General features: G+C 42.7%; 1 protein-coding gene across 1 annotated transcript; it reads left to right on the plus strand.

Moving 5' to 3' along the window:
- Window positions 1-76,886: 76,886 nt before the first annotated feature.
- LOC148538694 (uncharacterized) lies at window positions 76,887-197,573 on the plus strand. Its single transcript, XM_088452348.1, is given in 4 exon segments — window positions 76,887-77,193; window positions 77,367-77,674; window positions 196,860-197,165; window positions 197,376-197,573. Coding segments are annotated over 4 exon segments (1,119 nt in total).
- Window positions 197,574-288,358: the final 90,785 nt, after the last annotated feature.

The raw sequence follows: 288,358 nt of genomic DNA on the forward strand, positions 1-288,358 counted from the left end.
CTGAGCCATGACTCAGATCTCCCCACCATTTTCGTAATCCAAAATGAAGCAAAATGTCATCTTCCAGCATCGGATCTCACGTGTTTTGGATTTGGTATAAATCCAACCTGCTGTGATTTGGATGCCATTTCACATAGGACCACCAGAGACAGAGCTGTGTTAAAAAAACTATAGGCAGCCCATGATACTGTGTTTAAGTTAAGAACACTTATAGTCAGTAGGTCGAGGACCACCGTGTTAACAATATCAACACTGTCAGTCAGTATGGTTCATGATGAACAATCGATAGAATAGCAGGAGCAGCAACCAAGTACTAGCGCTGCTGCTGCCACCACAGGTCATTATGATACTAGTCCTTTAACATTTACTAAAGCCAATTCTCAATGGCATAGAGGGTTTAAGTTAGGGCATCTAAAATCAAAACAATATTTTACATTGCTGAAAAAAACATTGCCTCTAATAAAGTGAAAGTTCCTGCAAAAAAACATAAAATTGCCAATTGCAGTGGCAAGGAAAGGCCTTGTCCTTTATTTCTGAGTGGTGGTTCTGCAACTGCTGTCAGTCAAGCTCACTCACCATTAGCCAAACTAGGAAGTACTTTACATGAAAAAGTTGCAACTCGCAAATTTACTAAGAATCGAGTTTACAATCTGGGGTGAGTTTGTATCAAACTCACTGATTTCAAATAGACCACACCCTGAGCTGCAACTTTGGAAGAAACATACACAGATCAGTATAATTTGTGTATGTTTCTGCCTGAATACCTAATATAAAGTATTTACTTTATTTTAAAATATTACGCTGGGTCCCCTCCCAAAAGCCTAACCAGCCCCGGACTTGCCAGCCAGTCCTGTTTCCTAAAATTACTGGGAACAAAATGAGTAGGGTTCCACCGTAATTTAGGAACCAGCACCTGGCTGCAGGGCCAGTTCTGTTTTTTAATTATAGGGGGAAAAAATTGTGTAGGGGTCCACCTATAATTAAAACCAGCACTGGACCCAAAACTGGGCTGTATTGCCACAGTCCGAAGATCCTATTACCGGGGCTCCATGGCCAAAGCATCATCAGCCCAAGCCAGTCTGGCCAAGCCGGGGATTTCAGGGGAAGTGGGGATGCCCCCAAGAAGGGGTGTCCCCCCCTTCTCCCCACACCCCTGGGCTGTGGGTACGGTGGTAATAAAGTTTAATATCAAAGAAAACTATTGTATTTTACAGTGGAACTACAGATGCCAGCATGCCTGCCCTTTGGCACTTGTGGAACTACAAGTGCCAGCAGGTGGCCGGCACCCGTACCCCCACTGTAAAATAAATACTTAAATAAATACAAAACACACACACACCATGCCTAGTAAAAGTTAATTTCATATACCTACCCATTTACACATACTTACCTACTTCCAGATGTGTCTGTCCCCTTCTCAAGTAGATTCCATGTGCCTGGCCCTGCAAAATGAATCTATACTCACCTAGATCCTGGCTCTGCTCTCCGTAGCATCCAGGGTCTTGGTAAAACAAATAAACGAGTTACCCGAACCAGACCAGACAGATGTAAGTATATGCTGTTGCATATACTTACACCTCGCAAAATGACAGCTTACCAAAGTCAGCTGTAATTTCTCATGGGGCGCGAGCCAATCAGCGGCCACTTTACATGTAAAGTGGCTGCTTATTGGCTGCTCCCACGTGGGTCCAGGGTCTTTTACCAAGACCCTGGATGCTAAGGAGAGCAGCGCCAGGATCTAGGTGAGTACAGATTCTTTTTTGCAGGAGCAGGCACACGGATTCTACTTGAGAAGGGGACAGACATATCTGCAGCAGGTAAGTCTGTGTGAATAGGTAGGTGTATGAAATAAAGTTTTACTAGGCAAGATGTGTGTGTTTTATCTTTATTTGACTATTTATTTTACAGTGGGGGCACGAGGGCCGGCCGTCTGCTGGCACTTGTAGTTCCCACCTCCCCTGAGATCCTTGGCTTGGCCTGAGCGACTTAGGATGATAATGCTTTTGACCTGGAGATAACAGGGACAGGCCACTGGAAACAGGGGAGTGGAGGTGTGAACGCAGGCGTGCCTGAGCATCTTAATGCCATTTCAGAGGCGTGAATAATTAACAAACAGCGTCATAGTACACGTCAACTGGTTGAATTATACACTCAAGTGCTCGCAGTGCTTGCGGTAGGGTACTGTCAACCAGAGCCGTAACTAGACTTTTTGGTGCCCTGTGCCAGAAAGAGCATTGGCACCCCCCTCATTTTCAAAGGGACATAATGCATCCAAAAAAGGGCCATGGCTTCATGGGGAAGGGACAGGCAAGAGATAGGAGAAGCCAGGAGATGCTGGGGATGAAATAAGAGGAAGCTACAAGCAAGAATGATAATAATCAGAAATTTGACAGGCCCAAACAGCGCCTCCTGACCTGTGGTGCCCTGTGTGATGGCACCGGCTGCACTACCCTTGCTGTCAACCGCAAGCGCTGCGGTCAGTTCCTATGGAACCCGATGTACCGATGGTTGTATATACTTCCTAGAGATGACGTTTCCTAGTGGGTGGCTAAAGACAGGCTGGTGGGCTTCTGCATACACAAAGTGATCGCATGCCAAGACATAGTGGGCATGCTTATGCCTTGCCGTGCGATCGCCTGCCTTGAGTCACTTGACGTCACTTAGCTGAATTTGCATATGCTGGGAGCGAGCGTCCGCCTCTAGCAACTGGGTGTGAATCAGGCCCACAGTGCGGGTGACAGTGCAGGTTGGATACAGTGCAGGTTGGATACACCAATATTGCACTTAGGGCTTTATTCAATTAGATTTGCACCCTCAATACTTTTTCGCATGCCGGACTTTTCGCCTACATCGCATATTTTAGCTGCAGAAACTTATCGCGCACGTCCCCACAATTCGCAGAATTCAATTCCAAAAGATGCAAAAACACATCCTGGCGAATGCAAAATAGGCGAAAAGAACTGTCAGAATTGGGGAAATCAGTCTTACACCCCCTAATAGATGCACTAACATTGAGGATCAATGTACATGTGCCCGATTAGCCCTAATAATGCTATTTTTGGTACTTAAGGCGTGTCAATATCTTTTAATTAGCGCCTTTGCACAAGTGGTGAAGAATAGCATTAAGCAGTTTTTTTTTTGTAATAAGTACTTTTGTCAAATTTTGGGGTACTTGAAAATGGGTGCAAGCGTATTACAAGTTGCTAAAGTGAAATTCTAAGAAACGTGAAACACGCACCTGAAGCAAGCACCTGCAATCAAAAAAACACCTCACCCATACTTGCAGACCCCCCAAAAATATATATATCACTACTTTTTAAGTTTGTACCCCCACTTTGCACTTTTTAACACCCATTTTCAAAGTGCTTTTTTGGGGTGTTCCTCATTTTTTTTTGTTTTATTATGCAGTTATCCTTTGGGGGGCTGTCCCAAGGGTGCTGAGTTGTTTCTCCACCTTTGCACCCCAAAATAACGATTTTGCATTTCTTTTCACAGCCTATTCAGAGGTGAATCTTTTTCACCTATTACATCGCATTGCGTTTCCGCGTACACGAAAAGTGTTTGCAATTATATACGGGGATAAGTTTCCGCCTGGCAAAAAGTCACAATCAGGCGATACTTTTTTATGGATTCTGACTTTTTGCGGCTAATTGATTATGGGCCATAATGTACTGGCGGTGTTGGCATTGACGGCGGTCTCCTCAGTGTTGGGGTGCCGGCGGTGTCGGCAGTGCAGGGTTACAGACAGTGTCCTCAGTGTGGGGCTGCTGGTGGTGTCCTCAGTGCTGGATTTCCTGTTGTGTCTGCAGGGCGGGGGTACCTTCAGTGTCTTCAGTGTGGTGGGGCTGCCATCTTGCATGCGTCTACCCCATTGAAGTCTATATACACTAGTGTCCATATAGCTACCTGTAAAATAGAAGGATATTAAACAGTGCTGCATTAAAAATAATCCTTATTCTAGTAATATTGGGCCGTTATTGGGCGATTATCGGTGGCCTGTGCATGTGTGTGAGTTGCATTACGCATTCATCAATTTTCATTACTGATGCCGATCACAGTCAGGATTTATTCGTAAAGTGGATGACAGGGAGGGACTGTTTGTGGGTGTCAACAGGAGGGGGATGGCGACATAAAAATAGTCATGTCGCTACTAATTTTGAGGCATGTTTGATCCCGTACGCAGTAAAAGTGACTAAGACGTCTCAGTTCCCGTGGCCATTTTACGTCACCATAAGGTTACTCAGAGGTCTGATAATTGATTGATCTGCGACCGATGCTGCGTCTTGTACTGTACACAGTTGCTTGGATTTGTGAAGCGGCTAGTGGGTGCCTCAATACAAATACTGGCGGCTGCGAAATTTGCATATTTTGCACAGCTGAAACATTCATGTGGTGGCATTAGCGTACATTTCTGACTCAGGCCCATTATCAGAGGATGATGGCATTTAGAAAAAAGTAGACCAACTCGATATAAGCTAAATAGGCTTATAGGCTTCCCCAAGGAGGATTGCTTCTGCCACCTCCTTTTATATAAGTCCTTGTGAATACAAACCCATTTCCAGCAGTAGGGAGTTCTATCCCTAATGCTACCTGTTAAGGATGGATTGCTGCTCATTAGCTAGTTCTGGGTGCTTCGGATGTGTCTGAAATTGGGAATCTTGAATATATACTAATAAATGCTATTTAACGTAATAATTATACAGGTATATAATATTTTATTAAGTTCTATTTTGCTGTGTTTAGGGAGAGGTGATGTGCTGTTCTGTCTGCTGTGTCCTGTTCTGTCTGCTGTGTTCTGGGCTCATGCTGATCCATTCTGGACTGGTGTTGTTGTGCTGTCTGCTGTGTCCATCTGGGCTGTTGCTGATCCATCAGGGCTGGTGCTGTCTGCTGTGCTGTCTGCTGCATCCATTTGGGCCCAAGTTCTTGACCCCCCCAAAAAAATAAAACAATTTTTTTGTGTAATATATATTTGTCTGTGTGCGTGTTATGCTTAACCGCACAAGATCTAGCAAGTTGGCAATGCAACCTAGTGCTGCCCGACTCCAGTCGTCATCATTCTGTGCTCTGGGCCCAAGTTCTGGAGCAGGAAAAAAAATAAAAACATATTGTCTTTTTTTTCAAATAAGTTCTGTGTGTCTGTGCATGTTAGGCTTAGCCGCACAAGATCTAGCAAGTCGGCAACGCAACCTAGTGCTGCCCGACTCCAGTCATCATCAATCTGTGCTCTGGATCCAAGTTGTGGAACGGCAACAAAAAAAAAACCCATAGTGTATTTTTTTGTCAATTTTTTTTTTGTGAGCGCACAACTGCACGTGGTGAATTTTGTAACTGCAACTTGGCTACACTATTGGTGCTTGTGATACTGCTTCAAGACTGCAGAAAATATGGAGGGCTGTCACATGACAGGAGAGCAATGTCAAGAACCACATGTTGTAGAGGCCATCAACTTTTTCGTCCTCTATAAAGGCCCATGCCCCAGGGCTTAAGTCATGCCATCGATAAAGCTACTTTTACTGAGGTTAAGAAAAAAAAATTGAAAGGAAATTGCCTTTAGATAAACAAAAAATTGGCAATATGCCATTCACTGCACGAAGTGGCAAGGAAAGGATAAGGCCTTGGCCTTTCTTTATGAAGACTGCTGGTTCTGATTCTGATAGACCTTCGGAAAAAATAACTGTGTGCCCTGAGAAATCGAAATCACAAATCCCAGAGGAGAGTGCAAGTGTTTCTACGGTTGCCATGTGTGAGCCAGACCTAAATACTAGTGTACTGGAGGATCCTCCAAGTTCCAACATTGGTGTGCCCTCTGTATATGTGGGGAAGGGCAGTCAACATCTTGCAGACGTAGTCAGTGAGAATGCTTCTGTGGAATTGCACATGGAGGAGGAGGATATTTTGGTAGTTGAAGGTGCTAAGGATAATGAGAATGCTGATGCTTAAGATGTTGGTGATGAGGATGTTGATGCCAAGGATGTCCTTTGTGTAAGTAAGGCAACAGCTGTTGCCCATGGATTGAAAAAGCCAAAGCCCACTGTTGTCATACCGGGGCAAAAGACAAAAACATCCTCTTCTCACGTGTGGAATTATTTCCACCCCAATCCGGACAACAGTTGTCAAGTCATATGTAACCATTGCAAAGCAAGAGTGAGTAGAGGGAGGGACCTGAACTACCTACCGTGTTTCCCCGATAATAAGACACTGTCTTATTTTTTTTTTTTGGTCAAAAAAACACCATAGGGCTTATTTTCGGGGTAGGGCTTATTTTAATTAACATTGACAGCAATTTCAATAAACAGGTAAGTGTGAACAAAAAAATCTACCTTTATTCAAAAATGGTTATGTCATCTTCTTCAACAATATCGTCATAAGTGTCCATAACCCGAACTCTGGCATGGATTTCTTGCACCTCCATTTCCTGCAGAAGAAGTGGACCCAATCTGTCATGTCCAGCAATATAGCTCTCCTTAAATGAGCATGTCTTGTCCAGGTAGCCGGCTCGTAGTGCATTGGCGACACAGCTGTCAGTAATTTTATCCCATGACTTCTTCACCCAAGTCACGACCTCTTGCAGACGGGGCTTCACAAAGTTTCCACGCTGATTTCTTTCCATTCTGTTTTCAATGTAGTCATTGAGTTCCATGCGCAAATGGTCCTTGAATGGCTTGTTTATTGCAATATCAAGTGTCTGGAGATAGGCAGTAATTCCTGCGGGAATCATTACTTGATCTATTCTTCTCTCTGCAAGGAAGTTCTTCATGTCTTTAGCGCGGTGAGTGCTGGCTGAATCCCAGACTAGCAGACCTCTTTGGTTACCTCGCAAAACAAGTGGCAGCATTAAATCCAGCCACTTCCTTATAACTGCTTGTGTGCACCAGGCTTTTTCAGTTTCAAGAACGTAAATGCCTGAAACACGTTCAATCTTATCTTTCTTGCCCTTACTGATGATTAGAGGTGTGGCTTTCTTTCCATCCAGACGAATTGCCAAAACACAAGTAACTCGTGCACTTTCGTAGCCAGTGGTGGGAATGTAGATTGACGTGGCACCCCTGTGATGAACTGTCGTTTGAGATCCTTGACCCATAAACACTGCAGTTTCATCCATAGCAATCATATTGCAGGTTTGGTATTTAGAAAAGTCGATCCCATCAATAAAGGACTTGAATGCAAGTGCACGTTTAATAACTCCAGCATCTTCCAGCTTAAACAGTGTTGTTGATCTTCTTAGAGACAGTTCATATCGCTGAAGGAAACCGTCCAACCAGTGTTGTGATGCTTTGAATCCTTCTGGGACCACTTCGAACTGTGGTGCCATTGCTAGAGCAAATGCTTGAATATCAGCCCTGCGCACAACCAACGCCTTTGCTCTCCTATCAGCAATCCATTCACCAATGATGTCTTCCAGCTCAGGATATAAGGGTTGCCGACCTGATCCAGACCTGCGCTTCTTAGCTTTTCCCTCATCCACCTGTTGACTGAGGTTATTGTACTCCGCTCGCCATTTTCGGACCATTCGGAGATCCAACATCTTTTCTTTACAGAAAGCTGAAAGATTCTTTCCCTGTGAGTCCTCCACAATTGCTTTCTTGTACTCAACGGTATAGCTCTTCCTTTTTGCACTCATGTCTGGGGGTCAAAACAGACAGGATAATAAATAAAATGATGACCGTTATGCTCCCCCCCGTTGTTGAATGCAGCCTCTGCCTCTCCCTCCCCTACCCCTGTTGTTGATTGCAGCCTCTGCCTCTCCCTCCCCCCCAGGTTGTTGATTGCAGCCTCTGCCTCTCCCTCCCCCCCTGTTGTTGATTGCAGCCTCTGCCTCTCCCTCCCCCCTGTTGTTAATTGCAGCCTCTGCCTCTCCCTCCCCCCGTTGTTGAATGCAGTCTGTGCTCTCCCTCCCCCCCCCTGTTGTTGAATGCAGCCTGTGCTCTCCCTCCCCCCCCTGTTGAATGCAGCCTGTGCTCTCCCTCCCCCCCTGTTGTTTATTGCAGCCTCTGCCTCTCTCTCTCCCCCCCTACAGTTGAATAGTGCCTCTCCAGCCCAAACCCCCCCCACCCCCCAACCACAGTGTTGATTGCAGCCATTTCCATTTGACCACTTACCTTTTTACAGAAGAATCGGGAGGCGGCTTCTTCATCCACAATCCGCGGCTCCTCCGTAGTCCACCTTCAGAGGCGCGCCGTGACGTCATGACGTCACGCGCGCTGACTCCATCATTCTGACTACAATACCCATAAGCTGGTGGAGGAGTGGCCGGGTAGCCTCCTCCAGCTCTTTCATTTACCATACCGTAGTACCATACTACATGCGGGGGGCAGAGCTGGCTAGTGTACGGTAGTGCAGGGACCCGGAAAATTTTTATTTTAATAGGTCTTACTTTCGGGGTAGGGCTTATTTTGGGCCATCCATCAAAACTAAGGATAGGTCTTATTTTCGGGGTAGGTCTAATTATCGGGGAAACACGGTAGGAACCTCCTCCTTGTTACGTCACTTAGAGCGCATTCATCAAATATCAAAGTGTATGTCGCCAAGTTCCTGCTCCCTCTCTGTGGGATCCAAGAGCCTACGATTTCCAACACCAACACCTGCATCATTATCAACATCCTCATTCGTGATCAGAAGTAATTTAAAAAAACAATTGACTACTAAACAGTCCTTTGATAGAGGAAGTAAGTATAACAGCTGTCACCCAGTTTTACAGCGGATCACTGACGCCATGACGGCTGTGCTAGGAGGATGATAGTGTGGAGGAAGTGCAAAAGGAGGATGAGGGGGAAATTTGTGTCCTATCTGACGCTAATGTGGATGTTGATGATAAGGATATGGTTTGCGTAAATCAGCCACCAGTGGCAGCAGTTCTTGCTAATGATAAAAAGAAAGCCAGAAATGCAACGTCTTGGGTGTGGAATAATTTTAATCTAAATTCTGTCAACAGTTGTGAAGGCATCTGTTCCATTGTAAAGCCAAAGTTAGCAGATGAAGGGACATTAACCATCTAGGCACCTCCTCCCTGTTACGTCATTTGCAGCGAGTTCATGCAATTTGTTTAACAAAATTATAATTTGTAAATTAATAACAAGCAGTCCAGTATCAGCTACGAGCAGTTTGGGTCAGCACATGCAATCTCCACAAACAACACCCTCATCATCAACCTCCTCCTTAATAATTGAAGGTAGTACTTCCAAAAAATGTTTTGTGGGGGCCCAAACAAACCAAGGAGTTCAGCCACAAAAGTGTCAGTCCTAGTGGCTAAAGTGCTTGGTTTGTTAAACTGTGCATGTCCTTTTTAATATCCCACATAAGAGTGGGTGGGAGGGACAATTCCATCTTGCACCTCTTTCCTTTACATTTGGCACAATTTGGGGCATTGCCGATAGAAATTATTATAGTTTATTAAATTGCCATCCTGTCTGCCACTGCTGTGTGGCAATGTTTCATAGATTTCCTATATTTTTTTAAACTGCCTTGCGTTTGTGCTGCTGCTCTGTTGCTTATACCCCTTTCAGACATACAACCCGGGAAATTTCCTGCTCAGACCCGGGAATTTCTCCTTTGCAAATTCCCGGGTATTTGGTCGAGACCCCCCTTTCACACTGCAGTGTCTACCCGGGAAATTCCCAGGTAGACCCCTTTCAAACATAGACCCCTTTCAGACATGTGAGGACCCGGCCATGGTCGCTGACTCGTTTGTCAGCGCCACAGCCACCGGTGCGGGGGGTGATGAGCAGCAGCGCAGAGCGTCCTACAGGACGCTCTGCACTGCCAACTCATTGTAATGAGCAGCAGCGTAGAGCGTCCTATAGGATGCTCTGCGCTGTCCAGTGTCGGACAGGGGCATGAAAGGCCCACCTGGGGAATGCAACCACAGAGGCCCACTAAAGGGCACAGCCAGTAGCTGGAAGGCTGTTGCCAGCTGACCAGTGAGAGTGACCAGCCATTATAGGAGTGCCATAGTAGTGCGCTAGATCAATGTATGAACTATAGTGATGCCTTAGTTAATGTTATGCCCATAGTAGTACCCTAATTCACATTATACCACACAGTGCCCCGAGTTCATATTATGTCACATAGCAGTGCCCCAAGTTAACTTAAGACCACACTGTACTGCCGTCAGTACACATGCCACACAATGCTCTTATTTCACATTATGCCACACAGTGCTTAGCGGGCATTTCTGGGAACCTAGTAGACACCCTCACACTCTGGTCCATCCACTCGTCCATCACCCTGCTCATTAGAAAAAATACAATACTTATATTAATAAATAAGAAAGAATACAACAAGCAGGAGGCACACATGGATAATGGAATATAGAGCACATCTCTTGGACTCAGGGTCTCATTCAGACCCGCTCGTGAGCGCTGTACGCTCGCAAGCGGGTCGATGTTACCCAAATGTGCACGACGGAGGCGCCTCCGTCGTGCGCATGCGCGAGACCCGAATAACGACGGGGCTGCCGTCGTTATGGGTCTCGCACCAAAGGGGCGTGCTGTCGATGGTGAGTGACAGCACGCCCCCTTTGGTGGGCGTGCCGGGGGCATGGCTGCCCTGACGGAGGCATTCCCATGGGAACGCCTACCGTCTGGGTCCAGCCCCACTGACATCACTAGTGATGTCAGTGGGAGTGTTTTTGGCTCTGATAGAGCCCAAAACTCTCCGGGCTTGCGGCAGAAGAGACCCTACCGCAAGGGTCTCGTCGCAAGCCCGATGGTCGCAATGGTCTTGACCATCGCGACCATCTTTTTGGCCGCTCGCATAAGCTGTGGGTGGTCACCCACAGCTATGCGAGCGGCAAGGAGGCCGCTCCAATTTTAGCTAGGCCGGCCCTGATTCAGAGCGAGCGCTCTGGTCAGAGCGTCTGGCTCTGAATCAGGCCCTCAGTCTTTTACATTGACACAATACACAGAGCTGTACATATATAATACTAATAATATGATAGAATGCAGAGTGAATTATATCAGGGATTAGCCAGTTCTCTGCGACACTGAGAGAATAGCATCCAATACAGCAGTGAAAAAGTGCACAGCGGACAGTTACATTGGATTTATTCTCTCCAGATGTGCAGAAGGAAGTAAGGACAGTATGTGCTCACAATGCATACAGCTTACCCCACATCCTACACCTCTATATGGGTTGGGTACGGGATGCCAGTGCTCGGGATCCCGGCGGTCAGAAGCCCGATGCCAGCATCCCACTAAGGTTAGGATATCAATACCTGTCGATACCTAACCATACCCCTAACTCTCCCCTACAACTAACCCCCCTCCCACAGCCTAAAACCTTAGCTCACCCCCAGTTTCTAACCTTCCCCCTAGGGCCTAACCCTCCCCCTAACCCCACTACTTAAAAGTAAGATGCCATCGGGCAGGATGCCGGTGCTGGGATTATCCCAAAAGCCGGGATAATAAATACATCCCCTTTATAACATAGTACTGCAGAGTTCCTATACAGTCAGGTTGCTACATAATATACAGAGGGAGTATTCTGCAACAGGCTGGCATGCAATCCAGATGCCAGCCCCTCCTATCATGTGACCTCACACCCACGTGACCCGGCATGAAAGGGGGAGGGGGGGGATGCTAACGGGGACCAAAAGTGTCCTCGCGGGTTCGCTACGCTCGCCTCGCTTCGGGCACGGTGGCTCGCTGCACTCGCCACAAATATTTATTCCCCCTCTATGCCCTCGTGGATGGTGAAGCAGGAGCGGTCCAGCCTTCCGTGCAGCGGTCACGTGGTTGATACGTCACAGAGGTCCTTTAGCCACATAGGATCTAGCATCAACTGTCAAACTCAGGCCCTCCAGCTGCAGTGGAACTACACATCCCTGCATGCAGTGCCACAATTTTGCTATTAGGGCATGCTAAAACTATGGCAGGGCATGCTGGGATATGTAGTCCCACAAAAGCTGGAGGGCCCGAATTAGACACCACTGCTGATATAGGGAGAAGAAATATACACATGTACCTTACTTTCAGATAACTAGACACAGATACAGTGTTATACATTACTGACTATATATTTATATTTCTCTCTGCATGCACAAATAAATGTTATACATGCACACGTGTATTCACACACACACACACACAAAATGGGATTTGAGTTATGTCACAGACACAGACTTTTACTTACTTTTTGATGGAGTTGCGCAGGGCTGTGTCCATGGTGCTGCTGGTTATTCATTCTGCAACCTGCAGCCAATCTCAGACCAAGAAGAAAGAAGCAGCCGCGGGGGATGCTGGAATTTGCAGTTCTGGCAGATGTCAGCTAGTGGCAGGAGAGTAGTAAAGAACTACATCCCCTAGAGTGCACTGCAAGAGACAGTGCCTGAGAGGATTGGTGTAGACTAGACTAGAGGATTAGAGCACTCGGTACTGTAATTAGGAGGTGGGTGGCAAACAAAGACATGGGGAACAGAATACAGGAAAGAGGGGTGAGTGGGATGTACAGGGGTGTTTAGCTTTGGGAAGAAGGGATTGATTTAAGAACACACAGAAGTCTATGGGGGAGGACAGACTGAGGGAGGGGCCCTGCGAGAGGGGGGGCAGAGCACCTATGAGACAGTCCAATGTGAACTGCGTGTCACATGTTCAGCTCAGCTCCCTTCTCCGCCCCCGTGACATCACAGGCACCACTGATTCCAGCAAATGTAACTAATCAGTGGTGCAGATGGAGCCTGCTTGCCGCTGCCTGCCTCCCGATGCACGCAGCCGCTGCCATCAATTATACCAGGCAAGCTGCTGCTGCACTGAAAATAGCCGCTGGCGACCTGCGCTAGGCCACGCCCCCTCACTGTAGGGGGCGTGGTTATAAACCAGCAAGGCCCACCGGGGATTTCCCCGAATCCCTGGTGGCCCAGTCCGAGAATGGCGCTGTCAATGTAAAAGCTGCTTGGTGCTGCCCGGGAGTAGTAATTCCCGGGTAGCACCATTCAGACAGAAGCAGGGTAATTTCCCGGGACTTAAGTCCCAGGAAAAACCCTGGTAGAGTGTAGGGGCGGCTACACGGGAACATGTTCCCGGGTAGGCACCTTTCAGACAGACTCGGGTACCCGGGAATTTGGCCTGCCTCGGCAGGCCAAATTCCCGAGATTCTCGAGATGTCTGAAAGGGGTATAACTTTTGCCAGCCAGCTCGCTGCAGCCTTTGGCCTGTATCGATGAAAAATTGTGAAATCAATATTGTGAGCTGTGAGGTGGTTAAAAATGCCTAGAAATGCCTGAAAATTATTGTTATTAAGGTTAATAATAATAATACTGTAGGAACAAAAACAGGACCAAATTATGTGGTTTTAGCTGTTTATATAATTTTTTGGAAAAAATACAGATCCAAAACCTAAAAACAAAACACCAAGGAAAAAAATCCAACACCAGATTCAGATCCAAAGCCAGGGGAGATCCAGATTCCAAAACCAAAACTCGGGGGTCGGCGCACATCTCTAATTCTGGTATATATTTAAATTATCATTGCTTGTCTTTTTGTTCCTATTTTATAACTAATTTTATAACTAATGACAAATTCTATGTTAAAATAACTACTTATTGTACATTTTCATGCATGCCCAGAAGCTTGATTTTACTACCCTACGGCACAGAATTTTATTAGTAACCTTATTACCTGCATTTTTCATTTTAGTGTAGAATAAGCATTTTTGATTATTTGGTTTAAAGACAAAGTTGAATTAAAGAAAGAGATGTCTCAATATCCAGGAGATATCATGATCGTTCGATCGTTCGATGATCGTTTGAAATTCGTTTGAAAATCATTTGCAGATTGTTTAAAACGTCCAGGGATGCGCGCTCCCGCTGGTCATTTAGACATCTATCATAGTACAAATATGTTGTACAACCTGATGATATCGTCAGGTTAAACATGTTTCCAGATGATTGATGAGCCTGCACTGAACGACTACTCGTTCAGTCAAAGGCACATCACAGACTGGCAAACGACTGCACGATTACAATGTCGTAATCATGCAGTGTTTTGCCTGTCATCTAGTGGATGTGTGCCTTAAGTTTATAGAAAAATATATAGATATTACCTAACATATATGAATTTGCTTATGCCTAAGATTATTTCATTATATGTGTAAATATTTAAGAACACTTATAGTATGTCAGTAACTAATTACTTTGACTGCCTGGAGAACCTCTAAAAGTACAATAGTATGTCCATATACATTTTCAAAGATTGGACATGATGCAGGGCAAATATACCTAGTTTTATATTTAGACAAATCATAAACTTAAATGATGTAATTATATAGTTATCGGTACACTAAGACTTATGGTCATACATTTTCTGGACATCTATAGAAAGCAAAGTGACAATTACTAGTATTTACAAATATGACGTAAAGTAGCTACAGTATGTTTGCTGGAAAGCGTGAAAGCCAGATTTACTTGCATTACAGTACTAATGCAAGTATCTGCAAGGCTCATGCCATACTTACCTACCCTGCTGAATCGTTCGAGAGCCTCCCGAAAATCGTGTGCCGCTCCCGCCCCACTGGAATGGCAGGCAATCCTCCCGGCGTCTTCCGAACCCTACCCCCCATGATTAGAAGAGATTTTTAGCTAGGCCGGCCCTGATTCAGAGCGAGCGCTCTGGTCAGAGCGTCTGGCTCTGAATCAGGCCCTCAGTCTTTTACATTGACACAATACACAGAGCTGTACATATATAATACTAATAATATGATAGAATGCAGAGTGAATTATATCAGGGATTAGCCAGTTCTCTGCGACACTGAGAGAATAGCATCCAATACAGCAGTGAAAAAGTGCACAGCGGACAGTTACATTGGATTTATTCTCTCCAGATGTGCAGAAGGAAGTAAGGACAGTATGTGCTCACAATGCATACAGCTTACCCCACATCCTACACCTCTATATGGGTTGGGTACGGGATGCCAGTGCTCGGGATCCCGGCGGTCAGAAGCCCGATGCCAGCATCCCACTAAGGTTAGGATATCAATACCTGTCGATACCTAACCATACCCCTAACTCTCCCCTACACCTAACCCCCCTCCCACAGCCTAAAACCTTAGCTCACCCCCAGTTTCTAACCTTCCCCCTAGGGCCTAACCCTCCCCCTAACCCCACTACTTAAAAGTAAGATGCCATCGGGCAGGATGCCGGTGCTGGGATTATCCCAAAAGCCGGGATAATAAATACATCCCCTTTATAACATAGTACTGCAGAGTTCCTATACAGTCAGGTTGCTACATAATATACAGAGGGAGTATTCTGCAACAGGCTGGCATGCAATCCAGATGCCAGCCCCTCCTATCATGTGACCTCACACCCACGTGACCCGGCATGAAAGGGGGAGGGGGGGGGATGCTAACGGGGACCAAAAGTGTCCTCGCGGGTTCGCTACGCTCGCCTCGCTTCGGGCACGGTGGCTCGCTGCACTCGCCACAAATATTTATTCCCCCTCTATGCCCTCGTGGATGGTGAAGCAGGAGCGGTCCAGCCTTCCGTGCAGCGGTCACGTGGTTGATACGTCACAGAGGTCCTTTAGCCACATAGGATCTAGCATCAACTGTCAAACTCAGGCCCTCCAGCTGCAGTGGAACTACACATCCCTGCATGCAGTGCCACAATTTTGCTATTAGGGCATGCTAAAACTATGGCAGGGCATGCTGGGATATGTAGTCCCACAAAAGCTGGAGGGCCCGAATTAGACACCACTGCTGATATAGGGAGAAGAAATATACACATGTACCTTACTTTCAGATAACTAGACACAGATACAGTGTTATACATTACTGACTATATATTTATATTTCTCTCTGCATGCACAAATAAATGTTATACATGCACACGTGTATTCACACACACACACACACAAAATGGGATTTGAGTTATGTCACAGACACAGACTTTTACTTACTTTTTGATGGAGTTGCGCAGGGCTGTGTCCATGGTGCTGCTGGTTATTCATTCTGCAACCTGCAGCCAATCTCAGACCAAGAAGAAAGAAGCAGCCGCGGGGGATGCTGGAATTTGCAGTTCTGGCAGATGTCAGCTAGTGGCAGGAGAGTAGTAAAGAACTACATCCCCTAGAGTGCACTGCAAGAGACAGTGCCTGAGAGGATTGGTGTAGACTAGACTAGAGGATTAGAGCACTCGGTACTGTAATTAGGAGGTGGGTGGCAAACAAAGACATGGGGAACAGAATACAGGAAAGAGGGGTGAGTGGGATGTACAGGGGTGTTTAGCTTTGGGAAGAAGGGATTGATTTAAGAACACACAGAAGTCTATGGGGGAGGACAGACTGAGGGAGGGGCCCTGCGAGAGGGGGGGCAGAGCACCTATGAGACAGTCCAATGTGAACTGCGTGTCACATGTTCAGCTCAGCTCCCTTCTCCGCCCCCGTGACATCACAGGCACCACTGATTCCAGCAAATGTAACTAATCAGTGGTGCAGATGGAGCCTGCTTGCCGCTGCCTGCCTCCCGATGCACGCAGCCGCTGCCATCAATTATACCAGGCAAGCTGCTGCTGCACTGAAAATAGCCGCTGGCGACCTGCGCTAGGCCACGCCCCCTCACTGTAGGGGGCGTGGTTATAAACCAGCAAGGCCCACCGGGGATTTCCCCGAATCCCTGGTGGCCCAGTCCGAGAATGGCGCTGTCAATGTAAAAGCTGCTTGGTGCTGCCCGGGAGTAGTAATTCCCGGGTAGCACCATTCAGACAGAAGCAGGGTAATTTCCCGGGACTTAAGTCCCAGGAAAAACCCTGGTAGAGTGTAGGGGCGGCTACACGGGAACATGTTCCCGGGTAGGCACCTTTCAGACAGACTCGGGTACCCGGGAATTTGGCCGAGGCAGGCCAAATTCCCGAGATTCTCGAGATGTCTGAAAGGGGTATAACTTTTGCCAGCCAGCTCGCTGCAGCCTTTGGCCTGTATCGATGAAAAATTGTGAAATCAATATTGTGAGCTGTGAGGTGGTTAAAAATGCCTAGAAATGCCTGAAAATTATTGTTATTAAGGTTAATAATAATAATACTGTAGGAACAAAAACAGGACCAAATTATGTGGTTTTAGCTGTTTATATAATTTTTTGGAAAAAATACAGATCCAAAACCTAAAAACAAAACACCAAGGAAAAAAATCCAACACCAGATTCAGATCCAAAGCCAGGGGAGATCCAGATTCCAAAACCAAAACTCGGGGGTCGGCGCACATCTCTAATTCTGGTATATATTTAAATTATCATTGCTTGTCTTTTTGTTCCTATTTTATAACTAATTTTATAACTAATGACAAATTCTATGTTAAAATAACTACTTATTGTACATTTTCATGCATGCCCAGAAGCTTGATTTTACTACCCTACGGCACAGAATTTTATTAGTAACCTTATTACCTGCATTTTTCATTTTAGTGTAGAATAAGCATTTTTGATTATTTGGTTTAAAGACAAAGTTGAATTAAAGAAAGAGATGTCTCAATATCCAGGAGATATCATGATCGTTCGATCGTTCGATGATCGTTTGAAATTCGTTTGAAAATCATTTGCAGATTGTTTAAAACGTCCAGGGATGCGCGCTCCCGCTGGTCATTTAGACATCTATCATAGTACAAATATGTTGTACAACCTGATGATATCGTCAGGTTAAACATGTTTCCAGATGATTGATGAGCCTGCACTGAACGACTACTCGTTCAGTCAAAGGCACATCACAGACTGACAAACGACTGCACGATTACAATGTTGTAATCATGCAGTGTTTTGCCTGTCATCTAGTGGATGTGTGCCTTAAGTTTATAGAAAAATATATAGATATTACCTAACATATATGAATTTGCTTATGCCTAAGATTATTTCATTATATGTGTAAATATTTAAGAACACTTATAGTATGTCAGTAACTAATTACTTTGACTGCCTGGAGAACCTCTAAAAGTACAATAGTATGTCCATATACATTTTCAAAGATTGGACATGATGCAGGGCAAATATACCTAGTTTTATATTTAGACAAATCATAAACTTAAATGATGTAATTATATAGTTATCGGTACACTAAGACTTATGGTCATACATTTTCTGGACATCTATAGAAAGCAAAGTGACAATTACTAGTATTTACAAATATGACGTAAAGTAGCTACAGTATGTTTGCTGGAAAGCGTGAAAGCCAGATTTACTAACTTACAGTACTAATGCAAGTATCTGCAAGGCTCATGCCATACTTACCTACCCTGCTGAATCGTTCGAGAGCCTCCCGAAAATCGTGTGCCGCTCCCGCCCCACTGGAATGGCAGGCAATCCTCCCGGCGTCTTCCGAACCCTACCCCCCATGATTAGAAGAGATTTCCCCACAGCGGGGGAAGGGAGGTGCAGTGATGCGATTCTTGGTGAATCACATCCTTTTGGCCACCGCCCCCTGCCTCACAATGCCAGTGATCTCGGCATTGTGTAGCGGGTGCGGGGCAAAAAATTATGCAATTGTGTGGCCACACCCCCACACCGCCCCCAATGTCTGCCATGCCCCCCTGCTATGCCGATCTGTCTCCTGGAAGGAGCAGCCAGTATGTCGGCAAACCTGGCTCATGCAAGCATCCTTAGGGCTCATGCCAGTATCTGCAGGGCTCATGCAAGTCTATGCAGGGTTCATGCAAGTATCCGTAGGGCTCATGCAAGTCTATGCAGGATTCATGCAAGTATCTGTAGGGTTCATGCAAGTAACTGTAGGGCTCATGTAAGTACCTGTTGGGCTCATGCAAGTATCTGTACAGCTAATGAAAGTCTCTGTAGGGCTTTAAGCAGGATGCCGTACCTGTTTCTCTGTTTACAGCTGCAACCATCTTCACTAGTATCAGCAGGGGTGTATCTATAATTTGCAAACAGGCCCCAGCTCCAGGGGGTGCCCACACCACACACCCTGCACCCATATTGTTTAAAACTTACCTCTCCAAGGTCCTGCGCCGGGCTGTCAGCACTGTAGACAAATCTGTAAAAATGGCCGCCTTGCCATTTTTCCGGTGTTTTGTGCATGCTCAGTAGACTCCAGGCACACTCTAGTGCTCAGAGTCTACAAATGCTCCGGTGGCTGGCCAGCCACGTCAGTCGGCCACCGGGAAGAGAGGAGGGGACCCCGGACGAGGAATGGACCCGGGCCCCCTCCTCTCTAGAGATGCCCCTGAGTATCAGTGCTTGCACCCAGGGGCAAACACAGGATTTTTATGTTTTTATATATATATATATATATATATATATATATACTGTATATATATTTTTATATATACATCTATATTTCTGTACACATACATACATATACGATATACACACATATATAGATACACACACATATATACATAGTCACACATATATACATACACACATACATATGTCACACATACCTTACACAAACATATATCACATACATTACAAAAAACTTACCTTGCAGCAGATCTGATAGGGACAGTATCTAGCAGGCTGGCACAATGTTCTTAAGCCCTGCCCCCTCGCGGAAAATTGCCAAGATTCGTGGGTCAATCCGGAGGAGAGCGGGGCCAAATGACTCTTATTTAATTAAATTGCATCATATTGGCTCCACCTCCTCCATATTGACCCGCGAATCGTTTGCAAAATTGTCGTGAGGGGGCGGGGCTTAATAACACATTGCCTGCACTCCAGTCTGTCAGGGGGGTTTCTGTGCATGCGCTACTGGCACCTGCCCTATTCTGGGTGCAGGAGATCTGTCAGAAACAGGATTCCCTTCACTGCACTCACGACTCAGAATATGCAGAATTATAGCTACACTCCCATGACACTTCTACGACACGGATCTCTTGCATGTGACCACACATTTTCTGCCCACAAACTCCCTATTTTGCATAAAGAGAGATCCAGTCTAGATGCGACCGACATAGAATCGGCCAGAGATACACGACAAGGAGTCCGTTTGCTTCTGCGCATGCTAAGTTTCCTAAACTTGCTATTTGCAGCTGTCTTTAGACCCTTAGAGTACATACTACATTCATACAGTCATGTAACATATAAGGTACAGACCAATATTTACATTGCAGAATAGAAAAGCTTCCACAATAACGTAATGAATTTAAAGAAGGAGATAATTGATAAATAATAATAAATACATAAAAAAATATAAATATCATACAGCACAAGGGGCCTGATTTAGATTTGTATGCTATTGCATTGTCTTTGGACGCAGCTACTGTGCAATAATATGATAAAGCCACAGGAGGCGTCTTGTCAGGGGCTGGCTGGCAACTTTTAGCTTGGGTGGCAAATGCATGCAGGCGGCCCTGGCAGAGGAGTAGCGTGTAGCCAGGGTGCCCGAAGAACATGCATGCTACGGCACCCCCCTACCCCCCAACCCCCCCCCTCAAGTGTTCCAGGGAGGAGGCGGGTCCATATGGAATTAATGTAAAGCAAAAATAAAGATTAGGGGCAGCCCCATCGTGGTGCCCATATGCAGTGTCCCAGGAGAAGACCCCCTTATGCAGGCCTCCAGTAGTGCCCCCAGTACTGATCCCCCCCTATGCAGTGCCCCCAGTAGTGGTCCCCCATGTGCAGTGCCCCTTGTGCCCCCAGTAGTAAGCCCCTTATATAGTGCCCTCAGTAGTGGTACCCCCTATGCAGTTCCCCTTATATAGTGCCCCCAGTAGCAGTCCACCCCCCAATCAGTGCCCCCAATAGTGGTAACCCATATGCAGTGCCCCTTAAATAGTGGCACCAGTTGTAGTCTCCCCCCTATGTAGTATTGGCCTTTTTATAGAGCCCCCAGCAGTGGTCCCTCGATGCAGTGTCCCCAGCGGTAGTCCCCTCCCCCCTATGTAGTGCCCCTAGTAGTAGTCCCCTCCCACCTATGCAGTGCCCCTAGTAGTTGTCCCCTTCCCTTGTAGTGCCCCTAGTAGTAATAGTCTCCCCTTGTAGTGCCCCTAGCTGTAGTCCCCCCTTGTAGTAGTAGTCCCCCACTTGTAGTGCCCCCAGTAGTAGTCCCCCCCTTGAAGTGCCCCCAGTAGTAGTCACCCCCTTGTAGTGCCCCCAGTAGTATTCCCCCCCTTGAAGTGCCCCCAGTAATAATCCCCAGTAGTGGTCTCCACCTTGCAGTGCCACCAGTAGTGGTCCCCCCTTGTAGTGCCCCCACTGTAGTTGCCCCCCCCCTTGTAGTGCCCCCAGTAGTGATCTCCCCCTTGTAGTGCCCCCAGTAGTGGTCTCTCTCTTGTAGTGCCCACAGTAGTAGTCCTTCCCTCTTGTAGTGCCCCCAGTAGTGGTTCTCCATTTGTAGTGCCCCCAGTAGTAGGAGTGCCCCCCTTGTATTGCCCCCAGTAGTAGTAGTCCCCCCTTGTATTGCCCCCAGTAGTAGTAGTCCCCCCCTTGTAGTGCCTCCAGTAGTGGTTCCCCCCTTTGTAGTGCCCCCAATAGTAGTAGTCCCCCCCTTGTAGTGCCCCCAGTAGTGGTCTCCCCATTGTAGTGCCCCCAGTAGTAGTAGTCCCCCCCTTGTAGTGCCCCCAGTAGTAGTAGTCCCCCCCTTGTAGTGCCCCCAGTAGTGGTCTCCCCATTGTAGTGCCCGCCTCGCCCCCAGTAGACACATGTAATAAAAATAAAAAAAACACTTACCTGAATCCCCGCTCCCACCGTCGTCATCGGCTCCTCCGTCTGTCCTTCCCGGGGCATGCTGCTATGCATTATGGGAGAGACGTCATGACATCATGACTCCTCTCCCATTGCCCACTGTAGGAGCCGGAAGATGGAGCGGCTCCTGCAGTGGGCGCAGCAGCAGCTAATGAGAGTCTGTCAGACTCTAATAGGCTGCTGATCAAAACAAACACACAGCTGCCAGTGCCAGGAGCTGTGTGTTTGTCACTTGTGTAGCGCTGACCGAACTCCGTCTGGTCAGCGCTACACACACGATGCAGTCTGTGTCACAGTGACACAGACTGCCCGCGGCCCGCATGATGCTGGTGCTCGGGGGTCACATGGCACCCTGCCCCCCGGCCCAGTCCGCCACTGCGTCTTGTGTAAATAAACGCCTCAAGCCGTCTTCTGTGATCACAGCTAAGGATGCAGCATCAGATCACCCTGCGGGACCATTGGTCATCTGAGTAACATTCAGGTGGTCTCATGCAGCTGAAGCCAGTGAAGCTGCATCCAAGGACACAGCCACTGGCTTCAGCACGCTGTGAAAATAAGGCCGACAGGTCTCCATTTCCTAGGATGGTGCCTGACGCCGCCCCTGCTCTGCCCCCAAACTCACAGTAGGAGATCTGCACATGAGCAGCACAGATCCTGTGCGTGCAATCCATCGTGTTTGTGTACAACTCTGAGTTAAGCTCAATATGCATTCATACAATATGCAAACAAACTCACATCCTATTTCACTCCTCATTGCCATCCCTATGATCTGAGTCTGTGATAATTCCATAGTGCCAATTTGTGGCCATGTACAGGCCAATGTTTATTGATTTTACATTGGTGCAGCATCAATTTAAGGACATCATCCAAAGTGATAATCAGATGTCATAACTGCTTTAAGACAAATGGATGCACCTGACACCTGGTCTTTCAATCAATCACTAATGTCACTTGTCAGCAATAAGCCAAATTTTAATTACAAATGAGACTGGACACTGACACCTGAATTTGTGAAGTATTGTTGTCACTTCTTTGCTTCACACATTTTGACCTGTGAAGGACTCTGTAAATTGAGGTTATTTATTACAGTTTTTTTCTTTTAATGACATCTGAGACTGATAAATGGAGCTTAGACCTGACGGTCAGTCATCGTTGTCAGCATCGCCCCATTTTTCTTTTTTTTTTAAACTACACTTTACACTAATAGACTCAGCCAATGCTCAGATATTATATTCTGAATCAATAGAAGAACTAATTTACAATAATAAAACAAAAAAGATAAATTTCAATAAATTGTTCTTTATATTGGGAAAACTACAATAATTTATATATAGCCTCAAATTTACAACAACATTTATGTTAAAAGAAATATAGTGTCTTTAAACCATACAGCACGAGATGTTGAGCATGATTGAGATGCGGGTAGTGGACCAGACTTTTTCACAAAACATTGCATCTTATACCTCTTTTCCACCAAAAACCCGGGTCCGACCTAGGTTTTTAAACATGGTTCAATCCCAGGTTAGACACAGGTCAGACACCGTTTACACAGCACCAGCGATCTGAGTTATTCTCAGGTCAGCCACGTTCACATTGAACCTAGGTCTGCCCTGCTAAACTTGTGAGGTCATAAAAAGTGGGAGGTGACTGCTCCACAACCACCAATCAGCTAATTTTAGGCATGACCCAGGTCGGATAACCCAGGTTGTGCCGTTTACACTGCAGCATTACCCAGGTCCATCCAGGGTCAGATCCTAGTAGCTACCTGGGTTGGATTGCCAGGTCACTTGACCCGGGTTATTTTTCAGGACCCTTTTATACTGAGCCGTGACCCAGGCATACCCAGCAATAACTTGGTTTATCGCAGCAATGTAAAAGGGCTATTAGTCACATCACTGCACTATGCAAACCAGTGATGTGAGCAATAGCATAACTATGGTGGGTGCAATTACAATTGCTATGGAGGTCTGAGTACCAGCAAGCAATCTGTACTTTTTTTTTTTTTAAAGATAATTTCAATATAATTTTTATTACCTTATGTGACAAGGTCACTGGCATCATAGTGGAAGGCAGGTATATTTGCCCTAGGTTCCTGACCTATGTGTTTTGAAACCTCAGGAAGATGTTTGTTAGGAGCTTTTTGGCCTGTTAGCTTCACAGGAGGCTAACTAGGGCTTTCAGCTGTGTGGCTGTGTCTTAAGGCTGTCAGGCTGATCAGTATAGTGAGACACTGCCTGGGGAAAGGAGAGTCTTTTCGTGTCTCTCTGAGAGAAACAGGTAGTTGATACCAGGTGAACTATGGGCCTGATTTAGACCTGCTCGCAAGCAGGTCGATGGCCAGGCAGTGCGCACGTGCGTGAGCCCTGGAGCGAGCGAGAAATCACTCGCTACGGCACTCGCATCCAAAAGGGGCGGCTGTCGATGTTGATCGACAGCTCGCCCCGTTTGGTAGGCAGGTCAGGGGAGGGGTGGCTGGCCAAACGGAGGGGTTCCCAAAGGAATGCCTGCCATTTGAGGGCGGCCCCACTGACATCACAAGTGATGTCAGTGGTGAGCTTCCGGCTCTATTAGAGCAGGAAGCTCACTGGGGCTTGCAGCAGATGAGACCCTTCCACAAGGGTCTTGGTGCAAGCCTCGATGGTCGCAACCATCGCGACCATCACCTGGCCGCTTGCTAAAGCTGTGGGTGGTCACCCACAGCTTAGTGAGCAGCCAGAAGGCCGGTCCAAAAAAAAAAACCACCCTTCAGACCTGCGAGCTGCCTCTGGGGCCGGAGCGAGTGATTTCTCGCTTGCTCCGGGGATCATGCACGCCGCGCGTGCGCACTGCCCGGCCATTGATCTGCTTGCGAGCGCTGTTGACAGATGGACGGACACACTCCTGCTGTTCCGAACAGTATACAATAATGAGGGGAGTCACTGTCAGTGAGGTGCTACATGATGAGGGGAGTGAGGTGCCTGGTGCTACATTATGAGGGGAGTGACTCAGTGAGAAGTGCTATGAGGTGTGGAGTCAGTGAGGTGCTACAGGGTGAGGAGAGTGAGAGGTGCTATGAGGTGTGGGGGAGTGAGGTGCTACAGGGTGAGGGGAGAGAGAGGTGATATGAGGTGTGGGGGGAGTGAGGTTCTACAGGCTGAGGGGAGTCAGTGAGGTGCTACAGGATGATGGGAGTGAGGTGCTATGAGGTGAGGGGAGTGAGGTGCTACAAGGTGAAGGGAGTCAGTGAGATGCTATATGGTGAGAGGAGTAAGGTGCTACATGGTGAGGGGAGTGAGGTGCTACAGGGTGAGGGGAGTCAGTGAGGTGCTACAGGGTGAGGGGTACTGTGGTGGATACCTGACTTGTGGGGAGGACCTTAGATGGGGCCCACAAAGTTCTAGGTTTTGGATTGCATGCTTACAGGTCAAAATTATGTCACTTTAGCTGTTTTTTTTTAAAATACAAATACAAAACCAAACCAAGTGTGGGTTGTTCTGCAAAACCAAAACCAAAATACAAAGATGAATCTGGATCCAAAACCAAAATATGGGAGTCGGCACTCATCTCTAATGCAAACCCATTCACAGTATACCAGAGATCTCAGGCTACTTTTGTCACAAAGCTATTTGAATAACATACATGCAAAGTCACAGATTCAGCTTATGGGAACCTTTTTCACACAGATTTATGATTTAGTCACACACAGATGTACAACACAGCTTTTTGAAAAAAGGATGCTTGCTGTGGCACAAGAACCCTGGTCTGCCAAGTGGGGCTACAGATGTATACTCATACATCTAGGGGTAAATTTACTAAGATTCGATTTGGTCCCGATTTGTCCCGTTTTTCAACTCGATCAAAAACGGACGTTTTTTTTAACGCAGAAAATCATGAATTTACCAACCTCCTGGTTTGGACAGGATCATTTTGATTGATAGTGTATTTAGTCGATCCTGTCCGTTTTGAAGTCCCGATTTAACCAGACGAATTTCTCTCCCGAACATGCAGGGTGCACATATCAGTGAAATATGTGCAGACTGTTTTTTTGGGAAAAATTGACGTTAGGTCCACCCCCAAAGGGCTAACCAGCCCCAGACTTGCCAGCCAGTCCTGGTTCTTTAAATGATGGGGAACAAAATGAGTAGTGTTCCACCGTAATTTAAAAACAAGCACCTGGCTGCAGGGCCAGTCCTGGTTTTAATTATAGGGGAGAAAAATTGCATAGGGGTTCCCCCATAATTAAAACCAGCACTGGACCCTTTCTAGCGGAGGGCTGATGCCACAGCCAGGGAAGTTCTTTCACTGGGGCCCACAGCTGCAGCATTAGTCCTGACCGCTAGTCAGCCCAGGCCTGGGATGCCTGGGGAGTTGGGGACCCTCTCAATAAAGAGGTCCCCCTCTCCAGGGCACCCCTGTCCAAGGCTGAAAGACTGGGACTATCCCCACCACCCCTGGGTGGTGGATTGATAGTATAGGTGTCGTGTAAAAAAAATAGAAGTATCAATATTGTCTTTACAGTTGAACTGCAGGTCCCAACAAGCCTCCCCCACATGCTGGTACTTGGAGAACCACAAGTACCAGCATGTGGGACATTAAGGGCCCACTGGTTAATGTAGTTCACCTGTAAGGAAATGTCTAAAAATACACAAGACACACACTGTGAAAGTACAGTTTTATTACATACATACACACATACTCACCTACATTACCAGGAGTGGTCCCTTGTCCAAAGTAGACATCCAAGGTCTTCTTAAAGCAAAAAATTTAAAATCCCAATCCACGCAACAGATAATAACCAAGATGGTTGTTATCTTTCAAATTAAATGCTCAGATGTGGCTTCTGCCTTTGTAGAGCCGTATCTGAGCGTTCATTGGCTGAGAGAGGTCAGCCCCCACCTCTCTCAGCCAATTAATGGCTCCTCCATTGAAGTCAATGGTGGGAACCGCAGAATAAACTTTAGTAATCCTGCGGCTCTTCATTGACTTCAATGGAGGAGACGTTCATTGGCTGAGAGAGGCGGAGGCTGACCTCTCTCAGCCAATGAACGCCCAGATATGGCTCTACAAAGGCAGAAGCTGCGTCTGGGCATTTAATTCGGGAGATAACAACCATCCTGGTTATCTGTTGTGTGGATCGGGAATTTTGATTTTTTTTGTTTTAAGAAGACCTTGGATGCCTACTTTGGACAAGGGGACCACTTCTGGTAATGTAGTTGTGGATGTGTGTGTGGGTGTGTGTGTGTGTGTGTGTGTGTGTGTATGTGTGCAATAAAACTGTACTTTCATGGCGTGTGTGTTTTGAGTCTCTTTAGATATTTATTTACAGGTGAACTACAGGTCCCATGGGCCCTTAATGTCCTGCCTGCTGGTACTTGTGGTTCTCAAAGTGCCAGCATGTGGGAGAGGCTTGCTGGTCCCTGCAGTTAGACTGTAAAGACAATGGTGATACTTCTATTTTTTTACACAACACCTACACTATCAACCCACCACCCAGGGGTGGCAGGGATAGCCCCGGGCTATAAGCTTAGGCCAGGGGTGCCCTGGAGAGGGGAACCCCTTTATTGGGGGTTCCCCAACTCCCCAGGGATCCCTGGCCTGGGCTGACTAGTGGTGAGGACTGATGCTGCAGCTGGGGGGCCTGGTGAAAGGGCTCCCCTGGCTGTGGCATCAGCCCCCCGCTAGAAATGGCCCAGTGCTGGTTCTGGGAATTACAGGGGGACCCTACATATTTTTTTCCCCTGTAATTCCAGAACCAGGACTAGTTCCCAGAGCTGGTTGTATTAAGTACAGTGGAACCCTAAGCATTTTTTCCCTGTACTTAGACAACCAGGACTGGCTATGAAAAGTCCGGGGCTGGTTCTGTTTTAGGGGTGGTCCTCCCGTCAATTTTTTCTTTTAAATTAACCCTTACAACACACTAGCCATTCATACACTCAGTAGGTGGTGCATTTAAAACTTTTATTGAGTCCCCGATTTAAGTGTAAAATGGCGGAATTTAGCAAAACAAATAATGGTAAATTCACGATTTAGGCATAAATGAGTGAAAAGTTCTTCCAAATAGAGCCGATGGTGATATAATTTCTATTGCAAAAAACTGCAGAATTAGCAGCATTAAACCACCTGATTTCAACCCCAAAACTACCACAAATTATCCGACTTTATTAATAGTAAATTCCCGACTTGCAAAAAAGTGATATTATCACCCGAGAATCCAAATCGAATATTAGTAAATTCACCCCATAGCCTCAATACACTATATGGCGTGAGTGTACCACTGTACCAAGTCATGTGCAACTCTGTTAGCGTTGGGTATCTTCTTTGTGTCTTTTTCACCTAATGTGACTAGGATGCACCAGCAGAATGTGATTAATTTGATATACAATACTTGTATATCTGTGTGCAACAGAGTCTGCATACAAAGCAAAATGGAACTTGCAGTGGAAAAAAGCCACAGCTGCTGCATAGTAGCATTTCATATACAGATTTAGATTCAGTCGTACACAGATATACAAGTGTCACATATCAATTTAATTAGCACAGTCTCCTGGTGCATCCTAGTTGCATTACTTTGCGATTTAGATGCATTTTCAGGAAAAAAAAAGCAAAAAAATTACCATTAAATCTTAAAACTATGGGAAGGTGTGAAAAGAACCATATGCGGGCTGTCAGTAACATCCCAACATTCTAATGATGTGGCCAGTCAATTGATTGTCCAGTTGATACAAGTTTGCAGCATGTACTGTAAAGTCAGCTTTATCTTCAGGATCTTTGGGCCTGATTCAGAGCCGCTCGTAAGCGGCCGCTCGTTCGCTCCGAGCGATGTTCGCACATCTGCGCATGCGTATGGGTAGTAATGCGCATGCGCCAACCAGTCAGTGCGGTCGGAAATTGTGTGCTCGCAAAATAGCGAATGCCTGCTAATTTGAGTGACAGAATGAGGCGTTTGTGGGTGGTAACAGGGGAAGGTGCTTGAAAACGGGGAGTGGAGATCCGAACGCAGGCGTGCCAAACGGTCAAAACGTGCGTTTTAAGGGTGTGCATAATTAACAAAGCAGCGTCATCGACAACGTCACTTGGTTGTCTTTTAGCCTGAACTGCTCGCATGATTGCGGTAGGAAAATGCTACCACAAGAATAGCGAGCAGTTCATACGCCGTTCGATGTACTCGATTAATCAAATAAATAATGATGTATGATGCGAGCGGCCAGGGGGCATTTTTTCAAAATAGCGAGCACATGTTCCGTTCGCTCGTTCAGACATAGAGGCGTCAACAGACCGCAAAGAGCGAGCGCTTAATTTAAATATCCGGCCCCTTTTTCAGAACGACCGTCCGCAAATAGCGTCCGGCTCTGAATCAGGCCCTTTGATAGTTAAACAAAACACAAGCTGCAGAGACTTCATACTCATTCCAATCTATGATGCCCTTATTTCACTAACCAAATAACCAACCTCACCTATTGCCACAATTGTCCTTTTTAATATTTAGAAATACTTAATTTCTTTAATATTTATCATATCAGTTTAGAGTCTTGAAAAGGGAATAAAAATGTTATGCCATCTAGTTGGATTAGGAATAATGATTTTTATCCTTTAAACAATCAGTAACTCGCGATGGTTCTTTGAAAAGTTTGCCTTGTAAAGTCAAACTATAAAACCATCATCCCTTTATTGTGACTTTAAAGGCTTTATGGTAGCATTTTATTGTGACAGCATTAAATGTTTTATTTGAAGCCCTTTGCCCAATAAATTAATACCCTTAATTGTTTTAACAGATAGAAGGAAAAGTTAAGGCAATTGTTGATGAAGGTGAAACAGAGATTAGATCAATTTTTATGCTTATACTTGAAATGCATAGAGCTTGTGGCAGTAGACTGGGCATTGATGATATAACAGAAGCATGGTGGCTAGCAGCCATAACCTATTCCTTCCTCACTGGAATGAGCTTTATGTGATATTTTTTAACACTTTCTCAAAACTTTTATATGATTCCATGTTCAGCAGGAAAATGCTGTAAGTTTTGCTGGCAAAGTTGTAACCTTAAACCTTCCCAATTCCACACCAATCAAATTAAACAGAATAATGAACTGACCATTGTTGCCCAAACTCTAATTATGAAATATAAGTACAGAATTATATGAATTTAGTGCCAATTAGTGAAGTAAAAACTGAACTTGGAGACTGAATTGTAAGAACCTCACACTTCTGCCACCATTGCCATTGGATGTAATGCAGTCTAGTTTATTTGAATTGGTAGTGCATATTAACCCATATTAATTATATGTTAATGATGACAGATGCATTGTCTAAACAGATGGTAATTAGCAGCATTTACATTAGAATCATGTCAATGTTTTCTTCTAATTTCATATGAACAACTAGTGCCAAATTGTGATTTAAATCCACAAAGGAGGACACCTACTGTATAGGCAGTTACAGACAACTATTAACACGGAGCATAAAATAATTAATTTTGGGCACTTATACTTAAAGAATTCAGGATCAAAATAATATATACGTTTATAACTTAAAATTAAGCTATTACATGGATTAAAAACATAATACAGACTGAAGAGTGAATCCCTAGAAAAAGATATATTTTAGAATATTAATGTATGTCACAGAAAAATATATAAATACTAGTAATACAGACTTGGCATATGCCAGGTAACCTCTGCCAGCCCTGCACCGCTAAACTTGCCCTGTGCTGGGCCTCTCTCCTTTCCCAGTCTGTCTCTCTCTGCCGTGGCAGTGATAGACAATCATAGCAGGAGAATGTATCATCGCTCCCACTGGAAATGTTTTTAAAGGATGTTTTTTTACTTTCCACCTCTCTACAAAGCTTCAAACAGGCTTCCAAAACCCTGTTCTTTACTAAAGGCTTCCAGTTTCCATCCTAAACCACTGCCTTATGCTCCTCACTCACTGTCTCTCCCTATGACTGCCCCTCCCCTATAGATTGTAAGATTTCATTAGCAAGGTCCTCTTTTCTCATAGGCTCTATTGATTCCTACCTATCTATACACCCTAAATGTTTCTATTTAGCATTATAAGTCGCACAATAAATAATTGCTTTCCAGACTTTGATTGTGTTTCCAAAGCACAAAAAGAAATTATTCACCAAAAAGCAGATAGTTACACGCTGTGATCTAAATACAATTAGCGCAAAAGATTATACATAAGGTACAGTCAATACATTACGCAGGCGCACTGGATCCAGATTTCCGGCATCAAAGGTGAAGCCTCCGTCAACAGAAAGAATATGATGACTAACAGGTCCAGGGTGTTTGCATATAAACCCTTGCAGAGATTAGGCAATACAATAGAAATGAGTTGGCATAATCCTATTGGTTCTTCTGTCATAGGTGTTTTGGTACAATGGTAGTTCAGCCCTCCAATGGCTCTTTGTGTGTGTTTTAACTAATCAATAGACACTACATACAAAGTACGTTCTGACACATAATTCTCTATAATCCATAACTTGCAGACGCATGTTGCAATCTCCTTGCTGATGGAACCAGACATCTACAAATAAAATGTGGTTTAGAATAGCACCAAACATGATGTGGCTACTACATACTAAACCTTAGATATCAAATACATGTGTTTTATAACATTATACAATAATGAATAAACCTTCTAATATTAGCCTTTATACTAAGGAACCTTTTAGGAAATTTGTGCATGTGTAAGTGTAAGAGAATCTTGTGTAAAGTTGCTAATATGTGTGGTGCGTTTATGTGTAGAGTGCTTATGATAAACAGTACAACTGTGCATAATGTGCGGTGTTTATGCATGTAAGTCTATGTGTATGTTTTATGCATGTATGTCTATGTGTGTGTGTTATGCAATTCTGTGTATTTATGATGGATTTAATATATATATTATCCCTTTCTAACATGTTTTAAGACTACAGTGCAAGGTGTTACAAGCAGTGAGGTTCACTTTCAAGCAGGGTGGAGACCCCAGCTGACTGACGTTGCCACTTCATCTGATAGCTAATTCAAAGGTTTTCCTCTGCCTATTTAGAATACACTTGTCAGTACTTCTTAAGCAAACCTCCGACCATTGTTTCTAACTTCTCATTCAGACAAATTCAATTGTGCATATCAGTGTCTGGGTTATATTTCAATTGCCACAGCCATACTTGTCTGAATGCGGGGTTTCTCAATTTAAATGTAAACCACTCACAGTATCCTGGTGTATATATTTTTTAATTACTTTTCTCAGACATGAATACAGAAGCTGTTTCTCATTACTAACTAAACCATGCATGAATATTGTGTTTGTCAGTGTGAGAGTGTTGTATATTATTTGCTATTTAGTGTTGTGTGAATGTGTGGATACGTGTGCACGCAATGGTGCATCATGGATTATACCAACATAAATCAGACAGTGAACGACCAAATCATCCGATAACAGTTGAATTGCGGTCGCATGCAATTATTCGACTTCTACAGCTTTTTCTTTCTTCACTTACATTATTCCAGCCTTAAGGGTGGATAAGTCAGAGGATTGGTTAGATCATATACAGACACAAATTGCTAAATACAAAATGGATGTTAATTTAAAGGGAAAAAACATGAAATTGTTAAGTCAGACTATCAGAAACATACTGGATATAAGTTGTTGTCAGGTGAAAAAGGTGGCCCGCAACAAACACAAGGCCGTAAATCTAGACATTTCTTTAGATGTAATAAACTTGATATTAATACTACTAATTCTTCCTCAGAATCTGCCTATAGATAGCCTCCCGTCTTCTGGTTCCTCTTTTTTAGGTGCATATACAAAAGCCAACCAAGGTGGTTTAAGAGCAAAATACAGGAGACCACATCTGAGGAGAGGAGGTGTTAAGAGGAAGAGGCAGACCAAGAGGAAACCATGGGGTGAGGAGCTGATCTTTAATTTTTCCAAACATCATTTAACTTATGCTGAGTACTCCCTGTTGGTGAGTCCCCGTTGTCTAGACATTTATTCCAACTTGTAAATATAATTGTTTTCAAGGGTCTATGGATCATTTTAAAATGGGCTGCAAATTAAGGCTCAGGGAGTGTTTTAATAATAAACCTCACTCTAATGTCATAACATCTACTCAGACATTCAGAAAACTAGCTCATTTGATCCATCTTCCCCTAATAAGAGTATAAAAACATTTTTGAGACTGGTTGACTTAGAATATAAGCAGGGGGCATTGAACAACAAGTATTTTGACAATTTAAGTACTGAAGAGCAGAAATCTCTGAAATCTCTAAAGAATGATACATCTATTGTTATCTGTTATGCTGACAAAGGTTGGGGTTGTCCTACAGGATTCGTCATTACAATATGGAGATCAGAAGCAAGTTATTTGATCCCCATACATATCAGAAGGTGGATTTTAATCCTATGCCAAGGATTAAAAAGGAAATGGATTATTGATTGCATTTGTTGTTGCTCTGTGGTGGATAGAAGAAAGTACTAGTCTTTTTCTCACTGTAGACCATCTGCTCTGCCCAGTGATATACATGTTGCCTAAAGTGCATAAGTCTATCACGTGTCCACAGGGCAGACTAATAATATCAGCTAGGGGATCTGTTCTAGAGCTAATTGCACAAAATAGTATATTGATTTTTTTCTCCAGCTGTATGTAAAAGCCAGGTCAACTTTTTTGAAGGATAGTGGCCAATTTTTGGTGGACCTTAAAGAGATTGGTGTCCTACCAGCTGATTGCTTATTGGCGACATTAGATGTGTGTTCTTTATACACAGTGATCTTGCAAGAGGTGGAAATGGAGGCAGTACCTGAGGCTTTATTGGAAGGCCCGTATGATGGCCCACTGGTTGAATTTATTATTTCACTTTTGACAAAGGTTTTAGAGTCAAACCACTTCATGTATCAGGGTGATTATCTCATTTAGTGGGCAGGAACCACCATGGGTTCTAATTTAACACCAGCTTTTGCAAATATATTCAAGAACCGCTATGAACACAAGTATATATTTGGCATATTTGATAATAGTGTTTTATATTTAAAAAGATACATAGATAACATTTTTGTTATCTGGAAGGCTGATGCTGAGTCTTTCTACAATATGGTAGAGTATTTGAATGGTTTGGATAGCCTGATTCATTTCAAAGCCACAATTGATAGCCACATAAGTAACTTTTTGGAAGTCACAGTACTAAAGATGCCAACTGGGCTAAACTATACATTATATAGGAAACAAACAGATGGGCAATGAGTCACCACCGGCAATGAGTAACCACCCAACTCCTTGAAATCTAATTTTCTGGTCTCACAATTTATTCGAGTTTTAAGAAACATCTCTGACCCAGTGGGGGCAGAAGTCCAGTTGCTTGAGTGCCATGAACATTTTGTAGAACATGGGTATAGAACAGATACAGTTAATGGATGCCTCACCAGGGCAAGGCATGTTTTCCATCAAGAATATGATCGAAGTCACAAAATTATAGAACCCAATACAGTCATTCTGAATATGCAGTGTGACATCAATTTTTTCAAAACACTTAGATGGCCATAAAGAAGAATTCACCCATATGGCTTTTAAAAAATGGGGAAGAGTCCATCCTTTCTATGAGTTATAAGGGGGCCAAATCTGAAGGACTTCCTATTGAGAACAGACATACAACCACCAGTCAGCCCAGAATTGGCTTTCCCAATGCAACAGGTGCAATAAATGTCTGGGTTACACCACATGCAGGTCCCTGATTACATGCAAATACTTTTGTCATCCACATACTGGCAAAAAAAATTCTGCGACACTGTTTGACATGTCAATTGGATTATGTAATCTACTACCTAATGTGCCCCTGTGGATTTATGTATGTGGGCAAGACAGTGAGGACATTTAGGGAGCAGATGTCTCAACACCGCTCCTCGATACATCTTGCATATACTAATGGTTCTTCGGATAAACCTGTGGTGAAATTATTTAGTATCAAATATGCTAAAAAAAATGTGACCATATATTAATTAATTCACAAGTTATATACTGCAACTATAAACCATAAACAATACATTCCTATTTGAATGGTCACAAGGTTCGCATAAAGCTTTCAGAATGAATCCAAATGGTAATCCAGGAAATCCCTGATTTGTGATACAGATATTCTCAGAAATGACTAAACTATTGAAATTATATTATTATAGATTATTCAGACAATAATCTTTGCTAATATAATCACTTTTTGATTTTAACTGCATTTTATTTATTTTTTTAACTGTAGGATGTTCTGAAAGAGTGAATACTATGCTTGTAAAAAATGATGGTTAATTTTTAAAAGTTTTAACTTGTTTAACCCAGGTTTTGTTTGTTGCTGTCAAGTTCCAATCTACAGTGGTTCTCTCTTAATAGGCATAAATATATTATATTTGTAACTGGTTCTTTAAACATTGTAGGTGACAATGCAGTCCTCTGTGAGAAGTGCTACAATGATTATAATTTATGACTTGATATGTATGTGTGATTTTACTCTAGTTTGAGGTAGTTCTGGCAGCACAAGGTTACCAACAGGACACTTTCTACTGAACAATAAATGCTTATAGAAATCCAAATCCTTTGAAGAAGATAACGATCAGGGGAAGAATGTTTAAGAAGCACAAAAAAGGTGAATATATCCTTTTGCAAGAATGACATCACTTCAGCTTTTATTCTCCTCAGTACAATAAGAGTCATTTATCATCCTTATCGCTGAGCCAAGTAAGCAAAGGTGCATGTTTGGAATCCAATTTTTAAATCACGGATGGGATTTCTGTCCATGAGGTGAACAACTCTGCACTATTTAATTAACTTCTGTGTATTCTTGTCACTTGTACGTTTTTTTCAGCTATATTTTCAATGCTTAAATCTGAAATCTTTATCAAGCATGTTGTTGTAGCAAATTTCAATGTTAACTTAAAAAGTTGGACAAGCATAGACATAGTTAAATCATTATTTCTGCAACTTGTTTGTTTCTCATTATCAACAAACACATTAAAAACTAAGCAAACATATTATTGTACAGTATGGCAGCAACAGGAAAAGAGGCAAAAGGGCTTACTATGCACCCAAGCCGCCTTCCTTCTGCACCTTTTGTCTCAGAACATCAGGGAGATCCTTAGCTTTAAGCCAATGTCTGTACCAATTAACCTTCACCTCATTGGAAATAGGAATAACAAAACTCTCCACAAATCTGCTGCACAAAGAATTTTTCTCATCCACTTCAGGGTACAAGGACAACCATTTGTCCATGTCTCCCACATGAATCAGTGAAAAAGCCCTACTTAGGACCGCTGGTCTCTTTGGGGCAATTGCCATTGCCAGTGGCCATACCTACATAATCCTGAAGGGGGTGGGAACATTTACGTTGGATACTGAGGTTGTTGAAAATGACACCTTGCACCCAAGGTGCATTGTCCAAGACATAAAATTTGTCTGAGATCGACTGGGCATGACAGGAGGCTTCAGAGTAGATGACTCTCAAGTGAGACGTTGAGGTTGTTTGATATGCAATCACACCTCAACGATCTTGCACCCTAAAGCCAAGATCACTCAGCCATGTTGTTTCTGCCTAAACTCATCATTGGCTGGCCATACTGGTCCCTTGGCCGAGGAGTAAAGAGAATGAAAGAGGTGAAGATGCCTGATAACAATAATGTACTTATCTGGATGAGTGTCAGATAATGCGCAGCATATATACTGTATTAATGCCTGACAGCCAGATTTTATAAGATTTGTAAGCTTACTCACCCGACCTGCCATTCTTAACTGCCACAGATAACGCCTTGCAGGCATGGCTAGTAATATATTCACACACTTACCCTTCCTAATACATTTGCGAATGTTAGGCCAGATTCCACAGAGCACTGCCACATTAGCACAATGCACCACATCACCTGTGTTGACACTGGACAACATGATACTACTGCACAACCGATGATACGAGTGACCCCACCAGGCATGCTTGCCAACCTGACTACCCTTTTATGAGGAAGCGGTGGTCAATGAGACTGACCTCTCAGTGGACTTTCTACAGCTATATCTGGACTTCCTATCCTTGCACAGCAGTGTATGCAAAGTATATCTTACAGCAGTGTATGCAAAGTATAGTAAGATGGTTGTCGCACTCACATCCCATAGAAACAAGCACAGTAGAATCAGTCGCATGAAGTGGATCTGCAATAGAAATAGAAGAGGCAGAATCATTCTGTCCAGCAACAGACTGAGCATTCACAATACGCATGGGCATGGAAGACATCGAAGCAGCAACTGCAGCGTTAGTACCAACCTTCACAGTTAGTACCGACCTTTACAGAATTCAAGGACTGATCCAACAATTGCACAAATTGGGTCACCAAAGGTGCCAAATAATGCTGAATGCTGCCACATTAGCCATGGGGGAGCTTGCAGCTGAAGGCACCACTAAACTTGCAACCCCCCACTCGGTAATAATGGGAATGATGGAGGCAACCAGCATAATAATCAGCCCAAACACAAGGGCCGATGTGGTAGTTTGTGTTGTGACAAAAGCACCTTCACCTACTCCACCACCATGGGACACTGAAACAGGCTGGTTAGCAGTTGAGTAACCTCACCTGCAGCACTTTGCTCCCTGTTGATCATTATAGCTTGAGAAGAAGTCAGTACACCATAATACAGCTCTGCCCACCCCCAATATGGCCACTGTCCATGGGTGCCATGATATCTGTCACCTTAAGGCTGGTAGGTTGACAGCTGTTGAATCTCTAATGTCTGGTACCCCTGCTGTGCTCTGTATGATGGGAAAGGATAATAATGCAAGTCTGTTGTCAGCGCAAGACCTCACATTGGAGCTGCCAAAACACTAGGCTGTCATACGCAGATGTGCCCATCACTGCAGGGAGTCCCATGATTGGCCAAGAGACAGCCATGGCGGGGAACCAGAGTAACCACATATGTACGCCCCTGGTAATAGGGTGACCTTGACCATGCTGCTTCACAGTCGTACCCAGTGCACTACCCTGAACATCCTCATAGAAGCAGACAGGCAGATGCAAAGAGTGGCAGGGGTGATCCATTTGTAATACAACAGATAAACAAGTAGAGACAGTAGGAAAGAAAAAGTGGAAAACAGAATGGGGTCAAAAGAAAATAAATAAGGAAGCAAGTAAAAAAAGGTAACCAAGGAGGGAAGGAGAATGAATGTGAAGAAAATAGAACAAGGAAAAGGAGAAAGAAAGCAGCAAAAACAAAATAAAATAAAATACATAATTAAACACAATATTAGAGTAAACACAGTACTTCATAGTAAAACACAGCTCAAAAGATGGCAGGAAAATTCTAGAATCCCAGATCATAACAAGTTACCACCCCAAACGCCAACCACACAACACACCATACACTGCAGGTGTATCAGCAACTGTGACAATGTAACATAGCATTTCGCTTGCAGATACACCCACAGTCACACACAGAATATAGGCAAGCTGCATATCATTTTAATCAGCAGAAGCTTTTGGTGTCTCTCTCTCTGTGAATTAGATGCATTTGAAGGTAAAAAGTCACACAAAAAGATGCTTGGTGATACGGAGTCACACTATAAGGGTTGTTTAATGTGCAAGGAAGCAAGATGTATGCAGACATATCTATATATACAGTTTATATATATATATATATATATATATATAAATTACAGTTTTCCTCTGTTGGCACTCCACTCAAAAGCAACTTGCTCCGGTGCACATAGCAGCATAAGTATATCTTCGGAGGAGGAGAGAGGGAACTGATGGTAGGTAACGGGGTATTTATATGGGGTTTATTCTAGAGATAAGCGAGTTCGGATAACAAAGATCCGAACCCACCCGAACTAGCTATCTGAGCAGAGATCCAAGTCAGCTCGGGTTTTCCCGCCTGACTCGGATCTCAAAATGAGACAAAACGTCCTCATCCTGCTGTCAGATTCTCGCGGGTTTTGGATTGTATAAAAGTTCCCCACGATCACTGCCATTTTCATTCCTGCTGTGGAGAGTGAAGAGGAAGGAGAGGGCTGTGATCGCTGTGCTGTGCTGTTGCTGTGTATTAGGGGCTGGTTATTGTCACTTGTCAGGGGCTGGCTGCTTAGGGGGTGGCTGTTATCCATAGGGGCTGGATATTGTCCAGTCTTTAGGGGCTGGCTGGCTTTTGTCCATAGGGGCTGGCTGGCTGTGCTGCTGTGTTGTCCAGGGGGTGCTCTGTCCATCAGGGGTGCTTTTCACCCCCTGTGTGAAAACTTTTTTTTTTTCTGTGAGTGTGTGCGCATTAGCCACACTTATCAGACACATAGCTACGCAGGGGTTCTGCCTGTGTCATTTATCAAGGGGCTGCTGCCTTGTTCAGGGGTGCTTTCCCCCAAGTGCCCAAACAAAATAAAATAAATCAAAATGTTTAGTGTTTTCTTTGTGTGTGTGTGTGCATCATCTACACATTATCAGCAATGTAGCTGCGGAGGGGTGCTGCCTGTGTCATTTATCAAGGGGCTGCTGCTTCGTTCTGGAGTGCTCTCTCCCAAAGTGCCCCCCCCAAAAATAAAATAAATCAAAGTGTTTAGTTTTTTTTTTTGTGTGTGTGCGTGCATTAGCCACACTTATTATCAGCAATGGAGCTGCGCAGGGGTGCTGCCCGTGTCATTTATCAAGGGGCTGCTGCCTCGTTCAAGGGTGCACTTCCCCTGTTTTAAAATGTATTTTTTATTTTTTTGCGCGGTTGTGTGCGTTAGCTGCAACTTAGCTGCGCTATAATTGCTTTGTGACACTGCTGTAAGACCGCAGTGAGTATGGAGGACAGTCACATGACAGGAGTGCAGGATCTACATACCAGTCTTGTAGCTGCCGGCAGCAGTCATGATGCTGATGCAAGGCTGTCAACGTCATCTATGAAGGCTGATGCACCAGGGCTTAAGTCACACCATGTAAAATCAACTTTTACCCTGTTAAAGAAAAAAAAAATCTAAAACTAAGTCTACTTTAGACAAACAAAAAATTGGCAATATGCCAATCACTACACGGAGTGGCAAGGAAGGCCTTGGCCTTTATTTATGACTGGTGGTTCTAGTTGTTATGATTTAAGTCCTTCTGCTTGTAGGAGAGGTACAAAAAAAATAAAACTTGTTAAAACCTGTAAGACACCGGAACCAACTGTGTGCTCTGAAAAGTCATAGATCCCCGAGGAGAGTTCAAGTGTGTCTGTGGTTGCCATGTGTGAGCCTGACCTTTCTAATACTGTACTTGAAGAGGATCCTCCTTCCACCATTTGTATGCCCTCTGCAAATGTGGGGATGAGCAGAACAAGTCAACATGCTGACGTAGAAATCGAGGATGCTTCTGTGGAATTGCACCAGGAGCATGAGGAGGATATTTATGTAGTTGGTGATAACAACAAGGATGATAAGGATGTTGATGATGATGAGGATGTTGATGCTGAGGATGTTTGTGTAAAAACTATAAAAAAAAAAACAACAGTTGTTGCTCATGGTGGGAAAAATCCTATTGTTGTCATGCCTCGACAAAGGACCAAAAAATCCACTTCTCATGTGTGGAATTATTTCCATCCAAATCCGGACAACCTTTGCCAAGCCATCTGTAACCATTGCCAAGTCACAGTGAGTAGAGGTAAGGACCTTAACCATCTAGAAACCTCCTCCCTTTTACATCACTTGCATCGCATTCATCCAACTGGAAAGTGTTTTTCAAATTTACAAACTTTGGCTAAAAAAACAAAACAATCAGTCCAGTGTCACCTAGTTGCTTCCTTCTCTCTGGATCCAAGTGCCTGCAATCTCCACCACAAACACCTGCATAATCATGAACATCCTGAATCGTGATTGGAAGTAGTCCTGCATCTAATTTCATAAGCATGACTGACTCCTCTGCTATCCATGAGTGCTACGCCTGCTGCTGCTGCTGGGGGAGGAACTTCATTCCAGGAAGGGACCAAGAAGACTACTACTAGTAGTAATTTAAAGAAACAATTGACTAACAAACAGTCCTTTGATAGAGGAAGTATAATAGCTGTCACCCAGCGTCATGGCAGATCACTGATGCTGTGATGGCTGTGCTAGTATTAGATGGTGAAATAATAGAAAATGAGGATGATAGTGTGGAGGAAGTGCAAAAGGAGGATGAGGGGGAAATTTGAAGCTAATGAGGATGTTGATGATGAGGATGTGGTTTGCGCAAATCAGCCACCAGTGGCAGCAGTTCTTGATAAAAAGAAAGACAGAAAAGCAAGTCTTGGGTTTGGAATTATTTTAATCTAAATTCTGACAACAGTTGTGAGAGCATCTGTTCCATTTGTAAAGCCAAAGTTAGCAGAGGAAGTGAAGTTAACCATCTAGACACCTCCTCCCTGTTACATCATTTGCAGCGAGTTCATGCAATTTGTTTAACAAAATTATAATAATTTATAAATTAATAACAAGCAGTCCAGTATCAGCTACCAGCAGTTTGGACCAGCACATGCTATCTCTACCAACAAAACCCTCATCATCAACCTCCTCCTTATTAATTGAAGGTAGTCCTTCAAAAAATGTTTTGTGGGGGCCCATACAAACCAATGAGTTCAGCCCCTAAAGTGTCAGGGCTTTATTCAGAGGTGGCCGTATGGTCTACGACCGCATGGCTGCCTCGATGTTTGTCTAGTGCGCATGCACACGAGGGAGCCGGCTCCTTCATGCGCATGCGTGAGACCCGCTATGACTGACAGCGCCGGTCGTAGCGGGTCTCTTTGCAAAGGGGGCGAGCTGTCGATGTTGATTGACAGCTCGCCCCATTTGGAAGGCGGGCCGGGGGGGTGGCAGCCCAAATGGAGGTGTTCCCATGGGATCGCCTGCCATTTGGGGGAGGCCCCACTGACATCACTAGTGATGTCAGTGGAGAGCTTCCGGCTCTGACAGAGCCAGAAGCTCTCCGGGGCTTACGACAAGTGAGACCCTACCCTAGGGTCACGTCGTAAGCCCCGATGGTCGCGAAGGTCAATGACCATCATGACTATCACCCTAGCGGTCATTAAACCCACAGCCTAATGACCGAAACAGAGGCGGGCGGTCAGGATGCAAGTGGCCGCCCAGTTTCTGAGCGACCGCTTGCATCCTCCGACCGCCTCTGAATGAGGGCCTCAGTCCTAGTTGCTAAAGTGATTGGTTTGTTAAACTGTGCCTGTCTATTTTAATATCCAACATAAGAGTGGGTGGGAGGGACAATTCCATCTTGCACCTCTTTTCTTTACATTAAGCACTCACTGTTTAGATAAACAAGAAAAGTTTTTTATTGAAGAGGCACATGAGGAAAACCACAGATCAATGATTGAAACAGTTGTCGGCTGCACTTTGACATTCTCCTGCAGCACCCGACTCCTTCCATAGAAGAGGAGCCGACAGTGCTGACAGCCCAGTCTCCGGGGGCAGCTCAGTATCTTCCTTCGATGATGAGATGCCCCCAGAGTTGTCATTGGGATCCCCTGTGAGACCACTCTGCTTTTTTTATTCCACATCTCCTTTTCAGGTGCGGGCGCACCTCTGACACTCAGGGATAATCGGAGTGTGCACTGTGTCATCAGACCAGGTGACGCTCTGCTCTGTGGCAGCCCTGGTCCCTAAACCCATGATGTTATGATGTCACACCTAGGGGCAGAGCCACTGGCTTTGGTAAGCAGAGCTACATATATTATTATTTCACTCTGGGCAGCTTCACAGGCTACAGAGTCATATAGATGCTCTTGGCAGCACTGCAATAAGCACTAGTGGCTGCAGGGTCACCATTCCAGGCACTCTTCAAGCCACATGCACACCCCTAGGCCCTGTTAATTATCTATGGATCATGCACCACCACAACTCTCCCATTGAAAACAATGGGGAGAGCGTTCACTGGCTGAGAGGGCTCTCCCCATTGTTTTCAATAGGTGTTTCTCCTGGCTAGCAGTCATTCTGGTAGTAGTGACTACACGTGAGCTCTGCAATTTGTGCTTTTTTCTGTTAAGAAGACCCTGGATGCCTACATGGACCCAAGAGGACATGACAGGGGTAGGTGAGTATAGATTTTTTTTATTATAGTGATCGTGGATGCTACTGGACAAGAGGTCAGAATGGCTACAGTGAGTGAAGGTAAGTATTGTTGTGAGTGTGACTGTGTGTGTGTAAATGTGTAATAAAATAATACAATATTCGGTGTCTGTGTCCTGTCTTTTTTGACTATTTTTTTACAGGACAGCTACAGGCAACAGCAGGCCCTTTATGCCCTACATGCTGGTACTTGTGGTTCTCCAAGTACCGGCAAGCAGGGCAGGCTTGCTGGGACCTATAGTCCCCCTGTAAGCGACAATAGTTTTTCTTATATCTTTTATACCATGACCTTGGTACCCACCACCATCAGGAGAGTTGAGCATAGCCCTATCAGTCTGGGCCTGGGTTGTCCCTGGGAGGAGAGACCCCACCTCCCAAGGAATCTCCATCCTGGGCTGACTAGCAAGGGTTGCCGAATGCTTCAGCCAATATAAATGTGTCCCTTGGCTGTGGCATTACATCCCCGCTAGAAAGAGCCCAGTACTGGTTATGTAAACTACGGGGGACCTCTATGTCATTTCCCCCCCATATTTTCACAAAGAGGACTGGCTCAGGACCCCGGTGTTTGTTGTATAAAATATGGGGGACCCATATTTTAACAACCAGGACTGGCTCAAAAAAGCCCAGTGCTGGTTGGGCTTTGGGGGGCACGCTGCTTTTTTATGTGGTTTTTTATCTTTGTTTTACACTTGGCTGGTAATGGCTGTTACTCGGCTAGTGCTTCCCCATAGACTTCAATAGTAGGCCAATTAAAGTCTATGGGGACATGTTAATTGGCTGAAAGACAGCTATTCTCAGCCAACCAGCGGCCTGTTACCATGGTAGCAGCCATTGGTTGGATCCGACAGTCTGCACTCCAGATCCAAAATACAGGAGATCCGACACCATTAATATGGTGTTTTGTCCTGTTTTTGGATCTGGAGCGGGTAGGAAGATCCGAGCTGGACCCCAGATCTACTTGTAACAGGTAAGTTCAGGTGCGTTCAGTTTCCAAGAAACCAGACCTGCTCATCTCTACAATTTAGTATTTAAGTTAGAAGGTGCCAGTAAGAGCCATGTCCACATATTATACCTAGATGTATATATGTTTTGTGTCAACATTTTGACCATGTCAAAATGTTAACATGATCAAAATGTCGACATTCGAATTATTGGAAACTGCTTATACAGTAGTTTAACCTGCAGTAAAAATATAAGCATGTCGAAATTTTGACAGTCAACATTTTGACTGTGTCAAATAAAGACATGGTAAAAATGTGACCATTCATAATATTGGTATGACTATAGTTTGAATGTCGACATTTTGACCCTGTCAATCACAATGTGGACATTCATAATATCAGCATGTCTACATATGACATATTAAATCTGTAATCTTTCTTTCTCTACTGCAGTGATTCCCAAGGCACACTAACAGTCCTGGTTTTAGTGTTAAATCCATGCTTAAGCACAGATGGTTAAATCAAAATAACTGAGGTACTAATTAATTCACCTGTGCTCAACTATGGCTATCCTTAAAACCTGGACTGTTAGTGTGCCTTGAGGACCCAGGTTGGGAACCCCTGCTCTACTGGTATCTTTCCATCACTGTTCAAGCATGCAGTTATTACTCCTATTCTAAAAAAAATAAAACATTCTGACCTAAAATTTCACTCAAAAACCCGTTCCATCTCCCAGCTCCCTTTCCCCTCCAAACTACTTGAGAGACTTGCCTACACTTTCTTCACTCACACAACTTGTTGGATCCACTTCAGTCAGTCTTTCATTCCCAACACTCCACTGAGGCAGCTCTGACTAAGGTAGGAAATTATATGAGCACTGCTAAATATTTTGGCCATTACTTAATTCTTATTCTTCTATATCTGCTGCATTTGACACTGTTGACCACTCTCTTGTCATACAAACACTACAATCCCTAGGTCTTCAGGACACAGTCCTATCCTGTTACTAATTCTACTTATCTATTCGCTCTTAATCCACCCCCTACTCGCTACCTCTATCAATTGGAGTGCCATAAGATCAGTCTTAGGTCCTCTTCTTTTCCCAATGTATACCACTTCTCTTGGCAAACTAATCAGCTCCTTTCAGTATCATTTGTGTGTGGATTATACTCAAATCTACATAACCTCCCCAGATTTGTCACCATCTGTATTGGTCCACAGTACTGAATGTATCTCTGCCATTTCAACTTAGATGTCATCTCACCATCTGAAACTTAACATTTGCAAAATAGAATCAATATTTCCACTGGCCAATAGTAGTTATATCTAATACTGTTGATAACTTGACAATCAAACCACCCAACAAGCTCTCTGCTTAGGTGTCATTCTTGACTCTGAATGGTCCTTTGTTCTCCACATTCAATATATCTCCAAATCACGTTACACACATCTAAAAAAACATATCCAGAGAATGACCATATCTTACACACGACACTACAAAAACTCTCATTCATGCACTCATTATCTCCCTCATTGATTATTGCAATAGCTTCCTTACTGGTCTTCCTCAAAACAGACTCTCACCCCTACAATCCATTTTGAATGCAGCTGCAAGGCTGATTCTCCTCGCTAAACATTCATCGTCTGCTGTTCCGCTCCGTCAGTCCTTCCATTGGTTGCCTGTTTTTTACTGAATTCAATAAAAAATGTTTTTACTTACTTATGAGGCTATTAACCAAACTAAATCAACATACATCTCTTCACTTATCTCAAAATATCTCCCAACCCGACCTCTCCATTTTGTTCAAGATCTGCGTCTCTTATCCACACGCATTACTTACTCACATTTAGGGTTACAGTACTTTTTTCAGACTGTACCCCCTCTCTGGAATGCCCTCTCATGCACAATAATACTTTCCTCTAGTCTCCAAGCCTTTAAGCATTCCTTGAAAACTTATCTTTTCAGACAAGCTTATCAAATTCCAGTACCACCCATATAATCTTCATAATCTATCCTACCCAATTACATACCCACTTTACAGTCCAAACATAATTTTACATATTTTCATTTTCTTTACTTTTACATCTTTTGTGTGACTGAAAGAACTTCTGCAATCTGGATGGACCATTACACAATAGGTAGCAACTATCATTGTGTATCAATGCCTATTTCTCTATAGATTCTAAGCTTGCAAGCAGGGCCCTCTTACCCAGGGGCATAACCAGAACTTTGTGGGCCCTAGAGCAATATTTTGAAGGGCCCCTCCCCAATGCTTCGAGAAGGACACCTTTCTCCACACTAGATTTTTATTTTATATTATTAGTAATATTGCTCTAATTCATTTTATGCACCGTACAGTAAAAGACCCTAATTTTTTATGCCTCATAGTAGTGTCCTGGTTCACATTATACCACACAAGTCCACCAGTTCATATTATTCCCCCAGTTCACAATATTCCATATTGTACTTCTGTCAGCACATATTATTATAACACACATTGCATCCAGTTCACATTATGCCACACAAGTGGCAGGGACCAACTAAATACTACCTGAGGGATTACCTCCTAATGCAGGCAATTTCACTCTGAATGGAGATCTTCTTAATTTAGGCACACAGTCACACTCTTCTTTTCTGGGACCATCCTAATCTCGGAGCTCAACTCCCACCCCCTAGCTTCATATAGGTTGTAAATAAGGGAAAGCCTTCTCTGCAACAGTGCCAGGTTTACTGATTAGCCCAGCTGTGTCTGTGAGCATGAAACAGGAATATGGGAGATGGATTTTTATCAGTGTGGAGCTTTACTGAAAGGTAGAGACAGAGATCACCACTCACTTTTCCCACTTTTCAGGACGGTAATTTCAGAAACTTGGCAGACAACTATATGAGCTGGGTCCAGGCCTCCCTAAGCCTCTAGGGCCCCATAGCAATGGCACCCCTTGCAACCACTATAGTTATGACCATGTTCTTACTATGTCTTTCTGTTATTACCCAGTCTTGTTTTATCACGGTTTGTTCTCAATTGATAAGTGTAACGCAATATGCTAGCACTATATAAGTAACTAACTATTAACAACAACTTAAAAAATTTGGCCATATGAAAATAAAGATATGGGCAAAATGTAAACATTCATAATATAGGCATGCCTATATTTTGAATGTTGACATTATGACCATGTTTATATTTTAAATGTCTACATAATGACCATGTCTATATTTTTTTTTATGCCGACATTTTGTCCACATTTTAACTAGAGATATGCTGTTCCGTTTTCCCGAACACTCCTGAACTTAGGGGTTCCGAGTCGAATCGAGCCCCAGTACAGAGTCACTTTGGGGTTCCGAATACAACAAAGTCCTGAATCGGATCTGCTGTTAGTTCAGAACTCGGTAGCTGTATAGTCCATGTCGACATTTTGGTTGTCTACATAATGTATCAGTCGACATGGTGACTATTATTATTATCTATATTTTGAATGTCTATAATATACCACACCCAATGTAAGCTGTACATGATGAGCATGTTATGCAGTCTTCCATTGTATTAGTCTGATGAAACAGGTATTTTGCAAATTACATTTTAAAACGTTTATCAATTACATAATGTAGTGAAACCAAATAAACTCACAAATGTTAAGTCACATGATTAATGAATGTTATTTGATCTCACATTAAATTAAATTATTTGTATTGTTCCAACAAAATATTCAATTGCTCTGAATAAAGAGAAATCATTAAATACACTCCCATGTAAAATGTTTCCACTTTCGCTGGTTTGAGGTTAATAACAATCTCAGCAGTTTTACTACAATGAACTTTATAGGACATATACTGTACCATAGTTTGTTAATGGCCATTAAAAGAAGAGGCACCTTTTAAAGATATTGATCACTGGTGCATTCATTCAAATTCTTTTAAAATAAAAAACGATTTTATCCCATTATCCTAATTATATTTGCTATTAACTTGATGTTCCACTTTTACAAAAAATGAGAACAGGATTTTCATACTACTGATAAATTACACGCAAAGACTATATTATGTGTAGAAGCGCTCATTCAAATTTTGTCTGTTTTCCTATTGCAGTCCTAATATTAAAGTATAAGGTTACATCATTCACGTCTACAGGTTTTCATTCTGTTATATAAATTATACTAATAGATAGTGGCCTTGTATTCAGTGAATACATTTAGATGATCTCCAGTAGGCCATTCAGAGGTTGAAAAAAAGCGACGAAAATCTAGGGGCTGATTCTGCAGAGGACGCAGATTAGTGTCCTCACTCAGATTCCCGACTATCGGGAATCTATGCATGAGCAGGATCCATTCTGTGCATGTGCACAATGGCTCCTGAAAGATCGCATGCATGTTTCTGCCTGATTGACAGGCAGAGGCATTTGCAGAATGGCGTGGGGGCGAGAGTGGCCTGCGCTCCCAGAAATGGGGGGGCGTCGCTCCCCTTTTCTGGGAGGTACGAGGCTAGTATCCATGTCCATGGTTGCAGACTTCCTGCCCTGGAAAGCCAGCCAGCCTGCGCAAGCTGAGGCTCAGCTGGCTTGTGCTGCACAACATCGTGACCAATGATTGCAATGGTGATTTCAGGCCGCGATCTTGGTTGCAGCACTGGGATCGCAGATGCTTACAGGAGGCATCTCTTCACTTTAGATGTCTCCTGCAGTATTGAATTTTAGCAGGACAAAATTGCAAAGGTGCTTGTGCGCAGCTTTGTAATTCTCTCCACTGCTGAATCAGCCACCTAGTCCCATGTCAGGACACTACCTCACTTCTTGGACCTTCTCAACTAAGTGTGCAGCTAGGCCACTTACCTCTTTCATCATAATGAATAAACACAAAAATACACAGTCCTAGTATTACTGATGTTTCCTCCCCATTTAGTCCCTGTTACTGGTGTCATCCCAGCTCTTTCTGTTCTATCACCACATGGTTGCAGTAGTGGATTATGGTATTTCTTTGCAAGTTTGGCAGAAGAAAGAGAGCGGGGGTGTGGACTGAACACCATAATTTTAAATATAATAAGAGGTGCTACCATCAGAGGCGGATTTAGGCCTCATGGGGCCCTAAGCAAGACACCGATGTGGGGCCCCCTTCCTCAAACAATCCATAACACTATATTTTTGTCTCACACAACACTACCCCTAACCCTGCTCCCGCTCTCTGCACACACTGTACTACCCCTAACTCTGCTCCTGCTTCCCGCTCACATGACACTACCCCTAACCCTGCTCCCTGCTCACACAACACTACCCCTGACCCTGCTCCTGCTACATGCTCACACGACACTACCCCTGACCCTGCTCCCGCTCTCTGCACACACTATACTACCTCTAACTCTGATCCTGCTTCCCGCTCACATGACACTACCCCTGACCCTGCTCCCGCTCTCTGCACACACTATACTACCTCTAACTCTACTCCTGCTTCCCGCTCACGCGACACAACTCCTAACCCTGCTCCTGCTTCCCACTCACACGACACTACCCCTGACCCTGCTCCCGCTCTCTGCACACACTATACTACCCCTAACCCTGCTCCTGCTTCCTGCTCACACGACACAACCCCTAACCCTGATCCTGCTTCCCGCTCACATGACATTACCCATGACCCTGCTCCCGCTCTCTGCACTCACTATACTACCTCTAACTCTGCTCCTGCTTCCCACTCACACGACATAACCCCTAACCCTTCTACTGCTTCTCGCTCACACACACTACCCCTGACCCTGCTCCCGCTCTCTGCACACACTATACTACCTCTAACTCTGCTCCTGCTTCCTGCTCACATGATACTACCGCTAACCCTGCTCCCGCTCTCTGCACACATTATACTACCCCTAACCCTGCTCCTGCTTCCCGCTCACATGACACTACCCCTAACCCTGCTCCTGCTTCCCGCATACATGACACTTCCCCTGACCCTGCTCCCGCTCTCTGCACACACTATACTATCCCTAACCCTCCTCCTGCTTCCCGCTCACACGACACTACCCCTAACCCTGCTCCCACTCTCTGCACACACTATACTATCCCTAACCCTGCTCCTGCTTCCCGCTCACATGACACTACCCCTAACCCTGTTCCCACTCTCTGCACACACTATACTACCCCTAACCCTGCTCCTGCTTCCTGCTCACATGACACTACCCCTAACCCTGCATATCAAAGAGGGATATATGTGCCAGAGGATAGCTTCAGCTAGTGTAGGCTAGGCTTTGAGGGACAGATCATTGGAGGTTGCAGGTAGGGAAAGTAATTAAGAAAGGCAAGTGCTGCCCCCCCCCTCGCGGCTGACCCCCCTCTCGCGGCCGACCCCCCCTCACAGGGTGTGGGGGGCGCAGCACTTGCCCTCCTTTAATTACACTCCCTGCCTGTAACCACAAGCAGGGGAGCGGGGGGGGGGGGAGGGGAGGCAGCGATGGGGGGGCAGACAGCACTTGCCCTCCTTTAATTACTTCCCCTGTCTGTAACCACGAGCAGGGGAGTGGGGGGGAAGGGGCGGCCGCAAGGGGGGGGTAGACACGAGGGGGGGCAGGCAGCACTTGCCTTCTTTTAATTACTTTCCCTGCCTGTAACCACGAGGAGGGGAGCGGGGGTGGATGGACCCACGGGGGGGAAGGGCAGCCACAAGGGGGGTGGCGATGACATGGGACTTACCTTATATTTCTGCAAGGTACCCTCCCTGGACACACGCACCTTGCCAACTAGGTAACATCTCGGCTCTTCTCCTGTGTGCGTAAGATGTCACGTGCAGCACACAGAGCAGAGGACACAGTGAGCCACCAGACAGAGCGGCATCCGGCTGCTGTCCAATGTGCTGACAGTCAGCCGGTGATGGTAATTTATAATGCAAGCCTCCTTTAGGTAGCCCTGTCAGCGGGCCCCTTGGAACTCGCCGGGCCCTAAGCGACCGCCTATGATGCCTAGCTGGCTACCATGCTGAGACTTGTAGTGCTATGCAGAAATAATAAAATACAGGTGCATACTCGAAGCACTAAGAATACTAATAATCAAAACAATAATAATAAACTCTACAATTTTTATGGAGTATGAATAAGGTTCTTAGCACATGTTTGGCTCCCCATTTAGTTCTTTAGCTCCTACAGAGGCACCCACTGATTGGCTGCTGGCTCCTGTAATGAAAGGAGTTATGCGGGTCCTGTTTATTTGCACGGAGGAAGTGTATGTGTTAACACATACCTTCCCTCCTGTCCGCCTTGGATCGGGTATACTTTTTTTGTTTTTTACCCCTTGGATGCCTACTTGAAATGAAGAGGACGTGATCTACACTAGGAATAGGTGAGTATGTTTTTTTTTACAGGTGTCATGGATGCGACTGGACTAGTGGATGTGAAGGGTAGCAGGTAAGTATGCATGAGTGTGAATGTGAGTGTGCATGTATGTTTTAATAAAATTATACCTTCATGGTGTTTGAGTCTTTATTTTTATATTTCTTTTGCAGGTGAACTAGAGATACAAGCAGGGCCTTAATGTCCCACATGCTTGTATGCAGGGGAGGCTTGCTGTGACCACTAGTTCTCCAGTAAAAGACAATATGTATCACTCTATTTATTTTACACAATATACCCTGCACCCACTGCCCAGTGGTGCCGGGGATAGCCACACAATATCAGCCCAGGCCTGGGGTGTCCTGGAGCAGGGCTGGCGCTAGGCTGTGCTGTGCCCAGCGCCGTCCTGTGTTGCCACCCCTTCCCTCCTCCGCTCCCTCCCCCCTGAGCTTAAATATATCCCATAACAATGGGAGGGAGGTGGGCGTTTCCTGCACCTTCCGGAAATAGTAGCGCTCCGGGCGACGGACCGGCTTGCCTGTGCCTGGAGCCTGGGTTGACTAGCTGTCAAGTGTCAATCAATGCTTTGGCCATGGGAACCGGTGAGAGGATACCCTGACTGTGGCATTACACCCCTGCTAGAAAGAGTCTAGTGCTAGTCATGGATAATACAGGTGACCCCTACTTATTTTGTCCCTTTTCTTTCCAGAACCAGGACTGGGTCACTGAGCCCGGTGCTGGTTGATGAATATACAGGGGAACCCTAAGTTTTTTCCCCCTGTATTTTAACATCCAGGGCTGGCTCAGAAAAGAACTGTGCTGGTAAATGAAAATACAGGGGAACACTACATTTCTTTCCCTTGTATTGTCACAACCAGGACCAGCTCAGAAAAGCCCAGTGCTGGTTATGCTTTTAGGGGGGAACCACATGTCTTTTTTTTTTTAACATTTTTAGATTTCACTATTATTTAAACACAGAAGCATGCACAGATCTCATGGATCTGTTCAGATTTCTGTGTAACTCTGACGTGCTATACTTGCTAGCCTGAGGCAGGTCTGATTTTTGAGTTTTCAGTCAGTAATAGTGTGCGAGTTAAACACTCGTACTCTATTACATTGCCTGATATGTATCCTCACAATGGTAAAACATAAGGATGTGTGTTTTGCTTTTGCAAGTTGCTGTAGTGTGAGAAATATGCGAGTTTCCATGTTTTCTAAAAATGTGTGAGTATAGCTCTGTACTCGCACATTTTCAACACTCTGAATCAGGGCCGTCCCTCCTAGTTTTTGGAGCGGTCTCCTGGCCGCTCGCATAGCTGTGGTCAAGACCATCGCGACCATTGGGCTTGCGACGAGACCCTTGCGGTAGGGTCTCGCTGCCACTAGCCCTGGAGTGCTTTTGGCTCTATCAGAGCCAAAAGCACTCCCACTGACATCACTAGTGATGTCAGTGGGGCCGGCCCCAGATGGTAGGTGTTCCCATGGAAACACCTCCGTCTGGGCAGCCACGCCTCAGGCACGCCCACCAAAGGGGGCATGCTGTCAATCACAATCGACAGCACGCCCCCTTTGGTGCAAGACCCATAACGACGGCTTGGCCATCGTTATTTGGGTCTCGCGCATGCGCACAATGGAGCCGTCTCCGTCGTGCGCATGCGCACTTGGGCAACATCGACCCGCTTGCGAGCACACAGCGCTCGTGAGCGGGTCTGAATTAGGCCCTCAGACCCTATTAAATTTGCCCTTGTGATTGGATGCTGGGGACTCTAAAGTTTTTCCATTCAGGCTACAATGGATTATGAAAGAAGAGATCAGGAAAGAAGAAAAGCAGGTTTTATATGTAATAAAGAGTTGAATAACTGTTTTGGATAGCTTATTCAATCAAATTGTATTTGGAAATGTTCAAAGTTAATTTTTTATTAACTATTTTGGTTAGAGATGTGCGCCGACATCCGTGTTTTTGGTTTTGGTTTTGGATCTGGATCTCCCCTGGTTTTGGATCTGGATTGGTTTTGCAAAAACCTTACCTCCGTGTTTTGTTTTCGTGTTTTGGTTTTGGATCTGGATTTTTTCTTAAAAAATCATAAAACCATCTAAAATCACATAAAATGGGCCTTTTTTTGTTCCTACAGTATAATTAACCTCAATAACAAAAGGTTGCATCCAGCTTGCTGGCTGACTAAACTAAGTGACACAGTGGGCAGCACTAACATGTGGCAGTTCAGTTTCTAATTTCCAACACGGATACAGTGTGTTATACAGTGTGGGTTGGATACACCAATAGTGCCCTCAGTGAAGGGTACCGGTGATGTCAGCAGTGCAGGGTTGCAGCGGTGTGTTATTACAGGTTTGCTGGCTGTGTCGTCAGTGCGGGTGTGCCAGCGGTGTCTTTAGTGCAGGTTTGCTGGCTGTGCCGGCAGTGCGGGGCTGCCAGCGGTGTCTTTAGTGCAGGTTTGCTGGCTGTGACGGCAGTGCGGGGGTTGCTGGCTGTGTCCTCAGTATTCAGTACCCCACTCTGCCGACACCGCCACTACCCTTTGCTGAGAACACTGCCAGCACTGCCATTCCAGTATTCAGTAATACAGCAACAGTCTTGGGAGGTGGGAGAATAAACTAATAGCAACAGAGACACTGAGAGGTATGACAATTTATTTAAGAAATAAGCATGTTATGTAAATTTCTCTTGGTGTATTACATTTTTGTCAAATTTTGGAATGGTTATTTCTATGGGTGAGGTACTGTATGGTGTCTGGGAGTAATGGTGAGTAAGAAGAATTACAGTGGGAAAGGACAGATGGTATGTAAGTGGTATTTTTAATGGGTGAGACATGGTGTCAGGGAGTGGTGGTAATTGAGCGATATCTCTGCGCATGAGGTATGGGGCCTACAGAGCTTATTTTACCATCTTTGCCCCAGGCCGCTTCACATTGATGGCACTTCTATTGACACTTTCACCCATCCCCCAACTACTAGTCCACCTGAACAGCACTGGGTCTATTCCTTCCATCTGGATTTACATTATAATTGTAACTGACATAGGACCTGATTCAGACCCGCTCGCTAAGATGACGTCCCCTCATAGCTATCGATGGTTTGCATTGTGCGCATAGACTGCCCAGCAGAGTGAGTGACAGGAGGAGCCGTTAGTGGATGGTGATTGTGGCTGGCCATTAAAAATGGGGGAGTGGAAGTGTGAACGCAGTCATACTGACTGCGTTCACACTTCCTGACATAGGACCATGACATAGGACCATGGAATGGCAGTGCTGGCAGTGTTCTCAGTGAAGGGTAGCGGCGGTGTACTGACTGCATTCACACTTCCTGACATAGGACCATGACATAGGACCATGGAATGGCAGTGCTGGCAGTGTTCTCAGTGAAGGGTAGCGGCAGTGTTCTCAGTGAAGGGTAGCGGCGGTGTCGGCAGAGCGGGGGTGCCAGCGGTTTCCTCATTGCAGGTTTGCTGACTGTATCGGCAGTGCAGGGGTGTTCTCAATGCAGGGTGCCGACGGTGTCGGCAGAGCGGGGGTGCCAGCAGTGTCTTCACTGTGGGAGTATCGGCAGTGTCAGCAGTGTGGGGGTCGCTGACTGTGTCCTCAGTACGTTGGGCAGCAGTTCAAGAGTGTTGGCAGTGGGAGATGCTGCCAGTGGGGGAGCCGGCGGTGACGGCAGCGGCGGCTGCCGGCGGTGTCAGGTGGCGGGGGATGGTGGGCGCCATCTCCTTTGTAGTGTTTTCAGTGGGCTTAACGCTGATTGGCTGAGAGCCATGACAGACGGCTTTCTCAGCCAATCAGCATTAAGCCCACTGAAAACAAAACCTCGCGACTCAACAGAAGGGTTGCAAGGTTTTGCCTCTGGTCAGGGATCCGGGGCAGGAAGGGAGATCCGAACTGCGCTCGGATTGCCCCGGATCCCCGAAATTCGGGTGGGTCCGATTCTCGGGGAACCGGACCTGCTCATCTCTAATTTTGGCACATTGTTCACGGGCCTTATGGATCCATGTTTATTTTACTCCAGGTATTGGTATTATGGACCTGATTCAGACCCGCTCACTAGATGCATTCACTCGAACCCTGCGTATGCAAATTTGGGAAGGCAGGCGATCACACGGCAAGGCATTAGCACACCCACTATGTCTTGGCGTGCGATCGCTCTGGGTATATAGACACCCACCAGCCTGTCTTAAGACGCACACTTGCGGACGCCATCTCCAGGAAGTGTATTCAACCATCGGTACATCAGGTAACATCAGATGCGATTGCAGCGCTTGTGGTTGACCATACCCTGCTGCAAGCACTGCGAGCACTTCAGTGTAAAATCCAGCTAGGTGACGTGTACTATGACGCTGTCTCTTAATTATGTACGCATCTGAAATGGCATTGAGATAATCATGCATGACTGCGTTCACACTTCCACTCCCCCATTTTTAATGGCCAGCCACAATCACCACCCACTAGAGAAATTTACATAACATGCTTATTTCTTAAATAAATTGTCATACCTCTCAGTGTCTCTGTTGCTATTAGTTTATTCTCCCACCTCCCAAGACTGTTGCTGTATTACAACGCTGGCCTGAGACACTGGGGTAGGCACCTCTAGAGGAGTGTTTCCCAAAGTCAAAAATACAAATGCCACAAATCATTATATATATATATATATATATATATATATATATATATATATATTAGGGGTGTGCACCGGCCACTTTTCGTGTTTTGTGTTTTGGTTTTGGATCTGGATCTTTCTTCGTGTTTTGGATCTGGATTGGTTTTGCCAAAACCACCCTTCCGTGTTTTGGGTTCTGGGTTTTGTGTTTTGGATCTGTATTTTTTTTTTAAAAAGCATAAAAACAGCTAAAATCACAGAATGTGTTGGTTTTTCTGCTCCTATGCTATTATTAACCTCAATAACCTTAATTTCCAGTCTATTCTGAACACCTCACAATAGTGTTTTTATGTCCAAAAGGGTTGCACCGAGGTAGCTGGATGACTATGCACAAACACCTGACCAATCTAGGAGTGATACTGCAGTGGCAGACAGGATGGCAGTTTGAAAAACTAGGCCCCAAACAGTACATAATGCAAAGAAAAAAAAGAGGTGCAAGATGGAATTGTCCGTGGGCCCTCCCACCCACCCTTATGTTGTATAAACAGGACATGCACACTTTAACAAACCAATCATGTGGCTGAAATGATTGGTTTGTTTGGGCCCCCACAAAACAAGCTGGCAATTAATCTGTCCCTGCACAAACTGGCTCTACGGAGGCAAGATGTCGTCCTCATCCTCCTCATCCACCGATTCCTCACCCTCTTCAGTGTTGTGTACATCCTCATCCTCACAGAGTATTAACTCGTCCCCACTGGAATCCACCACCACAGGTCCCTCTGTACGTTTTGGAGGCTGGTCTCCCTGGAAGAGTAGATAATTCATTTTTATGAACATCATCTTCTCCACATTTTGTGGAAGCAACCTCCTACGCCTTTCGCTGCACTAAACACTCTTTCGGAGTACACACTGGAGGGGGGGCAACTCAGGTAAAAAAGAGCCAGTTTGTACAGGGGCCTCCAAATTGCCTTTTTTTCCTGCCAGTACAGGTATGGACTGTCTGACATGCCTACTTGGATGCTGTCACCGATGTAATCCTCCACCATTCTGTCAATGGTGACAGTATCATATGTAGTGACAGTAGACATGTCAGAAATTGTTGCCAGGTCCTTCAGTCTGGAACAGATGTCCAAACTTGGTCCTGCCTGCCCTGCATCACCGCCAGCGGGTTGCTTAGGATACCTAAGTTTTTTCCTGGCAGCCCCAGTTGCGGGAGAAAATGAAGAAGGAGCTGTTGATGTGTCACGTTCCGCTTCAGCTGACAGTGTGTTCACCAGCAGGTCTTTGCACCTCTGCAGGCTTGTGTCGGCCGGAAAGAGAGACACCACATAGGCTTTAAACCTAGGAGCACGGTGGCAAAAATGTAGTGGTCTAATTTCAACAGATTGACCACCCTGGAATCCTGGCAAAGCGAATGCAGGGCATCATCCACAAGTCCCACATGCCGAGCGGAATCGCTCCGTCTTAGCTCCTCCTTCACTTTCTCCAGCTGCTTCTGCAAAAGCCTGATGAGGGGAATGACCTGACTCAAGCTGGCAGTGTCTGAACTGACTTCACGTGTGGCAAGTTCGAAGGGCTGGAGAACCTTGCACAACACGGAAATCATTCTCCACTGCGCTTGAGTCAGGTGCATACCCCCTCCTTTGCCTATGTCATAGGTGGATGTATAGGCTTGAATGGCCTTTTGCTGCTCCTCCATCCTCTGAAGCATATAGAGGGTTGAGTTCCACCACGTCACAACCTCTTGCTTCAGGTGATGGCGGGGCAGGTTCAAGAGTGTTTTCTGGCACTACAGTCTTCGGCACGCAGTTGCTGAATGGTGAAAGTGGCCAGAAATTGTTCGGGCCACCCAAAGCATCTCCTGCACGCCCCTGTCGCTTTTCAGAAAATTCTGCACCACCAAGTTTATTTTGTGAGCAAAACATGGGATGTGCTGGAATTTGCCCAGATGTAATGCCCGCACAATAATGGTGGCGTTGTCAGATATCACAAATCCCCAGGAGAGTCTAAGTGGGGTAAGCCACTGGGCGATGATTTCCCTCAGTTTCTCTAAGAGGTTGTCGGCGGTGTGCCTTTTACTGAAACCGGTGATACACAGAGTAGCCTGCCTTGGAACGAGCTGGCCTTTCTGAGATGCTGCTACTGGTGACGCTGCTGCTGTTGCTGCGTAAGGTGATACATCTACCCAGTGGGCTGTCACAGTCATATAGTCCTTAGTCTGCCCTGTTCCACTTGTCCACATGTCCGTGGTTAAGTGGACATTGTGTACAACGGCATTTTTCAGGACACTGAGGACACTTTTTCTGACGTTTCTGTACAGTCTCGGTATCGCCTGCCTAGTGAAGTGGAATCTAGACGGGATTTGGAACCGGGGACACACTACCTCCATCAATTGTCTAAATCCCACTGCACTAATGGCGGATACCGGACGCATGTCTAACACCAACATAGCAGTCAGTTATACGTTTTGCTTCAGGATGACTGCTGTCGTACTTCATCCTCCTGGCTAAGGACTGTTGGAGGGTAAATTGTTTAGTAAAATTAGTGGTGTTCCTACTTCCTCATCAGGATGATGAACGACTTCCAGCAGCAGCAACAGCATCAGCGGCAGCAGGAGGAGTAGCATTGCAGGATCCTCCGGAGGAATCCCGGATAGGAGAGTCAGTCATGCCAGTGACATGGCCTGCAGGACTACTTCCGATCCTGACTAAGGAGGAAATTGACGAGGAGGCAGTTGACGGTGTGGTTTGCAGGCGCTTGGATACAACAGGACAACGGGATTTAGGTGTCCCTGGACTGCTTACGGTCTTAGCCAAAGTTTCAGAACTTGACAGTAACTTTTTATGAACGCGCTGCAGGTGCCGTATAAGGGAGGATGTTCCTAGGTGGTTAACGTCCCTACCCCTACTTATTCCACCTTTACATATGGTACATATGGCAAGACAGTTGTTGTCCAGATTTGGATAGAAATATTGCCAGACCAAAGAGGTGGAATGTTTGGTCTTCTGCCCAGGCATGACCGTGATGGGCTTTTTCATCCCACGGACAACAACTGTCTTCCCCGGAGCCTGATTTAAACAAACCACATCACCATCAGAATCCTCCTCTCCAACTTCCTCCTCAGCGCCAGCTACACCAGTATCCTCATCCTGTTGTACTTCAACAGTGACATCTTCAATTTGCATATCAGCAAGTGGACTGTGGGTGCTCCTTTCAGCACTTGCAGAAGGCGTGCAAATGGTGGAAAGAGCCACCTCTTCCCGTCCAGTGCTGGGAAGGTCAGGCATCACAACCACCACCACACTTGGACTCTCCTTGGGGATTTGTGATATCTTCTTAGAACGCACATTTCTTCGGTGTGCTTTTGCCAGCTTAACTCGTTTGATTTTTTTAGTGGGAGGAGGGCTTCCACTGAACCACTAGTCATGAACATAGGGAAAGACCTTAGCCATTCCTTGCCACTCCGTGTCGTAAATGGCATATTGGCAAGTTTACGTTTCTCTTCAGATGATTTAAATGTTTTTTTCAAGGTCATTTTCCTGAACTTTGTCATTTGGGATTGTATGTGCCCTCTACTTTGACATTGGGCATCGGCCTTGGCAGACGACGTTGATGGCATGTTATCGTCTATGTCATGACTAGTGGCAGCAGCTTCAGCACTAGGAGGAAGTGGTTCTTGATCTTTCCCTATTTTATTTTTATCTGAGAAAGTTTGGTCCTCCATTTATGTTATATTGATATATACGTGCGGCTAAGGCGCACACAAACACAGAAAATAATTTTTTATTTTTGTTGGAGACTAGTGCACTTTGTGGGTTACACCACCCTTTAAGAAATGAGCCAGCCGGCCCTTTGCTTATGGGACACAGGCGCACGCTTGGCGCTGCTCCTTTGTTGATGCACGTGCAGCCACAGTGCACACAATTCACAAACACAGAAAAAAAATTGTTATTTTGTTTGGAGTGCCCTTTGGGGGTTACAGCACCCATTAGCGGTCAATCCAGCCGGCCTTTTACTTATGGGACACAGGCGCACGCTTGGCACTACTTTGTTGATGCACGTGCGGCTACTGCGCACACAATTCACAAACACAAAAGAATATATTTTTTTATTTTGTTTGGAGTGCCCTTTGGGGGTTACAGCACCCTTTAACGGACAAGCCAGCCAGCCTTTTACTTATGGGACACAGGCGCACACTTGGCGCTGCTCCTTCGTTGATGCATGTGCAGCCACAGTGCACACAATTCACAAACACAGAAAAATATATTTTTTTATTTTGTTTGGAGTGCCCTTTGGGGGTTACAGCACCCTTTAACGGACAAGCCAGCCGGCCTTTTACTTATGGGACACAGGCACACGCTTGGTGCTACTCCTTCGTTGATGCACGTGCAGCCACAGTGCACACAATTCACAAACACAGAAAAATATATATTTTTGTTTTGTTTGGAGTGCCATTTGGGGGTTACAGCACCCTTTAACGGACAAGCCAGCCAGCCTTTTACTTATGGGACACAGGCGCACGCTTGGCACTGCTCCTTCGTTGATGCACGTGCAGCCACAGTGCACACAATTCACAAACACAGAAAAATATATTTTTTTATTTTGTTTGGAGTGTACTTTGGGGGTTACAGCACCCTTAACGGACAAGCCAGCCGGCCCTTTACTTATGAAACAGGCGCACGCTTGGCACTACTTAGTTGATGCACGTGCGGCTACTGCGCACACAATTCACAAACACAGAAAATATTTTTTTATTTTGTTTGGAGTGTACTTTGGGGTTACAGCACCCTTTAATGGACAAGCCAGCCGGCCCTTTACTTATGACACAGGCGCACGCTTGGCACTTATTTGTTGATGCACGTGCGGCTACTGCGCACACAATTCACAAACACAGAAAATATTTTTGTATTTTGTTTGGAGTGCCCTTTGGGGGTTAGAGCACCCTTTAACGGACAAGCCAACCGGCCTTTTACTTATGGGACACAGGCGCGCGCTTGGCACTACTTTGTTGATGCACGTGCAGCCACATTGCACACAATTCACAAACACAGAAAAAATATTTATTTTTTTAGCATTTGGGGGGAGCACCCCTGACGGATAGAGCACCCACGGGACAACACTACAACACCCCTTTAGGACTGGGACACTGCACAGGACTTTGGAGTGGACACAGCCCCTATGGACAACTGACTGCACAACACAGTCCAGCCAGCCCCTATGGACTTTGAAGTAGTGGACACAGCCCCTATGGACAACAGCAGCACAGTGCAGCACAGCACAACACTACACTGCACTACACTACACTACAACAATACACTACACTACACAGCCCAGCCAGCCCTAACTCCCACCCTCCCTCTTCACTGTCCACAGCCGAGTGAGAAAATGGCGCCGACGCAGGTACCTTATATAGGATCCAAAACCCGCGAGACCCGGAAGGCAGGATGATGACGTTTTGCCTCGATTTCAGATCCGAGTCAGGCGGGAAAAGTCGAGCCTGACTCGGATCGGCCTCGGATCGGGGGGGCTCGCGGGGGTTCGGATTTCAGAAATCCGAACCCGCTCACCCCTAATATATATACACACACACACATATATATATATATATACACACACACAGAGAGCGAGAGAGAGTGAGAGAGCGAGAGAGAGAGAGACTTAATGAAGAGAAGACATGCACCTCATAGTGTAATATATTAAAAAAAATGAAAAATATGCACAAATTGTAATAGTTGTTCAATACGATCCTTTAATGTATAGTCCAAAACAATCCACGCCACTGTTTAAAGCTACTACCAGGTTAACATCCAAGTATAATAACCAGGATGCAATTTACTTTCAAAAGATGATTAATGCCATTAGAGGTATTGGCCCTTATAAGGCACTGTCCCAACACGTTTTGTCCTCTTAAGACTTCATAAGGGTAATAACTCTGAGGAATTCCCCAGATGAAGATTAATAGAAAAAATAAAGGGGAAGTCACCAGGAATTTATCAAAGATAGCAGAAATGTGTCTATATATACAGAAGTTTGTTTGTTTGTTGGCGAATATTTTCCACAGCTCTCAAGGTAAAGCTGACTGATCTTACATAGTTATTTAGTATTGAAAAAATAAGCTATTAGACCACATGTTGAAAACGTGACAATGCGAAAAAATGACAGCGACAACTCATATATAAAAATTCATTGGTCGGTTTATTTGTTGGTTTGTCTGTCCGGTTATGCATTTGGACACCCCTGCACTGATTGGGATGAAACCAATGAGAGGTGGTCAAGATGGGTCCTGTCCAGTTTTTAGGGGGTAGGGTCCCGGTCGGACCTCCTGTTGGTGTGCGCTGGGCAGAACTTTGACTCAGGGAGTCTGTTCTGAGATTTCCACTGGATGGATTTTGACAAAAACTTGACAGAATGGTAAATTTGGATCCCAGAAGACAGACTAGGGGATTGAGGTCCTGGTTGGACTTCCTGTTGGTGTATGCTGGGCAGAACTTTGACCCGGGGAGCCTTTTATGGGCCTTCCACTGGATGGATTTGGATGAAAACTTCACAGAGTGGTGGCAATTGGTCTGCAATGCCTAATGAAGTGGTTGGGGTCCCAGTTGGGCCTCATGGCGGAGTGTGCTGGGCAGAACTTTGACTCAGGGAGCATGGTCTGGGCCTTCCACTGGATAGATTTGGACAACATCACATAATAAAACTTAATAACTTGAAGATAAACACCTGCCCTGATTGGGTTGAAATCAATGCAAGGTGATCCAGTTGGATCCTTGCCAAAATTTAGGGGTGGTTGAGATCCCGGTCGAACCCGAGGAGCCTGTTCTGAGCCTTCCACTGGATGGATTTAAATGAAAACTTCACAGAGTGGTAAATTTGGATCCCAGAAGACATACTAGGGGTTTGAGGTCCCAGTCAGAACTCCCATTGGTGTACTCTGGGCAGAACTTTAACCAGGGGAGCCTGTTCTGTGCTTTCCACTGGATGGATTTGGATTAAAACAGAGTGCTGGCAATTGGTCTGGGATGCCTAATGGAGTGGTTGGGGTTCTGGTTGGACCTCAGAGCGAGGTGCGTCAGGCAGAACTTTGACCCAGGGAGCCTGTTCTGGGCCTTCCACTGGATGGATTTGGATGACATCACATAACAAAACTTAAAAACTTGAATATTTAAAACCTGGGCCATCCTGGGTTCTACAGGCCATCCCAGATACTACAGACAGTTCCTTATATATTCAAAAAGATAGGTATTGCTGCATAGGCACCATTTTCGTTAGTTGTTCAGCAGTGGGAGTGTTCACTTCTTCTGCACCAGAATGCCACTTCATTATCAATTTTTTTATGCAATAACCACACAAATTATACATTTTTTTCATAAGACTTTGTACTTTCAAAAAACATAATTAGTTTTTGTTGCTCATTCTAACATGTATAATAAAATTTAAATAAAATAGCTAAAAAAAGTCTGCTTTTTTTATTGAAATTTCAGAAAAGTGAACCAAAAGCAAACATGATTTTTTTTATAAACACCACATATAAATACTTTGTGGTTTTTGCTTGGATTAATTCTGCATTTTAAAATTTCAAACGCAAGTGTTATACTGTATGTGAATGTATTCACAAACCTTCAGTTGCAAGCTCAAGGTACATTTGGAGGTTGAGCTCCACTCATCTTCCACAGAGAGTAAATGTCTCGTGTTTGGGATCATTATTCTGTGTCTATTGAAGGTCGCCCATCTGTAACTTTATGCAAATGCCGTTATGAAGTCCTTGCCTGGTGTACTGTACATCTGGGCATCCCTATGTGCAAGGACTGAGATGCCCACTGTAAGGGATATATTTACTAAAGTATGGGATTTTTGAAGTGGGGATGTTGCCCATAGCAACCAATCAGTTTCTACTTATCATTTATCTAGCACCTTCTAGAAAATATTAGCTAGAATCTGATTGATTGCTATGGGCAACATCTCTACTAGTAAAAACCCGCACTTTAGTAAATATATACCCATAAGTGTCCATAGACATTGTAATACTGATTGGTACATCTTTTGGTACATCTTTAGATGTGCCAATCGGTCGCACCATATAAACTTGCACTAGCCCTATGTCCGCTGCAATTTCTCCATCCATGTATGTCCTCATACGTGAGTGATTGAATATCTCATGGCACTCCTATAACATGCCCAAAAAATGGACCATCTTTGTGCACGCGCTAAGCCACCTCGCAGTACTGCCCGGGAATACCCATCATTTTCTGAAGACATTTCTGATACTGTGCATCCCAATTGCCACAGTGCCTTTGTGCATACACTCTGTTTAATGCATGCGACATAAGAGTTTTTAGGGATTTCCGTGCATGTCCAGCTCAACTACATAGGCATCAGCATTGCATGCGATTCTGAATCAAGAGCTCAATATTGTAGTTTGCGTGATGCCTTTAATTGTATATATAATAAATACATACTGTATCTACAGGTATCTATCTGTCTATCTATCTATCTATCTATCTATCTATCTATCTATCTATCTATCTATCTATCTATCTATAAAAACATCTGACTTCTTTCAAGTTCAGAAATAATAAAAAAGAGGTTTTAGTAAAGTTGTAAAAAATTGACAAATTTACAATGCAAGGTAATAGCTTTAGTGATTGAACTGAAGATTTAAGGGCATTTCAAGACAAAGAGATAACTACAATCCTTTTGAAAAGTTTTATTGCTAAAGGGCAAGATAAGGAGCCTGTCAAACCCATTCTGAAGTTGGCAGTCAAATTTATCAAATTGTCAAAAGCACAATACTAAAACTATCCATCCAATTCTTTCAGCCTTCTTCTTATCCATTTTCAGTGTGTTTCTTATTACTTGAATTGTCGGTTTATGACCTCTGTTTGATTTCTTTTAACATTTAACTGCCAAAAAAAGGATTCAATTGGTAAAAATAACGTATGCTTTTTTTGAAACAGAAACATTTTTCCAATAAGAAAAAAAAGTTAATATTAGTATATACAATGAAGATATTTGCAATGGTTACAAATTGCTTTAACCATACATACAGTATAAGGGAAATGTAATAGTATACGATTTTGCAAACCTGGTGCTATTCTGGGAAATTTCTAGTGAGTTTCAAGTTGCCGCATGTAAGAGAATGAGACTAGAGGCACATTTATCAGGAACCCACTTCATTTAATGTTGCCACGATGCAAATTGATGTCCCAATGTAGAAGATAGAATATGCAATGGTCTACTTGATGAAAAATCACCCAAAAAATGCACCAGAATAACTTGACTAAGACTATTACAGCACATATAAAGTGTATATAAACCAGCCGACAGGCCATTTTGCTTGTGCGTGGTTATAGTCATGGCTGTTTCAGACAAATCATTTGAAGTTTATTTCAGAATGTTCATCATGCTCTGTAAGGAGCAGTTGTCACAATCCGATGCTAGGAATTCCTCTGTGGAGGACAGGGAGCCGGGAGGTTAGGATGACTAAGAGACAGCTAAGGGACAGTGAGGGAAGTGACAGTGCTAGTATCCTCAATAAAGGTCAAACACAGGGTGTTGGCTAGACCTAACCTGGGGTGCGGAGTCTAACCCACTCGGTGGTCTTCACCAGTGACCCCTCCTATTGGGATTTGGGTTTTCACTGCACCGTGTGCGCAGGTCACGGCCCTCTGGTTAGGTACCTGGGAGTGACGAGGAGACTAGGGACTGACACTGAAATAATGAAGGGAATGGTGCACTGGTATGCTTTATGAAACGTGGCAGGATTCGGAGGCAGGATACACCAGGAAGTGACACAGGAGATTCAAGTACAAACTGGTTGAGAGTGATGAGGGATAATGGAAGGTCAGGTACTGGATGTTTTAGGTAATTCGGAAGATCTGGACGCAGCGTAGTGTAAAGGAAGCTCAGGAATCCAGACACAAAGAGACACTGGGTGTACAGTGAACCCAGATGCAGGGTAGTGTGAAGACATTCTGTAGACCCAGTCACGTTATACAAGTAACTGTGTAGGTTACTCAGTCACAGGTTACTGCTTAGACACTATGTAGATGCAGTCACGGAATACAAGTAAGTGAGCAGGGAACTCAGATGCTGGTGAATGAACTAGTTACACTGTAGATAGTCATGGAATACAAGTAATTGTGCAGGGAACTCAGACTCTGATGAATGAACTTGATACACTGTAGATACAATCGTGGGGATAAGGGAAAGTGCTTTGTGAATCCAGACACAGAGAAGCTACAGAAACTAGTGCTTGGGAATGGTATAGGAGTAGACACAGGAAACTGGTAAAATGAGCCAGAGCTGAATAAACACAGGAGGATAGGCTGAAGCAAAAAGAGGTTAAACAAAATTAAGGCACTAGGAATCTAGACACGGATATGCTCAGGAATACGCAAGTGACTGATAATTGAGCTGGCTCCAATAATACTAAGGAGTCAGATGCAGACTAGCTGTGGGATAACCTAGAGCCGGGAATAAATACTGGCATCGTAGTCACTGGAAAAGAAAAGTTGAATAGCAACTTCATGTTCCTGGAGTTAGGAACTACCATTGGGAGAGACTGGTCAGATGATATGGACCAACATGGCTGCACCCATGCCCGCCACCATGGGAACCAGGAACCATGCACGGAAGCCCTAGCAGACCCCCAGGAATATACTCAGCCACCACTCACCTCCACCCCCGGCAACTGAACACCTAAGCTCAAGGACGCCGGCGTAGTAGTGAGTATCGGCTGATCCCAGGCCACATCCTGACAGCAGTGTAGAATGCTGGTGAAATAACAACTCCAGAACAGCGGCTTATGTAAGCTATAACCAAACACATATATTTATCTATAATAATATAAACCCTAGACTGCCTCTAAGATCAGGAGGTGATTCAAATGTTTTGTCTCAATCACAAAAACCTGAATTTCTATGAGCTGATGATCTAGAACCAGGGCCGCTATCAGTGGGACTGCCGGGACTGCAGTCCCGGGTCCGGATGGCAGTAGTGCGGTTTTGCGCAGGGTTGCCAGCTGGTTACAGCAGGCACACCAGCATGATGGCATTGAGAAAGAGCGCTGGTGGCATTTCGAGTATGGCGCTGTCCGCAAACCAATCAGAGCTCGTGAAATGGCAGCCAATCAGGAACAGCCGCAGTGGCTGCTATTGATTGACTGCAGGTCCGCAAGCTGTGATTGGCTCATGGCCAGCGGCATATTCAAAATTACGCTGCTGTCTCTTCCTAGGCATATGTGTGTGTATATACTGTATATGTATGGATTTGTGTAATCGATAAGTCTTTCCCTATATATTTAGTAAATATTAGTATAGAGATTCTGGTTTTCTGTGAGTGTGAATTTACAGCAGTTTTCTATCCTTTATTTCTATAAAGTTTCACAGCCCAAACTTTGAGAATTTTTTATGCACCAATTGATGTCCCACCCCTGCTGTAGCTCCACCCACATTATTCACAGCTCTGTGAACCTCTGCCCCTCCCTCCATAACCCCTGCTTATTTGGTCAGTACCAGGTCCCACAATGTCTGATGGCAGTCCTGTCTAGAAACATTGAATGCCTTTTACTTTATGGTCACTGGCTCCTACCAGTATGTAAGCTCAAGAGTGGTAGGGATAACAGAGGCCACATTTTCAATGCACTTATGACAAGTGTTAGATGCACACATATATCTCCCTCCCCAGTCATGAGTCATAGTGGCAGGACCTAATGGTTGCCTTCTATAGGCTTTCAGGACTACCTAATGTCCAGGGAGACAGTGATTGTACTCATATTGCAATTACAGCACCTCATCTGAGGCTAGAGGTGTTTATGAACAGGCAACACTTCCACTCCCTCAAAGTGCAGGTGATCTGTGAAGCTAACCTACTAATTAGGAGTGTGGTATCTGGCTTCCCTAGGACTTGCACAAAACTCAAAAGAAGAGACTCTTTGCTGGGGCACTCTTACAAGACCTTATGTTGCTTACTTTAAAACTTAACCTTTATTACGTTCAATAAAAATGTTATCATTTAACGATTTAGTATTGACTTTATAACACAAAATAAAATGAATGCCCTGTTGGGACATACCATTATTATTCACACATTAGTCATATGTCTCTAGACGATGAGCGGAAAACTACTCTCTCGCCTGTGATTCAGAGACCAAATCCCATAATATAAAGTAACAAACTGGTATTTGTAAGTAATAAATACAACAATTCACTTATCATGTGCTGCTAAAAAGTGCAAATAAGGTGAAAATATTAAGAAAAATGTATAATCTAATTACCACACAGATGTGTATAATAGTAAAGGAAATTAATGTATAACATTTTCCCGGTATCAGTCATGTATCATATATGATTATTTCTCACATGTTGTATACACAATTCATTAGGATAGTCCATTATTCATGGTCATTCTCTGTTGTCCAAACAACAGTTGTTTATCCTGCAGTTTCGTTATTGTGGGTAATGAATAAAGGTTATAGAGAAAATTCTATCAATTTAATAATTTCTTAAGTATGTAAAAGAAATCACCCTCTTAATTATTGCATACTTTATATGATAATGCAGGGCTGTTGCACATGAGATAGTATAACCCTTTTAATATGCTTTACATTATAGTCTTATAATGATCAATGTATATTGTTATCTGAATCATCATATTTGTCACATATTTCCCACACTGAAATGAAGGGCTCGGGATCAAAACAAATTTGACACAATTGGATTTACACATCCAGTTGCCTCAGCTGGCTCTCAAGATACATTTCATCTGTTTCTGTTTTGGTGAAATTGCAATATAATAACCAACAGCTTAGAATACCCCTATAGTGTATCAAAAAACTATTGCCTTAAAAATTACCATAGTGCTTCTACAACTATATCGTGCTGACATATCAAGTAGCCTAAGCCAGCTCTCACACCAAATCAAGATACTTAAAGTGATAATGTATTAAAAGCTGTTACTTTAGTAACACATTGAGACCAATACTTCTATGAACAGAAAATTACAGTTTTCATTAAGCTCAATAGTGTGTATTTGGAGTGTTAGCTCCAATATTACACCTTTAAATTAGACATTATGAGTCACTCTTGTGAACATACATTATATATAAAACGTCATAGTAGAAGAAACTATCGGCAACCCATCTTAATTAACAGTAGGGATGAGCGGGTTTGGATTTACTCAGTTCTCAAAACGGCATTTTATCACGTGTTTTGGATAGCCAATAAAATAAATGCGAACTAATCAGAACTTGCAGTAAAGTGGCGATAAGAACCGGGTAAATCTGAACCAGCTCGTCCCTAATTAAAACATTTTGAATATGATACCAGGAGATAATGGCAGTACTGGGCCGTGCACAGCCCCATCTGCTAGGTTACAGATGTGCGTTTCACCCATTGTGGCTTGATCACTGCCCGGTGTTTGAATAACAGCATCCACAATATATTCTAAATTAAGTCCCAGAGCTGACAGGTGGTGAGTTTGAAGTGTGTCAGCCTGAAAGCTGATCCGGCTGTCACATGGGTATTATATTAATTCTCACCTATAGGCAGGTGGTATGGATTGGTTCATCTCTCTAATAGATGATCTGGCTATCACATAATGTGATTCTATTGGTTAGTATATTACCATACCGGGAGTGCCTCTGATCCAAAAGATAAGTTAACCCCATGGTCACAGAGCAACATTATGGACTCAACTATCAGTCCCTATAAATTGCAATAATGACACATGGATTAAGCACAATGATGGTGTACTGCTCAGAAGGTGAGGTATTTCACTAGCAATATAACAAATAATCACAGTGGTGGTATATAAGTATATAAGCAAAAGGAGAAACCAAAAGGTGGAATAAAAAGACTAAAGACAGAAAGAGGGAGTCTTGTTAAGGGAGACAATGTAATAGCTGATCATCTTAATAATTATTTTTGTTCAGTATTCACTACTGAAAGAGAGGGCAAAGGGCTACAGTTAAGTTGCAGGTATAATCAGAAAAATGAGGTAGGAACAAACACATTTACAGAGGAGAAGATCATAACAGAACTCTCAAAATTGAAAGTGGATAAATCAATGGGGTCAGATGGGATACATCCAAGGATACTAAAAGAGCTTAAAGGGGTGCTGGAAACACATTTAACAGAATTATTCAACCAGTCACTAGCTACTGGAGTAATTCCATAGCACTGGAAAAGAGCAAACATTGTCCCACTGCACAAAGATGGAAGCAAGGAAGAGGCAAGCAACTACCGACCAGTGAGCCTTACATTAGTAGTAGGGAAACACTCTTAAAGAAAGAGTTGTAGATTACCTTAAATCCAGCAATTTGCAGGAACCTAAACAGCATGGATTTACTGAGGAGAGATCATGTCAAACAAATCTTATTGACTTCTTTGACTGGGTGACTAAGGAAATAGATAAAGGAAGGGGGGGTGGCATAGATATAGCTTATCTAGACTTTAGTAAGTCTTTTGACACTGTTCCACATCGAAGACTGCTAAATAAACTAGAAAGCATGGGATTGGATACAAAGATAGTTGAGTGATCTGTACTTGGACCAGTGCTTTTTAATATCTTTATTTGTGACATTGCAAATTGTATTGAAGGGAAACTATCCCTTTTTGCAGATGACACAAAGGTATGCAACAGGGTAGACACACCAGGAGGGGTAAAACAAATGATTGATGATCTAGGTAGACTAGAAGAATGGTCAAGAATGTGGCAACTACAGTTTAATGCCAAAAAATGCAAGATCATGCACTTGGGTCTCAAAAATCCAAAGGCTAAATATAGTATTAATGGCACTATACTGGAAACTACTGAAGAGGAAAGGGATCTAGGAGTCACAATTTCAGGTGACTTAAAGGCATGCAAACATTGTAACATAGCAATGAGGAAGGCAAGTCAGATGCTTAGTTGTATAGAGAGAGGAATCCATAGCAGAAAGAAACAAGTGATAATACCACTGTATAGGTCATTGGTACAGTACGTCCTCATCTCGAAAACTGTGTTCAGTTCTGGAGGCCATATATCCAGAAGGATATTAATACATTAGAGTCTGTACAAGGAAGGGTAACTAAAATGGTGCAAGGTCTACACTACATAACATACCAGGAAAGACTAAAAGATCTTCCTATGTATAGTTTGGAGCAGAGAAGGGAAATGGGGGACATGATAGAAACGTTCAAATATGCAAAGGGTTTTAACAAGGTAAAGGAAGGAGACATTCTTCAAAGAAAGAGTATTAGAACAAGAGGACATGTTCTGAAACTGGAGGGTGGTAGGTTTAGGGGAAATTTGAGGAAAAATTACTTCACAGAAAGGGTAGTGGACAAGTGGAATAGCCTCCCATCAGAGGTGGTAGAGGCTAATACAGTAGAGCAATTTAAACATGCATGGGATAGACATAAGGATATCCCTCAGAAAAAGTAAAGGATCAATAAGGGTTGAGGTAACAATATGTTTAAAAATGGGGCAGACTAGATGGGTGAAGTGGTTCTTATCTGCCGTCAAATTCTATGTTTCTATGTTTTTTATATCTGTCAAGGAGCACGGTAACGCATCAATTATGAGTTGTGATGGTATCCCAATCAAAGTACGGGGTTGTGTGTTTTTGCATGCTCGTGCATGATTTAAGGTGGTGTTATGTACAGGATTTAGTAAGGTCAATTATATAGAGCAAATCCCCCTTGTCCATGTGATTTATTGTCAACAAGCCACCCATTCAAGTGAAAGATGGATTAACGTGAATAATTTTAGCATGTTTACGTTCTTGCTTGTTGCCAAGCAACCACCAAACAGCCGCCCGGTTAAGTAAATTATGTTAATCCATTAATTTTAGATGCATTCATATTATCCTGAGCACATATTCGCAAAATTGAGTAAGTACAGTACCAGCAGATAATTCAACCTACAATATTTTAAAGCTAATAGATCTTGCACTACAAATAGGATGCAAGCAATAAAAGCTAGTATAGTCCACACTGCTTGTGGGTTTATTAAAATGTCAGCATCCAGTATGTAATTGGACGTATATCATTAGGAAGAAAAGGCTGCCATAGTTAGAGGTCTTGCAGAATACTGTAGCTTAAATCAAGTGCCTCCTCTTTTCTTTTATGATAACCGTACATGTATAATTGTCATATGTATGTAATAATACCCAAAAACAGATGAGCAACACACACGCATGGTCCATGACTAATGGTAACAGAAATAAGGGAGAGATCTGATGCATCCCATCTTCTAAACAAATATACTGCTTTCTTAATAGGGAAGAGATCAATAATGTCTAATGTACTAAAGAGGTAGGATACTACCTCATATAATGTTCAGTAGTTTACATTCAAATAGGGAAAAGATCTAGTAAGTCCCTGGGACTTGCCATGATGCCTATATCCTGCACTAGTTGGCATTGTGGGAGGAATTTAAGAGTGCGCAGAAGCCTGAGGACTGGCTAGTAGGTCTACAATTACTTGTTTTACCTTTAAGAATGGCTTAATGTATACTACAGATGTTTCCTCATACACTATTGCCACACTAGCATCAAACAGCCTTTCTCGGCGCACCAGGTCCTGTGCAACTTGACTTGCGCAGAGAGCTTTATTCACGACGTTTACTCGAAAGTGCATCTTAATCGCAAAGTGATGTGACAAAACTGTTACACAAAACTGCACTGATAATTTGATATTTGACACATATATCTGTGAGTCTGAAATGATATATGAAGCGCTACGATGCAGCAGCCATGAATTTTTTTCACACCAAGTTCCATTGTACAGATTCAGACTCAATTGCACACAGATATACAAGTGTCACATATAAATTAATCAATGCTGTCTTGTGAAACTTATTTGAGCAAAAAAGCCATAAAAAAGACACTACACTGTGTGGCGCAGGAGACTCGCAATGCATGGCATATTGAGGATAGATGAATGTGGAAACATCTATAATTACAAGTAGCTGCAACTAAGATTATCTGTCTTTGTTCACTCATTTCACGCGATTCAGGATATGGGTGTAAAACCTGACTTATGACACCCACAGACTCCAGCTCAGCATAAATACAATGAGGCACACATTTCCGCAAGAAATATGATAGAACAAACTTTTGGGCTACTGAAGAGCGGGTTCAGGTGCCATGATAAATCTGGTGGTGTACTCCCTTATGCTTCCAATGAGGATGGAGATATTGTAAATACAAGTTATAGGCTTCAAAATATTGCCCTACAGCAAGTCAGGGCTGACATGGGTAACATTGAGACATACAGTGATTAGCCATGGATCCCTCTAAAGTTTGAAGATGCACTTATCCTTTATACAGTGCATCCAGAAAGTATTCACAATGCTTCACTTTTCCACATTTTTTGTTATGTTACAACCTTATTCCAAAATGGAATAAATTAATTTTTTGTCCTCAAAATTCTACACACAATACCCCATAATGACAATGTGTAAAAAGTTTTTTTGAGAGTTTTGCAAATTTAATTAAAAAAAAAATGAAGAAATCACACGTACATAAGTATTTACAACCTTTGCTCAATACTTTGTTGATGCACCTTTGGCAGCAATTACAGCCTCAAGTCTTTTTGAATATGATGCCACAAGCTTGGCACACCTATCTTTGGGCAGTTTCGCCCATTCCTCTTTATAGCACCCCTCAAGTTTCATCAGGTTGGATGGGAAGCATCGGTGCACAGCCATTTTCAGATCTCTCCAGAGATGTTCAATTGGATTCAAGTCTGGTTTCTGGCTGGGCCACTCAAGGACATTCACAGAGTTGTCCTGAAGCCACTCCTTTAATATCTTGGCTGTGTACTTAGGGTTGTTGTCCTGCTGAAAGATGAACCGTCACCCCAGTCTGAGGTCAAAAGTACTCTGGAGCAGGTTTTCATCTAGGATGTCTCTGTACATTGCTACATTAATCTTTCCCTCTGTCCTGACTAGTCTCCCAGTTCCTGCTGCTGAATAACATCCCCACAGCATGATGCTGCTACCACCATGCTTCACTGTAGGGATGGTATTGGCCTGGTGATGAGCGGTTCCTGGTTTCCTCCAAACATAACGCCTGGCATTCACACCAAAGAGTTCAATCTTTGTCTCTAATGGGCTTAGGAGTCCTTCAGGTGCATTTTGGAAAACTCCATGCGTGCTGCCATGTGCTTTTTTACTAAGGAATGGCTTCCATATGGCCACTCTACCATAAAGGCCTGATTGGTGGATTGCTGCAGAGATGGTTGTTCTTCTCGAAGGTTCTCCTCTTGCTACAGAGGAATGCTGTAGCTCTGACAGAGTGACCATTGGGTCTTGGTCACCTCCCTGACTAGGGCCCTTCTCCCCCGATTGCTCAGTTTAGATAGCCGGCCAACTCTAGGAAGAGTCCTGGTGGTTCCGAACTTCTTACATTTTCAGATGATGGAGGCCACTGTGCTCATTGGGACCTTCAAAGCAGCAGATATTTTTCTGTACCCTTTCCCAGATTTGTGCCTTGAGACAATCCTGTCTCAGAGGTCTACAGACAATTCCTTGGACTTCATGCTTGGTTTGTGCTCTGACATGCACTGTCAAGTGTGTGACCTTACTGTATATAGACAGGTCTATGCCTTTCAAAATCATGTCCAATCAACTGAATTAACCACAGGTGGACTCCAATTAAGCTGTAGGTACAGCTGAAGGATGATCAGTGGAAACAGGATGCACCTGAGCTCAATTTTGAGCTTCATGGCAAAGGCCGTGAATACTTATGTACATGTGATTTCTTAGTGTTTTTTTTTTTTGTTAAATTTTCAAAAATCTCAGAGAAACTTAACACGTTGTCATTATGGGGTATTGTGTGTAGAATTTTGAGGAAAAAATTAATTTATTCAATTTTGGAATAAGGCTGTAACATAACAAAATGTGGAAAAAGTGAAGCGTTGTGAATACTGTCTGGATGAATTGTACTTAGGGGGAAATACACTATGCAGTGGTTTAGAACTGCTTCTCTTTGGATGGGGTTATAGCATTGGACTAGTACACCCTAGGTGTGAGGGAGGGTGATTATTTTGCACCCTGCCACAATGCTCATGGCCCGAAACTGAGTAAACTGCTTGATAGATACAGTGCCCAAATTGTATGAATTCCATGTGTAAAAGTTGGCATCACATGTTTAGTTTTAGTAGTTTACGTTCATACTGTATGCTTTGATGTGCGGTTTTAGTATATGAAAAGTAAACATTAAGCGTATGAAAACCTGCAGCTTGGTCAAACAACTGTTTAATAAATTCTCCCAACTACAGTAGTATTTTCCTTTGCTATATTCACTTTCATCTCATGACTCAAATCCCAATAACATCATCTGGCCGTCAGACCACATTAAAAATATATGTCTTTAAATATTTAGAGGAAATGTAGTAAATATGTTTTCATTTCTCTTTCCAAATAACTGTTTCAAGTTTTCCTTTTTAATACAATCAAATATAGGTGAAAATGTATCCTCTATTCTTTATTTATAAGCTTTCAGAAAGGAAAGGGAGAATATGCATTGATAAGATACAGTAAATAATAAAACAAAATACCTCTCTGGGTTTGCAAAATGTTTAGGTTGCATCATAAAATGCTAATGTAAACCAACAAATCCACTTTAATAATATCAGTCAGTAGGTGACTACAATTCTAGAATTAATAAAAACTGCTTATGGATGTACAAATAATAAAACAAATAAAAAGCTAAAAAGCAGTGAACCTCTCTGTGTTCCCGTAAAGCATCTTCTGCAATTTCTATCCCCATAAAATTGATGGGACAGCTAATAAAACCCAATAGCATTGTATCCAAATTAAAATTGCACAAAGAAGCCAGACTAAAGATTCATACTCTGCTCTACTTTATCATACTAAAATGCAGAGTTGAATTTGTAGTTGAGTGATCGTAAATTGTAAAGTTTAAAAACAGGTTAATTTTATCCAGTGTAAATAAATCCTAAGAGTACATCAAGTGAAGCTGTAATAATGTTCTAGTGTTCAATGAATAACAATTGACTGACTTCATTAGTGTAATTATAATATTCTCTTCCTTTGAAGTGCTGCATTATTACAGAAGAAATGCCTTCCTCTCTTACTCAAAGTCTTATGCAAAAAATCATTATATCATTCTTAATTTTGTTTTAGCAAAATGGAAACTAAACATCACTAAATTTGTTTGGATGGCTTGCAGTAAGCATAGATCTAAATGTTACCGGATTTCAGCAAATCCAAGTTAAAACATTATTTTGATGGAATTAAACCAACAGTAATTATTATTATGTTGTCAATTATGTTTTGTTTTATGCTACATCAAATAATATAGATTAGCACTTGTAATGCAGAACAATAGGGGCCCTGTGCTAAACATTTGTGCATTATCGTGTCCAAGCTTGTGGGCATTGTACTATAGTATTAAAAAATTAGTCTGTTGTGTACGTATCTCAAAAGAAAAAGGAGAGCCTTATGCTGTAGTATAATACTTTCATTCCATATGAATGTATTGCTGAAGCATGGACACAAGCATCTAGGACAGAAGTTCCCAAACGCAGTCCTCAAGGCACCCTAACAGTCCAGGTTTTAAGGATATCCATGCTTGACCACTGGTGACTTGATTAGTACTTTAGTCAATTTAATTTAACCACTTGTGCTCAACCATGATTATCTCTAAAACCTGAACTGTTGGGGAGCCTTGAGGACCGCGTTTGGGAACTTCTGTCCTAGATGCTTGGAGTAGAAGAAGAGGTTTCTTTGAGCCAAATTGTGATACTCTATGAGATCTCAGCTGCCTAGTACTTATTAAGGGGCATATTTATTAATTATACCCCTTTCAGACAGAGAAAAGAACCCGGTAATTTTCCGGCTCTTGCCGGGTCGACCCGGGTTTTTTTCTGTCTGAAAGGGTCAACACGGGACCTAATTCCCGGTACTTCGACCCAGGTATTTACCAGGGTTTTTCCCGGGTCTTACACGGGTTGGCGGCTGTCTGAAAGGCGCCAACCTGGTTTTTTCAACTCCGGGCATAGTAAACAGCGCTTACTGGCTGAGATGGTGGTGCACAGGCTGATTGGCTGAGCGGCTGGGTCTCCCTGATTGGCTGAGCGGGTGGGGCAGTGGCGCTGGCGTCTGATGTCACAATTGTGCTGCAGAAAAGGAGAAAGAGAGAGAAGCATGGCGCACTGGAAGGATGAGGCGATCCGTGAGCTGCTGGCAGTCAGAGGGGAGGAGGAGATCCGCAAACAGATCAGTGGCACAGTGAAGGACGCGATAATCTACACAAACATAGCTAAGGTCCTCACCTCAAGGGGCATTGTGCGGACCCAGCAGCAGGTAGTGAACAAACTGAAAGCTCTACGCAAATACTATAACAAAGTTCACGACCATAACAGGCGGAAAAGTGGTGCTGCCAGAATGGAATGGGTTTACTACGATCAGTGTAATGAAGTCTTTGGCAATTCTGCACTGGTTAATCCCATTGCCATGTCATAATCTAGTTGTGCATCTTCATGAAGTGTTACTCCGGAGAACAGCCAATCCTGCCCAATGACGCCACCAATACTCTTTGATGACATCACAGAGATAAGTGACACAGATCCGATGGCTGCCACGGGGGTCCCAGACACCAATACACTAGAGAGTGTGGTTGAGGCGAGTGGAAGCAGTACGAGTGGGACACCAACTCCTGCACAGACTGAGACTCCGACATTGCGCAGGAACAGTAAGTTACTATACACCCACTATTTTTGGGATGTTAACATTGTCCTGTATAGACTTGTCATTATAGTATGACTATGCTGATTTTACTGTGCAGTAGGCCACAAGCACATATATGTTTACATTACGGCTTTGAATTCATTTGTAAATGTATTTTTTCTTTTCTTCTATTCCTAGTCTTTGAAGTACCAGAGCGGAAGAAAAAACCTTCCAAGATAGCGCTAGCGACGCGCACAATGACCAGAATCCTGGTAAATCAGCTGCGAGATTCTGATGCTGAATTCCAGGCACAGGAGGATGCCCGACTCCAGCGCTTCTTTGACAGAAAGTTACAAAATTCATTTGTCAGTCAGCTTGTTGGTCTACACGAACAAATTTCACGTGAAAACAGAGAGGCACAGATGTCCTTCCTTAACGGTCTAGTGTCTAGGTTACACACTCCACAGCCTTATGTAATGTATCCACCTCAGTACTCTGAGGGTCCTGTTAGAAATTACCAACAGCATAGCAGAGGGCTACCATTTCTGCAAAGTAACCCCTCCAATCCACCTCATGCTACTCCACATGGCACAGTGCATAGTTATCCAGATGGCACAGGGAATAGTAATCCACATGTCACTGTACAGAGCAGTCCACATGCCAATACCAGTCCAGAGGGCACAGTGCCTAGCACTCCACATGTCACTGTGCATAATAGTCCTGACGGCACAGGAAATACTAATCAATATGGCACTGTGCATACTTATGCAGATGGCACGGGGATTAATACACAGGATGGCCGAGTGCATAGTTATTCAGATGGCACTCATCATAACACTCCACTTAGCACTATTGTCAGCACTGCCTACAGACAGTTGTAGACTTGTATGATGTTTTACATGTTTGCTGTCTACTTTATATTTCTTTTTTTGTTGAAGCTTGTTGTTTTTGACAATATTGTTTATCCTGCCGTTAACATGCCTGGCAAGAGCTTAGGGCAATGTGTGGGTGCCCTTTAAGTCAGCTATGTGTATATATGGGGGTGTACATAATTTAGAATGTACACACATTACCTCCATTTCTTTTGTATTTAAAAATTTGTATACTGCACTTAACAGGCCAGTCGTGAGCTTTCTCCCATGTGTGGCCGCTGTATTACAAAATGTATACTGTATATGTGTCGTTTCTAAGGCTGGCCCTGACACACAGTTCTAATAGTTGGGGTGCCTCCCCTATTATATTTTTCAGTTAAATGACAGCACAACCTATTTTTCTATTGTCTATATACATATATATATATATATATATATATATATATATTTAAGTTGTTGAATGCATTAGGGCCATGTTGTTAATGGCTAATGCATATTTGTTGAAAAATAAAAGAAGCACTTTAAAAAATTTAATACAGCAGGTGTTACATGTGACATAACATGTACATAACATGAGGCTTTCAAATAAAAAAAATTTGATTGCAAAACAAGACTTGTGTCGTCTACACTATGTCATTGTATGTATACAGTGAGCAGACACCACCCACTTTTCATGACCTCATCTCTGTGTGCCATAAAAGCAGTCCATTTATTATGACACACTGTATATTGCAGGGATAATCTGGGTCCTGTGTGAAAGGGGTCTACCCAGGAATTTCCCGGGAATTATGTGCTGTGTGAAAGGGGGTTAGGAGCAAATTCCCGAGTCCTTCCTGGGTTGAACGATACGGGAAAAACCCGGGTTTTTGGGATTTTTCTGTGTGAAAGTGGTATTATTGGGTTTTAGACCCAATAATTATAAATTCATATTGTTGCTTTTTAAGACAGTAAGAAAAGATGTGTTGCTGGAGTGTGTTTAGAAAGAAAAAAAAAACACATCCAGGGAGAGGGGTTGCAATGTGTAAAAGTATTGTGAATGTTAATGCGATCACTTTACTTCTTCTTTTCTGAGCTTGCAGTACTACTGACTATGCATGTCCGCGTGTAGGAATCCCTCTTCTAGTATATTTGTTCCTTTGTAGACTGTGCTTATTCCAGGAAAATGTCAGCTACTTATTATTCTTTTTCAGCCTCCATACAAGAAATAATTATCATAATTCTTATTTAAATGGAAAGTGTGTGTTTTAACTCCCAAATATTATTTGTTAGGGGTAAAGGCAAGATGGCTGAATCTGCCAATTATTTAACTTTTCCCAGTAATTATCACAATCAAACTGTGAATACATCAGCTTGCAAAAAACAGCAACATACTGTACATGAAGACACCCTGTTGTTGTCCAGTTACACCAATTTAGCCGCAAGTGGAGTTGTGTAAGTCTCTGAAGCACCTGTAGTTGCTTATATTTGCATAGGCTAAGTCACAGAAAAAGAGATGATCGGGTTCGGATCTCAGAGATCTGAACCCACCCGCATTTCGGGTATCCGGGGTGATCCTGTACTGAGGACACCGCTGGCACCCCCGCTCTGCCGTCATCCTGCATTGAGAACACCCCTGCACTGCTGACACAGATAGCAAACCTGCTCTGAGGACACCGCCGGTACTCTTCACTGAGAACACTGCCAGCACTGCAGCACTGCCATTCCATGTACTGAGGACACCGCCAGCAATCCCCGCACTGCCGATACAGCCAGCAAACCTGCACTAAAGACACCGCTGGCACCCCCACACTGCTGACATCACTGGTACCCATCACTGACGATACTGCTAGCACCGCAGCACTACCATTCCATGTACTGAGGACACCGTCAGCAATCCCGCTCTGCTGACACTGCTGTCACAGTAAGTGCACTATTGGTGTATCCAACCCACACTGTATAACACACTGTATCCGTGTTGGAAATTAGAAGCTGAACTGCCACATGTTAGTGCCGCCCACTGTGTCACTTAGCTTAGTCAGCCAGCTAGCTGGATGCAACCTTTTGGCCTAAACTAGATGAAGCAAATAATATTGTGAGGTGGTCCAAATTGATTGGAAATTACTGGAAATAAATGTTATTGAGGTTAATTATACTGTAGGAACAAAAACAGGCCCATTTTATGTAATTTTAGCTGTTTTTATTACTTTTTTAAGAAACAATTCAAATTCAAAACACGAAAACAAAACAAGGAGGTGAGGTTTTGGCAAAACCAATCCAGATCCCAAACCAGGGGGGATCCAGATCCAAAACCAAAACATGAGGGTTGGTGCACATCTCTACACAGAACATAAGGCATGATTCAGCAAGCTATGCAAAGGAGAGAACGCATGCACCTATCCGCTGCGAGAATATGCTAATCAATGCATACACATGGACACAGCGCCCAAAATGCAGATGCCTAGCCATATATTAGGCCGCCCATCTCCCTTTACTCAAAGTCTGATGGGTACGCAAGATAGTGTAAACATCGGTAACATTAAGAACCATTGACCATATTTGCATAATAGCGGTTGACCAGACCTCGCGCAGGATCTTGGCAACTTCCTGTGTGCACGGAGTCTCATTACTGCATCTGTCGCCGCACTGGCTTAATTATGGATGCCCCGAAACAGCATCCCAATGCTCAGCTACGCCTGTGTTCCCCGACCGCCCTCCGTCACCACCCACAAACTGCTCTTCCTGTCAAATCAATATCGGAAGGGGTTTGCGTGCACGCTGCGTGTAGTCAGCGTAGGCTTGCCTGACCACACTGGCTAGTTCACGGATGCACAGTGCAATGCATATGCATGCGCAGTACAAAAAAATCATCCAAGTGCATGTATTCTCTCCTTTGCATTGCTTGCTGAAACAGGCTCATAATACGCAGTGCTAAAAATTTCAGTACAAGCAATGAACAGCCAATACATATCTTTGTGAATGCTAACCAGGCTCTTGCAATGTTGCGTCCAGGGGAGCCTACATTACAAAATAACTTTCACAGCCATCCACATGCTAGGATAGATAATATCACCGACTGCAGTAATTTTCAATGGCATGTTTTTAGTAGAGATGTGCGCCGACCCCCGTGTTTTAGTTTTGGTTTTGGATCTGGATCTACCCTGGTTTGGGATTTTGTCAAAATCTCACCTCCTTGTTTTGTTTTCGTGTTTTGTGTTTGGATCTGGATTTTTTCTTAAAAAATCATAAAACAGCTAAAATTACATAAAATGGGCCTGTTTTTGTTCCTACAGTATAATTAACCTCAATAACATTTATTTCCAGCAATTTCCAATCAATTTGGACCACCTCACAATATTATTTGCTTCATCTAGTTTAGGCGAAAAGGTTGCATCCAGCTAGCTGGCTGACTAAGCTAAGTGACACAGTGGGCGGCACTAACATGTGGCAGTTCAGTTTCTAATTTCCAAAACGGATACAGTGTGTTATACAGTGTGGGTTGGATACACCAATAGTGCACTTACTGTGACAGCAGTGTTGGCAGAGCGGGGTTGCTGACGGTGTCCTCAGTACATGGAATGGCAGTGCTGCGGTGCTGGCAGTGTCCTCAGTGAAGGGTACCAGTGATGTCAGCAGTGCGGGGGTGCCAGCGCTGTCTTTAGTGCAGGTTTGCTGGCAGTGCGGGGGTGCCAGCGGTGTCTTAGTGCAGGTTTGCTGGCTGTGTCGGCAGTGCGGGGGTACCAGCGGTGTCTTTAGTACAGGTTTGCTGGCTGTGTCTGCAGTGTGGGGGTGCCAGCAGTGTCCTCACTTGAGATTTGCTGTCTGTGTCGGCAGTGCAGGGGTGTTCTCAATGCAGGGTGCCGGCAGTGTCGGCAGAGCGGGGGTGCCAGCATTGTCCTCAGTGCAGGTTTCCTTACTGTGTCGGCAGTGCAGGGGTGCTGGTGTTGTCCTCTCAGTGTGGGAGTGTCTGCAGTGTTGGCAGAGTGGGGGTCGCTGACGGTGTCCTCAGTACTTTGGGCAGCAGTGCTAGAGTGTCGGCAGTGGTGGTATCAGCAGCAGGGGATGCTGGCAGTGGGGGTGCCGGTGGTGTCAGCAGAGTGGGTGTGCCAGCATTGTCCTCAGTGCAGGTTTGCTGGCTGTGTCGGCAGTGCGTGGGTGCCAGCAGTGTCCTCATTGCAGGTTTGCTGACTGTGTCGGCAGTGCAGGGGTGTTCTCAATGCAGGGTGCCGGCGGTATCAGCAGAATGGGGTTGCCAACGTTGTCCTCAGTGCAGGTTTGCTGACTGTGTCAGCAGTGCAGGGGTGCTTGTGTTGTCCTCAGCGTGGGAGTGTCGGCAGTGTGGGGGGGTCACTGACGGTGTCCTCAGTACATTGGGCAGCAGTGCTGGAGTGTCGGCAGTGGGGGATGCTGCCAGTGAGGGTGCCGGTGGTGTCGGCAGAGAGTGCTGGTGGTGTTAGGCGGCGGGGGATGATGGGTTCCATCTTCTTTTCTTTTTTTGTGCTGTTTTCAATGGGCTTAATGCTGATTGGCTGAGAGCCATGGCAGATGGCTCTCTCAGCCAATCAGTATTAAGCCCGCTGAAAACAAAATCTTGCGACTCAACAGAGGGGTCACAAGGTTTTGCCTCGGGTCAGGGATCGCCCCAGATCCCCGAAATTCGGGTGGGTTCGTCTCTCTTAGATCCAAACCCACTCATCTCTAGTTTTTAGACAAGTTCCTCCTAACACACAGCATAGTTAGTAGATTGCCAAATGACCATAGACACTTACTGTAGTCACAAAGTTGCTAGCCCTTTGCACTTATACAACCAACCAAACACTATGGCACTGTTGCAGGGTACATCTGAAAAGAAAGTGTGGGGAGGAATTAGTATAGAACACAGGTTCTCAAACTCGGTCCTAAGGACTCCAAATAGTGCATGTTTTCCAGGTCTCCTCACAGAATAACAAGTGAAAATCATTAGCTCCACCTGTGGATCTTTTAAAATGCATTGAGTAATGAACACATCTGTACACCTGCTGGGTGACCTAGAAAACGTGAACTGTTTGGCATCCTGAGGACAGAGTTTGAGAACCACTATTATAGATGCACACTGTGGTAGTTTCAAGGTGGTATCAGCCCTTCAGTGGTGGACATTTAATTCTTCACCAAGTTATCTGTAAAGAAGACAACACTAGGCACTGTGTGGAATGGCACAAGCATGGCTTGGCATTTAGGTACAGTGCTAAGCAAGTGTGAAGACTCTGCCAAATGCCTGATCAGGTTCCTTAAAGAGTTTGTGACCATTATAAAAACATGGCAGAGGTCAGCGCTTTATTGGTGCACCATTTTCAGGAAATGCCTAAAGGAGCTATAGTTAGTCTATAGTACCTACATCAATCACTATTTATGTACTGGAACATCTTTAGAAGTAGCAGTGGCAAGCTGATTGTTATGATCCACAACTGCAGGTGGCAGGTCTTATTCATAGTTGCGACTGGGACACTGCATTAGGTCTTGTCTTTGTTCCAGCTGTTGCAGGCAGCTGAAAATATTGTCTGTCTGTGTGCAGACTTCAGCTGCACACTAGTTAATTGTCTTCTCTGTGTGCACAGGCCAGGTGCACACTAGTCTGTCATTAAGGAGGCTTGCAGGGTTTTGCTCTGATTGGACCCTGCATCTGTTAAGTTACAGCCAACCCTTCACTCCATGCTGGTTATACTGCCTGACTTCCAGAGTATGTGGTCGTGTTCTCAGTAACCTGAGTTCTAGCCGGTTTTCCTAGTTCTGCTGTTCCAGTACCCAGTGCCTGTTTGTCTGATCTAGATCTGCCTGTGTGTCATCCAGCCTGTATTCCTGCAATGTCAGAGTGCACCTGTCTGCCATCTGAATCCTGCATCTCTGCCTACCAGGCCGCATCATAGCCTGCATATCTGTCGACTATCCAGCCATGTCTGTTTATGTCCACAGGAGTTTAGTTTGCAGTGTTCACATCCATGCTGCTTCCAGTCAGTGTTCCTGCCATGTCTAAGTTCAACTGTTTACTGTCCTGTCTCAGTCGCATCACCTTGTTCATGTCATGTCACAGCCCCCATGGCCGCACCATCAAGTCTCAGCTGCATCACCCTGTTCCAGTCATGCCATGGCCCTCAAGGCCACACTATCCTGTCCCAGTTGCATAACAGCCCTTAAGGCCACTCCATTCTGTCTTAAGTCGCACTTCAGCCCTCAAGACTGCACCATCTAGTTCTTGTCTCACCATGGCGATCAAGGCTGCTCCATCCTGTCTTAGTTGCATCTCTCAGGTCCAGTCACTCCACGGCCCTCAAGGACACTCCATCCTGTCTCAGTCACATCACCCGGTTCCAGGCATGCCACGGTACTCAAGGCTGCATCGTCCTGTACCAGTTGTACAATGCCCTCAAGGCTGCCCTGTTCTGTCTCAAGCAACACACCTCAGCCCTCAAGTCCAGTCTCAAGTTGCACTTCAGCCCTCATGGCTGCACCATCTAGTTCTGGTCTCACCACGGCCCTCAAAACCACTCTGTCCTGTCTCTAGTTGCATATCAGTCCTCAAGTCACAGTTCAGCCCTCAAGGCTGCATCATCTAGTTCTTGTCTTACCACGGCCCTCAAGGCTGCTCCATCTTGTCTCAAGTCACACCTCAACCCTCAAGTCCAGTTTTGCTTGTCATGTCCTTGTCAATGTCGAAGCTGGATTAGTGGCTGAGACGGAATCAGCGTAAAAATTAGCTTGCGCAATGCCATCTTGCGAATGGCAGCTAGACTCCATTTTTGAAACAAGAATCTGCAAGACGCCATTTTGCGACCAGCGCCATTTTGAGTTACAACTCACAAGCTAAGTACAGATGGCAATGTTTTTGATAATCTACCAAGGGCAACTGGAAGAACAGCCTCCTGAGAAAAAGTAAATAGAATATACAATGCACCAGAATACTGTGAGTGTTTACAAATTGGGAATCCCTGTATGTAGACAAGTATAGTTGTGGCAATTGTAATATAACCCAGGCATTGATCTACACAATTGAATTTGTCTGAATCCTAAATAGGTTTTAGTCCCACACCCAGACAGAATGGCCCCGGCTTCACAGCTGGGGGTAACACATTTGCATTGCCGTTTGAAACTGTGAGTGAGGAATGAGATGTGTGTGTGTGTGTGTGTGTGTGTGTATATATGTAAATATATATATATATATGTGTGTGTATGTATGTACATGTATATATATATATATATATATATATATATATATATGTAAAGTCCATCATAGATAGAATCTCATGCATAAACACCGCACTTTATGTACAGTTGAGCTGCTAACATGACGCTGAGTAGCGAAGGCACAATATCCTGCATGCGAACGCTGTTTATTAGCTGCATGCGTGCACATCTGCCCCAAATCAGATAAACCTAACTAGTGTCTTTGCCCATATCCCTAATACTTACATAATGCACACTTACACAAAAGATTCCATAGCTATAAAGTAAAAGATTCAAGTTTTATTTATTTATTACAAATGCTGTGAAATAAAGACTATTTTGGTATCTAAGGTTTAATACATGATAAGTAAGCCGTGTTTGATATTATACTGATCCGCACTTTGGGCCTGATTCAGAGCCGGATGCTATTTGCAAACGGTCATTCTGAAAAAGGGGCCGGCTATTTAAATTGAGCGCTCCCTCATTGCGGTCTGTTGATGCCTCTATGTCTGAGCGAACGAACGAAACATGCACTTGCTATTTTGAAAAGATGCCCCCTGGCCGTTCGCATCATACGTCATCTCCGCTATTTATTAGATTAATCGAGTACATCGAAAGGCGTCTGAACTGCTCGCAGTGCTTGTGGTAGGTTTTACTTCCCGCAACCACTGCGAGCAGTTCAGGCTAAAAGACAACCAAGTGACGTGGTCGATGACGCTGCTTTGTTAATTATGCACACCCATTAAACGCCTGTTTTGACCATTTGGCACGCCTGTGTTTGGATGTTCGGATCTCCACTCCCCGTTTTCAAGCACCTTCCCCTGTTACCACCCACAAACGCCTCATTCTGTCACTCAAATAAGCAGGCCCTCGCTATTTTGCGAGAACACGATTTCCCACCACAATGACTGGTTGGCGCATGCGCATTACGACCCATACGCATGCGCAGATGTGCGAACATTGCTCGGAGCGAACGGCCACTTATGAGCGGCTCTGAATCAGGCCCTTTATCCACAGCTTCCCGGTATCAACGGTGTGAAGATCGGAACAGGCGTTCGCAACTTATGGACCGTAAAGACATAAAGAACCAAAATTTATTTTTGTGCATGCAGGGGAAATAGAGGAGGCAACAAGCTTTTAGAGGCTGTTCTGTGTCCATTTGAACCAACCTGTTAAATGCTCTGTAACAGATGCGTCCCCCTTGGGAACGAATGGCATCAGCAACAAGCCTTTCTATTGTGTTGTCTATTTCTGGGGGGGTATACATATGTGTGCTCTGACCCTGGGTTTCTAGTCTTCTTGCTGATTGCTGATTGACGGAGGTTATCTTGCTGATGCCGGGATCTGGTCCAGAGCGCCTGCATATGTATAACTGTACTTGGGTCTGTATAATTTCTTTGCGATAAATTGTACTTAGATCATAGTGTGTAACTGACTGTACTTTTACTTGAATAATACTTTGTGCTTTGGAACCACAGGTTCAAGGTCTGGAGTCCTTATTTAATGTATGACTGTGTACACAAATTGCGTCAACCTTAGAGGTTTATAGGCAGGATATTAGAAGGTATAGGCAGGAGTGTATAGAGGTTAGAATCCAGAATCCTTATCAGTCCAGTCTTGCCTGTTTTGTCCATGCCAGTCCAGTCTTGCCAGACTTGCCTGAAATCCTGCATATCATAGTCCTGGTTGCTCCTGCCCTGTAGCTCATATCCTGTATCTAATCATTCCTTGTCTAGCATCTTAGCTGCACTACAGTCCCTAGACATTCCTCAGTTCATAGTTACTTGTCACTGCTTGTGTTCCCTCTATGTTGTGGATTCTTTCTGCAGCCTCACTCCAGCTAGCTCCAGTTGTGGAAGGACTGCCACTCCCCTATGCAGTCTTATCCATTGTCAGCAGTCCTGTGATCTCATTATCATGTGAGATCGTAACACTGATATGAGCAAGTCATTAAACTATTGGTTATATACCAGCCAGGCAAATAGAAATCTTACATGAACCAAACTGCTACTTTTAAACTAGGCTTTTCGTTTTACCTTACAATAGAACAAAACATTTTTTCTCCACACTTTTCCTCCCCTCATGTTCTTCCTTTTCCATTGTACTTCTGCTATACCTTTGTCTTTGTGATGTCATGGGAACATAGTTCTCATACACTTTAAAAAATATAGTTATTAGTAACCTTAAGTAATAACCAAACATTCCAATTGATCTAGAGCACAGGTTCTAAAACTCGGTCCTCAGGACCCCAAACAGTACATATTTTCCAGGTCTCCTCACTGAATCAAGTGAAATAATTAGCTCCACCTGAGGACCTTTTAAAATGTGTCAGTAAGTAATGACTACACCTGTGCACCTGCTGAGTGAACTGCAAAACATGAACTGTGTGGGGTCCTGAGGACCGAGTTTGAGAACCACTGATCTAGAGGCTGATCTTACCAGGCCATCAGGCCATGACCCAATGTGCTTGGCGCAAGCAATGGCTCAATATTTTGGCAGCATTTGTACCCATCTGGAGCAGTGCCTGTATTCATACCTTTATATTTCCTATGGGTTCATTTGCTGATGGTCACAGTAATAGTGGAAGGCCAATGTTCCCATGCAAAGCACAACAAGGAACCTTGATTAGCTATATGCTCTGTGGCCATCTGTGGATAGTGGGATTATGGTGGCCAAGAGGTCATCCCATTAAGCTCTGCAGCATCCCAAAAGGGTGTCAGAGACAAAAAAAAAGGCTGGGAGTATTGGCAAGGCCAACAGAAGATGAGTTAAATTCCTCTATTGATGGAATGGTGGAATGTTTTAATTTCCTCTTTGGTACATGGTTTATGTGAGCTGGTGTTCAAAGTGCAATTTGCTACTCTTATTTTTCTATTTCACTGTGATATAAATGCTGTGTTCTGATTTTGCCATAACCATGTCTCCAGAGGAAGGGAAGAACAAGCTTTCACCATGCAGGGAGAGTAATTAGGTCTAAAGCCAATCTAAAGTGTTCCTCTGGTCTGAAATCAGTGGTTCAGAGCAAGACCCATTTTGTCAATCCCATTCAGCATTTTTATCCCTCCTAGCAGAGTTAGTGGTAATCACTGCATCCATCTTCAGAAAGTGGCCCTGTGGTGGACAGGGGTCACTCCATATAGCTTTGCAGTGTTACTTTAAATTTAACCCAGCATGGGGATGTCACAGAATAACCAACAGATGTTGGGAGAGAGCACTATTGAATTAATTAATCCCACCTCTGTAATATGGTTTATCCTAGGTTCAGGTAAACTTTAATTTAATTTATTTTCTATCAACTATTTTCTCTGTGATCATCCTGTGGTCCACTGACACACAAGCTGATCACAGACGCTGGCTCCAGGCTCTGCTCTACATGTCGGCATGCAGGAAGGGCAGAGCAAAGCCTGCATAACACCATCTGAAGTCTCCCTCCGATATGATTTTACAATTCACATGTATGGGAATGCGATCTGCTTATTAAAATAAGAAATTGAGGGTTTGTATGTGTTTTAAATGAAAACTCCTCCAAAATCCCTTTGATACATTTAAGTGATATTGAAATAATGTCAAAAGGGTGTGAAAATGGGATGAGTATGGGATGCCAGCGCTCAGGATGCCGGCGGTCAGAATCCCGATGCTGGCATCCCGACCAGGTTACAATCCTGATGGCTCTAGGTAAGTATTACTAACCTAACCCTTACTCCTAAACCTCCCTTCCCAGAGCTTGAAACTAACCTCCACCCAGTGCCTAAACATAAGCTCCCCCTCCTCGCACCCTCAACCTAACCCTCTTCCCTTAATGCCTAACCCGCCCCCAATGCCTAACTTAACCCTCCCCCTAACCCCACTACTCACCTTCGGGATCCTTGCGGTCAGTATGCTGGTGCCGGTATTCTGATAAGTGTTGTGATTCTGTCTTCGGCATTCTGAATGCTGGAATCCTGGTCATCGGGATTCTGAATGTATCCTGTGAAAACACCCATTTTCTATTATTTTTGTAAAATTACATTGCTAAATCCACCCCATATGCTTTTTCTACAACAAAGGGCTTTATCTACAGGTCGTGATCAATACATAAAAATCCACAGACAATATAGTTCACCAAAAATGTTGTATACTACACTAACAAGTTGTTCTCTTTTTATGTGCATCAGTATTTTAAACAAGCTTATTTTTGTTTTGTTTATTCGGGGAGATTGTCAGTAATCCTGCTTTATGACTGCTATCTAGTAGTTAGCAGCAGTACACCAGTTCCAGCTTTAATCGTCTGCTTAGTAACTATCGATTCCTACTGTACCTATCTATACACACTAAAATTGTCGCTGTTTAGCGTTATGAGTCGCACAAGAAATAATTGCTTTCAGACTTTGATTGTGGTTCCTAAGCACAAAAAGTTATTATTCACCATAAAAACAGATAGTTACACGCTGTGATCTAAATACAATTAGCGCAAACAAATTATACAGTCACAAGGTACAGTCGTTACATAAGCACACGCTCTGGATCCAGATCCCAGCATCAAAGATGAAACCTCTGTCAACAGCAAAGCAAGAAGACTGGCATCTAGTTTCAGAGAGCCCACATATATACTCTTACAGAGATAGGCAATACAATAGAACAGTTTGTCATGATTCCATTGGTTCTTCTTCCTGGTTCTTCTGTTACAGTACAGTTCATAGGTCAATTCATATGGTCACATTCCAGCCTCCAACAGCTCTTTGTGTCCATTTTCCCACTGCATAACAAATCTAAACTGGCTGCATTACAGGATACATTTCAATGCCTAACTCTCTATGATCCATAACTTGCAATTTCTTCCCCGATGGAACCGGAAATCTGCAAAGACACAGTGGTTTAGAATGACACCAAACACAGTATGCTCATCATGCACTAAACCTTAGATATCAAATAACATGTATTTCACAACATTATTAACCTTAATGCTAGGGAACCTTTTTATGTAAGTGCGCAGTGTGTAAGTATTGAGGTATTAAGAAAAGACGCTAGTTAGCGTTGTGCAACTACGTGTTTTGTGGAGTACACCATGGTACGTGTTTTGCAAGGTTGATCATATTATGTATTTTAGTAACTGTCTGTATTTATATAATGAGGACTTTTAACATCTTTCTATTGCGTGGGAATCACACAAGGCTAAATAATAGCATCGCCGTATGTACTTATAATGTGTGAGATTCGCTAAAATGCCGCTGGGCGGCCAGTCGCAAAATGGAATCTTGTTGCCATTCGCAAAATGGCATTGTGCAGATTTCATTTTAACAGATTCTGTCTCAGCCAATTATCCGGCTTCGACACAACGTTCAGTGTTATCTTGCCTTTTGTGTTTTATCTTGATATTTTACTGTTATTAACTTATATTTATTTATATATTATTATTCCCTGATTCCATAAATATTACACTTAGATACGATTCTCAGGATTGTCTTTTAACTCAGTTGATCTACATTGTACAGTTTTGGACTCTCGTATTCACTTCTCTTACTATCGCTTTTGATCTCTGCTGTTTTCTTTTACTAGCCTTCATACCACTTTTCCATTACATTTATATTATTTTGAACTTGTTTGTTCTTCTATAAAGCATATCCATGTATCATGTAATTCAATCTTCTTTTTTAATATTCTGTATTTTATGTGCTACTTTAGTGTTAATATTGTTCTATAAATATTCTACTCAAGTCTGCAGTTCCACATCCTTTGACAGACAATGCTTTGTGAGACTGAAATGGTTATACAGATTCTGGTAGTGTTCTTTGCTTTGGTGTTCCAAGAAGGCAGCAGGAGCTGAATGTTTTGGATCATTGTTGTCCTGAAATGGTCTTTGCTCTGAAGAGCAATACTTTCTAACAAGTATTATAGTAGTATGTTGTCCATACAAAGTGTTTTACCAATGATATGTTCAAATAGAATAATTAGTCATGGGTCTCTTTAAGATATCCCAGCCCAAATGTTTGTGTCTTAAGGGGCCAATCCATTAGACGACTTTTTGAAAGATCCATCCAAAACCAGGAGGTTTTGGTCGAAACATTCAGAAAGTCGACTAATGGATAGCCGGCAAGGTCCAGCGATGCGCGTGTGCGCTGGGTCCTTGCCAACCCCGACTATCTGTGGAACATGCTCCTCAACCTGACGATGAATGTCAGGTTCCACATGTTCACAGATAGGAGGTCGGTCTCCTGCACTGAATGACGTTCAGTGAACGCCGTTTCAGTGCGGGCACCGCACCTGGCGACACGAAGGACAGAACGCTAGACGTTCAGTTTTTCAGGTCGCCTAATGGATAGGCCCATATCCTGTGACAAATGCTTTAAAATCTGCCAATGCATTCAAGTATAATGGATGATTTGTCATCTTGGAAATGTACAACACTTCAGCCATTGCTTTGAGTCATTTTTCCTTCTTTATTGGTGTCTCTTATAATTGTTTTATGCCTGTGGAGAGAAATATCAAAATATATGGCTACATAATGCATTTTGAAAGCCATTTAATTCCTAGACCAATGCGTACCCACAGATACAGTATAACTGCATATTGTACTGCATTTTTACATTTTTCCAAAGTTTAGGCAACATTGTGTGAGTCTTTATGGCTGTCATCTCATCATAGCGCCTGCAATAAAGCATCAGCTGGACTTAGAAGAGTGATCAAACAGATCCTCAAAAGCCTAAACTTTGCCCGGCCCTGTGCTGCTCGAGTGAGATGTATTTTGTGAACAGAACAGAAACTTTAATTCAATTAAAATAAAAAAAAAACACTGCTCAAACAAACTTGAAATCCAAAAGGACTACCCACTAGGGTTAGAAGAAAGAGAAACACACTTAAACATCCTACACACTGTGCAGATTACATCGTGCTGTAGAGAGATAAATAAACAAATAACATGCTTCTATTTCAGCATGATAACCAAAGGATTGCCCGCTAGGATTACGAGAATGAGTAACACAGTTAATTATCCATGTGCACTTTACATCGCTTTATGGTGAGATGAGTAAACAAAGACAGGTTTCCTCCCCCATGAGTTCACATATTTCATTGCAATGGAAATGTGCAAATATAGGTCTTTCACCATGACAGTTATTGGAAATGTTAACAGTAGTCACAGCACAATAAAATGCCAAGACAAGGTGTCATTCCTGTATACAGTTCTATAATAATGATAATAAGAACAAACTTAGATAATTTGTTGGTACTTCTATCAAAGTCTCATGAACAATTTACAGACAATAACAGAGACATTTTTTCTTATATGTTGAGGTTTACACCTTTTTATACTGTAAAATAAAATATGCAAAACGCAAATGCTGATACAGGGATATAATGATGTTTCAAAGAGTACACAACAATTAATGCAATAAAAGTTCAAATACAGTAGGATGTCCTTTTTTGTGAATATTTGTTGTTTCATTTTATCAATTATACTGTGCGATAATTTTCTTTTATATTGTATTGGCTGAAATAGCATGAAACCATAGGGTACTGCATTGTCATTGTGCTACTATCCTGTTGAGATAGGTGGCAGGACAATGCTAGCCATTTCATGGACCTAAGCAGTGCCATATAATAACAAGAGTGAAAGATGGATAAACTATCAGGCTAAACAGTAACAGGTAAACTTAGCTCAATGTCTAAGCAGCACATACTATATTTCTACTACCTATAATAAATGTGTGCCAATCCAGCCACAAAGAAGCTCTGTTTGTTCTTTAGGAGATTGCCACCTCCCCTGTCATACTCCCTCTCAGACTGCAGAGTTTTGACTATAAAATTTTTTAGAATAATACATATATTTCTAACTTATAAATATATTCTTTGTATTATTCTGATCTTTATTTTGAATTTTATATGCAAAACCCACCAAAATTGCAGCACTCCCTGGAAATACAGGGAGAGCCGAGAGATAGGCAGTAAGAGCTCAGCCTCACCTCTGATAGCTCAGACACTGTCTGAAGCTGGGGGTTGGGCCACGAAGCAGTCAATAAAACACAAAGAAAAAGAGCTAATGGAGGCATGCCTCACTGTGAGGTGGCATTCCTTGAGCTCAGATGGACACATCTGATGATCTTGATACCAGTCTAGGAAGTAGTCAGGAATCAGAGCTCATCAGCAGCATTGAGGAGGGAATGAAATTTGATTATGCAGATAGAGGAAACACACAAAGTAGACAAAGTTAGGGGGGGAACTTCTGTGCTAATGGGAGACAGAGACGGTTCTAGGGGTGTGATAACAGGGCCATCATCACAACTGCAGACCCCTGGAGGTCGCTGCTGAGTCCCCATATGAAAAAAAAAGGATGTCTCTACAATGTCTTTCTTTATTGCCGGGCAGCGCTGAGTCCAGAGCACTCAGCTCAGATGCTGCCCAACTGTGTATGGCATGACGTCAGAGGTGTGCAGTGCAGCCCCTCGCCACTCGTCCTCCTTCAGCCACGCCCACAGTTATATTAAGCAGAGGAGGATGGAGCGGCGTGGTTGTGGGGGATAGTGTGGCATCAGGCACCCAGCCCGGCCCCTGTGAGAAAAAAGTGCCAGTGCCAAAGTATTTGGGAGGAGGGAGGCCTTCTGCTGCACCCCCAGGGAAGAAGCCTTCTGCACCCCCACCCCAGGGAAGGAGCCCTTCTGCACCCCCACCCTAGGGAAGGAGCCCTGCTGCACCTCCATAGCAGGGAAGGAGCCCTTCTGTGCACCCACCCCCGGGAAGGAGCCCTGCTGCACCCTCACCCCAGGGAAGGAGCCCTGCTGCACCCATATCTCAGGGAAGGAGCCCTGCTGCTGCACTCCCAGGGAGCCTTGATGCTGCAAGCCTGCACCCGCACACAGTGACTGTCAGTCTGATGGATGAGACATTGGGTGCCTGTGCCTGCTGGAGCACCTCTTGCTGCCTGTCTGCTGGTTTGGAGGCAAGGCCATAACTAGGGCAGGGTGCACAGTTCAGGCCTGTCAATTTTCTGTTTATTATCATTCTCACTTGCAACTTCCTCTTCTTTTATCCCCAGCATCTCCTGGCCTCCCCTATTTCTTCCCTGGCCCTTCCCCATGAGGCTATGGCCCTTTTTCGGATGCGAGTCTTATGTCCCTATTTGAAAAGTAGGGAAGGGGGGGCACCAATGCTCTTCTGGCACAGGGCACCAAAAAGTCTAGCTACGGCTCTGTTTGGAGGAGACTTGTCTGGAGTGGACTGGAGAGTGAGACGAGTCATACAGTACTGGCCCGGGTGAGTCTCCTCTCTGAGGATGATGTATATTTTATTTGCAAATTAATAATGGACCTCCTGGACTCTGGTATGGGGAAAGTTATTTTGTTCCTGTGGGCAGCTAGAGCCTGGGGCCAGGGCTGACCATAAACAGGGCCAGATTAAAGGGGGGGTGACAGGGGCAATCGTCCCTGGGCCCCCACACATGGAGGGGCCCCCACTAGCAGCAGTGCACTATCTGTGCCCACTGATAGTGTCCCCTCCGCTAGTGTAGTGTAGCGCACACAGTGAGTGCGGCCACACTACACAGTGACATACACACAGCCGCCGCCGGCAGCTGTGTGTATGTTACAGCAGCCGTTGAGAGTCACACAGACTCTCATTGGCTGCTTTGTCAGCTGAGGAAGCCAGCTGGAGCTCACTCATGAGCTCCACCTTCCGGCTCCCCTGATGATGGGAGAGACATCATGATGCTGACGTCTCTCCCATCTGTGCAACAGAAGAGCCAGGACTCACGTCAGGAGCGGGGATTCAGGTAAGATTTTTTTTTTTGTGTGTGCGTGTGGTGCAGCACTGTCACTGCATAGGGGGGAGCGCTACAGGCATCCCTGTATAGGAAGGCCACTTCATGAGGGCATTGTATAGGGGGGGTGCTATTAGGGGCAATGCATAGGGGGGAGGGCTACTACTGGGGGCACTGTATACCGGAGGACTACTACTGGGGGCAGAGCATGGGGGACTACAAGTGGGGACACTGAATGGGTGGGAACACTGCTGGGGGCAGAGCATGGGGGACTACTACTGGGGGCAGAGCATTGGGGGACTACTACTGGGGTCAGAGCATGGGGGGACTACTACTGGGGGCAGAGCATGGGGGGGACTACTACTGGGGGCACTATACAGGGGACAACTACTACTGGGGGCAATGCTTTTGGGAGAATACCACTGGGGGCACTATATAAAGTACACTGCATAGGGGAGATTACTACTGGGTCACTGTATATGGGTGGACTACTACAGGGGGCAATGCATAGGGGGGAACTAATACTGAGGGCAATGCATACCCCCATGGGGGCACTGTATGGGGGGACTACTACTGTGGGCATTTTATAAGGGGCACTGCATACGGAAGACCAGTACTGGCGACACTGCATAAGGGGCACTACTACAGGGGGCAATGCATAGGGGGGAACTAATACTGAGGGCAATGCATACCCCCATGGGGGCACTGTATGGGGGGACTACTACTGTGGGCATTTTATAAGGGGCACTGCATACGGAAGACCAGTACTGGCGACACTGCATAAGGGGCACTACTACAGGGGGCACTGCACAGGGAGGACTACTACAGGGGGCACTGCACAGGGAGGACTACTACAGGGGGCACTGCATAGGGAGGACTACTACAGGGGGCACTGCATAGGGAGGACTACTACAAGGGACACTGCATAAGGAGCACTGCATAGGGGGGACCATTACTGGGTACATTGCATAAGGGGCATTAAAATGAATAGAAAGAAAAAGAAATCCTAGGGTGATGAGGAACGGTGGTATATAAGGGCCCCCACAAGTTTGTTGCCCAGGGGCCCCCACAGACCTTAATACGGCCCTGACCATAAATGTTCATTTATTCCTGCTGCAGACTGTTGGGGCCCAGCCAGGGGCAATGAAAGATTTCCTGGGGGCCTGTGCTGGGCCATGAATATTTATTTTATAGTACCTGTGGTGTTGGGGGGCCCCGGCTGATCCCTAACACCACAGAAATAAAATTCATGGCCTAGCACAGGCCTGTATGAAAAAAATATTTTCATTGACCATTTGAGTGTTTGAAAAAATGTCCCGGGATTGGCCTTCCTAGTGGTGGCCACGGCAGCAGGTCTTATCAGCCGCAGCCTCCACTAATTTTTCCCTACCTTTGGAAGATCATCTTCCTGGCTGCCTGTCACTGATCTCCGCTGTAATATCAGCACAGGCGCCCATTACCAGCTCTCCTCCCCAGCTCTGTGAGTTTCCCTTTTTGAAATTTGAACTATGGGCCTGATTCAGGTTGGATCGCATTGCTGCAGACGCACATAACCAGTCGATTTTTGTGTTCTGCGAATGCATCGCAGTGTGCATGCGCAAGCCGGCCACTTCGATTGGGTATGCAAACGCAGTGAATACGCAGTGTAACACATAAATGATACCCAGCAAGTGCTGTTTGGAGGTGGTCAAAGAAATGCAGGCATACCTGTGCGTTTGCGATGGCATACGCAACCTGAGCTCTGCATGATGACAGGAAGCTTCGCAGGTAGTGCAGCATGTCAAGCTCAACCGCAACTTTGCATACGGTCCGATGTTACTCGAGGTTACTGATATTTTTACTAACTTGCGGATGTATGTAATGGGAAGTGGGTGGCTTTATACATTGGTATAGTGCTGCGATCGCAGTGAGATCACATTCAATTGCATATTTTCTCTACAGGTGTGTGCATGCGATTGCAGACTTGCTGAATATGGCCCTATGTCTCTTTGAACCAGGTGCAAGGCTGCCAGTCAATGACCTCCACTGTGATACAAGTGCAGACGCCCATTCCCAGCTCTCCTCCCCTGCTCTAGGAGCCAGCTGCTGGGCATTGTGAGACTGTGGCATGTATTGTTAGACAAATGTGTAACTGTATATGAATATATGTATACCCATGGATATGAGTGTATGTGTGTATATATTTAGCTAGGTACTGTATATGTGAATTTGGTATATGAGTGTATGTGTCTGAATATATGTACCAACAGTATGGATGTGTATCTTGTTTTTGTTTCTAGATATTTGTGTACCCAAGTATGATGAATTGGGAGTATTCTGCATGGACACGCTCCCTCCCCATGCGGCGCATGCAGATCTACGCCATCTATAAAAAGTTTTTGTTGGTGGGAGGAGCAACTGGGAACTTTCATGCTGGGCTCCACAATGTCTAGAATAGCCCTGGTGGGAGATATGTGTGAGGGTGATCTGTGCTATGGGGAATCTGTGTGTGAGGGGGGGATCTGTGTGAGGGTGGAGAACTGTGCAAGTGGGGCATGTTCATATATATGTGTGTAAAGCATCCGGATTCTCAGCTGAAATGCCATGGAGTGAATCCTGATTCTCAGCTGAAATGCCATGGAGTGATATTTTTCCATCACTAACCTGCCGATCTGAACTCACTTATTTGGTTACAATTTCAAATGATTTCAGTAGATTGCATAAAACCGAGATCATTTTTCAGTGTACTGCAGTAAAGTATCATGTCCCCCCTCTCCCTATCTCATGAATTGATCCAGTCACTGAAGCAGATAAATGCTGGAATTGCACCTGGTTAATATCTCATGCTCTAGTTGGTGATATGCAAATGAAGCTGTTCTTGCAGCTTTTCAATCTTCGACTTGCAGTTTCTGCATACTGAAAATGCCCCAAAATGTTACAGGCCATAGCCAGAAAATTCCTGCACCGACCTGTAATTTTTAAAGAAATTCCAAACCACCAAGTTTATTGTATATACAAAAGATGGTACATGTTGAAAATCACCCAGTTTTAATGCTCGTACAATGTTACCTGTTTTATCGAAAATGACAAATCCTGAGGAGAGTCTTAGTGGGGTAAGCCATTTTGCTATCACATCCCTAAGTTTTTATAACAGGTTGACAATGGTATATCTCTTAGTGAAACCAGTAAGACAGAGTATAGCCAGCCTGTGAATGAGCTGGTATTGTGTTATTTTGTGTTAGATAATGCTGCTGTTGCTGCTGAAAGCGATGCCCATACCCAGTGGGCTGAATAGTAATTACAATAGCAATTTCTAGGCAACAAGGGCCCTCATTCAGAGCCGCACGTTAACAACAGTACGCTCGTTGCGTTCCGATGTTGACTAACCGCGCATGCGTCGGTGTTACACTGCGCATGTGCGTACGGCAGATTGCGAGTTTTTTTTCTCTCGTTCCTAAAATAGCGTACAGGAAGTGACATGTCAAATGTGATTGACAGAACAGGGCGTTTTTGGGTGTTGACGGGGGTGGAGATGAAAAAACGCAGGCGTGGCGAGGCGTTTTTGGGGCGTACATACATTAGCAGATGCGAACGTCAAATGTGTTCGGACAGTCTCATACGTCACTGGAACATCCGCTTTCCCTTCAAAATGCTCGCACAGCTTAGGGTCAGGATTACTCGACCACATTGGCGATGGCCTTCTCCTCCGTCCCTGGACTCAAGGATGTTGCTGCGATTAATCGCGGCTGGTCAGTAAAGTAATTAGTGTTGGATTGAAAACCGGCTTGGTATGTGTTTGGAAAGCAGTTTATTGGGATAGCACAAAAGCGTACGCAGGTGGAAATCAGAGCTGCTAATGTCATGATTACACAATCAATTAGCGTACATTTTTGGTGTTTTATTTTGGCCACAATTTGTTGGTTATGGCCTATTGTAACAATAATGTCATCATGTTTTAATTAGCTCCCCTTTTTTTGGTTTACTGTGGAATTTGCATCGCTATGTGATTTTTTAAACGTTCCTTAAAGAGGCCTTTTTTTTTTTTTAAGAGGGTCAGTTTTTGCCTTTAGGGCCAGGATTAAATGTAACCCATTTGTACAATAATGTCACAATACAATGTCAGTTTTTTGTTTTAAATTTATTGTTTAAACACAAACAAATTGGCCTAATATTTTGTTGCCTTTTTTTTGTGGCAAAGATATTTGTTAAAAAAAAAAAAAAAACCATAACTGGTAACATAAACGTAAATACCAAATGTAAAAAAATTTCACAAGAAAGGAGAGGGAAGTTTTGACCAGAAAGGAATATGAGCCAAGCACAGAAGGAGTGTGGGAAAAGTCGCCATTGCTGTCACCGTTTTCTCGCCCGTTTGGCTGGGTGAGGGTGGGCGCCAGACCGGGTCCGGGATGCCATCGGGCTGGCCTGTCCAGAGGCAGATGTTGTGGCCTCTGGACTAGGCACAGGGCTAGGCACATTTGGAGGATTGGCTGATGTTGTGCCAGAGGTGGAGGATCCGGATGTTCCGGCAGGAAGGGAGGTCGGCTCCACCATGTGCTGGCGAACGAGCTGCTCCAGGGCATCGGTGATGCGGATGTTGGCCCTGGTATTTTTCGCCAGGGCCTGAGCAATGGTCACGTTGGCCGCAGCATTTTGCTCCAGGGCCTCAGCCACCCGTATCAGACTGGCGTCCATCCTCTGCAGAATCTCCGTATGGAAATCCGATTTAAAATTGAGTTCTGTGAGGAGGCCCACTGCCTGCGAGGGGGCACGCCCTGGACTGGCTTCTGCAGGGTCCTCAGCCGGATGTACTGGTTCCTCCCCTGCAGAGCCAGCAGAAATTCTGCGGCCAAGGCTCCCCTCTGGAGCAGACTCATCCGCCTCTGTCTCTGTTAGGAAAAATGCGAAAAGACTCACATTAGAATCTACATATTGGCACAATAGCATTTCAGAGTTGGTGACATCACAAGACTTACCTTGGCCAACATGAGGAGCCACAAAGTCTGGCATGTCCGTATCCATGTTGGACACGCCAAACACCTCCACAGCCTGCACACACCCCTGTGCCAGCTCTTCTAAGTCTGTCAACTCCAATGACACAGGGGTGGGACCCCCACCTGTCCCCCTTGCATGCCTAGCCCTGTCGGCAAGTTTTTGCTTGAGACGATATTTGAAGTCTGCCCATCTGTGGAATGAAATTGGAACCATTATCCTTTTTTTTACAATGGGGTTTGTTTATAGAATGGGAAAGTGTTTACTTACCGCCGTTTGACATCCCGGGCTAGACGGACATAATCACCCACCCTATTGACAGCAACGGCGACCTCCTCCCACATTCTCCACTTCTGGCTTTGGCTCATATTCCTGGCTGCCTGGGGCAGGATGTCAACGCACTTCTGGATCAAAACCTCCATCTCCTTGCTTGTGAAATGTGGCTGCCTTTTTTTTTTGGCAGCTGTGGCGGGTTGACTGGGGCCAGCAGTCTCTTCCATGTCATCCTCCTCACCTATTTGGGTAAATATGCAGATTTAGCCACTTCACAACTTGCACAATATTATGTTTAAAAAGAATCATTGAGACAAAATGCATGAAGGCCTTACCGCCGGATTTTTGGCCATTGTTTCCCTGGTCTGAAGCCATGTCTCTGCTTCCAGAATGAAATCAACCAGAAATTCAATGTGATTTCGTGACGTATTTATACATGCGTCCTTAGTTTGCGGCCGCATCATTGATTGTGCGTCCCTATGATTCATCCTTAATTTGTGCGGGAAAATAAACACTATTTATGGCTTGGTGTGTGTGGAGTCGAGGTTGGGTTGTTGGATTGTTGGCGGTTAAGTTGGTTGGATTTGGTTGTTTGCGGTTGGAGGATTTGGCAGAGTTGGGTTTTTTTTGGTTTTGCTACAGTTGTTTTGGTTTTCCGTTCGCATTTTTTTGCTTTTTTTCCCCATCCTTTACTGATTTGGTAAGTTTTGTGCAGTCTAATTTGTGGCCAATTGGTGTCTACTTCTGGTTTTTGGTTAGCTATTTATTTTTTTACACTAATTTCATCTTTTTTAGTTTGTTTTGGCTTTCGGACCCAAAGACCTTTTTGTTGGAAATCTTATATATTCGAGTTGGGTAAGTCCATTTTTTTTCTTGCATTTGCGAACTAATTAACGCATTTTTGACTGTTGGTGTAGTGACTTGCATTTGCGAACTAATTAACGCATTTTTGACTGTTGGTGTAGTGACTTGCATTTGCGAACTAATGAACGCATTTTTGACTGTTGGTGTAGTGACTTGCATTTGCGAACTAATTAACGCATTTTTCGAGGCTTATTCATCATGTAAACCAGTTTTGCTTTTCCCTTTTCCATTTTTGGGGTCCATTTGAACCCTATTTGACGTACGGTGTGCAATGTCGTTTTCATCGATGGCCAAATGTGTGTTTCGCCTATTTTATGTGTTGGCTTGCAACAATTTGACAAACAAAAAATCACACTCTAAATTTTTGATGTCTCATTTTTGGCTTTTTTACAGTTTATACGTATCATGACAATACCCCGGCATGTAAGCAGCTATGGATGGTATCAGAAAGCTAAGTTGTTTTATGTTACTTTTGGGGTGGCTCAAAAGCCTTACATTGTAAACTTTGAATTTCAGGTAGATCTGGGGCGAATTGTTCTGGCCCTGCTCCCGGAAGACGACCAACCTCAAACTCGTCCCAGGCGTAGGCATCGTAGGCATGCAAGGCCCCAGATATTTCGAACACGTGTCACCCTTTTTGGAATGCCCGATGATGAGGTTTTAAGACGCTACCGTCTACCTCCCAAAATCATCATAGACACTCTCTCATTAATAGAAAGTGATCTTGAGCGGCAAATTGACAGTCCAACAGCAATACCACCACTGACGCAATTTATGGCGGTGTTACATTTCTGTGCCTCAGGATCGTTTCAAACAACGGTGGGAATAGTGGCGGGCATCTCCCAATCCTCCTTTTCCCGGATCCTGAGGGCAGTGATGGAGGCACTTTTCAAGCACCTCCATCATTTTATTAAAATGCCTTTGGATATGGGTGCCCTTAGTGTGGCCAAGGCCAATTTTTACCAAATAGCTGGCTTCCCACACATCATAGGAGTTGTGGATGGTACTCACATACCACTTCAGCCTCCAGCACGGCTGGAGGCAATATTTAGAAACCGTAAACACTGTCACTCCCTGAATGTAATGGTGGTATGTGATGCCTCCCTCCAGATCCTGTCCCTGAATGCTAAATTACCAGGAAGTGCTCATGACTCCTTCGTCATCCGGCAATCAGGGATATGGCAGAAATTAACCAACCTACAAGCTGGTGATGCGTGGCTTCTGGGTAAGTGGAGACCTTTAGTACATAACAATGTTAAGCTTGATACACAGTGTTCCTGATGTGGTCTATTTTTTTTCACAGGAGACAGTGGATACCCTTGCATGTCCTGGCTGCTCACTCCTTATTTGGCTCCCACACCAGGGCCACAAAGTGCGTATAATTCCGCACTTACAGCCACCAGGCAAGTGGTGGAGCGCTGTATCGGCCTTTTAAAAGGCCGATTCAGATGCCTCCACCGCTCTGGTGGCGAGCTCATGTATGTGCCGGATATGGTGTCTAAAATTGTGGTCCTGTGTGGGATATTTCACAACATTGCCATAAGGAGTGGTGTCCCAATGCAGCCAGAGGATGCCTTACCTGAGGATGGCCCCCCCGAGGTTGGTCGAAGGTCAGTATGTGGGGGGGCCATACGCGATGATGTGGTGGCCAGATTTTTTAGGTAAGTTTGAACAAAACTACAGTGTTTATACCTAATGTGTTTGTGTTTGTTTGCGAACATCTAATTTTTTTTTTTTTTTCGCACCATCTTCTGTTTGTTCACATAATCTTTGGCACTCCAACGCTCACTACTTCCTGCTACCCTTACCAAACCTGGATCTGGTCCTTTTGGGCATATATTCTGGAACCCATATCGCAACGCCATGTTTGTGGAATCATGTTGGCATGGTCCTTCGTCAACCAGTTCTTGATTTTTTGTTTTTATTTAATTATTTCTTGGTATGTGTTGTATTTGAATTTATCACTGTGTTCTTTTTTTGGGAGTGACCACTTTGTTTTCTCTGTTATGTTGTGAATAAATGTTTGGAGAGTGAAATGGTCTTCCTTTTTTGGGATGTTAACAGCAAGTGTAACCAGGTTAACACAAGTTACATTTGACTAAGGGGTAAACCAGTACTGACGCCAGTTGAGCTAAACTGAAATATGTTTTCAGCTTCCCAACCCACACCAAAAGGAAGCCTGGCCCAACCTTGGGATTTGTAAGATTGGCCTAAGCAGCTTGCGCACCAACTAGGAACCTGTAAAATGTAGAAATATGTAATTGACACTACACCCAAAAAGGGAAATGACATTGTTACTGTTATGTTTCTTGTGTCTGTTTGACATACAAAGACAAAACACAATCTAACTTTTAAAAAAGGGAAATCCTTGCAGGAACAGTCTACTTATGTCATGCTAAACTATCTTGGTTTTGGATTTAAAAAATGAGCCACAACGTATATTTGTCTGAATAAATTTATTTTGAAAAGATACCAAAAATAAAAAAACTACTGCCGAAGGAGGCCAGACAGCCGGTCGAGGGCCACCAGAATGCCGATTACATGTTGCCGCATCTGCCCCACACAATCCGCCACCTCTTGCCGACGCCTCTGTTCCTCTGTGGGTGAGAAAAGTGTGTGGGTTAATACAACAATAGGGAATCCACATTAAAAAAAAAAAAACACAACCAAATCACTCCTAAACCGAAAAAAAAAAAAAAAAAGGGGGGGCTGGCAAAAATACAAGGCCTAGGTAAAAATTCCCACAGGTATGATATGTGTATGTTGAAATCACCAGGAAGAGGTAAAGGCAAACCTTCAAAATCACCAAAAGTCAAGCCACAAAAACAGGAAGAAAGGCACGACACATGATTACATACAAACAGTTTGTGCTTTAAAAAAAAACAAAAAAAAAACATACCGGGAGCCAAAACGGGAGCTCCGGAAATACCTCCATGATCCTCCTCGGAGGATCCGTCATTCCCCAAAGAATGGGGAGGAGTTATGATGGACTCCGGGGAGGGGGTAATTGGAAGAGGGGTGGGTGGAGGAGAGGGGGAAGTGGGACGGAGGGGAAGGAGGCCCGACATTTCCGGGAGAGGGTCTGGGAAGGATGGGGAGGAGTGGGGAATAGGGGAAAGATTTGGGGTGGAGTGTTGGCTGGGGGTTGGGGATAGTGGCCGGGAACGCCGTCTGGACGGACGGTGACGGCGGAGTCTTGGCTGTCCCCCTAAAATATGACAAAGAAATTGCGGTTAGTTTATGGACAAATCCGGGCAACAAAACTAAAAAAAATAAAAAAAAAAACAAATAAGCCAAATAGCAGTAGAATGAATAAATCAGAAATCGAGGGAAAACATGCACACGCAGATATGAGTACAAATAATAAATAGGACAGACAGGAAAACATGCACACGCAGATATGAGTACAAATAATAAATAGGACAGACAGGAAAACATGCACACGCAGATATGAGTACAAATAATAAATAGAACAGACAGGAAAACATGCACACGCAGATATGAGTACAAATAATAAATAGGACAGACAGGAAAACATGCACACGCAGTTTGCCCCACAAACACAAACATTAAAACCACAATACATAACACTTACTTTCCAGGATCTGCATGCGAAAGCATGCCAGCAAGCGGGGCGTTCGCCGTTGCAGGTCGGACCACCTGCGCTCCAGCTGCCCGATGTTGCGGCGTGAGCCGAAGGACCGCAGGCGGGACCGTGCCTCCGCATACGCGGAGCGCTTCTGCCGGTTGGTGATGGGTTGAGGTTGGCTGGTGATCCGGCGATCCATGACCTCCGTAAGCACCAGCAGCTCGCGCCTGGTGAATGCGGAGGCTCTCATGATGGCAATGGTGTTTTTCTTAAAAATCATTTTTGATAAAGTGTGTAAAAATTTTCTGATTGGCTAATGTATTTTGGAAATTAACAGGAGCAATTTTATTGGTTAGTGTATGAGTCATGTGTTCGACAGGGCCAGAGTTATGATAGGCTTGATGCAGTGACATGCGTAAGCAAATTTAAATAAAGAAATGAACCCAGGGAAATATGCGGGGATCCACAGCAATAGTACAATTGTTTAATTGTGGTTCACATGTTTTTTGAACAATAAAAGCGAATGTTTCATCCGTACGTATTCTGCGGGTAAACACAAACACGGACAAGAGTAAAGTTTCTTGCATTGTGTTGAAAAAAACAAACAATTAAGCTAATTGATACATTGATTGGCATGATACGATTGATGGAGGTAGGCAGAATAAAGGAGCAGGTAATCGACATCTGACAAGGCCACTTCCTGTTTATACTTGTGCGTGCGTTCCTTTCAAGCCATTTCGGGGATGTACGCTCGCTATTTCGTACGCTCGTTAGTTAGAGGAGGGGTCGTCAGAGTTTAGGGAGGAATTTTAGATGCGAACGAAAATACGAGCGAGCCATTGAATTTAAATATTTTTGTACGTACGCCTAACGTACGTGCGCCCGCTTGCGAGTGGGTCTGAATGAGGGCCAAAGATCTTTTTGTTTAATGGCCCAATACAGGTGTCCCCCAGATGTCCTCCAGCACACTAAATTATACCTACAACAAAACTATATGGTAATAGAAATTCAGAGATATTTGTTGCATGCATTTGCAAATACATGGTAAGCCACCAGGCCAACTTCATGGCGTCTCTGATACTGGTGGTCCCTACACTGCATTATAACAGTACCCACTCTGGGCCATGTAATTGTCTATTATAAGGCTTCATGGTAAAGGTACATATAGAACTACATCCAGATTGAGAGCCAGCTTACCTGTGAGTCACCCCTGGGACCTCCAATTAGCACTATAGGAATCAGCATGCCCTCCAAATGCTGGTTCTATCTATGCCTCTGAAAACCGCAAATAGAAGTGGAATCTGCTCAAATCCATTTGGGAATACTCTTCAGGTGTATGAAAGGGATTTGCTATTCTGGTAAAGTAGAATTGAGATGGAATTTGGTAGCGTGGAAAGATGACCTCAACTAATCATTTAAAACAAGATTCATTGATGGCAGATTTTGGACGTAGATCTAATGCTAACATAGCCATCATGACTTCAGTGATCTGCTGTGCAACAAGATTGAGGCTGTCATACTTGTTTCATCTTGCAAATTATTGTTTCAAAGTCAATTGTTGTTTAAAACTTTTCTTCCCCCTCTATGATGAAGATTCTCCATCAGCATCAGCTCTACTGTGCAAGGATTCTTCTAGGGAATCCTGCATAGGAGAAGTGTCAGTTTGCTTTTGCAAATTATATGCTGATCCTCCGATCATTGATTAAGGTGTTGGCAGTGGCATGTGCTGGTATCCATACAAACTGTTGGTAGTTGATGCTGGACTGCTTGTTATCATTTTATAAAATTTTCCAGATTTTGATAAATATTCTAATTGCACTTCAAATTACGTAACAGGGAGGAGGTTAATGTCCCTCCCAAAATCATATGCTCCAAATGAGATTTAAATTGAATTATAAATGTAAACCGGAGATTTTTTTTAAACAGGACAAAAATTATTTTTGCATTTATCAATTTGGGGTGCAGCTGACAGGGACACCACCACACCCAGAGTAAGTACAGTAATATATGCTGCCATTTCAAAATCACACACTCGAAGTACAATATAAATTAAATTATAAAGAAGCTAAAGATTTTTTTTTAGAAACAGGAAAATATGTCTTATTTATTTAGTTATTTGGGGAGCAGCTCAACTCAGACAAAGGACAGTTTTTATTAGATAAATAGGCTTGAAAATACTCACAATGTCTCTGCCCTTATACACATGTGACAATATACACTGTAGTATAGATAATGAAAAACAATTGCAGGTTCACTGTTCATATCAGAGCCTGTTTGCACTGTATTGCTACTAAAACCCTCATACACTCACTGGTCATCTCAAGATTGGACTACTGTAACCTCCTCCTATATGGCCTCCCCAAATCCCATCTCTCTCTTCTCCAGTCTGTCCTCAATGCTGCTGCTCGTCTCATCTTCCTCTCAAAATGCTGTGCATCTGCCTTCCCTCTCATACAAGCCCTCCACTGGCTCCCCTTCCCTTTCAGAACCCAATTATAGGTTAGCATACAAAGCCCTCTCCCAATCTTCTCCCATTTATATCTCTGATCTAATCTCCCTTCATGCTGCTGTCTGCCCTTTTCATTTAACTAATGCACACCGCCTTTCATGCCAACTGATTACATACTCTCACCTCCAAGATTTTACCCATGCTGCCTTGGAACTCTCTCCCTCTCCCCATCAGACTCTCCACCTCTCTACAATCATTCACTACTTAAAGCCTTCCAGCTATCATCCTAACTTGCTGCTATATTGGAAAAGATGCAGAATAATTTTTTTTTCTTATCTGATTGCTGACGACCCATAGCTGTCAGATTCCCTTTCCTCACTTTTTTGACTAATATGGCTTCCATATCAGATATTGGGCTAAATGTAATAAGGTCCGTGTTTTTAGTGTGGGACAGACTAGCACCTTCTCACACATTTGGAAGATGCATGATTGCCCTTTAACTCACAAATCTAATAGGGTGTGAGTTTAAGGAGCCCAGTTTGACTCACATGCGAGTGCATATGAGTTCAACTGCGGGTATACTCACACAATGTGAGTGTAATGCGACTTTCATTACAAGGTGCGAGTTACACATAAGCATGTACAGATCAGTGAGGTCCATTAGATCCTGGTATAAAATCCATTCCTAACCTCAAGAGCAGAGTGCAGGGCTATAGAAAGTAATCCCTGCATTTCAATGGACAATCAGGAGGCCACTGATGTCACTAGGGGGATTTACTATATACTATTTTGATATCACCCAATCATATGGTGTCACTGAGCAGCAGCAACTCAGATAGAGGAAGGGGAAAGGCTGTTGGCTGCCCAGCAGCTGCCGGAGTGCTAGGTAAGCCCACTGTGTGCCGAGAATGGGGGGGTGTGACATGTGGTCACACCCCCCAAATGTGGCACACATAAGGGGACATGGCTTCGTGTATCGAGGCTATGCCCCCTGGCACACAAAATTATTTCTAATGGCCTCATCAGGTGTCACCAAAGTAAGTTATGCCTCTGCTCTAGGCTTACTCCCAAAACCCCATATTACCAGCAAAAAATGCAACACAGGTCTTCATATCTATACCAGTGAGAAACACAACTGAAGTGATGCAAGTTTATGTCGTTTCAAAAACTGCCATGTTTGGATTCTTGCTTAGGCAGAATATGAAATAGGGTTTGGAAATACACATCAAAATGGCCTCTAAAGACCCAAAATCAGAAATTTTCTTTGGAATTAAAGAGAAAATGAAAGGTTTTTTTTTACTTCTGTAGACAATCTCTATGTCCCCCAATGAACATTACTGCTATTTGAGTATGTAGGTGCAAAGGAGCTGAGGCGAGAGTGAGGTAGTTACAATTTACCCTGGCCAAGCCCTTTCTGGAGGCCCCCCAAAGGTGGCCTGTTTCTGTCAGAAAGACAGAACACTGTCTCCATTTCTACATGCACATTTCTTAACACTGCACAATATGTATGATGAGCAGGATATGGCCGTGCCCCCACGATTGGCCACAACCCATCTCTAGTTTCAGGGCCCATCTGATGTCTCGGCAGCCCTATGGCTTGGGATGACTCCTAAGGAAAAAAAAAACATTCCATGGAACCTTATAGCAGTAATCCTGTACCCTTTCTTCATGTACATAAGAACATAAACTGATATAAGCTCTATGTGGAGGATGACAAGAAAGTGCTTCTTCTTAGAAGTGCTTCTTTTTTAGTTCCAGGACTAAAGTGTACATAAAAGGACTGTCACACTAGGGCTTTGCTGTACACTATTAACCTAGGATACTTCTTGTTTGAAACTGTGTTGTTTGTTAATATTAGAACTATTGAGGACATCAGTGAACATATACAGTGGGACTTTGCAGTATGCTTTGTCCATTTGCTGCTTGGGATTTTAACTCTTTACGAATTCATTGACTATATTGGATTTAAATGGACTTGAATGGACTTGAAAGCACTGTAGGACACCCACATTGGTACTTTATTATAGTCAGTTCTATTTTTAGCATGGACATTCAGGAACACAGGGGTCGTTTCAGAACCGGATGCTAAGCTGCACTCTCTCACAGCCAAAAGGGGCTGGGTATTCAAATTCTGTGATCGCACTGTCTGGTGTAAGGACACCCTCTATGTCTTAGAGTGCGACGGCAGAGCGAACGCACTCCAGTCCAAAGACGCCCACTCTTCTTTACACAAGTCATCTCCAGGAAGTGTATGATTATTCAGAACCATCGAGAGCCATCGGAGCAGCACGCAGCACTTGAGGTAGACCCTAACCCGCCGCAAGCACTGCGATCACTGCAGACTGTAATACAACCAAGTGACGTGCACAATGACGAATCTTTGCTAATTATGCACACCCATAAAACTCAGTTTTGATGCCTAGACATGCCTGCATTCGCAGTACCACTCCCCCGTTCACAAAGACCTTCCCCTGTTACCACCCACAAACGGCGCATTCTGTCACTCAAAGTAGCGTCCAGTCTGTGTATTACGAGCGCACAATTCCTGATCGCAGTGACTGGTTCTCACATGCGTATTTTGCCGTATACGCATGCGCAGACGGACGACAATCGCCCATAGTGTGCGTCCGCGAACGGGTCTGAATGAGCTCCACAGTGCCTGAACCTCTCATTAACTATGATGCAATGTCCTGGGCAAAAATTTATTTTCCATAAGAATAGTTTTATTTTAAAGTCCCTCTTGAGTGCCTTCTTTTTGAAATGTGTGTTTATAATTTTATATATATTATATTATATATATATATATATATATATATATATATATATAATAGTTTTTCCTTGTTTTTCTATATCTCCGCCCCCAGTTCCTGAACCTATTTAAACTGTGTGGATTTTACGCCATTTATCATCATGGACAATAATAGTAATAATAGTAATATATATATAATATACATATAAATATATATATTTTTTCATTGTGTTATTGTATAATATAATATGAATTAAAAAATACTCTTATTCATGAATATTTGTATTGCAGACTACCTATACACTAATACATTTATTTGGAATGAAAGTTTTCTCTCTGAGTAAATCCCTTCAATGATTTTTCAATTGAAATGATGCCCCTGAGGTAAGAGACTTCCTATCCCAAAACCATTAGCGAATAACGGTGAGCAAGTGTGATATCACTATCAGATTCCTTACCTACATTTTATTATACAACTATTGTGGTATTTAAGAAGTTATCAAATTATAGTATACAGCAACAAGTATCCTTGGTTAATCTGAACTAGTTGCTTACTAGGTAACCAGAACAGATTTTCTCTCCTTATTTGACCAACTATTTATTTAATTTTAGAAAAAATATATTACAATGCATCAAATATTTCCAATAGAGAAATACACATAACAGTACAGAATAAATCCAGTACATGAGATAACAGAGATATGAACTATATGGCGGGAACACTCACTGGTGTGTATCAAAATAAAGATCTACACTGAACCAGATCAATAATGATAAGAAGCAAGATTAGCACTACTGCCTCACAGCACTGAGGTTGTGGGTTCGATTCCCACCATGGCAATAACTGTGTGGAGTTTGTATATTCTCCCTGTGCTTGTGTGGGTTTCCTCCGGGTACTCCGGTTTCCTCCCACACTCCAAAAATATACTGGTAGGCTAATTGGCACCAAACAAAAATTAAGCCTAGAGTGTATGTCTGTGTGCATGGGATAAGGAACATAGATTGTAAGCTCCACTGGGGCAGGGACTGATGTGAATGGCAAACTATTCTCTGTGAAGTGCTACGGAATATGTGTGCACTAAATAAATAACTGGCAAATAATAATAATAATAATAATAATAATAATAATAATTAATGACAGTGAAAATACAGTTTGAGGATGATGAGACTGTTGTACTTCAAATGTGATAGTCACCCTCAAAAAGGTGATGAGGGTAAACATTTACTCTCATCCATGCTCAAAGATGGTCAAATAATAAAAGCAATTACCAATCAATAAACCTAAATCTGGCATAGGAAAAATGGCAAATATGTTTACAGAACACCTATATTGCTAAGTACATTGTAGAAAAAGAGAAGCAATACTAGTGCCAGTGTAAGTGAAGAAGAGAAAAGTGGTGGTGGATAGTACTCATTTTATACCACCTGTGACACAGTTAGGTTAGGGGGTCCCTCTCCTGGGTAGAGGACTCCTTCCTTTCACACACAGCAGCTGGGAAACAGTACGCCAGACTGGATGCAAGTACAAGCTGGTCGGCGCCAGTCTTTATTGTGCAATGTCAGAAATAACACAAAGAAAACATAAACGTAAGTCCTAGCCCTGTCTGGGCACTAACTTCACAGGTAGTTCCCTCACTACCAGAACCCGGCAGGGCCTAATGCCCTCACCAGCAACAAAAGCACAGCACAACACTTACAGTTAGGTTTTCAAGTGTCTCTGAGCAAACTCCCTGTCTGCTCTCCCAGGTGAGACAATCAGCCCTCAACACACTAGGCTTATATTGGCCACTCTCAGGTTTAAACCTTAACAAGCCTGTTACCAGGCTGCGAGAACCAAAACCTGGAGTGGCCGTGGGTGGAGCCCTCCCTCTCTTCTCACCCACAACCCCCAGGTCCCAAACCGGCTTTTCAAAAAGCCGAAACTCAAGCCTGCTACACTGCAGACTTTCTCCTGGGGATTTTAAACACATAGGACAGGAATCTGGGATAAATGTCCCTGCCACAGACCACTTTACCAGTGATCCTATCACATATCCCCCCCTTTGTTTCGACCTATGGGGCGGAACAACTGAAGCCCCCAAACAATGAACGCGTGACAACGCGTCTGCATTAAACAACACTGAAAAATGAAAAAGTTTGTAACGCCAAGAACCATCTCGTATTACTGTCCTTACTTTCGGACATCCACTTTATGGCCAACGCCTCCTTCTCCACTGTGGCATCGGGTAGGCATCGAATTTTGAAACACTGTTCAACCTTCGGAAGTCATTGCAGAAACGCACACTCCCGTCGGGCTTTGGAATCAACACAATGGGACTTGACCATTCACTATGTGATACTTCAATAACCCCTAACTCTAGCATATTTTTAATTTCTTTCGACACCGATGCTCTTGGTGCTTCTGGTAACCTATAGGGCTTTAGATTAACTTTAACCCCTGGGTCAGTGATGATGTCATGTTTAATGACCGAGGTTTTCCCAGGTACGTCAGAGAACAGCAACCTATTTCTGACCAGAAACTCCTTGACCTCTCGTTGTTGAATTGCCGACAGGGTTTTTGCCACTGTCACTTCGGGAACTAAGGGCCCTGGATTTACTGGAGCAAAGCTGCGTAACTGAGAATTGCGGTTGTATACCCTCTGCCGTGCCTGTTGAGCCGGTTCCAGGTGCTCTCTTACTATCGGCACCTCTATAATAGGCACTGGAACTAGTGGACCCTTAAAATGTGGTCTGGGAGCATGATACTGACACTTAGGGCAGGATGCGCAGAAGTCAGACACCTCTTTATGAAGCCTGGGCCAGAAAAACCTCTGCATTATTTGCTCAGTGGTTTTCTCTACCCCTAGATGGCCTGCCGTTATATGACCATGGGCCAGATCCAACACTGTTCTTCTGTAGGCTTTGGGAACTATTAGTTGTTCCACAATATCTTCCCCCTTCTTAGTCACCTGATATAACAAATCCTGACACATTACCATGTGGGGATAGGACAAAGGACTATCAGGGTCTACGGGTTTACCATCAACTACTTTTACATTCTCCCTGACAACACTTCCCACCTTAATGGGAGGCACATCAGTTGGCGGGCCACCGTCATGCTCTGCATTCTCTAGTTCGCCAACCATAGTAGGAAAAGGGAATAACTCTGACTCAGAAGAAACTCCCTCCTCCACTATATCGACAACCTTCTCAAGTGGACCGGGGTTGTTCACTTCTGGAACAAAATGGCTTTCCCACAATTTCCAGAAGTGAGCAAAGTCTCTCCCCAATATTGCATCGTACATCAGACCAGGCACCAAACCCACCGAAACTATAGCAGAGCCACATGGTGTCTCGATGTTCACCTCGGCAGTAACATAATATCGATTATCCCCATGTATGCAGGTCACACCAACAGTTTTCCCTGTATGCCTCAAGGGGTTCACCAGCTCAGCTTTTAAAAGTGTCACCAAGCTACCAGAGTCTAACAGTGCCTCTACTCGGTTGCCATCTACAGTGATTACACACATGTGCTTATCAGTCTCAGCCTGCCGGTCAGCCGTACAGGCTGTCTGTGCAAAGAAAGACCCCCTGTGGTAGACATGAGCAGTATCACATAGCATAGGTTCAGTTGTAAGTGAACAATTAGCGGAAATATGGCCGAAGTCACCACACCGGAAACACTGAATCATATTAATGTCTAGTCGTTTACGGGGCAAGAACCTTCCTGGCCTGGCAGGCCTGTCTCCAGGTTCTACACCCTCAGTCTTAGGTACATCCTACCACCCAGCACCCTTCTCCCCTGGAACAGTCTTACCAGTGTCTGTGGGAGTTCGCCGGTGCGCCATCGGGGCTTGGTGGGGCATACTCGTCAGCTCCTCAGCTGCCACATACCTCTCCACTAGCTCGACCAACTGGTCCGCGGTCTTAGGGTCTGCATGGCTCACCCACTTGCGCAGAGTCGCGGGTAATGATCGCAGGTACCGGTCCATCACGACCCTTTCCACGATCTGTGGTCCCGTCAGTGTCTTGGGCTGTAGCCATTTCGAGGACAGATGGACGAGGTCATGCATCTGTGAACGTGGAGGCTTGTCCATATGGAACTCCCAGCGGTGGACCCGTTGGGCACGAACAAAGGTGGTGACTCCCAAGCGAGTTAGGATCTCCTGTTTTAGTTTCTTATAGTCCTTGGCATCAGCCAGGCATAAGTCGAAATATGCTTTTTGTGGCTCCCCAGACAAAAAAGGTGCCACCAGACTTGCCCACTGCTCCTGGGTCCAACTCTCCATTTCGGCCGTTCTTTCAAAAGCGGCGAGATAGGCCTCCACATCATCGCCCGAAGTCATCTTTTGGAGGAAGTGACTGGCTCATATGGAGTGAGTGGTGGTGGGAGGACCAGTATTAACATCTCTGGTCCGGGCGACCAGGTGCTGTACCACCTCTCTTATTGCCTGGCTGTTTTCCGCGATGGCGACCTGTTGTTGCCTCTGGGCTGTCTCCAAGGCCAACAGTTGCACCCTGGTGGATTCCTGCTGAGCCCTGGTAGATTCCTGCTGAGCTGCTGTAGCTTCCTGCTGAGCCCTGGTAGATTCCTGCTGAAGTTGGTTCGTCTCCTGCTGAAGTTTGTTCATCTCCTGCTGAGCTCCTGTAGCTTGGAGCAAGGCCTTAATAATTTCCTCCATTTTGTTCTGGGGTGTAGGTTGGAAGCTGAACCTTGCCTCTCTGAGCATTGGCTGACGCCTCCTCTATGGGACTTCAAGGACACAGTGTTATTTCCACACTCACAAATTGGGTGTCTGTCCCTTTAATTTTTAAACGGAAAGTTTTCCTCTCGCTGCAACTTCAGTGTGTGTGGGTGCCCGCATTCTCCACCATATTGTGACACAGTTAGGTTAGGGGGTCCCTCTCCTGGGTAGAGGACTCATTCCTTTCACACACAGCAGCTGGGAAACAGTACGCCAGAATGGATGCAAGTACAAGCTGGCCGGTGCCAGTCTTTATTGTGCAATGTCAGAAATAACACAAAGAAAACATAAACGTAAATCCTAGCCCTGTCGGGGCACTAACTTCACAGGTAGTTCCCTCACTACCAGAACCCGGCAGGGCCTAATGCCCTCACCAGCAACAAAAGCACAGCACAACACTTACAGTTAGGTTTTCAAGTGTCTCTGAGCAAACTCCCTGTCTGCTCTCCCAGGTGAGACAATCAGCCCTCAACACACTAGGCTTATATTGGCCACTCTCAGGTGGAAACCTTAACAAGCCTGTTACCAGGCTGCGAGAACCAAAACCTGGAGTGGCCGTGGGTGGAGCCCTCCCTCTCCTCTCACCCACAACCCCCAGGTCCCAAACCGGCTTTTCAAAAAGCCGAAACTCAAGCCTGCTACACTGCAGACTTTCTCCTGGGGATTTTAAACACATAAGACAGGAATCTGGGATAAATGTCCCTGCCACAAACCACTTTACCAGTGATCCTATAACACACCTTACATGAGTTAAATGAAATACAATTAGTGGCAAACATTTGTGCAATACAAACAAGCCTGTAACACTTGTTGGTCACAGCCTCACAAAATGAAATCACATTAGAAAAACTATTTTCAGAAACTGTTTACAAACTTATGTCAAGTGATGATTGTAAAAAGGACACGAAACAGATGAACAGCAGGCACATGTTAAAATGCCTCTATCACCAGCTATATCTGAGAAGAATACATACTGCATCCCCACATAAAATTATACTATGAAGGAAACTGGCATTCTGTGACTTTACAGCGCGCTGAATTGAATAGCATCGGGTGCTCCCTCCTAGGGCTATTCAGCATCGTGCTGAATTGAATTCCGCTCTGTATTCATTGATACAGTCATTGTTTCAGAGTAACATTGGGAGTGTGACAAATGTCAAGTACATAGCAGAGTATGTGTAGTATAGTCCACGTATGCTATATTTCTACTGTATCCACCTTTTCGTCATTATATTCACTAATAAGAAACACTGTATCCCTATTTTTAAACAGCTACTAATTTTTTGGGGCCTTAAACGTAATATTCCCTCACTATGAAGTCCACCCAATTCAACAAGGATAGCACTGAGCTACCAATCCCAATCCTCATTTTAATACTTTAGACTCCATTGTGACTTTCATTTGGCGGGAGATGCAACGTCCCACTGATAGAATCTATCTCTAGTCATTGTAACTTAATAATGCTGAACGGTAAACACACTCACTGATAAAATGTAATGTCAAGATTAATCAAGCTAACATTGAATTTTAGTAAAAAGGACACATTTTCCCTGCAATATACTGCCTATGCACTGTATTGCAGTTTAATTAGTTGATAAAGTATTTTCTGTATCCTAATATCCTAATTGTAGTGCATCAGCACTAAATATATTACTCCAGTTAAATATATCATGCAAAATATATATATATATATATATATATATATATATATATACACACATACATATATATATATATATATATATATACACATACATACATACACACATATACACACACACACACTGACACTGTTATGTTGACATTATGTCAGTGTTGACATGTTAACGTTGACATTTGACAGGTCGATATACTGAAACTGTCGACATTCAGAACATATCTATATTAAAATTATATAGTCTAGTGAAGTCCCTGGATGGCAGGGGTCAGACCCAGAAATCTGTGATTCTGTCATCAGATCATTGCGTTGACTGATCAATAACTTGTAATTGGCAGCAGCCTTAAGCAATGCTTGCCACAGGATGCCAGTCTATCACTGAGATTAGTCACTCACACTAGATTAGTACTTTTGTCCCAAAGGAATTTATATAAAGTTGCAGATTACACATACAGATGTATCCTTATACACTAATCACGTTGTGTGAGGCGCCGGCCTGACTGAGCCACTCTGAGAGGAGTAGCATAATGTGTTTTGCTTTAAATTTTGCCTCTGAGTTGCATCTCAAACAAAGCAAAGAGACACAGTGTCCTAGAGATGCTAGGCTGTGAATTTAACTGCACAGGAATTGGTTTTACACACATACAAATGGTACTTGGCGAGTGTTAAAGACTTGGCTATTCGCATCAGAGACGTTTTTACACAGATTTCGACTCACACACAGGGCCAGTGCTGTGTTTCTTGGGAACCAGCGCCGTTCTTCCTTCCCTCTTCACCCCTTCCCTCTCTCTCTGTCCCTTCCCTCTCCTGCTACCCTCCCCCGAGCTTACCAATAATGCCAGTGGGAGGGTGGAGGTCAGGGCTAGTCCGGTGCAGGCTAGGTTGCGGCTGCTGCTGGATTCTGCACTGTGCAGCCGCAACGACCACTTGGCTACCCGCACAGAACGTGCCTCGAGCCGGCCCTGCTCACACATATGTACAATCGTCACACATCAAATTAATCAGTGTTATCTAGCAATGTAGTTCTATTGTGGTTTTATTTATGTGAATAAAATGCATTTTTTGAGCAAGACAGGTGCTCTACATGGCCAAGTTACCCGGGACCTGGTGTGCCGAGAGGGCCACATCTGTATGCATAGCAGATCTCTGCACTTTTTTAATTCACTTCCCCAAATCAAAAAACAAGATAATTTAAGTGGCTTTTTGCTGTGACTGCGAAGCATAATAGTAATATAATGGTGCTAAACATATAAAAATAGTGCTAAAAGTAGAAAAACATGTTAAAATATTTCCTGTGGTGATTAATGCAATTAATTACTTCCACACTCTAGAAATATACAAAAGAAAAAAAAATCCATCTATACACAGTACTTGTATTCTACCAACCACCGAAAATATACTCAGATGTCTCATTCTGATAATATGACTGCATGCTCTGAATGCTGGAGTGTGACATGCTTGTAGTTTCAAGCAGAAAGCATATAGTGGAGAGTATGCCTGGAATAAATGAAACAAGCCCATTCTAAAGCCATTACAGAAATTAGCTATGTGAGGTTGAGTCTCTGAAGGAGCTTTAAAAAGATCTTGGCATTTGTGACTGTAAAAATAATAAACATGCCTTCTGGTACAGTGGTGCACCTGGATCTGATTCTAAACTGTGGAAAAGGAAAATGCATGAATTAAACTAAGTATGAAGAATAGATATAGACATTGCTTTGATACGCAAATAGCTTCTGTGTACCAAAAATCATTTGAACTAAATATGGCATACATTATTTATGATTACTGATTAGAAGACTTGTAACTTTAGTAATTACAGCGTACAATTACTGTAGATGGTTGTGATCAATGTATGATATTATATTATTATAGTATATGCAAACAATAAAGTGGGAACTCTCATGAACTTTGAAAACTGTAATCAGCAACTGCTGCTATTTATAAAAAAAAAGGCACATTCATAAAAGGGCTTTCTTTTATATATCCTTTGCAGCTTCCTACAATATGTCGGAGGAGTTTGCAATATAAAGGCCAAATGCACCTGTTGGTTTGGAACTGGTGGTCTGTCTGCACATTAAACTCCCAAGTCCTTTGGTACCAACTCTGCAAAATGAAAGTGCACCTCAGTTTGACGAGATGCAGAAAGATCTTTAAAGGTCCACTGAGTAAAAAGTTTACTTCTGAAGTTAGAAGCATATATGACTTTGAGCAATTATTAGTGTGGGAATAAGGGCACTGCCTTAATTAAAAGTGCAACATACTACTGCAAAACACCACCCATTTAAACTTTAGGATGAGTTCCAAACTCCACCAGCTCTGAATGGGTGCAAAATTCAAGTGCTTTTGGAAAGTGGAAATGACCATGCACTATTCTGAGCTGTAAGGGACTCCCCTGTAAATGGACCATGGGCCTGATTCAGCAAGGATCATTATTGAAATCATGTACGCAAATGGCTGATTATTGCGTACTGCGCATAAATCGCAGTGCGCATGCTTCATTGAGATCGCACTGCGATCACTGACATCATGCAGAGCAATCAAATCATGCTCTGCATGATATCAGTGATCGCAGTGCGATCACAATGAAGCATGCGCACTGTGATAATAGACAGGCAGAGGGTGTTTGGGGGTGGCGATGCGGGGGTGGTTGGAGAAACGCAGGCGTGCCAGTGTGTTTGAACGCCGTTACAGGGGCGTGCATAAATTAGCCAGTGCATTGCCATACGCAGCTTGAGTGCTCACTGCGTACAGGAAAGTTAGCAATTTATAAGTGAGATCTGACCTGCCGTAATTGTGCGAGAGGCTCTGATGTACTTCAATGTTACTGATGTTTTGGCTTGTTTGCAAGGTATTATGGATGTGTGAGAGGGGAAGTGGGCGTCTGCATGTTGTCCGTGCGCATGGTTTGTGATTGTAATTATTAGCATACTTTCGCAGCAGAACTGTATGCGCAATTGCAGCCGTGATCGGGCCCCATATCCATTACTTTATATCCCTACTACTGTGGGCATTATGTGTAAGGGGCACTACTACTGTTGACATTAAGGGACACTATTACTGTATGCATTGTGTATGGGGTACTGCTATGGGCATTGTATATGGGGCAATACTACTGTGGGCACTATGTGTATATAGGGCAGTACTGTGGTCATTGTGTATAAGGGGCACTACCACTGTGGCATTATGTGTATAAGAGGCACTACCACTGTGGCAATAAGTGTATTAGGGGCACTACAATTGTGTGGCATAACAGGAATAAGGTGCACTACTGTGTGACATAATGTGAATAAAGGGCACTACTGTTTTTCATAATGTGAATAAAGTACACTACTAATTATTAGCATACTTTCACAGCAGAACTGCGTGCATGACTGCAGCCGTGATCGGGCCCCATATCGATTACTTTATCCAATTACTATAATCTCACTCTGTATTCTGATATCTTGATTATACATACAGTACAGTAGTTGCACCTTTTCTGTTCTTAGATGTCATAAGACCATTATTAGTTACTTCCAGTGGCGGCTCCAGAGGTGGGGCTGCAGCTCAGTCCGAAATTCAACAGAGGAGCCACACTAACTATCAGTGAGTTCCGGGTTGAGATGTTTGACAGCTTTTGAAATGACAGTTGGTGTGACTCCCCTATTTGAATTTTGGACTGCGCTGCAGCCTCACCTCTGGAGCCACTACTGGTTACTGCTATACTCTTACCATATGTTCTAGAACATTTACTGCAGAATATCACTGTTTCCTTTTATTTATATTTAGGATTTTGTTAATTGTTTCAAATATAAGTAGATACTCCTTCTAAAGAAAATGTAGGGATATGTGTTGTTACTAGTATAGAGACTTTGTACCACCAATTCCCTTTTGCATGCAGATATAACAGTTCTGCTCCATTAATATGATACTGAAACTAATGTTCCAAAATGTGCTGCTACTAAATACTGTGATGCTCTTTTGTGCTGTTTAGTAAAAAAGACAGCACCTACCAATTTTTCCATATGGGTTATTACTGCAATTACAGTAGTAAATCCTGGCAAATATACAATGTATGGACTTTTCATGTTCTACTACCTTGAAATTTGGGAAGATGGATTTTTTTTATCCTAATGGCTGCATATTATAGCATGTAATAGTTTTACAAGGAAATTGTGAACTTTAGGCTTTCAACTCTAACACAGTGATGTTTGCAGTTTCATTTAAAGACTTTAATGAAAAAAAAGAGCAGACAAAATTGTATAATTTATCTAATGTCCTACAGTGCTAAAGATGAGTTGGACTAGTCCTCAGTATGTGTACACCCCTAAAGTACTACTCCTTAACATTGAATTGGGGAAAACATATTTATAAGTCCCCCATCTGTAGTTACTGCCAGTAGGTGCCCATGGGAAACAGGGCAACATCATTGTGTGGCTCCATAAACTAACTACTACACAGATAAATATCTAAAGAAAAAGTATATAGAGAAAAGGCTCAGCATTGCCCTTTCAAAAATAAGTTATTTTACTAGTTATTAGATGTGATCATCAGACAATAACACAGCAGAAAGCATTAAGAAGTTCTGAGATATGGGGTTCTAATGGGCATATTTTCCAAATCCTGGCTTCATTAAACTCAGAGGCAGCAGGGAGGCACTGGGCTGGAGAGTGCTGCCACCACCTTCTCTGTTTTCCGGGTGCACGTGGCTCTTTCCCTGCAGCCAGAGAGTAGAGCTCACTCCTGAGCTCTGCCTTCTGGCTCCCACAGTATGTGAGGGAGAGATGTCATGATGTCTCTCCCACAGTGCCAAATGCGATGAGATGTTGGAAGATGGTGGGCCAGGAACAGGGCTTCAGGGAAGTACAGTGTTATGTGTCTGTGTGTCACAATGTTTAAGGGGCATTACTACTGTGGGCATTGTGTGTAAGGGGCACTGCTACTGTGGGCATTGTGTAAAAGGCACTACTACTGTGGGCATTGTTTATGGAACACTACTACTATGAGCATTGTATAAGGGACACTAATACCTTGGGCATTATCAGGGCTGTATAGACCCTGGCTGGGTGCTGATACTTTTTGGAGTGTGTGGCCTAATTGCAGAGGCATGTCGATGCCCCCTTACAAAAATTTGTTTTGTGCACTCCATGGGGGGAAGGTGGGGGTGGCACCAAGTGCCCTATAGCCAGGGGCAGTTGGGATTAAGGAAATCAATGTAGCAACAGTCTCCTGGTATCCAACTGCCCCTCCCCACTCTTGGTGCCCTTGCTCCCTTTCTTCCCCATTGCTATATGCCCCCCTCTCTCTGCCCCTGACTTTTGTGTCCCCTCTCAGCTTCCCTGTACTCATGTGTCCAGCCAGGGTCCCGGTATCCCCATTCCTCTATGTGCAGTGACTGTAGCAGGTCAGGTCTGGTGATGTCACTGTGAGTGCTGCTGGGGGCAGGGAAAGGGAGGACTGACTGCTCACTATGGATAGAGCAGCCATATGTTCCCTCTCCCTGTGCAATGTGGACGATGCTGCCCATTACATGGGGGGTGAGGGTGGAAGTTGCAAACTCGGGACCCTCCAACAAGCCCAGGCTTGGGTAAAGATTACCCACCCCTCATTTCTTGGCACCTCTGGGTATTTGTGTAAGAAGCACTGCTACTATAGGCATTGTGTTAGGGGTACTACTACTGTGGGGATTGTATATGGGGCACTACTACTGTGGGATTTGTATAAGGGGCACTACTACTGTGGGCATTATGTGCAAGCACTACTACTGTGGACATTAAGGGACACTATTACAGTAGGCATTGTGTCATTGTGTATATGGGGCACTACCACCGTGAAATTATGTGTATAAGGGGAACTACCACTGTGGCATTATGTGTATAAGGGGCACTACCACTGTGGCATTAAGTGTATAAGGCTCACTACTATTGTGTGGCATAACATGAATAAGGTGCACTACTGTGTGACAGTGTGAATAAAGGGCACTACTGTGTTTCGTAATGTGAATAAAGGACACTACTATGTGGTGTAATGCAAATCAGGGCCATTATGTACAGTGTAATGTGAATAAGATTGTGCAACTGTGTGGAGTAATTTGAGTTGGGGGTACTATTGTGTGGCCACGCCAAGCCCCTTCCATGTGAGACCACATATTAATTAATTAATAAATGAATAATAAAATGATGTTTGGTACAGTTTTTTGCAATTTCAATATGAAAAAAATCTGTTTTGTCCAATTTGGGTAGATTTTCTTTGCCATGTAAGTAGGCATGAGCAAACTAATGGTATTCTCTGAAAATTCAGTCATATAAAATAAATAAGAATATTTTTGTGGGTACTGCATGAAAAAAAAACTAATGTTGCTGTTGGAATGTGACTAGTCCAAAAAGGATCAAAATGGGCTCAGTAGATGCGAGCGAAAAAATTCAGTGACAAAGATTAATAACCACATATCACAAACATAAAAATTACATATGCAAATAAAGACTGAAATGCATGGCAGAAAAACCATATTGAACCAGGCATTTTGTACAGCAAATAATCAGTTGAATTTTGAAACAAAATGGAGTACAGTAAATTGAGTATTTTTATTAACTACACCTTTTATAATGGAAAAGCATTTCTTGTGCTGTGAGAATCGATCTGCCTATTGAGATTAGGCAGCTCTCAGTTGAGGAGTGTCCAGCCTCTGGCTTACAAGAAGGAACTATTCCACCACCTAAGTAGATACTTACTAGTAACCAGTTTTTCCTCGGATAGAAGGTGTCCTTAAAAGGTTTCTGGAGACCTCAAACCTATACCAACTACGGCCCTTTTTATGAGGAATATCTGGTAATTCCCCATCATATTATCTGACTCAATATCAGATTAATTTTATTTATTTTAGAATCATTTGCACATTGATGTTTTAAACATTGGAATCTTATATTTTAGAAGAAATAAATTTGTTAACCTTATTGCACTATGGTTTTATGTCTGATTTTATGTTTAACATGAATTATACGTCTGGAATGAAAATAGACTACTTATGATATAAAAAGTATTAAGGGAAGTATTCTACATCTTTTTATATAGAGTTTATGACACTAGTGCTGATTAGCTATTATAATCACTGTTCTTTCTCTATAACTAGTAACTGTTAAATGGTTAGAATCCACCAACAGCCATAATGATTAAAGTGGAGATTTCATCCACAACCTCAAACCTTTTCCAGTGAAAGGTACTATTACTCATAGCTTGTCAGAAACCTCTGTGCACAGCTGTTATTAATCTTGTACTCATGATGCACTGTATTGTTATAATATTGTTACACTGCAAACCTTAATACAGTGTGATCATATGTATCATTTCAATTTGTATCCTTCTTTCATTCTCTACAGCACACCCACATTTAGGGCTGAAATTCTCTTACTATCCTTTTCTTGCAAATACACTCTTTTATAATCAGTATACAGTAGCTGCATGTTTTCATGTATTCAGGTATACACTGTTCAAAGAGGGTAAACAATGACAAGTGGCTAAGGATGGGTACACACCTGAACGACCGGCAATCGTGCCAATGTCCAGGGCAATTTGCCTTCACCCTGGATATCACGTTTGCCATTACACATTGCACGATTTATTGAACAATGGAACCATTACTTGTTCCGTCATTCATTAATATGTATGGCGCCACATAGATATCGTGTTATGGGCCGTGCAGCACAGCCAAACATACAATAATGCATGCATCCGCGGTAGCGCGCAAATCGGCCATACACACTACACGATATGCCTGATTTGTCATTCCAATTTAGCCAAATCAGCCAAATCGGGACGATATCGTGCCAGTACGTAGCTGACCTAAGACCATACCAGTAAAATAAGCTAGGTTATTTGTACAAACATTCTTCAAATTCTTATATCTTTCACTTAGCATGAGTAAACATATATTGGGGACCAAAGTCAACAGTAGATACAGTATATAATCAAATGTTAGGTTATAAATGTTCAGGCGCCTTTGGATCATGCTTCATACCAATCAAATTCTTTTTTAGTCTGTATGTATAATCGGCTATTTTAAAGAGCATATGTGATAAACAAACCTGAGGCTCTATTATTGGTCAATAAGAGAATAATAATAAGAAAATATATGTATAATTTACTTTTATACCCCCAAAATCTTTAACTGAGACAATAAAAATAACCAAAGAAGTAGGGTTACATTTGTATTGAGTGAATCAGAAACCGTTTGCCAGTGCTGGAGACAGCCTGCAAAAATACACTTAATTCTCAAATGTATATGTGTCCCAGTCTGTATGTGAGTACGCTCTTACTGTAATTGACCTACATTATAACACCCTTCCCTCCCCTGTCCCCAGTGGTGTAACTAATGGTGGTGACACCCAGTTGCGGCACTGAGAGACTCCTCGTGCGCCTGCTTCGAGACCGTAAAAGGGTGTGGCCTTTTAGCCCTCAAGGCCACGCCCCGGATATGTGTTATTTTGGAGACATTCTCACGTGACACTCCTTCGTTCTCATCATGCTGTGGCTTGCCAGCATTTCGGGAGCTGCAGGGTAGCCTCCAGTCTCTCCAAACACAGTATATATGATGCACGCAATCACGCATCATCCATCACTGCTGCTGCAAAAGTGTTTGTTTTTCTAGGCATGTGCAGAATGATTTTACATAATAAACATTATGTGAACTGGTGCAGTAATCAATTGGCATTGACCCCTCTCTGATCATTCCAGCTGAGACAGAAACAGAATAAAATGCTCAAAGGAATAGTCTCATCTCAGGAGAATGCAATATACTCTTTCAAATGTAATTGTATAAGATACATGATAGACATGGGCTCTCCACAGTCACATTAGGCAGAAATTATGTAGCCAGATTATGATTTGTAACATAGAAAAAAAGACTTACAGTACTTTCAATCACTTCAAGTACAGGGATAAGAAATACTGCACGGGCCTAATTCATACACTCACTGGCTTTCCGCTGATTAAAAGAAGTGTTCTAAAACATTATAGTTACGTTCTCAAACACTTTAGAGGTTGTTTAGAGGTCATTTAGTCGTCAATAAAACATTACAATCATATGCAAATTTAATTGAAATGTTTTATTTATGTTTAGTATAAACATGTCTTTTACATTCGTGTGATATTTTAAACTATCAAAGCAATGCAAAATCTGACCATCCTGGGGCATTTCACACTATATGTAAGATGTTTTTAATCATGATGTAATGAAAGGAGACATTCGGCCTAAAATTTATTTTGTTTAAATGAATAATATCTTTCTGCGTAAATGAAATCTTTAACATAAAAAGTGCTATTTTACTACCAAGGACAATGAATAACCTTTAGGAAATGTTCCATAAATCATTTTTCTCTCTTGATAATAGCAATTTTGCTTGATCCTGAACAGAATTAAAAGGTTGACCCTGTCATTATCATAGAATAAAACATTATTACACTATGGGGCTCACGTAAAGTTGGAATTATGTCTTCTTATTTGTATTAAATACATATTTCTGTACTGCGCATAACCACCAAAAAGTGTGTACAAAAGACCACATGCAGATTTTGCTGCATTATACAGTTACCACTCCTAAAAGTTGGAATGGTGAAACAGGGAAGGGCATTCATAGGACAAATTAGAAAGCTTGTATACATTTAATTATGACTGAAGTAGACCTGCATGCAGACACACCTGTCAAGAATCATATATTTTGTAGGTGGTGGAAGTTTAGTGCAACAAAACTGATGAGGATCAGGAGAACTAGTTGGTCATGTCTTATTAGCTGATTGTGTACTGATCCTCTTAAAACACATGTGGCAAGCAAGGCCATAACTAAAGCAAAATTGCTTTAAGGTGCGTGCACATGGTATGATTTTTATGAACGATATGAACGATAACATTCAACAATAAATCATTCATATCATTCATTTTTATGCAGTGAATGACCAACTAACAACCAACAATGTGTGTTCCCACATGGATGATAATGATATCTATGGTCGTCCGTACATGCAGGCCAACTTGGATGATTTCATCACGATTTGCATGTTCAGAGATGTGGCAGGATGACTCGCTGAAAGATATCTATCATAGATATATATCAGTGTGTACACCCAATACCGTTTGTCCTGCACTACAGAAAAGTTCAAGGGAAATCGTTCAGCGATATCGTTGGTTGTGCAGATTGTGCCTTGTATACCCAGCATTATTCCTTTACAGGGCCATGTGCTGCATCAATAGACTGCCTGGCCACTGCCTCCACTCTGATCATTCCTCCTACTCACAGCTAGAGTACAGTGGGAACTGCTGCCTGAACACTGTCACTGCACTGTGTGGATGCTCTCTGTACTGTATGACAACTACTGTTATGCTTTCTGTATTGTGTAGTGGTAATTGCAATGTTTTCTGTATTGCTGGTGTTCAGTTATGATCTCTGCATTTATGGTGGTCACTAATATACTATCTGTATTGTATAGAGATCACTAGGTTGCCTTCTGTATAATATAGTGGCAACTAAGATGCTCTATGTATTGTATGGTGGTCATTGACATGTAAAGATCATTACAGACTGTAGATAAATAGGTATGTAAGACATATTGTGAGTTAGATTTTTCTTTTATATTCAGTCAGTCTGCCTCATAGAGAGGGAAGGTATAATCAGCCTTTATCTGTGTCTGCAGATAAATTAAGTTTACACAGTGTGAGGTAACAAACCACAATTTAGCAAAATGTGTGTTCGAATTGGTCACCCAGGTATGATTGCACATAAAGCAGAGATAAAAACCTTACCAGATTTCACATCTATAAGTATATGCACTTGTTACTCCTGACATAAACCTGGCGCATATGCTAGTGATGTACAGCTGGATGCATCTTGAGATTATTCCTGCTTATGTACATGCTCAAATGCATCCTTCGCTACATTAGCCTTTCTTTGCATATTACAGCTTTTTAACATCAAAAGCTAAATTTACTACTGTATTATACATGTTCAAGTATATTGGACAAACATATGCAGAGTAACCTCAGTCTCCACATCCCGCTCGGCCCCACCATCCACACTGGCTGGCCAAGTCCCATCCCTCCTGTTCCCCGCACCCTCTCTCCATCATGGCTCTGTTCCATAGCTCTATCCTGACACACCCCCATCGCTCCCTCCTCAACCCTCACCCTTTGTCATTTTTTGAAGGTCCCCCTGATGGTCCCATAATTCCCATGACGGCCAGTCCTCCATTCCTACAGTAGATCTGTCCCTTTTCCCTTGCAGTGGGAGCCATTGAGGCACACACCCTGGCTTCCATTATGCACATATTGATGAGACGGGGTAAACCATCTGAAATTATTATATAGATATATGTTTACGTGCTTCCATGCTGTACTGCAGCAAGATGCTTTCCATTTTGATAATAGTTTTCTCAATTTCATAATGTGTTAAAACAGAAATATGCAAACTTTGCCCTGTTAAAGATTATTTTGCACTTAAGGGTGTTTATTAAGAATTTCTTAGTGAAAGAGAACAATGCTGTTTTGTAAAAGGTCGTTTTCGAGCATAATATCTAATTATTATATGCTCGATATTCCAAATGTCAAATATTGCAAACTGCATTTGAAAACATTACTTGACACAGGTAAATTAGGAGAAATTGACTGAGCCTTATTTAACGGATATCCAAATATTAGCAAGACAGTCTGTTGGGGGCACTAAAGCCAAGGTACAAAACACTGCACTAGTGCACAGAACACATATACTGTATAGCACATTGTTTTGATATTGATATTATCTGGTGTATAAGTCTTCAGTAACTAGTCCTCTGGGCACACATTTATTTCTTCTGTGTAGTTCTGTTCACATTAATAATGCAAAAGAGATATAATTTAAGCAGTTAACATAATAATAACACAAATAACAAAAGCAGGTTACTATTTATTATCGTAATACCCAGTAAGTTGTTTTCAAACCATTAATCATGATAAACCATTCATGAGAGCATGAGTGTATCCATGAAATGTAACCTCGGGCCAGGCATGTGCATGGCAGAGATGAATTTAAAGTAATATTTCAAAAATATAAACAAATCTGATGATGAAGTCACATCTGGTCATGGAAGAGGCCCGAAAACATAAATGCTCTGGCAGTTCCTGACTACTGTGATGCATGTTTTAACTAATAAAATCCTCCCTTGGGAATGAGTTTATTCCCATTTCATAATATATAGATGGTGCTCACAAAAAAAACGGAAGCCTATTAGTTGCTTGAGGGAAAGAATTGCCTACATAAATAGCACTAGGACGTCTTATCACACATACAATACTCATAATATGATGGAAGCAGGGGGTTTGAATATTTTACAGTGAAAGAAGAAGGCTGGATTTGTGATGAGAATAATCAGCACATATATAACTAGGACAATATGTGACCTATTGTTTTGGCTAAAAATGGTAAAACTGGACTACAGTTGGATTTATTTTTACAGTTACTTGTCATGTTTTTTCACAATTTGGTTTTATCTGTGGTTTGTTTATTGATGGATGTCTCAATAAATTATTTTTCTGTCACAAGATACACTTTTTGTTTATTTGGCTATATACATATAGTGTAATCTGCTGTGAAAAAAATGAGGGGCCACATTATGCTTCTTACTGTATCTAAGAAAACTGCTCTACATTTCATAAGTTCTTGAATGGGAGCTAAGGCTGGTAGTCACATACAGTAGTTGATTGAATCAGTTGTACACTTTGAGATGACCTCTACTCTTCTACGGTAATGGAATTATTCAGGGATGCCATCAAAACTGGTAAGGCCTAGTACAAATTATACAGACAGGTGCCACCCCCCTGAGTTGTAAGATGAAGTCTTGCTGCCCAGAGCAATCATGTGCTATGAGGTCTCCACTACAGTACTGAGGTGCACCACATGCTATCAGGACCTCCTCACATGGCCCTCAGGTCTCCCCTCTTGACATCAGACCTCCCACATGCCCCTTGCATCTCCCACAGACTCTCCCATATTTTATTAACATTTACTGATATAGCGCTATTTCATTGCGCTTTAACCATCAGACCTTAACACATGCCATCAAACCTTAACAATTGATGCATACACACACACATTGTAAAAGTATTTAAAGATTAAATAAGGCTTTATTCAAAATATTTGTGCTTACATTCCACCCTTAAGTGTGAGCAATTTGCCATGTGGAGAAAGTGCAGATTTGGAATGTGACAGAAGGACTGCCAGGGAAGGCAAGCAAAGGGACAGCTGAAAAAGGTGGCAGAGGGACAGCCAAGGATGACAGACAGAGGGATAGTTGGGGAAGGTGGACAGAGGGATAGCTGGAGAAGTCAAGTAGAGGAATAGACAGAGAAAGCAGGTTGAGGGACAGCCAGGGGAAGATGGGGAAGGTGGGCAGCATGACAGCCCGGGAAGATGGGCAGAGGGACAGCCAGGGAAGGTGGGCAGAGGGACAGCCAGGGAAGGCTGGCAAAGGAACAGCCAGAGAAAGTGGCAGAGAAACAGCTGGGTAGGTGGGCAAAACCATAACTGGGGAAGGCAGGCAAAGGGTCAGCTGGTGAAGGGGCAAAAGCACTACTGATAAGGGGGTCCAGAGACACTGCTGAGAATCTTCTAAATGTCCTCTTTTACTGTGTGCTGCAGCTGAGGCTACTCACATCATAATCATATTGCCTCCTATTCCTTAGATGTTTTGCAGTACACATTCAAGGCCCAGACAATGGAAACAGCAGGAAGAGAGCTGGGGTGGTGACATATGTGAAGGCAGGAAGCAGAGTTGGTACAGAGGCCCATCAAATAGATAAGATCCAATCAATCCAACCAACCAGAGCCCGCTGCTGCTGGTACCAATTAATTGAGGGACCTCTGCTACCAGTTCTGATGATCCCATCCAGGAACTGCTTCTTATTCAGAGGCAGACACCTGCCTGCGAATAAGAAGCAGTTCTCACCCAGGATCATCAGCATAGACTGCAGTGGGCCCCACTGTCACGTCAGGCCCCATACAACAGTACTGCTCCCACTCCCCTGATGGCATCTCTGCAATGATTTGCTCCCTGGAATAGAGGTGTATAAAGTTATTCATATTATCTAAGGTATGTTGTCTTATATATTTGTATAAGTGTGCTAGCACAAGTTGTCTTTTTCTTATCTTTTATTGCCTAAAATGTGCCTAAGTCACAATGCGATGTGATTAGGATGCACCAGGGGTTCTGGTACAGGATACCGGCGCTTGGGATACCGGCAGACAGAATCCCGATGCTGGCATCCCAACAGGGTTAGAATACAGACTTGTTGGTCAGTATTGTAACCCTCTCCCTACCCTAACCCTCCCTCACCAATTCCTGATCCTAACCTCCCCACCTATTGCCTAAACCTAACCTCCTCCTCCCCGCACCCAAACCTAATGCACCCCACTTAGTACATGACCCTAACCCTCCCACTAACCACACTACTTACCATTGGGATACCGGTGGTCAGAATCCCAATACTGGCATCCCAACAGGGTTAGAATACAGACTTGTCGGTCAGTATGCTAACCCTCTCCCTAACCGTCCCTCACCGGTTCCTGATCCTAACCTCCCCACCTAGTGCCTAAACCTAACCTCCTCCTCCCTGCACCCAAACCTAACACACCCCTCTTAGTACATGACCCTAACCCTCCCCCTAACCCCACTATGCCGGTGCCGGGATTCTGACAAGTGTAAGGATTCATGCACTGGCATTGTAAGCTCTTGCCATCTCAACTGTCGGGAATTTGACTGGATCCCATACCAGGGGACTGTGCAAATTAATTTGATAAGTAAAACTAGTATATCTGTGTGAGACTGAGTCTCTCAATGATTATACAAAGTGCTACGATGCAACGGCCACAGCTTTTTTCCACGCCAAGTTCCATTTAGTCACATGCAAATATAGAAGTGTCACATATCAAATTAAACAGCACAGTTTCCTGATGCATCCTAGTCCCAGAGATGCAAGGGACCTGGTGCCTCGCTCATGCCAGCATGTCACGCTGCGAGGCATATTGAGGATAGATGTAGGAGGACACATCTGTATGTGTCCGTATAGAATTCTTATTAGATGCAATATCACACTAGTTACTTTGACACGATTAGTAAAAACTAAAAGTTACCATTAAAAAATGAATTGCCAAGTTTTCCAAATGACAGCAATACTAAACGTGAGGTGCGTTGGGTTTTGAACAAGCATGGACAAAAATGGTACTGTATACATTTAACATTTTCTCTTTCCCTTTTCTATTTTATTAATAAACAGAGACTTTGGGCCTGATTCAGACCTGCTTGCAAGCGCTTGAGCGCTCGCGAGCGGGTCGATGGTGTGCTCTGCGCACGTGAAGCGGCCACACTGCGCGAGCGCAAGCCCCGGAGCGAGAGAGAAAATCTCTCGCTCCGTGGCTCACTACAAAAGGGGCAGCTGTTGATGTTGATCAACAGCTCGCCCCGTTTTGTAGGCGTGGCCAGGGATGTCAGTGAGAGAGCTTCCGGCTCTTATTAGAGCCAGAAGCTCTCTGGGGCTTGTAGCCACGAGACCCTACCACAAGTGTCTTGTCGCAAGTCCGATGGTCGCGATGGACTTGACCATCACGACCATCATCCTGGCTGCTCGCAATAGCTGTGGGTGGTTACACACAGCTATGCGAGCGGCCAGGAGACCGCACATAAAAAACCCCCCAGATTCAGAGCGAGTTCTCTTTCAGAGCATCCATCTCTGAATCAGGGCCCTTGTCAGGACTCTCCTAATGCAAGTATTGATGTAATCAGCATAACCAGGATTTGTAATAATAGCCAGTTTTAGTTCTATATTATACTGTATCTGTGAGTGGAGGCCAAAGATATTGTAGATCAGCTATGCAAGTCTCCTTGCATAAAAACTCACTTTTTGATTTGTAGATAACATTGGCCCTCATTCAGAGCCGTACGCTCTGAGCAGAGCGCACGCTCTGAATGAGGGCCGGGCTCCATGAAAATGGAGCGTCCTCCTGGACGCTCGTATAGCTGTGGGTCACCACCCACAGGCTATACGAGCGTGCATTTTGATGGCCGCGATGGTCGTGACCATCGCGACCATCAAAATTGCGAGCCGGAGCCTGCGGTTGAGGTTTTCAACCGCAAGCTCCGGAGTGATTTTGGCTCTATCAGAGCCAAAATCACTCCCACTGACATCACTAGTGATGTCAGTGGGCCGGCTTTTGACGGGAGGCGTTCCCTTGGGAACGCCCCCGTCAGGGAGGCACGCCCCCGGCACGCCCACCAAAGGGGGCGTGCTGTCAATCAACATCGACAGCACGCCCCCTTTGATCAGACACAACGAGCGAAGGACTTTCCTTCGCTCGTCGCGTCTGGCGCATGCGCACGACGGAGCTCCCTCCGTCGTGCGCATGCTCAGTGCAGACCATCGACCCACTTGCGAGCGGACAGCTGCTTGCGAGTGGGTCTGAATCAGGGCCCTAGGTCATTGTTATTTTTATTATTATTATCATCAATTTTTAAAGCAACAAAATGTTCTGCAGTACCATTTATTTTATCACAGACAGTAAACTCCTGTAGCCACACAGAAAATGTTAGCCATCATATTATACTGATGTAAATTTATAAAACATCTATTATCATTTCAATTTAGAAGAAAGAAGAAATTGACAATGTAGTTGACTGACAGCAGTCAATGAAAAGTAATCGTTTATGATTTTTTTATAGCAATTCTATAATTTCATAATTATTGCTAAATTAATAAGTAGAAAGATATTGTGTAAGAAAGAAACCTATATAATTTCTGACTTGAGGATTACTGTACTGTATATGGCAAAAAATAATATAATTATACATTTATTTTGTAATTTTGGAAAAAAATGCTTGTTTACTGTGTACAGCTGAAATACTATTTCCATTAATTGTGACCCCTTGTTAAACACTTATTTTATGGTACTAATCAAGCAAAAAATATCTTCTACAGTAGTGTTTCCTTTAGGTTTTGTATTGGCTGATGTCAGTCTACATTTTTACGTCAGGTGAATAGAAGAAATATAGATCTAGAATATAAACTGAGAGTACATTGGCCAGTTTTATTTAACTATTTGTTGAAAGGAGGGAAAATGTATGGTGGTGAAGAAAAGAGACCTACACACAGTTACGCCATCGTGCATAAATGATCCAATAAAACTTGTAGATGGGGCCAACTGCCAGCCCATCAGCAACAACTCAAGGCTTAGATGGAGACCAAATGCCAGTCCATCGCCAGAATTTCAAGCTGTCTGGTTGCGGCCCAGGATCGTCCATTACACACCTCAGCGCCGGCTTCCCTTTGACCTCCTGAATGGTCAGACATCAGGTGCGGCGGCGAGTGACGTGCTGAGGATTATTCCTGGGGTCTGCTAGGACATCCATGTGTTGCTCCATAATTTGGTTCCTGTGGTTACCGTCACGGATGCAGCCATGATAGTCTACATCACCTGATTAACCTTCGCCCAATGGTAGCATGGTTTGCTGTCAGTTAACACCATCCTCCAATGGATCGCTACCTAAGGGTATTTAGCCAGGCTCTGGGCAACAGGAAGGTGCCTGAACAACTTTGCTACTTCCAGTGATTACTTGCTGTTGCAGTGTTACAGGTTCCACATTCCTTTCTTCTAGTGAAATATTCCTAGTGCCATTCTTCTGTATCAGTCCTGCGTCTGGATCACCAGCATGTGTACTGAAGGCCTGATTCAGACCAGGTTGCAAGGCTGGGTTTGCACGCAGCCAAAGTATGCAAATCCCGCAATCACTAGCAAAATATTAGCACGCCCACTATGTTTTGCCATGCGATCGCGGTATGAAGTTAGACGCCCACCAGCCTGAAACAAAATGCCCACTTTTCCTTAGCAACATACGTCATCTACAGGAAGTGTATTAAACAATCTTAACAATGGCTGATATCGGACCCATACGCACCACTTGTGGCTAACCATACCTTACCGCTAGCACTGCGAGTACTGCTATGTTTAATTCAGCTATGTAACGTGCTCACTGATGATACGTCTTAATTATGCATGCCCTTGAAATGGCATTCCAATGCACAGACATGCCTGCATTCGCACCACCACACCACTCGTTACCACCCACAAATGGCACATCCTGTCACTCATGCTTGCGGATTGCAAACATCAGCAGGCTGCTTGAGAATGCAGCCTTGCGACTGGGTCTGAATCAGGCCCTCAGTATGTTACCCAAGTACTATCTCCTAATGCCATTCTTCTGCATCAGTCCTACATTAAAGTTTCAGGAGCATTTGTACTCAGTACGTCAACCGAGTACTGACTCCTAGTACCCTCCTCCTGTGCCAATCTAACATCTGGATTCTCAGTGCATATATTACATCATTCCCCATCCAGAACCTCAGAGCATCTAGCACAGGACTGTTATCCTATTTCTCTCTTGGGTTCCTCCAGCACTTTCCCTGTATTTGTATCCTTCCATTTCCGAGTTGTACCAAATACCTGACCAAAGGGCAATGACCTGCTTGCTGGGTGCAGCTTAAACCCAAATCCCAATTGGAGGGGTCACTGGTGAACACCTTCCAGTAGGTTAGATTCAGCACCTTTGGTCAGGACTAGCCAACATCCGATATTTGTGGATGAGGAAGACATATATCCAGACCCCTCACCTCCGGTTCTTTCCCCAACCTAGGACCCAGACAACTAATCCACCAGTGAAAGATCTTCAGAGCCCAAACGTGACAAGGCTTAGATGGGGCTAACTGCCAACCTATCACCAACAACTGAAGGCTAAGATGGGGGCCAACTGCTAGCCCAATACCAAAAACTGAAGAATTAGATGCTGGCCATCTGCATACCTATTGCCAAAAACTCAATGGGCCAAATGTAATAGGGTGAGATTTAGAAAATGTGAGAGAGTTTAGCAGTAAACTCTCACACTTTTAAACTTGGCCAATTTGATGGAATCTTAGAACATGCAAACTCACATTAAAAAAACTCATACAACTTAAACTCTCATTCAGATGTTTTTCCATTTTGAAAATAAAACTCGACCAAAGTGAGAGCTTACTGCTAAACTCTCACCCTATTACATTTGGCCCTATGCCTGGCTTGTGCCCAATTGCCAGCCCATTACCAACAACTCAAGATTTTGATGAAGACCAACTGCCAACCCATCACTAGCAATTCAAGTCTATTCTTCCAGTATCTTGTTTAACTGTATTGCCAAGGTCATTCTGTCATGCTTTCAGTACCCTGTTTACCTGCATTAACCAAGTACATTCTGTGGTGGTTTAAGACGCTTGTTTATCTGCCTGCCTACTACTGAGTCATGTCTGTATATTATTTCTAGATTTCTCTGCCTGCATACAATTATCTATGATGTACAGATTTGCCCAGTTACATTGTGGCTGATCATGCCACAAATGTGTGCACGCATCCAGCCAATGCAATTCCCCGCTCCTTAAATCAAGTATCCTCTTTACCTTTTGTGTACCTGTAACTGTATCTGGAAATGCCCATGACAAACACTTACAAAAAGGCCCACTAAGACCGGTGGTGTTGCTGAACCTAGTAGGATAGAATGAGCCTAAAACCATGTATTACCAGGTAGGGTGCCTCAAGACTTACAAGACAACCATTATTAGCATTCTTTCCTACAAAATAATAAAGCTGACAATCAATATAATAAGAGGATGGGATGTGGGAACATCCAGAGAAGCAAGAGACCTCCCAACCAGGAAATCATTATTATAAACCAGCAACTCAGCCCCAAAATTACACCCCTTAAGGCCATATTCAATTGCAGATGAAAAGCCATGATCGGCGAAAAGCTTTCAGCGATGACATCATTTCGCCAGTTGAAGACTTTCCTCCCAATTCAATTGCAATGACTTTTCGCCTAAGCGGAAAGTAGGGATGTGCAGGCTCGGTTCTACTCGGTTCCGTTCGGTTTTTTTTCCCGAATCTTATTCGGTTTCACCTGTCACGAGTTTTGGATAGCCAATAAGATTCGGTAAAAAAAACCGAACGGAACCGAGTAGAACCGAGCCTGCACATCCCTAGCGGAAAGTCAATGCATTCAGATAGGTGAAAAAGATTTGCCTCTGAATGGAGGCGGAAAAGAGTGCAGATTTGGGGTATTGGGGTGCAAAGTTGCGGGAACCCCCATGCAGTGTTAGGACAGTCCCCCAAAGGTAAACTGTGTCAAAAAAAGTTTAAAAAAAACCTTAGAATACCCCCAAAAAGTACTTTAGTTTTGGGGGTGAAAAAGTGCAAAGTTGGGGGACAAACTTAAAAACTAGCAAAATAGACTCCAGGGGGGATCCCCTGGTGTATTTTTCTATGCAGGTGTTTGCAGCATGTGGATTTTCCATGATTTTAAAAAATTCAATTTAGCAACTTTTAAATATGCTAGCCCCCATTTTCAGGTATCCCAAATTTGCTGGGACTAGTTATTTTGATGAAAAACTATTGCTAAATGCTATTCTTCACCCCATATGCAAATACGCTAATTAGCACCTATTGAGACCATTTAAGTACCCCAAATACCTTCAGCACGGCTATTTGGGTGTATGCATACTAGAGATTAGTGGATTCGGATTCCAGAGATGTGAACCTACCCGAATTTAGCAGATCCGAGTCGGATCCAAGCAGGCTCGGAGTTTCCCACCGGGCTCAAAACCGAGGCAAAACCATAGAGTCTGAAATCTCGCGGTTCACGAGCTTTTGTCTTTATGATCAATGTAGTATATAAGGGACCACACAACGGATGCCATTTCACTCCGGCTGTGGAGACTGAACAGAGAGGGTGGGTAGTGTAGGGCTGGGAGAGATGCTGGTGCTGTCTGCTGTGTCCTGGGCTGGTGACTGCTGATCCATTCTGGGCTGGTGCTGTCACTGTGCTGTATGCTGTGTTCATCTGGGCTGTTGCTGATCCATCTGGGCTGTCTGTGCTGTCTACTGTGTCCTGGGCTGGTGTTGCTGATCCATTCTTGGCTTGTGCTTTGCTGACTGCTGTGTCCATCTGGGCTGGTGCAGAACTGCAGATACATCTGGGCTGGTGCTGTGTCCATCTGGGCCCAAGATCTGGACTAAAAAAAAATAAACATTATATATATATATATATATATATATATATAAAATTATATATTTATGTAAAAAAAAAAAAATGTGTGTTAGGCTTAACCGCAGTACCGCACAAGATTCAGCCAGCAATGCAAGTTGCAATCTAGTGCTGCCCGACTCCAGTCATGCTAAAAAAAAAAAAAATCAATAAAAGTGTCATATTTTGCTATGTGTGTGTGCATGCATGTTAGGCTTAACCGCAGTACCGTACAAGATCCAACAAGCAACGCAAGTTGCAACCTAGTGCTGCCCGACTCCAGTCATGATCAATCTGTGCTCTGGGCCCAAATTCTGGAGCTGAAAAAAAATAAAAATCAATTGTTTTTTTTCTAATAATTGTCTGTGTGTCTGTGCATGTTAGGATTAGCCGCACAAGATCTAGCAAGTTGGCAACGCAACCTAGTGCTGCCCGACTCCAGTCATCATCAATATGTGCTCTGGGCCCAAGTTCTGGACCCGAAAAAATACCCGCCAAAAAATAGTGTCTTTTGTCTATTTATTTTCTGTGTGTGTGTGCGTGTTAGACTTAGCCACACAAGATACAGTAACGCAATCTAATGCTGCCTGACTCCAGTCGTCACCAATCTGTGCTCTGGACATGACTTTTGTCCAGGAATGATGATGTTCGTCCATGCAAGATGACGTTTTGCCTCTTTCTGAGTTCCGTTTTTTTTGGAGGGAAAAATCCGAACTCAACATGCAAACTCGAACCTATCCGAACCTGCACATCCCTAATTTTATGTGATTTTAGCTGTTTTCTTTTATTTTTTAACAAAACAATCCAGATCCAAAACTAAAACACGAAAACAAAACACCAAGGAAAAGAATCCAAAACCAGATTCAAATCCAAAACCAGGGGAGATCCAGATCCAAAACCAAAACACGAGGGTTGGTGCACATCTCTAATGCATACAGATCCCCCATGTCAATACTTCTTTTGGGGGGCGCCAGGCTGATTTCCCCAAAACTGACAGCACTTTTCGCCTGTTTGAGTTTTGCCAGGTCCCGTTTTTGCGTCCCTTGGAATTGAATAGAGAAGAAAGTGGCCGCGTGCGCGATACTTTTCCGGACCCAAAACCAGCAGTGTAGGCGGAAAGTGCACCAGGTGAGAAGCCCAGGACTTTTCGCTGACAACTGAATATGCCCCTTAATATTAATATGACTACACAAATCATACTATAATAGAGGACAGCCATTACATTTTTAACCCTTGGTCCTAAGTGTATTCTGACACAGCCTAGTAGTTTAAATTCCAAAAGGCATATGACATGTCTTCTGTTTTCCAACTCAGTCCTCAGGGCACTCTTAAGCTGGCCACACACTAGAACAACTTACATCCAACCAGCCAACTTGTTGATTGGTTGGAATGAAAATCTGGTAAGGAATGGGAGTAAATGATCAGCAATTTACTCCTAAATGCCAGAAAACAGATGAAAATTGTCGTTCAGACAAGTTTGTTAAACATTTGATCTAAACTATTTATTCATACAACAGTTTCGGTCCATTTTTCAGCGTCTGGGAGCAAATTGCTGATTGTATTCCTTACCAGATTTTCATTCCAACCAATCTACTAGTTGGCTGGTTGGACAGATAATCTTTAGATGTGTGGCCAGCTTTACAGTCCAGGTTTTAATACTAACCATGAATAAGCACAGGTGACTTAATTAGTACCTCAGTCAGTTTGATTTAAACATCTGTGATTAATCATGGATATTCCCAAAGCCTAGACTAGTTAATGTGATATTACTAGAATGCTACACCTATTTGTATAGTAGATGTCAGTGACAAGATATCTATGATTACTGGCATGGTAAATGAGGAAACTGATGCATTGGAATGTCATAGCAAATTCAGTTCATTGGGTCACATTGCCCTAGAAAATGTATCACTGTGGCAATATATGGAATAATATAGTCTCAGGTGATCTCAAATATGTGAGTACCCTTTCTGAGTATAGTGGTCTAGGACCTCTATACTGTCCACTATCCATAAGATCACCTTGGGGAGTAAGTTACTTTGTAGGGAGTACTTTACCTGTACAGATTTTCTCTAAGTCTGCCATATGTCCCTATCTAGTTGTTACTGTGTAGCTCTGGTTCTCCCAATGCACTAGTACCAGGTGGATGTGGCCTCCCGCAGAATATGGGTTCTTACTGGTATATAGTACCTTGCACTGAGGTGTTGGTGGCTGATGGGGGGGAGGACGCAACAGAGGTGTACCATCCAGGTGTCACCTCTCTATCTCTTTCGCGCTTGTGGTCACCTAGCGCTGGAGTGAAGGGAACCGAGAAACAACTAGTTTCAGCCTATGGCCTTGTAATACTGATTGGTGTGTCCTTATATGCCATCATCAGTCTCACCATTGAAAAAAATTGCACTAGCTCTATGGCAGAACCAGTTCTACTTCTGACCGTGACACTTGCATTGACATGCCTGCGACACTTCCATAGCACGCCCACTGAAATGAACATTTTTGCATCCATTTCTAACCACCTCCCAGTCACTGCCCAGGAGCTTCCATCACTTTTTCACAACATTTCTGATACCATCTGTTGCAATCGCAACAGCACCTATGTGCGTACACTCTGGGTCTCATTCAGACCCGCTCGCAAGCATCTGAGCGCTCGCAAGTGGGTTGATGTTAAGGCTGTGCACACGCGCAGTGGCTGCACTGCGTGTGCGCAAGCCCTGGAGTGAGAGAGAAATTCTCTCACTCCGGGGATCACTACAAAAGGGGTGGCTGTCGATGTTGATCGACAGCTCGCCCCATTTTGTAGGCGTGGCGGGGTGTGGTTTCACAAATGGAGGCGTTCCCAAGTGAACGTTTGCCGTTTGTCAGTGGGAGAGCTTCCGTCTCTATTAGAGCCGAAAGCTCTCTGGGGCTTGCGGCAGATGAGACCCTACCACAAGGGTCTCATCACAAGCCCTGATGGTCACGATGGTCTTGACCATCGTGACCATCATCCTGGTCGCTCGTTAAGGCTGTGAGTGGTAACCCACAGCCTGGCAAGTGGCCAGGAGGCCGAATCATATTTTAGATGTGGCTGCCCTCATTCAGAGCGAGCGCTCGCATTTTGTGAGTGGCTCTGAATGAGGTCCTCTGTGTAGCCATATAACTTTTAAGAGATTTTCACACATGCGCAGTTGCAGAAAATCACTCAACTATTTGAACATCGGCAATATGTGAGGATGGAGTTTATCTCTGAATCATGCCCACTATATGGTAAAACTATGACTTCTTACATATTTCATCATGCCAGAAATATTTGGATTGGAGTGAACCCCTGAAATAATGCCTCCATATAGAATACAAGAAAATAGAGAGAGAAGGGACAGCACTGCCTGTTGCCATTTTTAATTTTGAAGGTCTAAGACAGTAAGCCAGTCGCTTTAAATTTGTTGGAGGGCGAGGTATAAAGGGTGAAGTCCATGTGAAGGCAATTGGATCCCAGACCCAGATTGCAGGGGATACTTGCATTCATGGCATTAGTCAACAGAAGGATAGAGGACTTGTCAGTGAGAGGCATCATGAATTAGCTTAATGACTTTTGTGGTGCTTTCTCAGGCCTCATAGCCAGAGACAAAGCCAATCTAGTCACTATGGATTAGTTTGGGGAGCAGGCAATATGCTGTTCCATTTCTCCATAAATTTCCAATCCAGCCCACCGGTAATCTGCACTTCTCGATAGGTAGGCTGGGTCCTGAGGGAGGGACTCAGTGACAGTGGGTCTCACCGGGGACTACCCCAACTTCTCATCAGGCCAGTCTGACCCTGGTGACAACAACATACTAGAAAAAATTAGCTAGTAAATTAATATCAAAGTCAAATGAGGGCACCTCATGCTACGGGAGACAGCAATCAATGCAGATTGTAGAAAATATATAGAAATGTTATTATAAATAGCTGATAACTATATCATATTAATGGAGTCCCTTACCTACATTGGTCTGGTAAGCATAAGTAGACAAGCAAAAAATCCTATCAGGCAGTGCTGGAAAAGGGGAAAGTCCTCAAGTGACAGTAGAAAAGATCCAGTGTTGAGCAAGCGTCTGCAAAAGGGTGTCAGGGCTGGAGACTCTGGGTTCCCCAGGAGAGAGCTAGCTACTTGCTCACTTTGTGGTTAGGGAGGTTTGTTGTACAGATGGTTGTATAGAACTCTTCCTCGTAGATGTCAAAATAATAGAATATGCAGCAGGAGAGTATAAACAGAAAGATATGTTAAAAATACTAAATGCAGTCAGCACTGTAATAACAGTGGAGCCGGACTGGCACCGGACTTGGTACACACTATGGAGCTGAAGAGAGACTGGACTTGAGGTATACAATGAAGCCGGAGTGGAACAAGACTTGGCGTATGTACTGGAGCCAGAGTGGAACCGGACTTAGATCATAGACTGGAGCTGGAATAGGACTGGATCATTGAATTGCATAATTTTTCTCTGAAGGGGAGACTCTTCAGGAGAAAAAGCCACAGGGATGGAGCTTTCCATCTTCCAAGTTTTTATATAATACTGCCCCTAGTCCCACGGATGAGGGAGGTTTCTCTAATTCAGGCTAACAGAAAATTGGTGCTGAGGTAAAAACTTGTTTTAAAGCATGAAAGGCAGCAGTGGCTTCAGAAGACCAGTGTGAGGGATTGGTTCCTTTCTTGGTTAAAGCTGTTACTTGTGCTACCACAGAAGATACATTTTTTATAAGCTCCCTGTAATAATTAGGGAATCCTAAAAATCGCTGGACCACCTTCAAGGTAGATGGTTGTGGCCAGTCAAAAAAGGAACTTACTTTTTCAGGATCCATCTGCAGATTATTTCCAGAAATAATATATAAGAAATGGAACTTCAGGTACTTCAAAAATACACTTGGAGAGTTTACCATAGACATGATTGGTACGAAGGTGTTGCAAAACCTCCTTCATGTGCTGCCGATGGGATTTCAGGTCTCGAGAGAATATGAGAATATCGTCTAAGTACACAACCATATAGAGGTACAGAATGTCTTCACTAATAAAAGCCAGCCCCAGCAGGTGATGAAGAGGGTCTGATAAAACCTTTGTAATTCATTGAATATATTCAGACATGGCTGCTGAAGTTTCTGGCACAGATAATGGATATGTTCAAGCTATGGGTGGAAATTTTCCTGGGGTCTATTCAATGGTGCAGTCCCATTATTTATGAGGTCATAAGGTGTTGGCAGCACATTCACTAAAAACATCAAATAATTCTTTAGAAGCTTTAAAAGGTACTGCAGACCCACCAGACTGGGTTATACATACAGGATCACATGAGACAGGCAAGATTGAAAACAAAAGGCATCCCAGGACTTGAGCTGTGATGTAGGGCAATCAAACTGATAATTATGGAGTTGTAGCCATGGAAAGCCAAGGACTAGTTGATGAGTGTTTTTAGGAATCACTAAAAGCTCTATTTGTTCATGACGCAGTGCTCAAACTTCCATAGTCAAATGAATGGTAGAACGAGTCATGAGACCTCCTTGAATGCATCTTCCATCCACCACTGTGAGTTAGATAGGTTTAGACATAACTTTGATAGGAATAGAAGTTTCTTGAAATAATGATAATGTAATGAAACTCCCAAAAGCTCTGGAATCTACCAAGGCATCAAAGGATTTAGGCCCTTTAGGAGTGGTTAAAGTCACATTCAATAGGCAGTCATACTTTGTGGAGTATTTTGCTGAAACCCCCAAACTCATTTCCCCAGAACAGGTCAGGGTCTGGAGTTTCCTGGATGTACAGGACATGATCCAATAAAATGATTCAAGCTGCCACGATATAAACATAATTTTTCTTGCTGACTCCTCAAATGTTCCTCTAGAGAGAGACATGAGCGGTTAATTTGCATGGGGTTATTCCCAAGGGGAGATTAAGACTGAAGTACTAGATACATGTGGCTTTAATTGTTAACTTTTGAATCTGCAGGCAGCTCTATCTGATAGACATAAATCAATTTTGATACAGGGAGAGATGAGTTTTTGCAAGGACCCAGGAGGATCACGGTCGGCCAATTCATCCTTTAGTCTTTTAGAAAGGCCGCTCCAGCAGGCTGCTTTGAGAGCCTCATCATTCCACTCGAGTTCTGCAGCAACAGTTTGGAACTGGATTAAATATTGACCTACTGGTCGAGAACCCTTAAGAATTTGCTAAATATCCATAGAGGCAGCAGAAGAACGACCTTGTTCATCGAGTATCTTTTTAAAACTTGCAATAAACTCTGCATAATTTGATACAATAGGATCTCATAATGGAGACATTCATTCCAGGGCTGAACCAGAGAGGAGTGAAATGATATAAGCTATCAGAGATCTTTGTGTTGGGAAAGTTTTGTGGTAATAGTTTAAACTGGATCTCACACTGATTTATAAAACCTCTACAGAGTTTGGGGTTCCATCAAATCTACTAGGAGTAGGAAGCTGCAGATGAGACTTGGAAATAATAGCAGGTGGAGGAGTAGCTGCTGGCACTAATGATGGAATGCTGGATATGGGTACTGGAATTCACAGGATGGTGTTGAATAGATTCCAACCAACAGGAAAGTTCTTGTAAATACTGCATGACTTGATGCTGTTCATTAGGCCATGGAGCTGGAGTGAGACTGGATTTGGAGTATACAATGAAGCCAGAGTGAAGCCAGACTTAGAGTATGGACTGGAGCCAAAGTGGGACTGGACTTGGAGTATGGAGTAGAACCAGAGTGAGACCGTTCTTGGAGTATGGAGTGGAGCTGGAGTGGGACTGGACTTAGAGCATACACAGGAGCTGGCATAGGACCAGACTTGGAGTACACACTGGAGCCAGAATGCTACCAGACTTGGAGTAAAAACTAGAGCTGGAATGGGGCCGGGCTTGGAGCATAGACTGGAACTGGTGTGGACCGGACTTGTTCACACTGGAGGTGGAACAGTATTCGTCAGAGCATCTAAGACAACTAGCATGGGAGCTGGAGCCAAGTATCAGCGATGAAGCTCAGGCACTGAATGCTGTCAGGATCAGGAATATATACCTGGTCACGCACAGGGATTGGATGATGCTGTCAGGTGGACACTGGCCTGGCTATCACTGGAGACATAGCGGCTAGCCTCCATGGCCATGCCCAGTTTCCTGAGCTGTAGGGTACACCACCAGAGCTTTGAGCCCCTGGGACCACCACCACACTGGGAAGTTGTTGACAGTGCACTCTGGGAGGCCACAGGCTGGGACCAACACAGAGAAACATGACCCCAAGGGTAAGCACAATTCCTGACACAGGGCTGGGTCCAACTAGGTGCCTCAACTTTCTCCTGGGTCATTGCTCATTTCCTAGTGGTCATCATCAGCAGTAATGAATCATTGTGTTCTGCAGGTTGTGAGAAAGTCAATATGGCAAAACAACTGCTGCAATTCCCAGAGTGGCACAGAAAGACTCTAAGCCCGATGGTGAGCATAGTATAGCCATTTTGACATTATGAGAAACCTGACAATTAAATGTGAAAACACAGAGGTATTTTTTAGATCTACCTTTCTCATCTATAAGAATTTAAAACGTTGTTTGTTGGTGGAAAAGTGTGCCAAAGGAAAACTTGTATTGTATCTCCAGTAATGTCAATGCCATCTGCCTAATGATGGTATGTAACCATTGTTAGAAAACCATTTGATAGTTTGAATCAGCAATGTAATGCTCGTGTCTATGCACAATGAAGAAAAATGTTTTGTGCGTGCATAAAAGAGCTCTGCTACTGACTCAGATTTTCTCCTTGTGGTGTATGCAGCAGTAAATATCGATAAACAACCATAGACACGAAGCAAGCACTGGTGGAAAAGCCAGCAATTGTTGATGTGTTTGCCCAGAGAATTTAAAATGGCAGTACTATACCATTTTAATTTCTGCTGGCAAAAACACAAAGGGCTTGATCCAATTAGGTGCAATGTACTCGCGTGTGCGAGTCATCTCGACAATGACTGTGCTTGACAGCCGCTCGGATTCACCTGAAAGTGCTCGCTGCCCCATATGGCAGGGCGCAAAGTCAGGCAATTTCTGTGGCGAGTCGGGCTGCGAAGGATGTGATGTGTCGGGCCCTTGCCAGCGTATTAACGCCGTTGCAACGGCACATCGCACACATCACACCTAATTGGATTGAGCTCAAAGAATCAACAAACAGTAATAATAAGCAAATAAGTAAAAAGACAACAAACAAGCAAGAATAGCTAATGATCTTCATCAGAAGGATGGCTTTTGCTCTTCCGGTAGATACACTGTAAAATGCATCTGAAACAGGGGCAGAAGTATGGGAGACAATGGAGGCGCCTGCCGCCGGGCGCCAACACTGAAGGGGCACATCTTCCATTACCTACAATATATTCACCCCACTTACGGCTGTAAATATGGGGGATAGGTGGGCACTACATGATAACTTGTCTTCAGGCATCTGGGATGAACTTACGCCACTGATCTGAAATCTTATACCAAATGGCACTAATCTTTGGTATTTTTAACATTAAGATATAAGGATTAATGTTATCCTCAGGAAAAATTATATTGGTGCATTTGTTACCAATCAGAGTTGAATAAATTTAGCACAATTACAAATGTTACAAGGAGTGCAGGAAAATTCACATGAAAGAGAAAACTCATCTTCTAAACTATCTTCCATTTAAAATTACCTCATAAATATATACACAAAAAAATGGCTGGCATAGTAATAATTACCTGCTAGACATCAATATGATTTTTAAAACATAAACATTCAGTACTCCAAGAATGTATTTTAATGGAAAATAAAAAAAATAATTTACATAGAGTACAAATAAAACAATGATAAAAAATTGTTAGAGTAGAGCCAATTAACACTGTTTTTTATTTTTGTAACTAAGAAAGGACAAATTTGCATTAAGCTATAACAGCCAGGAAATAACTTTTATAATATAAATGGAATAAAAACAATCAAAAGCTTGTTACGGATTGGCTACTATGGGTCATTTATATTTTAGCACTTAACCCAACAAATGTTTCATAAAGGTTACTTTACAAACAAAATTATAACAAACTCAAAAGTTATAGTGGCTTATGTCTAAAAAGAATAAAAGTAAAGTAATAAACAGTATTTTTTATGGAGTTCATTACTTTGCTGATAACCCTTCTTTTGTGAAATGATTGCATCTTATCACCTGGACTGGCCTTTACAGCCAAAACCATGTTCAATAAGAGTTTTCTGAGCGAATAGACAAACCATTCAGCTCCCAAATTGTTTTACTAGTCCCTTTCCCCATTTCTGCTTTGAACGGCTGTAAGTCTTTGTAGCAACCTCAGCAAGCAGACGGAGTGCGTATTACAGTCTCATCCCATCTGCAAAAAAGCAGGCTATAAAATTTCTATCACACATGGCTTCCACTGGCTCCATCTCACTGCAGTTCCAGAATGCACACAAATCTGCTGTCCAATGCTTTAGTTCAATTATGAGAGTTTTTACAGTTTGTTGTTATTGGTCACACATGCATTGGCTCACTTTGTTTAATTAGTTACCAAAAATATGTGAAACTCAACCTTGCACAATATTTAATCCAACACATTTCCATTCAGTGGTTTCCAATAACCATGATCTGAAACTAAGCTGTAAAACCATCAGCAGAAGAGCAATTCAAATAAAACAATCAACCATTGGTCTGTATAATTGATTCATTATTCAACAAAGAAGAGACACAAAAGAAAGGGATAGCGTACACAAATTTTTTAGATTTGCAGAATTGTATGTATTATTTGGATTGCTGTATAATTATAAGTGATGTATAAACTGCAATTTCTCTATTACTGACTCTCACTTATGACTTGTTACTGTTATTCAGCAAATTACATAAATGCGCGAGAACGGTTAATGAAGAAAATCCAGAACTGTGTTATTATTAGTATTATCTTTTATTTATATGGTGCCGCAAGGGTTCTGTAGTGCTGTGCAAAGTGGATGGAAGATACAGCAAAATTACGTACTGTAGTATATGGATAATCAGACAGGACAGTTGCTGACAAGTTCAGGGAGGGAGAGAGGGCCCTGCTCGAAATAGCTTTCATTTTTGAGAAATTCTGCCTTAAGTGATTATTATTATTATGTAATTGGATTCAATTTAGTACTTAGGACCTATGTATTAATAATCGAGGCACTGCCGCGATTATTAACGTTCCATCTCTCTGGGAATATTTAAAGTTTGAATGCAAATATCCTGGCTATGTACTACTGGGAACTCGCAGAAACAGCGGTTGTGGTAACTGCGAGTTATATCCCCAGTATTTTGGAGAAGTCTTTCACTGAAGTGAAAGACTTCTCCGGGGAAAGCTGACACTGCGCATGTGCACAGTGTCAGCTTCCGGGGCTGGCCAGGGTGTGTGAGGGAGAGATCGAAAGATCTATCTCCTTCCCTGGGAGCCCCCAAAGACAAACAGTAGTTTACACCATCTGAAGAAGGAGTAAACTACCGGGCTAAACTCCGAAAAGCTTTATTTTTTTAGAGTTTAGTACATAGGGGGCAGATCGTAGTCCCCATTGATAATAATGGGGACTGCGGTCTGAAGTGCTAATTTCAGTGAAAATGCCTGCAAAGTGCTATTAGTACATAGTATCGATACATAAAATTATGTAGAAACTGCAGTTTCTGAATAATTTTATGTAAAAAATGGCTGATACTTAGGCCCCTTAGTGCCTTGTGGTTTATTGATGCTAATGTAGATTTAGTGTAAAGCCTTGAAAACTTTACTGTCACTTTACCAATATGCTATATGAATGGGTTATTGACTTACACAGGCACCCATCCGTCACCTGTAATGTACAATGTAAAAAGGCTAATGTGGTCTTGGGAAGTTTGACAAATTGACAGCAGGTGGGCTGTAGGAACACAGAAGGCAATAAGAACCACACAGTTTGGGAGGGGGCTGGCATATAATGAAATCCGAAATGATCAGAAGAAAATATTTGCAGCAGCTGGTAATTAAAGGCACGATCTCCAGTTCATGAGCAGAATGCATTAGGTTTGTATGTAAATGGTTTCAACTTAAATTAACTCAATTTAATCAGGTCAAAACTAAGCCAATCTCAGAAGAACAATAAACTGGAGACATTATATTCACAGGCAAATTCTTTCATGTGTAAGACAATTGAGGAGGAAGATTACATACATATCTTTAGTGCTTCATAGAAACTCTAAACAGTCTTTTACTTAGTAATACATAATCATTGAATGTACGAGCTGAAGCTGCTGTATGTGCCATTTACTTTCACACATTTTCTCTTCTTGTGGGTTTTTATTATGTCTTTATGGTTTACATCACCATGTTACTATTGTGTGGGCTTCTGCAGTAGTGTATGTGCTAGGAAATAACTATAAATAATCCCTGCATCCATAATGTGTATAATTGAAGGGTGTATGTATGAATTTATCCACCCTGTACAATACTGTCCCATTAGATCAGGGTTTCCCAACCACGGTCCTCAAGGCACACTAACAGTCCAGGTTTTAGGGATAGCCATACTTGAGCACAAGTGACTTAATTAGTACCTCAGTTATATTGATTTAACCATCTGTGCACAATCATGGATATCACTAAAACCAGGACTGTTAGTGTGCCTTGAGGACCGAGGTTGGGAATCACTGCATTAGATCTTAGCAGGAAAATTTTTTGGAAACTTATTGGGATATTTGTAATGGTAAGGTCCTTTACCAGCAGTTTTCTAAAACATGGTGACATAATAGTGAGGCTGCAAAGTTAACAACTTACCTGACTATTGTTTTACAAATTTAAAGGGCAAGTATAGCAATCTCTAAACACATAAAATATATCTAAATCCATTCTGTCTCTGGTTTTAAGGTACTTTAAATTAGAGATGAGCGGGATCGGATCTCAGAGATCCAAACCCACCCGAATTTTGAGATCCAGGGAGAGAACCGAACGTGCATTCGGTTCCCCGCCGGCCCCGGATCTCAAATCGAGGCAAAACCATAGAGACGAAATCTCGGGGCTCACGAGCTTTCGTCTGTATTTATATAAGGGACCACGCAGCGGCCGCCATTTCACTCCAGCTGTGAGACTGAACAGGGAGGGTGGGTAGTGTAGGGCTGGGAGAGGTAGTTCTAAACTGTGCTGGTGCTGTGCTGTGCGGTCTGCTGTGTCCTGGGGTGGTGCAGAGCTGATCCATCTGATGCTGTCACTGCTGTTCTGTCTACTGTGTCCATCTGGGCTGGTGCTGTTGCTGATCCATCTGGGCTGGTGCTGTGCTGTCTGCTACGTCCATCTGGGCTGGGGCTGATCCATTTGGGCTGGTGCTGTGCTGTCTGCTGCATCCATCTGGGCTGGTGCTGATCCATCTGGGCTGGTGCTGTGCTGTCTGCTGCATAGACATGGGCCCAAGTTCTGGACGCAAAAAAAAAAAATATATAGTGTCTTTTTATTTTTTCCTGTGTGTGTGTTAGGCTTAGCCATACAAGATACTGCAACACAACCTAGTGCTGCACGACTCGAGTCGTCATCAAACTGTGCTCTGGGCCCAAGTTCTGGACCCGAAAAAAAAAAATAGTGTCTTTTGTCTATTTATTTTCTGTGTGTGTGTGCGTGTTAGGCTTAGCCGCACAAGATGCAGCAGCAATGCAAGTTACAACCTACTGCTGCCTGACTTCAGTCGTCATCAATCTGTGCTCTGAGCCCAAGTTCTGGACCCCCCCCAAAAAATAAAACAAATAGTGTCTTTTTTTGTCACATTTTTTTCTGTGTGTGTGCGTGTTTGGCTGAGCCGCACAAGAACAAGATACAGCCAGCAACACAAGTTGCAACCTAGTGCTGGCCGACTCCAATCATCTTCAATATGTGCTCTGGGCCCAAGTTCTGGACCCCCCCAAAAAAAGCAGAACAAATAGTGTAATTTGTATATTTTTTTTTCTGTGTGCGCACTACTGCACGTGTGTGAATTTTGAAACCGCACCTTGGCTACACTATTGGTGCTTGTGACACTGCTTCAAGACCGCAGACAGGAGAGCAAGGCCAAGAACCACATGTTGTACCTGCCGCCAGCAGTCATCATGATAATGCAAGGCCGTCAACTTCCTTGTCCTCTATGAAGGCCCATGCCCCAGGGCTTAATTCACGCCATGGATATACAGTAGTAAAGCTACTTTTTCTGTAGTAAAGAAAAAAAAAATCGAAAGGCAAATTGCCTTTAGATAAACAAAAAAATGGCAATATGCCATTCACTACACAAAGTGGCAAGGAAAGTATAATGCCATGGCATTTATTTATGTTGACTGCTGGTTCTGATAGCCCTTCTGCCTATAGTAGTAGTGGTACCATTAAAAAATTCTAAGTTGTTAAGAAAAGTAAGACAGCTTCGGAAAAACCAACTGTGTGCCCTGAGAAATCGAAATCACAAATACCCAAGGAGAGTGCAAGTGTGTCTGCGGTTGCCATGTGTGAGCCAGACCTAAATACTAGTGAACTGGAGGATCCTCCAAGTTCCAACATTTGTGCGCCCTCTGTAAATGTGGGGAAGGGCAGTCAACATCTTGCAGATGTAGCCAGTGAGGATGCCTCTGTGGAATTGCACATGGAGGAGGAGAATATTTTGGTAGTTGAAGGCGCTAAGGATGATGAGGATGTTGATAATGAAGATGTTGGTGATGAGGATGTTGATGCCGAGGATGTCCTTTGTGTAAGTAAGGCAACAGCTGTTGCCCATGGATTGAAAAAGCCAAAGTCCATTGTTGTCATGCAGTGGCAAAAGACAAAAAAATCCACTTCCCACGTGTGGAATTATTTCCTTCCCAATCCGGACAACAGTTGTCAAGCCATATGTAACCATTGTCAAGCAAGAGTGAGTAGAGGGAGGGCCCAAAACCACCTAGGAACCTCCTCCTTGTTACATCACTTGGAGAGCATTTATCAAATATCTAAGTGTATGTCGCCAAAACTCAAAATGTAACAAGTCCAGTATCACCTACCTGCTCCCTCTCTGTGGGATCTAAGCACCTTCAATCTCCACCACCAACACCTGCATCATCAACATCCTCATTCGTCAATGGGAGTAGTCCTGCAGCATTCAATGTTGTTATTCAAAGCATGATTGACTCCTCTCCTATTTGTGATTCCTCAGAAGGATCCTTGATGACTACGCCTGTTGCTGCTGCTGTTGCTGTGAGTGGTCTTCATCCCAGAAGGGGACCAGGAGGAAGACAACTTGTAGTGTATACTCCTAAAAACAATTAACTGTCAAACAATCATTTGCAAGGACAAACAAGTATGACAGCAATCACCCAGTTGCAGAACTGATTACTGATGCCATAACAGCTATGCTGGCATTAGATGTGTGTCCAGTATCCGCCATTACTGAAGTGGGTTTTCAACAGTTAATTGAGGTGTGGTGTCCTTACTACCAGATCCCATCTAGATTCCACTTTGCTAGAACAGCAATACCAAGTCTGTACAAGGTGTGATAGAAGCACTAGAAAAGTTGTGGATGGCATATATGTTTGTCCCAGATTTCTCTCATATGTCTTTTAAACCCCCAGGAAAAGTTTGTTCTGCTGAACAGATTTGAATGTCAGCTTTGGTGAAAAGCCGGAGGGTCCTGGGGGTGTGGATGTGAGGAGAGGGACGGCTCCATCCACAGGCCACTCCGGTTGTTGGGCCTTTCAGCCTGGTAGCAGGCTCATTAGGGCTTACACCTGGAAATGGCTGTTACAAGCTGGATTTAGTTCTGGCTGAATGTCTCACACCTGGGAGAGCAGGCCCGCAGGCTAGCTTGCTCTGATACTTTGTTTTGATACAGACCTGTAAGTACTATGGACATGAACTTGTTTATAGTGTTCTGATAGTGAGGGAACTTACTGTCTAGTTAGAGCCCAGAAGGGTTAGGATTTGGCTTACGTTTTGTTTTATTTATGTACTTGGTACAATAAAGACTGGCTCTTACCAGCTTGTACGAGAACCCCAGAATTGTGTCCTGTTTCTCCAGCTGCAGTGTGTGTAAAGAGGGAGTCCACCCCTATCCCAACTGTGTCACAAAGGACATTAAAAAATAAACCTTATTAATGTCCATAGAATGAAATGTGGACAAGTGAGACAGGGCAAACTAAGGATTACATGACTGTGACAGCCCACTGGGTAGGTGTTTTGCCTACAACAGCAACAGCACCATCTACCAAAAGACAGCTGATACAGAGACAGGCTATTTTTTGTGTAACTGGATTCACTAAGAGGCATACTGCTGAGAACCTCTTAGAAAAATTCAAGGAAATCATTGCTAAATGGCTTACCCCACTTGGACTCTCCTCGGGATTTGTGATTTCGGACAATGCCACCAATATTGTGAGAGCATTACATGTGGGCAAATTCCAACACGTCCCATGTTTTGCTCACACAATTAATTTGGTGGTGCAACATTTTTTTAAAAATGACAGGGGCATGAAGGAGATGCTCTCGGTGGCCCACAAAATATGTGGACATTTTAGACATTCGGCAACTGCTTGTCGAAGACTGCATGACCAGCAGGTACTGTTAAATTTGCCCTGCCATCAGCTGAAGCAAGAGGTAGTAACTCTGTGGAATTCTACACTCTATTTGATCAGCAGATGGAGGAACAGCAAAAGACCATCCAGGGCTATACAACAGCCTATGACATAGGCCGTGGAAGGGGAATGCACCTTACTCAAGTGCAGTGGAGAATAATTTCCATGTTCTGCAGGGTTCTCAAACCCTTTGAACTTGCCACACGTGAAGTTTGTTCAGACACTGCCAGCTTGAGTCAAGTCATTCCCCTCATCAGACTTTTGCAAAAAAAAGCTGGAGAAACTGAAGGAGGAACTGAAACGGAGCGATTGTGCAAGGTATGTCGGACTGGTGGATCAAGCCATTGATTCACTTCACCAGGATCCAAGAGTCGTCAATATGTTGAAATCTGAAAAATATATTTTGGCAACCATTCTGGATCTTAGGTTTAAGTCTTACCTTGTGAGTTTTTTTCCAACAGACCGAAATCTAAAACTATGTAAAGAGCTGTTGGTAAAAAATGGTCAGCTGCAGCAGCACGTGAAACGCCATCATCTCCTCCTTCAGTTTCTGCAGTTGCCAGGAAAAAACTCAATTTTCCATACAGAATGCCTGCTGGTCATGCAGATCGTTCACCAAAAAATTACATCTGGTCGGGCCTGAGAGTACGGCCTACTAGTGACATGTCTTCTACCGTGACTGTGTGATATAGTCTCCAGTCACAGAATGGTGGAGGACTATTTCAGAGATAACATCCTAATAGGCAAGTCAGACAGTCCCTTTCAGTACTGGCAAGAAAAAGAGGCAATTTGGAGTCCCATACACAAACTGGCTTTGCATTACTTAAGTTGCCCACCCTCCAGTGTGTACTCCGAAAGAGTTTTCAGTGCAGCTGGCAACGTTGTCAGTGATCGGCGTAGGAGGTTACTTCCTCAAAATGTGGAAAAGATGATGTTCATTAAAATGAATTACAAATTCTACGAGGAAGACCTCTACCAACAATTACTTCAAAAAAATACAGAGGTGCCTATGGTGGAATCCAGTGGGGATTAATTAATATTGTGTGAAGAAGAGGATGTACACACTGATGGGGATGATGAGGATGAGAACGATGACAACTTGTAATGTAAAGCCAGTTTGTGTATGGGATCATTTTCATTTCCATGTGCAATGCACATTGAACCCCCATAAAACAAGCTGCCAAACAAACCAATAATTTCAGCAACAATTGGCAGTCCTTGTTGCTGAAATGATTGGTTTGTTAAACTGTGAATGTCCTGTTTTGTATACAACATAAGGGTGGGTGGGAGGGCTCAAGGACTATTCTATCTTGTACCTTTTTCCTTTCCATTATGTGCTGGTTGGGGCATTGCTGCCTGACATTTAAAATGAATATTATGGTTGGTTTAGGAACCAATGATTTATTTTTAAATTAAATAATAAACAAATTTACAGCCAGGGGCTGCACCAACTATCACCTATCAATTCTTCAATCATCAATCCCAACCATCATCTTTGCACAGTCCTCAACTCTATTAATGAAAAGAGAGATGGTCTATTGCACTAGAAGAAAATAGTTGGTAATTAATAATATGAAGCTCCTAAGTAATTCCTATTACATAATTATACATTCCGGAATAGGGGGTGCTGCCTTAGACTAGTATTTACATTCAAGAACAAAAGAAGGGAAAGGTCTACATATGGCGCACTTGGATAATTGGAATAAAATAAACTTTATTTAATTGGTTAAAATATCACAAAAAAGACACATAGCGAAATATAAAAGATAGATACTACAATTAAGTAAAAAAAGATAAGAAATAAGTGTAATAAAATAATGCGAGTTTCCTCTTAATGGAATCTTCCATAAAGTGATGGCTGTCTTTTATTCCGTTTAATATATATTAGCAGAATATAAGCTCTATATCATATAGTAATCCCTCTACTCCTTATTGAATTTAGGGTAGATGTCTGTGGTATACCGTACTTAATACTAATGGTCTCAAACTGTTTCTAATATAAATAATGTGCTAGGTATTTCATCATAAACACAAATTTAATGGAATAGTGGGATATAATCTGATCAAGACAAATGTTTTGACACTCAGTCATATAACATAATGACCCTTATTGTTAGTAATATATGAGTACCGGTGTGACAGCACTAATCACGTCAAAGTATACAGCTGTGTGTTCACAGCACAAGAATAGTTTGCAACATTCTATTTTGCTGTAATTATTACCAAGCTGCTGATGATACCACTTGGCATGCAATGTGACATCAAGCTTTATTGTACTAAATTATAATGCTAACACAATTGCTGGATCTAAATTTGTATAATAAATTTACCCTATTATATTAGTGAAGCAACATCAATCACATCAAAGTACGTAGCTATGTAGTCACAGTGCAGGAAGGGTCAACCAAATAGATACAATCACACTGTTTATATTGATAATGTCATTCGATATACTTGTAGCGTTTTAATACGTTGCAATATTTTAAGCACATAGGCTACAAAATTGTGTCGATACAGTGTGTCCATGCTGCCACGTGTATCTGAGCTCTCGGCTAAGTTGACTGAAAGGGTTTGCAATACACCCTTAGATTAAATGTTAAGCATTATTTCCACATGTATGACATAGAGCGTACTATTTACATAGACATTTGTTCAACAATTATTTAAGGAGATTGAGGCATCAAGCGATCACGCCGACGAGTGTTTCACTAACATAGCTTTAAAGAGGCAAAAGTACTATTTACATAGACAAATGTCTTTGTAAATAGTACGCACTATGTCATACATGTGGAAATAATGCTTAATATTTAATTATTTAATCTACTGACACTATGTGGTCACGCTACACTAATTGAGTACCTTACAATGGACACATTTCACTACTATTTGTGTGATCATACAGCAGGTTTCTAAGGGTCTATTGCAAACCCTTTCAGTCAACTTAGCCGAGAGCTCGGATACACATGGCAGCACGGACACACTCTATCGACACAAATTTGTAGCCTATGTGCTTAAAATATTGCAACATAGAAGAACGCTACATGTATATCGAATAACATTATCAATATATCTATAGATATATCTATTTGGTTGACTTTTCCTGCACTGTGACTGCATAGCTACGTACTTTGATGTGATTGATGTTGCTTCACTAATATTCATATATTCCCAATAATAGGGTAAATTTATTATATGAATTTAGATCCTGCAATTTTGTTAGCATTATAATTTAATAAAATAATGCTTGATGTCACATTGCATGCCAAGTGGTATCATGAGCAGCTTGGTAATAATTATAGCAAAATAGAATGTTGCAAACTATTCTTGGGCTGTGAACACACAGCTGTATACTTTGACATGATTAGTGCTGTTACACTAACAATAAGGGACATTATGTTATATGACTGAGTGTCAAAACATTTGTCTTCATCAGATTATATCCAACTATTACGTTAAATTTGTATTTATAATTTAAATAGTGTGCTAGGTATTTCATCATAAACAGCTTGAGACCATTAGTATTAAGTATACCACAGACCTCTACCCTAAATTCAATAAGGAGTAGAGGGATTACTATATGATATAGAGTTTATATTCTGCTAATATATATTAAGCAGAATAACAGACAGCCATCACTTTATGCAAAATTCCATTAAGAGGCATCTCGCGTGATTTTATTACACTTATTTCTTATCTTTTTCACTTAATTGTAGTATCTATCTTTTATATTTCGCTATGTGTCTTTTTTGTGATATTTTAACAATTAAATAAAGGTTATATTTTATTCCAATTATTCCAGTGCGCCATATGTAGACCTTTCCCTTCTTTTGTTCTCAACTCTATTAATAATTATATTAATAAGTTTTGAGCCTGCAAGCTGGATGCAACCATTTGGCCCTTTAACTAGATGAAAAAAATCAATATTGTGAGCTGCGAGGTGGTCAAAATTGACTGGAAACGAGTGTAAATAAATGTTAGTGAGGTTATTAATAAACGAGTGTAAATAAATGTTAGTGAGGTTATTAAAAAAGGCCCATTTTATGTGATTTTAGCTGTTTTTTTTTTTTTTAAGAAAAAAATCCTGATTCAAAACCAAAATACGGAGGTGAGCTTTTGGCAAAACCAACCCAGACCTAAAACCAGCGGAGATCCAGATCCAAAACCAAAACACGGGGCTCGGCGCATATCCCTACTTTAAATACAGACTACAGATTGATGTTTGTTGAATGCAAAAGGTATTTGTCAAATTTAAAGATTCTCCAAATTCCAAGCTGTAGTGATGCAATGCTGGTAACCCTGATGATGTATACCAAGCAAAAAAAAAAAAAACTTGTTACACTTTGAAGTGAAAAAAGATAAATCAGAATATGTGATCAAACACAAAAAAATAAAAAATTGTGCTAAAGAAAAACACAGCTACTATCAGATCACCACAAGAGTTCTAGGTAGCATGAAGGCAAAGGTCTTCTCTAGAATTAAAAGAGAAAATAAGCTAATTTAAAGCTGACTACACACTACACGATGTGTGTACCCAGCAATGCAATGATGCAATGACACAAGACATCGCGTACACGCTGCACGATGCAGTGGATGATGACGCGATGTGTAGCTCCATGTTGCACTTAACAGCATGGCATAATTTATCACATCGTCCCATCTGCTGTCCTGTACAGCAGATGGGTCTATGCGACCCGTGAGCAAGAGCGATCAGGCATACGCACTATGTGCTTCACACGATATATTGTTCCGATCCGCGTCGGAATGATATATCGTGCAGTGGATCACATAGTGTGTACCTAACTTATGACAGATGGTGAGACAATCTTGGTTGCCAGCAGTTATTTGTTTTAAGATAAATACAATGACTGGTTCGTAGTACATTCCTTTACAATCAGTGGCCCATCAGGGGGGTTTCCGAGTACACAGAAACCCCCCTTGCCAGAAGTGAGAGCAGGTACAATGTTATTATGCTCTGCCCCCTCATTGCAAAATAACACAATTTATGGCTAAATGGATAGTGGGTGGAGCCAATATGTTTCGTAAATTTTGGCCCCATGCCATCCTGAAATGTGAAATGCTGCATTTAGCCCTAGGGGGAGGGGCATAATGACATGGTGCCTGGTCTTGTCCCAATCTAAAACCCCCAGCTGCTGCAAGGTATGGCGTGTGTATACATGCATGTGTGTAATGTATGTGTGACAAATATGTGTGTGTATATATGCATGTGTGTAATGTATGTGTGACATATGTGTGTGTGTGTGTGTGTGTGTGTAATTCACGTGTCACAAGCCTATGTGTAACTTTTTCACATACCTCTTAGATTGTAAACTAATTTGGGCAGGGTATTATATATAGGTTGAGTCTCCCATATCCAAAATGCTTGGGACCAGGGGTATTTTGGATAACGAAATATTCCGTATTTATGAATAATTGCATACCATAATGAAATATATTGGGAATAGGACCCAAATATACACACCGATTGCATTTGTGTGTTATATACACCATATACACACAGCCTGCAGGTAATTGTATACAATATATTCAATAGTTTTGTGGCTCAAACAAAGTTTGTGTACAGAAATTAAATTCATTTATGTTTCATATACACCTTATACACACAGCCTGAAGGTAATTTTATACAATATTTTTAATAATTTGTGCCTTGGCCAAAGTTTATGTACATTGAACCATCAAAAATCAAAGGTTTCATTATTTCAGTCATGCCAAAAATATTCCGTTTTTCAGAATATTATGTATTTCGGAATATTTGGATATGGGAGACTCAACCTGTACTATAAAAATTTTTTATATTAATTATATATACTGTAGACACTGATTCAGTAACTCCTTCCCTAGGCACCATTTGCTACACTAGAATACACCAGTGACAGAAGAAGCTACTGTCTGAAATGTAATTCCACCTTAAATTTTACATACAAAGGAGTTAGGAGCTGATTGGCTGGTACCTTATCACCCTTCACTTTATCTCCTAACACAGCTTAGTAAATAGACCCCTTAGTCATAAATTAAGTTACTGTATGTAAGGTGGCTATCCTATGCACCCAGGCTCCACCGCACACATAGGGGCATATCCAATTAGCCGCGGGATTTCACCCGCGGTTAATTGACAGGCAAAAGTTCCACGACGCGGGGATTAGCTATTCAATTAAATAGCTATTTCCCCGCGTCATTAGACCGGGACTCCTGCGTGAGAACACACTGATTCCGCGAGAACTGCAGAATCAGTGTGTAATACCCTCTCGCGCGAGGCCGAATAGGGCGGCCTCACGCTGATTTTACCTCGCACCTACATGAGGTGCGAGGTAAAGTCAAACAGCGGGGACTCACGCGCAGGGTTTCGGGGACACCCACGCGTGGAATCCCCGCTATTTGTATCCCATCCTGCGCGACAATTTGGATATGCCCCATAGAGTACATAATATGCAACAACGCCCTTCCCATAGTATAGATACATCAAAAGATCAATTTCTAATTATTAGAGACCTTCGTTATCGTTCTGTTTTGTTCTCCCATGTTCAAATTAAGAACATTGCATTGACAGGTCACACTGTACAAGTAAAGACAGTTTCTATACATGTCCTCACAATTATCTGGACTGCCAGCTCATCTGTCCTTACCAAGTGTTATAATTCAACATGTGCATAAACCAAATGATGACTTCAGAAACAGCTGCTTAAAAGGTTTATTACAGAACAGCACACCTTAATGCAGTGTTAACCAAACCCCTTACAGGCTGGAGAGTACACAAATACAATGCAGGTCTACCGCAGTGATGTGTGGACAGTGTGGTCAGGCGAGGCAGGTGTCGTGTACTCCAGAGTTTTGACTATAAAAATTATAAGATAATTTAAAGAAAACATTATAAATATCTTCTTTGTATTATTCTAATCATTTTTATTGTCAAAACTCTGGAGTAAAAAGTGTATGGCAGGTGAGGGTGCCTCCCCTGTCTATCTTTTCCTCACATCTCTGATCAAAACTCACCAAATTTCCAGCACTATATACTGCTGCACCTTTGTACAATGCCCACATGAACCTTTGGGTTCATATATGCATCTGTAAATCTGGTTCAGATACTAGCCAGTGCCTCCCCAGCCATTTACTTCACCACACGTCACTGGTCTACAGGAGAATTGAAATAGTAACAGAAATCACTGCAATTATGTGATTCATAGAGAAACGCTCCATCACCCACTTTCTGCCTGCTTCATGGTCGGCCCGGCCGGCAGGATTCTTTGCCCATTTTACTAGAAGCTGGGAGACACTCACCCATATTCAGGAGTCTCCTGGAACTTACGGTAGAGTGGGCAAGTATGAGTCCAAAAAAGACAGAAATATCAAAGGCCACAAACTAACATTGTGTCAGTGGGTCATTTATAACAGGTGAAACACAGGTAAATTCACTAATATGAAGATTAATCCCTCACAGGTGAGATCCAAGGAGCTAAGTCCAAGCAGCAGCAGCCCCTACAGGTGAATCTTAGTGCTACACAATCAAAGTACACAAAGTCCTAACACCAAGCAGACATCAACATCATTCAGCTGTAGGGGGTATCCAGAGTGTTGCGAGCAACCCACAATTACTTAGTGGCAAAGACAAGGTGATACATTAGACTTGCTGTGCTATTCACATAAATTAATTGAAATGAGACAGTTCTAGGGATGACTATGCCTAGCAAACATCGATGTTACTAGAACGATGGAAATTTTTTCAGTAGATGATGGGACTGTGATTGTTGTTACTATTGATCATATGAGGGATTTGGACAACAATACTGCTCAATGAGAAGCTCAGTGGGTTCATACTAGAGCTTCTTTTGTACAACAGCAAAATTTAGCTATCCAGCACACTATTTATGGTTAAACCATTAAATGCTAATCATGAAATGGCTAGATGCCATTATAAGGCATGTTGCATGGAGGCAACAACTCTACTATTCAATGACCCCCCCCTCCCTTCTGGTTGCAGCCAGAGGGAAGCCACTCCATATGCTGTGATGAAAACAAGCTCCTGTAGGTGAAACGTGCATCATTCTCCTCATTTTCAGATGCTATCAGCACAGACAGCACACAATGACCTGACACAAAGATCTCTTCCAATCCCATTACTTAAGCTAGTCATACACGCAACAATTATCGGTTCGCCCCGATAATTGTAGCGTGTGGGGGGGTGACCAAGGGTTAAATATGGCTCGGTCGGGCATGCCGGATTGTCCAGCATGCCCGTCCGATGCGATATTTACCGGTAAACTGTCGGCCGCATCGGGCAGTGTATGCCTAGCCGCGACCGACAGACAAACATTTCCTGTGTTCCTTCCTACGGAAGGAACAGGGAAATGTCTCCTCCCCAGGGGCGGAGCACAGATGTCGGGCTGATACACTGTGAGAATTCTCTCACAGTGTATGCCGGCAACATCTGCGGTCTGACAGACATATTATCTGGCCGTGTATGCCCAGCATTACTCACAGGTATTACTTTTCACACTCTAGACTCTCACCAGTGTTTGCACAACACATTCTGCAATGTCATTTGATATCAAGGCATGTGAGCTGCATGTACACTGATAGCAAAAGTGTCTTTATTATACTTTGCCTCAGACCAGCTGCCTCCTTCTTTCTTCTTATTCACCATCATCTACCTTGGTAAGATGATAAGACAGCAGAGACAGGAGGCACAAAGGTGAACTGGATTTTATTTCATTGCTACCCTGTTGTTACTGTACATATACTGGGCGTCCATTTTAAAACATTGAATTGAGTTGCAACTGCATATATTTAAGAAGAACACTGTGTATTATGGTGCATTGTTATATGAATTTGATTGTAACAATTTACGTCTGAAGTTACTGTTGCATAAATAATATGAATGGTTAAATAATTGTAGATATATACTACAGTGATAAGCAAGTGCAAATGGTAACATGACATGTGATCTGTTCAGACCTACACTCCAATGATGCACTATATTGTGATATATCTAATACAATTTCAGAATAAAAACATGTTTATAAAAACATGGTCATCTTATTATACAAAACTAGTGACCCAACCCAGCTTCGCACAGGAGCAAATTACAATTTACAGCGATAGTCTTTTTTAACCGAGGTCTTATAAGAATTCCTTGTAGATTACATTAGTCGTTTTTCCTTCTGACAGCAAGACTAAAAGATTTAGGGCTTTATTCCGAGGCGGCCGTACGGTCTACTACTGCCTTGATGTTTGTCTAGTGCGCATGCACACGAGGGAGCCGGCTCCTTCATGCGCATGCGTGAGACCCGCTATGACCAACAGCGCCGGTCGTAGCGCGTCTCTTTCCAAAGGGGGCGAGCTGTCGATGTTGATTGACAGCACGCCCCGTTTGTAAGGTGGGCCGGGGGGGTGGCAGCCCAAACGGAGGCGTTCCCATGGGAATGCCTGCCATTTGGGGGAAGCCCCACTGACCTCACTAGTGAGGTCAGTGGAGAGCTTCCGGCTCTGACAGAGACAGAAGCTCTCCGGGGCTTACGACAAGTGAGACCCTACCCTAGAGTCTCGTCGTAAGCCCCGATGGTCGCGATAGTCAATGACCATCGCGACCATCACCCTAGCGGTCATTAGAGCTGTGGGTGTTAACCCACAGCCTAACGACCGAAGCAGAGGCGGCCGGTCAGGATGCAAGCGGCTGCCCAGTTTCTGAGCGACCGCTTGCATCCTCCGACTGCCTCTGCATGAGGTCCTTAGTTTTGATGTGACATGAAAAATGGCCACGCGAAGTTGTCCGTGAGAAAAACAGTCTCCACTCAGGTCAACTCCTAAGCCAAGAAAGCGCTCAGACGTCCATTTTTTCATGGACTTGCTTCACTAAAATTGTCACTGCTCAGCTCCCTTTTGTCATACATTAATGTTTCATACTCCTAAACCTTCCTTGACAAATACTCTATAGAATAGTGAATACTGCATCAAAATCTATCTCGAGATTAACCCAAACAACAGACAGATGGCTACCAGGGACTTTATTTTAGAATATGTATAGATTGTGGCTTGATTCAATAAGGATCGCTTTTGCAGTCGCAATAGCGATTACACACGTAGTCTCATTGCGAAGATATGCTAATAACTGCAATCGCAATGCCATACGCAGCCTAACATAAGGACGCCCACTTTACCTTACACACATCCTTAATACTTAGCAAAACTGGGAAACCATCGGTATCATCGAGTACAATCGCAGCCTCACACACACTTGTCTGACCTTACTCAGGAATTGCTAACCTCATTGCTCGCATTGAAAGCCCAAGCTGCGTATGGCTTCACAATGGCTAATTTATTATGGCCCCTGTAATGGCGTTCAAACGCACTGGAATGCCTGCATTTTGCCGACCACTACCCCGTCATCACCCCCAAATGGTACTTCCTGTCAATCACTCTGCGATGGGTCTGTGTAGTCACTGCGATCACAGTGGAGTGTTTGAGCACATGCACTGCAATGCACACACAGAACGCAACAATCGGCTGATTGCATGCGTAATTGCATTTGCATCTGGTAATGAATCAGGCACTACATACTTTGTTCTTAAGATTTTTCTATTTATGTAATTTTAATGTATGCTTAATGTCATTCTGTTTGTTTTGACCTGATCTCAAGTGGGATGTAAATGATACCATATAAGTAAGAAGTAAAATATGGTTACATTTAATCTGTAGTAGGTTTTAATTTAACCGTCATATATTGTGTTTAGATAGAGCAGGAAGAGTTCTTGTATTTGAAACTATTCCGTTGAGGGAAATTGAATGTTGCAATCCCTCTATTGTGCCTTGACAGCCCTAAGGCAAGGTATAAACATCAGTAGTATATCAATAATTTTGTGTCATTATTGTCTAAATAAAACTTTTCTTCTGTTGAATATGAAGATATTTCAGAATAAACTATGATGCTATTTTATATTGGGAAGCATTTTATTTTGTATAATTAATAAATGTTTTAGACATACTGTAACACAGTTATTTATTTACATAATTAAGAGTACCCCCAACAAAGAGTCTTCTTTTCTCCCAACACTATTTGTATGTTTTCTGACTCTGGGAAGCACCACAAACCATTATTTATATATGAGTTACTTATACAGTATATCTCATATACCCCTTCACGAGTAGTCAGTAGGGATGTCAGTATCAATGTTGAGATCTGCAACAGTCAAATACATGGACAGTATAGTCTTCAAAAAGGAGCAGAATGACTGAGAGGGCTCCTTAGAAATGACTTAAATGAAAGTACAGCCAAAGCTTTGGTAATGACAAAGATTGTTAGGGACTAACAGAAGGATAGTTATTAAATGGGTGGGCATTTGTAGCAGAAAAATACAGCATTCCAGAGTGTGCATGTACAAGTGTTAAAGGGAAGCATAGTGTAATACCCCAGTAGGTAGTGTAAAGGTGTGTTGTTACTGTAACTTATCGGGTAAATATGGACTGGATCCTCTTGGTTTATCAGAGAGATAAGGCATGTTACAATGAATGTGAAGAACTATAGCGAATGTCTCAAATACAGTAAGTTACACTTTATTCCAGTACTAGTCTAATACATTGTATCAGTCACCAGAGCTGGCCCTAGCCATCAGCATTCCAGGCAAATGCCTAGAGCTTTTGGAATGCCGTGGCTCGGTGGCAGGGGCCACAGAACTATTGGCAGTGCAGCTGGAGCTTTGCACTGGGCCTGCAACAATGTAGGGGACAGCAGTTGGCTAGTACTAATAATGAGTCACACTGACTCATTACAGTACTCTGAATCTTCTCTGTGGCTGGCCATGGGCTGTACCGAAGAAGAAGGTGATCTCATACCGGAGGAGGAGGGGTGCCCACCCCTTATTATTATCGCTGTACCACCTGAACAGTTCAACAGGCTTTCACTATACTGCCTGAGACCCAGCCCCTCTCCCTGCCCACTCCTCTCTGTTTATTCTATATGCACATTTCTTTCAATACCCGAGACCTCACCCCCTAACTTTGGATCCCTGCCCCTTCTTCTCCTGTCTGTCACAGTAGTCATTGGCAGAGGGATTCATTGAACGGAGTCTAGTCACATGAGTCAGCTCAATGGAGTGTCTCGAGACAATGTCTCAGGACACAGCACTTAGAATGAAGACTGCAATTGTATTTGGTGGGCTTCAACACACCCCCTCCAGGGGGTGTGCCACTGAGCAGTGTGAGCACACAGGGGCGCCGCCGACTTCAAGTGAGTCGCTGACAGCTCCGCCCCCCTGCACTGCTGCGGTGACACTTGAGAGAGACTCGAATCGTCTACACTGGCAATGAGTCTGTCTCAGGTGTCACAGCAGCAGCCCAGAGCAGAATCATTCACTGCTCCCTCCCAGGGGGGTGTCACCCGGAATGCCGCCGTCCAATCACACTGAGAGATATAATCGTGTGTTCCTGACCTGGGGGAGACTGACTCTGACTGAGAAGCTAGAGAAGTGGGCGTTTCGACACACCAAACTTTGAGTGACTCGAATCATTAGATCATCTAAATGATTTGATTCATTGTGTCGAGACATTCACTCACTAGCCATCTCTATGTCACAGTCTCCTCTCCTACACATCCTCTTCCAGGACAGGCAAGTGCCAGTGTCAACTAGGGGGGTGTTATCTGTATGCAATGGAGAGGGGTGTATTTGTTTTTTTCAGGGAGAGGGGGTTGGAGTGTGTTTTACTTTCTGTGGTGGGGTGATGTATTAATGTAGTGTGGGCCTGATTCAGAGTCAGACGCTCTGACAGAGCGCTCGCTCTGAATCAGGGCCGGCCTTCTGTTTTTTTAGACCGGCCTCCTGGCCGTTCGCATAGCTGTGGGTGACCACCCACAGCTATAGCGAGCGGCCAGGAAGATGACCATCGGGCTTGCGATGAGACCCTTGTGGTAGGGTCTCGTTGCCGCAAGCCCTAGAGTGCTTTCGGCTCTAACAGAGCCGAAAGCACTCCCACTGACATCACTTGTGATGTCAGTGGGGCCGGCCCCAGACGGTAGGCATTTCCATGGGAAAGCCTCCGTCTGGGCAGCCACGCCCCCGGCCCACCCACCAAAGGGGGCGTGCTGTCACTCAACATCGACAGCACACCCCTTTAGTACGAGACCCGGAGTGACGGATTGCCCGTCGCTATCCGGGTCTCACGCATGTGCATGACGGAGCCGGCTCCATCGTGCACATGCGCACTGGGCCACCATCGACCCGCTTGCGAGCGCATAGCGCTTGCGAGCAGGTCTGAATCAGGCCCAGTGTGTGTGTGGGGGGGTGAATTAATTCTGTGTGTATGCGTGTGAGGGGTGTGTTCATATTATCTGTGTTATATGTGGGTCACTGATGATCTCTGCGTTATATGGTGCTCACTGCAGCACTCTGCATTACGTGGCACTCACTGTGATGCACACTGCTTTATATGGTGCCTCTGTATTATATGGTGCTCACTGCTCACTGCAACGCACTCTGCATTATATTGTGCCTCTGTATTATATGGCTCCCACTATGCCACACTCTGATTTCCACAGCACTCACTGTGACGCTCTCGGCATTATATGGTACCTCTGTATAATATGGCCCTCACTGTGATGCCCTCTGCATTATATGGCGCCACTGATACCTTATGTGCTGTGAGGCCATGCCCCTTCCCCACACATCCATGCCCATTTTTGGGCCTCCTACCTACTGTGCACGCAGATGGTCCCATACTTGCTATCTGCACTTGGGCCCACCACTCACTAGTTCCACCACAGGCCTGTGGCAAGTAAAATGGGGCAGGGGTCCCAGCATTGGCAAGTGTATACACACTTGCTGATGCAAGGAGCAACCAACCGACGGTGGGGGCCATGCTACATTCAGCAGCATGGCCCACACTCATGAAATCACATGTCAGACCTGCATGCAGGTCCAACGGACTATGTCACTGATGAAGTGCTGCAGCATGCATCATCAGCAACATACTGTTGCAGGTACATACTGGGGCAATGTGGACAATATGTCGTCTAGTGTGTACCCGGCATAAGGGCCCCATGTATTAACCAAGCTTAACCCGGAGGGCTCCCGGCAGTGCCTGGTAGACTTCACTGAAACCAGAAAAGCAGCGCTGGATCCCGATTGCCAGCAATATGGACCGCATCGCTCTCACCATCTAAAGATGGTGAGAATGATGTTGTGACAAACAGCAGTAATCTTATATTACCACTGTTTGTTGAATACAGAAAGGATGACATATCTCCTTTAGCGAGCGCTAAAGGGGTTATGCATCATTGATAATGGGGCCCTAAGTAAGTCAGCTGAGCTCTCAGCTGGTAGAGGGGCACTGCTGGGTGTCTGAGAGGTGCTGACTGTCCTGGGAAAGGGGCGCATAGAGGCCAGCCTGGCCGGGGTGCTGACTGTGCTGGCTGACAGAGATGCTGTGTTGGGAAAGGGGAGCATAATTAATGAGGCATGGGGTGCTGCGCTGAATGAGGGGTGCTGACTGCTGGATAGGGGGTGCATAATGTGGCCAGGGGTGCTGTGCTGGATGAGGGGTGCTGTGCTTGGAAAGGGGTGCATAATGAGGCTAGGGGTGCTGTTTTGGATGTGAGGTGTTGAATGAGGCCAGGGGTGCTGTTTTGGATGTGAGGTGTTGAATGAGGCCAGGGGTGCTGTACTGGAAAAGTAGTACTGGATGAGGCCAGGGGTGCTGTTTTGAGAGTAGTGCTGTTCTGTGAGGTGGGCAGTGAAAGGGGCATTATGTGGTACTGTGAAGTGGGCAGCAACTGGATCAGTGTGTGTGTGCTGTATGCGTGTGTGTATGTGTGTACATGTAGCTATCTATCTAGAGAGAGATGGGGGAGATGTAATAGATATGTTAAAATGGGGGCAAATTAATCACAATTTTATGTCCTCTGCCAGACTTTTAAAGGAAGAAAGATGGATGAAAAGGGAGGAACACCTAAGAGGTAGGTGAAAACGGAGTATCATGTTTGAAGTGATAGAGGAGAATGTCTGTAGAATGTAGTGTGGTGGGATTATCTGCTAGGGCAAAATCTTGCCTAGGGCACCAAATTGGTTAGAGCTGGCTCTGTCAGTCACAGTTACATGTACAACTTTTCAATATTTCACATTAGTACAAACATAACAAGTTTAACCTTTTATTTTTACTGGAACTCAGCAATGTCCATCACTTCTTCCTTCACCTCCAGTAGATACTACCTGACCCTTATAACACAAACCAGGTTCAATGGTGCAGAGGTAAATATTTCTTCCATTTACAATTATATTACTAAAGATTTTACTGTCAATGTTTCTAGACCTTAACGGACTAATATGTTGCTCATAAGACTATCTTTAAGTTTGTCTATAATAAACAAAACAATTCAAATGATGCATAAATAAAATAACTCAGTTAACATTAACATATATTTCTACACCTCTTTCCCTTTTTGTGTTAATTCAAATTAACCAGAACATTTATAGTGACAGGTCCAATTGGGTCTTTAGAGGTGGTGCACGTACAGAGATGATATAGTTTTCCGGTTATACTATTGGTGTTGCCAATAGTGATTAATTTTAGCAGATTGTCCTTTAAAATTAACTGGTCATACAATGGTTGCAATTTAATTTGTCCTGCAACTGAAGGTTATACTTGAAAACTTGTTCACAGTCTGGGGGTTTTATATCCTTGCTAAATCTATGTGGTAAAAAATTTGCATGGTTACATCTCTGCTGTAGGTTCAGGGAAGATTTCTCCCCATAGGTCTGTACAGTTGTGGGGTATTTATCAAAGCTGGGAGAGAGATAAAATTGGGAAAAAAATTACCAACCAATCAGCCCCTATATTTTTTTAATCACAGCCTGATTGGTTAGCACTTTATATCTCACAATTTTATCTCTCTCCCAGCTTTGATAAATACCCCACATCTTACTTCTACTTTTCTAAGGCGAATGGAGTAAGCAGAAATGAAGGTGCTGTAGAATCAGTTGCACTAGGCTATATTGGATCCTACTATAAGTCACTCCCATGGAAGCTGGAAAACTCTAAGTTAACTTACGTGTGGTTGGTGAATTATTCACTATATAAGTTATGGCAGATTCTTACCACACCAAAACACAAGTCTACAAAGGCTGACAGCTCTCAGCACTATCAGAGCCACTGCAGTGATGTGGGCTGTGGTATGTTCTGGGTACTGAACAATCCTGCACACAATCAGTCATTGTGATGCTGTGGAGGCACGCTAGTAGGTTTACTGTGGTGAGGAGAGTTAAAGACTACTTTCAATTTGCCTTATGCTTACCACTACACAGTCAGCTCTAGTAGTTTCTTTAGCAGTCAGTGTAAGTACAGTAAATTACCATGGTGTAGAGCTGTGACTGGTGTGCATTATCATGACCTCTCTGGTCATTTTCACTGTATCTCCTTATATGGGCATCTCTCAGAGGAGAATCACCTCCCTTTCTTAATCTTCTCCTTTACAGAAGGTCCTTTTCTGCCACCCACTGCCTGCCCTCGGGGGGAGGAGAGTCAACCTGCTCCATTACAGACACAGCCCCTGCTGCAGGTAAAACACTGCTGCACCCGATCTCAGGATTAGTGCTGCAGCTTCCACATCCTGGTTATTATTATTATCATCCTTTATTTATATGGCACCACAAGGGTTCTGCAGCGCCTCACAAAGTACATAAACAAATGAGCAAACAGAAAAACAGCAAGTTATAGTACAAAATAATACAGGAAAAGAGCATAATTTATAAACACTCAAAAAAGCAGCAGGACGTCAGCAGCCAAGTGTTAAGTGCCCTTGTGGGGAGTTTGGAGTAGATGATCATATATGAGTGAGGGAAGGAGAAGCACATAAGGGAAAAGGCCCTGCTCATGAGAGCTTACATTCTAAAGGGGATGGGCAGACAGACAGGGGTGACACAGATAGGGTAGACAGTGAGGAAGAAGCATGTAAGCATCAGGTTAGGATGAGAGCTGGTAGGCTTTGAAGTAGTGAGTTTTGAGAGCCCGTTTTAAGATTTGTAGAGAGGAGGAGAGTCTCATAGGGAGAGGGAGAGCGTTCCAGAGGAAGGGAGCAGCATGGGCGAGATCTTGGAGGCAGGAGTGGGTGGAAGTAATCAGTGGGCAAGAGAGGTGGGATGCATTTGTAGGAAAGGGAGGGAGTTTAGTGTGATGCAGATGAAGGTGTGGTGAGGTGATAGGGAGAGGTAGGTGCAGAGCTTAGTGGTGGGGTAGTAGGACCATTGTGGGGGAGAAAAGAATGAAAGTGGAGTAACAGGAGAGGAGGGGGAGGGAGGCAGAGGGGAGGAATACAGACAGAGAAGGGAAGAGAAGGGGAGGAAGAGGTGGAGGAGACTAGGGGGGGTAGAGGTGGAAACAGGGGGCAGAATAAAGGATTAGGTAGGCACTGAATAAAGGGAGAATTTGAAGAAAACATGGTCATGGTGTGGATGAGGTAAGAAGGGATAGGAAAACTGGAAGTAGGAATAGTGTTTTTATGAGAATGACAGTCTTTAAGATTTTGTAAAAATGCTGGTGAAAGAATCCTGTTGGGGAAAGTGTATGCTCGATGACAAAAGTTTTTGTTTTTTTATTGAGGGGAATATATGTTATCAAATGGGTTTTGAAAATGAGTAATAAAAAGACTATTAGTGGTTCGAAGTTGTGAGGCTAGGCAAAAAGCAATGGTAAATATAGACCGTATATGCAAGGATAATTAGGTTACTTGGCATTGGTACAAATACGTTTTTTTTTGTTTTTTTTTACTAAAAACTGAGAGGCAGCACAGCTAGTAGCAAGTGATGTGGTAATTTCTCTGATCAAACAGGGAGTTCAGTGTTGCAAGTCCTGGTTATGCAGGCAGCAGGTGTTTGTTGTGAAGAGGTAGTGGACTCACACTTGATACTCCATAGGTGTCCATATGCAGTGTTTATTGTAGTTTAGTTTTGGATCATGAAATGTTCTACTTCTGTTTTCCTTCGGTTTAACGCCAGTGTAATGCCTACATTTTCCCTAAAATCTATTTTGCACTTGTGAAATCTGCTAACTACAGCCAAGGCCTACAGCCTAGTGAATGATATTTAAGTAGAGATGTAGCCAAGAGTGCACCCTAATTAATGACAGCCCCCCCCACTGGCCAGCCAATATAGACCTAGCAATAAAATGGCTTAAATAACATGTAGCACATATGTAAAGATTGAGAAAATATATACCTATGATAGGCTGAATTAATACTTGTCTCTTCTTTTACTTGTGGTGACATTTTAAGCTGGTTGAATAATATCCCGGTATAACATTATTTTTCTATGTCCCACTGGAAACGGAGAGAAGTAATACTATACATGGAAACTTTATTTATTGGCAACAGTGTATAGTATTGTAGAAATGAATACAGATGAATAGTTTGTTGCATTTAATTCATCTTGTTACTCTCCTACAATTATCTGAGTAACGAAAATATCAGTGGTGAGAAAAAATATATAACAACAATAATTAGACAGCGGTATTTGGAAAAATCTTTTATTTTCACTATATTAAATTTTTTTTTATATCATTCACATATTTATTTTTTGTTTAACATGTGTTATATTTTTTTTACTTTAATTATGAGTTATTGATTTTATATTTCGCTATATGGTACCCTTGTTACATATATTTTCATTTTATGATTAATAAAGATTATATATTTTAATTCGTACACTATGCTATAATAACTGGTGGTTTACAATAATGTATTAGAGTGCACCAAAGATAGGAACTCTATCTTTCTTTTCTTTTGGTTTCTTGTCTATGTGATATATAGAGGTCTTGGTGGCACCATCCAAGTGATAAAGTATTTATATTATTGGAACTTGAATTTATAATTTAGTATTTTAAAACACTTGGAAGGATAAACATTAAAATTAATATCAATCAGAATTATTGAATATATGTTTGAAGATACATTGTATTCCACATTCTCTAGTGCGGGATTGTCTCTTATTTCATAATGTATGTAGCACATACCAAACAGGACTTAAGATCAATCATGCCTAAACTCAATCTAAAGACTGGAGAAAGTACTTATAATATTTTATAAATTGAGATAAGACACCAGCAGACTTCAGATAACAATTGTTGATTAGATTACCTAAATATATAATTCAAACAAAGCAGCATATCAGGAGTAATATTCTGCAGCAGACTTCAGATAACAATTGCTGATTACCTGTTGAAGACAGAGATAGGAGCGGTCTACTATTCAATCAATATCAGCTGAGGGGATAACCAGTAATGCTAGTTAAATGCCAACATTTTCCCTAAAATCTATTTTACACTTGTGAAATCTGCACTTATGAATCTACTAACTACAGCCAAGGCCTACAGCCTAGTGAATGCTATTTAAGTAGAGATGTAGCCAAGTGTGCACCCTAATTAATGACAATCCCCCACTGGCCAGCCGATACAGACCTAGCAATAAAATGGCTTAAACAAACATGTAGCACATGCCAAACAATTAGGACTTAGGGGTCTATTCAGCAATAGTAACGATCTTGCTCAGAATATTATCGGGCAACATCGTCACGATTTTTGATCAATTATCAATATTTATGGAAGTTATTCAGCAATATTTTGAGTAGGGACAGCGCTTGTGGTAACACGCTGTCCCTGCGATGTTACAGAAGGCTTTGTTTTTGGTTTCCAAAAACAATCCCTTCTGTTTCTGCTCCTGCACATGCTCAGTCATGCACTTGGGAACAGTCTCGGTCCCTGCTTTGCAGTGACCATGGACGAGTAAGTACAACTCCAGCCTGTCCAAATAGATTGAAATGTGTATACAGGCTTTATATTAGTCTATATACATGAATATTTACAGTATGTGCTTTTATATTTAAAAAAAAAAAAATTATATATATAATTTTTTTTTTTAAATATAATAGAACATAAATAGAAATGTATACAGGCTAATATAAAGCCTGTGTATACATGTCAATCAGATTTGGCAGGTTTAACAAGCTCTATTTGGTCTTGGAAAAGGTATTTCTGTCCCTGCAGTTTTCGGCAATTTATTGCATTTTCTTCATAAAATGAATAGCAAAAAGTGATGGAAATTAATGGAGAAGATAACTATGTTATCTTCTCCATTATCGCATTGCTGAATAGGGGATTTACATAAAAAATACGGAAATCATAGTTTCCGCATTTTTTATATAAAAAAATCATTGCTGAATAGACCCCTTAAGACAGTGGTTCCCAAACTTTCTTGAATCACAATAGAGTATCAACATTTTTATCATGGCACCCCTAAGCCAAAAGTTTTTTATTGAGAAATTCAGAAAAAAAAAGATGAAGTAAATTGTTCTTACCTGTCATCCTTATGTTCAGTTATGTGGTGGTGGACAGGGTTAGACTTCTGTTTGTCCACATATTTTATGTTTGTGCCTCTTACATTGACCATAAATAGTTTGATTTGCTGCTGGACCACCAACCTGAGGCACCCCTGAGAGTGTCCTGGGGAACCCCAGGGTGCCACGGCACACAGTTTGGGAACCACTGCCTTAAGATCAATCATGCTTACACTCAATATAAAGACTGGAGATAGTACTTATGGCAAATTATATACAATACCATATTATAAGACACCAGCAGATTTCAAATAACAATTGCTATTACCTGTTGAAGACAGATATAGGAGGGGTCAATTCAATCAATATCAGCTGGTGATATAACCAGTAATGCTGGTGTAACACCAACATTTTCCCTAAAATCTATTTTGCACTTGAGAAATCTGCACTTATGAATCTGCTAACTACTGCCAAGGCCTACAGCCTAGTGAATGATGGTTACCTCAGGAGCACGGGTACCACCAAGGTGCAGGTCTGATTCTATCCTAAGACAGTGCCCCTGCGCAGGTGCCCCTGTGCTCCCTCAGACTGCTACCTCAAGACTCACTAAGTGTCTGTTACCTTATGAGAGACCCTCTGCAACTGTCATAACTATCCCCCTCAGCCACCTGTAGCTGATTCCAGTACAAGTCATGTGTCCCGCTGCTGACTCACTACATACTACTCACACCAGTACTTATATTTTGTTTTTATAGGGGTTTTAAATACACTAGTGATACCCACCATAGGCTTAAACACAGTGTTTTGGTGGGACAACAATTTAGATTGGTGTTTGATATTGGAAGGGTTATATGTATATAGTAGATGGGAAATGTTTTAGTGGAAGTGAAAAGTGGAGATGGCATGGGTCCCAGACATGGAGAGATGCTGCCAGCAGCCAAGAGGGGAAGCTATGTTAAAAAGACATAAAGGTAAGGTGATATACTATATGGGTGTAATATTTATTCCAGCTTGTTTAGAGAGGCTGGTGAGGATGATGCACCGAGTAGAGCATTTTGAAGATGTGGCCAAGTAAGAAAGGGGCTTAGGACCTGATTAAGACCTGCTCACTAGCAAGCGATCGCTTGTTGCTGGTGATGTTTGCTAAAGTAAGCATGCGTATAATTCGCAGTGCGCTGCGCAAACTAGTACGAGCGATCGGGATGCGCTCGCTGTGCAAAGACAACCCAGTGGAATGAGTGACAGGAGATGCCGTTTGTGGGTGGTAACAGGGGCAGGTCACTAGAAATGGGGGAGTGGATGTACGAACGCAGGCGTGCCTGTGTTTCAACTCCGTTTCATAGGTGTGCATAATTAATAGGCAGTGTCATTGTACACGTCACCTGCTTGTATTTCACACTAAAGGGATTGCAGTGCTTGCGGCCAGGTATAGTCAACCTCAAGCGCTGTGAGCACATCCGATGGTGCTCGATGAAATAATGTTTTCATGCACTTCCTGGAGATGATGTGCGCAAGTGGGTGTCTTATAAATGGCTGGTGGGTGTCAACATACACAAAGTGATCACTCGCCAAGACATAGTGGGCGTGTTAATGCCTTGACATGCGATCGTCTGCCTTGCTGGGCGTGCGCTGGATTTGCATACGCTGGGAGCGAGTGGCTGCATCTTGTGAGGTGCTCTGAATCAGGCCCTTAGTGTGGATAAGACATGAAGGAAAGAGTAGAGATGAGGTATTTAACAGAAGGTAAATAGAGGTAAGAAGTTGGTGTGTGTATAGATATATACATTAAGGAGTGGTACTGTATGTAATGATATGCGATATGAGGGGAATGAGAGTTGAGGGATTGCTTAGGAGTGGTTGAATCAGGCATCACAGTGCAGTGGAGGGAGGCAAGTGTATTTAAGGAGATTCCTAATAAGGATTGACAGAAGGTGTAAGTGGCGAAATAGATATTCACTAGAACATGCAAGCTTTTTATTAAACCATGATGGATAACAGAAAGTGCATGCCTGGAAGAGGGCATATTTAGTACAAAATGATACTGAAGTAGCAACAATTTTTCCTTTAAATATAGATTTTAGAAAATATTGGACCAGGTACTAACAAAAAAAACTTCAGTGCTCAAGAAAAAAAAAATCAAAACCCTGCCCCCAATTGAATACCAAAAATCTCACGCCTGTGGGAAAAAAAAAAAAAAGTGCAAGATTTTTGGTAATCTCTCACCTAATTGGATGTTCCGCAAAGTACCAGGTATGACCAGGTAGGTTAGTATTTGCATTGCAAGTGTAAAAATTGCACCTACTTTGACCTTGCAAAAAATTTAACTCTAAACCAAAATACATGCATAGCTTCTGTGGTATGGATGCCTTGCAAATTGTATTGCACTTCCACATGGTTGCTGCTTCAAGCACAAGAGGCTGCAAGTGTTACATACAGTATATGCAGGTTAAAATACTGATACAAACTGTACACAAACACAATGTGACAAGTTGTAAATGATATCTTGCACTCTACAACTCTAACTCACCACTAATTGGGCACCATAGGTTCTGAGTATTGCGCTTGAGCTGGGTATGGCTTGATCTTTATGATCTGATAACACAGGTGTATGGCTAATTGCATGTATATTCACATGCTCAACACTCAGGTCAAGTATACAGATCTTTCTGTACAATGCCAATTTACCATTGGCAGATGCTTTGTCTGACATCTGTACTAGGAATCATAATGCAACCATGACGGTGTAATAAGCATCAACATCTGTTCATTGCAGACTGTGTCATTGTTAGCTGTCATTTAGAGATAATTAAGTCCATCATTGTTTAATTTGTTGATTCATTTGACAAAACATCTCCATTGTTTATTTTTATGTTTTGTTAACAAACAAGGCTATACAATAGTAAACATGGACACTAACATTATTATACAGTTATACAAGATTAGAACAAGAAAAGAGTTAAACAAGAAGGGCACAAGAGAACACGATTACATGTCAGATAAAATTGAGGCATTAAAATGACACTCTTCTAAGTGTGGGATTTATATAGTGGAGTTAGAGAAAAACAGTGGATGAACATGCTACATACATGGGATTGCCCCTACAAGAGTTAAAAATCCAATAGTCTCCTGTGAAATCCTGTTGCCTTCTACTGTACTCTCTGAATAAGCTTTGCAAATTGCCTGGGCAGTCCTATTGATCTGATTACAATCCTTGTCACCTAAAACTGTATATTGATAATGTCCTTATTATTATATTTTAGTTTCCTTGTTATATTATGGATAGGATATCGACACCCTTCGGTCAGTCTCCTAACCCTCCCCCTCTCCCTACTACTAACTCTCCCTCCCCGATGCCTAAACCTATCCTCCCCCCACACCCTAAATCTAACCCTCCACCCTTAGTGCTTAACCCTAACTGTCCCGTAGTGCCTAACACTAAACCTTCCCCCAACCCCAGAACTTACCATTGGGATTCCAGCGCCGGGATTCTGACAAGTGTTGGGATTCCAGCGCCGGTATTCTGACTGTCGCTATTATGAACGTATCCCCACTACACTAACCCTGCATCCACTCGCCACCTTACACTACCCCTAACCCTGCACACACTACACTACTCTACCCATAAGCATGCTCCACCCTGCATACACTGCATTACACTACTTCTAACCATGCACCCAATCCCCACACACACTACACAGTGGCGTATCTATAATGGGTGCAATGTGTGCACCCATTTTTTTTTTTAACTTACCTGTCCGTGGTCCCGCATCGGGTCTCAGCGCTGCTCAGAACACTGGAAAATGGCCGCCGTGGCCATTTTCCCAGTGTTCTGTGCATGCGCAGTAGACTCCGGGCACTAGAGAGTGCCCGGAGTCTACTGCGCTTGCGCAGAACACTGGAAAATGGCCGCCGCGGCCATTTTCTGGCGTTCTGCGCATGTGCAGTAGACTTCGGGCACACTCTAGTGCCCGGAGTCTACTAAGGCTTCGGTGGCAGGCCAGCTGCGTCAGTCGGCTGCCAGCCACCAGGGAGAGAGCAGGGGGCCCCGCACGGTGAGTGCACACGGGCCCCCTCCTCTCTTAAGACGCCCCTGACACTACAATATCCCTACCCCTGCTCTCCGCACTCAGCAGGTTGCTGGCTGAGTGAAAAAAAAAATCCTCTTCCACAGGATTTTGTCCGCAAAAGACACTGCAACCATTTTTTTAAATTGGATATCGCATTACCTGTGGTAATCCAAAATTGGTCGCGAGGACCACGTAAATTTTTGCAGGCAAAACCTTGTGGACATTTGCAAATGCTCCTTAGAGTAGGGAGAGGTACCTCATTGTAATGTTAATCTATACTGGATAACACATTTAACTTGCTTGTGAATATAATTGTACAGTGCAAGTCTATAACTGTAACAGTACTAGTTTACAAAAACATGCTCAGCTAAGTGGGGGAACGCCCCAGCGTTAGTTTGCCTGCACAATTGCCCAGGTGCTCAGAATCTCCGTCCAGAGTCAGCCACCAATGCAATTGTATCAGTTGCAGGCTGAGGCTCCTTGAGGGACTTGTTTAGGAAACATTGCCCTGATGTGTATGTGTGTCCATGTGAAAAATGATATGCTAAACAGACAGACTCACTGATAAAATCCAAATGTTTAATACCGCATTTATAGCTAAATTCCTGGTCTGACCTGGAGGTTGGAACAGGGTTCCAATCTGGATCAGTCCCGGGACTTACCCAGTGTGACCCAGGATATTCCTGAGTCCGTGCCGTTCACACACGAGCCGGGTCTGCAGTGACACGGCTCTCCCGGCGTTGAAATGGACGCTTGGAGAAGACGTCTTCTCCAAGCGCCACTGAAGCCAACCAATCGGCAGGCATGCAGCACAATCTGGGTCATAGTGACCGGGATCGCGCCATTTACACTGCAGGGTTTCACGGGTCATTACCGTGTTAAACCATGAATGTTACCTGTGTTGGATTGCCGGATCACTCGCTCCTGGAATCCAACACTGTTCCTTTTTCCACCCAGAAGCAGCCCAGGTTAACCCTGCAATAACCCGGGTTGTGTCTCTGGTATAAAAGGGGTATAAGAAAAGCTTAGATACTCCACTGAAAAACATGCAAATAAAACAGTTTTCAGGCAAAAAAAACCAAAACATTAAGAAAAGGTTTCTTAATATTACCATTACTATTACAACCTTTAAATTCAGTGCTGTAGCCACTAGGTATTGTGCTGAAAACAGAATAAGGTGACCAGATTAAGGCGCTTCCAAAATTATATCAAACAATACATAAAAAAATATCAGAATATATATATTATTAAATCAATAAAGTCCTCAATTTGTTCATAATAATATATCTCCAATGTATATCTGATGTTTCATAATTCTCTCAAAGAAGAAAAGGATTTGTTGTAGCAATCAATAAAAAGGATTAAGTGGTATTTGCTTACTCACATCACATATTCTTGGGTTTAGTAAATACCAGCGGCAAGGTTAGTACATATTACCGATATTCACCTTTAGTAGAAATACGAAGTTCTTTTTTGCTCCCCACCAATAAGTAAAATCCTAGTGGCCTGGGTAGGAACTTTGGACTTCCAGGGTGAAACCATTGATATCCATATTAAACGGACTCATATCATTCTGTTTTCAATTGGTCATAGGGTGTGTAATTACTAATTAGTGATGCACAATAGGTTTTCCAGTTTTCGGCAAGTCATTGTGCGCAGCAGAAAGTTTGTTTTTTTTTTTGTTTGTTTTTGTTTATTTTGCTTATTGTACTGACACAAGTCTGGCAATTCAAATTTGCTCAAAGTGTAAAAGTACTACACACTAGTGTAAATATTGTACTCTAGTGTGGTATCAAGCATCAATAATGCACAACTAGAACAATAAAAGTTACAGTCTACAGCTTGCAGGAATTTAACAAACTGGACACGCACTCATTTCAGATGGCTAGAAGAAAAAAATAAGCAAACTTCAAGCTGTCAAAAAAATTTGGTGCCAGGATATAAACAATGTGAATGCTTTTTGGGAATGATAATTTAACTTGCTAAGTTTATGCAATCTTTCATAGTGATTGCTTTATTAGAAGCTAGTGAAACAAAAGAACAGTGAAATTGGGAAGGTGTCAATCAGCAAGTGCTTGAGTGACTGAAGGAGTTTGTAATTGAAACCCCAGTTCTTAAATTAATTGATACAACAAAGGCAGTGACTCTGCAGGTGGATGTATCCAATAATGGACTTGCAGAGAGAATGCAAAGTAGAAAAATCAGTTTGTAGTGGAACTATAAGAGAAACCTGGTTTACTCTCAATAGCGAGAAAAAAAAATACAAATATTTATTTACTTAATAATTTTTTTTATCAATTTAATAACAAAGATCTATTATGCTACAAATGTAACTTAAATGATTTCAACTTTTTCAGTTACTGAATTATGCCTTGGAACAATGATTTTATAATAAGGTTGACATCTGTACATACAGTATATTGAAAACACTTTATTTATGTTGAAACATCTTGCTTAACCCTTTCACTATAGAGAAGTCTTTGACAAAGTTCTGTCTCAATGTTGGCTAGTAAATATGGGTCTCCTAGGAGTCAATTCAATAATATCCATTTCAGATTAATTATTGCAAGGGTAACCCACGTTGCTGCTAGGTGTAAAAGGGGCAAGGGTTGGATTTCTCAGTTAAATGACCGGCAATCCAACCTGGGTAGATTGCGGGATTTAACAGGGAAGGATCCATGCAACACAGCAGTATAAACAGGTAACCCGGGTCTTCCGACCCAAGTCCCGATCACAGCATGTGGACTTCCTGGTTTCACGGAACTTGGAGATGACATCATGACATTCCATTGCACCTGTGTTCCAAATTCCCAGGTTCCAAATACCGGGTCAAACCTGGGACGTTAGTGTAAAAGGGGTATTAGAAGCGAGTTTGCAAAAGCGAGTTTGTTAATGAAACTCTCATACATTGCATGAATGCGAGTTTCTGAGAAATGCTAGATTCAATTAAAAATGCCTCATGGCAAGGTTGTACAGCTCATCTACAAAAAGCGACCTGGGAGAAGTGCTTGACCCCCAAAAATTGGCAATTGAAACAGCAGGACCATATAGAAGGCTGTTAGTGGCCATAAGGAAAGCAATGGAGGTTCTTCAAATGTATCAAATGGCTGATTTTTGCACTTTATATTATTGGAGAAAAATAATAGCAAGCAAGTGCTTTTCAATAAATAAAGTCTTTCCAGCAGTTTAACACCTTCACATACCTGTCCCACATCATTTAACCCATTATTGAGCTTTTAGAGAAGAAAAGTGCTGTAGGCTCATTGGTCCAATTATGCTATTTAAGTAATTTAACTCATGATGTTTTCCCAGCAAACTGGTCCGAAATTGTCTTTTTTTATTTTTATTTCATATAGTTAAAAAAATATTTTTAAGTATACAGTATTCAAATATTTATTGAAAAAAAAGATATACCTAGGAGGTGTCTCACACCACCCCATTCCAATAGGCCCTCATTATAAAATAACTTTCCACCCCCATTGGCCATAGACACAGTGGTCATAAATCCTAGTAACATTACCCCCCTATATCACTTAATAATAAAAAAAATCCCTGTTTTATAACCCACACCCCTGAAAAAATTATCTGTTTTTTTGCAGCCCCTCCTCCTCCTACCTATTGACCAGTTTATTTATTTATTATTTTACTCCCTCTACAGTTTCATAATACTTTATTATATCCCTTCCCCAACCACACTTATACTAGATTCTCCCCTCCCCCGGCCCTATGGGCATATACCTATGGGCATGCAATTGCAGATATTAGCCAAATAGTGCTTGAAAGGGAACTAAGTTCCCCTCCTCACACTGTGATCTCCACAGCATGTGCTCCAGAGTGCTGTTTGCAGAAGTGATCACTTCCGGGGGGTACGGGGAGTCAGAGTAGATCCGCTTTGCACTTTGAAGTGCCATGCAATAATTGTGACAGCTGAGGGTTGGGATTGGCTTGAGCAGGCGTTGGAAGCTGAAGCAGAGATTGAAAAGGCGTGTACGAAACTAGGAGTTTTGATCCAGCTCTTCCTCATGTGTTGAGAGTAGAGAGGAGGTAGAGGTTTTGCTGGTGATGGTTAGCCTGAATGTGGGAACAGATATACTGTAGAACAACTTTTATTGAAATGGAACAGTAGATATTGGATTGGAACCGATGTTTTAGATATCAGATTGGAACCAATGTTGTAGACATCGGACTGGGACCAATATTTAAGATATCAGATTGGGACTGATTTGTAGATATCAGATTGGGGCCGATGTTGTAGATATCGCATTGGGACAGATGTTGAAGATATTGGATTGGGATTGATGTTGTGTATATCAGATTGGGACTGATGTTGTAGATATCAGATTAGGACCGATGTTGTATATAGGCGCAAGTCTTTTGTAAGACCAGTTGGAACAGTGATGTATATGGAGACTTGCAGATACCAGACTGGAACTGGATTAGGGCGGACTGGAACCGTACAGATACAAAGTACCTGGGAGCTGATTACAGAGCAACCATCAAACAAAGTAGACCCACAGCATCAACCAGGGTGAATCTTAAGATGGCATATAAGAGCAGCTGCTGCTTCAGAGATTGTTTATGGTAAAACCAATAATGAGGGTGCCGAAAAGTGTTCCAATATACAGTCACAGGATCTTACTCTGACATGCAGCACAATACCTACTATTGAACTGAGCATGATACGTTTACTGGAATCTGTTTGAGCCAGTAAAGTTGACCACACCAATGTTTCTACAACCAAGTGTAATAAAGATCTAAAAGAGCTGTAAGTTGCTTACAATGGGTCCAACTGAAGAAAACCCGTTGTTTCTAATCTTATGTGCACTGCTACTGTTGCAATTGTACCTTATGACTATGAGGTAATTGTAACTTACATTATTTGGGGTTGTAAACTTGCTAGCATGTTATGATTTGAGATAATTGCTATTTACTTTATTTTAGGGCATACAGTCAACTAGGTTCAGGTCCAAGGTTATGTTATTATAATTAGATATTGTTTCATATCAGTGATTGAAATCTATATATATAGTCTCTTATCATATTGCTAATGATTCTGAATAAGGTTATTACTTACTGTAGCTCTCATATTATGTTTTACAATATTCCTGCTTATCTCTTTCCCCAACTCTCTATCCTTAATAAATAATAAATATATTTCCCCCTATACTACTTGTGTTACTACTTTGTGTCATGTGGGTCTGTGGGTAACCCACTGATGGGGTGTCTGTGGGTAACCCACTGATACGCAAGCACACGTGCTGTTCCAGCTTACAGTACTTCAAGATAGATTTGGATACATTGAAGCCATCTAATATTAATTCATTACCCCCCATGGGCACCATCAAGCCTGGGGTTACACATTAATTAATAAAAATACATTTGAACTGTGTAAAAAGTGTCTAACACAAATATATCACCATGGAGGTCAAAAATATATTTAGTTGCAAAAAGTAAATACCAAGTAAAAATATAATTCTAACTTAAAAATAAGGAGATGAAAAAAATATTAGAGCCAGATAATGTATTATTTTATTTTCAAAGTCAGACACAAAGTTTTTCTCAGGTTAATGCTATTTTATGCTTGTTACAATTTAATAATAAATTTACAAGTTGATGTTTAGAAGCATTTAAGTGAAAATGTTGCATTGTCTCCCTTGGGTTGCATCATTTTCAATGTGAAAATCCAACAGTCTTCACGCTACAAAAGACATCTACTGTAACTCTTTCCCATCCCCAAGATGGTTTTGGAATATGTTCAGTACCTTATTATACACTATATTTCTATTCTGTAAGAATAAAATACTTGAAGCTGCACAAGGATTTGGGACTTCTCTTTATGTTGCATTTTACTGAATTTTTGTATTATGAATTTTTCCATTGTACATTAAGGAGAACCACCAGTTCATCTAGCATAAACTACAGTATTTGTGGTCAACTGAACACTCAAGTTCTTGTATACTTCAGGGTCTCTTAACTTAATTCATAGTCTGCTATACATTAAGCAGTATAACTTTGAGGGGTATATTTACTAGAGATGTGCGCCAACACCTATGTTTTGGTTTTGCTTTTTGATCTGTATCTCCTTCGTGTTTTGGATCTGGATTTGGTTAAGCCAAAACCTCTCTTGCATGTTCTGGTTTTGGATCTGTATTTTATCTAAAAAAATCATAAAAACAGCTGAAATCACATAACTTGGACCTGTTTTTGTTCCCACAGTAATATTAACCTCAATAACATTCATTTCCAGTCAGTTTTGACCACCTCACAGCTTTCAATATTGATTTAATCCAGTTTAGGCCAAAAGGTTGCACCGAGCTAGCTGGCTGACTAAGCTAAGCGACAGCAGTGAGCGTCACAAACATGTGGCAATTCATCTTCTAACATGGCACATCTAGGAAACAGAGTGGCACTGCAGTGGCAGACAGTATGGCAGTTTAATAAACTACTAAAACACACTGAAGGCCCCCACACATCAGAACGATATCGTTCCAACCAGCCAACTAGCTGGCTGGTTGGAATGATAATCGTCTAGTGTGTGGGAGCAAACGATAGTCAGCCGTTTGCTCCCACACGCTGAAAAATGGCCAGAAACGGTCGTTCCAACTAGTTGGTGAAAATCAAACATGTTTGATTTTCACCAACTATCGTTCTAGTGTAGGGGCATAGTTCCCCCCGACTGAGCGATAAGTAGGCGGACACTGGCCTGTAGTGCCCGCCTACGTCTTCACCTGTCAGCAGCAGCGGCTGAGCGTGAGTGTAGGAGAGGATCAGTGGCAGTATTGCTGCAGCAGCTGCACCAGTCTGCAGGGGTGTCTACTTCAGTCAATAGGACCAACCCCCCCCCTTTCCCGGCAGCAGCACAAGTCTCCTTCACTGCTCACACCTCCTCCCCATGCGATCACCACCTGAAGATGCACCTCCACTGTCCCTACACCCACCCCTGTGATCACCCCCAAGAGCATTTACACCCAACATCATGTGCATCACGGAAGTGCACAACTACCTACCCGCTTTTCGCCCTGGCTGTCTCCCCGGCGCACACTACCAGGTCTCGGCGCATAGAGTCCTTCGGCCGCAAGGGACATGAAGGAAGCCTCCTCCTCCCTCTGGTCAGTGCTGCTGGGTTCCGCAGTCTCCCCCGGGTGACCGTGATCACACTCCCTCCTCCCCGCGGTCACATTCTTGCCACACCCCCCCCCTCCCCCGCGATCACACTCTTCCCACCCCCCCGCGATCACACTCTTCCCGTCGCGATCACACTCTTCCCACCCTCCCCCCCCGCGATCACACTCTACCCCCCCGTGTTCACACTCTTCCCAACCCCCGCGATCACACTTCACCCCCCCTCCTTAATCACACCTGCCCCCCCTCACGACCACACTTCGCCCTGCGGCCCCTCCCCCGTTGACCCTCGACTCCCCCAACCCCCTTCCCCTCCCCCCAGTACAAGCAGGGCTCCAACCCAGTATAGGTGGTGATCGAGACAACTCCCACCCCCTTCCCACAAGCAGCAACTCCTGGCCTGGCTATGTGCCCTATCCTCACCCACCTCCCCTCCTGATGGCACCTGGACGGATGAGCCTATTTCATCTTTGTGTATAGAAATAGCAGCTGACGTGTTGGGCTAGTGGTTACAGTGCAGGTAAGTTGATGCAAGGGTCCAGGGTTCAAACCCAGGGATAAACTATTTATATATTTTATATTTATAGTATTCATATTTTTTTTTATAGATTAAACCATTTTCCAGGGAATGAGTGAGGGGAAAGCTGGGGTCAGAGATGGGGAATGAGCTGATTACCCAATGTGTCCCCACTGTACTGCCTGTCAACCTGTGCGCCCGTGTAATGCCTGGCCCTGACACCCACTTCCTGACATGGTTTGCACCCATATAGTATCTGACCCCTATGATGCTGTGTGCCCATATAGTACCCGACTCCTCTCACGTCACCCTGTGTGCCCACATAGTACCCGACTCCTCTCCCGTCACCCTGTGTCCATATAGTACATGACTCCTCTCCCCTGTCTCCCTGTGTGCCCATATAGTACCCGTCTTCTCTCCGCTGTCACCCTGTTTGCCCATATAGTACCCGTCTTCTCTCACGTCACCCTGTGCGCCCATATAGTACCCGACTCCTCTCCTGTCACCCTGTGTCCATATAGTACATGACTCCTCTTCCCTGTCACCCTGTGCACCCATATAGTACCTGACTCCCCTGTCACCCTGTGTGCCCATATAGTACCCGACTCCCCTGTCACCCTGTGTGCCCATATAGTACCCGTCTTCTCTCCGCTGTCACCCTGTGCGCCTATATAGTACCCAACTCCCCTGTCACCCTGTGTGCCCATATAGTACCTGTCACCACCTAACATCACCTGGGCACACATGACACTCTCTCCTGTTACCCTGTGTGCCTGATTCAGAGACAGGTGCAATGGCAATTTTTACGCAGATTCAGCGATTGTTTGCTATTGCGCATGCAGCACTGCACACACACAGCTATTGCAACGATATCACGCACGCACAGGGACCATGCACAAATTGAGTGACGTAGTCAGCATTTTGGGATGGAAAGGGGGGGTGGTAAGAAAAACGCTGTTTCGTGTGCATGCATAGATTAACTATTGTGATCTCCTGTGCAGAATGAGACCTCTCATTGGGGTAGATGTATGATAGCGGTACTTACCGTGCCGCAATAACGCTTCCCGCTTCACCTCTTTACCAAGGCGAAGCAGGAAGCACTACCAATGTAAGAACATCTCATCGGCCGGAGAGGGGGAGCGTTAACTCCCCCCTCCGGCGCTACCCGCTAGAGACCACAGCGCGTCAGCCTAGTGCTGATGCGCTGTATCTCAATCCCGACCGGCTCCACTGAGCATGCGTGGGATCTCGCAATTATCGCAGGATCCCCACATGCAGCCTGGAGCCGGCAGCCGCCGCAGCAGGGACAGACAGCTACAGCGGGCCGAACGGTCAGGTGATCTGACCATTCGTACATGGCCCAGGCTATCGGCGCTGCTATCTTGTAGATCGCAGCGCCGATAATGACAGAGGCACATATCGCCCCTGTCATTTACCACCCAAACCCCCTATCCTACATCGGTGAGAAGCGGTATCAGCACACATAACGTGCGCTGATACCGCTTCTGGGCTTCATACATCTCCCTCAGTGTGTCAGAAGAGCTGCAGTGTTTGTGGCTGGTCAGACTTGACCTACACGCTGCATGACTGCCCGATGTGCATCGATGTTTACACTGTCGTATGGATATGAGAAGGCAGCATTGGACGTACCTATGCTGGGTATGCTTTGGAAGGCATTTGAAATTTAAGCAGCTGTGATCCGTGCGAGTATCCAGTTGCGTTTGCATTGCCATCCATCTCTGAATCAAACTCATATAGTGCCTTGACACCCTGTATGGCCATATATTGTCACCACACCTCTCCCTTCCAACCCTTGTTTTATACAGTTGCACATTTTTTTATGATGTATGTATATTAGTAATATATATATGTATATATATATATATATATATATGTATATATAAAATGTATACATGTATATATTTATTACCATAATTTTTATAACTGTATAAATGTATGGGTTTGTAATTTTTTACCGAATTAGACCCAAATGGCAATTATTTACATATAATAAACAAAAATTACAAATTTGGGAGCAAATATTAGCCAGTTAAGGGGTTAACAGGGCCCTCCAGGCCCCCACACATCAGAACGATATCGTTCCAACCAGCCAACTAGCTGGCTAGTTGGAATGATAATCGTCCTGTGTGTGGGAGCAAACGACAGTCAGCCGTTTGCTCCCACACGCTGAAAACAGGCCAGAAACAGTCGTTCCAACTAGTTGGTGAAAATCAAACATGTTTGATTTTCACCAGCTAACGTTCTAGTGTAGGGGGATAGTTCCCCCCGACTGAGCGATAAGTAGGCAGACACTGGCCGGTAGTGTCCGCCCACTTTTATCACACTCACATTTTAGCAGAAGAGGGTCCTGTCTCCCTTGTCTTCAGTTCCGTAGGGTCCATTGTCATCAGCACTGGGTCCTGTGTGTCTAGTTCTGGCAGCAGCGGGTCCTCAGTCCTCAGCAGTGGTCCAGTGTTTTCAGCACCAGACTTGTCAGGAGGTGCAGGAGCCGGCTGGAACATTAGCAGCAGCGGTGGATCGAGGTGGGTAGCACACCTCTCCGCAGCACCTTCAGTCTCCCCTGCCAGCCCGTTATCAACTCCCCGCGATCACACTCCCCCGACCCCCTCAGTACAAGTGATACTGACCACCGACCCTCCCCAAATACAAGTGGCACTGACCTCCCCTCCCCAGTACAAGTGGCACTGACCCCTGACCTCCCCTAGAGGCTGCACCGCTGCTCTTGGTACCTAACCGCCCCTATCCTCCGATGCATGGATGAAGCCAGTGCGCGTCGGACCTTCCTCCTGCCACTACTGTGACACTTGCCGAGGTGCTGCCCGACCGACTTCCGATCCCTGTAGTACAGCCACTGGGGTGCTGTGGATGGCCTCCCTCTTCAGGTTGTTGGAACTGCTGCCCGTTGCTACCATATTGTGTGTGTATATTATATATATCCGTATATATAGAGATCTATATATATATATATATATATATATATATATATATGGATCAGAATGGGATTGAAATGCCGGCAGCTGAAATCCCGGCAGCAGATGCCCAATGGAGGAGATCCCGACTGGGGTAGGTAAGTATACTAACCCTCCCCCTAACTCTCCCTTACGGGTGCCTAACCCTAACCTCCCCCTAGTGCCTAACCCTAACCTCCCCCCCATGGGTGCATAAACTTAACCCCCCATCCTGCACCCTAACCCTCTCAGGGGGGTGCCTAGCCCTAATCTTGCCCGGGAGGGGTGCCTACCCTAACCTTGAGTTACCTTTGCGGTTCTCACCATTGACTTCAATGGTGAGAGCCATTCATTGGCTAAGAGTGGGAGGGCTCGCGTCTCAGCCAATGAACGCTCAGCGTGAAATCCCGCCACTAAGCTCTCATTCGGGAAGTACCGTTCCTAAAGAACGGTACTTTAGTTCGTGGCTCCATGATTTCTGGAATGCCTACTTTGGAACGAAGAGGACAAACTTCGCATAGGAGATGGTGAGTGTTTTTTTTAACAGGTCCCCTATGGATACTCTACTGGACAAGTGGCCCGATGCTATAGGGATACATAGGTGAGTATGAGTACATGTGTGTGTAGATGTGAGTGCATGTATGTTTAATAAACTTTTAGTTTGTACGGTGTGTGTGTCCTGTGTTTATTTTAATATTGCTTTTGCAGTGGAACTACAGGTAAGAGCGGGGCCCGTAATGATCCGAATGCTGGTACTTGTGGTTCTCCAAGTACCAGAATGCCGAGGAGGTTTGCTGGGACCTGCATTTCCACAGCAAAAGACAATATTAGTTAATCTATTTTTTACACACACTATGCACAATCAACCCGGCACCCACCGCCCAGGGGTGCTGGGGATTGCCCCGGGCTATCAGCCTGTGCCTGGGGTGCCCTGGAGAGGGGGACCCCTTTATTGGGGAAGTCCCCAGCTCCCCAGGGATCCCTGGCCTGGGCTGACTAGTGGTCAGGGTTAATGCTTCGGCTGGGTGGCTCGGTGTAACGGCTCCCCTGGCTGTGGCATTAGCCCCCCCATAGGCAAATGCAGGGGGGGTTTCCATCTGCCTGGAAACCCCCCTCCCCAGCCCACACCATGACTACAATAGAAATAGTAATATAATAGAATTTTACAAGTGCTGCATGTTATTCTCAATATCATAAATGAAATAATTATCACTACCTGTGGATCTTTTAACATGTATCAGCTAGTAATAAATAACCTGTGCATCAACTAGGAGATATGGAAAACATTCACTGTTAGGGATGTGCTGCTATAGAGCCCAATATGTACACATATGTCCAGGGCAGTGCTAGGTTGCTCCCAGACTCCAGCACTTGCTCTAATACTCTGGAATGGTGCCCACATCTAAAATAAAAACATTCAGCTTAGGCAGGATGGCCCTACTGCCGCATTTAATAACTTACTGTGATCGCTAGTCCTGTATATGCTGGAATTATGACACACAATACACTTTGTATGATGCATATTAAAGCTGGATAAGTGCTAATACTACCCTCTTCATGGACTGGCCACACTCACTCTAAAATCAAGCATTTGGAAACCCCCCTCTAGAAATCCTGCGTTTGCCACTGCCCCCCCGCTAGAAAAAGCCAGGTGCTGGTTCTGGATAATACAAGGGGACCCTACTCATTTTTCCCCCTGTATTTCCAGAACCAGGACCAGATCAGAGCCCAGTGCTGGTTGCATAGAATACGGGGGACCCCTACATCGTTTGTCCACCGTATTTTGCGCAACCAGCACTGGGTCGCTAAAGCCCGGGGGCTGGTTGCTCTTTTTGGGGGAGGGAGTCACACCACTTTTTTTTTACACACTTCATTTTTTTTAAACAGCAGCACAGACGGGTCGCACTGTTCCCGTCCGTGCATCTGTGTTTTATTTTTTTACAGACAGATACATGCATCACGGATATCCCTGATCAATGCAAGCATGTTTGCTATCCAACTCGATCTAAAGATCGACAAATCTTTAGATCGTACACGATAGATCTTGTGACACATCATGCAGCTTTGCTGCACATCGTGTCCTGGAGTGCCGGGGAAAGTTCAAGGGAAATCGGACATGATATCGGATTGTCACCACATCGCCTAGTGTGTAGTCCCCCCGGTGGTTCCTAAACCTAACCCCCATCCCCGGGCTAAGTATTGTACTTAACCAGCAGGAGGGCGAACGGTCCGGCGTCGGGATTAACATAGGTGCCGGAATATTGACGCCTATGTTAAATCTCTTGCAAGGATTCGCAGTTCAAATTGAGACTGCCGTTCTCATAATTATATCCATATACTGTATATTTTATATATATATATATATATATATATATATATATATATATGTGTGTGTGTATGTATGTATATATATATATGTGTATATATATATATATATATATATGTATATATGTGTGTGTGTAGCCCATTTAGTAATGATCGCCATGATCGCATTGCAGGATGTGATCATACTGCCTGGATGTATGAAGTACCACCTGCAGAGACAGCGGTCACTTCACTCCTGTGCTTGGATCCTGCACATGTGTGGTCTGCAGACCACACATGCGATGCGGCCATTGCCAAGGGATGTTTCCTATGGAACCCTCTTCCAGACATATTTGTGATGTGTAGCCCATAGGCTACAGTGGCTTACGCCATCTTCAGAAGGCTCATGCTGCGCGCATCAAGGTTTCGGAATGTTTAGCATTCTGGAACTTAATAAATCTGTCATCATTGTATCCCCTATAGAAACTAATGGGGGTTGCGCTGCCGACGGAAATGGAGGGACAGCAACAGATATCGAAGAATACTTAATATTTGCGGCTATCCCCGAAAATGGTTGAATGATAAATGGGCCACCCTCCCCCGACCATCACGGCGCTGTACCCGCCGATCCATCCCAACTCGCCTCCCCTCATTCGGCACTGTCCAATGTCACATATATATGTATATATATATATATATATATATATAATATATTTTATGTATGTGTGTGTTATACATATATATATATATAATTTATATATATATATATATATATATATATATATATATACAAATGTGGTGAGTCTGGCACTCCCAATAACACACTTCAATTAGCTGCTGCCGGTGCCCCCACAGAGGTAAGTAATAAATCAAGTCGAGGTCAGTATGACAGTATCAGCCGTGAGTTGTCTCGTTATTTTGATGCCCAGAGTGCCGCGCCTCGACTTGATATAGATAGAGATATATAGATATATATATATATATATATATATATATATACACATATATTTAAACACGCACAGACATATGTGTGTTTGTGTGTGTGCTCAATATATTTATTCAAAACATGCAGAAGTAGGCAGGCAGTATCCGCCTACTTCTATGACATCACAAGTTGGACAGAAGTTGGCTGGTCTGTTGAAAAAGTTGGCAGGTTGCCTGGTTGGATGAAAAGTTGATTAGATGTGTGGGGAAGTGTTTTAGTTGGACAGACAAGTTGGACGGTTGGTCAGTTGGTTGGTTGGAGGAAAGTTGGTCTGATGTGTGGCCAGCTTAAGGGTATGGCCTGCTGGGTCACAATACTTGTGATATGGATACCCACTGGGGTACGGCCTGAAGCATCACAGTACTTTTGTTAAGGATACACACTGGGGTACAGCCTGAGGCATCACAGTACTTGTGTTATGGATACACACTGGGGTACAGCCTGAGGCATCACATTACTTGTGTTATGGATACACACTGACGGGTACTTCCTGCTACGTCACAGTACTTGTCTTATGGATACACACTAAGGGTATGGCCTGTGGTGTCGCAGTACTTGTGTTGTTAATATACACCAAGGGTATGGTCTGAGGCATCACAGTACATCTGTTATGGATACACACTAAGCGTATGGCCTGAGGTGTCACCGCAGAGCCGTAACTAGACTTTTTGGTGCCATGTGCCAGAAAGATCATTGGCACACCCCTATTTTTCAAATGAGGTCAAAATACATCCGAAAAAGGGGCATGCCCTCATGGGGAAGGGCCAGGGAAAAGATGGGGAGGCCAGGAGATGCTGGGGATAAAATTAGAGGAAGCTATAAGTGAGAAATTATTAAAAACAGAAAATTGAAAGGCTCGAACAGTGTCCCCCTGCCCTGTGGTGTCCTGTGTAGTGGCACAGGTCACACTACCCTGGTTACGGCCCTGTATCATAGTACTTGTGTTATGGATACACACTGGGTTATGACCTGCAGTGTCACAGTACTTGTGTGTTGGGGATACACACTGGTGTATGGCCTGCAGTGTCACAGTACTTGTATGGATATACTGGGGCATGGCCTGCAGTGTCACAGTACTTGTATGGATACACTGGTGTACGGCCTGCAATGTCACAATACTTGTGTGTTAAGGATACACACTGGGGTATATATGGATACACTGGGGTATGGCCTGCAGCATCACAGTACTTTTTTGTATACACTAGGGTATGGCCTACAGCATCACAGTATCCGGGTTAGGGATGCACTGGGCAACAGTACAAAAAAAACAATTATTTTTTATCTTTTTTTTTACTTAATATTTTTTTTACTTTTTTCTTTGCTTGACTACATTTAAAAGTTTTCTTTACTTTGTTTTACTTTTTAAAAACTTTTTTAATTTAACTTTTTGTTTACTTTAAAAAAAAAATGCAACACTGGAGCGGATGGATACCAGACAACTGCATTGGCAGCACTGGAGCTTATAGACACCGGACAGGTGCATTGGCAGCACTAGAGCATATGGACACCAGACAGGTGCATCAGCAACACTGGAACAGATGGACATCAGACAGGTGCACCGGCAGCACTTGAGCAGATTGACATTGGACAGGTGCATCAGCAGCACTGGAGTGGATAGACACAGCACAGCAATGAGCACAGGAGCAGCAACTGGAATGTATGGATGGAGAACACCAGGATGAGGAAGATATTTGTGTTGTTGATGCTAGAGTTAATAAGGATGTTGATGATGAGCATGTTGATGATAAGGATGTTGTTGATGAGGATGTTGTTTGTGTAAATCAGGCTCCTGTGATAAGAAAAATCCCATTGTCATGCCGGGGCATAAAACAAAAAAATCCACCTCTTATGTGTGGAATTATTTCTACCTAAATCTGGATAACAATTGTCAAGCCATGTGTAGCATTTGCAAATCCAGAGTAAGTAGAGGTAGGGACCTTATCCATCTAAGTTACTCCTCCATGTTACATCTTTTGCAGCGAGTTCATGGAATGTTTTTGGGAAAATCAGAAACTGGTGCCAAAAAAATAACAATAGATAGTCCAGCATCAGTTATCTCCCTACCCTCAGATAGATCCAAGCACCTGCAATCTCCACTGCCAACAGCTCCGTCATCCTTCATCATGAATATCCTCATTATTGATTGGAGGTAGTTCTGCATCTAGGATAAGGCTAGGTGACTCCTCCCTTATCCAGGATTACTTAGAAGAATCCTTGAGTGCTAGGCCTACTGCTGTTGGGGGAGGATCTTCATTCCAGAAAGGAACCAAGAAGACTACTGCTAGTAGTAGTTTAAAAAAAACCATTGACTGTTAAACAATCCCTTGATAGAGGAAGCAAGTATGACAGCTGTCACCCAGTTTCACAGCTAATCACTGATGGCTGTGGTAGAATTAGATAGTGAAATAATAGAAATTGAGGATGATAGTGTGGAGGAAGTTCAAAAGAAGGATGAGGAGGTATTTGTATCCTATCTGACACTAATGAAGATGTTGATGATGAGGATGTTGTTTGTGTAAATCAGCCACCAGTGGCAGCAGTTCTTGCCCATGATAAAAAGAAAGCCATTGACATGCCTGGGCATAACATCAGAAAAACCACATCTTGGGTGAGGAATTTTTTTTAACCCAAATCCTGACAATAGTTGTTAAGGCATCTGTACCATTTGTGAAGCCAAATTTAGTAGGGGTAGAGAAGTTAACCATCTAAGCACCTTCTCCCTGTTACATAATTTGCAGTGAGTTCATGCAATTTATTTAACAAAATTATAATATTTGTAAATTAATAACAAGCAGTCCAGTATCAGCTACAAGCTGTTTTGACTAGCATATGCAATGGAGATAAAGTGATCAGAGATAAAGTACTAATCAACCAGCTCCTAACTTTCATTTTTCAAACATAACCTGTGACATGGCAGTTAGGAGCTGATTGGTTGGTACTTTATCTCTGTTCACTTTATCTCCATCCAAGGCTTAGTAAATATACCTCACAGTCTCTAATATGTTTACTGACTTATGTAATCCTCCTGGTCTTAATGAGCATCTGCAATCGCACAGTCCCTACTCACTTCTTTTCATCATTATTTAAGCATGTGCTAATTACTACTCCTCTGAGAAAATAATAATTCTGACTAAATTATTTCTTAGATTATAATTCCATCTCTATATTACCCTATGAGTATATACAGGGATTTTTCTAAACTCACTTCACATACTTCTCTCTTGAGGCTTTGTTGCCAACACAACAATTACACCTACTAAGGTGGTCAATGTTTTGAACACTGATAATCCTGAAGGACAGTTGTCACTTTTAATTCTGCAAATTTTGCAATTCCTGGGTCAGTGGTTCTCAAATTCAGTCCTCGGGACCCCAAACAGTTCATGTTTTCCAGGTCACCTGTGGATGTTTACAATGTGAAAGTTGGTAGTACACCTGTGCATCTGCTAGGTGTCCTGGAAAACATGAACTGTTTGGGTTCCTGAGTACCAATCTGGAGAACCATTGTCCTAGGTCATCAAGCAGTGTTGGACTGGGGTATAAAGGGTCCACCAGGCAATGCAGTGGTAAGGGTCCAAGCTTAAAGTGTGTGGCCATCCACCAGAGGGGGTGTGTCCAGCCATGGGGGACTTGACCAACAATTAGAGAGGACATTCAAAGAACATGGCTCCTTTATAAAGGAGGGGACAGGCTTGTATCAGGACCACTCACTTTGAAGCTGGAAGGATAATCTTGATGCTGATTCCATAGAAACAAACCAAGCACCCAAGTTTACCTATGATCATGCTCTACCAAGTTACTTACCCTAGAGGATGGGGTAGGGCCCGCAGGTATTTGGGCACACAGGGGATTTCTTCAGTACACCTGTGGTCCAGTCCAAACCTGTCATCAGGACCCTTATACTTGTTGTAATCCTAATGTAACTATTGCTGCCTTTAGTAAAATTTTAAACTTTCCAGCTGCTAGGCAATGATGAGCAGAGGTTACCACAGAGATTGAGAGGAGCTCAAGACTTGTTTAGAATATAAACTTTAATGATTTACAGCTCAGCCCATGGATACCATATAGAAAATTGGACCGATGCTGAAGAGATCCTGATTCTCCATTGCATCTCAACCAATGTTCGGACCAAGGACTAAGAGGAGGAAATACAGAGGGAAGTCATCCCTGCTGTGCAGTGAGGTCATCTAAGAACAGCCATTCCAAGAGGCTTCAGCCCTATGTGGCAGAGAGTGAGACTGAACTACAGAGCTCTTCAGGTGCTGAACAGACATCTGACTGGGATATATTAAGGTCGGTAATATACCAATGCCATTTTACCCAAAAAAGGGCCACCAAAGTCAGATAATAGAATGCATACTGTTCGTTGGGTCTGGTTTATCATTGTATTCATCTAGCAGCAAAACACACAAAGTAATTAATAAAATACTAAACTTGTATGCTTCTGCTAAATGACCAACACTGTAATAGGAGCACTAAGTAATTAACTTAGGTCAGAATACTTAAGGGGAGATGTTTCAGATCTAAGAGATAAATAGTGAAAAGAGATTTAGCACCAACCAATCAGCTCCTAACTGTCATTTTACTTGCTGTGTTTGGAAACTGACAGCTGATTAGTTGGTACATTGTGGAGGATTTGTCAAAGCTTGGAGAGAGATAAAGTACTAACCAGTCAGCTCTTAACTGTCATTTTTAAACATATGTAGTCTATGTACTAAGCCCTGGAGAGAGAGAGAAAGAAATGGAGATAAAGTACCAACCAATCAGCTCCTAACTGTCACTTTTCAAACAGCCTCTAAAGTAACAGTTAGGAGCTGATTGGTTGGTAGTTTATATCTATTTATATTTATATATTTAGTAGTGAGACATTGTGTTTGTCACAATGTGCCAGACACACTTACCAGGTCCGGCGGCATTGGTCTGCAGTGGGGCAGCGGGTGGTGAGTCCCAAGCGCCCGTTGCCGGACATTGCTTTTCCTTTCAGTGGCATGGTGCATGCAGCCGTGGCCCACTTCGGGGGGGGCGCACCAACCTGTAGCTAATTTAAAGGGTCAGTACACTTTTTCAGTGATATCACAGGAGGCGCCTCATTCAAGCCCTGCCTATAAAAGGAAGTGCCTGGGAGCACTTCTGTGCCAGACTATAGGCTCCATTACCTTACTCCAGCATTCCTGTGTATACTTATTTACTCGTTCCTGACCTTGAATTTGTTTGTGACTCCGATTTTGTCTACCCCTCGTACTGCATTTGATATCTGGTTCTGACCTTGGCTATCCTCTGTGACCTGCATGCTTATGCTCCCTGGTACCATCTTGTCCATTTGGTTCTGACCTGGCCTGTCGACTACACTGAAGGGTTCTCCACTCTTTCCAGAGTTCACCACTACCTGTATAAGGGAACCTATTCTGAGGGCCATGACCTGTGTGTCGGACGCAGCCAAGTCCATACCTTCTTGCGAGGGTCCCTGGTGAACATCGCCGGCACATTAGACTCCATGCCTCAGAAATAGGTCACGTCAAACCCCAAATATGGGTTACATCCATTATCTTCCCGAGAGTTATAACAGAATACTCTGGCAAATAAAAACATGGATGCGGCTGGTAATCTTTCATCATGAGACTTGCTTGAAAACCTCCTCACCAGAGTTGAATAACAAGAACAAGACCAGGCACAGATAATGCAGTGTTTGCAAATGCTGATCCAACGACTCGTGTTACTCAGGTACCTCCGGTACAACCAGCTCCACCTCCTATGGTGACTGTTCAGACTGCAGGTGCTTCGGGGTCATTACGAATTCAGAATCCCTCAAAATATGATGGGTATCCTAAAGGCTGTCGAGGATTCCTGAACCAGTGCTCAATCCAGTTTGAGGTCAATTCGGCAAATTTTAATTCTGAAAGGATCTCAGTATTGTCCAGTCAGGCTATGGCTTGGGCTTCTCCATTATGTGAAAGGAATGATCAACTGGTCAACAACAGCACTAAGTTCCTGACAGCTTTCCGGAGGGCCTTCGATGAGACCGGACAAGTATCCTCTGCAGGGTTGGCTATCCTGCAGTTGAAACAAAGCAGCCAAACAGCAGGACAGCATGCTGTGCAGTTTCAAACCCTTGCTTCAGAGTTTGGGTGGAATAATTAAGCTTTGGTTGCCACATTTAAGCAGGGGCTGACGGATCAAATTAAAAATGTACTCGCATTCAGGGAATTACCAACCTCCTTGGATGACTTGATCTCCTAGTGTATCTGGGTAGATCTTTACCACAGAGAGAGAGCACATGAAAAGAAACAGTCTCGTCGCTTCAACTTCAAGCTCACTCCATGGTTCACGGCACCAGTCGAGCTCCCAGAAGAGTTCATGCAGATTGGGAAGTTTCACCTTCCTGCCGCAGAGAGGGAAAGGAAGTTCAAGAAACAAACTTTGTTTCTACTGTGGTGAACCAGGTCATCTTCTCTCTGGTTGTTCAAAATGCCTGACAAATGAGAAGTCCTAACTGATCGTGGTCTTCCCGGTCACAGGGAGTGGGACTGCGCTATAGACTTGTTACCTGGGAAAATGCCTCCTCATGGAAGAGTCTTCCCTCTTTCACTTCATGAGACCCAAGCAGTGTCACAATACATTAAAGAGAATCTGGAACGTGGGTTCATCAGGGAGTCCAAATCACCATCTGGAGCTGGCCTATATTTTGTCAGAAAGAAGGACGGGGGTTTGAGACCATGCATTGATTACCGGGGCCTGAACACCATTACCATCAAGGACCTGTTTCTTCTACCATTGATCTCTGAGCTCTTCGACCAGATAAAAGGGGTGAGGATGTTTTCTAAACTAGATCATTGTGGGTCCTACAATCTGATCAGAATCCAATCCGAGGACGTGTGGAAGATGGCCTTTACCACTCGTGAAGGCCACTATGAATACTTAGTCATGCCTTCTGGATTGTATAAGTACATAGTTGTATACCTGGATGACATCATAAAATCCTCTGAAGATGTAATGAGTCAACACAAACAAGCATGTGAAGTACTGTCACCACTCCAGGCCAACCAGCTTTTTTGAAAGCTTAAGAAATGCTAATTTGAGCAAAAGGAACTAACATTTCTGGGTAACATCATTTCAGGTTCTTGCCTTCAAAGGACCCAGAAAAGCTTACTGCAGTTGTCAGCTGGCCTCATCAAGTTGGGTTGAAAACAATACAATGCTTCCTGGGTTTTTGCAACTTTTACCACCAATTCATCAGGAACTACCCGTCCATTTGAGCTCCCATTACTGCTCTTACCAGAAAGGGTCAAGACATTCGTATGTGGCCTCCTGAGGCAGAAGAAGCTTTCTTCCATTTAAAGAGTTGTTTCCTTTCAGCATCCAAACTGAGGCAACCAAATTGTGACCAACCTTTTACCCTGGAGGTGGATGCTTCCTTGGCTGGTGTTGGGGCTGTGGTGTCACAGAAGGATGAAAGAAGGGCAAGTGGTATTCCTGTGGGTTCTTCTCCCGAAAGTTCTCTGCAGCATAATATAATTATGCTGCTGGGGGTTAAAATACTTCTAGCCATTAAGTTGTCTCTTTAGGAATGGTGTTACTTGTTAGAGGGAGCTAAATTTCCATTGACAGTCTATACCGATCATAAGAATCTGATGTATCTTAAAACAGCCCACTGCTTAAATTACTGTCAATCCAGATGGTCATTATTTTTTTGATCGGTTTAATTTGGTGATTACCTACCATCCAGGTAATAAGAACATCAAGGCCGATGCTCTCTCCCAAACATTCAGTTCCACTGAAGTGGAAAGTAAGGGAAGACAAGCCAATTCTGAACCCTGCTTGCTTTGTGGCTGTTACCAACAGGGTTGATATTACAGGAAAGACATTCATATCACCTGAGTTTTGGTCTAAGTTACTTCACTGGGCTCATTCATCATGCTTTACTGGTCATACAGGCATAAGGAAGACTTTGAGGCTAATCTTGAGAAATTATTGGTGGCCGACAGTTCGTCAGGAAGTTAAGGACTTCGTGGCAGCTTGTCACACTTGTGCTCAACAAAAAGGTCTCACCACACTCTCCGTCAGGACCTCTGCTTCCACTACCAGTGCCTGATTGTCCTTGAACCCACATTTCTATGGACTGTGACAGATCTACCTCCTTGTCAAGGGTTTAATACCATCTGGGTAGTAGTGGATAGGTTTTCCAAAGCTGCACACTTTGTTCCATTAAAAGGGCTACCTTTGGCTCCAAAGTTAGCAGAGGCTTTAATAAGGGAGATTTTCTGGTTGCATGGGTTTCCCAAGGACATTGTGTTGGATCATGGGGTGCCATTGATCTCCAAATTTTGGAGGGCACTATGTAAATTTTTTGGAGTTAAACTAAGTTTTTCATCAGCTTATCATCCTCAGGTAATGGTCAGACAGAGCGGGTGAATAAAGATTTGGAAAACTTAATTTGAATGTATGTGTTGGCCAATCTGGACTATTGGGTGTCCTTACTTCCTTGGGCTAAATTTGCTGACAACAATTTGTCATGAGACATTCACCATTCTTTATACAGTATGGGTTACACCCTGTGCTACCAGAATTGCCAGTCCTTGGGTCGGTATCACGTCCGTGATACAGTTAAGCAGTTCATCAATATCTGGAGAGAGGTAAAGAACAACCTTTGCAGAGCATCTTCATGGTATAAGTTGGTTGCTGACAGAAAAAGGAGGAAGGTTCATTTACTATGTGCTGGTGACAGAGTTTGGGTGTGAACTAAAAATATATGTTTAAGGATGCCTACAATGAAGTTTGCCCCTAGATTCATTGGGCCATTCTAGATTCACCAAGTGATACATCTGGTGGAATATTGTCTAAAGCTTCCTGGGATGCTTAAGGGTCCAAACGTCTTTCACATCTCCCTTTTGAAACCACTGGTCCTGAATAGATTTTCGAAGCCCTGTGATCCTCCTCCAGCTATTCCAGTAGATCATCAGGAGGAGTACAAGGTAAAACAGATTCTGGACTCCAGAGTATCTCGAGACACAGTAGAATTCCTGGTGGACTAGAAAGGATATGGTCCTGAAGAATGCTGCTGGGTCAATTCGCAGATATTCATGCACCCCAACTTCTTTGGAAATTCCATCAGAAGTTTCCTGTCAAGCTATTTGTGGGGTGTTCGAGCCCACCTCTAGAGGGGGGGTGTAATGTCACAACGTGCCGGACACCAAGAGCAGATGGGGAGTCCTCGGCACCCACTACTTGACATTGCTCCTTCCCTCCAGCGGTATGGCGTGGGCAGCTGCGGCCCCCTATGGGCACGCGCGCTGGCCTGTAACTAATTTAAAGGGTCAATACACTTCTTCAGTGATGTCACAAGGAGGTGCCTCATTCAAGCCCAGCCTATAAAAGAAAGTCCCTGGGAGCACTCCTTTGCCAGGGTATAGGCTCCATCACCTTACTCCGGAATTCCTGTTTATACTTATTTACTTGTTTCTGACCTTGACTTTGTTCATGACTCTGATTTCATCTGATCCCTTCTACTGCGTTTGATATCTGGTTCTGACCTTAGCTATCTTCCGTGACCTGCATACGTCTGCTCCCTGGTACCATCTTGTCCGTTTGGTTCTGACCCGGTCTGTCGACTATGCTGAAGTCCTCCATTCTATCCAGAGTTCACCAGCACCAGTATAGGGGAACTATTCTGAGGGCCGCGACCTGTGTGTCGAGCGCAGCCAAGTCCATACCTTCTTGCGAGGGTCCCTGGTGAACACCACTGGAACATTATGCTCCACACCTCAGAAATAGTTCTCGCCAGTCCTAGGAGTTATGTACAGTAATTTCTTTAAAGGGAAATCAGATACAATATAAGTATATAGATATAATTTTCCTAATAGGCAAATTATTTGTTTAATATGTGGCAGTTTTATTAAACTAAAAGTAAATCTGAGAGGCATAATAAGATCATAAGTAGACTATATGCACTGATTCTATTTGAGGATCACTTGGTTAATAAATAGATATCCATCTATGGGTCCACAAGGTATGGTTGTGTTAAAATACTGAGATAAGAGGAAAGGCAGTTACTGATGCTAATGCCAAGGCTTTAAAGGGTTAATTCAAATAAACCCCTGGTGGATGGCTGTATATATATACAGTATACTGTATGTTGAAGGATTAGGTGGAGGCACTAATACTATGTTAGAAGATAGATAACCACCTTGCAATTTCTAATAACCAGCTACAATGCAGGTGAGCCAGGGTTACACTATTTTTCAATCCACGCCTTCTGAGCTATCTGAGCTATTGATCTGGCCAGCAGTTCAGAAGAGCAATTTATTTATTATGACAAAAACAACATCAAGCTCTATCCCTCAAGCTGCATGCCTACATGTCATCATTGTCTCAGAATAGTCCTTTTGTTTTCACACATTCAATTTGTATCCAAGCACTGTTTTGTATACATTTACAAAATAACCAAATCTAAACGTCTTACACAAGACATTGCAAAACCTTTACTATTCTTTTTTACTATTTCTTTCTGGTGGTCCTATAAACAGACTTTCACTGTTACAGTATATTTTGAGTGCAGCGGCTATACTAAATTACCTAGCCAACCATTCTACTACTGCTGTTCCGCTATGTCAGTGACTACATTGGTTGCTTGTTCTTTACAGAATATAATATAAACTACTTTTACTTACATACTGTACAAAGTCATTAGGCAAACTGTACAAATTTTCACAAAGATTCAAAGTTTCTGGACAAGATGCATTTTCCTTTGGCGAATATTTGTTAGTTTATAGCATATCATAGTTTTGCTTTATTACTATTTCAGTTCCCAGTTTTAATGTGCTAAGAATGTTGGAGCTATATAAATAAATGTTACTAGTAATAAAACTAACAATAATAACAATTGCAATAATCCTAAATAGGATATATAGTATATTATTTGTGATAAACTGTTACATGCCAGTTGCTAAGTGAAATTTGCTACAAGAATGTTTACATGCTGTTATTTATTCTGAATATAGGCATAGATAATTATAGTGTGTTCTCAGGATGTAAGGAGACATCAATTATGTCTTCTTTTAATATTCATAGCAATGTACAGTAAATGTAGTAGAGTAGACACTGAATATATGTAACAAACAACTGAGAACATACAGTATCTAGGACATTTCATTAGTACCTATACCACACATATAATATGGTTTTAATATTGAGATTACATAATTGTTGACATCTCTTTGCAAAAGGTTGAAATATGAATAAATCAGATTAAACATTCTCATAATTTGTTTATACTGTGGACCTCATTCAGAGTTGGGTGTAAATGCAAACAAAAAATGTGATTGGAGGAAAACATTGCCTTTTGTCACCAATTCTGAGTAGGTAGCAAATGCACATCCCTAAATGTGCTAGTAACAGGGATATATGTTCTAGGAATGTGACAGGGTGTGTGGGGCTTCACTGTAAGCATAAATAAAGTTTGAAAACACAGTACACCATTTATACACATTAAAGTACATGACAGGAAAGTGTTGATAGTAAATACCCCAGTGGCTTGGAGCCTGTGAAATGAACATCGAGCAAGACACAAATAGAGCATTCCCAACTGTTTAAAGTCGACAGAAATAACTATATCAGCAACGTTCCCCTTCTCAAACACAGTTGGAAAAATTATTCAATTTTAAAAACACAAGTGTCCAGTACACTGTTATCTTGCTTTTAGATCGCACCTGTACATAATAGGATGTAATCTTAGATGCATTCAACAAATCAGACGTGGTCCTCAGTCATCATCATCAACTAGCAACTTGCTCAAGGATTTCAGTACCAGCGGGTCATGTAAACAGGCACATTTGAGTCTTTTAGGTGGCCATCTTACTCACATTTCACCTCAACACACCATTACTACACGTTCCCTCCAACCTCCATCATGGCCCTCTTATCTTAGGAGTCATAAGTGCAACTTGCCTGTATATAAGGCTCATTGTGAAAAGACATCCACGCGCGCTAAAAAAGGAGCATACTATGGCCAAATAAAAGCCACAACTTGCTCTGAATGAGGTCCTGTATGTTCTAGTTCCCAAATTTTGAGTAAATATATATCCTGAACTTACGATAATACCGATAGTTCATTTTTCATTGATAAGTAAGTGGTTAGGTAATATTGTAAAGGAAACTATGTATTTGAGAGTGTTTTAATATCCATCCACATGAAATGCATCCTTTGTTGAAAAACACAGCAAGGAGACCTTTAATAAGATTTGATCAATGAAAAGTGCTTTTTTTAATCAATGCAGCAATAGCTCACCCAGCGCATATGAAGGTGTATGACAGGACCGGCTCCAGGTGTTGCCGCGCCTAGTGCAAGTTCCGGACTGCGGCGCCCGTTAACCCTGCACACAGCCAATCCGTGCATGTGTCCGAAAGGGTGTGTGGCCTAATTACCATAGGCCACACCCCTTAAATACGTATTTGGGGGCTTGCTCGTATGACACACCTCCCGTTTAACAACAGAATGGGGGTGAGCCCAGCACTCCTTCAGTAGCTGGGCTGCTTCAGGCCCTCTCCCTGCACTGAATGGATGCCACACGCATGCACACGGCATCCATTCAGCTTCGCCGGGGTCCGGCACCGCTGCACAGCTGCGACAGTGGGATGCCCAACCTTCCGACCGCCTGCGGGATACTTCGGCAGTGTCTGAAAAACTAGGCTGTCCCACTGAAATCAGGATGGTTGGGAGGGGTGCGCCCTCTATGGGGTGGTGCCCCTGTTCAAACACACTGGTCAAACATGACTCGAGCCGGTCTTGGTGTACGACCTTCAATAGACATGCACAGACCGGAAGTATGCCTCGTCTAGACAGAGATGGACAAATCTGAAAACGCCATTCCTGAAGTACTTAAAAATATGTCCTACTTTTATATAACATTTATTTATTCACTATCCAGTCAGTGCAATAATTGGCAATTACATATAAACACCACTGAATTCATTTAAATAGTTTTGTAATTAATGTCTAAATGTTTCAGCTTATATAGAAAACTTCAGCAAATATATGTGCTGTTGGTGAGCCTGTCTTTAGCAATAGTGAAGTACATGCACAGACTATTATTCTCTCCTGTAATTAGGCAAATCAAGCCAGTGTAAAATTGCAGATGACAAATAAACAATTAGCTTGGCTCTCCTCAACAATAAGACGCCTTCCTAATTATACTTAAAGAGACACATGAGAGCACTTATGGACCAGATGTGTGCACATGCACCCTAGTTAATAGGTACCTGGTGTCTCAGATGGTAAGCCCAAAAATTGGGGGGACACGTTTATGACAGATGACTGACTGTATAATCTTTGAAATCTCCCAAAAAATACTTTGTGGTTTAACATAGATTAGTTGTGCAAAGCCCAGATTTTCATTTTTCTCTAAACTGTGAGTGATACTGCCAGTTAGAGGAATTATTTTACTAACATTGCAACCTACTTAATGCCTTTAAAATGAGTTCAATCAATGCTTTATTTTTATTTACTGAAATCGATTAATATAGAGATATTCATTCATTGTAAAAGCCATGGTCCTGTTTCTAAATGAAGCAGTATTTATTAATGCAGGATAGTAGTATATGAGGGAGTGGTTCATCCCAGCAGTCCCTTACGTGGAGTTAAAGTTTTAATGCCCTAACCAAATCAGTGAATGCTGCATATTTGCCTGAACTCTCAGATGATCTTCACCCATTCTACAATAATTCATGTCTATTTAGGATTAAAAGTGCTTCTTCTGCCTAACGGCTGCTGGGGATCCAAGCTATTTATTATTATGCAGCTGCAGCAACAGATGTGTGGCACATTCTCTATTTTATACTGAAGAACTTTGTCCTGTAATCTAAAACATAGCCCTCCATCAATGACAAAAATATACCGGGTAATTACTTTAAATGTTCACATTATAATTATATTATTCAGTGAGTTCAATTGCTTTGAAATATTATAATTTATCTAAAATACAAATGTATTTATGGGGCTGTGTTACGCAGTTGCCCTCTGCCATGTCTTCATTTAAATGTAAATAAGGAAAGATACATCTGAATACAATATTTTAGGATTACGAATACGCAACTAATAAACAAATATTCTCTGAAATACATACAAATTGCAGCAATGCTACACAGAATAGATGTTTCATCATTATAATTAGGAAGTAACTCTTTTTTAACATAAATTGTATTATTTTTTTTTCATTTAAAAACATGAACAAATCAATATATTGCTGGGAAGGAATAGGCCATCGGTATCCTGTCTCTTGTAATGGAAGCAACACACTAATATAAATGTGAATGTCAAATACAAATGGGACAAATCATACATTAGCATTAAGGCTTGTTTGAGCTTTACATCATAGTTTGGTATTCAGAACTTTGTGGTTTGGCATCTTTAATGCTATTAGTAAGACTGACCATTTTGAGTGCAGCCATAGTTTCTTTCGGAAAATTTTCTATAAAGATTATATTTTACTATACAAAATGTGTTTAAAATACTTAAAACAAATTGCATAATACTATTATACATTGCAATAAGAAAGACTTTTGGGATTAGTAATTTTCACTTATATGTCACTTTATCCTGATTTCAAAAGAATGTACAAAGGCAGCGGTTCCTGATTCAAACGAATGTGCAAACAGCACAAAGCAGCGGTTCCTGATTCAAATGAATTTGCAAACGGCACAAAGGCAGCGGTTCCTGATTCAAATGAATGTGCAAACGGCACAAAGGCAGCAGTTCCTGATTCAAACGAATGTGCAAACGGCACAAAGGCAGTGGTTCCTGATTCAAACGAATGTGCAAACAGCACAAAGGCAGCGGTTCCTGATTCAAATGAATGTGCAAATGGCACAAAGGCAGCGTTTCCTGATTCAAACGAATGTGCAAACTGCACAAAGACAACGGTTCCTGATTCAAATGAATTTGCAAACGGCACAAAGGCAGTGGTTCCTGATTCAAAAAAATGTGCAAATGGCACCTGGGAGTATCAGCAACTATGTCCATCCAGCTGACCACTGTTCCTCACCGAAATTGTGACCTGTGAAGGGGTGTGGTATATTTTGTTGACATTCGGCTCCATCTGTGTCTTATGGGTCCGGCAGTGATGTCCTGATGACTTGTGGTGGATCCTGGGTGATTTCCTGTGGTGAATATTGCAAATCATAACCCCTATCCCTAACCCACCCCCTAGTGCCTAAACCTAACTCTTCCCTCCAGCAGCCCTCTACTGCCGGTCCATGCAGAATGTCAATATTTCACAAGTCTACATTCTTCAGGTGCAGACATGTTCAATGTTAACATTTTGACAAAGTCGTCATCATAGCTGTCGACATTGTGGTGTAGACATTATGTATGTTTACACCACAATAGTCATAATGTCGACAGTGTAAATGTCAATAATATGACTGCTCCTCAGCTGTGAGGGCTCTGTTATCAACATGCTCTCACCTATTTGTGTCCTGTGAGCTGCAGTACAGTGAAAATAAACATCACCCTCTCACAAAGCATTCTGGTGAGTAGTACATAAAGCCGGAATGATATGTCTACTGTCAAAGTCCCTTTTTCTTTTCCACAATAAATTATTACTTATGCAATGATGGATAAATTGGATTTTTTTCAGTTTTTTAGTGATAGAACCAAAACAGTGTGGATCATATGCTTTTGTACATTCAAATTATGTTTAGATTAATGACATTGTCTAATGTTAGCAGATAGCTGCAATTTTTTTCCTAAATCTTTTTGTGTTTTATGTGTTGATCTATCATTTTTCTTTTTTGAGTATACAGTACAACATTGTTGTTTAGGATTAGGTTGGGATGAACTTAGTGACTGATGTTTTTGGCATGTACTAAAAGAGGTTTGATAATTAGAATGTCTTATATATGCATACTGTAGGAAGCCAGTAGACAATGTTATCCATAAAGGTTTGTAAATCACACTGAAAATGAGTAAGAAGGAAGGTAATCTGCTAATAGCAAACAAATTGTAATGAGGACCGTATTGCTTATTTTGTGTACTTTTGATTTTTAAACATCAAAAAGGGTGCAAGGCAATGAAAATAATTATCAATATAGACCATATAGGATCAGTAGACTGCACACCAAGTTAATATGCAAAAGTCAAAAATTTATTTATAAAACAATATAAATAGCTTAAGGAACTCTACATTGTTTCATTAGGGGGCTACCAAAAATTATATACAGAATATATAATGTATTTTATGTATTTCTACAATATATACAGTTTTGCTTTACTTAATAATACAAGATCTGCCTGTAACAGCATTAGTGTGTCTAGCTCATGATTCCAACCCTCTATAATTCATGATCTCTTTCTGATACGTGCAAGCTCTTGCTCAATTCTTGATGATACATGGTCATCAAAATACATTCTTTGAGAATGTAAAAGTACTTTTCATTTTTCTTGTATGATTTGTCCTTCTGCTTGAAAGAGAAACATATTTCTTTTGACAAGATAGTAAATGAGAAAAAAAAACTTTGGAATTCAAGTGAAACTTTCACAACTCTTTATTACGATGAAAGAGAGAAAAGTTGTTTGCGTTTTGCTGGAGCAAATCACATTATTTGGGACCTTTGAGTTTTCAAAAATGCATTTATATAAAATGTAGGCCTACTCATGGATATACAATTCATCTTCAAATGGTTCCATTTCTTATTCCTAATGAAAATAAATGTGATTGCAGAGATCGTACATTTCAGTGCTTTCATTGGAACAAATTCTATTTTCAGTAATCTTGCATGTTAAAGGGAATAGCATCAATGAACCAAAAGAGATTAATTAAAGTTATGTCTTTGATGAATTACAATGCTGGAAAAGAAAGTGAAAATAAGAAACAGCAATGTTTATTATGCATAATAACACATCTAAAACCCTAGCCATTGGCCTAAAGTATTTGTAATGCATTTCAGAAATGTCATTATTACATTTCAATTCCTGTGTCTAAAGCTGGTTCATTTGCATTAATTTAATTTTGTTTGTAAGATTACTGATTTCAATTTGGTAGCTGTATGACTGATTAAAAAGCTATTTGAAATGTAATTGTTAATATGATGTGTATGATAATGAAACCAGTCAAGCCTCTGGGAGATGCAGGTACAGTATATTTAATTATTCTCCTGTCCACCTTCAAAGCATAGTCAGTTGGTCCCCTTGTCCTCCATTATCATCAGCGGTAGTAAATACTGTAGCAAAGAGAATTGTGGGCTGGGAGGTGGATAACCACAGATCAACGTTTACACAACTGAAGATTCACCATTATTCAATTTACTTTATAATTTTTTTAAAGTTTTTGAGTTTTCCCCCAAAATACTGATTATTTGACAGAGTGTCATGGGAGAGCAAATTGGCTGCTGAAAGCCATGTTTTATTCAGTGCTTTTATGTTTGTGTCAGGCATTAGATGGTACACAAATATGTAAACTAGACACGTCATACAAGTCAGGTGCATAAATATTGCGACATTGACAGAATTTTCATATTTTGGCCTCTATTCATCACCACAATGGCATTGAAATGAAACAAACAATTGCAATATGCTTTAACTGCAGACTTTCAGATTTAATTTGAGGGTAATTACATCCAAATCAGGTGAACGGTATAGGAATTACAACGGTTTCTATATGTGCCTCCCACTTTTTAAGGGACCAAAAGTAATGGGACAAACTAAACAATCCTAAATCTAACTTTCACTTTTTAATACTTTGTTACAAATCCTTTGCAGGCAATTACAGCCTGATGTCTGGAACGCATTGACATCACCAGACGCTGGGTTTCATCCCTGGTGATGCTCTGCCAGGCCTCTACTGCAAATGTCATCAGTTCCTGCTTGTTCTTGGGGCATTTTCCCTTCAGTTTTGTCTTCATCAAGTGAAATGCATGCTCAATCAGATTCAGGTCAGGGGATTGACTTGGCCATTGCATAACATTCCACTTTTTAGCCTTAAAAAACTCTTTGGTTGCTTTTGCAGTATGCTTCGGGTTATTGTCCATCTGCACTGTGAAGCGCCGTCCAATGAGTTCTGAAGTATTTGACTGAATATGAGCATATAATATTTCCCGAAACACTTCAGAATTCATTCTGCTGCTTTTGTCAGCAGTCACAACATCAATAAATACAAGGGAACCAGTTCCATTGGCAGCCATACATGCCCACGCCATGACAGTACCACCACCATGCTTCACTGATGAGGTGGTATGTTTTGGATCATGAGCAGTTCCTTTCCTTCTCCATACTCTTCTCTTCCCATCACTCTGGTACAAGTTGATCTTTGTCTTATCTATCCATAGGATATTGTTCCAGAACTGTAATGGCTTTTTTAGATGTTGTTTGGCAAACTCTAATCTGGTCTTCCTGTTTTTGAGGCTCACCAATGGTTTACATCTTGTGGTGAACCCTCTATATTCACTCTTGTGACGTCTTCTCTTGATTGTTGACTTTGACACATATACATATACCTCCTGAAGAGTGTTCTTGATTTGGCCAACTGTTGTGAAGGGGTTTTTCTTCACCAGGGAAATAATTCTTCTGTCATCCACCACAGTTGTTTTCCATGGTCTTCCGGGTCTTTTGGTGTTGCTGAGCTCTCCAGTGCATTCTTTCTTTTTAAGAATGTTCCAAACAGTTGATTTGCCCACACCTAATGTTTTTGCTATCTCTTTGATGGGTTTGTTTTGATTTTTCAGCCTAATGATGGTGTGCTTCACTGATAGTGATAGCTCTTTGGATATTTTATTGAGAGTCGACAACAACTGATTCCAAATGCAAATGTCACACCTAGAATCAACTCCAGACCTTTTACCTGCTTAATTGATAATGAAATAATGAGGGAATAGCCCACACCTGTCCATGAAATAGCTTTTGAGTTGATAGTCCCATTACTTTTGGCCCCTTAAAAAGTGGGAGGCACATTTAGAAACCGTTGTAATTCCTACAACATTCACCTGATTTGTAATTACCCTCAAATTAAATCTGAAAGTCTGCAGTTAAAGCACATCCTGTTTGTTTAATGTCAAAGCCATTGTGGTGGTGAATAGAGGCTAAAATATGAAAATTCTGTCAATGTCCCAATATTTATGCACCTGACTGTATATCCACTAGTCATTGTCTTTTAGAATCCACACATGCGTTAGATTGTTTTAGGCTTTCTTATCAGTATATAACCAATAGTGTAGTTGGAAACAGGTTTCTACCCATATTTATAAGTTGTTTCCGGAGCCCACTAGCAGAATGGTATAAGATTTCTGGACAAAGCAAATTACAATCAGCCTTCGCTGAGGACTTACCTGCAGACACGTTATCTTGAGATTTCCAGCTTCACAGATGGTGGAGGGGGGCTCCTGGAAACAGTAACCATTTATATTCCAAGCTAAGTGAAGTTTTAAAATATCATTTTTTTTCTTTGTAATAAATATATTTTTATCTGATATATGTTTGTGTGACTTGATTATTCTTTGTATCCAAAGTACCATACAGTATCTTGTCCCACTGTGGACACAGAGTTATTCACCTTTAAAGTTTCATATGACTGCTGACAGTAAGGAAGCATTAGAACTGCATTTATTTTTAGTGATTTTAAATACATTGGTTTACATCCACATAGTGGTCCATGTAGATTTGGATGTATTGGCATCCTGTAGCTATGGAAGAAAAGATGCACACAAGAAAAAAGAAAATTTATGTGCATATTAGTTGCTCTTATATCGCAGTGCAAAAGTATCATATGCTTCAGGAGTAACAAGCAGTTATACTTACATATTGTAAGTGAGAGACTGTTATGATACACCCAGATAAATCTATAAGTGACCCTTAGGGTTACAAGGCCAAGTCAATCAGTTGGGTGCCCTCGATGTGTAGAAGACTGAGTGCAGCAACACTAGCCATACTTTGATAGAGACTGGCAGTGATGTGTAGAAGGCTGTATGCAGCAAAAGCTAGCAGGGAATGTTGGTGGAGATCCAGACCAGGGGATCATGGAGTCTAACCCGATAGCGGTTTTCATTATTGATCCTCACAAGAAAGTTTGGACTTCACGGCATCCATCCCCCTAGCTGAGTCACTCTGTACTAGTGTAGAAGCAGGAAATACATCAGACAAGGTGTAGTATGAAGAATTCTAGCTGGAGTAGTAGCAGAACGAGCAATTCAGGATACAAGTCAGGTTTGAAGCAGGCCTCTACTCAGGATTCTGGCTGGAAGATGGCAGAACCAGCAAAGCAGGATATGAATCTTGATAGTAGCAGGCCAGCTACTCAGGATTATAGCTGGAAGATGGCAGAACCAGAAATGCAGGATACAAATCTTGATAGTAGCAGGCCAGCTACTCAGGATTCTAGCTGGAAGATGGCAGAACCAGCAATGCAGGAAATGAATCTGGATAGTAGCAGGCCAGCTACTCAGGACGCAGGCACTGGAACTAACAGGACCACTGGCAGATAGAGGAATTCAGGCACCAGGAACATGATCAGAGGCTCACGCTGCGAACATAAGCTACAACTGGCAGGGTCTGGTAGGGTTGACTGGAATATAAAGGAGAGAAGAACCAATCAGAGGCCAGCCACAGACAAGCCCCCTAATTGAGTGAACCTCTTGCTGCTAGAACACTGCACATTTTCCAAGTCAAGCTCCTATCAGCCCACAACCCCAGCAGCTGCAAGGTGTCCAGTTGCCTGGCGACCGGTTGGAAGCCTCCAGTCGGAAGTGACCCAAAGTCCCGGTCTCCTAACAATGACCGGGACGCAGCCAAGATGAGCTGCGGCGGCTCGTAACAGGCACCCTGTGCCGACACACACCATCCCACCACATGTGATATCATGCTGCAAACACTGGATGAGCAAGAGGATGGACGCTAGGTGCAACCTAAAGGCGCCTTCCTATGTAGTCTGATGCCTACCCAGCTTATGCACCATGATAGCGTGTTTCATGGAAATATCAATTGATAGACACAATTTACAAAAATATAGCAGGCACACTATTAAATTAAGTAGCAGTGGGGAAGGGAGCCTAACAAGATATAGCCAGCTAATCATAAGCAACTTTTGTTTCTCATCATTGTCATTGTTTCTCACACAGGGTTCTATTTATTAACATTATTTTTACTAAAATAAAGTGAAAAAGGGTGTTTTCAAATCCTTTTCACATTATTTTATTAACACCTAAAGTTACTAAAGGGCAATTGGAGTAGAATTCGTAAAATTATACTCCAAGCCCTAATTATCACTTATTTTTAGTAGCAGATCGCATTTCCCTAAATTGTAATGGGAAATGTGATCTGGCCAAAGTTACTAAAAATAAATTGTGAAAAAATACTGGGGAAAGCCCTGTGATAATAACACCACCTGGAGGTGGCATTATCAAGGGTCTTCCCCGGTTACCAGACTCCTGCTCTGCTCTAACAGGCAGAGCAGAGCCCAAAGCCGCTCCCAGTGATCAGCTGTGTAGTTGTCACCTGACCTGGTCCCATTGCAGGATGGGATGTCAGCTGACCGGGGCCACAGAGGACATCACCGGAGCATCGATCATTGCAGGTAAGTGTAATTAAGGGAGGGGGTCGTGAGGGGGGGGAGTCCGCGATCACAGGGGGTGGGGTTTAGCGACGGTCTGTCAGTGCATGCGTTGTCACTTGTCACAGTATTTTTTGCGAAACTACCGTGATAAGTGTGCGGAGGGGATTCGCAGGGACAGAGCTTTCTCGCAAGCTCTGTCCCTGTAAGGGATTTTTAGTAAATCCCTGTGATATTGCCTGAATTTGCAATGCAAATTCAGTCGGTAATATCACACTACAATCTGCATTCAAAATGCGGATTGTAATAAATAGAGCCCATAGTCTTTGTGTCTTGCAGCCTTCAAGAACCTGCAGATCCACCTCCTGACTGAAGTATATGCATCTGCCTTGAACACGATGTTAATGTACTCGGCGTATAATTTGCTGCCTTTTCTATTTCCCATTCAGCCGCTATAGTGTAAAATCTGCATTCAGCCATTTGGTGCTTAGTACAGAGATGTGTATTTTGGGCAATAAATACAGATAGTGTTTGTTATGATCAGATAAATTCTCTGTGATACTAACACATATAAGATGATGCTCACACTGTATCTTTAGTTAACCATCTGCTTTATTTATCATACACACAGACAACAGGACTATTTCTTCTTTACTATTCCTAGAACGGAACTAACTCAGTCCAACTGACTATCAGATCGGGCATCTGCTCTATCGTCCATTGCCTAGAACAAATAAACCAGTACCCTTTTAAGGACTAAGATCCACCCTAGCTGTATACTAATTAGCAGGCATTAAATCTATGTTTTTATTTTCTCTGATACTAACAGTTCCTTGCTTTCCTGTATAAAGTTAATTAGACCAGTTGCTCTATATGACTTGTCTGACTGCTTTTCGACACTGCAGCCTTCAAGCAATGATAGCTGTATTAACTTCAGAAGCGTATGGTAAGTCATTAACTTTGCCACAATTCATATAACAGGCTTATTCAGAGTTAGAATAGAAGGAGCAATATGCTTCTAAAATAAACTATGTTGCAATTTGACCCACACATCTATGTGTAATTCTAAAGATATACCTGCACAGTATGCATATAGATTTCTTTTAATCATATAGACACTTGCTGGATATTTATGCTGTGCTACTGTATCATTCCTAAATGACTCTTTCTGTTTGCAGTACATATCATGAACGTGCAATTGCAATCTGTCAGACTATGCTTGTACTGCATTGATTCAATTTAAGTCACCATGATTGAAAATGTAAGCTGGATTCAGTTGAAGAAGGTCATAAATAGTTAGTTGAACTGCTAACTAGCTTTTGTTGCAACTTGTGAAATAACTGCTTAGCTAAACATAAAACTAAATATTTTACCTGAACTGACATTTCTTTGATGTAAGGTCTCAAAGAAATTGTAGAAAGAAACTCAGCACTACACTGTTTCATTATGTATAATTAAGCGTTCATGTGGAGAGACTTTTTTCAGCCATTAATCATCAAACAGCGATTCAAATCGATCTTTTGTTCTCAAATGTGGTAAATATAGTGGCACATTTCACCGCTTTTATGTGCAGATCTTTCTAGCCAGTGTGCTCACTTGTAATTAATACCTATTAAACAAATGGTGCTTTTTTAGGGGTACGTAAACAGCTATACTGTATGTAATACGCAATTTATAGTTCGCTCTTTGTGCAGGAAATAGAAATCAAAGACAGTGCGGGTGAGTAGAAGTAATTTCTATTTGGTAACTGTAGTACATTTAGCCCTATGCATCAACCTTTATATTTTTACTTTTTATAATATGGCGCCTTTCACTTTACCTTGAGCAATATACTCTGCTTTATATAGAGATGAGCTCTTCGGATTGGAATCTGACTGAACTGAATTTTGTTATCATATCGTAACAAAACGGAAATGTCAGCTCGTGTATGTTTTGGACTGCATATATGTCCCTTCCTCATGATTTCAGGTGCCATTTTATATTGGAGAGAGCATGGAGAGGGTTGTTGGCTGTAGCTGTGCTGCAATATGGTCATTGGAGAGAGTTGTACATGGTTGGAGTGGGTAGTAAGGGTGAAAAAGAAGGACTCTTTAATCTTTATATCTGAGAGTTTGAGACACTATAGCAACCAATCTGCAATACAGACTCCTTCTGTATATGTTTTAAAGTGAGCTGCACTTACAATTGTATCTAACTACAGTATATATTGTGTATGAGTGCAGAGACAGTACTGTCATTACAAGCTTAGCTGACCAAAAATGTAATTTGCTCAAAAATCAGTCTTTTAAACGGTACATGTCAAGGGGATAAAGAGACAGACAATATAGCTAGCAATCTGAACAAGCTCCTCCTAGTTGTGTTTACATCTGAGCTGCACTTTCAATGTACACATTTGAAGGGTATATATCTTGGGGATGTAGTTAGCAGACCGGTGGCTGGGATGCCACCCGTCTAAATCCTGACACTGAAATTCCGACACCGGACGCCTATCTTAATCCTGATGCTGGAATCCAGAAGGATGCTATCCCAAATGGGGTAAGTCCGGGGCATCTTAGCTGTTTGTGAGGAGTGTTAGCTTTAGTCAGTGTAGCGGGTTAGGGAAAGGTTTTGGGTTGGGGGTTAAGGTTTCCACCCCTAGGGGAGTGGGTTAGGGTTAGGCACCACTGGTGGGGGTTAGGGTTAGGCACTAAGGGGGAGGGCTATGTTTAGGCACAAATTGGGGGATACTTAGGTTTAGGCATTAATGGGGAGGGTTAGTATACTTACTCGATCCCTGTTGGGATACCGACCATTGGGAAACCACTATCGGTATTTTGACAGGAGACATCCTGACTTTCAGTATTATATACTGATTCCATATCTTGTTCATTAGAAGCAGAAACAGTACTGGGGTTGTAAAATAGCTGACTAAAAATAATGTGCTGTGTCTCAGTGGGCTGCACCCCACAGAAGACATCTTTTTCTGGTTTTAAAAGAATTCTTAAGTCTTTTACTTCAATTTAGATATTTCAATGGAAGATTGTGTGTTTGACAGGCAGTGTATATCTGCCAGAAAGTGGTCAAATATTGTATTTCCTGGGTGTTGTGGCTCAATCAGCCACATCCCAATATAATAATAACTGCAATTTTCAAAGTTAAAAACAGTCTCAAGTCTTAATTCAAGTTATATATTTCAATAGAAGCTTGTGTGTGTTTAACCATCTAACTGATCAATTTTTTTAAATTAAATTATAAATATATTTTTTAAAATTAATCCCATTGTTAATTTACCTTCCAACTCCCATTGACAATAGACCCCCCAGTGGCAAAAGATCCCATTAATATTACCCTCCCATCCCCTTACTGGTAAAAGAGACACTACCCTTTGTCATCTAACCCCCCTCTCCAGTATAATATGTCTCTGGGTTTTTTTTTAAATCTCCCACTCCCCTGTGACCAGTGTCTATTTTTCTCTATTTTACCCACCACTTTTACCCGCCTCCCCAAATTACTTTATTGGGGCATTACCACAACTCCCAACTGTAAGTGGTTAAGCGGCAGTGCATATTACTGTTGATACTGGGTGTTTTGGCCTGTCAGCTGCACCCCAAAATAGAAAGAAACATTTTTTTCTGGTCTAAAAAAAGTCTCGTAATTACATTTTATAATATTCCCAAGGAAGATTGTGAGTGTTTAAGGGACAGTTGATATCTGTCAGCAAGCGGTCACATACTGTACCTGTTGTATGTTGTGGCTCAGTTAGCTGCACACCAAAATAATAAGAGCTGAAAGCAGACATCTTTTCTAGTTTAAAACAATCTCAAGTCTTTTAAATAAAGTTACTGTAGATAATTCAAAAGGAAATTGTATGTTTGAGAGGCAATTAATATCTCCCAGCAAGCGGTCAACTACTTTAATTACTGGGTGTTTTGGCCCCGTCAGCTGTGCCCAGGGGCATAGCTAGGTATATGAAGGCCCCATAGTAAAAGTTTGTAATGGCCCCTATGTACCACCCAATGGTGAAAAATATATATAACAAATGTCACTTTGACAAGGAAGATGGGCCCCCCTCACCCTTTGCATCTATGGTAGTTACGCTTGCGGGCGTACCTTAATAATAAAAGCTGAAACACATTTTGTTCTGGTTTACAAAGGCAGCATATATTAAAGTACTTACTCTGTGTGTTTTCATATCTCTGTTAGCTGAACCCAAAAAGTAATAATTAAAGTGGAATAAAATACATATTTTTCTAGTTTCCAAAAAGCTGGAGACTTTTATTATTGTACATACAGAGGGTGTTGTTGTGTCCCAATTAGCTGCACCTTCCCCCCCCAAAAAAGTGGAAAAATACTTATTTTTCTGGTATCCAAAACAAATCTGCAGTCTTTTAAGAAATCTGCATGGCCAAGATAACAGTTCCTCTTTTCCTATCTCATTGTACGTTCACATGGTGTGGTGGCAGTTACAAGTTTAAGTAGATTTACTCCTGTCCTGGCGTAAATCAATCATGAATTAGTCTATAGCAGGACATGATCATCCCAGCATAGTACGACTTCAAAATCTACTTTTAAAAAAGTTCAAGGGGTAATTTGAAGGTGAAAGAAAGAGCACTTCAAAATAAACAATGTTGGCAATCTTTAAGAAAACATCAACTGTAACTATAAAGGGAAAAGTTACTACCGAAAAATGAAAAATTGCCAACAAGCAATACACAACATGCAGTGGCAAGGAACAGCTCAGACTATCTTTGTGAGTGGTGGTCCTGGTACTGTCGTTTTTTGCCCTAGAATGGCTATTGCGGAAACCGGGGTCAAACATAGTCAGACATCTTTTGTATCCTCGCATGCACTATTTCAGTTTCTGTGTGACCTCTAAAACAGGCAAATCAGTGCACAAAAATAACACTAAGGCTGAAGAACAATTTTTGTTCACAAACTTCACATATTTGCAATAAAGTCTAAGGATGTCCACAAGTGCTATGTGTGAGTCAGACACTTCTGCTTACACCATTTCTTAACCCTCTACAAATGTAAGGATGAGTAGTAGTAAAAGTAATGATGATGATGGTTTAGACTTTGAATTTGAGGATGCTACTTTACTTTGGAAGTTGTAAGTGTGCAACTGAATGAAGGATAATTGTGTATCTGACACTAAAGAGGATGAGGATGAATGTGTTGGAGAAGAAAAACATTATAAAATTGATGATGTTTTTTGTGTCAAAGTAAGTCAGCCACCAGTGTCAGCACTTCATGCTAGTGAAATAAGTGCATTGTCATGTCTGGGCAAAAGACCATGTGTAAATATTATTTCCCAAATCGTTACATTTGACAAGGCATTTGTAGTGTCAAAGTAAGTAGAGATAGGGACTTTAACCACTTAGGCACCTCCTCCCTGTTACATCACTTGCACTGAGTTCATTCAAGCTAACTTTAACCATCTAGGTATCTAGGCACCTCCTCTATGATACATCATTTGCAGTGAGTTCATTCAAGCTCAGTTATCAAAATATGGAAAATCATATTTAACAACAAGCAGTCCTACCAGCAGCATGGATAGACACCAGCACATGCAATCTCCACTGCCGATGCTGCTGCTGCTGCTGTTTGGGTGGAATCTTCTTCACAGAAGACTAGTAGTTTCAAATAACAATTGTCTGTGAAACAATAATTTGCAAGAGGAACCATAGTATTTTAGCTGCCATCCTTTGCACAGTGGATCACTGAAGCCATGACAGCTATGTATGCATTAGATCTGATTCCAATATCCATCATCAAGACATCTGGATCTGGTTTTAGCCGATTAGTATCATGTGTCCACACTACCAAATTCCATCTCAATTCTATTTTTCCAGAATAGTAAGTACTCACTTGTACCAGAATGTTAAAAAAGTTATTCTTAGCCTAGAAGATGCCATTGTACTGACTATCCACATAACTACAGATATGTGGACAAGCAGTACTGGTCAAACTAAGATTACTTGACTGTGACAGCCCATTGGGTGGTTGAATCTCCCTCAGCAGCGGTATCTAGAAACATAGAAACATAGAATTTGACGGCAGATAAGAACCACTTGGCCCATCTAGTCTTCCCCTTTTCATGTATCCTTTAGGCAACGCACAAAGCCAGCTCATTTACGGAGAGGCTACCGTCTGTATCACTGGCTACACTAAGAAGTCAGTCTGCTGGAAAAACTCTCAGATGAGATAGCAAAATGACTTATCCTGCCAAGACTCTCCTCAGTATTTGTATTTCTGACAATGGAACTCACATTGTATGAGCATTACGGTTGGTTGAATTTCAACACATACCATGTTTTGCGTACACAATCATCTTGGTAGTTCAGAATTTCTAAATAAATTACAGGCCTGTGCAGGAGAGGCTGCTTGTGGCCGCATTGTGATTACGGAAGCACAGGGGAATCCATCGCAAATTGAGGGACAGGCTGTCAGCATTTGGAGGTGGTGACGGGGGAGTGGTCAGAAAGTCACAGGCATGCCTGTCCGTTTGAATGCTTTTTCTTGGGCGTGGATAAATTAGCCACTGCGTTGGCATACGTACTCACTGCATGCAAAGACACTTGCATTTTCTGCAGCTGGTCAGACCTGTTGTAAATGCTGCATGACGGGTCGATGGGCCTCAATGGTACTAATGCGTACACAGAAGAGCAAGGTTGGATGAACATGAGAAAGCAGCAACGGGTGTCTTTATGCCACCTGTGCATTGGCAAGCATTAGCATATTTTCACATTTGTAATCCGTAAGCGATTGCAGTTGCAATTGCAATTGCAATCGGTACTGAATCAGGCCCTCATTGCATTGGGCTATAGTACATGCTCTGGTTGTGTCTCGCCAGCCCTAGATTATTGGCAATGGTATGAAGTGCAACATCCCCTCCAGGAACTAGTGAAATTAAAGAATAGCGACAGCAAGGAGAAATGTTAGTCCTTCATTAGATTGAGGCACATAACTTGATGAAGATTTTATAAGCATTTTGTTTTGAGAATGTAAGTGATAAGCAGAAAAAGAAGTATGTATATGTAGAACATCCTAGGACTGATGATTCACTCATTTCAAGTGACTGGGATATGGATACTGTAACTGGATTTACAGTCATCAGTTATGTTGTAGATTTCCCCACCAGGGTACAGATTTTTATTAAACCGAGATACAGTTAGGCAGCTGATACAGTAGCAGGTAGTAACCAAACACTTACATAGAACCAAACAATCAGTACTAGTCCCATCATTACATAGGGCCTGATTCAGATATGGACGGAATTGCACAACCTTTACTACCTTTGCTGCTCCAAGTGCAGTGCCTTCAGGTTTGAATACAACCCTATATAGCTGTGCAATTCTGTCTATTTAAAATGCAAATGCAGAAGGAGATGCCAGACACCTCCTTGCTGCATCTGCGTGATCGAAAGGTGTTGGAGGCGCTAGTCAAAATTTAAAAAAATGAACATTTATTGCACATAAAAAACATGAAACAAATACATCTATAAATGAAACACTAATGAATTGGACATACTAATAGACAATATAACATAAAAAACAGAATAGCTCCAACTATAATGTAATGCGTAATACAAATGTGTGATGTTGGTAGTCTCAAAGAGAAAAATATGATATATTTTGTGACAATGTTACTATTTGGTTAGAGAGGAAAAAAGCACTTCTCTCTAAATGTTCTAATTAAATAGTTTTTGAATCTGCTTGTTCCTCTGTTTAGACGGAATGGGTATGATATCCCGTCAGCGGCAGCCCGACAGGAGCAGAGTGCGAAGCAGCGGAAGCCCGACAGCACTGGAAATCCTGCTAGGTAAGTATCTGCTAACCTAACCCTCCTAACCCTAACCCTCCTTAAGGGTGCCTAACCCTAACTTCCCCCCCAAGTGCCTAACCCTAATCCCCCCTCTAAGTGCCTAACCCTAACCACCCCCTTCCCCGCTGCCTAAATCTAAGTCCCCCGGTGGGGTGCCTAACCCTAAGTCCCCCCCGGGGGTGCCTAACCATAACCCTCCCTCCCCCTAGCCTAACCTTAACCCTCCCGGGGGGTGCCTAACCCTAAGTCCCCCCCGGGAGCCCTAAACCTAACCCTCCCCCCCGCAGCTGTTCTCTCGCGGTGCCCGACAACACTACGATCATGATGCCGGGCGCCGGTCTCCCGGCGTCGGGGAAATGTGGGCGTCTACTTCTAGACGCCCGGCATTTCACCCATGCCGGGATAAGGCAGTCGGGAAGCCGGCTGCCAGTATTTAGGCAGTCAGCTTCCCAATTGCGTCCCGTTTAGACTCCCACAAACATAAAAAATCCAAGTGAGTTTGTAAACAATTCTCTATGATTGTATATAGACATTAGATGGATAAATTTTTTAAAAAATGCTGTATTCTGCACAAAAAAGAAAAAAAGGGGTTATTTAGCCAATTCTAGTTGTTCAATATTCCAACTTTCAGTGACAAATAATGTGGATCTTTAGGCATAGGTGGAAAAGTTTCTGAATTTAGCATGCATGCACACCAAAATATTTTTCGTATATATCTTAGTGTTTTTATATAGTGCAAAGAAAATTCCAGAATTTTGTTCTCTCAGCACTATATTATTTGTTAATATGATGCGTTTCTCATATTACCAGTCCATCGTACTGCTGCTGTATATTTCAAAAAGATGGCTGCCGGTCATTCAATGATGTAAACTGGGTGCTGTAAATGGCGCTTAGTCAAACCAGGAGACTGTTTGGTTCCACATGAACCTCTATTTCACCGAAGTCTTTCCACATGTGGGTGCTCAATTCAACGCATTTCTACGCCTCTTAAACCCATCGGCTTCTTTCCTGAGTTACTACCTGGCTTACCACAACACCCATCTCCAGATCTCCAGCCATTTGGCCAATTATGTAGGAAGTCAAAATCCTACAATCCATATTACTAAAGCCAAGCTTATCATGAACATTATAATGTCTAATTATCTTTTATCCCTCTTCTTCTTTACTGGGTTTGGATTAAACAGGACAGCTTAATCTATCCCACTATCCTTGATTACCCTCTTACTAGACCAGGACATCTCCTTATTCACTGTTTGAACAGTTCCTGCAAAGTTAGGGTGAGATTAGCCTCCTTGTTTGTGCCTCTAGGTTGAGTGCTGAAGTGCACCATTTTGATTACTCTCTTGTGAAGCATTGATCCAAGTAGGATTTTCAGGAACCATTCCTGCAGTGGATTCTCAGCAAACTTTACAGTAGTGGAGGTGGTCAAGAGCACCTGGTATTGTCCTCCCCAACTATTCTACCAAGGAACCTAAGCATAGAAAATTACGTACCATTATAAGCACACTAGAGTTCACATAATGGCATTTTAGTTCAGAGTTGTTAGTTACCTGGGTGGAGACTAAGCTCTGTTGTATTATTCTGAAATGTTTATTCAGGGTAACTACATATTTGGTAGCTAAGCCATGTAATATAGCATGGTTTTCTTCCAGGCATAACATTAAATTTGGACATTTCCTGAACAATATCTCATTTGGAGACAGATATAATGGAGACCTGGGAGTAACACGGATGCTATGCGAGACTATGGCTAGAGCATCACCCAATTGTTCCCTGTATACTCTGTGACTTTTGAGTTTATTGGTGGCATTGGTTCTCTCCAATTTTTCCGAAGCCTAAGGCCTATAGGGGCAGTGTAATTTTAACTATCCCCATTATTCTGCACATTTACTAAAATACGTCCTTTGAAATGTGTACCCTTATCAGATTCTATTATATGGGGCATACCATATCTGGACACAAATTCAATTTTTTTTTCTTTAAAATAGTAACTGGAAACCCCTCTTTTGTTCAACTGAAACAATGCACCACAACATCTAATACATATGTTACTTTCCTACAAGGTGGAAGCTGTGTAACGTCAATCTGTATTGCCTGGAAAGGTCCTTGAGTAGGCGACATATGACAAATGGGTGTAGATTGTTTTCTCTCAGTTTTTCTTAAACAGGCAAGGCATGACTGTGCTCTCTTACCTGTGTAGTGGGAAAACCCAGGAACACAACAGTACAACAGAACAGTTCTCACCATAACTTCCCTTCCAATGTGAGTGAGCCCAACGGCTGCCTCTAATAGGCCAGGTAATAGTGATTTTGGTGCCACTGGTCTTCCCTTCTTTTCTCTACAGATACATTAATCATCTGGTTCACATCCCTTCCACAAGGAAATTTCCTGCTTAGAATAAGACTGATATATTTGCATTCATTTTTTTCACAAGTTACAGGTATAAAATTTTGCAGTGACACAACATTTTCCATTTCAGGGATCAAATCCTTCCCTGATCTGACTCTCATTGCAGCCTGCTTTGCCGTTTCATTGGCCTTTTCATTGCAAAGTGAGTTTTTTTGTGGCTAGTGTGCTTAACTTTTTTTGGCAGCTTGACAGTTTTTCTTAAGTATTGGGATATGACTGTAGAGTACAATAGTGTTGAGTAAGGTCGCAATTTATGTTGATAACTCGATAATAAACTCTACCCCATAAGTTGCTGACTAGATGTTATCCTCAAAACTGTCCCATGCTCCCCACATTCAAGCACAATTACATTCCAAATCATGTTACATACATCTAAAAAAACATATCCAGGCTATGCTCATATAAAAGAACCAAACATATGTAAGTTATGTTCATATAAAAGAACCCTTCTCTAAAATCCTCAAAATCAGACTTTCCTCTAGCTCCTAATGTGTCCCTGAAAATATACCTCTTCAGGCAAGCTTGTCACATTCCAGAACCATTTTATCCTATCCAATCAATACAGTCCATCTATACTTCTACATACTTTCTTTCTTCACTTTCATATCCTAGTAAGTTTTTATTAAGAATGATCTGTCTTTTGTTACCACTTGTTCTACCCCACGCCTTGTGACAAGCCTGTCACACAATGAACCCTTACTTGTTATAATAAGGTATTATTGTACACAGTTACACATGATCAACAGTAAACTGCCCTATTTTAGACTTTATATGTGTTTATTTTAAACTATCCCAATTTCGTTAACATCCTAAAGGTAGTGCAAACTTTTGAATGCAACATAGAAGATATTGTGTTCAGGGGCATATCTACCCATTGGCCTGGATGGCACTTGTCAGGGGCAGTGGCCAAATGGGGGGGTGCCACCTGGTGGTGTCACCCGCAGATACGGGGTAGATACCCCCCTGTAGCCACCTACCTGCTCTGGCCAGGGGGAGGCTCGTCTGGGGTGCTGAGGGTGCTAGGCCAGGCCCACAATGTTGTGGCTGCCACCAAGAGGTACAGATTGGAGGCAGAGGTGTTTTCAGGCGTGGGAGCCTGGGTGGCTATGCCACAGAAGCCAGAGATCGGATGCCTGGGGAGGGAGTGTAGGGAGGAACACAGTGGCATGGCTCTGCCTCAGGACTCTGACAGCCTGAGCCCCATTGTATACCAGGGGCTGGACCTCTTCCATTGCCAGGTTGTGTCCTCCTCTTCCTCTGTGGAGGAGCTGAGCACAGAGCCACAGCCCTGTGTGGTGGTGACAGTCCTGGTGCAACCCCTGCACTATGTCCCGTCCCCGGGCACCCTGTATGTGCAGCTACACGGGGAGAACAGTTGCAGACTGGAGCCACATGAGAGACCACTGCTCGTGCAGAATGACTACCTCTTCCAGCTGGGATTCAGGGCCTTTTACTGGGTGCAGAAGGAGGGCAGGGAACTTGAGAGTGGCTTTCTCATTCATTTCTTTACAGGTAAGGACCTGTGTTACTCTGTTTTGTGCTGGCACTGTATATCCATATAGCTAGGGGGCTGGAGGTACAGGAGCTGGCACCATCTGGATAGAGTACCGGGCAGATGACACTGAGAGCTGCTGCTTCTGTCAGGGCAGTAACTGCTGAGCCAGCGATGGAGTGCAATACACTGGATCATGATGTAAAGTGGCTGCTTTCTATACATACATAGGGCCAGGGTTATTTCATTCACTTGTTAGAACACGTTAGCAAATCTTGGGGTAAGAACTACTTTGAACTATTGCACTGGGATACTGATATTGTCAGCTGTGGGGGTATCTAACCATAGGGCCAGTTACAATGTCATGGTGTGACCACCCCTGGGCATAGCATAGTCCTCGATAAACTGAAGTCTCCTGGAGAGTTGCTGCCTGCCGAGTATCCCTGGGCCGCATTCTGAGAGGGCCCTCCAGTCCCCGATGCAGATCTGATCTTTATTACTGATCAGATCCAAAGTGATGTGCTGCTGCTGCTGTAGAGAGATAGAGAGACCCTGGATCACCAGTGCGGCCGCTGAGCACGATTGAGTTTTCCAGCTGTTCAGCCTCAGTGCAGAGTATCTGGAAGTGTGATGGGCCCTTATTGGAGCTCAGGAAATGCTCCATTGACCCCTTCTAAAGACCTGACCTGACGAGGCACCCGGGCTGGCATGCTGTTATGCAACTAGAGAGTGAGTCCCGGTCTATCTATCTATCTATCTATCTATCTATCTATCTATCTATCTATCTATCATATGTGGTGGGAAAGGGGGCAACTGTGCAATTTTATTTTTCCAAAAATATCAGGGAGGAAGGGGGGTGCCAGTCCCTTACTTTGCAAGGGGTGCTTGGACCCCTAGATATACCCCTGATTGTGTTTACAATATACTGAAATGTAACTAGCATCATCGATTGAGACATTATGGATATTCTTTAACCAACATACATATTGTTTTTAGGATTAGGGATAACATGACTACAAAACAGAATGTTAATGTACTCTTTGCTCAAATCTTAACTAATACTAGGGACTATGGCCTATTGCTTTAAAGAGAAATTAAAGCAGAAGTAACCAAAATTTTTAATGATTATTATACAAACTTCAGTTATCTAAATTTAAGTATGTATGTTGAAAAAGACTTTGATGTCATCACGCAAAAAGCATTGAAATTTACTTCTGTTATGAGGAAACAAAACAATAACATGTCATCATCAAGCATGTAAAAATTATTTTTTTTCTTACGTAAAGTTGAAAAACTGATCATGATAACTTAATTTTGTAAAAACAAAGAGATGCGCTTTGATTTTTAATACTCCATATGGAGTCTTTTAAATAACACTTACACCGGTAAAACACACAATACTATAAACTAATTTAGTAACATGAATAAAATATAGACATCAAATATATATATATATATATATATATATATATATATATATATATATGTAAAAGAGAACAAAAGTTTTAGAGAAAACTGTTATTATAGGGGGTATGATTATCTAGAGGGGTTCTTTTATGAGACCGGACATAGTTTGGAGATATATGTATTATATGGTGGATTTTCCTTAGATATTTGACTATTTGGAGCAACCTATACTTTAGGAGGCTATTAACCAATTCCCATTTCTAAAAACCTAAAACCTGCAAACAATTTATCTTATGATCTGGTTCAATCATTTCTAGTATCTGATTTTCAAGGTACTTAATAACTAGTGGATCAAAGCTCCTTGTTTCGGGAAATGGGTATTTACTGTACCTTCTGATGTCTATTGCCTTTCACACTCTCATCACCAAACTTGTCTATCATACATACTAAACAACAAACCAATCTTTCATCTTAAATCTTCAACATTACAGTTTCACTGACTGCTGCTTATCAGCCATCAGACCATCTTATTTATTTGCTTTTACAGGAAACTACTCACTTTAATACAATAAAACTTCAATAAAATAATAAACCATTAAAACGTAATTGTTCTATCTTAAACCTCAATTTGAAAACCAATTCTTTTACACTGACCCACTTTATGAGTCTGCACTGATTAATTTGATATGCAACACTTGTATAACGCGCAACTAAGTCTGAAACTGTATATGAAGTGCTACGATGCAGCGGCTGCAGCTCTTTAACACACCAAATTCCATTGTGCTTCGTATACAAATTCAGTTACACACAGATTTACAAGTGTTGCATATCAAATTAAGCAGTGCAGTCACGTGAAGTGGTTTGTTGCATCCGTTTGTGACTAAGATGTAGTTTTGGGCAAAAGATGAATGGGATCTAGTGGCTCACTCACACCAGGTGTCTCACACCGCATGGTGTATTGAGGCTAGGTGTATGAGGAGACATCTGGAGCTTGATTTAGCCAAATCACCAAAATGTTTTCTTTTGTGGTGGCCTGAATACACCTAGCAATTTGGCCACAATAGTGGCAGTCCCTGACGCTGATGTATAGTGGCAGTCCCTGTCGCTGATGTGCTTGGCTTGTTAAACTGTGCATGTCCTTTTTAATGAACAACATAAGGGTGGATTGGTGTGTCCAAGGACAATTCCATCATGCATCACATCATGGGCTTTGCTCACCGTGCTGTATTGGTGTAAAGACTACTAATCTGTTACTACATCTCCATTTACCTGTACTGGCCTAAAACCTGCGCTTTGCTGGTTGGAGATGTTTGTTATCTTTTCTACTAGGCTGTTACTTTAGCTTTAATCACCTGTTTTGGCCTGAGGCCTGTGATTTGCTATTTGGATTCAGTTTACATTTGAGAACTCACATTTGGAAGCTTGGTTTTTAATAACTTGTTCCATGTTTCAGATTTACTTTTCCTTATAGTAATAAATGCTTTACATTCCACTAAATACTCAACTTCCAATCACCTGTACTGACCTTGGGCCTGTGGTTTGCTGTTTGGAGTAAATTTGAGAAAATTAAAAGACCTTGCAACAGCTGCTGCAAGTAATAATGGTCATGTTCAGACCATGAAAAAAAAACCTCTCACAAACAAGTCAATAACAATTTGATTACTGCGCTAGGTGGTGAAAAAATTGCATTAATAAAGTCGCTTGGTAATAAATCCACTCTCCATTAATGAATATGAGGCGTGTTTTAATAACACCATAATAGGTTTTATTTTGACTCACAATACTGAAAAAATGTTAAGCAGCATATATCCACATACACAAAAATACAAATAAACACAGTTAAACAGTAAACAAAAATTCAAAAGTAAGATATATAAATGAATTGAGCTAAAATAGCACCGAGAATTAGAGCCGTGCTCTGTAAGGGATCTAAGCCACAGTTGATATAAATGCAAGCTCGTTATCATGTGTCACTTGTGTTTGTAACTACTGTATGTCCATAGTCTTTTAGATTCGTAACTATGTTCTATTTCTTGCTGGAAATAGACACACTTTTTGTGTGGGGTTAAAAATAAGGCTATCCGTGGCATCCCAGTGCACACTATATGATGTAATTACCTCAGTCCCAACCGACTGCCGCTCAGCTGGTCTCCGTTCATCCAGTCTGATGTTATGTGCTGGCCATCCCCATAGGACACTATCATTCTGTTGTTGGTAAAGCCGCAATTCCAGTGAATATTTTCCAGCCTTTCCCCGCAGGACAAGTGTCTGGGAGAAATACCAGCTAAATCATGCCAGCCGGCGGATAACATCAGATTGGTTGAACGAAGACCAGCTGAGCGGCAGTCGGTTGGGACTGAGGTAATTACATCACATAGTGTGCACCGGGATGCCAGTACACACGGATATCCTTATTTATAACCTCACACAGAAAGTGTGTCTATTTCCAACAAGAACAGCTACATACAGTAGTTACGAATCTAAAAGACTATAGACATAGTTACAAACACAAGTGACACATGATAACGAGCTTGCATTTATATCAACTGTGGCTTAGATCCCTTAAAGAGCACGGCTCTAATTCTTGGTGCTATTTTAGCTCAATTCATTCATATATTTAAATTTTTAATTTATGTTTATTGTTTATTTGTGTTTATTTGTATTTTTGTGTATGTGGATATATGCTGCTTAACATTTTTTCAGTATTGTGAGTCAAAATAAAACCTATTATGGTGTTAGTAAAACAGTCTTCATATTCATTAATGGAGAGCGGATTTATTACCAAGCGACTTTATTAACGCAATTTATTCACCACCTAGCGCAGTAATCAACTTGTTATTGATATGTTCATAGATATGCTATTTTTAAACTGCTTGTATTTGCTTTGCTGCTCATTTGCTTAGTTAGCCAGCTAGCTGTAGACTACAGTAGGCCAATATCACTAGCTGTAGGCCAATATCAGTGAATACAATATTGAAAGCTTTGAGGTGGTCAAAATTGGCTATAGATGTTAATAAGGCAGTACGGGATAAAATTACTAAGATGGGAGTTCTATTTAAGAAGCGATGTTGCCCATAGCAACCAATCAAATTCTGCTTCTCATTTATCTAGCACCTTCTAGAAGATAGTACCAGGAATCAGATTGCTATGGGCAACATCACTTCTTAAATGGAACTCCAATCTTAGTAAATTTACCCCTAAATATATGTATATTGGAGAAGAAGTGACATATGACAGATAATAATTTATATATAAGTGATAGTTTGCTCATAACAACTACATTTTGATTTTTTCCTATAGACCAAGATATGTTATATTGCATAATTTTAACATAATATTTAACTTTTAAGTATTAAAATTACTTATATGTAAGGTATTAAACACTGTTTCAGAGATGTATGCTAATATATTCGCAACTGCGATTTCTTACACTGCTGCCTTCTCATATATGTCTGATGATGTGCAACAGCGTAAACATCGGTAACATCGACACACATCGACCAGATGCAGCATATAAGTCAAGTTTGACTAGCCACAAACTCTGCAGCTACCCTGACATGCAGAGAACTCTAATGCTATGAAGGAGATCACAATGGCTAATTTATGCATGTCCATGAAACATCATTTAAACGATCAGACATGCCTGCGTTTTTCTAACCACCCCCCGTTACCACCCCCAACTGCTGACTACCTGTCGCTCACTTTGCGAGTGGTTCCTATGTGCAAGAGTAAACGCAATAAAATTGCTGCACGTGCGCAGTATGGCTTTTACGCATGAATGATGGCAAACAATCGCTCGATTTGCGAAATTACAGGCTTTGTATACATTTCTGAATCAGGCCCTATATTCCACTCATTGGCCTGTTATTCACTGAATGTTTGCACCCTGAGTAGTTGTGCTTTGCATGCGCCTTTATAAATGTTAATGTATCCAATGTTTCCCCCCTTTTATAGCTGTAGTCTTTGAAATGAACTGACTAGCTCAGAATAAAATTTCGTAATACTGAAGTATGTTGTACTGTATATGGCAATAAATTTCTCTCCTTCATGAATATCTTGTCAAATGACTACAAATCTACTGAAAATTGCCATGAAAATCTAATTTACTTGATTACCTCATTATATTTTTTATGGATTGTATTTTTCATCTCTGACAATAAAAGAACAAGTAGGAAATATAGAAACTGGGGAAAATTAGCAGCTGTCACACAGGGAGTCTTTTTTTTTCTTTTTAAAGATAGATGTAGTGTACAAAAAGATGGAAGACAACTTTGGGGGCGATTCCCCTAAACTTCATCAGATAAACAGGGAATGAAAGCCGGGCAGCAGTATCCTTACCTCATCTAATGGTGTCTTCCATGCAGAGCTGTCATATTGTCATAGGGGGAGATGTATCAAACCTTGGAGAGAGATAAATTAGAGAGATATAAAGTACCAACTAATCAGCTTCTGTCATTTTTCAAACAGCCTGTAAAATAACAATTAAAATCTTATTTGTTGGTACTTTTTCTCTCTCTAAGCTTTGATACATCTTTGCTGTGTCACTTAAATTTATATCTTATTGGGTTGCGATGTGTGTGTATTGCTACAAGCTAGTGCCCATAGTCCATCAGGTGTGTAGGCTACATACTATATTCCTATATCATTTTAATAAATTAGTTCTTATGGTACTTTACATAGTTCGTACAAAGGAGTATATTTACTAATGTGAGAGTTTTTAGAAGAGGAGATGTTGACCATAGCAACCAATCAGATTCTAGATATTATCTTCTAGAATGTGCTAGTTAAGTGTTAAGTAGAATCTGATTGGTTGCTATGGGCAAGATCTTCATTTCGAAAAACTCTCACTTTAGTAAATATACCCCTAAGTATATAAAAGGAATAAATAAATTAATATTTTAATCACTTTTCTTTTTGCCAGTTATAAATTAAGTAATCTATCTTTTAGAGTGAAACTGCTGTGATTACATTGACTCAAATTGAAATGTTTAATTAGCATTACAGATGTGCAGTAATGCATGAATGGCTATCAGGGGGAACACTGCCACCACTAAGGAAAGTCATGGCACCACCTGCATGACCATTGATTTATAGGAGTGTTAGTCAAAGTCTATCATATATTTCAAGTGAATCTATAGAAAATAATGTATACTTAAAAATAATTAAAAAATAAAATGCTCTCAACTCTTATTTAATCAAAATATTTAATTTTCAATGAGAAAAGGCAAAGAAGCAATTTCTCCAGGATAGACATGAGATGTTACATATGCAGTCAGGTCCATAAATATTGGGACATTGACAGAATTTTCAGATTTTGGCCTCTATTCACCACCACAATGGCTTTGAAATGAAACAAACAAGATGTGCTTTAACTGCAGACTTTCAGATTTAATTTGAGGGTAATTACATCCAAATTAAGTGATACATCTTTGCTGTGTCACTTAAATTTATATCTTATTGGGTTGCGATGTGTGTGTATTGCTACAAGCTAGTGCCCATAGTCCATCAGGTGTGTAGGCTACATACTATATTCCTGTATCATTTTAATAAATTAGTTCTTATGGTACTTTACATAGTTCGTACAAAGGAGTATATTTACTAATGTGAGAGTTTTTAGAAGTGGAGATGTTGACCATAGCAACCAATGAGATTCTAGATATTATCTTCTAGAATGTGCTAGTTAAGTGTTAAGTAGAATCTGATTGGTTGCTATGGGCAAGATCTTCATTTCGAAAAACTCTCACTTTAGTAAATATACCCCTAAGTATATAAAAGGAATAAATAAATTAATATTTTAATCACTTTTCTTTTTGCCAGTTATAAATTAAGTAATCTATCTTTTAGAGTGAAACTGCTGTGATTACATTGACTCAAATTGAAATGTTTAATTAGCATTACAGATGTGCAGTAATGCATGAATGGCTATCAGGGGGAACACTGCCACCACTAAGGAAAGTCATGGCACACCTTCATGACCATTGATTTATAGGAGTGTTAGTCAAAGTCTATCATATATTTCAAGTGAATCTACAGAAAATAATGTATACTTAAAAATAATTAAAAAATAAAATGCTCTCAACTCTTATTTAATCAAAATATTTAATTTTCAATGAGAAAAGGCAAAGAAGCAATTTCTCCAGGATAGACATGAGATGTTACATATACAGTCAGGTCCATAAATATTGGGACATTGACAGAATTTTCAGATTTTGGCCTCTATTCACCACCACAATGGCTTTGAAATGAAACAAACAAGATGTGCTTTAACTGCAGACTTTCAGATTTAATTTGAGGGTAATTACATCCAAATCGGGTGAACGGTGTAGGAATTAAAACAGTTTCAATATGTGCCTCCCACTGTGTGTGTGTAGTTGAAAGTTGAAATGGGTACGTCAAAGACCAGGTATAATTGAGGACATGATAAATGTAGAATGTCATAAAAAAAGGCACTCCTGAGTAAAGTCCAGCACCAAAGTGTTTAAGTTTAAGTGTTTAATGATGCATAAAGCACAGGTCCATAACTAGGGTAGTGTGACCTGTGCCATGGAACAGGGCACCACATGGCAGGGGGCGCTGTTTGGGCCTGTCAATTTTCCTGTATATTATCATTCTCACTATGCAGCTTCCTATCCCTGGCCCTTCCCCATGAAGCCATGGAACTTTTTCAGGTGCACTATCTTATGTCCCTTTTTAAAAAATGGGAAGGGGGGGCGCCAGTTCTATCTCCGGCACAGGGCACCAAAAAGTCTAGTTACAGCTCTGATAAAGAATGTAAATACTAGAGATGAGAGGGTCCGGATCTCCAAGAACCGGACCCACCCGAACTTCTTGTTCCGAGGTGAGGTCTGAGCCCGGGTCGAGTTTCCCTGCCTGGCTCAGATCAGAGAACAAGGCAAAACGCATCATCCTCCCACTGTCAGATTCTTGCGGGTTTTGGATTATATAAAGGTCCCTGCGATCGGCGCCATTTTCCCTCCGCTGTGGAGAGAGAAGCTAGCAGACATAGTCAGTCACTGTCAGTCACTCAGTGTGTGTGTCCAGTCGGGGTCTTGGCCTGAAGGCTTCTGCTGTGTTGTCCATAAAGGGGCTTAGGCTGCAGTATATAAAGCAGGGCTACCTTCAGTGGGTGCTGCTGCTGTATTGCTTGTCCTGTCAATTAACTGTGGCGGCTGCTGTCTTAGTGTCCTGTCCATCAGGCTAAGGCTGCAGTCCATAAAGGGGTGCTGTGTTGCCCAGGGGGGGTGCTCTGTCAATTAGGGGTGCTCTTCCCCAGTGTAAAAAGAAATAAAAGTACTTTTTTTGTGTGTGCATGTATGCAAATTAGCTGCCCTATTATTGTTCAGTGACACTTGCCACAGTTTATTGTCCACATATTTGTGACTCTACAGGTGGTCTGTCCGCACTTGGCATGGGTGCTTTGTTGTCCATAAGAAAGAGATGCTGTCTGTATTGTTCATCAAGGGGCTGCTGCCTTATTCAGGGGTGCTCTTTCCCAGTGTCCAAAAAAATAAAAGGTTTTTTTTGTGTGTGTGTGTGTGTGTTAGCAACCTTGCTGCACTATTATTGTTTGGTGACACTGCTGGCCAGACCACAGTTTATTGTCCTTGTATTGTGACATTATAAGTCATAGCGCAGTGTGTTATTCTTATTCATAAAAAATCTTGTGACACTGTAAGTGGTAGTGCAGTCTAATATTCAACTTTTCTTTTCTTTTCTCAATCGTGAATAAATTATTAGTCTACACGCCGACTACAAGACCACAACAAAGTGCTAAATAACATGCGTTATATATAAAACATAACAACATCACTATAAGTGGCAGCACAGTGTATTATTATTTTCTTAGTCATAAATTCATAAACATCCACTTTCAGCATCTCTGCACACTGTAACACCACCGGTGATTATCCACATGCCACTATCAGCACACCACCATGTACACCATCCACACTTGCACCATCCCTGTGGCAAGTGCAGTTTCTCCATCTGAATGGCCTCTGTGGCTGCTTTCTCTATCACTCCACGACTGTTCCATAACACGTCCATGCACTTCAGGCAACCTCCCTGTCAGCACCCATTAAGGTCCTTCACTTTGCCACCTCTATTATGATACTGTCTCTCCCAATCACATCAGCTTCTCTGTGCATAGACTCTGTAATGCATACATCATAGGGGTTTTCTTTTTGTGCATGAGCAATTGCAAATAATAGCTCAACTACTTGAACATTGGCATTGCATTCAAATTGCATGCACCTCTGAATCAGGCACCTAATGCAGTTCAATGGCTCATAGAATTACTGCACATATGAAGTACTAGTAACAAGCAAACTATTGCATAATAGAAGTACTCACCACCTCATGTGGGCTGTGAAATGTGGAAAAGCTGTCTGGTAGCTGCTGCATAGAATGAGCACATTGAGGACCTCATTCAGAGGCGGTCGGAGGATGCAAGTGGTCGCTCAGAAACTGGGCGGTCGCTTGCATCCTGACCGGCCACCTCTGTTTCGGTCGTTAGGCTGTGGGTTTACACCCACAGCTCTAACGACCACTAGGGTGATGGTCGCGATGGTCCTTGACCATCGCGACCATCGGGGCTTACGACGAGACCCTAGGGTAGGGTCTCACGTGTCGTAAGCCCCGGAGAGCTTCTGGCTCTGTCAGAGCTGGAAGCTCTCCACTGACATCACTAGTGATGTCAGTGGGGCATCCTCCAAATGGTAGGCGTTCCCATGGGAATGCCTCCGTTTGGGCTGCCACACCCCGGCCCACCTTCCAAATGGGGCGAGCTGTCAGTCAACATCGACAGCTCGCCCCCTTTGGAAAGAGACCCATTACGACCAGCGCTGTCAGTCGTATCGGGTCTCACGCATGCGCACGAGGGAGCCGGCTCCCTCGTGCGCATGCGCACTGGCCAAACATTGAGGCGGCCGTGCGGTCGTAGACCGTACGGCCGCCTCTGAATAAGGTCCTGAGTGTAGTGATGATGGGAAACCTGAGGTTTGGTTGTTGTGATCTAAACATGGTAACTAAATCGTATCTTGATTAGGCGGATCAATTTGCCCCCAGTTTGGGTGGTTAGTGGTGGCCATGGATGCTGAAAACAGGTTACTATGATGACCAGTAATGGCGTGGCATGTCAGAAAGGGTGGTATGCCCAAGCATGCCAGCAAACAAGGTGGAGATGAGCCGACCTCACAGTAACATGTACACATGGGTAACTAGAAAAGAAAAAGCGATGATTATGTACTAATGCAGAGTTAGCATGAAAGAGAATGGAAAATAAAGAGAAAGGTGAAGGGAAAGGAGAATTAAAGATAAAAGGAACCGAGTGAGAGAAGGTTCATTAGAATTCACTCTAAGTACATGAAAAGGTGCCAGAAAACACAAAAAAAGCAAAAACAAATAGTTCGAAATTACACTAAGGGATATTAGAGGTAAATCTTAAAAAAATGAATAATTAAATCAGACAAGAAAGATCATTATGACAAAAAAGTAAAAAATATAACAGGGAAATAGGACACTCAAGCATAAATCATAGGAAAGATGACAAACTACAGTATTCATTGAGCCCATGAAGGCTTAATGTGCCTAATCTGTGAATTCATTTGGCCTCCAGATGAAGCAGAAGATTAGTGCAGTCCCCTCTTTGGGAGGTGATGGGTACATGGTCTATGACCATATCTTAGCAAGTGGAGCACTACAGGTTGTTCATTCATCCCCACATTTGTGGCTGTCACGTTTGACTTTGGAAAATCCCCTACTGAGGGGTTGAAAGCTGAAGTCCCAGTTTGAGGAAGGAATCAGAAGCAATAGGCCTGTATGTAAAATCTCCTCATCCATGAATATCAGATGTTGGAGAGACCTGGTCAAGGGTGCAGAGTCTAACCTGCTGGGGGGTGTTTCCCAGTGATCCCTTCAAGCGGGATATGGGTTTAAGCTGCACCCAGCAAGCAGGTCGTGGTCCCTTGGTCAGGTATCCGATATCCACGGGGATAGAGAAAATACACCAATGGCCCAAGAGAGATACTTCGGAAAGAAGGTGTTCTGACGCACTGTTGCATGAAGAGATGGCACTTGTATAGCACACAGGCAAGGTGTTCAGATGCACTGTTGCACAAGGGGATGGCACTTGTATAGCACACAGGCAAAATGTTCGGACGTACTGTTGCACAAGGAGATGGCACTTGTATAGCGCACAGGCAAGATGTTCAGATGCACTGTTGCACAAGGAGATGGCACTAGAAACTCGAGGGTATCACGATATGGGAACCTGGAATGAGTTGACGGCAAGTATACACAAGGTAGCAACAATGTTGCACAGGCAACTCCCTGCTGTCCAGAGACAGGCTTTATACCCTGAGGTAGAAGATCATTGGTGGACAGCGTCAGCTGACCACCACCATGCTACCATTGGATAAAGGGTTGTCAGGTGATGCAGACTGTCATGGCTGTGTCCACGACAGCAACCGCAGTAACCAAGGCACGGCACAGCTCATGGATGTCCACATGGCTCTAGGCATAATGCTTAGCGCGTCACTCGCCGCCGCACCTGACATCTGACCACCCGAAGGATCAGGGGAAGCCGGCACTGGGGTGAGTAATGGCTGATCCTAGGCAGCAAACTGACAGTGGCTTTGCATATTACTGAACAGTGAAGAGCCTTATGTTCTCATGGTTTGTTCCATTTTGCTGATGTGGATAAGGTAAACAAGAGCATACTGTATACTGTGTAACGCAAAGGTACTAAGACAGTTCAAGTGATATTTGACTTTGAAAGGGAACTTGAGTTTAGAATGATTTACTACTTTGCCAGTTATCATGGACTTACAATTAAAAGACTTGATACTTTAGTAATATCCAGGCTTATATGTAACTGGCGATTTTGCAGGGATATTTCCTTCCACAGTGTCCCAAAGTGTATGAATTAGCATTGAATTTAGAATGAAATGCCCCTTTGGAAACTGAGTAGTGAATAAGCTTGTTTTGATAATGAAGGAAGGGTCTTATCTGTGTTGATCAATGGCCATAGGCAGAAGTAAAAGTGGGCCAGAATGGGGCGGAACTGCGTTCTGTCACTTCAGTTTGGAGACAGAACAAGTGCCACCTCGTCTGGCCAACCTCAGCCAATCGCCGCAAGGAGACTCCATTCGCTGTGCGCCCGCTGAGATTTTGTTACCAGTGGGCTCACGGCTCCTTCCCCACAGCACTTTGGCAACCTGAGGCTGGAGTTCACTCCTGAGCTCCAGCTTCTGGCTCCCATAGTTTGCACTATGGGAGAGACATCATGATGTCTCTCCCATAGTTCCGAGGAGCAGCCTGTCGGATGGCCGTGGATGCAGGAGTGTGGCTTAAGGTAAGTATAAGGTTTTTTTTGTGTAAGTGGCATTACTACATAGGGAATTACAATTGGGGGCACTACTACAGGGGGCATTACTATTGGGGACACTACTATAGGGGGCATTACTATTGGGGGCACTTCTACAGGGGGCATTACTATTGGGGCACTACTACATGGAGCATTAATATTGTGGGCATTACTATTGGGGGCCTTACTACTGGGGGCATTACTATTGAGGACATTACTAATGGGGCACTACTTCAGGGAGCATTACTATTGTGGGCATTACTATTGAGGACACTGCTACAGGGGACACTACTATTGGGGCATTACTATTGGGGCACTACTACAGGGGGCATTAAAACTGGAGGCATTACTATTGAGAACACTACTACAGGAAGAATTACAATTGGGGGCATTACAATTGGGGTCACTACTACAGGGGGCATTACTACAGGAGGCATTACTACAGGTGCATTACTGCTGGGGGCACAACTACAGGGGACATTACTACTGGGGGCACTGCTACTGGGGGCACTACTACTGAGGCCACTACTACTGGGGGCACTACATAGAGGGCACCAATACTGGGGGCACTGCATTAATGGCACTATAACTACTGAGGGAACTGCATAAGCCCCTGCTAAGGTCCACTATTGGGGGCATTGCATAAGAGGCACCACTATAGTGGGCATTGCATAAGGAGCACTACTACTGTTGGCATTATGTGTATTAGGGGCACTACTATTGTGGGCATTGTGTTTAAGGGGCACTACTGTGAGCACAGTATAAAAGGGACACTACTGTGTGTCATAACATGAATATGGGACACTACTATGTGGTGTAATGTGAATCAGGGGCACTATATGCGGTGTAATATGGATAAGATTGTGCTACTGTGTGGAGTCATTTGAATTGGGAATACTATTGTGTGACCATGCCCCTTTCTTTTGAGACCATGCCCCTTTTTTCAGTACATGCCATAGACGCGTGCTGTCCCTTTATTGAAAAAGCACTAGGGGAGGTAAGTGCAACCACTTCTCTAGGACCACTTTAAGCACTGGCCATGGGTTTTTGACAGTTTTTCTGAGGACTAGATTTATGATTGAACGTCATTGGGAAACAGGGTTTCTGAAGAGATATTTTAGAAGTCTCAGGAGGCATCTGCAGGACCTCACTCATGGAAGAGTGAATTAAAATCTTCCTATACCCTCTTGTGATGAATTTCTTCCCCATTAGTTAGATGTCTTTTTACAGGCTTGATAATCATTCGAAGTGATACTGCAAATCTGTAGAAACTGTGATATTGGAAGACCTTTATTAAGTCTCTGTGGATGAAAGCTGGATGCAAGAAGACAGTTATGAGATCATAATCCTTGAGTTTTTTACTGTCAAGGTGATGTCCGGAAAATGTATAGACTGATTCCTATGGATCATGATCAATTTAGTTGGCTCTGGAATATTGCTAATAGATTTGACAAACTGTTCAAGACAATGTACAGTATTAGTCCATATTAAGAAGATATTAGATATTGTAGTTATTTCAACAATGAGAGGAAGTCAGTGGTGTCACGTAGATGACCAAAAGTTTTGGTAATACATGGTTGTAGAAATGAATTCATGAATTAGGCCAAATGTTGATTCAAACGGCCTAAGGCTGAAATTATGTATCGTCCAGTTGGTTATTGCAAACTCTTATGTATTTTGGATAGAATGTAGATAAATGGTTTCTTAGGGTGTAAAACATATTGGAAGACTGCTTATTTTTGTCTAATGAAGTTAGAATCTACTCCAATTTTTATGTTGGAGTCAATTAAAGTTTAAAAACTAAATTTTGGAGTTGAGTTCCTTATAAGTAGTTTAATTGCTTGATTATTTTAGCAGGAAAATAGCAACAATCTTAGAGTATGATAGTGCCCCTTTTGTCAGCTTTGCAAAAATTGATAACAGATAGTTTAGACAGAATGAATAAAGCTGCATTCTACTCATGTGGCAAATGACTTGATTCGTAGATTTTCAAAAAGCTGATATTTTTACAGATTGAACAATTATTTGCTATTGCCCATGCACGAAAGCCGCAGTGTACACGTGCAGCATTTACATATGATTATACTCGTACAGAGGAACCACTCGCAAGTGAGTGTCAGATAGTCAGCGGTTGGGGTAGTCAGCATTGATGTTACTGATGTTTACGCTGTTACACATCATCGGACGTATATGAGAAGACAGCAGTGGACGTTGCTATACTTGGCTATGCTTTGGAAGGCATTAGCATATTGTAGCAATTGCGATACGTGAGAGAATGCAGATGCAATTGCATTAGCGTAATTCTAAAAATCAGGCCCTTAGACTCCATAAGAATGTTTTGATTGATGCATTACTTGATTGTGGGTCGAAGAGGGATTTTCTGACATGCCATGCCTTTACTGGTCATGATAGTATCCTGACCCTGGTGCCACCGCCACCACTAATTACTCATTGCACTTCCCCACATCTGAGGGCACTTTGATCCTCCCAATACATAGCCAAGCTCTACTCTAGTTACCAGAAACATCAACAATGGTGCAGTCTCACAGCCTCAATACAACCAGACCCCAGCTTTAAAATCATCGCTATATTCAACATGCTAATTCCATACAGCAGCTGACAGACTGCTTTTCCACATTACACTGCCAGGCTCTGTAAGGTGCTGAGTACAGTAGTTCTTTTCTGCACCTTGTTATTAGCACTTCATACATGTGGACTGCACTAGAGCTCACTTGCTGTGTTAAGGGGATGCAAGAACCTGCCCTCCTGCTCACTGTCACAGCCCCTTTCTTTTTTATATTATGTTAATTTTACTTGTTAGTGTGGGTGTTCTTCTTCCACTTTGTTCATTTTTTCAATGAGTAATTTGTATTCGTATTACGGTGTCAGCCGGCTGTTTTGGTGCCATTTTTGATTGATGTGGTGCCGAATGAATCTCCTATATCAATTCTACTAGTACTGTAGCTTGATAAAGGGCTCAGTTGCCCAAAATGTTGCTGTACTATTTACTTGTTTCATGTACCAATAAATACTTTGGTGTTGGACTTTATATACAGGAGTGCCATTTGCTCTCTCTCTCTCTCTCCCCTCCTTTTATTTACCTTATGTATTATGCATTATGCTGACCACTATGGGAAAGTATGTATTTTCTTGTAATGTATATGCAGTGGTAATGAACATCTGATACTCCTCCTCATTCATATTTTATAATTTATAGACTGGAGCTAATACTGTAATCATTTATGTTTATGAAGAGGTTTAGTAATTGACAAAAAGTTCTCCATTCGTAGAAAACATTGAATGCACAATGCACCAATGTTTTCAAAAAGAACATGGGATTATTTTAATACCTCACAATTACTTATTTAAAATAATACATGATAACACATTTTTCATCTGTGATAATTCTGGTTCTTTCAAGTTGTTTTGTACTATTTCCTGATTTTATATTAACTCTCTCTCTCAACTGGAAAATACTTTTATTTACCTTACGTATTATGCATTATGCTGACCGTTATGGGAAAGTATTTAGTTTCTTGTAATGTATATGCAGTGGTAATGAACATCTGATACTCCTCCTCATACATATTTTATAATTTATAGACTGGAGCTAATTCTGTAATCATTTATGTTTATGAAGAGGTTTAGTAAATGACAAAAAGTTCTCTATTCGTAGAAATAGACTAGCGGTATTACAAAATGCACCAATATTTTCAAAAAGAACATGGGATTATTTAAATACATCACAATTACTTATTTAAAATAATGCATGATACCATATTTTTCATCTGTGATAATTCTGGTTCTTTCATGTTGTTTTTTGCTATTTCCTGATTTTATATTAACTCTGTCATGCAAACATATGCTCCAGGTGTGAATTTTTTAATTTACAGTGAACATTCTACTAGTTTGTCCGTTTTCAAGCCTGGCCCCAAGCAAATTGCTTGACAAGAACATAAATCAATAGCATAGATGTATATTTCAGAATGACTGAGCAATGGACAGGTTCCCCTCTAAACAGTGGTGGATTTCTGATATGAAAGGTGCCAGGTCACTTCATAAATAATTGCCTATAAAACAGTCTTTTAGACATTTCAGTAAACTGATGCTGATTGCCGCACTGCAGAAACCCCTGAAAATCACCCCAGCGATAATTTTGTGCGAATATCCAGGAACAATGTGCTGTCATGTTGTTAACACTTACGATTGAGATGTAATGTTTTCATGACTTTTGTAACATATGAAATTGATTTTAGAAAGCAGGCTTCCAGCAATCTGTGTTATTGCTGTATCTGACAAAAATATATAAGGATTTTTCTAAATTATGAATTTTCTGCTGGAGACAATATACACGCAGAAAAGTGAAAATGTTCCTCTTGGAAAAAAAGCAAAAGTCATACAGCAAGCAATCACAAAATGATTAACATATTACATTTTATTATATCTACAGTATCCATCAATAGCAAAAGGAGCCTGTGACTTTATAAAATAAAATAAAAAGAGACCTTTGGTTTCTATTTTTTGTACAAGGGACTGATTCAGACATGGGAGTAAAGTATAAAAAAAGAGTACAGTTGTGTCCTCATTCACCTAGCATCTTTGGAGCGATATGGCGCTAGATGTAACTCCACCATGGGTAGCACTAGCAGTTCATACTTTTTCCTGAATTTTGTATCTTATTAGCATTACAGCCACTTACAGTGTACCAGGCAAACTAGATTAGTATTTTTGTTGCAAACTAATTGATCTAAAGTCACAGATAATGTATAATAACAAAAATAAAGATTCAAACCCACAATGCTGCAATTCTAAGCTGCACAGGTTAACAAAAAGCTTAATGTAAAACCACAAAACAACAATACAACCTGACATGTGCTAAGAATGGTTCCAAACAGTCGGCACAAAAGTCCTTATAAGGAATGTTCAGATGGTTCCGGTTTGGTCATCCATAACATAAAATAAAAAATAAAGTAGCATAATACAGTCTTGTACAAGAACAAAATAACAGGGAAGTGTTAATGTAGTAAAAATATGGTGTGTAAGGGTCCTGTCCCAGCTTCAGGTAACCCCAAACTTCATAGGAATTACCCAGGTGTAAGTAGATAAGGTGCTATGTAAAATCCTTGCACGTATGTTTACTTGTAATGGAAAAATATAGGCAGATAAAGGCTTCTTTGTTTTCTATGTCATCGGTTAGGGGGTTCTCACACAGTGTAAGGTACTCCCCATCAAATGATGGAAATGTCAATTGTATCGGAACTCTGTCTTTCGCTTTTTAATCAAGATTAGCATACAAATCACACACATAAGTACATGAAATGCCAGAATCAGTATTCAGTGTACCCTTGTATTGTACTTTTGTCGCATTAGTTATGCATATTTTAAGAAAATTATCTGGCAGATTTGAACAAAGGTTTATGTGGACATATCTGTAGCAAACCATGTCCAGTAGCAGTGGCATCAATTACCTTAAATGCACCCGGTGCGGTGGTTGGGCCGGGGTCCATGTTCTCGCGCGCCGAAGGCGCGCAATGCTCTAGGGAGGAAGGGGGCATGGCTTTGTCCCATGAAGCCACGTCCACTTATGTTTTGCACTCTTGGTCACGCACCCCGTCCTCTGCAATCAATGGGCAGGGGAGAGGCTAGGGGCTGCTGTGCTGCTCCGCTGAGCAATCCTCCCAGCTCAGCGCAGCAGCAGCTACTGGACAGCCAACAGCCTCGCCCTTGCATTTCACTAGTGTAGCTGCAGCTGCTCAGTGACACCATCCGATGGGGTGACAATAAATTGGCAGAGCAGCTCTACTATTTTGGTGTCACCCCCTCAGATGGTGTCACTTGGTGCGGCCCGCATCCCCCGCACCTCCCTTGTGACGCCAGTGTACAGTAGCACTGCAGGTGGGGCAGATTTAAAATGACCAGAGAGATTTATATTTGGGAGGAGCATGTTCTAGCTCAAATCTAAATTGCAGGGTAAAATAAAGCTCTCCAGTATTTGTGGGCTACATACAAAAGCAGCCTGTATTAACTGCATAAATAAAATAAATGTATTTGCACCCCTTGCATTGCAACATGGTTTGCCCAGGTTTAAAGTAAATACATTTTCTTTGCTTTTATCCAACCTCAAAATCAGCTCCCAAATGTACAAAGTAGCCCAAGTGAAAGTAAGTCTCTGCATGGTTAAGAACTATACTGTGAATACAGGGGCGTATCTATAATGGGTGCAGGGTGTGCACCCATAATATACTTACCTCTTCGGAGTCCCACGTCGGCGCGGGAGTCCGGCGCTGTAAAAACATATGGAAAATGGCCACAGCAGCCATTTTCCCGTCATTTGCGTATGTGCAGTACAGGGAAAATGGCTGCCGCTGCGATTTTCCCAGTGACCTGTGCATGCGCTATAGACTCTGGGCGCACTATAGTGCCCAGAGTCTATAACTCCGGCGCTGGCTGCGCACAGCTCAGAGCGCTGCCTGCTGCTGAATGGAGATGAGGGGGCCCATGACGGAGACTGTACACAAGCATACTCCTCACTGGAAATGCCCCTGTGTGAATACCATTATTAAATGATAATAAAAAATTATATCCCTGCATGGATTTGTGACGCCAGTGTACAGTAGCACTGCAGGTGGGGCAGATTTAAAATGACCAGAGAGATTTATATTTGGGAGGAGCATGTTCTAGCTCAAATCTAAATTGCAGGGTAAAATAAAGCTCTCCAGTATTTGTGGGCTACATACAAAAGCAGCCTGTATTAACTGCATAAATAAAATAAATTTGCGTATGTGCAGTACAGGGAAAATGGCTGCCGCGGCGATTTTCCCAGTGACCTGTGCATGCGCTATAGACTCTGGGCGCACTATAGTGCCCAGAGTCTATAACTCCGGCGCTGGCTGCGCACAGCTCAGAGCGCTGCCTGCTGCTGAATGGAGATGAGGGGGCCCATGGCGGAGACTGTACACAAGCATACTCCTCACTGGAAATGCCCCTGTGTGAATACCATTATTAAATGATAATAAAAAATTATATCCCTGCATGGATTTGAACCTCATGTGCCTTTCTCTTCAGTTTGTGGAGAACATTTTCAGAATTTGCAAACACAGGCATTTATTGTTCTTCATGAATAGGTTCAGCACATTATGATATGTTTATATTTATAAGTAGTAAAGTGGTTGAGTACTACAGGATTTTAGCTTTAAAGCATATTTTTCAGCTACTTGGTAGCATTTTTTTATTTAGCTTCATTTATAGGGCACCACATGTGGTCCGCAGCACAAGACAGCACATGGTTACACACAGTGATGTGCGGTCAGTTGAGGCAGGTGAGGCAGAACCTTTCCTGTCATACTTCAGCAAACTCAACAGATTTTACTATAAAAACTATAAGAAAAATTTTAAGAAAATATTATAGATATCTTCTTATTATTGTATTATTCTAATCATTTTTATAGTCAAAACTCTGGAGTAAAAAGTGACTGCCTCCCCTGTCTACCTTTTCCACACATCCCTGATCAAAACTCACAAAATTTCCAGCACTATGGACCTCATTCAGAGCTGGTCGCACAGAGCGTGCGGTTGGTCTGAATGAGGGGAGGACGTCTTGAATTTTCAAGACGTCCTCCTTTGCTGTGGTAAGGCTGTTGGTTAACACCCACAGCCTTACGACCGCCTAAGGTGATGGTTGCGATGGTCAAGACCATCGCGACCATCGGGGCTTACGACGAGACCCTAGGGTAGGGTCTCCCTTGTCGTAAGCCCCGGAGAGCTTTCGGCTCTGTCTGAGCCGGAAGCTCTCCACTGACATCACTAGTGATGTCAGTGGGGCCGCCACCAAATGGTAGGCATTCACATGGGAACGTCCCCGTTTGGGCTGCCACCCCCCAGGCCCGCCTTCCAAACGGGGCGAGCTGTCAATCAACATCGACAGCTTGCCCCCTTTGGATTGAGACCCGCTACGACCGGCGCTGTCGGTCGTAGTGGGTCTCACGCATATGCACGATGGCGCTGGCGCCGTCGTGCACATGCTCTGTGGGGGGCCATCGACCCAGTCCGAGCGCATCGGCGCTAACGACCAGGTCTGAATGACCCCCTATATACTGCTGCTCCTCTGTATAATGCCCACATGAACCCACCAGATCATATATGTATCTGTAAATCTGTCTCTGATACTAGCCAGTGCCTCCTCGGCCATTTACCTTACTGCATGTCACTGGTTGCACAGTACAATACAATAAGCAATACAGTATTAACAAATAATACTACAACTCTCAGCATAGTTACTGATACCAGTGGGGCAAGCAGAATATTCATCACAAACTGAAGCATGTATCCATATGCTAACTCACAACTAACAGGTTTAGATCCATTGGAGTATTGGAGTCCCAGGCAGAGAGTCCAAGGAGGGGTAAATGAGTGTAGTTGGTGAGCAAGAATAGTAGATGATGACACATAAGGAAGGAGGGCCCTGATGTTAGGGATTTATATACTAAATGGTCAAGGAGACAAACAGATGACAAAGGGGAGCTGAGTGCATGTAACAAGAGTGGGGGAGTTGGAGGATGAAAGAGGGTGAGGTGAACTTTTTGGCAACATGGTTAAGCAGTGGACTGTTATCCCTTTTATGAATAGGTGAGTTTTCAGCACACTTTTGAAACTATGTAGGCTAGGAGATAGACTGATGGTACGAGGGAGAACATTCAATTTATGGGGGTCAGCACATGAGAAATGTTGTATTTGGGAGTGAGAGGTAGTAAACATAGGGAAGGAATGGTGAAGGTAATTTGCTGACCAGAGTGGGAGGGAGTGTGTATGTAGGGATATGAGGTCAGAGATGTAGAGGGAAGTGAAGTTGGAGAGATCAGTGATGTTGGAGAGATCAGTGAAGTTGAAGAGGGAATTTGAAGAGTGTTCTGTAGGAGAGGGGGAGCCAGTGAAGGGCTTGGTAGGGCAGGGAGATGTGGTGATGCAAGAGAAGAAGATAAATCAAGCTGCAATGTTAAACATCAGATATGATAGGAAAAATATGGGAACAGGGAAGGCCGGTAAAGAAAAGGTTGCAGAGAAGAAATGATCAGTGATTTAATTTGGGAGCTGAAAGAGAGAGAGGAGTCAAGAATGACTCCTAGGCAGTGGACTTAAGCAACAGAGGAGATAGTGATAGAGATGTTGAGGGGGAGGAGACTCTTAAGGGAGGGAAGACAATGAGTACAGTTTTGGCCATGTTGAGTTTGAGAAAGCACACAGACATCCACAAGGAGATGGTGGAGAGGCATCTGGGCACCCAAGAAAGGAGGGAGGGGAAGATATCACGAGAGGAGATGTAGAGTTGAGTGGTGTTGGCATAGTGCTTATACGGTAGGCCGAAGGAACTGATGGGTTCACCCAGGGAGGAGGTATACAAAGAAAAAAGCCATGTGTGATGCCCACAGCAAGAATGGATAGGGGGAAGATGGAATCAGGGGCAGAGACAGAGAAGGTATGGTTGGCAAAGTAGGAGGTGAACTAGGAGAGAACAGTGTTAGAAAGGCCAGTGGTCTGGAGGGTGTGCAGCAGGAGAGGCTGATCCACAGTGTCAAAGGCCACAGAGAAGTCCAGGAGGATAAGCAGGGAGAAGAGGTCTCTAGATTTGGCAGAGAGAAGATCATTGATAACTTTGGCCAGAGCAGTTTCAGTCGAATGGAGGGGGCAAAAGCTAGATTGGAGAGGATTATGGATGGAGTTGTCAGATTGGTAGCAGTTGAGACAGTTGTAGACAATCCACTTGAGCATTTTGGAGGCAAAAGGGAGAAGAGAGATTGGGCGTTAGCTAAAGAGTGAGGAGGGGTCAAGGTTTTTTTTTTTATAATAGATGATATGAGCAGATATGGGAGCAAAGAAGGCAAGCAGATATGGGATCCAGGTGGCAGGTAGAGAATAAGATTAGGGAATGGACTTCATTGCCCATGGTGGGGGGAAGGAGCAAAGAGGGGGACGGCTGGAGGGATAGGACGGTGAAATTATTGGAGCGGCAGAGTGAAGGGAGGAGATTTCCAGACTTATGGCCTTGATTTTGGAGGCATACACCCTGATTTTAAACAATATAGATTTAATGTACACCATTTGTGTATAGATGTAGTGCATGTGAAGTAGTAACATATTCCATTGAATAAATATTCATCTACTCAGGTGGACATAGGGTTTTAATTTAAATTGCTTTAAAAGCTTTTAGTAACTTGTATTTATTGTGTTTAGCTGAGAATATTTCAGTTAAGTACAAAACTTGGTGATCTAGGCAATGCAATAAACTCCAACTGTAAAATCTACAGAGAAGAAAGGGTGTGCATCCGCACAGGGTGTAAACTATTTATTCTATTCCCTATTGTTATTTTTCAGATAAAATATCATCTTTTCACAGGGATCTGCATCTCAGAATAAAATTGTTTGGAATAAATACAAAATAAATAAATTATGGTGTGCTGGTAAATATACCCAGTGTGTACTATATTGAGCCAATCAGATACCCCCAAATATATGTTGATATTATGACAATGTCGACTTTTCCTATTTTTACAATTTGTGAATGTCAACATCAACATCGATATACTGTTACAGTATCTACATTCTGAATGTACACATTTTGATTTGAGACATAGTGACTGCATATGATTTGGTGTGTTCTATGTTCTTTTCCTTGCAAATACTGGTGAAAATATAGGAAACCAATCATGAATTCAATACCACCTAGATATCATAACAAGAGGTTGATTCTTTTACAAATAAATATTAATATACTTCTGTACGGTTTGTCAATGATAAAGTATTTCCAAAGGCACCATATGTTCTTGTTGACTGCGAACCAATTGCTGCAGATATTTTAGTAGCATTCTGAACAGACAGAGCTGTCAAAGTACTTCATTCAGAAAGACAATTTATATGGTTATGTATTGTGATAAAGTGTTCTAGAGTTATGTTTCTGTAGTAGGTAATAGGCATGCTTATTTATTTATATACAGGATCTCGTAGAAATTCCTGCACGTAGGTAATAGTCGTGTTATGAATAATCCAAAATTAATTTAAACATAGCACTCCCTGTCCAAAGGATGGGAAAGACTCACAGCAAAACAAAATTCCCATGTAATAAATCTTCTTTATTGAAATATATACATATATACATAGCAAAATGACCCAAGAGATCATTTCAGTATGAGATAGGCTTTCCTCAGGGGTAATAATGAATCCCAGAGCATGTGCATAATTACATTAATTAACACAAACTTAAGTGAGTAACAGTGTCAGTATACCAACATTATTCAATTAGCCATGGGGGTCTACCCAATTTTTTGGTGTGGGAAAAAGGTTATTTAATTGAATAGCCTTTCAGCGAACCACAGGGATTTTGGCCGTCAATTAGTCACGGGGTAAACCCCACCGCTAATTGAATACTGCATAGGGGTGCACAGGATAAGGGTGCACTACTGGGGACACTGTATAAAGGGCACTACTACATGGGGCACTGCTACTGGGGACATTGCATAAGAGGCACTACTAGAGTGGGCTTTACAAAGGGGCACTACTACTCGAGGCATTAAGGTGCATATGTAATGGAAAGGAATGTTCCCAGAGTGACGAGAAAGGGGTGTGTGTCATGTTGACATGCCCCATTTTTCAGTGGCCACACTCCTTGTGGCATGTGACCACGCCCATTTTTTCTGGCACATGGGGGGGTGCTCCATTAATAATTTTGCCCTGGGCTACATATACCCTAGTTACGCCACTGTGGCAAAGGTAGCAAAGGCAGCAAAGGCAGCAAAATATAGTGAGAATTTTAATAGCGTGGCAACCTGTTGTGCAAACTGCATGTAATATACCCATGAGAAACTTGTCAAATCTGTTCAAAAGGAGTAAATGTAATTCTCAGATTCCAAAAGGTATACTAAGAAAAACAAAATAAATAAAAACTGATAAAAACAAAATTGTGAACAGCAATGCATTTTAAAACCCTTATTTAGTCTATTACTAGCCTGACTGTTTAATATATGAATCTATTTGAGTTCCATTTGCAGTAATATTTTATCTCTATCTCTACCTATTCTTAGAAGGGGGATGTGGTCACAGATCTAGAATTTAAGATGAGTATTAGGATGTGTGTTTAGCCACTGGAAAATGTGCAAGATCGGTGGATGCCATCACAGGTGTGTTTTTCTTGTTCATAGGTGATTTCTGCGGTACAACCTTTCTTTCAACATGCTTCAAGTCTTTTTTTATTTATAGTACTTTACAAAGGCAAGTGAGAATGTATAGTGTGGTGTTTGAAAGAATCTTGAGCCAATAGAACTTCACAGTTCACACTTTCTGCACAGTGATAAACTCCTAGTTTAGTTGTGATCCAGTGATTTAATTAAGATGTTGTGTATGACGATTGGTAAAATCCATTTCCACCAAAAAGAAACCCTCTAGAAGGGAAAAATGTGCTGTACCTGATCTGTAAATAATAAATGCCAGTGTGCAGAAGCTAAAAATTTAATTTTCTTGAGGTTTTGTTGAACTTTGAGGTAAGTGCCATAATCCAGTTTGAGAAGTCTCATCTATGCAGTGGTGTCCTGATCCTTAGTTTGTCCATTGTGAAGGAAATTTTGTCTCATTATGCTAAGGTCTTCACCTATTTCTTTTTTTGGGGGATATAATTCTTGATGTTGTGAATAGGGTTTACCCATCTTCAGCATTTGTGTGTGAAAACATTTTGGTAGACAATTTATTCACAGATAACATAACAGTGACATCTAAGAAACTGAAGTTTGATTGAAATATAAGCTAAACAGGAAAGCACCTACTATTTGATTTAAAATACAAATTAAATAATTTCTCCAGTAAAATTCCATATGAGAAATAGGTTGGCAATATAATGAACATACATGTGTACAGTATACTGTATAATCCCATTACATATTAATGTAAAGATGTTCTTAGTCTCATACACAAAAAGCTTGACATACGATAGTACCATATTGGAACCAATTGCAGTTCCCTGCTTCTGAATGTAAAATCAATTTTTGAATAAGCATCAGAAATATTTTTTTGGGTGGCATGTCCATCAACAATATTAGGTATTTTTTTATGTCCACAATAATAAGTGGAATTAGTAATTGCTTTTTTTGCCAAGAACACTTCGTAGGGAGGCCAATACTCTTGCAGTTCAACAGAAATAACAAATGTTTTCATCAGGACGACAATCACACCTGTCATGTTTCCAGGGTGACACTGAACTGGTATAAAGAAAATTAGGTAACTCGCATGGACTGGCCAGCTCAGAGTACAGATCTTAACCCCATTGAGAAATTCTGTGACAAATTGGAGAGATGGGTGCACTCTAGGCCGATTCAACCTTCTTCATTGTCACAGATAGCAAATTGGCAGATCAGCAAAACATATCGCTTGCTGTTGTCCAGGACCTTGTGGACAGTTTGCCAAGAAGGGTGACTGCAGTGTTCACTGCACATGGTGGACCTACAGTACAAAGTACTGACATCAATAAAATCTCTTAAAAATATTTATTAAAAGCTATCAGTTGCAGGGTCAAAATGGCTCTTATGTTTAAATGGCTTCTTCCTTTGCATAGTAGAATCTGGTATATCTTTCATATCTGCATAGAAATCTCTGAGTCTCAGTTTTAAGACCAATCTGTGTAAATCCAATTGAAAAGATAAACCTTATTGAGGACTGAGATTTCAGTTATCATCAATACATAGTTTTTTGTAATACACTGGGCGTAAACCTGACTGACACATAACATGAACCCAATTTCAGGTACCTGCAGAGAACAGAATGTGAGCAGGATGCTAATACAACTATGTGCCCGTATTCTAAAATGTATGCATTTATAAGATTGCACCACACTTGTCCTCTATTTGCAAGAGCAGCCATCATCACTATCATTGGTACTTACACCTAGCCCATCGTAGGAGACATAACTGAAGTTGGTGTGCACTGTGCATGTGCAAAACTCAGAATAGGTAGTAACTCTGACTATATGCCCATGGGACACCCACAGAATGTTCCTCTTATCTGCAAATACCCTGTTGGCACCCAGCAACACCCATTCAACCATTGTTGAGACTACTTATAAATTCCTAAAGATATGAATGCAGCCTCGCAACACATACCCAGTTTGCAAACAATCACTAGATATGACTGCATTGGAAATTGCATGCAACTCAGAACCAGGCCTATTATATTTTATTGATTCTTTCTTTTGTTTTTTCTTTCTCCACCTCATCCATCCTTCAGGGTGGGTTTAATAAATGTAACACCCTCTAGGGGATGGTATTTGTATATACACCCCTCTCAGTGTTAAAGCTTGCTTCATGTTGTAGATATTGCATTTCTGAGACCCTGGGGATCAGTTTTTAGGTAAAGGAGGGGCTGAGAGATAGACACGCAGAGGTGGGAAGACTGGGTGTGTAGCAGGCAGATAAGAGAAGGGAGGGGGGAGGAAGAACAAGGGAATTGAGAAGAAGAATTTGGGAGAGAGCAGACATCTTTGGGAAGAGTCAGAGCTGGAAGCAGAAATGTAGCCATCGTGCTCCCCTGGCAGGGGGAGATTGGCGGGGCCATGGTGGCTGCCACGATGCCCATCTAACACCTGTAAGAGAAGGGGAGCAGAGAGAGGCAGGCTGGGTATGAGACACTCTATATATTGCCACTTCATACCTGCAGGTCCACCTAGCACTCCGCTGGGTGGTGCCTATAGCTCTCCACTTCATACATGCAGGTCCACCTGGCCCTATGCTCGCTGGTGCCTGTAGTCCCACAGCTTCACACACATCTCACATAACTTCTTTTGCACTCTGCTTCTTCTTTGTCTCTTCTTAGACAATATACAGAGTTTCTAATACCCAGTCTGCCTCTCTCTGCTCCCCTTCTCTTTCACATGGGACAGCAATATACAGACTTTTCCATTGCAGCTATCAAACTCTCTGCTGCAGCCCATCCCTATCCTACAGGAATGGCTCCCATAGCCATACTGCTACCCCCCCTTGCTACCTGGCTGCTGGGGGGCTTTTATGCATAAGGGACTCCTCTGGTACCTTAGCAGTAAAGTTTCTGGGAAATTCCTCTTCCTCATCTCTCCAACACATATACTTGCATCCCTTACCCCTCATGGGTGCTAAACACTTCACTGGGCTGCTCACGCTGCAACCTTCCAGCTCTTTCTCTGTGGTCTCTCACAGACTTTATCTCAGTGGTCTCACTCCAGACCTCCATCTCCTTGGGCATTAGATGGGCATCATGGCAGCCACCATGGCCCCGCCAATCTCCCCCTGCCAGGGTAGCACGAGGGCTACATTTCTGCTTCCAGCTCTGACTCTTCCCAAAGATGTTTGCTCTCTCCCAAATTCTTCTTCTCAATTCCCTTGTTCTTCCTCCCCCCTCCCTTCTCTTATCTGCCTGTTACACACCCAGTCTTCCAACCCCTGTGTGTCTATCTCTCCAGCCCCTCCTTTACCTGAAAACTGATCCCCAGGGTCTCAGGAATGCAATATCTATAACAGGAAGCAAACTTGAACACTGAGAGGGGTGTATTTACAAATACCATCCCCTAGAGGTATTTGGCCTCAACATCGACAGCATGCCCCCTTTGGTACGAGACCTGGAGCGACGGTTTGCCTGTTGCTATCCAGGTCTCACGCATGCACACAACGGAGCCGGATCCATCGTGCGCATGCGCACTGGGCCACCATCGACCCGCTTTCGAGCACATAGCGCTCGCGAGCGGGTCTGAATCAGGCTCACTGATTCAAGACGCTGCCTGTCCAGGGAGGATCAATTTCTTCAGAGGTTCCTTGTTGCAGAGAAATTATATAGGTAAGAAAATACTTATTCACATGCTGTGTTTATTCACTGGAGAGAGGGACTTGGGGCATATCCATCAGCTCCCGGAGTGGTGGGCATGCACCCAGCATGATGAAAACAAAGGGAGTAGCTTGTGGGCATAGTATTTCACATGCAGCCACACCCCTTGTTGCAAGGCCACACCCACTTTTATAGGCACATAGAGCCACTTTTGGGATTTTTTCCAGGGCCACTTTAAATTCCCAATTTCTCCTGCTTGTAATATTTGAAACCTCTTTATTCAGCCTGCCAAACAAGTCTTTGGTAGGGTTCACATTCAATTATTTTAATCCTGTGGTCTCATATATTATTTCCTTTTTTGATTTCTGTGAGGTCTTTGCTGACTTGCTCAATAGCCAGAAGCATTAAATCATGTGAATACTTGTTAAGATGTTACACCACTATTTACAAAATTAATTGTTGTGCTTTGCATGAGTTGTTTGATTCCAATGGCAAAAGCCTTCATTGTTGTGCTGTTATATGGTCAATTTGTGTAGAAGAAGCTCTGCTTCTCAATAATATTAAGTTCCACTCCTTTTTGACAACCTCACAGCTCACAATATTGTTTTCATCAGTATTGGCCAAAGGCTCTAGTGAGTAGCGGCACAAACAAATGGCAGTTTAAAAGAATATAGCACATCTATGAAACACAGTGGCAGCAGTGGCAGACAGGTTGGCAGTATAATACATAAATACTGTATGACTTGGGGCAGTCCTATGATGATATGTCTTCCTTTGGGGTAATCGATTTGGACTCCACACTGGTTATAGCTTCTTCTTGCTAGTTATTGCTAGTCATTGCATCATATAATGAAGTCAAGTGATTCTGATGTTATGTTCATTATGTGTCATATTGTTATGATTACGCATGTCTTCTCTGATGGCTCACATTTGCTTGCTGGGTTTACTTTCTGGTTGCTTAGGTTGTATGGAGTAAGGACCTGATTCAGCAGTGAACGCAAGTTCACTGCTGATTGCAGATTCCCAATTATCGGGAATTTGCACATGCGCAGGACCCATTCTGCGAGTGTAGAGAATGGGTCCTGTATAGTCACACGCAAACCCATGAATCCCTTTGCCTGATTGACAGGCAGAGGAATTTAAAGGGTGGTGTGGGGGGTGACCGCCATTCCCGGAAATGGGGGCGTGTATGCTCCATTTTCCTGGAGAGGCTAGCCCAGGATCTGCATTGATAAATACAGTGTGCTGAGCTTGCAAGCCGGCCAGTCCATCGCCATCCACTATCGCGGCCATTGACCACCGATGGTCATGATAGTCATGATGGTGATCCCAGCCTGCGACCTCCGTCGCAGTGCTGGGATCGCAAATGCAGCAGGGGGTGTCATACACCTCCTGCTGCTTTTGCATTATTGCAAGGATCGCAAGTGCAAAGCTGCCTGCGTGCAGCTTTGCTATTTTGATCCTTGCTGAATCAGGCCCTCAGTCCCCTATGTTGTCAGTTGGTCCCCCTAGAGAAGGACATGACTCCTGTTACTGGCCCTTTGCTCCCACCCACTTTCCTGGAGGGCCAACACCAGTGGTGCAACTACCGCCCCCGCAGACCCTGCGGTGGCTTGGGGGCGTGGAGGCTTGTGGGGTACAGTGGCTGCAGATTCCATGTGGACTAGCCATCTGCATGAAATCTGCAGAAAATGGCCCTCCAAAAATGGCCGCCGCCTAGGAGGAGACATATGCTCGAGGTCCTACTGGACCTCTAGCATCAGTTATTCACCCAGGCAGGGCGGTAGTGTGGACCGCACATAAGTGCAGTCCGCACACTGGCAGCTGTGTGTTGTTTTAGCAGCCGATGAGAGTCAGACAGACTCTCATCGGCTGCTGCGCCCACTGCCGGAGCCGGCTGCCATCTTCCGGCTCCCGCAGTGGGTGATGGGAGAGACATCATGACGTCTCTCCCATCATGCAGAGCGGGCCAGCCCGGGAGGACGCCGGACGGAGGAGCAGATGCCGGAGCAGGGATCAAGGTAAGTGGTTTTTTGTTTTTGTTTTGTGTGTATGTCTGTCTGGCCGGGGGGGACGACTACTACTGGGGGCACTGCTGGATGGGACTGCTGCTGTGGGGGGACTATTGCTGTGGGGGACTATTGCTGGGGGCACTGCTGGTTGGGACAGCTACTGCGGGCACTGCTGGGGACTACTACTGGGGGGGCATTGCTGGGGGGATGATGACTGCTACTGGGGGCACTGCTGGGGGGACTACTACTGGAGGCACTGATGGGGGGACTATTACTGGGGGGCACTACTACTGGGTGCACTGCTGGGGGATCTACTACTGGGACATTGCTGGGGGGACTACTACTGGGGGCATTACTGGGGGGGACCACTACTGGAGGCACTTTACTGGTGGGACCATTACTGGGGGCACTGCACTGTTGGGACTACAACTGAGGAAACTGCATAGGTGGGGATTACTGCTGGGGGCACTGCATAGGGGGGGATTACCTGGGGGCACTGCATAGGGAGGGATTACTGCTGGGGGCACTGCATAGGTGGTGGACTACTACTGGGGGCACTGCATAGGTTGGGGGCATTGCTGGGGGAGGACTACTACTGGAGGCTCTGCTGGGGAGCTACTACTGGGGGCACTGCTGGGGAGTTAGTACTGGGGCATTATATAAGGGGGACTACTACTGGGGGCATTATATAAGGGGCACTGCATAGAGGGACCACTACCTGGGGCACTATATAAGGGGCACTGCATAGGGGGACCACTACTGGGGGCACTGTATGAGGGGAGCTACTGGGGGAACTGTATAAGACCCCTGACAATGATCAGGTAATTTAAAAGTAAGTAGAAGCCTTACTGTGGTGAGCAGAAAATGGTGTCAGGGGGCAAATATGCAAGTGGCACTTTGGTAATAGGCATTACAGTGTGTGGCATAATGTGTAATGGGCATTATGGCGTGTTGAATAATGTGTAAGGGGCATTACTACAAGGAAGAAAAATACTGTAAACTGTCTAGGGGGGTGGGGGTACATTTTTAACTTTTGCACTGGGAGCCAATATGCGTGTAAATGCCCCTGTCATTATTTTACCAAAATGCCGTGGGGGGGGCATCATAAACATTTTTGGCAGGAGGGAACAAAATTTATAGTTACGCCACTGTGACAAGCCTATATTGTGGTCCCTGTGGGAGCAGGGCTTGACTTTTCGGTGGTATGGCATATGTATACCCCCTTACAGTCAGGGCCATCTCTTCCATTGGGCTTGTTGGGCAGTTGCCCAAGGGCCCAAAGCTTGTAGGGGCCCGCTAACCCGCCACCCTGCAGCCGCAGCCAGTTGGTAAATTTGTGATATTTTCATATGCCGGCTGCAGGGCACTGTGTTCTGAGCTAACCTCCCCCCCTCCATCCCCCCCTTCCCCTGGTGATGAGTACTCACCTCAGTTTCACTTCATCCACCGGCTTCAGACCAGTCAGACAGAGGGCCTGATTCAGAGCCGGACGCTCTGACAAGAGCGCTCGCTCTGAATTAGGGCCCTCCTACATGAAAATGGAGCGTCCTCCTGGACCCTCGCATAGCTGTAGGTGACCACCCACAGCTTATGCGAGCGTCCAGGATGATGGTCGCGATGGTCAAGACCATCGCGACCATCGGGCTTACGATGGAGACCCTGCGGTAGGGCCTCGCTGCCGCAAGCCCTGGAGTGATTTTGGCTCTATCAGAGCCAAAGTGGGGCCGGCTCTATCAGAGCCAGAGTAGGGCCGGCTCTATCAGAGCCAGAGAGGGGCCGGCTTCAGACGGTAGGCGTTCCCATGGGAACGCCTCCGTCTGGCAGCCACGCCCCCGGCACGCCCACCAAAGGGGGCGTGCTGTCAATCTACTTCGACAGCACACCCCCTTTGGTGCGAGACCCAGAGTGACGGATACCCCATCGCTAGCCGGGTCTCACGCATGCGCGCAACGGAGCTCCCTCTGTCGTGCGCATGCGCAGTGGGGTAACATCGACCCGCTTGCGAGCATCCTGCACTCGTGAGCGGGTCTGAAAGACCCCCAGAGTCTCTCTGCATGTGTGGGAGGTCTGATGGGCATGCAGAAGGGTTTAATTTTATTGACCATTTACATTTTTTTCCCGTGAATGGGTGGGTAGGGGCCCCTGTGCATTGCTTTGCCCAGGGCCCACACTGCTGTTAAGACAACCCTGCTTACAGTATGCTCTGGCACTGACTGTCACAGGCTACACATAATTCATGCAGAATATACCCGATGGGGAGACTCATTGGGTATTCTGCATAACACTTTCTGCCTTAATGTCTGTGTGTGTTTATGCAATCCCAGGTATGTATCTTCCCATTTCTCATTTGCAATACTTTTTTTTTGTTTTTTTCTATCAATAAATAATTTAAATCCACAAATTGAATCAATAAAAGAGACATTTATCTGTAAATAACATGTCATCAGGAATTTAAACAAGCATCACAAGCTTTAAAAAATACAGATGTCACAACAAAGCAGATAGGAACTGGATCTGCAAATAAAAAGATTGGGGGGGGTGGAAGCCATCCTGGTGTCACCGTTGTCCATCACTGCCCCAAGTTCATGCCTATCCCCATTGAAGTAGGAGTGGCAGCATGAATATAGCAAGTCATTTGCACCACCCAATGGCAATATGGGACAGACAAGGAAGGCAGCCACCCCCCATCAGCTGTGTACCCCATAGCAGCAGCACTTATGGTTGTTCCATCCTTGAGAAGTAGACAAGCCATAGTTGTAATTTTGAAGCTTTGAGTTGAAGCTCATAATACTGTAGGTTTAGTTATATGAGCCCTTAAGATTAAGTTATTCTTGTTTTTAATAGTCTTGTAAAAAAGTGTAAACCTTATTTGTATAAAGTAGTCTCCTTTTCCTCTAGGGCACCAGGGGTGAGGGAAGGGATGTGATGCAAATCTTTTATGTAATGTAATATCAGTAATGATGCCCATAAGCTGCTTTACCAAAAAAGGTACTGTATATTACTATAGATTCACTATAAAAATAACTTTACATTTAGCTAAGTTGTATTGATTTCACATTTGGATTTCCTAGTTACATTACAATTTGTTGTATCAGAAGATGGCAGCAAAACCTCATAAAACCACAGCTGAGGTACGGTGCTTACTGGTTCTTACCAAAATTAAGATACACATATACAGTCTTCATCTTCTCTTCTCTTCTTTGTATGTGCTGTCAAACACAAGTCTCATTTGGATCTTACAGATCAAGACGAAAACAGGTATGTTCCCACCATTATTAAATAGCTGTAATGATTATGCTGTTCATAAACCATTGACTTTTGCATATATATTTAGATATTGAAAATATTGATTAGATCATTGATTAGAATGATAGTAAATGATAGTAAATAAAATACACTAATACACTTTATATCTGGATATAGAAAATATGTGTCAAAATAGTATGAACTTGAAACAACTAAATGATGGTTATGTGTAAAGTTTGTTTTTGTTAATATCATATAGCAGAATGACATACGGGACACAATTTACAAATTTCCAGCAACAATATATTATCATTGTATTAAAAACTATAAAGTGGTACAGTTGAATATACAAATTTATTTATGCATCCTGTGGGAAATCACACACACACTTCATGATGACAATACTAGTCCTGGGTACCACAAAGGAAACGTTATTTACAAAAGTATGGTGTCTATTTGTCCATCTTTTTTATTTTCCAGTATTTTTAACAACTGTGTTTCATTTGATAGGTAGAGGTAAAGGACGGGATCTATTAATACTAAAAATGTGGTAAAATCTCAGAAAATGCAGTTTTCTAGGGTTTGACCACATTCTCCATATGCACCTTCTCTTTCCGGAGCTTGGACCCGATAAGCTTGTTGCCTAATAGAAGACTATGGGCTTCTTTTTGGGAGATTTCCCCTAGAGGGAACCAATAGGATAAAGATTAGGGACTTTGGGCCTCATTCAGACCCACTCGCAAGCGACTGTCCGCTCGCAAGTGGGTCGATGGTGCGCATGCGCCAGACGCGACAAGCAAAGGACTTTCCTTCGCTCGTTGTGTCTGATCAAAGGGGGCGTGCTGTCGATGTTGACTGACAGCACGCCCCCTTTGGTGGGCGTGCTGGGGGCGTGCCTGCCAGACGGAGGCGTTCCCAAGGGAACGCCTACCGTCAGAAGCCGGCCCCACTGACATCACTGAATGAGGGCCTTTATCTATAATCTATTCATTATCTTTGTAAGCAGCTGCTTCCCAGTGGGTTGAAGGAAAAAATGTAAAATGGCACCCACAATCATTGTAAAGCATGCCGGGATTGAGTACGGGAGCCATTTTAAATTTTCACCTGCAACCCGCCAGGAAGCAGTGGCTTATAAAAGATGCTGCTTCATAAATAAAGTCCTTAGACTCCCAGTGGCCATTGCAAATTTTATAGCAATAGATCAGGACAAAATATTTTCTTCATGCCTGACCACCTAGTAAAACAAACAGAGATCTATGATATTCTCTTCAGTGCTCCATTTCAGTAGTACACTAATAGAAGACTTGTTTCAAGTTTATCCAGCAAGGCCCACAACCCAGGAGTATCTCCTCAAGTTAAAATATGTGTAACCCCTTGTCATGCCTGGGGTTTGTTTTGTTGGAACAGATGTGGAAGGCTGAAGAGGAGATTTGAGATGCGTGGATGAACATAGGTGGTTTAAGCCAGGACCTCCTCATGTATAGATGTAGTATAGATGCAGTGGATGATGGGGCTGAAGGCGAGAATAGGACTAGAATGTCTTTATTGAACAGCAGGTTGGAATGGAACTGGATATATAATACTGAATGAATAAGCAGAATCGGATTGGGACTGATGATGCTGGATTGATAGCTGGATCAGTTTAAGACCGATGTTGATGATTTTAAGAACTTGATTTGAATCCGATGTAGAAGAATTGAAGAACTTAATCGGTTTGAGACTGATGTTAAGAATTGAAGAACTTAAATGATATGAGTCCGATATTAATGAAGCTAGGTAGTTGGCCTTCAGTCTAAGGGCGATATGTACAGTACTAAGCATCGCATTGTGGTTGTGGAACATCCCACCATTTATTGGGTACATACCAGCGTTAATAATACTGGTATGTACCTAGAAATGCAAATAAAATCACAAAGGACAGCTCTACTTATAGGAGCTGTCCTTTATGACAGACGGACTTCCGGATTTATTCGCAGAATGACGCCCGCACTGCAGGGGACACTGGGAGGGATTCTGCATTTTGGAGCTTGGCGCATATGGGAATGTGGGCAAAACTCAGAAAACTGTGGTTTTCTGCGTTCTGACCACATTTCAGGCTTTGCACATTCCGCCCTAAGACACATTAGTGTTGTGGACCTATAAAGAACAGCATGTCCTGCCAGAGGGCAAGCTAGAACTTTTATATCCAAAATAGTTGGGGAGGCATACAGTAGGTTACACTGGTATACAGACAGCCACATAATACACTTGAAGTTAACTTAATAGATGAATCACTAGTCATGTACTATTGGCAGTGCCATGTGCTTGCCTCTTGGGTAACATTTGAAAACCTTGCATCAGAGTTACCTTAAATGCTGCCTTCTGTGTGTTTATATGTCCTATTTGGGCTGGGCACTTCCCCTCAATGAGCTGGTCCTGCACCTTCAGCTGCTGCTTATCTTCACTATTTTGTGGGTCCCTATCAGTCCATTCTCCCAGTGGGCCTTTTATGCCCCTTTTATGACACTGACCCCTCCTGTTTATTTTCTCATTTCAATTTGCACCCACATGCTTACCTTGCAGCCACTAGGCACACTTTAAAATAGGGATGGGGTGGGTGAAGGAGGGGGAAGTACACCCTGGCAGACACTTGCTCCAGGTACCATGGCTTAATGCTACATCTCAGGGTGCTTTACACCTGCTGTAGCCAGTTCAAATTAATGCAGCAAACCCATGTTAAAATTAGCTGTTTTTATAACATAAACCACTGTGTCAGGCTATAAGAAGAAAGTCACATTGCACATGATATACTGAGGTGAGAAGCTTTAATTTGTCCCTCTCTGATCAGTTTTTGCTGTGACATCCTGCCTGTATTTCTTCCCTTATTGCTATTACATGAATTACTGAAATCTGTGAGCCTTAACTGTCAAATGTATGTTTTCCCTACAGAATTGAAAAGGTGATAATGAATGTTGGAGGATTGCTATGAACAATGACTATCAGAACTGAAACATGACTATGAATACTTAAAATGTAATTAACTTGCTATTTAAAGAATACAAAATGTTAATGTGTTATTGCTACTTTAAGTAGTATATTATTATATTATAGGCATATGAGACAGCAGAGGGTTCTTATCTGGGAAAGTTCAGCATGTCAGAGCACTCCAAGAATTTACATTGGAATTAACGAGAATTGTTACTTTCACTGGTTATCACAACTTTGTAAATAGGGGAGGATTGGATAAACACAGCATGGTGAAGACAATCTGCATAAAAATGTGGTATCAGTACTTATTGCTCTGACACCGCATTTTAGTAAGAGTCGGTTTTTACTAGGGATGTAACACGCAGACCGTGTTTTGGTTTTGGATCTGTATCTCCTTATGTTTTGGATCTGGATTTGGTTTTGCCAAAACCGCCCCTTGCGTGTTTTGGTTTTGGATCTGGGTTTTTTTTTTTGAATCATAAAAACAGCTAAAATCACATACTTTTTACTTTGTACTCAGGGAGGTTGTTAGAGATAATGGAACCAAGACTTGCTATTTACATCAGAGGAAAGCAGCCTGTAGTTCTCCGGCTGAACTAGAACTCCCAGCATCTGTGATGTTTGCTGGGCCTACTGGAAGTTATTTGTCAACTACAGGTGGCGTGCTTCAGGTTACCTCAGCCTGCTTTACTCACTTATGTACCATGCAAATATGTATGTATGTATGTGTATGTATGTGACCAATATACACAACAAATTTCTGTATTAAACGTATTTCCACTTTATCTTTTTTTTATTTTTTGTGGATTGATTATATTAATTTTGTTTCACTTTTATTTTTTTTACACTTGGGAAGAGCACCCCTGAACAATGCAGCAACCCCTTGATGAACAACACAGACATCACCCCTTCATTATGGACAACAAAGCAACTCTGCCGATTGTGGACAGACCACCTGCAGTGCAGAGTCACAAATACATGGACGATAAACTACCGCACACACAAAAGAAAAAAAAAATATTTTTTTGTGGATTGATAACTTTTATTTCACTTTTATTTTTTTAACACTGGGGAAGAGCACCCCTGAATGAGGCAGTAGCCACTTGATGAACAACACAGACAGCACCCCTTCTTTATGGACTACAAAGCACCCCTGCGGACAGACCACCTGCAGTGCAGAGTCACAAATATGTGGACAAAAAACTGTGGTCTGGCCGGCAGTGTCACCAAACAATAATAATGCAGCTAAGTTGCTAATGCACACGCACACACACACACACAAAAAAGCACTTTTAATTTTTTTTTTCACTGGGGAAGAGCACCCCTGAATGAGGCAGAGCCCCTTTATGAACAACACAGATAGCACCCCTTTTTTATAGACAACAAAGCACCCCTCCCCAGTGCAGACAAACCACCAACAGAGTCACAAATACGTGGATGATAAACTGCGCTCTGGCCGGCAGTGTCACCACACAATAATAGTGCAGCTAAGTTGCTAAGGCACAAAAACAACACAGCACCCCTTTATGGACTGCAGCCCTAGCCCCTTGATGGACAGGACAACAACACAGCAGCAGCCCTTATGTATAACACAGCAACAGCCCCTTGATTGACAGGACAAGTGACACAGCAGCTGCAGCACCCACTGAAGTCCTCTTTTATATACTGCAGCCCTAGCCCCTTTATGGACAACACAGCAGCAGCCTTCAGCCCCAGACTCCGACAGTACAAGTTGGACAACACACTGACACAGACAGTGACAGTAACATGTCTGTTCACCATCCACACCCGGAGTGAAAATTGCACCGGTCACCTGGACCTTTATAGAATCCAAAACCTGCGAGAATCCGACAGTGGGAGGATGATGTTTTGCCTCGTTTTGAGATCCGAGTCAGGCAGGAAAACCCGAGCCGGACTCAAATCTTGCCTCGGAATTGCAATGTGCGGGTGGATCCGGTTCTCTGAGAACTGGACCCGCTCTGCTCTAGTTTTTACTTACAAAGACACCCTTAAGTATCTAAATTATAAACAGTATACAATAACAATAAATCTTTTGTTTAGCAAAGCATAGAAGTCACTCAAGTAAATTCCAAATACTGGTTAGATAATATTAATATATATTTCGTTTGGTTGTATATTTAGATTATTGACAAAGTTTTCTTTTTAATTTTAAGCAATTTCTTTCAATTTTACTCTAAAGCCGCATATCCATTAGATGATAAATTGGACGATTTGAACGATAGCGATGTCATCATCGTACATCGTCCACAATTTGGCCAGTGGCTATGAATGATATCGTTCAGTGTGGGTGCTCAATGTCGTTAATGACATTGAGCATATCACTGTCGGGGAAACACTAGACAATATCGCTCATGGAGCATATCGTCTAGTCTAGTGGATACCCATTAAGATGTTTTTTGAATTTTGTATTTATTATTCTAAGTTCACATTTAAAATAAACAAAGAAACTGAAAGTCGTACTGCTGTACACAATTGTTTCATGCCTAATGTTACACTGCATACATAAATTCAGTTATGCTTTAAATAAAAGTTAGATGGATATAAAAGAGTGACAATTGTACAACAGTGGAGCACTGCTGTGCCAAGCTTTGTATTGTGTTAGCACAAGTCATTGTTTGCCTCACAGTTGTAAGGCTAACTAAATGCTATTATAACCTTTTCCTTTTATTTCTTCACAGGTATGGATCATTATATATACAATAGACAAAATACTGTAACTCTGCTATTATGGTTAAATATCATACAAAAGGAATTTCTGACTTCTCATTGCTGATTATAGAAGTGCCTGATTTGTTTTGGTGCTCAATACAATATCCATCCTACACTCAATTTTCTGACAAAACTAGATCAATACATATACAGTATGTTCAAAATAACGTTACAGTATACAAGTGATGGTAATATATGTTAAAACACTTGCCATTAATAATACAACAATTGGGCTTCATTAAAGATGCACTCTGAGAGGCTTATGTAGAGTTAGGAGCAAAGCAAAAACAGCAGCATAAGGAACAGTTTGTTCCTGAACAAACCATGTTGCAATGTGAATGTGCATGTACAAAGCAGCACAGAGAGTGTAATGGCTAGCATTACAGCACCACAGCAATGAGGTCATGTGTTCGATTCCCACCCTAACTGTGCAGAGTTTGTATATTCTCCCTGTGCTTGCGTGGGTTCCTCTGGGTGCTCCGGTTTCCACCCACACTCCAAAAATATATTGGTAGGTCAATTAATTCTCAACAAAATGTTACCATAGTGTGTATGTGTGTGTACACGTGATAGGGAATGTAGATTGTAAGCTCCACTGGGGCAGGGACTGATGTGAATGACAAAATATTCTCTGTAAAGCACTGCGGAATATATGTGTGCTATATAAATAACTGGTAATAATTAACTGTTCATTTTATTTCTTCCTTATCTACAAGCAGAACATGATTTTGCCAAAATACAAAGTAACTTTTTCACTTTTTATTTGCTCCTTTATTTTATTTGCTAGTAACTCTGAATTTGCCCCAGAATAGACATCACAAAACACATTGGACTGGGAATATAGATCTTGGGAGGATATTGAGGAAGGAAATAATGACTTTAGTTTTTTGTTAATTGTATTCTTAATTTGGAGAGTCCTTAGGGCGCACATCCACTTGCTGATTTCTATGTGCGACTGAACGATAACGTTATCGCTCAATCGCACCTGAATTGTGCATGAATCGAGCACATTAATGTTGGAAACGACCAGCGCTGGTCGTTTCCGACATCAATAATCGGCCGAACATGCTGTACAACCTGACGATAATGTCAGGTTGAGCATGGTAGGGGAAGTGACTACACTGAATGACTGAATGTTCAGTGTAGGCACAGCACAGACTGTGAAATGACTGCACAATTACATTGTCGTAATCGTGCAGTAATTTTTTGGTCTGCTAGTGGATGTGCCCCTTTAGAGTAATGGAGGAATCTTCTGGATCTCCCATGTGTATGTTCTTAGGATGTGTGTTCTATAGATACCTGCAGATACATACACTGTGTTCAAATAATGTAAAAAAAAAATATTTGTATTATGTGCACTTTAACCAGTACAATGTTAGATGTGGTAGACACCTTTACAGGGGCGCCACAATTTAGGTTCGGGGGTCAAAACATAATTTAATTTGGCACCAATAGATATATATTTTTATGTTCCGCAAAGGAAGGGGAGGTGGTCGGGGGGGAGCAGTGATGCTTCGAGGGGGTGGTCAGGGGTGCCATGAATGTGGGGGCATTTGGGTCCAAGTGGGAAGAGCAAAAGTAAGAAGGGGGAGCTGACAGGGCCAGATTAAGCCTTTGGGGGGCCTGGGGCACTAAAGACAGGGGGGCCCTCTCCCTCTTGTCAGCACTGCCCCGTCTGGCTGTGCTCGCTGTGTCTGTCCCCCAGCACCTCCATGACTCAGCAGCTTAGGTCCTACCTGCACTCCTACAGCGGGGGCAGACTTAGGAGCCTCCTCTCGGTATGGATGGATCTAGACTTTCCTTTTATAGGGAAGGGTGGTTTAAGAATTAAATTTGCCGACTCCCACTTTCAATCCCAACTCTTTTGGGCCTTGCACATCTCTACTCCACATTTGGACACAGGCTGAGCACATCTACTGAGTGGGATGCAGTTCTGTGTGCTATACGTTACACTGTGCGGCCGGGTATTGCCGTCACTGTTGCTGCAGTTACTGGCACTATACGGTGTGTCTGCAGCACGTCTGGTCAGTAATGTGTGAGGAGAACTGTAGCACAGACCTGGTTTTGCATGGTGTGCAGGGAAACAGGCTGTGAGTTATGCACTGGTCAGCACTGGGAGATGGGAACACATCTATATAATCTGATTGTCCTGGAAAATAGTGTGCTCTGTGTATATTCTATCAGTGGCTTTTGCACCTCAGTGGTTAGATCTCTGTGCGCCATACCATAACTCTATGTATTACACCAGGCCTGCCTTAAGGATGTCCCGTAGAGGGTAATGCACCAGGATGCCCATGCATGTAAGGGAAATGCCTGTAGTGCCAGCGGCCCCGCTGTCCTCTGTATCTGTAGTAAAATCGTTGGATGAATACATCACACACTGACCTGATTAGGACCATATGCAACTCCCTTCCCCAGTGCTTCCTCTTGGTTCCTTTTATAGTGGCAACACTGGACTTACAGCTGTACTGCTGCCACTTAAGGAACACTTTAATTCATAACTATAAAATGGCTGCAGAAGCTGCAACATCCATGATAGTGGCTTTGTTTTTGTCTACAAGCTAATACTCCTCCACTCCCTCCAATACATCACAGACCCATATTTCTGCAGTGGTAACTTATTTTTATTCTTGTATCATAAAGTTGACTCCTTACCTTTTACTGACTCTGGTCTGGTCTGTTTACTGAACAATGCATGCACCTTCCGACCAGGCTCTATCTCTTTTCCCACTGGCTCTGCTTCTCCCACTTCTGCTCCTCACTATCCTAACTACTGTGCTGGGGCTGGCAGGTCTCAATGCTAGGGTGGAGCAGACTGTGGACACCACAGCACAGTGTATAATCCCAAGCACTGTCTGCAGACAGCCAGGTGAATACAGAGGCACCCTGTCACCCCTCCTCGCCAGACGTGACATGAAGGGAGCAGGGCAGATCAATGTACTAGTAGAATCTGCCTCCTAGAGTACCGGGAAGAGGAGCTGTACCACTTGCAAGCCCCTCTTCCAAACGCTGTATGACATCACTTGTGCAGCTGTGCGCGTGTCCACCCCTCCCTTGGATCTGTCCTTGCCTATCTGACAGCACGGGGACTGATTCTTCTCATCTCCAGCCTCCGCTGATGCTGCTGACTGTGGAGGCTGGAGACAGCAGCACCAGAGCTGGGACAGAGCAGCTCTGGCTGGGGGGCCCCCTGAGAGAGGGAGGCCCAGGGGTACTCGCCCCCTATGCCCCTCCCTTAATCCGGCTCTGGGAGCTGAGGGGTAAGTGGGGAGGAATATAGAAATTGAAATGGGAGAAGGGCACAGGGCTGGTCCTAGAGGAGGTGCCAGCTTGCAGTTACTAACCACTGTAGGGTTCTGAAATAGGTGGAGCAGGGAGGAGGGATAAGGAAGGCAGAGAAGGGCTGTTGAAAGGGAGGAGGTGAAGCAGCTGGAAAGGGGAATATCTCTGTGCCTGGCTTCATGGTAACCATGCTCCCTATGACCCAGTATATATACAGGTGCTTTTCAAATGTTTAGGGCGGTGAGTCGCCCCTTGCCCCCCATTCTGGCATCTGTGCACCTATATAACTATGCCCATTTTCTTGGTTTTGTCTGCTTTATTGTCACTGTGAACTATTTTTTTCTTCTATGAATGTTTTCTGTTGGAATGTATAAAGATTTTTTTATTTGATATCCATTTATAGAGAGAACAAAAATACATATACAGTACCTTGCTATAATTTTTCAAAAAAGTAACTTTTAGTGTAATTACATAAAATTGCCCTAGAATATACACTGAAGTAACAAAAGTCATGGGATAGATGCCTAGGGGTATATTTACCAAAGTGAGAGATTTTAGAAATGGAGATGTTGCCCACAGCAACCAATCAGATTCTACTTAACATTTAACTAGCATCAACTAGAAGATAATAGCTAGAATCTAATTGGTTTATATGGGCAACATCTCCACTTCTAAAAACTCTCACTTTAGTAAATATACCCCCTAGTATCATGTAGGACCCCCTCTAGCCAGGCAAAGTGCAGTAACTTGACATGGCATTGATTTCACAAGTTGATGAAAGACCTCTGGAGTAATGTTGGCCAAAGCCATCTGAATAGCTTCCCACAGTTCCCTAAAATTTGTAGGTGCAGGATCTAGTTTGCAAATGATTCACCATGTCCCGTAAATGCTCAATTGGGATCATGTCGGGCAAAGTGGTGGCTATACCATTCATCAGAACTCTCCAGAATGCTCCTTGGACAAATTTTGGACAAATTGGTACCGATGACACAATGCATTATCCTGCTGGAATATTCCACCATTGTGGGGTCACCAAGCAATGCAACATAGCAGTTACTGGTCAATGAAGTATTTAGATGGACAAGTGGACTAAAGCCATTTCATGTGAACACATCTCACACCATCATGGAACCACCAACAGCCTGCATGTTGCCTTGTTGACAACTGGGATCTATGGCTTCATGGGGTCTGTGCCACACCCCAACTCTACCAACAGCCCAAAACAACTGGAACCATGACTCAATGGACCTCGACACATGTTGCCAGTCCTACAGGGTCCAATTTGTGACATCACTAGACCAGGTAAAGTGCTGTGTCCGGTGTTGTAGTGTTAACAGGGGCACTCTGGTGGGTCTTCTGCTTCCATATCCCATGATAGCTAAAAAATGCTGCACTGACCTGCTGGATATGCATCTGGTACCTCCTGCATTGAATGTGAATGTGATTTGAGCCAGTATTGCTTGTTTTTTGCCACGGACAGTTCTGGCCAGATGCTGCTGGTCATGATCATTTAGCACCTGTGGGCAGCCACCACACTGTCTACAGTGGGTGGTAATGCCTTCAATTAGGTATTCCCGGTACAAACGTGACACTGTAGATCAAGGAATGTTGAATATCCGCACAACTTTGGAAATGGAATGTTGCATCAATTGGGCACCCACTTTCATGCCCCGTTCAAACTACAAAAACATCACAGTACGGTGACACCACCTGCCGTTACCTTTGCCTACTGCTGTCCGATGACTTTGGTACATCAATGTATTCATCTAGTTATTTTTCTTACTATTACTATTCTTACTATTAATTTAAAAAAAAAGAAACACTAATTCACCACTTTAATATAAATTAATATTTTTTTCCTCTTTAATCTGAATGCTGTAGGAATAAAAATACCTATATAATCTATATATACCCACAACATCACTGTTAAAATAAACCACTAGCACTTTGCCTTTACCCACTGCAACATGATCAAAGCTGGGAGTAAGGCACTTCCTGGAACCAGGGAGAGGCTTTTATTGGCTGGACATTTATAAGTAGGCAGCTGTAATGTAAGCGGTCACATGACCAAAAGCCTCCAGTCCAGAGTCATACAAGGAGAATCAAACCCATGGAGACCACCAACTGGAGGGTGCACAAAGAGAATCAGGAACCTAGTAAGGCAAGTACTGGTGACAAGAAGACAATATCTGGGGCAGATAGCCACAGAATTTCACAACAATAAATGTCACAGCTGCCACCATTGCACAATGAAAAAAAACAGAAGGTATAGACAGAGGCTTTGGTGGCTCTATAGAAGTGCTACAACTGAAACACAATATTCCTAAAAAAACACACTTTTACTTAAATAATAAATGACACAATAATATAAAAATAATACTTCCAAAATGGAACAGAACTGCAGAGCTGCTATATAAAATCTTGTTGATGATTGGAAGTAAAATGTCTTTATTTAGCTATCCAATATTACAGACTGACCCAAATAGAATGCAGGAAAAAGTCCTTTTTTGATGCACAATGATGCAGCTCTGCAGCAAATGTTAGCGCATAATGTTTGTATGGAGGTATATTAGAAAATAATGTTTCTCGCCAGCACTGCAGAAAACTCAGACAGTATCCTCACTCCTCTTACAATCCATACACTTCTGCATGTTAAATTGTAATTATAGACAGATCAAAAGTCTATCTCAGCTCTATTTACATCAATTTTCCTTTCACTATAGATATTTGACAAGAAGCTCCAATGTAGTTTGCTCAAATATTGAGACAATCAAAGAATAAGTGTCCTTAAGGCATTTCTCTGGGATTTTTCCTTCATTAGAAATCATTGCTCCTCCTAATCTCCATTTACCTTTCCAATTTACAAGACAGTGAGTTGTCCAGCCCTCACCCTAGGTACTTATTCTACCAAATCTGTTATATTATTGTTGTACAGGATGTTGTTCTTCGATATGTACAGATTTGACAGCTGGTTTGTTGCTCCATACGCCATGTAGTGCGCAATGCATCTCGCGCCACACACTATGCCTTGAGTCGCGCCACACAAAATGTTTTGTAGCGGATCATAGCGTAGCAAAGGAAAAAAGTCATAACATGTAATACAGCTTTTTGTCCACCAGGTGTCACTTTTCCTAAACTACACAGGGCATGCGTCTGATTTCCAATGCATTTTCTGTATCACCGCCCAATGATTGACTGGCAGAAGCAGTGTTTCGGTACACTATAGTACAGCATTTTCCTCATGGATTCAGGGCTGTAGAAGAATGTCTAATAAAGTTTTAAATCATTATGTGTGTGAGTCCTGTACTTTTTTATATAAATATTTTACACGCACACACAGCTTTTAATGAGGCGGGATAAATATTCACTAATTCTCCCCAACCATCATTCCCTTCTGTTCAATGCCACCGTGCTCAATACACTGTCCACAACACCACAAGTTCTGTCATATGTTGTGTACGGCACTCCATACAGTACCCACGTAGCACCCTGCCAGTCGCGCTATGGCGTTTAGAGTCTCATAGTACTGCACATGCCCAATGAAGCTGGTCGGAAATGCTGTACACAACAGGTGCAGCTTTCGACATGGCTGGCGTGTATGGGCTAGTGGTATGGGTGATTGCAATGCAAGCATGGGCGTCATGGGCTTGAGACTTGGTAAGGGACTTATTTTTTTTTTTTAATCTTCACTACAGGACTTGGTGCTGTGTGAGTTTTGTCATTTATGCAGGTATCTCAGTTGACCAAAAAGATGCACTTCCAGCATTGCATATAGACCGAGCAATAGAAGTTCAGTGCTTTAATCACTAACTGAGCCATGTAGTGCCCTACTACTCACGCTATGCTGTGGCGTATCGAGTCTCATAGTACTGCACATGCCCAGTGTGGTCTGGAGTTACATACAGTGCATCCCATGCATCCCAGACTTAGATACTATAGTGATTTTATGACTTTAGAAACTAGTAGTAGGCTCTGTTTGAAAGCAGGGTCTCTGGATTACAAACTGAATGTACATTTTAAGATGCACACTTGCGGCACTGTAGGCTCTGTGGTGGCATGCCCAGTGGACCAGCTCCATATGCCATGTAGCGCCCTGCTGGTCATGCTATGCTGTGGTGTTTTGAGTCTCATAATACTGCACATGCCCAGTGGAGCTGATCGGGAGTGACAGTGCATCAGCACTACGCTGATGCACTGCAAGCAACACAACAGGTGCGACTGTGGGATAGAGGTTTGGTGATTGGCTTGCAAGAGTGGGCGTCCCATGTTTGAGACCTGGTAAGTGACTTTTTTTTAAAATCCACACTGCAGTACTTGGTGGTGTGTGAGTTCTGTCAGTTATACAAATACATACCGGTATCAATATATACATATATATATATATATATATATATATATATATGCTTTGGCCAGTGGACCCAGTGAAAGGGTTCCCCAGGTGGTGGCATTACTCTCCCTGCTAGAATGAGCTTGGTGCTGGTTATGGATAATACAGGAGACCCCTACACTTTTTGTCCCATGTAAATCCAGAACCAGGACCAGCTCTGTAAAGCCCAGGGCTGGTTGTGCTTTAAGGAAGTGGGGGGGTTAATGGGCAGGCATGCATATTACACTTGTATACTATACATTTTTTTATCACAGATGCATGGACAGATCTCACTTATCCATCTATGCATCTGTGTCTTATTGGCTTTTTGTTATCATGCTGTAGTTGCTTGCAAAACGGAATGCACTGATCCGTGCATGCATCTGTGATCTGTTTTTTTCACTGATACTTGGAGCATGGATCTCCCTGATCCATGCTGTAAGCATCTTCTGCTATTGCGTATGATATAATAATATAAAAATCATTAAATCATGCATGAAAGATCTTACTGTACTGTACAGTAAGATTAATTCACATGTACTATAGCAGTACACGTCCACTTTAATGCTGTGCTCATACTGTACTGTATAGTAGGTGTTGCTTTAACAAACTCCCTGAAATGCTTTTTCACACCTTAAAGTACAGTAGTGTTCATTCTGACACCCTTGGCCTAATCAGTTACTGTACAGTATGTGGACATAACTCTTTTGTTTTTCTGAAAGGCAAAATGGTAGATGTGATGTATCGCTACAGCTACTGTACTGTATTTTTAATTTAATAAACATTTTTATTAAGTACATTATGCCCTCCTCAATGATTAGGTGCAGGGGACTACATTAGAATGAAAACTACAGTATAAGGGCTCTAGTCGTGTGTCTTGTGTCTAACGACATTGCAGTCATGTGTGGCATACTGTACTGTAATGTGTATAAATGCACTGCAAAATGTGTGACATAATGTCTATAAGGGCACTAGTAAAGTGTTGTATAATTTCTGTAAGGCTACTGTAAATTACAAAACAGTACATTACATTTTTTTTATTAACAGGAATTCAGCAGCGGCAAAGAGAGGACCAACATGTCCAGGTGGCGCTTCACCGACGCCATAACCACCTAGTGGGTAAGTTCTGTACAGTCTTTCAGTATACTGTCTTTGTTTCTAGTGTACATACAAGAAGCACCTCAGCGCTAATGAGCCAGTGAATCAAATATCAGTGCAGCAGTAATAAAAGAGGTGATTGCCAACCTCACAAGCATAAACAATAAAGGAAAAAAACTGCACTCTGATATTTATGTTGAGACATAGGAACAATACATCAATATATTAAAAGAATTTAACACCTTGAAAATAAATAACAAAAACAGGACACACATACAAACACAATATGATAAATGTTGGATAAATAATTAACACTGCTTGAATAGCTCATGAGAAATGTAGCAAACAGGGAATTATAAAGCATGCAAATTAGGGAGTTGATCAGGCTCCAAAATCTACAACACACTCTCCTGTAATACATGCTACACCATATACCTGTTCAGATATTAAACCTGTGAAGTACTGTAGCAAATCACATTTACTTTGGGCGATGATGTAGCCTATAGCTACTGATTAGCTATCCCCAACAATGTATCAATGATAATAATAGTGGAACCCATTGAAAAAATTGCCAGTTAATAGTATCAAAGCCACAGATGGTGTGGCCAATCTCAAACATAAAAGTGGGGATGACCATGTAATCCAAAAGTAAGCCTGTATATAACTTGTAAAAATGTACCCTTATATGCAATTGAAAGGCAAGCAAAGTTCTACTGGGTACTTAAATGGTTAAAAGCTGCCGATGAGTACCTGTAGATGGGACCGTGTCCATCCCTTTATGTACAAAGAAGACTTGAGCTGAAATTACTCGGTGTAGTTCAATGGTATATGCTGAGTATTAGTATCCAACATGGCTGGATACTCTGCAACCCACTTGTTCCCCCGTGGTCGGTGTCAGTGCCCGTCTTTGTGCTGACAGCCGCCGGGACCTCTGTCAACAGTCATGTGACTCAGATCCCCATCTGGAGTGAACACCGGAGGATGCTGTGGGCAGGACTACCCGTCTCAGTCTCAAACACGGCTCGGCATGGACACCAGAGGATACTGTGGACAGGGGGACCCACCTAATTTAGCAGTGGTCTGACAATAAATCCAGATCTCACAGGAAAAAGTACAGGCTGGTTGTCAATATAGCTGCACCTGGTTCCAAATGGGGAATAACTTCAGTAGCTAGTGTGGAGAGCAGCAACGCGTTTCGGCTACTACTGTAGCCTTTTTCAAGCTGTAATGCTCTCCTTTATGGTTGAATGATATATATAGTGTGTTAGGATGAAAACCATTGGGTAATTAGATAATTATTTAACCATCCTTAACCCTTAGTAATTGGTTCCAACAAAAGTGTATCCATATCATTTTCCAATATAATCTTATTGTTTCTTTAATATAAAAAGAAAACATCTTAAACACAACTCTTTAATAAATATAGAAAATAAATAAATTAATTAATTAAAAAACAACTAGAATCAATTAATAATAAACCTATAAATAATAAACATAATATATGTATACAAGTGTGTGTGTATAACACGTGTGTGTGCATACATAAGCACACATACTACAGCCCACATATGCCAACATGTGTGAACATATGTTTAGCTGTCTACCCTAATGTCCCAACAATAAACATGACAGAGTAATATAGACCATCGGAGGATATATACTATAATTACAACATTACTATTAGTGACTATTAGAGCATCGCCTGTGCAATATCAGCTACTTTAGCGACATCTAGATAGACCACTAAGATTGATGAAAAAGAGAGAGACAAGGAGGACTAACCTATCCACATATACACAAAAGCAGATACATGAACCATCGATGATCTCCATTTACCAAACAATATAACCTTCTGATTTCCAGCACATCTCTAACATACCCTAACATAATAAAAATGTGCCAAAGAATGTACTGAAAATAAACATAAAACATAAAACTAAGAAATGATAAATAAAATTATTAATACCAGCACCATAAATGCGCACATGTACATACACATACATACACATACATACACAAATGGGCACCTACATATATGCATGTGCACAAATACAAATGATACTATTAATAATAAATAAATTAGAATAAAAATAAAAATAGTGTTGATATAATAATCTCAAACATATTAATATAATAATAGTGGAGATACTGTAATAGTGAGTGAAACACACAATATCAATAAATCAAATATCAAAATCAATCCTGATTTAATTGACTGATTAGTAAGAACACCCTATATTAAACAATGTGGCTAAGGTTATGAGAATAGAACTATCTCTAATGAGATCCAACCAGCATATCAGAGAGAGACACTATGAAGAAAGACTATATCTGGCCATAATTAATTAGCCCAGATTAACTCGGGCATATGAGTAAACAAACAAAGTACAGGGTAGTGCACATAACCCTTTACAGGCTAAAGAACACCAGACTCGCTCCAGCTGGTCCATCCCAAATATAAAGATCTTCAAATCTGCCCATATAAATGTTAGCAATGCTCGGAGCAAATCTGGTGCCCATGGCCATTCCGTGAATCTATAAGTAGTGGGTGGAGTCAAAAATGAAATTATTCTGTGTCAAAATATGTTTCTAGTGTTACAGTATGTTGTGTTCCAGTAAAGATTTGTACTGTACAGCAGATTTTTTTTGTTTCCAAACTGTTTAGAGGGAAACTGATAGTAGTGTTATTTGTCCACATGGGAGTGTGCATGTACTAAGACTGTTACAATGGGCCAGTTTAAAAAGGAAAACTGACAGTATAGTGTTCTTTTTCCACAGTGCAGACACCACCACCACCATGACCACCATCACCACCACGACAGGAGGAGGAGGAGGAGGAAGAGGAAGTTGAGATTGGTAATGATTTCAACAGTTATGGACACAGTAGTGTACTGCTACTGCCTTTTTAATTTGCTTGTATAATATATTTTTTCCTATACACACAGATGTCCTAGTCATTGAGGAAGAAGAAGAGGAGGAGCCTGCCAGCCCGCGAGGAGACAGTTAGTATTTTTGTACAGTACAATACTTCTCTTCTCAGCCCAAGCAGCATGGCCTCCCCTCCCAACCCCATCGCTGTTCCTTGCTGCCGGCATCAGAAAGTGTGCATAAACTTGACAACGCCAGCACCATGGCTCATGATATCTGCTCATACACACCTCATCTAGTATCCATGAGCCATACTGTACAGTAAGTGTATACTGTCAATAAAGTGTCATAATACCTATAGTAATACTACTGTTGGCCTCTATCTATTGACATTTTTGTTTCGTGGCAAAATATTGTAACATTTCCACAGAAACACCAAACCAAGGGCCCCAGCCCCCCCTGGCCCAAGAAGACGCAGCAAGCCCTATCCGCCCCTCTAGGCCTCGTAAGTACTGTACACTAGATTGTCTTCTATCTCTCTATTTTTTTTTTCCTTTTCACAGTGTCTCTCTCCCTCCTTTACTCCAAAGACCCATCTCCAACCTCTTCTCCTTGCACACTAATTCTTTCTGTAGTTTTTTTTTTTTGTCAGTACTGTACAGTATGTTTCGGAACCTGTCTTAAGGACTTACACACTAGATGATTTTGATGAACGATAACAGTATCGTTGAATGATATACAGTACTGTTCATATGGTCTAGTGTGTATGCAGTAATTGACCAATGAAGCATGGTCGCTCCCTTTCGTCATCAACGATATCCCCAGTGGTCTGTACATGTAGCCCAATCTGGGAATATTGTTAATGATGCCATGCTGGCAAATGCAGTCTCCACTCCTACCCCAATCATCATTCCTCGCTGCCAGCATCAGCAAGTGTGCATACACTTGATGATGCTGGCACTGCTGCCGGGCCCGTGGCTCAGGATATCGGCTCATACACACCTCTTCTAGTGTCCATGAGCCATACTGTACAGTAAGTGGTTACTGTCAATAAAGTATAGTAATTGTACTGTCAGGCTGAATTTATTGAAATTTTTCCATATTGTTTTGAGGTAACATTACACTGTGTTTTTTTTTTACACATTTCCAGAAACCGAAGGGGTCCAGCCCCCCCCCTTTCCAGTCCAGGAGGCTGCAGCCAGCTCCAGTCACTCATTTAGTTTTAGCAGGTACTGTATGCTACATTATCTCTCTCTACTTTTTTTCCTTTTCTCAGTGTCTCTCTCCCTCCTGTACTCCAAAGACCCATCTCCAACCTCTTCTCCTTACACACTAATTATTTATGTGCTTGTGTAGCAGTAACATTCTGTTTTTTTCCACAGTAATGCCAACCCAAGGGCCCCAGCCCCCCAGCCATGACACAGCCGGCCTCAGCCACCCCTTTAGCCTTTGTAAGTACTATACACTACTTTGTCTTCTACTCTATCTCTATTTTTTTTCCTTTTCATAGTGTCTCTCTCCCTCCTGTACTCCAAAGACCCATCTCCAACCTCTTTTCCTTACACACTAATTCTTTATGTACTTGTGTTTTTTTTTCAGTACTGTACTGTACAGTATGTTTCAGTCACCTTGTCTTATACTGTCAAAAAGTGTAATAATAGTATAGTATTAACATTGTTGGGCTTTATTTATTGACATTTTTCAAATAGTTTGATGACAAAATTACATTGTGTTTTCTTTTCACAGTTTCAGAAATGGAAGAGGAGGAGGAGCCCCAGGCCCATGAGGCCCCAGCCACCCATTTAGGGAGGGAGCTGAATGTCTGCTTACAGTGGGGTGTGTGGTCAGGCAATGATGCAGTATTGGGGGCAGGGCCGGGGGCGTGACCACGCGAGTGCATCATGCTGAAATTAGTGGTATTGTGAAGCAGGGGTGGGGCTATGATGACGTGATTCAGCGTGAATTGTGTCACCGCCTCCCCCACTGCAGGGTTTTTCATCTTTACGCTGGGGGATTGGGGTGGTTGGGAGGGTCTTTGGCCACTGGGAGGCTTGCCTGTCATTCCGGGGGGCCAGGGGCAACACGTGATATTCGGGAGGCTCCTGGCCAAATCAGGAGGGTAGGCAAGCCTGATTTTAAGTTGTATTATAGTATGATGGTTCACAATAATTGTTTTTCTAGGTGCATGTATATCTACTTGGTATCCGAGATAAGTTCTTGGTGTATAATGCTTTTGCAGACTCATGCAGGTACTGGGCAAGCATACCATGCAGTCAATACTCAACTCATTGTGCCAACACTGTTACCCTTGTAATGTTTTACATTTAGGATGATAGTGCTCTTGCACCTAAATCAATAAATTGGGACACAGGACATGAACACACTTTTAAAAGACAGATGTACTAAGCTCTTGAAAGTGATAAATTGGAGAGTGATAAACTACCAACCAATCAGCTCCGAACTGTCATTTTTCAAACAGCCTGTAACATGACAGTTAGGAGCTGAGTGGCTGATAGTTTATCACTGTCCAATGTATCACTTTACAGAGCTTAGTACATCTTCCCCAAAGAATTGTATTCATTTGGTGCTCAGGAACAGAGGGGTAAATGTATTATAGCGGCATACATTGTGCTGCTTTAACTCCTCCTGCTTCACCTCTTTACTGAGTGGAAGCAGGAAGCAGTACTGATGAGATGTATGAACATCTCATCTGCCAGAGGGGTGGAGTGAAAACTTTCCTCTATGGCAATCTCTGCCTGAGTACACAGTTCATCAGTATAGCATTGATGCTCTGTGTCTACGTTCCCAGCCAGTTCCACTAGTCATGCACGAGATCTTGCAAGCATCACGAGATCCTACATGCAGCCCCTGGAGCCAGCAGACACCGCAGCAGGGATAGTGCTTTCCTTGCTGTGGTGATAGGGCAATGACAGCTGCAGCTGTCAATATTGATAGCTGCAGCTGTCAGAATGGTCTTGTAGACAGCAGCGCCAATAATGACAGAGGTGCATAGTGCCCCTGCCATTTCACATTGGACCTCTCAATAATACATGGGGGAGAAGTGGTTTCAGTGCACACAACGTGCGCTGATACCACTTTCCGATTTCACTGGATAATACTTCTTTCCCAGAGTCTACTGTGAGTGCCAGGTTATGACTCTGTTCTTCATTTTAGTTCTTGACCATCCACCTGCATTGTGGCTCAATTTGTATGTGGCCAGTATTAACTTGGTTCTTTGCTGTCATTGGGCTTTGATTTAGTGATGCAAACTTGTATTTGGTTGCATGCTTATATTGGCTGTATCTGACATTGATAGTAGTTTGTGATATTGTACTCTACTGTCATATATGTTTAGTTAGTCTTTTGTTTAATTTCCTATCCCTAGACCAAAAAAATCTCTGATATGGAACAATTACGTAAGTACTGGTAATATCATAGAGCTTTGCAAAAGGACCTTTTTATAGGATTAGAGTACTCAAGCTGTTATTTAATGAAAGGGAGTGGTCCTACTCTTATATTTTTATAAATCAAGACTAAGACATTTCCTGTTAGGGTAAAGTTGGCTCCATCTGGTTTGTTTGTAGCTAATGTAAAATCATGTCGCAAATCATAAAATATAATATACTAGCTGAAGTGCCCAGCATTGCCTGGGTTTAAATCATCAAGATATTAAGTTATCAATGAGTTTGATGTAACTGTCAACATTTTGAAATAATTAGCAGGTTAGCAGCTCTTCTAACACAACCATAAGGGAAAGTTCTGCCTGGTGCAATCCACCGTGAGAGGTCTGACCAGGACCACAACCATTCCATTAGGCATCCAAACCATCCCTATCCATCCAGTGGAAGGAACAGAACAGGCTCCCCAGGTCAAAGTTCTGGCCAGCGTACACCAATGGGAGGTCCCACCAGGACCTCAACCCCCTAGTATGTCTTGTGGGATCCAGTGTTATCACTCTGTAAAGTTTTTGTCCAAATCCATCCAGTGGAAGGCTCAGAACAAGGCCTGTATAGGTTCCCTGGGTCAAAGTTCTTGCCGGCGCAATCTGCCGGGAGGACCAACCTGGACCCCAACCACACCATTAGACATCCAGGCCCAATTGCAACCAATCTGTGTTTCATGAAAATCTATCCAGTGGGAGGCCCAGAACAAGTTCCCCATGTCAAAGTTTTGCATAGCGTACACCAATGGGGGTCCGACCAGGACCTCAACCCTCTAGTATGTCTACTGGAATCCAATGTTACCACTCTGTTAAGCTTTCCTCCAAATCAATCCAGTGGAAGGTTCAGAACAAGCTCCCCGGGTCAAAGTTCTGCCTAGCATACAATAATGGGAGGTCTTTATCCCCTCTAAAATCTGGCCAGGATCCACCTGGACCACCTTGCATTGGTTTCATCCCAATTGGTGCAGGGGTGTCCGAATGCATAACCAGACAGACAAACAAATAGACCAATGAATTTTGTATATAAGCTAAAACTTTGAAAACATAATAAACAGAATTATACACACAAAATGGTGCAGTATTTAATAACTTGTTATTATACGATGATAGTTTTATGTTTTGAACATTTTAATTTAAATTTAGAATAATGTTTTATTTAAAATCATCGCTATTTATGTTATATATATTATTGGTATTGTTTAAATAATATACACCGAAATTTTCAAAATCGTCAATATCGATCAAGCAAAATAAAATGCCCATGCATTGGTAAAACACAGAATAATATACTTTTTGCATAAAACAGCGATGCTAGCATAAAATGTATTTATTATTCCTATTGTAAGTTGTAAGCAGAATAGTTCTGTAGTTCTATGGTGTACTTGAACCCATGTCATGCAATGAAAGAAAGCTTCAGGCTCACATGTGTCCTGGTTTTATCAGGACAGTCTACATTTTTACAGTAGGAAATGTTTAACTCAGACTGCTTATTTTACAGTTTGCCACTATATCTCTTTTATAAAAAATACTGAGAACAAGAACTTTTCAGCATTTGGAACCTAATAAAAATGAAAAGGTGCTACAGTACAGTAGCTATACACTAAGAAAACTTCACCTGGCATGGCAGGCACAGTTATCTGGTTTATGATAATAGGAGACCTTTGCATGCTTGCTTACTTATGTATATAACATTGGGTATGTTGGTTCTATGCCAGATAAGAAAAGTGTTATTACCATCCTACAGCACAAGGCAATTTAGCTCTAATGTACAGTAGTTGCACGTTCAACTTTCAAGCAAAAAAAATCCATGTTGTTTTACTGGGCAAGCCTTTACAGCTATGGCTATGCTGTAGTTCTTTAAGTACCTGGAAACTCAAGCAGTTTATGGATGCCATGGTATCATGGGATCATTAGTTAAACACAGTGCTATTTTTCAGCAGATACTTTTTATTTTAAAGGCTCTTATGAGTGTCTTCTTTTCTAAATACTAAATATATATGTATAAATAACAGATTATATTTACTGTATATATATATATATATATATATATATATATATATATACATATATACAGTATATACATAGTTGTTTTTCTGCCAGTAGAGCCTATTCTTCCAGAAATTTTTTTTTTTTTACCATTTCTCCATTAGTACCCATGGACCAGGGATGTTAGAAGGAGCCCATTGCTATAAACAAGGTGCAAGATTTTTCTGGCGAGTAAGGAACATTTTGATTTAGCAAACACATTTCCTGTAGAAAATTCAGCAGCATTCTCAACATGCAGTTTTGTACACTACTAATATGCTACTACAAGAAATCCACTTGGTATATATATATATATATATATATATATATATATATATATATATATATATATATATTAGGGGTGTGCACCGGCCACTTTTCGTGTTTTGTGTTTTGGTTTTGGATCTGGATCTTTCTTCGTGTTTTGGATCTGGATTGGTTTTGCCAAAACCACCCTTCCGTGTTTTGGGTTCTTGGTTTTGTGTTTTGGATCTGTATATTTTTTTAAAAAGCATAAAAACAGCTAAAATCACAGAATTTGTGGGTTTTTATGCTCCTATTCAATTATTAACCTCAATAACCTTCATTTCCACGCATTTCCAGTCTATTCTGAACACCTAACACCTCACAATATTGTTTTTATGGCCAAAAGGTTGCACCGAGGTAGTTGGATGACTATGCTAAGCGACACGAGTGGGCGGCACAAACACGTGGCCCATCTAGGAGTGACACTGCAGTGGCAGACAGGATGGCAGTTTGAAAAACTAGGCCCCAAACAGTACATACTGCAAAGAAAAAAAAGAGGTGCAAGATGGAATTGTCCTTGGTCCCTCCCACCCACCCTTATGGTTGTATAAATAGGACATGCACACTTTAACAAACCAATCATTTCAGCGCCAGGGTCTGCCACATGACTGTGGCTGAAATGATTGGTTCGTTTGGGCCCCCACAAAACAAGCTGGCAATTAATGTGTCCCTGCACAAACTGGCTCTACGGAGGCAAGATGTCGTCCTCATCCTCCTCATTCACCGATTTCTTGGATAAAACAGGAAAAAGGGATTTAGGTGTCCCTGGACTCCTTACGGTCTTAGCCAAAGTTTCTGAACTTGACAGTAACTTTTTATGAACGCGCTGCAGGTGCCGTATAAGGGAGGATGTTCCTAGGTGGTTAACGTCCCTACCCCTACTTATTTCACCTTTACATATGGTACATATGGCAAGACAGTTGTTGTCCGGATATGGATAGAAATATTGCCAGACCAAAGAGGTGGAATGTTTGGTCTTCTGCCCAGGCATGACCGTGATGGGCTTTTTCATCCCACGGACAACAACTGTCTCCCCCGGAGCCTGATTTAAACAAACCACATCACCATCAGAATCCTCCTTGCCAACTTCCTCCTCAGCGCCAGGTACACCAGTATCCTCATCCTGTTGTACTTCAACAGTGACATCTTCAATTTGCATATCAGCAAGTGGACTGTGGGTGCTCCTTTCAGCACTTGCAGGGGGCATGCAAATGGTGGAAAGAGCCACCTATTCCCGTCCAGTGCTGGGAAGGTCAGGCATCGCAACCACCACCACACTTGGACTCTCCTTGGGGATTTGTGATATCTTCTTAGAACGCACAGTTCTTCACTGTGCTTTTGCCAGCTTAACTTGTTTGATTTTTTTAGCGGGAGGAGGGCTACCATCGTCATGTGAAGCTGAACCACTAGTCATGAACATAGGGAAAGACCTTAGCCGTTCCTTGCCACTCCGTGTCATAAATGGCATATTGGCAAGTTTACGTTTCTCTTCAGATGATTTAAATGTTTTTTTTAAGGTAATTTTCCTGAACTTTGTCATTTGGGATTGTATGTGCCCTCTACTATGACATTGGGCATCGGCCTTGGCTGATGGTGAACGGTGTAGGAATTATTACGGTTTCTATATGTGCCTCCTGCTTTTTAAGGGGCCAAAAGTAATGGGACAAACTAAACAATCCTAAATCTAACTTTCACTTTTTAATACTTTGTTGCAAATCCTTGCAGGCAATTACAGCCTGAAGTCTGGAATGCATAGACATCACCAGACACTGGGTTTCATCCCTGGTGATGCTCTTCCAGGCCTCTACTGCAAATGTCTTCAGTTCCTGCTTGTTCTTTTGGCATTTTCCCTTCAGTTTTGTCTTCATCAAGTGAAATGCATGCTCAATCGGATTCAGGTCAGGGGATTGACTTGGCCATTGCATAACATTCCACTTTTTAGCCTTAAAAAACTCTTTGGTTGCTTTTGCAGTATGCTTCAGGTCATTGTCCATCTGCACTGTGAAGCGCTGTCCAAAGAGTTCTGAAGCATTTGACTGAATATGAGCATATAATATTGCCCGAAACACTTCAGAATTCATTCTGCTGCTTTTGGCAGCAGTCATATCATCAACAAATACAAGGGTACCAGTTCCATTGGCAGCCATACATGCCCAAGCCATGACACTACCACCACCATGCTTCACTGATGAGGTGGTATGTTTTGGATCATGAGCAGTTCCTTTTCTTCTCCATACTCTTCTCTTCCCATCACTCTGGTACAAGTTGATCTTTGTCTCATCTGTCCATAGGATGTTGTTCCAGAACTGTAATGGCTTTTTAAGATGTTGTTTGGCAAACTCTAATCTGGTCTTCCTGTTTTTGTGGCTTACCAAAGGTTTACATCTTGTGGTGAACCCTCTAGATCACTCTTGTGAAGTCTTCTCTTGATTGTTGACTTTGACACATATACACCTACCTCCTTGAGAGTGTTCTTGATTTGGCCAACTGTTGTGAAGGGGTTTTTGTTCACCAGGGAAATAATTCTTCTGTCATCCACCACAGTTGTTTTCCATGGTCTTCCTGGTCTTTTGGTGTTGCTGAGCTCTCCGATGCATTCTTTCTTTTTAAGAATGTTCTAAACAGTTGATTTGGCCACACCGAATGTTTTTGCTATCTCTCTGATGGGTTTGTTTTGATTTTTCAGCCTAATGATGGCTTGCTTCACTGATAGCAACAGCTCTTTGGATCTCATATTGAGAGTCGACAGCAACTGATTCCAAATGCAAATGTAACACCTAGAATCAACTCCAGACCTTTTACCTGCTTAATTGATAATGAAATAATGAGGGAATAGCCCACACCTGTCCATGAAATAGCTTTTGAGTTGATAGTCCCATTACTTTTGGCCCCTTATAAAGTGGGAGGCACATATAGAAACTGTTGTAATTCCTACACCTTTCACCTGATTTGGATGTAATTACCCTCAAATGAAATCTGAAAGTCTGCAGTTAAAACACATCTTGTTTGTTTCATTGCAAAGCCATTGTGGTGGTGAATAGAGGCCAAAATATGAAAATTATGTAAATGGCCCAATATTTATGCACCTGACTGTATATATATATATATATATATATACATATCTATCTATCTATCTATCTATCTATCTATCTATATATATATATATACTGCATATACGCGTTTCATCATCAACTTTGTCAGGAGGCCCCCCTCCCCACTATTTTACCTGCTAGCATTAAGGCACATAAATAAGAGCAGCATCTTTCCTGACGAAGTTGATTACGAATCGCATTGGGGCGTGGTTTGGCGTTGTACCCAGAGACTGATTGAGTGGCTGACTGTGATCCCGGAGACGTTCGGGTGATTCTTTGGCTGTTTCTCAGCTGACAGCCTCTCTCTCTCAAGCTGCGACTGCCAGCCGTTGCTCTGGTCCTTCTGCAGTCAAAGTCTTGCGAGATTGAGTGAATTCTCACAAGACTGTACAATACTGAAGCTTCTTGGCGACTGCTGTTAGGGAACAGCTTAGCAGCCGCCGAGGAGAAAGGGACCGGAGATCGCAGACAGCTAAACTCTGTGCTCTGTTTTTTTTGTGCTGGTTGTGGGGGCCCTCTATGTGTGGGGTCCCCCGGGGCGACCGCCCCTGTCGCCCCTCCCATAATCCAGCCCTGCCTGTTGTTTCTCATTGTTCTACTTGCGGTGGTATTTGACCGCTCATTGTGGTACGCACATTGAATTTATCAGCAGTCTGTAATAAATTCTTTTATGGTTTGAAGCACTATGAGGCGCCCCCTCTACTTTGCTCCTAATTTCATAAATATATATATATATAAATATATACACATACATACATACATACAGCGGGTAAAATAAGAATTGACCACATCAACATTTTACTCAGTAAATATACAGTATTTGTAATGGGGCTATTGTAATAAACTTTTCACCAAATGTCAGCAACGACACGTGCAATCCACACATGCAAAGAAATCAAACCATAGATGTCCATAAATTAAGTTATGTGTAATAATGTGAAATTACACAGGGAAAGAGTACTGAACACAATTACTGAAATCTATATTAATACTTCGTACAAAAGCCTTTGTTGGTAATGAGAGCTTCAAGATGCCTCCTGTATGGAGAAACTAGTCGCATGCTTTGCTCAGGTGTGATTTTGGCCCATTCTTCCACAAAAACAGTTTTCAATTCTTGAAGGTCCCATGGGGCCTCTTCTATGAACTCTGATCTTTAGTTCTATCCATAGATTTTTAATTGGATTCAAGTCAGCTGATTGGCTGGGCCATTCTAGCAGCTTTATTTTCTTTCTCTGAAACCAACTGAGAGTGTCCTTGGCTGTGTATTTTGGATCATTGTTTTGCTGAAATGTCCACCTGGTAGATGGCAGCAGATTTTTATCAAGAATGTCTTGGTACTTTTTTCCATTCATCTTTCCTTCAATTACATGAAGTATGCCAGTACCGTATGCTGAAAACCAGCCCCACACCATGATGTTCCCAGCTCCAAACTTCGCTGTTGGTATGTTTTTTTTGGGGTGATGTGCAGTGCCATTTCTCCTCCAAACATGGTGTGCATTCTGGCATCCAAAGAGTTAAATTTCGGTCTCATCTGACCAGACTGTATTCTCCCAGTATTTCACTGGCTTCTCCAAATGTTTTACAGCAAACGTTAAACAAGCTTCAAGCCTTTAACATGCTTTTTCTTCAGCAATGGAGAATTGTGTGGTGAGCATGCACACAGGCCATGTTGGTTGAGTGCAAAACTTATTGTTTTCTTTGAAACAATTGTACCTGCTAATTGCAGGTCTTTCTGAAGCTCTCCACAAGTGGTCCGTGGCTCTTGGACAACTCTTCTGATAATTCTTTTCACTCCTCTGCAGAAATCTTGCGAGGAACACCTGGTTGTGGCCGGTTTATGGTGAAATTATGTTCTTTCCACTTTCCGGTTTATGGCCCCAACAGTGCTCACTGGAACATTCAGAAGTTTAGAAATCCTTCTGTAACCAATGCCATCAGTATGTTTTGCAACAATAAGGTTGCGAAGATCTTGAGAGAACTCTGTGCTTTTACCCATCATGAGATGTTTCTTGTGTGACACCTTGGTAATGAGACACCTTTTTATAGGCCATCAGTTGGGATAGAACCAGTTTATATTAATTTGCACTAACAAGGGGCAGGATTGTTTTCTAATTAATTAAATATATCAGCTGGTGTCTTGGCTTTCCGTGCCTTTTTGCACCTCCCTTCCTTCATTTGTTCAATACTTTTTCCCTTTGTCATTTCATATTATTAGACATAACTTAATTTTATGGACATATATGGTTTTATTTGTTTGCATGTGTGGATTGAATGGGTTGTTGCTGACATTGGACATTACAATAGCCCCATTTCTTTCCAATCAGGATTTCCTCACACATCCCTCTGAGGAAATCTGGTTTTGGAAGAAACACGTTAGGGATGGCTTACCAGCATCTTTTGGTCACCACTACGAGAGTTTTTATCATCCAGCACTTGTCTCCACCAAGTTAGACCTATCTGACTGGAACAGGTTGGTTGAAACAGTTGCCTTTACTAACCGCACCAAGCCACCTTTCATGAGGGAGACCGTGTGATTCCTGTCCCACAGAGACACTCTGGACCTCATTCAGAGTCGGTAGTTGCGGCCGCACGGTCGTACGATTAACGACCGCAAAATCCGATCATACAGCAGGGCGATCATAAACAAAGTGACGCCCATTCATTAGCACTGCACCTCCTCTAGCTACCGACTGATCTGAATGAACGATCGAGTCAATCGTAGTCAGGCGCTGTCAGTCGCTGTATGCTAATTATGTTCTGATGTTTGCGGCCGTATATGCTGTTTTGATGGTCACATGTCATGTTTACATGGACTATCGATCAGTTTGTTATTAGCTTGTTGGCAATTATCTAATTAAGTGTTTAACTTGCTGTTCTTTCAAATGACTTTTTTCTCATGTGTCAATAAACTTTATTGTTCATATCGTGGTTGTTTTCTCCATTCTTATTTTTTCACACAATGTTAAAAACAAAGTAAGGTTTATTAACTGTGAATGTCCGTTTGCTAATTGTGTTAACTTTATAAATGCATGTGCATTTTGCGTTAGGATCATTTGCACTCTTATATTTGCAATTGCACACTGCGTGTTGTAGCCAATCAAATGTGACCTTATTTTTCGGGACACATGATTAAAGGATTGGCCAATAGTGGTGTTTTTGATAAAAGTGTAAATATTTTAGCCAATCATATTTTTTCTACCCCATGTATATTTCATGTTTTCTGTAAAAACACCCATTGCCATCATGAGAGCCGCAGCATTTACCAGGAGAGAGCTGCTTGTCCTGGTAAACATCATGGACAGGCATATCACCCAGGCTGTGCCGCCCATTTCAAATCGGACAAAATGGGCCGCCTATGCGGAGGTGAGGTGAGCCCACTGATCAGCGGGGTTTCACCGAAACATTGCCCAATTAGAGCATCGCTGGTTGGACCTGGGCAGCCGGTCGCCTGCGCTCCTCAGCAATTTGCGTTTGCAAATACGCAGACGTAAGTTTGCGTTTGTTTAAATGTATTAATTAGTGGACTGTTAAAAATGTATGTTCCTTTGCCAATTTTTTTAGTCAATGTTAAAAACCCTCATGTATGTTGTCCCTATTGTACAGAATGTGTACTTGTATTGTGTAACCAAAATTCTAAACTTTATTTTTTTGATTTTATGTTTACATTTAGAAGCCCAGCAGAGACAGAGAAGGGCATGCCAAGTGCAAAGTCAACCAGCAGCCCTCACCTGCATTCATTCAACCCAGCCCTCCATCCCCACCACCATACTTCCCCAGTAACCCTCCCTCCCTCTTCCAATCCTCCCCAAGTTTTCCTCCCTCCCCTGCCTACTCATCCCAAATGTCCCAAATCTCCCCTCCCTGTGATCTTTCCTGCTCCATTTCCCATTCAACCATTCCCCCCACTCCCGAATATTCACCCTCACCCGGAGCTTTGCCGGCACCATCTGTTGCTGTGTCT

Source organism: Taudactylus pleione, unplaced genomic scaffold (genome assembly GCF_031769625.1).
Source record: "Taudactylus pleione unplaced genomic scaffold, aTauple2 ptg000037l, whole genome shotgun sequence".
NCBI lineage: Eukaryota > Metazoa > Chordata > Amphibia > Anura > Myobatrachidae > Taudactylus > Taudactylus pleione.